At 49.5% G+C, this 261,017-nt stretch overlaps 9 protein-coding genes and 5 long non-coding RNA genes across 36 annotated transcripts; 8 read left to right on the top strand and 6 right to left on the bottom strand.

The window, feature by feature from the left end:
- Nucleotides 1-7,966: 7,966 nt before the first annotated feature.
- Nucleotides 7,967-14,310, top strand: C1qtnf6 (C1q and TNF related 6). The gene is made up of 3 exons (XM_034515948.2): nt 7,967-8,128; nt 10,260-10,500; nt 12,303-14,310. The coding sequence occupies exons 1-3, from the start codon at nt 8,123-8,125 to the stop codon at nt 12,848-12,850; spliced, it is 795 nt and encodes a 264-aa protein (XP_034371839.1). The 5' UTR covers nt 7,967-8,122; the 3' UTR covers nt 12,851-14,310.
- Nucleotides 14,311-41,864: 27,554 nt separating this feature from the next.
- On the top strand, nt 41,865-58,012 carry Il2rb (interleukin 2 receptor subunit beta). 2 transcript variants are annotated; one of them, XM_076911596.1, is made up of 11 exons: nt 41,869-42,170; nt 43,082-43,321; nt 45,416-45,536; nt 46,250-46,364; nt 47,016-47,097; nt 49,056-49,161; nt 50,818-50,966; nt 51,456-51,621; nt 52,287-52,407; nt 53,283-53,367; nt 55,237-58,012. In XM_076911596.1, the coding sequence occupies exons 3-11, from the start codon at nt 45,446-45,448 to the stop codon at nt 55,945-55,947; spliced, it is 1,626 nt and encodes a 541-aa protein (XP_076767711.1). In that variant the 5' UTR covers nt 41,869-42,170; nt 43,082-43,321; nt 45,416-45,445; the 3' UTR covers nt 55,948-58,012. The 2 variants fall into 2 exon arrangements, with proteins under 2 accessions (XP_034372987.1, XP_076767711.1); XM_034517096.2 differs by lacking the exon at nt 43,082-43,321 and having other exon boundaries at nt 41,865-42,170.
- LOC143434112 (uncharacterized) lies at nt 54,327-66,112 on the bottom strand. Its single transcript, XR_013103362.1, has 2 exons — nt 65,960-66,112; nt 54,327-55,133 (listed from the first exon to the last, which is right to left on the bottom strand). It is a non-coding gene; the product is annotated as an uncharacterized LOC143434112 (long non-coding RNA).
- Nucleotides 66,113-66,172: 60 nt separating this feature from the next.
- On the top strand, nt 66,173-96,213 carry Tmprss6 (transmembrane serine protease 6). 5 transcript variants are annotated; one of them, XM_076911594.1, is made up of 19 exons: nt 66,173-66,364; nt 69,098-69,215; nt 70,051-70,250; nt 74,804-74,937; nt 75,279-75,346; nt 75,880-76,058; nt 76,316-76,357; nt 81,001-81,205; nt 81,872-82,008; nt 83,217-83,329; nt 83,438-83,547; nt 89,177-89,322; nt 89,658-89,756; nt 90,523-90,636; nt 91,662-91,778; nt 92,056-92,224; nt 93,328-93,599; nt 95,133-95,269; nt 95,500-96,213. In XM_076911594.1, exons 3-19 carry the CDS (start codon nt 70,052-70,054, stop codon nt 95,656-95,658), a joined length of 2,400 nt encoding a protein of 799 aa, XP_076767709.1. In that variant the 5' UTR covers nt 66,173-66,364; nt 69,098-69,215; nt 70,051; the 3' UTR covers nt 95,659-96,213. The 5 variants fall into 5 exon arrangements, with proteins under 5 accessions (XP_076767709.1, XP_076767707.1, XP_076767708.1 ...); XM_076911592.1 differs by having other exon boundaries at nt 70,016-70,250; XM_076911593.1 differs by lacking the exon at nt 69,098-69,215.
- Nucleotides 96,214-97,388: 1,175 nt separating this feature from the next.
- Nucleotides 97,389-107,638, bottom strand: Kctd17 (potassium channel tetramerization domain containing 17). 10 transcript variants are annotated; one of them, XM_034516581.2, is made up of 9 exons: nt 107,421-107,638; nt 106,175-106,283; nt 103,536-103,627; nt 102,673-102,768; nt 100,961-101,086; nt 99,686-99,779; nt 99,448-99,522; nt 99,009-99,096; nt 97,389-98,187 (listed from the first exon to the last, which is right to left on the bottom strand). In XM_034516581.2, the coding sequence occupies exons 1-9, from the start codon at nt 107,628-107,630 to the stop codon at nt 98,118-98,120; spliced, it is 960 nt and encodes a 319-aa protein (XP_034372472.1). In that variant the 5' UTR covers nt 107,631-107,638; the 3' UTR covers nt 97,389-98,117. The 10 variants fall into 10 exon arrangements, 9 of the variants coding, with proteins under 9 accessions (XP_034372472.1, XP_034372468.1, XP_034372467.1 ...); XM_034516577.2 differs by lacking the exon at nt 99,448-99,522 and having other exon boundaries at nt 107,421-107,636; XR_013103361.1 differs by having other exon boundaries at nt 98,121-98,187; nt 99,009-99,522; nt 107,421-107,635.
- Nucleotides 107,639-109,693: 2,055 nt separating this feature from the next.
- Nucleotides 109,694-119,783, bottom strand: LOC143434110 (uncharacterized). Its single transcript, XR_013103359.1, has 5 exons — nt 119,659-119,783; nt 118,709-118,861; nt 114,951-115,003; nt 113,660-114,089; nt 109,694-112,109 (listed from the first exon to the last, which is right to left on the bottom strand). It is a non-coding gene; the product is annotated as an uncharacterized LOC143434110 (long non-coding RNA).
- LOC143434111 (uncharacterized) lies at nt 113,813-122,767 on the top strand. Its single transcript, XR_013103360.1, has 4 exons — nt 113,813-113,948; nt 117,571-117,714; nt 122,375-122,429; nt 122,538-122,767. It is a non-coding gene; the product is annotated as an uncharacterized LOC143434111 (long non-coding RNA).
- Nucleotides 122,768-123,330: 563 nt separating this feature from the next.
- Nucleotides 123,331-130,733, bottom strand: Mpst (mercaptopyruvate sulfurtransferase). 4 transcript variants are annotated; one of them, XM_034517092.2, is made up of 3 exons: nt 130,534-130,733; nt 127,174-127,795; nt 123,331-123,930 (listed from the first exon to the last, which is right to left on the bottom strand). In XM_034517092.2, exons 2-3 carry the CDS (start codon nt 127,766-127,768, stop codon nt 123,632-123,634), a joined length of 894 nt encoding a protein of 297 aa, XP_034372983.1. In that variant the 5' UTR covers nt 127,769-127,795; nt 130,534-130,733; the 3' UTR covers nt 123,331-123,631. The 4 variants fall into 4 exon arrangements, with proteins under 4 accessions (XP_034372983.1, XP_034372981.1, XP_034372980.1 ...); XM_034517090.2 differs by having other exon boundaries at nt 130,467-130,568; XM_034517089.2 differs by having other exon boundaries at nt 130,450-130,534.
- Nucleotides 130,734-131,318: 585 nt separating this feature from the next.
- Tst (thiosulfate sulfurtransferase) lies at nt 131,319-137,711 on the top strand. The gene is made up of 2 exons (XM_034517094.2): nt 131,319-132,065; nt 137,242-137,711. Exons 1-2 carry the CDS (start codon nt 131,471-131,473, stop codon nt 137,538-137,540), a joined length of 894 nt encoding a protein of 297 aa, XP_034372985.1. The 5' UTR covers nt 131,319-131,470; the 3' UTR covers nt 137,541-137,711.
- Nucleotides 137,712-139,625: 1,914 nt separating this feature from the next.
- On the top strand, nt 139,626-156,608 carry Cimip4 (ciliary microtubule inner protein 4). Of its 3 annotated transcripts, XM_076911588.1 has the most exons (7): nt 139,626-139,695; nt 139,771-139,858; nt 145,186-145,246; nt 148,684-149,111; nt 149,814-149,958; nt 156,149-156,259; nt 156,453-156,608. In XM_076911588.1, the coding sequence occupies exons 3-7, from the start codon at nt 145,225-145,227 to the stop codon at nt 156,542-156,544; spliced, it is 798 nt and encodes a 265-aa protein (XP_076767703.1). In that variant the 5' UTR covers nt 139,626-139,695; nt 139,771-139,858; nt 145,186-145,224; the 3' UTR covers nt 156,545-156,608. The 3 variants fall into 3 exon arrangements, with proteins under 3 accessions (XP_076767703.1, XP_076767705.1, XP_076767701.1); XM_076911590.1 differs by lacking the exons at nt 139,626-139,695; nt 139,771-139,858; nt 145,186-145,246 and adding an exon at nt 146,434-146,524; XM_076911586.1 differs by lacking the exons at nt 139,626-139,695; nt 139,771-139,858; nt 145,186-145,246 and adding an exon at nt 148,348-148,468.
- Nucleotides 156,609-162,811: 6,203 nt separating this feature from the next.
- On the top strand, nt 162,812-171,619 carry LOC143434109 (uncharacterized). 2 transcript variants are annotated; one of them, XR_013103358.1, is made up of 3 exons: nt 162,812-162,889; nt 163,148-163,250; nt 170,938-171,619. It is a non-coding gene; the product is annotated as an uncharacterized LOC143434109 (long non-coding RNA). The 2 variants fall into 2 exon arrangements; XR_013103357.1 differs by lacking the exon at nt 162,812-162,889 and having other exon boundaries at nt 162,899-163,250.
- An 8,399-nt stretch (nt 171,620-180,018) lies between these two features.
- LOC117718898 (cytokine receptor common subunit beta-like) lies at nt 180,019-204,219 on the bottom strand. Of its 2 annotated transcripts, none has more exons than XM_034516892.2 (14): nt 204,132-204,219; nt 194,117-194,353; nt 192,932-193,055; nt 191,534-191,721; nt 189,924-190,081; nt 189,677-189,845; nt 189,027-189,162; nt 188,748-188,905; nt 186,288-186,427; nt 185,405-185,564; nt 184,422-184,512; nt 184,161-184,218; nt 183,388-183,491; nt 180,019-182,781 (listed from the first exon to the last, which is right to left on the bottom strand). In XM_034516892.2, exons 2-14 carry the CDS (start codon nt 194,202-194,204, stop codon nt 181,665-181,667), a joined length of 2,691 nt encoding a protein of 896 aa, XP_034372783.1. In that variant the 5' UTR covers nt 194,205-194,353; nt 204,132-204,219; the 3' UTR covers nt 180,019-181,664. The 2 variants fall into 2 exon arrangements, with proteins under 2 accessions (XP_034372783.1, XP_076767700.1); XM_076911585.1 differs by having other exon boundaries at nt 194,117-194,285; nt 204,132-204,205.
- A 16,185-nt stretch (nt 204,220-220,404) lies between these two features.
- On the bottom strand, nt 220,405-242,950 carry LOC117719059 (interleukin-3 receptor class 2 subunit beta-like). The gene is made up of 14 exons (XM_034517133.2): nt 242,863-242,950; nt 235,557-235,793; nt 234,379-234,502; nt 231,669-231,856; nt 230,062-230,219; nt 229,815-229,983; nt 229,166-229,301; nt 228,887-229,044; nt 227,443-227,579; nt 226,537-226,696; nt 225,751-225,841; nt 225,490-225,547; nt 224,724-224,827; nt 220,405-224,110 (listed from the first exon to the last, which is right to left on the bottom strand). The coding sequence occupies exons 2-14, from the start codon at nt 235,642-235,644 to the stop codon at nt 223,024-223,026; spliced, it is 2,658 nt and encodes an 885-aa protein (XP_034373024.1). The 5' UTR covers nt 235,645-235,793; nt 242,863-242,950; the 3' UTR covers nt 220,405-223,023.
- Nucleotides 242,951-254,935: 11,985 nt separating this feature from the next.
- LOC143434226 (uncharacterized) lies at nt 254,936-258,324 on the top strand. 2 transcript variants are annotated; one of them, XR_013103568.1, is made up of 5 exons: nt 254,936-255,038; nt 255,196-255,351; nt 255,964-256,119; nt 256,558-256,706; nt 258,029-258,324. It is a non-coding gene; the product is annotated as an uncharacterized LOC143434226 (long non-coding RNA). The 2 variants fall into 2 exon arrangements; XR_013103570.1 differs by lacking the exon at nt 255,964-256,119.
- The last annotated feature ends 2,693 nt before the right edge of the window (nt 258,325-261,017 follow it).

Here is a 261,017-nt window from a genome sequence, read left to right as displayed (position 1 = left end):
CCACAAATCCAGACATTGAGAAAGCTGGATCTTCTATTCACCTCAAGTCGATTGGCCGCACCTTCTCTCTGCACCTCAGTCTCCTCATTATAGTGAGAATGTAGTTCCCCAGCTCTCCAGTCTGCTGGAACCCAGGAGGGAACTGAGTCATGCTGGGTAGCTACTGCTCACCACAAAGGGGCTGCGTATGGATACAGAGTGGCAGTACCCCAACCTCAGGCTCAGCCCATACCCTGCCCCTTCAATGAGTGGCTTTTGTGTCAGCTACTGGAGGTGAAGGTATTCATGAGAAATGTAGGGCAGGAGGTCAGAAGCCAAGGGGGAATGCAAGCCACAGCAGAAGGAGGAAGTTTGCAAACAGGCCTGTGTGGGAACTGAGACCTAGCCCAGGGGTTCCCCTGAGTAGGAACTGGGGTCAGGAAGTGAGCAGGCCAACCTTCCTGGATGGAGCAGATGAGCTGTGTCTTACAAAGGAAGGGGGTGACCCATTGAGAAATTCTTTATTGCTTCTGACCTGAGCTCCTGTCAATAAACATAATGACTAAGACCATTTTCTCTGCGTGTCCCGATGGCCGAGCGTGCAGTTGGGTGGCTTCTTTCTCTATAATTTCCTAGTCCTTCAAGGGTTACACAGATGTGCTTGAAAATCTGAACTTACACCCTTGAAGATTTGTACCCCCAAATGATACCTCTTCTTACTGTTTTCTGAACAGCAAATCTCAAAACAGAGAGATAACTGAGTAAAACTAAGTCACCAAAGATCAGGCCATGAGGGTGCTGACTGGTTAGTGTCTGTCTTTCCAGACCACCAGAGGTGAGGCAATGTGACAGATAATATAGTCTGGCCAATGGTGTGTAATAAGAGGGGCAGGGTCCTGGATGGACAATATAATCTGGCCAATGGTGGGAGGGGCAGGGTCGTGGGAGGAAGTGCCAGCCAGCTAGCAGCAGTAGGCTGAGTGTGCCTATGCTTCCTGTGGCTACTGTATCTAGGTACAGTCATACAGGTGTGTGTATGTGTGTGTGTGTGTGTGTGTGTGTAACTTTGTTCAGTGCACGTTGTATAGAAGGTGCTCATGCCATAAACACGTACCTAAAGTGTTCTATTAGGCCCGTGTGTGCAGCCTCATAGATGGGCCAGCCACTGCCTGTGTTACCTGGCAGTGTCCACGAGGGCTGGGGGTTCTCTTCTGCTCCCACAATTCTGGACTTACTAACACTGGGAGCCACTGCTGGGGCACCCTGAAGAGCATGTGTCCCACATGTATCTAAAGACCTTGACCTTGCAGGGCAGGGATCATACAGCTGTGTCTCCAGGGCCTGGCAGAGTAGCTCCAGCTCTTCACGTGAGTCTCTGGGATGAATACATGAACAGGGTTAGGCCACTGGGGTCAGAGCCATGCTGTGAGGAGCCTGCTTTGAAGCTGGGCTTGGGAATAAGTAAGGGTGTGTCGGGTAGGCAGGGGAAACTGAAGGAGCTTGTTTTGGGGTGGCTGACTAGAACCTATGATTTAGTCCTGAGCAGAGACAGAAAGGTAGTGACAGCCAAGCCTGCCTCCGTCCTCTTCAGCAATGGAAGCTGCTGACTTACCTTGATCTTGTCGCTCAGAGGTGGTTGCCAGGCAACAGCCCATGGCCACAAGCTTCTGGATCAGGACTTTGTGCGTCTGTAACAGTATGATGGGAAAAGAGCTGGGAGGCTCTGGGGTCTGAGGCTGGTGAGGACGAGGCTAAGGATCATTTATCTGAAGATGATGTGGGCCACTGTCCCAGAGGGAGCTGACAACTGGAATCTCATGGAGAAAAGTCTTGAGTAGTAGATCCCAGGCTGTCCTGGAGGTGAGCAAGGGGTGGTCCTGACAGAGACTCAGGGGACTTCCTGTTGCTGACAGCCCTCAGGCCCTTGGGGAGTCCACTGTAAAGCTGTAGGAGGAACGTATCCCTAAAAGTCATGAGAGGGGTTGGAGAGATGGCTCAGAGGTTAAGAAGCTTACTTGCTTCTTTTCCAGAGGACTGGAGCTCATGACCTGTAGTTTACATCACCTGTAGCCAGTTTCAGGGTGGATACCCCCTTCGGGCCTCCAAGGGTCCTTGGAAGGAACTGACTCTAAGTCATCCTAAGACCTCCACATGAATGCCATAGTACACACACACACACACACACACACACACACACACACACACACACACACAGAGAGAGAGAGAGAGAGAGAGAGAGAGAGAGAGAGAGAGAGAGAGAGAGAGACAGAGACAGAGACAGAGACAGAGACAGAGAGAAAGAGAGAGAGAGAAATCTTAAATATATGTACATATAATGAGACCCAAAGTTAGGTGTCCCAGGCCTTAGACTCCATTTTACTGTGACTTTTTTTTTTTCACTTCTCTGGGCATAGTTCACTTAGCTAGCAGAGACTTTTCTGAGGGCTAGCTATGTGTCAGCACCATCCTCCATACTGGGTTGTCCTAGAGACAAGGTGACTGGGGATGTCAGGGCCTGGCTCCTGCATCTGGACGCTCCCAAGTAGCCACTTGTGCATTGCTCCTTTTTGGATACAGTATGCTGGGAGAGCTTAGTGGGTGTGCACGAGAGGCAGGAGCTGGAGCCCATGTACCAGGGTTGGTGTGTGCTGACGCTCTACAGTTAGACAACGCAGCCGGAAAGGTCATGGGAGGCTGAAGTCCCGTGCTGAGAGACGGGCTGTAAAGTCACAGTGTCCTGGAGAGCCAGCTCCTGTTAGGGGATGGACTGTGTTCCTCTAAGTTCCTGTATTGAAATCTTAACCTGTTTCCCTTTCTTTTGGAAACAAAGTCATTGCAGATGTAAGTAGGGAAGAGAGTCAGGTTCAGGTGTGGTGGACTCAACACAATGTGTGTCCCCAGGAAAAGAGATTTGGACAGACAGGAACAAGAGCAGCATAGAGGAAAAGGTCAAGGTGACAGGGTGGCACACACCTGGGATTCCAGGACTACCTGTAGTTCAAGACCAGTTTGTACAACATAGTGAGACCCTGTCTTAAAAACCCAGCATCTACCTCCTTCCTCCCAACAAAGACAAAGGTGATGCTTCTCCAAGCCCAGCGATCCTGAGAGTGCCAGCCTCCTCCCAAATGACAGATGGAGGCTTAGAGCAGACCCACAGTGCCCAGAAAAGCTACAAGGATGATGCCTTGATCCTGGATTTTCAGACTCCAGAACTGTCACACTAAACTCATGTGCATGCTTGGGTGTGTGTGTGGTGAGTGTCTGTGTCTCTGTGTGTGTCTGTATCTGTGTGCCAGTGTGTGTGGTATGTGTATGTGAGTATGTGTGTCTGTGTGTGTTTGTGTGTATGTCTATGTCTGTGTGTGTGTCAGTGTGGTGTGTGTCCCTGTATGTGTGAGTATGTATACACATGTACCAAGGTATGCATATATGTAGGCCTGTGTTGGGTGTCTTATCAATCTGTATCAGTTTATCTTTTAGACAGGATCTCTCACTGAACCCAATGCCAGGGTTCATAACACATGTGACATGAGCTGCTTTTTAATGTAGGCTACTAGGGATCCGAACTCAGGTCCTTACACTTGCAGACAGATTGGCACTTTCTCTTCAGCCCTTGCTTTCTCTTTCTCACGGCGAAGTCTCACTTTGTAGAGCAGGCTAGCCTGGACCTCAAGATTATCCTATCTTAGCCTCCCAAGTGTCCAGAATACAGGCATGAATCCCTGCTCCTGTCAACACAATAATCTTTGTTTCTGAAGCTCCAGCTGTGGCTCTCATTAAAACCACAGCCCAATCGCCACAGGGTGTTGGTGGCTCCACCGTCTCGGGTCTTGAGATCTGTCCAACTAACCTGCTCATCCATCATGCAACATGTGGTGAATGGGTACTGTTAACTGCCAAAGGCTGAGCCCAGAGGCCAAGATGGCTTGTCTAGGAGCCAAGGGACATGGAAGGGACAGCAGAGCGTGTCTCTGTGTAGACACTATGGACTCAGACTGCCTGTGGTTTAGTCTCAGCCCATCCGATTACTAACTGCCTGGCTTTGAACCCATAGATCAACCTCTTCTCGTCTCAGCTTCTTCCTCACTGAGCCAAGGAAGTGCTTAGGTTATTAGATGAGCTAACTTTTGCAGATCTTGGGCCAGTGCCTGCTGCCCACAGGTACATAAGCATTTTTAGAAGTGTGTCCACAGGACAGACGCGCAAGACCTTCTGGGTGGTCTGGGATGTTACACTTGTTGTCTAATGTCAGGACCAGAAAGAAGATGAACAACAGTGCTTTCCCAGCCCTGGTCCAGGGCCATCCTCCTGCCTCAGCCTCTCCAGTGCTAGGTGAATAGGATGATGCTGGAGGTTTGGTGCTCTGAGATTACCAGTGCCAGTTCCTTCATGGCACACAATGCCCCTGGAAGTGTATACAGCAGACGAGATAGTCAGACCGCATGGCCTCAGTTGCTTTCTAGAGGCCCAGCACCCCAAGCCCAGGAGCCCTGGACAGATGCTCCAAGGCACCGTAGAATGGGGGTGAATCCGGAGTATGTACACGTGTACAGACAGCTTCTCTTTCTCACTAGCTCCAAGGAGTGCCCAGCCATGCCTCATGCCCATTGAGACCCAGAGACCTGGGATCCTGGCCACATCCTTTGTTACCATCTTGTGTCAGGTGAGGAGACTGAGGCCTGGAGTGGGGGCAGGAAGTTTAAAAGCTTTGCAGGGAAGGGACAGAAGGTCCTCTTTCAGCCCGACTTTCCGCTTTAATGGTCAGGAAATGTGTCAATATTTGCTTATGGGCACTGCCACCCCGCCGCCCTCGGTCAACACCTCCAGAGCCTGCTTGGTTTCGCCATCTGTAAGGCTATGGTTGTGTCTGAGCTCTGTCCGCTCTCTACAAGGAAGGTCTCTGTAGGCTCTGGCTGTAATAAGTGGACAAACACAACCAGACTTATTGTGGGCAGTGGCACGGGTGTTCTTGGCCACACGCAATTAGGGGAACCCCAGATATTCACTTCCTAGCTCAGATTGCCTGTAAGCCAGCCTCGGGCTCTGGTAGAGCCTCGATTTCCTCATTCCCGAAGTGCACCTTACAACCCCATCTGATAGGACTGTCATCGGACAGCAAGGTGACCCAATGACTCCCGCTCAGGTCAGCCCAGTGCTTTCTGTGTCCGGCAGAGGGCGTCGCTGGACCTCAGAGCACCAGCTCCTCCTCTTCGCTCAGATTCGGCTTTATTCGGCCACAGTCGGATCCTATCCGGTTGGACCCGACTCTGTTCGTTTAGGCTCGTCTCTGTTCGGCTCTACTCGGCCGTACTCGGCTGAATTCAACTCTGTTCGGCTTTTCTCTGGACTAGACTCTGGCTCTTTTCGGATATGCTCGGCTCCTCTCCTTACTAGGCGTCCACAGGGTGGGCCCTGGAGCCCTGCCCACTTTGTGGAGTGCTGCTGAGGTTTGGAGGAATAAACTCTGCTCCCCAGGCAGTCAGAACTGCCTGCCGGGCTTCTGGTACTGGGTGCCAGGCCGCAAGCTGGCTTCCTCCAGAAGATGGCGCCCTCCTACCCATCTGTGCAGACCTTAACTCGGTAGTGACCTTGAACTCCAACTATGAATTACCACTCACAATTTACGCACGGCTCACTTCTGTCGTCAGCAAGTCTTTGTCTTGCCTCCAGGGAGAAAGGGCGGGAGTGAGTGGAGAAACAAACACACTGTAGGACTCTAGACCTTAGAAAAAGCCTTAGACCTGATTCTGGCTTTTTGTGTCCCGATATACGTTTGCTGGCAGAGGTTTTGAAAGAGTATAAAAGGTATCATGGGCCTTAGGATACCTACTGGTGGGTGTGCGGAGAAAAGTGGGTGCACACCTCAGCATACAGGGCTTAACCAAAATAGCAAGGTACCCTTTGGCTGGCAATTCCCAGATACTCATACAATCCCGGACTCTTCAAGATCGTCTGGCCCAGGGTCCTTAAGACCCGGACAAATGTCAGGCAGTGGCAGTGCACACCTTTAATCCCCCCGCTGGGGAAGCAGAGGCAGGCAGATCTCTGTGATTTCGAGGCCAACCTGGTCTAGAGAGTGAGTTCCAGGACAGCCAATACTACACAGAGAATCTTTGTCTCACCCCCACCCTGACCCCCACCCCACTCAGGGAAGTAGGGAAATTTACCCAATGTCGTGAAGCTAGAAGGAAGATATGGAACAGAGCCATAATCTATTACTCCAGGGCTGGACTCCATGTCTCAAATCTACCAGCTATGCCTGGCACATCCTCATGCTGATCAGTGGCTGGGAGCCTCCTGGTTTGTTAGGGTGGAGTGAGCAGCCTGGCCCTGCAAGTGGGGCGTGGAGTGGGGTGCACGGTGCTAGGTACACTAGCAGCTTTCTGCACAACTGTGTGCCCTTTGCCTGCTTCTCCATGGTCCATCCAACTTTGCTTTCATTCAACTTCCCAGCTTTCTACACCAGAGATTTGAAACTGGTGCTGTCCCCACCCCCGGGGCTGCTGACTCAGCCCTTTGCTCTGGTGGCTGCAGCTTGAAGCGGGTAGCCTCTGTAGGCCTGGAACCGTGCCCCAGGAATGCTGCTCAGGCAGGGACACACAGAGCCAGGCCAGGGTGGGCCTGGTGGTGGTCCCTATAAGCTATCTGCCCTCTACTTGCTTTCTTCTGCCCCGCCCTCCCCCAAGTATTCCTGATTGGACCAGAGGACTCCATGTCATTTTGAGAGGCAACACCAGACTAGAGGAATCCGGTGTCCTCTCAACTTGGATCTCGTTCTGCTATGTGACCTTGTACCAAAGGCTCGATCTCCCTGGGCCACAATGTCCCTGATTAAGGGATGGGATTAGATCATCTTTGAGGTCCTTTCCAGCCCTGATATTGCTGTTGGATTGTCTGCCTAAATACCCAGGAAGCCTGGGCCAAGAGACAGCCCTGTCAAGGACACTAAGAATCATGGCTGCTGTACTTTTTATTTTTCTATTTTTTTATTTTTATTTTTTAGCTGTTAGTGGAGCCAGGAAGTCCCAGACCTAAAGCTATCCCATAAGCAGAGGACTGGAGAGCAATACTACTGCCAAGACCCTCTAACTGCTAACTTGCTTCCACTCGCAGGCCTGGAGAGAGGCTGGGGGTGGGGTGGGAATAATAGATCTAAATACCTTTAAGGACCAAGGTCCCCAGCAAGGTGAAGCGTAGCTCAGGCAGGACGTATTCAGCAAAACTGAAATAACAGGTCGCCCAGGGTGAGGGACATCTAACAGGACCTGCACAGGGTTTCTGACCCCCTAGGAAACCAGGGCTAGGAGCCAAGGCGGTGGTCTTTGCTAAACATTCCCGAGTTTGCCCAAGAAGAAACTGAGGCAGGGTTCTGCCTAGACCAAGGGCACACCGGCTGCCTCCTCCAGCCTCACCATGAACGTCTTGGGGGTTACTTCTGTGAGGGAGCTGGCTTTAGGAAACCAAAGGTTGACTCAATGAAGGCAGGATTCCAGGTAGGGGAAGGGGAAATGAAGCCATCCTTGGTCCACACTTCCATGCTAGGAGCAGAATCCTAAACCACCTTGAGTAGGAGAGGCAATGCTTGGCCCTGTTGCTGGATACTAGGATCAGGATTTATGCCTATGTAGGATGGGTACCAGTGGCTCATGCCACTCTGTCTCTGTAGCTCTTGGCAGATGGCTCTTGGGCTCAGACTAGATCCAGACTGCAGAGTTCCTAGCCCTGCCTTCCTTTTCCAGAGTAATGCAGAGCCCTGCCCCCTCTCCTGCAGTCTCCAATTTCCAGGCCAAGTATTTCTAGACTCTTGATGCTCATCCTATCTAACTCCCAGGGAATTTGACTCAAACAGGCTCCCATAGCTGAGCCTGGGCCCCAGATACCCAAGAATGTTAAAGATCCATGTCTCCCAGTATCTCCGAGGCCGAGCTCCAGGCTGGAGGGGCGGGAGCAGGAGGAGGGGACTGGGAAGCCAGCTCAGCTTGCTCCCTCCTCCCTTCCTCCCTCCCTTCCTCCCTCCATTCCTCCGCCCTCCTAGCTCAGTCGTAGGCCTAGGGGGTCGGGCCTACAACAAGTTATCACAGACATGGGCCAAGGAGCCAGAGGCCGTCCGGGCTCTGTGAGTTGAGCTTGAAACAGCAGGATGAGGGTGAGTGGCTGGTGGCCTCTCTTCTTCTGTCTGGGATGGGGGGTTGGAGTCATAGTCTGAGAGTCCCGTGTTCCCCTCTTTCTGGCAAGCACATAGCTCTTTCCCTCTGGTCTAGCCAACTCATTGGAAGATCGCCTGGTCTCTGCACCTCTGGCCACCCTGCACCGCTCCTGGGGTTTACCTGCCTCTCTTTGCAGGGACTTCTTCCCCACCCCCAGCCACTAAGCCCCGCCTCGCCCATCTGGATGATAACAATGGTAGCCCAGCCACCCATCAATAGGTTCTGGCTTTTCAGGTGAGGTGGTAGGGACCAGCAAGAGCCATCTATGGTTGGCATGATCCCTCACACTTAGTCCTGCCCGGCTCCCCTCCCAGGACCCAGCCAGGGCTCCCAGCTGCAGTTAGTACTATTTCTAAGGAGAGGGCCCTGCTTCCTGCTTCCTGCCCCTAAGCTCCAGTTCTGTGTCTCTGAGCAGTCTCTGTGACTCCCAAGGGACCAGACCGATATGAAACAAAAATGTCTCCAAACCACGCTGGGGTTGGGGGGTGGCGGTGGGGGAGAGTTCTTTGCCTTTCAAGCCATAGACTCTATGGTGAGGTCTATACCGGAAGAGGAAGGAATGGGTCCTTTGAAGTCTTTGACACGCTGGGCAGTTTCCCAGAGTGTAAGCCAATATTGCCTGGCAAGGAAGACATGTTGGCATCTTGTGTGAATGAAAGAGGGGCTAAGCTGCAATCACTAGGTCACATGACCACTAGGTCACATGTTTGTGAGTTTTTCGGATTTCCCCCACAGGGCAGAACACAACTATGGCCAGAATAAATGTGTGTGTGTGTGTGTGTGTGTGTGTGTGTGTGTGTATTTCTCAGGGAAGGGGGTGGTTGCTGCGACCTGTGGTTGAGAATAGGTGTCTGGAGTTGGTTTCTGAAGGGTTTCCCTGCCTGTGGAGCAGAACCAGTAGGCCCCAGCAGTATGGACAGGATCATTCCAGAAGGGGTTGTCTTTGAAGACACCTCCTGTTGTCACTTCTGTCCCTAGAGAGAAGGCCCAGTGCTTCTGTCTCTTTAACACATAGTCCCTCTTCATAACCTTTCAAGAAGTAATCATCTTACCTCTTCAGCCTGTATTAACCACAGAAAAATATTTTTGAATTTGTACTAAATGTTAAAGAGGAACAAAAAGGAAATAAACAAAGAAACGCCAGAGGTGTAAAAACCAGTCTGGTTTCAATAGCAGTTTCTGATCTGTGATAATCGGGTGGTGTCAGCCCCTGAGCCTGTCACCACCTCAAAGGCCCATAGCAGGCTTCCTGCCCACCGATCCAGGCTCCCTGGTGTCCGGCCTACTTCCTGCCTCACTCTGGAAACTCTAGACCTCTTCATGTTCAAAGTCCAAGCTGGAACATTACCATTTCTGATACCTTTCAATGTCTAGGTGCTTCCTAATCATCCCCTTAATTTCAATTTACCACCTCAGTGGATGATTGGTAGGCCTCTTATGATTGACACAGCCGCCTTCGAATCACTTGGCTTCTGGGCAAGAGTGTGTTGTTGACTGCACAAAGATGCCAGAAGGGTGAACCCAGGTAATAAGCCTTATGCTGTTCCAAAGGGGGACATCTCTGGCTTGTTCTTCAAGAGGGAGACCTCCTGCTTCTGCATAGAAGTGGCCTGCAGGTTCCACAATGCCTTAGTCTCAGGGACCCAACCTCCTATGGTGTTTGCAAGAGGTGGTGGGAGCCCAGGTCAGCAAACAACCTTCGGGGGGGTGGGGGGGCCAAAGAAACATTCTCCATCTCCTTGGTTAGCCATGTGAACATCTGACATCTTCCTTGGTGCCCCAGTAAAGGCCTGGGAGCCTGGTTTGTGCCATCTGAGGGTCTCCACGAGGCCTTCCTCCTTCCCAGGCTGTGTAGCAATGGCCACAGTAGACAGACACCAAGAGGCCCCATGGCCAGTCTAATGTACCACCCCAGGCTTGCTTCCCAAGTGGTCCCAGACTTGTCTGTTGCCAGAGGCCCTACTCTGCTCTCCTAGTAACACTGGGTCTGCCATGGCGACAGGACAGTGTTCTCCCTGGGCATTGACACACCAGATTTGCTGAGACAAATGTATCTGTCTCTCCTTCCAGGTCATCATGGGGACAGCCAATCTGGGGTCCCTCTGGGCAATATTCCTGCTTCCTCTTGTGTTTGGGGTCCCCACAGAGGAGCCTACCTTTGGGGAATCTGTGGCCTCCCATCTCCCCAAAGGCTGTCAACGATGCTGTGACCCTGAGGATCAGCTGTCCTCTGACGACGCGGTCCACGCCTCTGTTCCCCCCTATATCCTGCCTGAGGTCAGGCCGTACATCAACATTACCATCCTGAAGGGTGAGTTCCCACACTGGGCAAGATGTGGGCAGAGTTGGGAGGGAGGGACAAAAGAAAGCAGGGCAGGCTTTGCCTAGGCCCTGTCTGCCTTCGGTCTGCATATGCATAGCACCTAGGGTATATAAGGAGCTAAGGAATCAATGATGTACCATGAACAGATTTCCCAGGTGGGAAAGGCCCTGGGATCCAAAAACATGGGCAGAGGGTATAGGGGCGAAGTGTGGGGCACAGTCAACAGAGTGAGCACGGCAGGCACACAGGGCTCCTGGGAAGGTGAAGTGTAAGCTTATGTTCACGGGGTAAGGGGCTTCACAGCAGGGGTGTGAAAAGAGATGTCACATGCCACAGGGTCGCCAGCCACCACCAGGATATAGGTTTCTCTCCGTGGGGTCAGAGAGAGGACCGGGCCCCATTTCATGTGGTGCACACAGGGACAGATGTCGAAGTGCAGGGTCTTGGGGGAGCTCCTTGATCTATATAGCATCAGATGTGATGAATGTCCCACCACTGCAAGGGGACCCAGGACTGCCATGGCCACACCACTGACATCCTTGCTCCATCTTTGCTCACCATGTCCCCACCCAATGTGAGGACATAATTTAGTGTCCAGTAGAAGAGGGGCTCTCCTGGGGTCACCTTGATGTCAGAGACAGAGCAGGGCACTCCTCTCTGATAGCCAGCGGGTACCTGGGACCCCTGTACACTCTAATTGTCTGGATGAGGACACTTCATGGCCTTGCTCCGTGCAACTTCAGGCAGCTTAGCTTCTGGATGTGGAAGGGCCCAGGCCTGGATGCCCTTCCGGTGGCTATCCATCCTATGCCCTATGTTGCCCTGGACTGGGCTGTCAAAAGTGGATGGTTCCATGTGGCACAAGGGGCCCTGGGTCTAAGCGCCTTGTCTTGTGAGTCAAGATGGCCTCTTTCTAAATCTCCTGCTAGCTTGTGTGTAGAAGGAAAACAGTCCCCTCCTCAGAACCACCGTGGCTTTAGGCTGGGCAGAGTGGATGCCCAAGAGCTTTGTACCCAGTGAGGTGCTTCCCCAGGACATGGCACCTGTGGAGCCAGTCCACAGCCATGGACATGCCCACTCCACTTTCCTTTGGTCTGCCTTCACAGACCTGTGCCCCCTCCCTCGTTTTCTCTCTAACATCTACCGACCTCACCACTGAGGTCAAGGGGACCCGAGGAAGTATACCTCACCAGGGAAATACATGCAGTCAGGTCTCTGCAGTACACACTAGGTGTGTTTGTTGGGGGTGCGGTGGGCAGTGTCATGTCCATGCTCAAATTCAGCCTGCAGCTGGGAAAGTGACTAGGTTGGAGATCACCAACTCCAGGGAGGGTGGAGATGGGCTGGGTCATGCATGATGTCCTGTCCTCTCCTTGCCAAGAAGGACTCACATGTAACCTTGAAGTTGGCATTGCCCTTTTACGATACACCCTAAAGACCCAAAACCCAAAGGCAGTTTCTTCTCTAACCACAATTACAAAATATGTCATACCTTACACCAACTCCTGGCTGGCCTAGGTGAGTCAGCCTCCCGGAAGCTTGCCATGCTCTTCTTGCTAGGAAGGGGACCCTGGCTGAGCTGGATAGGACACTTTAGGCCTTGGAAATGGCCCCAGTTTCCCCTCTGCAGAGGGAGGTTTGGGGTGGTAATGCCCAGCATGCAGTTCAGTGCTTAATAAACACTAGCACCTTTTCTGGACCTTGGCAAGGGCAGAAGCTTCCAGAAAGGAGTGCTTACTTAGCACAGGGATGGGTACCTGTCCTGACTTCTCCCCTCCATGTCCTCACAGGTGACAAAGGGGACAGAGGTCCTTCAGGAACACCAGGGAAGCCAGGCAAGAATGGTACCCGAGGAGACCGTGGCTCTCAGGGTATCAAAGGTGACAAGGGGCAGGCAGGTAGCCCTGGCAGCTCGTGCCAGACGCATTACTCGGCCTTCTCTGTGGGCCGCAAGACTGGTTTGCACAGTAGTGAGAACTTCCTCTCAGTGCTGTTCGACAGGGTCTTCGTGAACACGGATGGTCACTTCGACATGGCCACTGGCCGCTTTGTGGCTCCCCTGCGTGGCCTCTACTTCTTCAGCCTCAATGTGCACAGCTGGAATTACAAGGAGACCTACGTGCACATCGTCCACAACGAGCAGGCGGTGGTGATTCTGTACGCACAGCCCAGTGAGCGAAGCATCATGCAGAGCCAGAGCGTGATGCTGCCTCTGGTGCCGGGTGACTACGTGTGGGTGCGTCTCTTCAAGCGGGAGCGGGAGAATGGCATCTACAGTGATGACGTGGACACGTACATCACCTTCAGCGGCCACCTGATCAAGGCAGAGGACAACTGAGCTTCCCCGGCCACCTTCACAGCTGGGCAGCTGGCGGCTAGGGCAGGTCCCGTAGGTCTCAGGGCTGGGCCTGCTGCCCTTCATTCCTTCTCTCCATCCCCTTCCCTCTTGGCTTCGTTTTCTGATACTTTTGGGCTTACGTATTCCAGACTTTGCCAGGCTCTCCTGACGCTCCACGATGCTACTCGTCCATGGGGACTCTATTATCTGGTAGATTCTGGCTTCGTATTTGGGGTAGACCCAGGAGTCTGCATTTCTAGCGATTTCCTCTGTAACACTGTTGCTACAGGTCTATGGATCACACTTGAGCAACCATGCTCTCTAGAATGTTCCCAGCATTCTAGGGACTTCAAGAACACTCTAAAATTGCATTGCCCCCCCCCCCAAACTCTAGCATTCTTCCCATATCCTCTGGCTTTCTCCTCCCCCGGGGCGTCCCCCACCTCTGACCTTTCCCTTCCTCCCCTTTTCCAGCCATTGTTCATTTGTGCATTCATCTAATGCTGGACTCTCACTTGGTCTCAGGCCTTAGGAAAGCCCAGACGTGGGTACTAAGACATGAGCACATACTGGGTGCTCCTCTAGACTGGGTCTGCAGGCACTGTGGGCCCTTCTCCACTGCTCCCGTGTGTCACAGGTCCTGGAGATGGGGATGTCCCTTTCACATTCTCCATGTTCTTGCCCAGTGCCCAGCATTAATATAAATATAGGTATAGTCTTGGCTGGGAGGAGACCTAGGAGTTTAGACACATCTGGGATGAAGGGGCATCTGGGAACCAGAGCCCGTTCTGTTCCCTGACCTTTGAAGACTCCTCCTGCCCACCTCCTTTCCCCATTCTCCAGGACTTTAGCCATGGTCAGACCATGCACTACTGCTCTCTGGCCCTCCTGGCTCCTCAGAGGCCCAGGCTCACACTGGGTTTATGAAGGTGCTTAAGTCCCCGTCCCCCTGGAGATGGCTCCCATTTCACAGCTCCTCCTGCCTGTAGTGCCCTTGCAGACATCGTGGGCAAGTCAGGCAGGACAGGGGTGGCAGGTTTCAGCCCAAAGCAGGTCTGGGGACTGAAGCTAGTGACATTCAGGTTATCCGGGGGCCTTCTCTGAGCCATGCTGCCAAGACAGACCCTGGGGGAGGTTGTGGAAAAGCAAGGGACACCAAGACCCCCATGCCTTTCCCAGGCTGTGTGGCCTGGTGGCCCTCCAACCTTCCCCTCTTCCATGGTAGCCTATCCAAGCTTCTCAGGGGAAGGTGGCCTCCGTCCATTGGTGCTTCTGCAGATCCAGGGCAGGGCTGGCCCTGGGAGGGCATCTCTGGTGCTAACAGCCAAGGGAGCCATGGCAGGGTGACAGAGGCAAGGCCCACCATGTGCTGTGAAGGCTGGTTCTACAAAACCACCCTCAGCCTGACTGTCCTTGCCTGCTTGGCCAGTGTGAATAAAGATATTGGATTCTCTTGGCAATTCAGCCTGGTACATTTGCCCTATAGCCATCTCCTGCCTTGGAAGATAGCTGCTCTGTCCCACCTGCCAGTCATCCACAGCCAGAGTCCCAGAGTCTCACTGACAGTCAGCTAAGATCTATCTGGGTAAGTCCTCACATCCCTGAGCCTTAATTTCACAGCCTGCAAAGTGGCGCTGAAAATGGTTTGCCTCATGGTGGTGGGGGTGTGGAGGCTTCAGGGTTAGATGCCATGTCACCTGGCAGGTACCATGTCCTCTTGGGCAACATCTGTTGGTCTACAGTGTACCTCTGTGCAGCAGAAGCATGGTGGTAATTTCCCTCAGAGAACATTCCAGAAACTCATGTTCCAGCTGGGTACTCTAAAATGCCTCACCTACTATGTTAGCTGTCTTGTTACTGTGACAAAAGCAACTCAAGGCAGAAAGGGTTCATTTTGGTTTGAGGGTACATCTGCCATGGTGTGGATGACATGGCAGCTGGGTTGTGAGGCACTGGTCACATCGCATCTGCAGTCAGGAGGCAGAGAGATGAATGTTGGTGACCAGCTTGTTTTCTCTCTCCCTTTTATTCTGACCTGGACCCTGACCATGGAATGGCACCTCCCACCTTCACTGACCTAGCCTAGAAACAGCTTCATAGGCATGCCCAGACACTCATCTTAGGTGAGTCTAGATCTTGCCAACTTGACAATATTCACCACATGCCAATCACAGCACAGCACCTCACTTGTGGGAGGGACCGCAGAGTCCCATACTGTCTCATAAGACACTGCCAGAAAATACTCATCATGCCTCCTGGAGGATGGTCAGTTGGATGTGACCATATTGACCAGAACAGTCCCTTTCCTATAATATTAAGCTGGCCCCTGCCTCCACTCTCTGCCTGCTGCCGTGGGTCAGGGAGTGGGAGTTTGTGCCCTGCTCTGTGTAGCCATCGCTATTTGGTGGCTCTGTGTTCCAAGTGGAAGACAAACATACCTTTTGCACCAAGCCCGTTGAAGGCTTTGAAGAAAGGCGATCCATTTGTGTCTGTACAATAGCCTCACAGTGTGCTCAGGCCAAGCTCTTGCTAGTTAAATAGGCTCTAACACGAAGCAGGCCCAGATCTGCTGTCTAGTGGTTGGTGGAATTTGTGACCAGCTGGTTAGCTGCCTGAAGCTCTGGGAACTGCATGCCAGGAACCTGCAGAATTTGCACACAAATTTTCACACCAAAGTCATAGGCGTTTCCAGGTGGTGCTAGTTCAGGGTACTGAGACCAGCACCCACCTCTCCCTCCTGTCTCTCGACCGTGCACACTTCCTCCTAGCCTCAGCTCAGAGGCAGCCATAGATTGCCTCTGCCAACATTCACACTCAGCATTCTGACTCAGTGGCACAGTCCCAGTGGGTATAGGAACCCTAGATCTTGGTGACAGGGACTTTCCAAACAGGCAAAACATGGTAGAGCTTGGGCAGGGGCTTCATAAAATTGGAGGCCACCTAAGCAGGGTTGTAGAGAGAAGATCTCTGTTAAGTGGAGAGAGCTGGGCATGGTGGCTTATGCCTTTAACTCCAGTGCTCCAAAAAGGCAGGGAAATCTCTGTGGTTGAAGGCTAGCCTGGTCTATATAGAGTTCAAGACTAGTCAGGGTTATATAGATCCTGCCTCAGTGAGATAAACTGAAAGCAGAGAGAGACAGAGAGGCAGTAAACAGAATGGAGTGGACACAGGGGAGATGCCATGTGTGTAACTTAGCCTGGGGTTGACCTTGGGCTGGGCCTTTTAGAGGCAGCTCACTGGGGCCAGGTGGTGCAGACAGATCCAGACCAGAGGGAGGAGGTTTGCACTGTGGTCCAGTGGGGACATGAGCACCAGAAATTGGGAGGATGCCACACGCCGTGAGGACAGCAAGTTCTCACTGGACTTTTGCAGGAGGTAAGAGATTTGGATGCTGAGAGTGGAAAACAGGCCGGTACCAGCCTAGCCAAGACAAAGACCCTGCCCATCAGCTCCTCTGTTCCTAAAGTCTAAGAGACCTGGTGGCTTTCTGTTCTGCCTCTGCTCAAGGCGGTCTCTTGTTTAGCTGGAGAGATGGAAGATGCTGGGCAATTTAACCTTTTTGGACCCCACGCTGTCTAACATCTGACCCCAAATTTTCTTTCTTACCCTACTGAGAACTTTAACTCAAAGTACACATGGGAATGGCAGCAGAATCCCACTTCAGAACTTAGGAGAGCTCGCAGTGGTGCAGAGATAACAGTTCCAAAAAAAATGTGAAGTATGCATGAGTAGTCTGAGAGAAACGGTGAGCTCGGGTCCCAGCTCCTGTGGGCTCTGCAGCCAGGCTGAGGGGCTCTGAGAGGGACTACTTCCACTTCAGACCCGCTTTGTCAGGGACCATCACCTCAATGTTCCCTGTCATGGGTCCTGGGCTGTATCTTCCCACTGTGTGAGCCTTGGCTTCACTCCCATTGTGTCCATACAATAGTGTGTGTGTCTTTCTCTGTGTGTCTTTCTCTGTGTGTCTATGTGTGTGCTTGCATCTGTGTGTTTGGGGGAGGGGTGACACCCTCTAGCTGAAGAGCATTTGCCTGTTGGATGGCTGACTTAGCTGAATCTCCTCCTCCTCCTCACTGCAGGGGCCCGTGCTGCCACGTGTACAGGGCAGGGAGAGCCTGAGACACTCACCAGGAACAGAAGCAGATGGCGAGGACATTATGGGTGGGGCACACAGAGGGAGCCAAAGAGGAAAGAGGGATTTCCAGGACACGAGTCAAGAGTTCACAGGGCTGGGCATGGAGGCAGGAAGGCCTTAGGTGAAGACCACAGTCACACTGAGGAAACGCCTGACCTTCAGGCAGCTCGGAGGCAGGATGAGGTGAGGACAGATGCAGTCCTCATGTGCCTGCAGGTGGCTGACCTTCTCCCAAGGACTGCTAATGGGCAGTCCAGGGAAAGAACTGACAGCAGAGTCTCACATCGATGGAACAAGGCTGGTTTCCTCTGACTAACCTTCATTTTCCGGACAGCTTTCATTGCTGAAATTGAGGAACTTGACAGTGTTGTTTATGTGGCCAAACTGTCTTCTCAACTGCCCCTCCCTGGCCCTGCAAGCAGCAGCTTAGTGGCTCAGTTCCCAATGTCACCAGTTAGGACTGTCCTTATGTTTCTCAGTGTCCTACAAATATCTGCTCCAGGCTGTAGTCACTCCCCCACCCACCACAGAGCTGAGCATGGCTTCTGGTCAACCTAGGTCTTCCCTGTATACACGCCTATTCTTGGAAGGCAGTCTGAACCAGGCCTCACCAGCCAGGGACACTGTGCTGTTATTACTTTCCTATGTTTCCAGCTGCCTCCTCCTTGGAGCCTTGGGTCAGGAAAAGAGATACTGCCTCTGCGGCTCAGAAACAAAGCGCGTGTATGCGTGCGTGCAAGCATGCATGCATGCATGTGTGTGTGTGTGTATGTGTGTGTGTGTGTCCACGCGCCCCCGCATGCATGTGCATGTGCGCAATCTCTGTGAACCCCCACCAGGCTCACCATGAGCAAAGAGGACAGGATCACTTTGGCAGGAGCTTCCACTGGCATGCCCTGCTTCCCCTCTGCCCCACCTCAGGGTATTTAGAGCTCACCAAAGTGTGTGTGTCTCTGTGTGTGCTTTTGCGTGTTGCATGTTGGGGGGACCTTGTGAGGATGCTCATTGCATCTTCCCCTTTAAGCCTTGGGCCCAGCTTGAACTAAAATCTGAGCATGAGCGAAGACCTCTCTTTCCTCTGCTTTTTGCTGTGAACCCCTGTGTTTTTTGGGGTACAGCAAGCCTAGAACAAAGCAGAGAACAAAAATAACCCTGAGTTGAGGGACAGGGCAGCTCCATGGCCACACCAAGGGCCAGGTGTCATCCCCTGTGTGCCTCTCATGACAGCTTTTGAGCCAGGGAAAGAAGAGGTGAAAATGGAGCCAGAAGCAGCTCTTCAATTTTTCATTGTCCAGAACTGGTTACATGACCTAAGGCACCCTCAGTGAAAGAGACTAGGATTATAGACAGGATTTACATCCAAACCCCAAGGGGCTCGGATGTTCAGTCTCAACAAAATCAGTCTCACCAAGAGAGATGCTATCCCAAGTTTAGCTTTAAATAGCAGCAATGCCCCAGCTCCAGAGTTGTCCCTGACACATCCCAGCAGTGCAGTTAGTGCCCCTCCACACTCACACACTCACACACGCACACACGCACACACGCACACACACACGCACACTCACCTCTGGTTATGATGGTGTTGTTGAGACTCTGCCCCCATTTAAGGGTGAGCACTTAATAGCATCTCCTGAGCTCTCTGTGCCGCAGTTTCTCCATCTGTACAACAGGATATATACAGGAACTATTGCAGGTGTTAAAGTCAAGCAAAGAGCCTGGGAGACCCTCTGTGGAACTTTATTCTGAGGCACACGTGTCATCATAGTGATTTTACAGAGGAAGCCACCATGAAGCCACAGACTGCTCTCTTCCCTCTCTGCTGCCCACTGAGTTTGCAGCCACAGTCTACACCTGGCAGAGAGTCCCATTGTGATGTCACAGGGCCCAGACGTGTTCAAAACAAGGTATTTCCTCTGGTGGCCTCTGGTCTGCAGTGGGGAGATGCTATGTAGGTCCCTGCTGCAGCTTTCATGGGCACACAAGGGATACAAGTAGAAGCTTTATGCGGAGGGCTGGCAGACAGGCACAGGAAACAGCAGATTACTTCCAGGGCATTCAGGGTCAAGACAGGGAAGGGGGAATTGGAAGGACCCTGCGGGGCAGGGGACTATGGTTGGCAGCTGCTAGGGTTTGAATTTGAGCCAGCTCCCACAGGCTCAAGTTTTACAAGGACCTACAGGGTAGTACTATTCTTTGAGGCTGTGGGGCCTCAAGGACTGGGAGCTGAGCTGGCAGAAGCCGGTCATTAAGGATGGGCCTTTGAAGGTCCATAAGACCTGTGTTTCTGGTCACGGTCTCTGCTGTTTCTCTGTGATGTGAGCAGCCTCTTCCACACCCCCCTGTCACCCCGACACGAGGCCCTCCACCACAACGCCCTCATTATGATGGACATAAGTCCTCTGCAACCGTTACCTGAGAGGAGCCCTTCTTCCTTTGAATTGCACCAGCCTCTGGGCACACATCTTCTGATGAGCAGTGTTAGTGGAATTATAAGCCATTGGGAAGAGGCACATGGCTGGGTCTCTCCGCAGGACTCTCAGCCAAGCATCCAGGATTTGAGTTGTCCTTTCTCAGAAGACAGCTGGATGAGGTAACTACCAGAGGTCAGGCTGATGGTTCTAAAGGAGGCCTCGAGGCTAAAAGGCCAGCTGGAATCCTGTTTGGACACTTAGGCTGAGTGCAAGGACTGACAGTCCTGAGGGCAGGAAGGGCGGGCAGAGGCTGCTGCTTGTGCAAAGGCTGGGGGTGGGGGGCTGTCACTTTGGCCCCCATTTCCAACAAGACTTTATTTTCTCTCCTTGAACTATGAGGAATTAACTGCTTTCCCTCGCAGCTGGAACGACCTTCATTAATATACTGTGGTCCACCCTCCCCCACAAATGTTACCTGACGGGGCATCGAACTGACAACAGATCATTTCTTCTCTGCTGCCATTAGCCGGGAATCTCCCAGAAGAGACGCTGGGTATTCCAAAAATACCAGAGGAAGGTCAGACCCCATTGGGAGCTTCAGGTCCAGGGGAAGGTGCTGGGATTGTAAAATCTGTGTGAGGTGCAAGAGAGGCCATTAAAGATGAGGGCTAGTCCCTAGATACTTGGGTTTTGAGGAATAAGTGGGATTTTTTTTTTTTTTTTTTGAAGGAAGAAAGGGTAAGAAACAGGTCCAAGTATCACCCCATTCTGTATGATTAGTCTCAGAATCCTGTAAATGCTTTTGAGGGGCCCCTTTCTGGGGCCCCTAGACTAGTGTGGGTAGCAGGATGGGTTGGGAGACAGGGGACTATTTAGAGAGCTAGAAATGGGTTCACACATACAGGGGCACCCCACACCTCCATTTCTTTCTCTCTCTCTCTCTCTCTCTCTCTCTCTCTCTCTCTCTCTCTCTCTCCGTTTTTTTTTCGAGACAGGGTTTCTCTGAGTAACCCTGGCTGTCCTGGAACTCACTCTGTAGACCAGGCTGGCCTCGAACTCAGAAATCCGCCTGCCTCTGCCTCCGAAGTGCTGGGATTAAAGGCGCGCGCCACCACTGCCTGGCTCCATTTTTCTTTTGTTCCACCAGGGTCCCCCTTCTTTCCCATGTTCCCCACACCAGTCCATTGAGCCCACTCTGACCAGCTTCTTCAGACATGTGCCTCCCATTCACCAGATAGTATGCTTTTTTCCTCCGTGGCATTGGCCTTCTCCTAGCTTCCCTCAGACCTCCAGCTGGCATCTCCTTCGTACCTCATCTCTTACCAGACCATACGCCAGACCTGCCATGGCAGGTGTCTGTTTGGCCTATGGCCCCTTTCTTTTCCTCCGTCCCCCTCTTTCCTTTTCTTCCTCATTTTTTTCATAGGACTGGGGATCAAACTCAGGACCTCACACATGCTAGTTTTAAGTGCAACTTGACAACAGCCTAGAATCAGACAAGACAGAGCCTCCGTGCAGGGCTTGTCTAGATCAGGTTGGCCATGGGCATATCTCTGGGGGGACTGTCTTGTTAACTGAAGGAAGAGCCACCCTGAATGTGGGTGGCACCATTTCATGAGCTGAGCCCTGAACCCTAGAAGGGTGAAGAAGTGAGTGTAGCATAAGCCATACAAGCAAACAGGCAACACTGGCCATGCGTGTCTCTCTGCTCTTGGCCATGGGTATGATAGGAGAGGCAGCTGTGAGTTCCAGCCTTGCTGTTCCTGGTGATGACAGACTGTAACCTGGAAATTATAAGTTTAATAAACAAACCCTCCACAGACTGTAACCTGGAATTGTAAGCTCAATAAACAAACCCGTTTCTCCTCTAAGTTGCCTTTTGTCAGGGAGTTTTATCGCAGCAACAGTGATGAAATTAGACCCCCTAGGCGAGTACTCACCACTGAGCTGCACTCCAACCTAATTTATTCTATAACTGTAGCCCCCTTTAGTAGCTATCTGTCGACACTTTTGTGTCTAATCTAACGTCATTGTAACTATCAGGTAAGGCTTAGAATGTATGAACTTTAAAGGACCACTAATTTCCACTGGCCCCAAAGCTGAAAAAACGCCATCTGATGAACTTAAAGCCTACGGTACAATGGCCACCCCCACTCCCTTTGCTGTAACCTGCCGCCTCATACCCACAATCAGGATGTGTTCTAAGGGCCTTGATTCATGACTTTCCTTTGTTCAGTGACTTTGTTCTTCCTTTGTTCATGTACCCAAATGGAACATGTCAGTTGGAGCAAAGTGACTCAGTGTCCTGGGGCCGGGACCACTCATACTTGGTCCAGAAGATACTTCTCTCTATTTCTCTTTGAGGTGGGACCTGTTTTTGCTTAATGTTAGAAAATACTTGCAGAATGGCCCAGGAAGCCTTTTGGCATTGAGGAGGGAAGCCAGAGGATGTATGCGTAGTCGAACCCAGCCTCAGAAAGCCCCGAGATCATACAGATACAGGTTACATTATATCGGCTAAGCGGATTAGTCCGTATGTTTAGGAATGCATGCCTGAGTGTAACATTAAAGAAAAACTGGCAAAAGTCATGCAGCCCACCTACTGTCCAACACCCTTCTGACCAATAGGAAGGAGCTTCCAGACCATACAGGACTTCCTTGGATGTGTGGTAGGCACGTCAGTCCCTGTGGTCACTTCCTCTTCAAGGAGACCATAGTGAAGGCTGGAAAGGCACAGGCTTCTTATACAGAGGATCAGAGGGTGTGGTCTAGCCTGCAGCAGGGGGTGGGGTGGGGTGTGTCGGTGATGGGTGCAGGCTGGGGGACGGGCTAGAAGGCATCACATTTGTAGCCACCCCTTGAAAGACAAGATAAGGAGGGCTCAGATGTGGCCCCTCAGAGGATCTACACCCATAAAGTCTCATCAACATGGCTGCCTACACATGATCTGAACAAGAAGCACGCCAGTGAACATGCTAACTTGGGAAAGAAAAGGCTGTGGGGTCCAAACCCTAGATGAAGAATTACGGGCAACTATGGAGAGTTGGGAGCGAGAGAAATGGTCTTCCCCAGGGAAGAGCCCCCTCCAGTTGTTTGTCCAATACCAAGTGGCCAGCCTGAGATGCTAACATACAGGTTACAGTATACAGTGCAGTATATGCCTAAACAGATTGTATTTATGTACTTAGGAATGTGTGCATGTGTGTGTGTGTGTGTGTGTGCGCGCGTGCATGAATTTGAACAAGAGCAAGGTGTGTTGTGCATGGGAGGGGTTGGAGGGAGGAAAGGGAAGGTCAGAAAAAGTAATTACATTAACAATTTCAAAAACAAATTGTTATTTTTAAAAACCCTAAGCCGGGCAGTGGTGGCGCACGCCTTTAATCCCAGCACTTGGGAGGCAGAGGCAGGTGGATTTCTGAGTTCGAGGCCAGCCTGGTCTACAGAGTGAGTTCCAGGACAGCCAGGGCTACACAGAGAAACCCTGTCTCGAAAAAACAAAACAAAACAAACAAACAAACAAAAAACAAAAAACCCTAAAACTTGTTTTTAATGGCTCTAATTTTCTTAACCAGCACCCCTTCCTTGACAGAACTTTAAATGCCTCCCCTTTTGGACCAGATTAGGTATGCTTTTAAAATCTTTCCAGCATGCACTTTGTTCCCAGTTGTTACTGTAAACCAGGTTAAAACCAGCCGTCAATAATCTATACCAACGCCAAGTGTCTTGAATTTCCCCCACCAAATTAACCAGCCCATTGCTTTTGAATTCAGCTCTACCTCTGGACTCAGGCCACAATGAAAATTCAGATGAGTTCTTTTTCACTGTAACATGAATAGCTTCAAGTCCAGTCCCCAAGTGAGCTCATGTCATGGACAGTAAGCATGGACAGACAGATGGTCATTGCTCCAGCTCCATGCTCCTGCCTGCATTCTAAGCTCCTGTCAGGACTCCCTGCCACACTCTGCTTCCAGTGGCTCCAGACTTTCAGTTCACATCCTCAAACCCTTTCCATCTCTTCCTGCATGGCAGTTCCAGAGGCTCCAGAGCCACACAGTCAAGGTTGGTCACAGCATCTGCTCTTTCCAGTACCAACCTGCTGTGACAAAAGATACCTGGTGGAACATCTCAGAGGAGAGAAATTTATTTTATTTCTCAAAGGAGAGAATTTATTTTAGCTTTTTCTGGCGTGGGGGATGGAGGGATCTATCTTGGTGGTTTGGTTCCATGCACTTAAGCAAGACATCATGGCTGCAGGAGGAGTGTGTGGTGCCTGAGCTTCTTCACCTCATGGTGGATAAGAAGGAGGAGAAGGGGAGAGGAGTGACATAGACTGAGACAGACAGACAGACAGGAGGGCTGGAACAAGACACAGCCCCAAGGACACGCTCCCAGTGTCTTACTTCCTCCAGCTGCCTTGCCTCCTACAGTTTCTAGGCTCCCAGTCGGGAGAGAGCCGTTAGCACATGAGCCTACGGGGATGTTTCCCACTGGACTTCCTCTTATCCAGAAAGGCTAAGCAGCAGCACTGTCCCAGGGATGTTCCTGTTTGCAACATGCCTTGTGTGCCAGGCTTTCTGTGCAGGGCTGCTCCATCCCTACACAAGATGTCCATGGCTTTTCATTGTTTCAGCTATGGAAACAGAGGCTCAGGGAGGCACTGTAATTCACAAAGACCACACAGCTAGGAGGTGGCAAAGTTGGGGTCCAGGCAGAGTTGGGGTCCAGGCCTACATCAACTGCCTTTGTATGTTGTTGCACTGAATCAAGGAACTGAGGACACTGGGGATCACAAGCATCACTGGGGTCAACAGGTCACTGGGGCCACTGGGGTTACTTCCTCTAGAAGCCTGGCCTGTCTGTTCTGCTTCAGTCAGGCTCTGGTGTATTTTTTTTTTTTGGCCTTTGTATACATTTCAAACTAGGCACAATCCAAGTTATTTACGCTTGTGGTGACCACATTTTCTAAGGACAAAACTGTATATGTGAGCCTCCCACCCCCAAATGATTTTTTCCCTGTCAGTTTAGCTTAAAGTCTTGAGGGGGTTAGAATCAAGTCATATGGATTTAATATTTCTTTCTACCAGGGCTGTCACAAAAAATCTAGGCTAAGGGATGCTGCACCGATGCTGCCTTCATTATGATTTCCATCCGTTCTCCCCCAGTGCTAAGAGAGCTCCTTGGTTAGCATGCAAATTCCTCACACCCTGGTTATTCCACAGGACTCAGTGTGGAGCTTCCAGAGAGACCAGCAGATGCTTCCTGGGATAAGGGAAGGATCAATAGATGCTTCTTCAGCTCGTTTTCAGGTCATCTGTTCATCTGTCCACTTACCCATCCATCTCTCCGTCTGTCTGTCTGTCTGTCCATCCACCCATGGATCTGTCTGCCAGCCCATCTTTTCATCTGCCCATCTATTTACCTATCTTTCCACTTTTTAATCTTCCTTCCTCCTTCCTTCTTTCCTCCTTCTTTCCCTCGCTCCCTTCCTTCCTCCTTCCCTTCTAGCAGGGATAGCTGGAGCCCCTACCCTGAGCCACACCGGGCTTTAGGTACTTGACCCATAGAACTCGAGGCACAGTAGCCAAGAACACACCAAGGAGATCAAGCTACTAGCACCGGATTGATTAGGTGCTGGAGTAAAAGGCAAGTTAAATCAAGCAGGAAACTGTTGCTGTTAATAAGGTTGGGAGTACCTGGGGCCAGGATGGGGATGGATGCCTGAAGTAGACAGGAAGCCTTCATGGACAGGGTATTTGGAAGGTCAGAGTTTACACCCTGCCCTGCTGTGTGAACTAAGAATGATGGCTGCCCTCTTTGAGCCCAGGGCTATTATCTAAGTTCCCCACAGGCTGGTTTTTTGTGTTCAGGTCACTTCTTGCTGATTGGTACTGCCTGAAAACCAGGATGGAGCCCACACTGCCCCCTGGTGGTAACTACTGGTATCAGCCTGTGTGTTTTATCTCAGTTTCTCTTAAGAGTGCTTTTAGTGTACAAAGTCCTCAGGCAGAAGTGTCACAGGTGGGCGTTTGGGGGTAAGAAGGGAAAGAAGAATGTAGAAAGCATGTGCTAGTCTCACTGCCCAGGTAGGAAGTACAGGTTCTGTGTATAACACACCAGTTTCACTGAATGTGTTTGGGACACACTGGTGTGTGTGTGTGTGTGTGCGTGCGTGCGTGCGTACGTGCGTACGTGCGTGCGTGCGTGCGCGTGTGTGTGCGTGTGTGTGTGTGTGTGTGTGTATGTGTGTGATAACTGTAGCTTTCTTCCTAGCAGGAGAAGTCAGAGTCAAAAGACCCTTCCAGTTCAGTAAAGAGAAAGGTCCCTCTGCAGCAATGGCAGAGTTCCAAGAAACCAGAACTCCAGAAATCTGAGAGTGTGGGGACTCTCAGCTGTCCATTCCTCTTCCGGGGTCATACAAACTCCAAGTGTAGCCATTTGATGATAATATCTGTTGTCTCTCCCCGTAAGTGGATTCAGGACTCCTAGATGGTGGGGTGGCCTCCTGAGACCCTTTACTCTCAGATCAGAAGATTAATGAATGGTTTGCCATTGACTCAAGGCAGCTTTTTCTTTAGTGCCCAGGAAAAGCAAAATTCAAATGGCAGTGCAGTATTATGAAAATATCTCTTACATACTAAGAGACTGGAACTTTTGCTGGACCTCATAGCCAGGGTTAACCATACACCTTGAAATCACTTAAGACTGCTAGCCCACTGGTGTGTGTATTCAGCCTGTTTGTTAAACCTGCCCCTAAGAGAGCTAAGGAGCAGCCAACCTTACTTGTCTCGGATTTCCCACATAATCAACTTCTATAGATTATATATATAATATAAATTAACCTATGCTAATATATAACTGTGACTTTATGTTATATACTCTTCCATGGCCCCGACCCAGAACAATGCAAGTGTATCATCTGTTCAAAGCAGTAAATACAGACATTGAAACGAGCCTTCTACAATCTACCACAAAAGTTGAAAACATCTGTTTATGAATACTAGTTGGCACACAGTTATGTTTGTAGCAGTGTTTGTTGTCTGGGTTGGTTAGGATCAGTTGGAGCCAGAGACTTCAATCCCTTGTAGTTACTGTTAAAAGATTTGTGTAAAGTGTCCCATTCCTTTTCCACGTGATGCTTTCCGTACTGTTCAATAAATACAGAGCAAAGTCCTTTGTGAGAGACAGACACAACAGACACACAGACAGGACACAAAGATGACCAAGTCACACATGACAGACACATAGGAATAGACACCCAGGAACAAACAGATTCATGAGACAGCCTTCCGGGCAGGCATAGATTCAGACTCAGTCAATAGGAGACACACAGCATGGAAGACCCAGGAAGCATGAAGCAAGAGTTCAAACCTGGATTTGCTCTCCGTTCAACAACTCCAAGGAGAAGGGCGCTTATTTTCTTTCTTTAATGTGACAAATTATTGGTGATTTAGTTAATCACTAATGCATATAACCTGTCCTATCAAACATTCCTTTGATAAGCAGAGACCAGACAAACAGTGGGAAGGCCACAGACAGCTTTCCAAAGTCAGGGTTATGCACTGGCCAGATCCAACATAGCCAGTGGTACCTCAAGTACCCATTGGCTTTCTTGTTCCAAAGGTGCAGTGACCCAGAAGAGAAGATTATGTGTTCTGAAGCAATAAAGCCCCAGTTCTAATTCCAGCCCTGACACTTCCCACCTATGGGGCTTTAGGCCTCTCTCTGCCCCAGTTTCCTCATCCAAGGAGCAGCATGAGAAGCGCTATCTGTAAGGTTGTTGTCAGAAATAAATTGAATTTCTGTGTATATATGAATCAACTTGGGGGTCTGAGTAATGGGTTCTGACGCAGTAGGTTTGGGTGAGGCCTGAGACTCTGACATACTCTAGGCATGAGCACTTGGTACAGTTAGGAACTAATGTTAAGGATGGAGGAGGTGTTAATTGTTGTTACCTGGGGAGGTTACAGCTTCCAGAACATTCTGGTAGGGTCATTCTTCCCTTATTTCTGTCTCAGAGCTCTGCTTGGGTCAGCAATATGGCTTCTTTTGTGTCTTTGAGGTGACTGTTCTGAGACACTGGGTGAGTCTATGTTGTAGGCCTTGAGCTAGGATAGGCATCGGACAGAAGAGAGCTGAGAGAGACCCAGGAAGAGGGCCTGGTGGCGAGGGCTCACCGAGCACCTCCTCAAGTGACCATGCTAGCTTGGTGAGCCTCATAGCCCAAACCACAGACCTCCCAGTCTCTCCACTCCCACCCACTCTCTTGCCCCTTTACACCTGCCGCCCCCTGCTTCCTGCATGAAAGGTGCAGGTGGCTTCAGCCAGGCTGCCAGGCTCAAACCACAGGCCTGAAGCCTCGGCCACATCCTCCCCAACAGAGCACCCAAGGCCAGTTTATCTCGACCTCTCCTCTGGCCCTTGGGTGTGTAGGCCAGGCCCAGCTTGGTCTCTGACCCCTTATTTTTATATGATAGATGACTAGAGTTGCAGAAAGATCCCCCCATACTACAGTGTGTGTGTACAGATGCATTTCAGCTCTACCTGCATACAATATATCACCTTTCATAGGCTTGTCTGTGACATGGGTGACTGTCCAGGCTTGTGGCAGGTATCCCTGAGAGAAAAACTTGAGTCTGAGGATCCTGGGCTCCTGAGCTTCTGGGTTCATACTGCTTCATGGTACCTGAACTCAGTGGGAGTCACTTCTCCAGGACCATTCCCAGCACCATGAGTGAGCTGCCTGCAGCAAACTTGACCAACAAGAGGATCACAAGTAGCCTGGGGCCTAGCTAGCACCTTCTGTTCAACCTGAGCTGAACAGGTCAGTTCAGTTCAACCCTGAGCTCCAGAAGGTCCCAGAGATCAAGGTCTTGGGTTCCTGGGTTCAAGCCCACATACCAGTGGAGGTGAGCTTCTGCACAGCCCTGATCCTGCTTGGCTCTTTCCTAAGAGGTTGGGGGTTCAGGGAATGAGGTGCAAAGCACACGGAGTCTCTCTCGGTGTCTGAGAAGAGCCCCACCTCTCCTGAGGGTTGCACAAAGCCCAAGGTGGACTCTGGCAGTCAGAGGGTGCCTTTACTGGAAAGCGACTCAGGCTTAACCAAGCTGAACTGGCCTCCTGTGAGGTGAGGGGAGGGGGGCAGGAAGAGCATCTTAGGTCCAGGCTTTGTTGCCATGACTCCTAGCTCACGGGCCTCTGGTCTCCACCAGTGGCCGTTTCTCTTTCAGAGCCTTTCCTGCAGTTTGGGATTTATGAGAGAGCTGACTGAGGAAGTTCTCCTGCTCTACCCGGGAGGTGATTCCTGATTCATACTTAGCCAGTGTGACTCTGGGATCTAGGCTAGGAAATGGATTTCAGTGTGGGTGGATCTTGTAGGGCTTCTTAAGCTGTTCAAGAGCCTGTCTTCTGAGGTGTGGTGCTCTGTCCTCCAGAGTTTGTGTACCACTCACATCCTTCTGGTTTGTTCTGTTTCACTCAGATCAACCACCACCTGTTCCTGTGGTCTGTGGCTTCACAACTGTGATTGTTCCAGGGAAGGGACTGGGGGCTAGTGCTATGAGGGACCAGGGCCTGGTGGGCTTGACCTGGGCCTAGTGCTATGAGAGACTAAGGCCTGGTGAGCTTGATCTGTGTCTACTGAGAGACCTGGGCCTAAGTGAATTGAGGAACATGGCCTAGTGGGACTAACATGGGCCTAGAAAGGTGACAGACCTGGGTCTGGTGAGTTGGTGGCCTTGCTAGGACCCAGCTCTGACGTGTGCCAGGGGTGGGGCTGAAGAGGCAGGGAGGATCCTGGGAGGGAGACCACTCATCTAGCCTGCCTGTGTTGGGTTCAGCATGTTTGTGGTTTGAATGCTGGGTAGAGTAGGGAGGAAATAAGACATGTGGAGACGTGGAGTTAGCCAGTGTGATAGCTTTGGCCCTCAGGACCCTTAGCTCCTCTCGGCACCCTGGCTTGTGGCCTAAAGTAGAGGCGTCCTATGGGGATGAGCAGGGTGTTCCCCCAACCCTGGGGAGTAAGGCTGATTACAAAGACTGTAAGGAAAGGACCCCATCCTTCTGTGCAAGATGGGCCTCTCTGAATGCCTTCCAGTCACCCTGAAAGTGAAACCAGCCAGCCACCAATCGAAGGCCCTGCTCCCTCTGTGAGGTTTGTGACCTGAACTGTATTAGCCAGCTGCCCAAAGCAGCTAGTGCTTGGAGAGCTAGCCCCTTGGGTGTGCAGGGGACTCGCAGGCAATCTGCCAAGAAGATACTAGCCTTTAACACAGGGGTCCGCCCCTTCTCTTCCCATCACCAGCCCTGCAGAATGAAGTTGGTACCTTATGCACCTTTGAGCACCAGGGCATGCCACGTGACGATGTCAACCTAATTCTAAGACCCTGGTAGAGAGAAAGTTGAAAGTGGGCACGTTCCTGGTTGCCCCTTTACAGGATGCCAGTTTTCTCTCTCACCACAGTCCTTCAATCTGTACTTACTGAGTGCTCGCTGAGGCACCTACACCATAAGGAATTTTAGCTGCAAAGTACGGAAGTCAACTCAGCTTTTGTCATCGGCAAAAGAGAGTAGGGTAGTTTCTGGGATTTCTTAAAGGCATTGGGGTCAGACATGAGGGCTCAGAGTAACAGCAATGGAGGAAGGCCTGTAGCAACCACCCTCACCAGCCTCTGGGCCTCCCGTCTCTTCGCCTCACTTCTAAACAAAGATAGGGAGTCAAGGCCTGTGATTGGAGAAGCCTGGTCACATGGTCACGCAGAGATCTGGAGTCAAGGCCTGTGATTGGAGAAGCCTGGTCACATGGTCACGCAGAGATCTGGAGTCAAAACCTCTGAGATTGGAGAAGCCTGGTCACATGTCACTCCACAAGCCAAGCTTGGGAATGAACTTTCTGGAACACTTATTCCCGTTTTATGAACGTGTTGCCTGGTTGCCTGGTTCTAGAATCAAAAAAAGAGGCTAACACCGATCCTTAAACTAAATCGTTGTGACTTGGTTCCATCAGTCACAGAGTCACAAACAAGCTTGTGAGGCAAACATCACCCAAGGAGTCAGGGGTTAAGTGTCTGGCTTGATAAACTGCCTTTGTGGCGTATGCGTGTATATCCCAGCACTCAGGAGGCAGAAGCAGGTGGATCTCTGAGTTCAACGCCAGCCTGGCCTACACTATGAGTTGCAGCAGGCCAACCAGGGTTACACAGAAAGACACTATTAAAAGAGAGAATGAGGGAAGGAGAGAGGGAGGGAGAGAGGATGTGTCAGGCTTGGGCTGTTAAGATGGCTCGGTGATTAAAGGGGCTTGCCGCCAAGCCAGACAACCTGAGTTGATTTCAGAGGCCTATGTGTTGGAAGGAGAGAGCTGACAACTCACAAGTTGTCCTCTGATTTCCACATGTGTGATGTGACACACCACACGCATGGCATGCTCCCCTCTCAGAATAAATAATTGCACATAAATGCAAAATAGAGCGGACCTCTCTTGTGGCAAGGCTGAGTTGGAATCTGAGCTTTGATGTTTTGGAATTGTGAAATGGGCCAGTTTCTGTGCCCAGCTTCCTCTCGTGCAAGAGCAAGGAATTAGAATTCTGAGTGCGCGCGGTGTTGAGAAGATTAAATGATGTGACACGCACTAAGCCCTTAGATTAGTGTCGGTTGAAAACAATAAGTGCTAATGTCTGGCTGGTGAAATCATTTTAATTACCATCGGGTCTTGCTTGTCTCAACAGGCTCCATGTGATAAAAACACTAGGCTGCCAGGGATGGTAGAGGTAGAGGGGCCTGGGGGCCAAGTGACCTGACTGGGGCAGGCAGGTGACAAGAGAAAACTGTGTCCTTGCCTGTCACTCTCCTTGCTGCTGTAATTGGAGAGCTGTCACTTCTGATCTCCTTCAGGATTCTGTACACCTTTAAATGGTCCCTTGTTCCTTATTCCTTGTTTAAGGCCCTGAAGGCCCTGAAGCACTGACCTGGGATAGATACATTCTAGGCTTTTCTGGAGGCAGCTGTATTAGTCAGCCATTTGTTCCTGGAACACATACCAAGACAGTCAAGTTATAAAGAGGAAAGTTTTCTCTTTATGATTCCATGGTTTTGAGTCAGTCTGTAGAGCCTGGCCCTGTTGTTTTGGGCCCAGGACTGCACTTCCTGATGGTAGTGTTCGGCTAAGCCAGACTTCTCATCTCATGACCAGGAAGCAAGAGCGGAAGAGAATAGTGAATGGTCTTTTTTGTACCCACCAAGGGCATGTTTGCAATGGTGCCAAGATGGAGACCAAATCTCCATGGGCTTTGAAGGGACATTCCGGACCCAAATAGCATAGCAGCAGGAGAGGGTTGCCACCCACTTGTACTTTGGATGGGTCAGCCTAGCAGCTGACAAGGGACAGGTCTGAGACCAGCGTTCATGGAGAGCTGTTGGGAAGCCATGATAATTGAAGTTGGAAATACTGATGGGACTGACTTCAGATGCTGCTCTTGAAGGGGCAGGAAGGGGGTGAGACGGAGAGGTTCAGGAGGTAGCACCAGGCATACATGTGGAAAAGGTGCCAGAGAGCGGGGCTGAGGGCATCACAGTCAGACTGGAAGTGGCAGGAGCTGCTTCCTGGAGCAGAGACTTTAAAGCATGAGTGGGCACCGGAATCTGTGGGAGGGCTCATTAAAATAGATGCTACTGAGCCTGAAACAAGAGCACCAGTCACCCAAGCTGCAGCTGCAGTGGGTCTGTGAACTTGCATTTCTCTTTTTAAAGATTTGATTATCTGTCTGTCCATCCGTCCGTCTGTCCATCCATCCATCCATCCATCCATCCATCTATCCATCTATCTATGCATCTATGGACATATGTACATATCTATGCATCTATCTATCTATCTATCTATCTATCTATCTATCTATCTAATCTCTCTCTCCTCAAGTGTGTGTACATGTGGCTGTGAGTGTGCATTGGAGAGAGTGTGTGCATGTGTGTGCGCACACATGCAGAGGTCAGAATAGGGTATCAGATTCCTCTGTGCTGGACTTCCAGGTGTCTTCACGATGCTGAGAGCACTAAGAAACTACTGGGGTACAAACTCTGTTCCTCATGATTTCTCAGCATGGTTTCTTAATCCCTGAGCCAAGTCTAAAGCCCCAGTGAATTTGCATTGCCAGTGCATTCCCAGATAATCATACTCAGATGACTGGTCTCTCTGAGAACAGAATAGTTAGGTTTGCTGTAGCCTCCGGGCTGGGTTTGGATAAGTCTGACTGAAGAGGCAGAAGAAGGCATTTAAGGAGGGCTGCAGGGAGAGACTGTGAATCCTTGTACATGGTGGAGTGACTGTCTTAGGACCTCTTCTCTCTGCCATTCTCTCCTTGCTTAAGAACATCCCTTGTCAGGGGCTGAGAGGCCATGTGTAGGACGTGTCCTACACTTATGGTGTGGATTCTTCCAGAAGAAGACAGTGAAAAGGTGTGAGAACCATTCTTCATTAAGAGGAGCAGGCAATGCTGGGTGTGGCAGCCCACACCTGTGATCCTAGTACTGGGTAGGCTGAGGCAAAAAAATTAGGCTACATACAAATCAAGTTTAAGGCCAACCTGGGATACACAAGATTTTGTTTCCCCCCTCCATGCCCTGCAAAACAAACAAACAAACAAACAAACAAACAAGAAAAAAAGGACTAGAGATGTAGCTCAATTGGGAAAGTACATGCCTAATGCACAAAGTCCTAGGTTCTGTTTACAGTACTGCAGAACCTGAGTGTAGTGGTGAAGGCCTTCAGTCCCAGCACTCAAGAGCATCCTGAGTTCAAATCCATCTTCTGTTGCATAGCAAGTTCAAGACCAACTCAGGCTACATAGAAACTTTTTTTTTTTTTGAAGGAAAGTAGCATAGACACTCCAGGGGAGAGTGTTTAGGGAGGGAGTTCTGGGGTAGTTAGCAAGCCGTGGGAAAACTGGGAGCTCTGCCGGGTTCACACTTAGAAATTGATCCTGCTAAGAGCAGTATGGGGAGGGAGCTGTACAACAGCTCTTACATGTCATTACTGAGTGCCAACTACCCAACAGGCGAGACGTTAATTCCTTGGGAGAGGGTCCTTGGGCATTCTGGCTCTAAAACGGGGCAAGGAGGGTGTGTTTTCTGATTGAGAAGCCTGGTCTCTACCTAGCTGCAAGAGAGGCTGGGAAATGAAAGAGAGGCTGGGACTGTGGCTCGTGGGTTGCTATCTGTCCTGGTTTGCTTTCTGTTGCTATAATAGAACATTCTGACCAAAAGCAGCTTGGGACAAAAGTTGCTTTATTTGGTTTACACTTCCAGGTCATGATCCATCACTGAGGGAAGTCAGGGCAAGAAGTCAAAGCAGACACCATAGAGGAAGACTGCTTACCCATTCACTCTCAAGCTCACGCTGAGATAGCTTCCTCATATCGCTTAGAGCCATGAGACTAAGGAATGGTGCCACCCACAGTGGGCTGAGTCTTCCCATATCCATCATCAGTCAAGATAATTCCTCTCAGATATGGTCACAGATCTGGGCAGCTGAGGCTCATACTCTTCCCAGGTGTGTCAAGTTGACAATAAAGTCTAACCAGCAAGCATAGGGACCAAGACTCCTAAAGAAAGAGACACCTTCAACCCATGACACACCCCCAAGCCAGGAGACACCTTCAGGAAAGGTTTACAAGGCTGCCATGGAAACAAGTAGAATGTCATAAGATAAATGCTGGGGGACAGCAGCTGAGAAGAAAGGCCCTCTCTAGAGGGTCCCATGTCATTTCCCTGTAGGCATACATTTTATTTGCAACCTACTTTAAATAAGGGTTCAACCTTTCCTTTAGCCCAACACCCAGCAGAGGTAGTGGAAGAGAAAAGTTATTAGGCTGTGGGGGAAGTGGACCTGTTCAGCAATAGTTCTTTGGGGGTGAGCACAATCTTCTTTGGTAGCAGTTCAGACCCGTAGCAAACACCAAATACAAACCAGCAGCTATAGTTCAGTCCTGAAGAAACCACAAAGCTCACCAACCAGCCTGAGGCCTTTGGAAGTGGCAAGCTGCTGCAGGAACCTCATGATCAGTTCTTGGGTGAGTTTCTCTCAATGGCAACATTTCCACAAGTTGAGCTCAACAATGCTATGCAAGGCGAACCAATACACGCGTGTTGTTAGCGAGGAATAGCAAGGTAGAGCAAAACAAACCAATGCTCAGTGCTTCCCTCCCCCGTCTGTGGGGTCATATGTATACTCCTTTATCAAGTGTCCTTTCACGTGTTTGCTATAGCAAAACATCTCTTCACCCGTGTCTGCTTCAGATAAACATTCTTTCTCGTGTCCACTTTAGCAAGACATCCTTTCACCTGTGTGCCCCAGCAAACCATCGTTTGTCTTAACTGACCTTCCAAAGAAACTAGAAGTTTCCACTTCATCTCCCTGTCCCCTCAGCATACACTTCCCCCTTACACAGCAGTGACATCCAGCAGTGTGTTCTCTGTGTTGGTTGAGCTGTCGGTGGTTGGTTGTGCATTTAAATCAGAAATCAGCGGCTAGCCGGGTGGTGGTGGCGCACGCCTTTAATCGGATTTCTGAGTTCGAGGCCAGCCTGGTCTACAGAGTGAGTTCCAGGACAGCCAGGGCTACACAGAGAAACCCTGTCTTGAAAAACAAAAAACAACAAAACAAAACAAAACAAACCCCCCCCCCCAAAAAAAAAACCAAAAAAAGAAATCAGTGGCTAATCTTTTAGGTGGGAGGATTTCAAACTCCTTTAACTCCCAATCTTCAAACTGGGGTGATGGATGATGGACCTGCAATCCCATCACACGGGAAGCTGAGAAAGTAGGATTGCTCTAAGTTCAAGATGAAGCCTAAGCTGCAGGGTGAGACTTTGCCTCAGCCACCCCTCCCCCAGTTAAAACTTAACAATAGCTCACGGTCAGCTGTTGTTGCAAATTCTGGGTTTGCTGGCAGTATTGAGCCAGCATTCCTCACCAGCCTGCCAGATTCTCCACCTGCCCCCCATCCATCTGAAATAAAGTCAGTCCTATCCCTCCAACTGCAGTTGGGGACCCTGTCCATGCTACTAAGAGGGATACCGGGCTGCTCCCTCTCATGGTGCCTGAGGCTTTGCTTGTTCCTTCCAGTGCCCATGTGGCCCCTGCTCCTGTTCTGAACAAGAATCTTACATCTCGATGGGCTCCCTCAGTCCTAATCCGTCATTCCTTCAGTCCCTCCTAAGGGAAACCTGTCATTGCCACCATCCAGGAACAAGGGCACCTGGACTTATAGTTCTATTGTCAACAGTAAGGGAGCCACACTCTTTCTGGCTGTGCACCTCAACAGTCCTTAATATTGGGAGGCCAAAGGGCTGGGATCACAATTTAGTTAATGTCTGTTTGTCCCCCAGATGTCAGTGGTTTTATCCTGTGTTTACACCACAGCTGAGGTGACCCTTGCTGTGTCCCTTCACACATGTAAGTAATGGCAAGAGTCTCTTGTCTGGTTGCTGTGTGGTCCCAGTGTGCAATCACTGCTTGGAAGGCGCAGGTGGCCACAGCTCAGCCAGGGCAGGCGGTCCCATCCCCCACCCCCCACTTCTGTGAATCCTCATCAGTGGCCCAACACCTGCTGGGGACTTTGTACCACCCCAGAACTCCTGCGCCTCAGGGACTCAGCATAGCCCTGTGATTCTGGGGAGTATATATATAGATACTCCATTGATATCTGGTACCCCATTGATATCTGGATGCTCCGTTGATAGATGGTACCCAGTTGTACCTGTGACCAGAACTGGGAAGACACTCTGCCTTTCTCCTCTCAGTCCAAGCTGATTTAGATTCTTGTAGTGGTGCCGAGACAGACATGACTGGGTATCACAGGCAGGGCCAGAGGAGGAGTACTCTGCTGTCTGTATACAGCTTTGTTCCTGCTCTCTGTCCCACATGGCATCTTTGCTGTTCAGGGCACAAAAGGTCCCCTGTTCTTTGCAGTGTCTAGTCACCAAGTACTGGAGCTACACCGCACAAGGTTGGGGAGGGGTATCATTCCAAGGCGGAGTGGATTTCTAACCCTGATTTCTGCTTCCCCCAAGCAGACATGTAGGCCGCGAAGACAGCTAGGCAAAGCCTTCTCAAATGGACATTTAGATGTTCAGTTCTTTAATAAAAACATTAACGTAGAACAGAAGGGAAGCAGGGCTTCTAGAAAGAGCTTCTCACAGGTGTTCTACAAACATCACACGTCCTTTCCTCGAGGTGACACCTAGCCTGTCTTCTGAGAAAGATCAGAGATCTTGGCGAAACCCATTTGAGAAACGAGCAAACAGAACATTTGAGAAAAGAACAAACAGAGAATCTTGCCTTACCCGTTTCCCACGGGGGCGGGGTGGGGGAAATGGGCATTGTACGTGGTCATGGGCTTTACACGGCTCTCCTGGCTGTCCCTAAGGGCCCGTTCTGGCAAGGCAATAAGGAGACCTGCATTAGGTCACCTAGCCATGATCACGGTGTAATTATGGACAAAATGCTTTGCTCCCTGGGCTCTGCGGCCTGGAGCTCCTTTGGGCCACAGGTCTTGAGGTACGCTCAAGGCTGTATGACAAGATTACAGAGATCGTGGTTGATAGGAGGCCGTACGAAGGGGACCTCCCTTTACATTAAAGTTTTAGTTTTAGTTTATTTTCAGGAGATGCTGTGTCCTATGAAACAGGGGTCCTAGCCGCCTTCTCAGGAGACCACAGTGGATATATAGTTCAAGCCTATCCTAGGGCGACTGGCTTTCCCACTTGGAGTCATTCAGTGCAAGGATCCTCTAGCTCACAGCATATGCATGCATGCATACTCTGTATATGCATGCATGTACACACACACACACACACACACACACACACACACACACACACCTTGGGATTGCTCCAGGTCAGGGAACAGGGGTTAACTTCCTATTTCTTCCAGCCACCCTTGTTCTTTCCCATTTACTCATTACCAGACTCCTGCTTCACTGCCTCTGGTCTCTTGGCTCCATGACCACACTATCAGTCACCACACATTTCCTGTGTGGATCTCTGTTGGAGGCATGTTAGGCATGATTGCTGGGCCCATCTGGAGATGTCAATAGATGTCAGCACGTCTACCAGAAAAGTGGGACCGTTTTAGGCATGTGCGAGGATATGGCTTACATTTAGAAACTCCTTGGGTAGCAAACTTCTTGAGACTTCAAAGATGGACTGTTCCCAGCATCCTCTGTGCTCTGCCTTCCCCTCAGGTACTGCTTAAGGAAGGGATTCCTTCATTCTGAGAAATTCGTCTTGAGTTAGGAAGGCTCCTCATTGCTCGATCACCATAAGAGATTCTTACACAAGCTGAGGCAGCTTCAAGGTCAGCCGGTGGCTGGCCGTGGCATCTTGTGCAATTGCTGTGGCATTAGTGGTCCATCATCAATGGAAATGTCATCAGGCCCACTGTGTGCAACTGTATCTGAAATGGCCACTTGTTATCAAACCTACTGTGTGCAACTGTATCTGAAATGGCCACTTCTCCTTCTCTTTCCCTTCCTCCTCCCTTCCACAGAAGCTGTCCTGTGAAGGTCAGGTCATTTCAGGCTCTTCCAGTCTGAATGAATCTCACAACCTGCACAGCAAAGCTATGATCTAAAACACTGGCCCTAGCATAGACCTCAAATCAGGCCTGGCTTCAGCCCAGAGGCTGAGTTGCTCTGAGGAAGAGCAGGGTGGGGATAAGGTGACCAGCTCTGTCCTTGTCTTAGCCCTGAGAAATCCCAGGTACTGGTAACCCTGTCAGCAGAGACGGGTGCAGAAGGTATCTGATGGGACCCGTGTGGAGCTGTGTGGGCTGCTGTTGATACTGTCAATGGTGCTGGAATAGCCAGGGAAGCAGATGGCTTCCATTGCGTCATGGGAGAACATAGCATAGATCAGGGGCCCAGGGAGGAGGTGAGGGCTATGAAGAGGGGATGGTGTGGAAGTGGGCTCAGAAAGGAGCCATAGATGATTGGCACCTTCTAGCTTTGTCAGGTGTCATGGTGGATGGGATGTCCCTAGGAAGAGTAGCTGTTGGTTGAGCCCCCCAGAAACTAGCCACAAAACTATGTGTGGTGATTTGAATATGCTTGGCCCAGGGAGTGGCACTATTAGGAGGTGTGGCCTTGTTGGAGGAAGTTTGTCACTGTGGGGGTGACCAATGAGACCCTCCTCCTAACAATGTGAGAGCCAGTCTTCTCCTAGTGGCCTTCAGATGAAGATGTCAAACTCTCAGCTCCTCCTGCACCATGCCTGCCTGGATGCTGCCATGTTCCTGCCTTGATGATAATGGACTGAACCTCTGAACCTGTAAGCCAGACCCAATTAAATGTTGTCTGTATAAGAGTTGCTGTGGTCATGGTGTCTGTTAACAGCAGTAAGACACCATTCCTTGTCCTTATCTCAGCTGGGTCCCTCTGAGCTTTCTTCCTACCCTGTGCCCTTTATCAGTTGGGAGGGGAAGCGTTCAGTGATGTAGGGACTGAACTTGGAGTCAGATACCTGTTAAGCTCTTGGCCAATGAGAAGACTAGAATCTGAGCCACCAGTAAGGCTGATACCATGGGGGATGGTTTTTTTTTTTTTCTTCAGCTCCCTGGCAGGTCCTTAGCATTTGTGAGGGAGTGGTCTCTAGGTGGATCATGGTGTCACCTAGGTGAGTGATGCCATCCAGGCTGAGCGGGGGTTGGGGGGTAGGGCAGACTGGGTATTGTGCTTGCTGTGTAAGCCTGAGGTCCTGAGTTCAATTCCAGATCTGGCAAAGACAGGAGGATCCCAGGGTCTCACTGTTAGCCTATCTATTAACTTGTGAACTACAGGTTCAGTGTGACTCTTCTGTAAAAGTAAGGCAGAGGGGCTTGGGAGGTGGCTAAACAAGCAAGATCTCTTATTGCACACACAGAAGGGGCTGAGTTCTAATTCCTTCAAACCACATAAAGGTTGGAAGTGTCCTCACACTTTATTGTAATCCCCAGAATGGCAATCACTCCCTGCGTGCTGACTTGGCTCCAGATCCACTGAGAGACTCTGATTCAAGAGAACAAGTCAGAGTGATAGAGTAGGGAACCTGACATCTTTCTCTGGCTTCTGCATGCTTGCACGCTGTCCCTCCATCACATGTGTGCACACACGCATATACCACACATGTTCACATATCAAAAGAAAAAAGGAATAGCCAGGTGACTTTATGGAGGGATCCTAAATAGCCTGAGACATGCCCTTTTCTTCTTTCTTTGCTTTCTAGTTGGAGGAATGAGGATGTGAGGGATGGTACCCAAACAGCTCTTTTGGTCTGTGAGGAGGCAGCAGAGTGGTTATTGAGGGTGTCTGGGGAGGACGACAGTTGGCTGTAGATTCTGACCTTATGAAGCCACCTGCCAGCCTGGACTGCCACCTCTGGACCTCTTCTTATGGTTTTTGAGGGAAATAAATCCTCTCTCATTTTAAGCTGCCCCTTTCTTCTTTCCTGTTGAAGCATGCAGCTGAACTGGGACCCTGCTGCTGGTAGGAAGGTGGGAGACAGCTTGTGGGGTCTGGGCTGGAACAGGTCAGTGATGATGAGATGGAGGAGTGGGTGCCCTGCTGATGCAGGGGGACAGAAGCTTGTGGGAGGGGTTGGCACTAAAATCTGGGCACTGCAGCATGGATCCTCATGGCTCTCAGAAGCTTGAGTGAGGAGTAGCATTGCAGCCTGTCTTCGGGTTTCTATTCCTGTGACAAAATACCATGACCAAAAAGCAAGCTGGGGAGGAAAGGGTTTATTCAGCGTATACTTCCCCATTGCTGGCTGGTCATCACTGAAGGGAATCAGGGCAGGAACTCAAACAGGGCAGGAACCTGGCTACAGGAGCTGATGCAGAGGTCATGGAGGAGTGCTGCTTATGGGCTTGCTCCCCATGGCTTGCTCAGTCTGCTTTCTTATAGAATCCAGGACACCAGCTAAGGGATGGCACCACTCACAATGGTCTGGGCCATCCTCTGTCAATCACGCATTAAGAAAATGTCCTACTGGCTTGCCCATACCCCAATCTTATAGAAGCAGTTTCTCAATGGAGATTCCCTCCTCTCAGATGATTTTAGTTCCTGCCGAGTTGATTTAGAACTATCCAGTACAGAGCCACAAACCTAGAGTCCAGGGTGCCGAGGGGACAGGAAGCTGAGAGGGTATAGTACAGCTTAGTTTCCAACAAGGGCAATGATATGGTGGACAAGGGGGAAAGTCACAGCTAAGAAGGGACATTGGGGCCAGGAAACCCAAATGCAGACATCACACAGCCCCTGTGAAAATGGGGTCCTTGTGTGGGACTGGCTACACTAATGGGTAACCTGGGAACTGTGTCTGTGAAAGAGGAGGATGCAGGGAAGTTTGTTCACAGTGGAACCCCGTGAGGATGCAGAAAGAGGAGCATAAATAAACGTGAGGAAAGATAGCCTCGTGAGCGAAGTTTATCCAAACACAGCAATCCCCAGTAAGAGATCTGGGGTGACTAGGTGGGTCCTGTCAGGCCTCTGACTTCTGAGAAGCTTCTATGAGATTCTTTCTTACAACACCCTGGGTGAAATGCTGGTTTCTCGAGACAACAGGCCAGGGCTCTAAGAGGACTGACTCTACTATCTTCTGTTAGGATGCTCTGTGAATGCTCGAGCCCTGCCTGTGACACAGCATGCCAGGCGGGTCCTGCACATGAAAATCCCAAAGCCTGAACATGAGATGATGGCCAGCTGATAACCTGTAGTAGTACCCAGGCTGGGTGAAGCTGGGGTGAGAGGTTCCTTGAGATCTGAAAGCCTGGCGCCATTCAGAATAAGTGTCCAAGCTCAGACTGTGGAATGAGGATTCTGGAAACTCCTGGGGAAAGTGGGCAAAATGACCTGATTGGAGCTGAAGCAAGGTCATGATGGCTGCCTATTCTGGCTGCTGGGCAGGAAGTTCTTGTGGTCCCAGAGATGGAAAGGAAGTTGGCACATTCCCCTGTACCTGGATGGTGCCTAGACCTACTACATGTCAATAAACGGTCGTTCATTTAAGGAGAAATTCTTGACTTCGTTGTTAAAAATAAAAGTCCCGCATCTCACCAAGAGAGGAAGGATTAGAACTTACAACTCTGAAAAGAAGAAGGTGATGGAAGGGCCAGTCAGTGGGCATCAAACTGTCAAGCCTCAAAAACCTTTGAATGCTAGCCTGAGTAAAGGGCATCTTAGAAGGCTCAGGTAAAGGGAGGCATGTAGCAGAGGCTGGGGGATGGCTAGAATGGGGATCAGCAAAGAGGATACCTAGGCTCTAGGTCGATGATGTGTCTGTGGGTGGCTTCGGTGCTAGTGAGCGAGTGTGTGCGTGTGCGTATGTGTGTGAGTCCAGCCAGAAGACAATGGTGTTAGGGTAGCATGTGTGAGATGTAGTGGGGGTGGAGTAGGCAAAGAAGGGCCTGCCCCCTCAGGTTCTGTGCATAGCTAGGTCCCTGTACCACAGTGACTGTGTGAGCGTGTATGTGCCACCACATTTGGTGGCTGCCCCTGGGCGTAGGAGGAGATCTTATCAGTGCTAGGTGTGTGTGGAGTTTCAGGCTACCTCATCACCCCCCATCTCTCCACCTCCCATTGGGCCTTGCCCCTCATCCTCTGTACAGGAAGTGGGCTCGCCCTGGGTTTCAGTCTGCTGCTGGCCTAGCTGCTGTCTGCTACCTAAGCTGCGGAACAGGAGATGGCCGTGGACCCAGTCTCCAGTAGGACTGCAGGGAACATATCGACACAACTCCATGTTGCAGCCAGGTGATGCCCCTCTGTGGTCCCCTGGGAGCCCAGGGCACCCCACTACCTCTTGCTGGTCATCCCAGGGGACAGGGAGCTGGGGAAGTGCTTGTCTCCGACTCGGTTTTCTTTGTAGTTTCTGTCTGGGCTTTGATGCTAAACTTCGTCTTAGGATCCCCTGGGGATGGGGTAGCCTGGTTGTCATGGTTGCTCCTTTAAGAATAAGCCCCTTCCAATGTCAGGGTGCAGTGGCTTCTTCCCAATCTGTACTGTGGGAGGTTGTGAGCCATTTTGGCTATGAGGACCTTCCCTGGGCCCTGTGTGATGATGTCTTAGCCCAGAAGGGTAGAGGAAAAGGTGAGTAGCTAGAGCCAATGCTCAGAGGCTGCATGTTGTGTATGGGACAGGTGGAATCCAACCCTAACTCCTGTAGAGTGCGTCTCAGCCTAGGGAATAGTCCTTATGAGGAAAAGAGAAGGAATTTCCCCCGGGACCTGGCTGTATAGTCAGCTATGTTGATTGACAGGTTTATGAGGGCCCTAGGCTGGAGGTCAGAGGTAGGGTTCTAGCTTAGATTTGTCTCAGACGTTACTGAGTGGCCAGAGAGGTTAAGAGCATCTCCAGACCCTGGACTCCGTCTCCAAGGCTGCCTGAGGTAGGAGCTTCCCACCTTTAGCTATGTTTGTAACACTTCAGGGCCAAGGTGGGTGGCTGCGGAAGGCAGGGCTACCTTTGAAGGTCCCCTTTCTTTCACATACTCCTCAGTTGAACAGCAAGAGGTGAACAGTTGTGTGTGTGTGTGTGTGTGTGTGTGTGTGTGTGTTTGTCTTTGTGAATGTGCGTGTCTCAGGGGAGGTGGCCAGAGAAAGGATCTCTGAGGTCAAAGGTCACCAGGTCTGATAAACAAGCTCCTGCTTGTCCTCCTCCCTCAGCTGACCCTGGACCTCACAGACCTATGGGGTACCTCAGACTGCCTCAGCGCTGGAACTTTTATCCTGGGAAACAGGCTGGTTTACTCCTCGATCTTTTCATATGGAAAAAAGAAGTCACAGAACCTGCTCTTGCGCTGTGAGACCTCTCTGTGACATGTGTGGGTCAGTCAGGGAGCATGACATGACTGTCACTCATGGCTGACCCTTCTCTATCAACATCATCATTGTACTGGAAATCAGGTGACCCAGTTAGAACAGCCTGGGCCTGTAGGATGACAGACCTTGTCAGGGCCTCAGTGGAGACATATGAGTCAGGGGTGGGAACGTCTGGTAGTTGTGAAGGGCGTGCGTGGGCGAGCCTCAGAGGGACGGTGCCTGGGACTCTGAGACCTTGGGTTATGCTGGCTCTGTCCAAGGCGGGCCTTATACTGTGTGATTTTGAGTGGTTTTTGGGGGGTCTCTCAGAGATTCCATTTCCCCCTTGCTGAAGGAGGCTGCAACCACACTGACTGCCTTGAGCTAACCCACCCCCAGCCTGACCCTTACAGAACCTTCCATATCGTCTTCTATCTAATACTGTTCATGATGGGTAGATGCTCCTGTGCCCCTTCAGTCGGGGGTGGGGAACAGGCTTGGGTGCCTTTTCCTGGGCATTCTGTGCTTTTGGCTGGGGCTGTGGTCTGGCGATAGTCTTGCCCCTTTCATCCCTCTTCCTCTTCCCTAGGCTTATGCCCTCCCCTACTCCCCAACCCTCCCATCATGAGGCTGCTCAGATGTCTGGGTTTAACCTGGCTTGCTGTCTCATTGAAGACCTATAGTGCTTCAGATCTTGCTGGGCTCGCAAGGGGCTCTGGAAGTCCCTTGCTTGGGCTCTGGAAGCCCCTTGCTTAGGCTCTGGAAGCCCCTTGCTTGGGGTCTGCAGGGACCTATTAGGGCTCCCTCTCTACCCAAGCACCTGCAGTTAGCTGATCCTCCAGGGTAAGGAGGTCTTGGGTGGAACCCCAGCTCTGTAGACTTGGCCCTGGGAGCCTTGGTCTCCTTGTCTGCATGGAAAAGACACCAAACAGCTGCTGAGCTGCTGGGCAGGATAGAGTAGCTGGAAGCAGTGTTCAGTGAGCATACCTGGCAAGCACTGTCACCAGGCTGCCCTACATCGCTCGCTGCCCTATAGACCCTGAACACAGTCCTTTGGTGCATGACATTTATTGAGGACCTCCTGTGTGACAAGTTCAGCACTTTGGAGTGGGCACTTTGCTTTGACAGTCTGGCAGATGTCATGCCAGAGGGATGGACAGCAACCCAAGGCAGATTGTCCTTCCTTCATGGGGGAACCAAGGGGAGTGCCACAGAACTATCAGAAAGGGAAATGGGAAATGGGCCTAAAAGGATACCAGGATCCTTTGGGGCAATGTGGGAAGGACAACTCCAGTGAGGCCTTTAGAGGACCAGATCAGAGCTACCAGCTTGTGTAGACTGTAAGAGCCACCTAAGGCCGGGCACAGTCTTGCCCTCCGGGCTCCTCGGGGCTGAAGTTGGTGCTCTTGGTGGCTCTGTGATAGGTATTCATTTGGAAATTAGAGACCCCGGAATGAATGGCTGTCCAAATGTCCCTTGTCCCTTGTTCTTATGGACTGTCTGTGACTCGTATACACAGGCATGTGTGTGCGTGCGTGTTTGCATGCATGCATGCGTGTGTGTGTGTGTGTGTGTGTGTGTGTGTGTGTGTTGCTGAAGTCTTGAGCTGTCCTCTATCCTGCACGGGGCCTGAGCAATTCCTTTGACCAGAGCAACCATAATGTGGATGCCGTCCACCCACTAGTCACCCCGGGGACTTGGCTGTCCAGTCACCTGTGCAGAGCTCACAGAACTGAGTTCCTGTCACCTCACCTCACCTGGGTATGTGGGGTGGGCATCTGCCAGAAGATACTTTGGGTGGGTGGGGGGACCTCCTTCACACTGTGCTCAGGAGAGACAGTGGATGTCCCTAGGAACTTCTTGTATTACCACCTACTGCCATCAATTTCTTGTGATGGGTTTATAATTTATAGGGAAAACCGAGTCTGTGTAAGGATTGGTTTGGTCTGTTTGGTTTAATCCCTGGAGGTTCTAGAACATACTCTGAGGGACAGATTTACTTATTATTGTGCACAAACAAACAATGTTGATGTAAAATGTTAAAGAGAGGACAGCTGATTAGGATGGGGAGGAAGAAGGGAGGGAGCTCATGGTGGGACAGAGGGCCTGGGGCTGCACTGCTCTGACGCTGGCTGGGCAGAGAGCCGAGTGGGGTGGGGGTTCTGACATGTTCTCACTTTGCTCTCCTTCTCCACTTAGGGCTTGTATCCTCAGATCTGCCTCTTGGAAATGATGGCTACCATAGCTCTTTCCCGGCGTCTGTTCTTCTACATCCTCCTCCTGCTCCTGGCTACACCTTGGGCGTCTGCAACAGTGAAAGGTGAGGAACCAGCATTTTGACGTCCATATTTTCCCAAGTGGGAAGTCACATCCCAGATTCCTGCTTCAGAGAGGAAGTCCATCTAGCCCAGGAGGCAGGGGAAGAGGGACAAGGCGATGGGACCCAAGGACAGGTATTCATCTTCCTGAAGCCTGCACAGGCTTCTCCCAGACACATGCAGAGGCTGTTGATTGGGCCTGCTTGACCATGGATAGGGACTTTGTTTCTTCCCTTTGAAATGGGTCTGAATTTGGGTTGTGACAGGTGGCTCAGTGGACAGAGTGCCTGTCATACAAGCATGAGAACTGGAGTCCCGAGTTCCAACACTCACATTAAAAACAAGTCAGGAATGGGCTGGCAAGGTGGCTCACTGGGCAAAGTGTTTGCCCCACAGACCCGACAACCTGAGTTCAATTTCTTAGATCCTGTGGTGGAAGGAGAGAGTTGATTTCCAAAAGTTGTCCTTGGGTCTCTATACACATATACGATGGTATCTGTGAGATATACATCTACATGCATGCACATGAAAACACACACACACACACACACACACACACTCACAGCAATGAAATGAATTTGAATTCCTTTTCTGCCCAGCTGAGTCCCCTACCTCTTCTTGGGGCCGGCGCAGGGTGCCAGGCACAGGGTAATGGACTCATCCGGAGGCCGTGTATGTCCTGTAGCCGGACACTCACTCCCCACTCTGCCCACAGACTGTTCCCATCTTGAGTGCTTCTACAACTCAAGAGCCAATGTCTCCTGCATGTGGAGCCACGAAGAGTCCCTGAATGTCACAACCTGCCACATCCATGCCAAGTCGGACATGCGGTGAGTGTGACCTGGTCTCACCAGGACCTCAGAGCTGTGGGACCTCCAAGCTGTGGAACCCTGGGCTTGAGATCCACAGTTGTTAGCACCAGGCTCAGACACTCAGTCATTTGTGCTCCCAATAGTGGGTGTGATCCAGGCTTTAGTTGAGATATGGCAAGGTCCTAGATCAGGTTGTTTGGGGACAGTGGCTGTGAGCCTTTCATGCAAGGCTAGATAGACTTCATGGAAGAGGAAATCAGAGTGTGTACTTAATGGTTCCTAAGGTTTTATTTAGTAATCTGGTATTTTGGGAGAACCCCCAAGCAGTTATGGGGTTACATTTCCTGGGGAAGCATCTGGGGAGCCATGGGCTTCTTCTTCAGGCTGTCTTTAGCTGCCTGGAGGTTGGGGGCTCTCTGGTGGGGGTGGGGTTGAATTGATGTGCGTTTCCTTGGTCATTCTGGCTGCTGGGAGGCCAGGCTGGGGTGGGGGTGGGGCAGTAAGGGCATGAAAAAAAGTATTGTGGCAGGAAAGAGCCCTGGGAGCATCGGAGACAGCTGGCTGCTCGCCTACTGTGCTGCTGGCTCTGGCACAACAGGGCCTGAGAAGGGTCTTGGATGGCTCTGTAGTCCTGCCATGCTTTCTAATAGGACTTTTCTGTTCTGCAAGAGGCTGGAACAAAACCTGTGAGCTAATTCTCCTGAGGCAAGCATCCTGGGCCTGCAACCTGATTCTCGGGCCACTCCCAGATGTAAGTAACATGAGCAGCAGCAGCAGCAGCAGCAGCAGCAGCAGCAGCAGCAGCGTGTGTGTGTGTGTGTGTGTGTGTGTGTGTGTGTGTGTGTGTGTGTGTGTGTGTGTGTGTGTGAAGTCCTTCCAGCTGTGGGCTGAGGCCTCAAGGTGGGCCTGGACCTCTGCAAGTATCAACCTGGCAATGCAGACCAAGCTATCTGGGCTGAGAGGGAGGAATAGGAGGTGGGGTTTTGAGGTGTTGGGTCTGTGTTCATGCTGACCCTTCATGAACTGTTGCCCCCACTCTCCTCTGTGGGTCTCAGACAATGACAATCATTTCTAGGGAGTAGGGGACAGTGTCATGCTAGAGTTGAGCAACCTGGCCCTGGTGCTATCTTACAACAACTCAGTGACTCTGTGCAGCTTCAGTGCCTCAGTTTCCCCTCCCATAAAATAGGAAAGAAAATGGAAGCTCCCTCAAAGGGCTGTCATTGGATAGAGGAGATGCTGAGAGTCATAGCAGACTGTGATGATTTTGTCTCCTTACCAAGGAAGCACATCAGGCTCAGAGAGATGTGGTATCTGCCAAGGTCACCCAGTCATCAGCATCTGAGCTGGGACTGACCCCAGGCTTATGGGCTCCTGGTGGCTTTTCCATATTGCCCATCTGCCTCTTGCAGGTCCCCAGGTTTAGACTATGTGGATGTAACTTAAATTTTTCCTCAAACCCTCTGGGCAGGAGCAGGGCAAGGGCAGGGCAGTACTGGGGTTTGCCCTGGGGAGTCCAGACAGTGTTGTCCAGCCGTTGACAGATTCACATTTTCTCAAAGATAGAAGAGGGGAGATACACAATACAGCCAGTAAGCCCCCAGCTATGCCAATCTGGAAGCTTTGCAGGAAACTGACTTCCATCCAGTCTGATTCTTTCTTAGCTGTGTGGCCTTAGGCAAGTCCCTAACCTTCTCTGTGTTTCAGTCCCCTGGGCTAACTGATGGGAATGGCTATAGTATATGTCTGAGAGGGTGGTGAGGGTTCAATGAGGTAATTTATGCAAAGGAGAGGGGACAGAAGTTCCCAGCAGCCTGGTACTGGCAATGCCTTCAGACCAACCGTAACAGTAATAACCAACTTGTGCTATTATTAACTGGGTGAACCTGAGCTGGTAGCAGCTGTTAGAGATAAAGGCAGCATCCTCCATGAAGTGGGAGGACGTAGTGCCCTGCTGACTGGTTGGTCAGAAAACTGATGGTCAGTCTCAAAGCTGGTGCAGGTGGGAAGGGCCAGGCCTCAATGCTCAGACTGCAAACCACAACCCAGTCCCAAAGCATATGTCCTACCATGGCCTGCCTCTGAGCCTCCTCCTGCCACCTACTCAGGGGGACAGCCGTTCATCTTCTGAGCTTTGGTCATTCTGGGGAACTGTGGCTGCGGTGGCCTTATGTGAACCCACATCTTGCTGTCAAGCTGAGTGGTCTTGGGGAGCAGTGTGGGGAGGAACTGCTGTGCTCATTAGCAAGCCATGAGCGGTGGCTGCCTGGGATACACTCAGTACCTAGCCATTTCCTTTCAGAAGAGTCAGGGGATAAGGCTATTGAACAGGTCTAATTCTGCCTTCGCCATGGCTGTCCTTCTTGGGGGCTTGGCTACTTACATTTCTCTTGTGATGGGGAACTTCCTCCCAATCCTGGTGGCCTACTTCACTTTATGTCGGGGATTACTGAAAGACTGTTCTCGGTGCCAAACCCAGATGCTGCCTGTGTTTGTAAATAAAGTTTTATTGGAACGTGGCCCTTGAGTTGTGACAGAGACCATGTGGCCTGTGCAGCTAAAAATACAATCTGGCTGGTTACAGACCTTGGCTACCCCTTGCCTTAGAGAGCTGTGTAGAGGCAGAGTATGTGTTTACCTTGACATTTTAATGGTCCCCTTTTCTCAATGGCCTGTGGCAGCTATACCTCTGCCTCTCCTCCCTTGCAGTCCCAGTCACTGACCTCCGTAGACCTCCTCGACATAAGTGTGGTGTGCTGGGAAGAGAAGGGCTGGCGCAGGGTGAAGACCTGCAATTTCCATCCCTTTGACCATCGTAAGTATGGAGCCGGGTGTGTGGGTCCTGACTCGCTCATCAGCCTCTGAGTCTTTCCCAAGCCTGTCCTGGTGCCTACTTGAAAAGCTCCCCCCAGCTCTGACCTTCCCACCCCACCCCACCCTCGCCTGGAAGACTCCCCCTTCAGCTCTGACCTAGTTGTGGACCTGTCCTGCAGCTCCTCTCAGGAGCACTCAGCTCCAGGCCTGAACAGGCAGGCAGCTCTTGTTGAATTGCTCAGTGTTTTCCGACCTCCTCGGAGGCCATCTCTAGAGAAGAGAAGGGGCAGAGGTGAGATCTAGGCAGAATTCAAACCACAGCCCTGCCTTGATGCATCTGGCTGGCAGGTCACATCTGGGGCCTTAGTTTTCTTTTCTGTAGAATGGGGATAATTGAGGTCCTTGTGACAGGAAGGAATGTTGAGATGCATAAACTGCTCAGCATTCAAGACCCAGGATAAAAACTAGTGCTTTGTGGGCAGACAGAATCTCAAGGTTACAGGCTTAAAGCATGTTAGCTTGGGAAAAATAAAGTAGATGTCACACTTAAAACCCACTCAGGCTGGGCACGTGGCTAGTGATAGACCACTTGCCAAGCTTGTGCCAACACACTCTCACAAATATTAATAAACAAATATATTGAATGAGTGTGTAAATAGTGTAATTGAAAATGAATAGTAGATGTTTATAATTTATATTTACATTTAATATATATACAGTGGGATACACGGATATAAATTTATATGAAAGGGTATGTAATTATAGTTACATGTTCTAATTATTTAAATTTATGTCTTATTTAAATGTATTCATATGACTAGAATACATCAATAATACAGATACATGGATAAAATAAAGTACATGAGCTGGTGCCTGCACAGCTCTTAGATCAGCTTTCAAGCAGAACAAGGCTGCCTGCCAATCACTCAGCAGTTGATTAGCCACTCCTGAAGAGTGCCTCGGGTACCAAAGGCACAGTCCTGGACTCAGGCATCCCAGGAGGAGCAGTGGGCACAAAAGGAAGAAATCCCCTATAGATTCACCCTTTCAGGTGTAGGCAGAACACCAAGGGCAAGGGATGCAGGATGGTGAAGCATGGCTGGGGGAGGCTGGTCCATTTGAGCACAGGAATGAGGAGGAGAGGGTGCAGAGGAAGAGGAACAGGGGCCAGGAGGGCGGGAAGATGGTTCAAGCTGTGGTTCAGAAGAAGGGGGTAGATAGGTATGGAGGGGGAAATGAAACAGGTTCAGAGCAGAATGTGAGAAAGGGAAAAAAGGGGGCATAAGCAGTAGAAGGGGGGAGCAGGTGCAGAGGAGGGGGGAGAGCAGATGCAGAGGAGGGGGGAGAGCAGGTGCAGAGAAGGGGGGAACAACAGGTGCAGAGGAGAAATAGCGGGTTCAGAGGAGGAGGGACGGGTGCAGAAAAGGAAAAACAGCAGGTGCAGAGGAGGGAGAGCAGGTGCAGAAAAGGGGAAGAGCAGGTGCAGAGAAGGGGGGACAACAGGTGCAGAGGAGGAATAGCGGGTTCAGAGGAGGAGGGACGGGTGCAGAGGAGGAGTTGGTGCTGGGAATGTTGTGTGGTGGAAACTGGGTGGCAAGTTCTTGCTATCAAATTGATTGGTCCATGATATCTATTCACTCCTCTCTTCTATCTGCAGTTCGCCTGGTGGCCCCTCATTCCCTTCAAGTCCTTCACATCGAAACTGAGAGATGTAATATAAGCTGGAAGGTCTCCCAGGTCTCTCACTACGTTGAACCATACTTGGAATTTGAGGCCCGTAGACGTCTTCTGGGCCATAGCTGGGAGGTGAGGAATAGTCAAGCCTCTACCTCTGCACCTTCCTGTTCTGGTGTATGGCTTTGTCTGTTTCTACATGCTAGTGTGCAGCTGATTCAGCTTGGTCCTCCTATATGATTTGACAGTGCCCGCTTTGCCCATGCTTTTACTGCTTGGGGTTGCATCTGACTCCATATCTATGTAGTCCCTAGGGTTAGGTGGCTTGTGGGACTTGGCAGCCATGTTTCCACATTCTAAATGCAGCATGTTTCCTGGCTGCGGGGGCATGGGGGTGTTGGGGGGACAACAGGGACTGAGGCTTGCCATCCACATACTTGCCTCTTTACTTACCTGTAAGGGGAGGAAAGAAGGGTGACCCTAGGACTCAGGGCCCCAACAGCCAGGGAGTCAGGGAGCTGTTGAGAAAGCTGGGGGGAGAGGCTGTTTGCTTAGCTTCTTTACCTAGTTGTGGGAGGTGAGGTGGGCGGTGGAGCTGAGCTGGCACCCATCTCTGCCCAGGATGCATCCCTATTTAGCCTCAAGCAGAGGCAGCAGTGGATCCTCTTGGAGATGCTTACCCCTAACACCTCATATGAGCTCCAGGTGAGGGTCATAGCTCAACGAGGCAAAAACAGGACCTGGAGCCCCTGGAGCCAGCCCCTGGCCTTTTGTACAAGGCCAGCAGGTACAGTGGGTGGCATGGGGGGGGGGAGCTGGGCAAGGGCCAAGGTACTCTGGGAACTACAGAGGTGGGTCAGTCTGCTTCCCCCTCATCCACTGGCACCTCCTGTGGGCTCACTTACCAGAGACAGGGCTGCTGAAGGGATCAGCCATGGCCACAAGGGGTAGGAAGATTCTTTCCTTGTATTCTCTCTAAATTCCCAGAATTCAGGGTTGGGGGTTACTTTTTCCCAGCCTTCCCTGCAGGAGAGGTGCTGTGGGGCAAGGTAGCTCTACTGGAAACAAGGTAGGCGTTTCCCGTGGAGCTGCCATGCTGGTGGGGACCCTTGAGGCTCTCTCCCTCATTGTGTCACTTGCCAAGTTCAAGGGACGGGTGGAAGCTCTAGGTGTGGTGTGATGCCCAAAGGCAGATGGAGCAAAGGTGTCAGTGACCGAGGTAGGGGGTCACACAAGGCAGCCATGGGCTCTGCTGGGAATGCTACAGGGACATAGCTCTTAAGAACGGCCTGCCTTCTGAAAAGCTGGGCTTAAGCAGGACTGAGGATGGAGTCCCCGGCAAAAGCAAGCCTGGCTAGATCCTGGTACCTGGCAGGGTGTGACTGATGTCCAAGATGTGTGTGACCTTCTGAGGGGCCACGTCTCAACTTCCACTTCTTGCACCCTGGACAGATCCCATGAAGGAGATCCTCCCCCTGTCATGGCTCAGATGCCTTCTTCTGGTCCTCGGTTGTTTCTTTGGCTTCTTGTCCTGCGTCTACATTTTGGTCAAGTGCCGGTACCTTGGGCCATGGTAAGGAAACTCCTGGCCAGTCTTCCCTTCCCACCCAGTCTCCAGCATGCACATTTTCCCAGGTTGGGCTGGGCTGCACCCTGTTCCCTCATACCTGCCCTCCCTCTGTTCCCTTCCTCAGCAGCTCACTTGTCCCTGTGCCTCATCCCCACGGGTAGAAGCTGGTATAGGAAAGGGAGGTAAACCATGGGTAGAGGAGTCCTCTGGGCCTCCCTGAAGCCCACCGGAGTCCCCGTCTTTCCTGTTGCTCTTGGTCCCCTCCTGTCCATTCCAACCATATCACACCCGTCTAACTCTCCTTAAATATTCCCCACCACACAAGCAATGCATCCTAACCCTCGAGGGCCTCCACTGGAAACCGTGTGCCAGTCAGAATGTGCCTCCTCTTTCTCCAGTCAGATATGTCCAGGTTCTGGGTAGCTCAGCGAGTAGAACGTGACATAGGAATTCAACTTCCAAGCTGCCATTGTGCAATGCTTGATGGGCACCACCACCCATGGGAGTGTTCACCAGGAGGTCCCGCTCTGCCTCCCTCTAGCTTGTGTGGTCTCACCCACGCTAGAGCCACCTGTTGACTAGCATGCAGGTCTGTGTCCACAGACCGAGCAGTCCCATTGCACGTTTGGTTCAGGTCTGTCTTCATGTTAGCGTGTCAGTTCTGGAGGAGCAGAGGCCTTCTTTGCTGTCCACTCTTATGTTCCCAACACCCTGTGCAGTGTTCTCCCTGAGTGACTGCTCAGTCAATATCGTTGAATATAAATGAGTGGACGAGGGACAAGCCCATCCCTTACTCAGAGTTGTGGGGCTGCTGGTGGGACACCATGCAACCCCCTACCTGGTCTCACTCTTAGCTTCTCCCCCTCTTCCCTGGCCAGGCTGAAGACAGTTCTCAAGTGCAACATCCCAGATCCATCTGAGTTCTTCTCCCAGCTGAGCTCCCAACATGGGGGAGACCTTCAGGTAGGACCAGGGGTAGAAAACAGGGGTGATTGACGGACAGCCCAAGAGCAGGCTGCAGGGTAGAGATGTGATCAGGTGACAATGGCTCTGCCCTCTGTGAGAGGATGGATACAGGATGCTGAAGCGATCAGCTTCCTCCATGGACACAGCTCTGTCTCTGCTCAGCATGGGAGCCTTTTATCTAAGGCATGCAGCCTTGGCTCTAATCCTGGCTCTGTAAACTTGGGTAAGCTACAGATCTTCCCAGTGCCTCAGTTTCCACACTTGCACGGCCCTGGGAATGTTGCTGGGCACAGAATGGGAGGGAGTTAGGGAGCTGTAAGAATTCCTGTCTGTTTCTCCAGCCCCTGTGAGCAGGGCAATTCCAGGCAGATCCGGCGAGCAGAGTGATTCCTGGCAGGTCCAATGACTCATCGCCTGAGCAAGTTCTCAGGGCACCTGGAATCACAAAACCTGGGCTTGTTTTCAAAGTGTGGCCCATACAGTCCTATCATCTCTCCCCCTAGTCTACCTGCCTCAGGCTAGAAGCTTCCAGAGGCAAGAAGTGGATAGAGGGTAGAGGGAGTCTCCTGTTACTACCCTCATCCTGACTGGATGTGATGATTGCAAGTTTGGTTCAAGTCTGTCTTCATGTTAGCGTGTCAGCTCTGGGGGAGCATAGGCCTTCTCTGCTGTTCTCTCTTGTGTCCCCAACACCATGATTGGCTTCCATGATTGGCGGTGGTGGGGCAGAGGGACCTGTGGCACTGTGCTGAGGATGGGAGACCCAGGCTGGGGTCTACTCCTTCTGGACTGAGCTGTGCCCATCGGGGCTGAGCAGGGCCCTTCTGAGTATCTGAGAGACTCCCAGAACTGAGGATGCCTTATTCTGATACTTGATATGTGTGTGTTACATGTACACATTCCTGCACGCCTAAGTGTACGTGTAGTAGGGTTTCATAAAAACTGTTTTTCCAAACTGTGTCACAGTGGCACATGCCTTTAATCCCAGCACTCAGGAGGAAGAGGCAGGTGGATCTTTGTGAGTTAGAGGCCAGCCTGGTCTACAGAGCTAGTTCCAGGATAGCCAAAGCTATACAGAGACACCTTGTCTCAGAAAACAAACAAACAAACAAACAACAACAAAAAAGTCCAAACCAAACCAAAAGAAGCAAACAATTTTAAAAAAAACCCCAAACAATTCTGTTTTTTCCTGAAATCCCTTCTGCCCTTGACTAAGGTCCTGGCCAACAGACAATGCAAGTAAACCTTGGCTCACTGTGGGTCAGCAAGCATTCATGTCTTAGCCTCTTTGTGTTGTGGCTAGGGCTGATGTTGCTGGCTCCTGGTCACGAAGTTCACTTACACACACGTAGGTTAGACTGAGGGGTGCAAGCCATGGCAGGGAGAGGCGAGTTGGAGATCCACCAGTTCTTGATCACTGTGTCCTGCGTCCTCACTGCACCAACTGCCTGTGACTCGAGCAGGCTGTGCCATCAGGGACATTGGACAGCTCGTTGACATCATTCAAGACGGTGGGGATTGTCTTTCTGCCTTATCATACCTAGTTCAGTCCAGGTATTCAGCAGGTACTCAGGTATACAGCAGGTGATCAGTAGTCAGCCACACTCGCCCCTAGCCAACATCCCCCAGACATTTGTGACCCAGCACTGAGGCTGTGGTCAGCTAGCATGTGGCCTAGGCTGCCAAGTTCAGAGAGTCCGTCAGGACAGCAGGGCTACAGGATGATTCCAGGTTGGGGGTGTGGGAGGCGGTCCTGGGCATTCCTGAAGGATGGAGAACAGGAGGAAGGGAAGGGAGGGGGGAGTTGAGTTCAGTCATGGGGAGGACGTAGAGCAGCCCACGTACTCTCCTTGATTTCTCTGGCAGAAATGGCTCTCCTCGCCTGTCTCCTCATCCTTCTTCAGCCCCACTGTCCCTGCACCTGAGATCTCTCCGCTGGAAGTGCTTGACAGAGACACCAAGGCCATGCAGCTGCTTCTGTTACAGAAGGACACGACAGTCCCTTCACCCTCACCCAGTGGCCATTCACAGGCCAGCTGCTTCACCAACCAAGGCTACTTCTTCTTCCATCTGCCCAATGCCTTGGAGATTGAATCCTGCCAGGTGTACTTCACCTATGACCCCTGCATGGAGGAGGATGTGGAGGAAGATGGACCAAGGCCTCCTGAGGGATCTCCCCTCCCACCTCTGCTGCCTCTGGCTGGAGAACAGGATGACTACTGTGCCTTCCCGCCCAGGGATGACCTACTGCTCTTTTCCCCGAGCCTGAGCACCCCCAACAATGCCTATGGGGGCAGCATAGCCCCTGAAGAAAGGCCTCCCCTCTCCCTGCAGGAGGGACTTCCCTCCCTAGCATCCCCTGACCTGATGGGCTTACAGCGCCCTCTGGAGCTGGTGCTGGAAGGTGATGGAGAGGGGCTGTCTACCAATACCCCTGGGGAACAGGCCAGTGTCCCAGAAGGCAGCCCTCATGGGCAAGATCAGGACAGAGGCCAGGGTCCCATCTTGACTCTGAACACTGATGCCTATCTGTCTCTTCAAGAACTACAGGCCCAAGATTCAGTCCACCTAATATAGACAGGAGGCCAGGATTTGGATCCAGCTGCCTGGGTCAGGTCAGGCTTGAGGGAGATTGCTTTAAGGGGTCTCTTGAGGACAGTCCACTGTTGAGGACTATCCCTGGTTATCCCAACCCCCAAACTTAGTCATCCACTTTTGAGCTCCGCTTGATGCTTCCTGGTCTATCCAGGGTTTGGGGTGGGGAGTGGTGGTCAGCTCTGCTGCCCTATTTAGTCATGAGGTCACTAGCTTCCTATGCCCGCCTCACTCCCTCCTGCTTACCTTCACAGGGCAGCCAGAACTTGCTTCCCCCAATACAAAAGCAACTTTGCTCTTCTTCTATTCCCGAGCTTGCTGTGGTTCCCTACTGCCTTCTGTCCCATTTCCTGTCCAGACTCTTGCCCCACCCGCACTGCTGTGGAACAGCTGTCCTCAGGGTGTGATGTGGTTGTACACTGTCTTAATCAGAGAAGCTTTGACAACCCAAACAAAGAGATCCTGATAAGACTGGATGCAGCCTGTCGACTGTTGAGCCCCCCCCCCCCCCCCGCAAAGAAGGAGGGGATGGGAAGGGTCATCAATCTATCACCTGAGATCTTAGCCACTCCCCTGAACCCCATCCTCAGCTATGTGTGATTCTGCCCCTAAAACGTGCGTTACTTTATGTGTTCTTGGGAGATGCTGGTGTATGTAGGAGGGGGGAGGGCTGATGGAAGGGGGGAGGGCTGATGGAGGGGGGAGGGCTGATGGAAGTCCATATATGTTGCTTTGGGGGCCTTGTTGTCTATTCTGGGGTGGGGTTTTCTGTGAAGCAGCTTCTTTGGGATTACCTAGTTCCCAGTCCGTAAGCCTAATAGACTCAAGGGTTCACCAAGCTGGACTTGAGTGTCCTTGTGCCTTTGATGCGGTACCTGGGAGAAGTACTTATTTGTTAATGTGTCCTCAAAGTCAAGAACAGCTTACATGACAAGCATTGTATCAGCACTGTCCTTTGTGGAGACCTCAGGAGAATCCCCTGGGGTCTCCTGGAGTCATGATGTGTCAGTCCCCATCCCCCAGCCCACCCCACTCCTGTCCCCACCCACAGTCCCCTCCTTTGCAGGCACTGTTCATTGTGCTTTCCCTAGGTATCAAACGTCCCTCATTTTCACCTGTATTCCCTACCTATCTGGAGGGAGATGCTTTTTTCTTAAGGCACCCAGAAGAAGATGAAGGGGATAGCACTTGATTCACCTTCCTTCTTCCGGGCTATCTCCTGACTGCTCAGTTTGGACACAAATACCTACCCAGCAGTGGCTGTTGGATCATTCCATGCCTGCCTCACCAACTCATGAAGCAGCCTACTGGAACCTGAGGCCCGAGTCCCAGCAGCCCAGACAAGCATGGCATGCTAAGTGTACCACCTCACCCTCAGAGGAGAGCACTGCTCTCTACAGACGTTTCTCTAGCACAGAGCCTCGTTGTCAGTGACTGTTCCGGGGTATCAGATCCCATCTCCTCAGGGAAGCAGAGACCCAGACCTAACTAATGGATGCCCTACCATGGTGCCTGCCTTCATGGTTCCTGCTCACTGTTTACTGTCTGGCCAGACCACAGGACCACAGGCTGACAAGCAGCTTATGAGGTCACCGAAGGTCTGTCACAGAGGCTAGGCTTGATCTAGCTATGTAGGATATCTCTCAACCAGATGTCCTGGGAACAGGTGCTTGGGGCAAGAAGAAATGAGTTAGTACAGAGGGGTTCAGATCCCATGTAAGGGTTCTCCTGCCTGTTCCCTCCTGCCACAGAATGCTGTCTGTCACCAGCCTCCTCTAGCTCAGCACTGGGTCAGACCTGAACTCTGCATCCATGTTCTTCACTGTGTATCCTGGGAAAATGGACAAACCTTCAGGATTCCCTTGCTTCAGCTCCCAAACGGAAATACAACTTATTTCCACTGCTGAAGAGGTCTGGGAAGGATTTGGTTCTCTCTTTTAATGATCTGTGCATGACATTCTTGCAATTATTTCCTGGAAAGTTTTAAAACACATTCACCCTTTTTTGTTTGTTTGTTTAAATACATTTAATTAAAGATTTTTCTTCATTTCGCTTTGGTGGCTTCCCAATCTTCCTATAAATAAAAGATGATTGTAAAAAGCAGGTACCATAAAACCATGTAATGTGTGAGTCCAACCTGGGGGTGGAGCCTAGTAGCCGAGTGCTGCCTATCTCATTCCATCCCGGCTCTACAAGAAGGAGAGTTAAGCAGGATAGTCTCTATGTCATTGCTGTTGGAACCCTGTCATCTCAGGCTAGAAGGACGATGCTGCTAGAGACTGAGGGACATTTCCCCTGTGACGAAAGCAGGGCTGTTGAGAACATTTTGGTCATTTATAGGAATCAGGTTTCTGTGCACAGATATGCTCTAACCTCTTTCAAACCCACATCCAGGCGTGGGCAAGCATTCCAACTGATCAGTCAATCTATCATTCACCTATCAGCCTCTCTGTTTCTCTCTGTTTCTCTCTGTTTCTCTCTGTTTCTCTCTGTTTCTCTCTCTCTCTCTCTCTCTCTCTCTCTCTCTCTCTCGTCATCTAATTACCACCTATCAACTAGCAGGATTTTCACAGCGTACTGAGAAACAGTAGTCAACAATCTCTTGCATTCATAAAGTTGCACTCATTGCTAATTGATTATATTATACTTGGTAAACTCTGCTTATCAATTGCTCCTATGCATGCCTTCTATTTTCTTTTTAAAAATATTTCTTACATGTGCATTTTTCTTTATTTATTTATTCTCTTTACATCCCCAAATCAGCCCCCCTCTACTCCCAGTAACCCCAATGCAGCTACTTCCTGTAGACCACCCTCTTCAACCACACACATGCTATGCATGGCAGACATGGCTAATCAATTGCACCTATACATGGCAGACATCGCTAATCAAGTGCACCTACACATGGCAGACATTAATAAGTAGTCACAACCTTCCTTCCACCAGAGGCTGGATGCAGCATTAGATTCTGTGGTAGCGTGTCTGCGGCAGCCCCAACTGATGAGAACTGGCACCTAGCGACATGTCTGGGTAATGCTGCCTCTCAGTTTCCTTCTACAAAAGGAGCTCTTCATTTTTCTCTAGGCAGAGAGAGCAGATGCTGAGATGGTGCCACTTGGAAAGCTGAGAGAGCAATGAGCAAGGTCCCCAAAGCCCAGGAACCCAGAAACCCAGCTGTTCCCTGTGTCTGGTGAGAGACCTGAGCTGCCGTTGTCTGGAGAAAGGGGCCACCATATGCCAGGTGGAGATGGCCAGAGCCACAGCGTGTCCAATGGATATCATGGGGGCGGAGCCAGGAGAGAGCAGCTGGCAGGGCAGTGCAAGAAAGGGGGTGCCTGGACCCCCGGGATCAGATTTCAGGGGAAAAGCCAGCAGTGGAGAGCAGGCACAGCCTGAGCTCTGGAGATTCTCAAGTGGAGAGTAGGGAGCAGGAAAATGCAAGGAAGGGACAGGGATGGGGGAGGGAAGAAGGGTTCAGGCATCTCCCATATTCTTTTGGCTAAGGCTGACCTGTGCCTCTCTTCTGCAGCTCAACTCTTCCTTCCCCACCCTCAGCAGCTTCCAGGGTGTTCAGGCAAATTATGCTGGAACAGTTTGCTCAAGTCTGAGACAAAAATCCAGCCATGCCTTACTCATTGTGATAGCCCGGCCAGCAGAGGAAACCCCAGAGGAAACAGAGGAAACAGGGAAGCAAAAGTAAAACCAAACAGCAAAGCACATGAAGGCAGAGACGGTGGTTCATTCCTGAACCCCAGCAGCAGAGAGTTAAGATAGGCAGGGGACATCTCAGGCTTGAAGGTGGCCTGGTCTGTGTAGTGAGCTCCAGGCCAGTCTGGACTACCTGATAAACACATGTTCCAAAAACAAACAAACAAAAAACCCGCCCACCCCACCCGCCAAAAATACCCACAACAAACACCAGACAACTCTGCCTCTATCAGAAAAGCATGTCGCCTCCATATCTGAGAGAGGCGGGAGCTTTCATCCCACTTTCAGATGAGGAAACCGAGGCTGAGGGTAGTTGAGAGGTGTAGCTGCTAGTGGAAAGAGATTGTGTGCTCTGAGCTCCTCAGTCCCTGGGCCTTTCTGAGTACAAACTTGCTGGAGACGATGACAACTCCTCCCTCCTCCTCTTCATCTTCCTCCTTCCTCTTCCCCTCCTCCTCCCCCTCCTCTCTCTTCCTTCCTCCTCCTCCTCCACCACTTCCCCCTCTTTTCCTCTTCCTCTTCCATCAATTTATTTATTCATCCGTATTACATCTGGGGTGCACAGGGGTGCCACTTGGAGACACTTCTACCAAAGGCAGAAAACCAGAAAGCTCTGTCTCAGCCCCTGGGTAGCTAGCCTCGAGAAAGAAAAAGATGGAATGCCCACCATGATGCAGGAGGAAGAGAAACCCTTCTCATTGCTCTACTGGCCTGGGCACCAGGGCATGGCTGCCAGTCAGGTGAGGCAGCCTTGGACCCCACCTCATGACCGGAGCCTCCTTCTGTCCACAGCCTCCTACCTGATACCCAGCATCCCACAGGCCAGGAACAACCACCACCACCACCAGCAGCAGCAGCAGCAGCTTCATCCCCACTCAGCCTCCTCCCTCGTCCACCTGTCTCCATAACCCATTTATCTACCAGGCATGTCCGTTTTGACATTGCAACATGACGCCATCTACAAAACCCACACTTAAGAATCATGTAACTGAGTTGAGAGAGAGAGAGAGAGAGAGAGAGAGAGAGAGAGAGAGATCACATAATATGGTTTTACTTAAAACAGTTCTGTGTTGGGCGACAGCTGTCCTGCGTGTAGCCATGGGAACAAAACCTCCCACCCAGTCTCACTAGGTTAGTGAGAGTCATTAGGCCAGCTTCTCTGAGAGCCACATGTGGCCACCCCACATCCTGGTTTGACTCCAGAGACATTCTGTTGTCATCAGGAGAAGACTGGGTTCTTCAATGTCACTGTCCCTGACTTGGGAACACTGGGGGGCTGTCATCAGCTCCATGCCCCTGTGCCCATCAGTGCCCTAGATACTCAAACTAGGCTGCTTCCAAGTAGTCCCTCAGTGTTCACAGTCTGCAGCTCTTGGTAGCACTTGGAAGGTGACAATGCTGAGTTCATGTGTGTCACTTCCAGAGCTGGAGGCTGAGGTGGAGGGTGGCTACAAACAGAAACTTGAAAGAACTGATTTCCATTGTCACCTGCTGGTCCCTGAGGCTGAAACGACCCTCAACTCAAGCAATTCACCCACAGACTCCTACAGATCCGTCAGAACCCCATTTAAGAACTCCCACATCTGAGTTTCCCCTCTTGAATTAAGGCAGTTCCTCTGAAGAATCTCTGCTTGAAGTACTGCACTATGTATACGTGCCCTTTGGTTTGTTGGTTTGCGTCTTTCATCCCATTTTACAGATGAAGATGAGACTTGAACTCACAGTGGTTTCACGGCTCACTCCAGATCACACAGCTAGAACACCGGAGAGAAAGCCTGTGACCCTGGCTGATCTGTGACCCTGCCACTGGTCCAGACTGTCAATGCTCTTTAAAGCCTGTGCCAACAAGTATCTCTACTGAGACAGAGCGGCAGCTTCTGAGACCTGAGAGGCTGCTGCTACATCCCCTGCCACGGGGAGTTTAGTGTAGAGAAATGGAGCAGCGCTGAATCTTGAGCTCACTAGAAACTCAGAACCTGACCCCTGGGGCAGCCCTGGGGCAGCCCCTCTGCTGACATTTTCCGACACCAGGGATGTGACACACCCACTGTGGGCCTTGAGAAAGCAAAGCAGGAAGCCGCTTGAGACCTGAGGTGCAAGATGCCAGGAGGTCCCCTTGATTCCAGGAAACCAGGGCACTGAGGGGAGGGAGCAGCTGGTGGAGAGGCCAGCCTCTCTGCCCCTCTGTGCACCTGGCCTCGCGACGGCATGTACACAGGCACACAGCTGTAGGTACGCCATAGGTGCTGGCCCCGGGGCGGGAATTGTCCACAGAGGCCTCAGCCTCGTGGTGAAAGAGCAGCCGTGGAGGATGCAGACAAGTAGTCATCACTCACCAGCCTGTCCCTATACCTGGCACAAGACCTCGTTAGGAAGCACGCGCAGACTGCTCAGCTGGGAGAGAAGATGCTGGAAGGGCCTTTGAGGGTGCTCAGCTCAAACTCAGTGAGATGTGGAAGCACTTGACAGACAAAAATAACAAATCCATTCATTTGTTCATTTGATGCTTGTTTATGAAGGATGATGATGCGCAAGCAGATACAGGGTGAGCAAGGGAAGGAAAGCAGATACCATCTACTCTTGTAGCCCTTGATGGCCAGGATAGAGAGAGGGAGAGAGGGAGAGAGAGACAGAGAGAGAGAGACAGAGACAGAGAGAGAGAGAGAGAGAGAGAGAGAGAGAGAGAGACCCCAGCCTTAGGGAGCTGGTCAGCCTGTGTGATGTTCTGGCTCCACTGCCAGCCAGCTGTGACCTTACTGGATGCCAAAGCTTCTCTGTGCCTCAGTTTCCTTATTCTGGTGATACCAGGACTGTCATGAGGATAAAATAATTAAGTGCATATGGTGTACTTAGAAGAGTGGTGATCAGAGCCGTGGGTGGGGACAGGACTTTGACCAGGTGGCCTAGTGATGGTGGGTGCAGGAGTCCCCAGCTTGCTGCTTGCTGTTGGCACTCCTGTCTGCCTTGTAGCCCTCGGAGGTGGGCACATGGCCTCTGTTGCCCCTCTTCGCCCTTCCTTTTACATCTGCTCTAAGCATCCTGAAGAATCACAAGGGTTTTTTCTAGGAGGTAGGACATACACCCAAGGTAAGCTAGGGGCCACCGCCTCCTCTTCTCAGATCTGCCATCTTAGCTGCCGCCAGCCTTACTTGGGGTCATTGTGCCTCTGCCAGGTCTGTCCCATTGAGACTCTTGGAGCCTTAGTTTTCTTGTCTATGATGTGAAATGAGGGAAGCAAAAGAAAAATTCTATATTCTATGTCTCTGGTGGAGCAGAAGGCTGGTCTATAACCTCAGAAGGAGGTGGAAGTACCCCATCATCAGAACATTCCCCACTCTCTTACTTCCCCTCCTCTGTTCTCAACATTCATTGTCCAGGGGACTTAGAGACAATGCTGTGTTTGGGATCCCACCTGAGGCCAGCCTGACATCCAATTATTTATCAGTGACTCCTGCTGTAAGCACTTGACCTTCATACTAGATGATACCATTCAGAGGATCTGGGACGTCATGAGATGCTCTTGGTGGTGGTCAACTCCGGCCACTGGGTAGGTGTCCCCGTTTGATGGATCCTGACACCTGCTCCAGCATGGGCCAGAGTGAGCCTCCAGGAGCAGAGCAAGCTGGATGGCAAGCAAATTCTCTCACTGTGATAATGATGTTTGTGCAGCTGGGGACTCCATACCTGGATGCCGATGGAGACTGGGGAGAAGAGACAACATCACTAGGGCTCAGGAGGATGGCAGTGATGAGCAATGGCCACACAGAAGGTGCTGGCTCCATCCCTAGGTCCTCCCACCCCCGCTAGGCTTCCGGTTATTAACTCTATGTTAGAAACAGTTGCGGGAACAGAAAAGAGGGCATATGGCTAATAGATGGTGAAGCCTCCTTGGAGACTGTGAGTGTGGAGGATGCTGCCCCGGGCCACCTAGGGAAAGGAGCCAAGCCTGGAGCAGAACAGTCTCTATGGAGATCTGGCTGCAGATTGTAAAGATCAACAAAAAGAAAATGCTGGTTGCTGAACCCTGATCCCTTGGACGTTTGGAGCCATCTGCCTGAGGCCCGTGTGCCAAGCTCTGCCAGCAGCCACCAGAGGCTCCAAGTCCCCCTTTTTATAAGGACTCCAGTCATATATCATTAGAGTCCATCTCACAACTTTCTGCCCTCAACAACTCAGCTCCATCAAACCTGACATGGCAGTCTGGGGAGACACATCTTGACAGCAGACAGCAAGACCTGGATTTTAACCAGCCTGACTCTCTGATCTCTAGACTGACTTTTGTCATCTGATTATGTTGAGCTTCAGGGCCTGTATCTGCCATTCTGTGTCCCCTTGCCTACAGCAGCCAGGCCTGTGAGTGTAGGGGCCCAGGGACCTGACGACCAGTAGCACTGCGCCCGTATAGAATCCCAGGAGCACTGAGACCTTTGTGGCATCTATGTGGAAGTATGTCACTATTGTCTGCTGTGGGGACAAGCAGAGAGAAGCAGAGGACAATGGAGGGCCAGACACCCCAACCATGGCTCCAAGCCTCTGAGATCTTGGGGATGTTAGATCCTTGCTCTCCTGGGGTCAGCCCCTCCCCCAGGCTGAGTGGATCAATGGCTGTGGTCACCAGGTGCAGAGGCCACCAATTGTGCAAGATCTTTCTGAGATTTCCCAGCTACCATCCTGCCTGGGGCAGGGCCCAGGCCACTTGGCAGTCCAAAGGACAGGACAGGGCACAGGAGAGGGGCTAAGGATGTCTTGTGTCCTAGTGGTATGTGGACATACCTAATGGTATGTGGACCTAGTGGTATGTGTCAAGTGGTATCTCGAGCTCCTGTCCTCTGGAAGGTTTGCAGTGTGGAAGCCCAAGACTGGGAGAGAGTAAGGAGAATGTACTGGGCTGGGAATAAGTGTCGGGGAAAGAATGGACCCTCACAGGTCAAGGGTCAAGGGTCAAGCCCACACATTTGGGCAAGAACCCAGACAGAGCTGTCAGGGGACAGTAAGGAAGGCTACCTTCACTCTGAGTCATACCTAGCTACATCTTGCCATCCTTACAACACTGGGCTTTCACACACCGTTTTCTTGTTGGCCCAGATGGGGCTCATAGCTGCAATGAATCATCCAGGGACCACGACTCAGGGCCAGGGACCTGCCCTGCTTCCTCTAGCACAGAATGGCCTATGTCCACTGAACGTGCAGTTGGCATCTCAGAGCAGGCGTGAGTTCACACTCTCTCCACACTCAGTTGACACTCCATAACTTCCCACACCGTGCCTCCCGCCCTGTGTACACCTCTTACTTCACCCATGCCTCACAGATCCATAAACACCCTCAGCCTCACAACCCACGTCTGTCTCTCTGTGAGCAGACACATACCCACTTACGCTCACGCATGGATCCCCATGCCCCACAGCCTGCACAGACCCACTCCACCCTACAGGCATGTCCTTCATACATCTGGTTTTCACACACCTCCTATACACGTTCCTAACTATACATATGTCATCTGTCCTCACACACATTCGACACTGCACACATATTTCCTACACGCCTGGGACACACACCACACACGCACATGGGGGAACACATGTTCACAGCACACTGAGCCTCAGATACGCACACAGTTCTCTACAGGAACCCCTGGCTCACATCATACTATCTGGCTGCTAGCTCTCCTCACTATTATCCCCTGACAGCTCTGTCTGGGTTTTTGCCCAAACATGTGGGCCTGACCTTTGACCCTTGACCCTTGCCCTGTGAGGGTCCATTCTTTCCTAGATAGTTCTTCCCAGCTCAGCATACTCTCCTTACTCGCTTCCCAGTCTCCGGCTGCCACAGGGCAATAACATGTCTGCTCGAGACCCAGCCCCTCTGCAGAAGCACTATCCCATAGAATTCTAATATGAGCCTCAGTTTCCTAAATGTAACATCAAAACACAGAAAAGTAGGTAGGATTCATCTTTGCACAGTTCCTCTAGCCCAAGAGAACAGCCAACACTTCAATCTGTAACCAGTGTCCAAATAAACAATGAGATGACTGACTTTTTTTTTTTTTTTTCTTGCTCAGGATCTGGAATGTGTCTTACCTATGAGCCCAGTTCATTCTGACTGTTTTATGTCCAAGGGACACATGTGGCCAGTGGACAACAGGGTTTTGTAGAATACCCACAATTCCTAGATTAATGGAAGAGGGTACCAAGTGCTCCCTTCCCCCAACCCACTTCTCTCCTGTCTCCAGAAGGCATGGGCCCAGGTCTTTCTGGCCAGTGTCAGCTGTGTGAGCCCCTGTTCTCACCTGAATCTGCCTCTGCAGTTTCCCACTCACGCTCTTAGGGGACCAGGGGCTGTAACCAGGCAGGAATCTCACCAAGCAACAGGCCTCTGGGGAGAGCTCAGGTCTCTGGCTCCTGCAGGTCCAGCCCCTTGGGCACCTGTGGGGCTGGGCGGGGTTAGAGAGGCGGGCATTATTTGCCTCCTGCCTCCTGCCTGTTTACCTGTGTTCAGTTACATTGTCGCCCTGGACCTGACAGGAGGCCCATGGAACTTGGGGCCACAGGCCACAAGGGACAAGGGCCAGGCACCCCAGCCATGGCTCCAGGCCATTGATCCAACCTAAGCTGGCCAGTTGGGGGTGGAGAGACCTTGGCCTGGGTAAACAGAGGCTTCCAGGCCTGTGTGCACCTACCTTCTACTCTTGAAGGTAAGCAGGGGCCTCTGGGACAGGGGACCAGGACCCATGAATGGCCTGGTGACTGTGTCTCCTCCAAGAGTCAGACCTGGCTGACTGGAGCTTTGAGAGGCTTGCAGAGCCTCCTAGGCCAGAGTGAGGAGGCACACAGGCCACAGGGTGCACTGAGCTGCCGTTGGGGAAGGGTGGGTGCAGTGAACCTACCTCTGCCTAAGGTGCAGGGTGGCGGAGAGCTTCCAAGAACCCAGTGGCCTGTGATTCAGGTGCGCAGAGACAGGAGAGGCCCAGTTTATGGGCCTGGTTGCCTAATTTCTTATTTCATGTATAGCTTCACATCCTGGGCTTTCTGGAGTGCAAGACTGAGCCAAAGCCCCACTCTGCATCCATGTGTGATCTACACACAGGACTCTTGGCTTGTAGGCTAGAGCTGGTGTGTGTTTGTGTGCATGTGTGTGTGCATGCATGTGTGATTGTGTGTGTGTGTGCGCGCACTTGTGCACATGCATGTGTCTCCATCGATACACATCTGGGGGGTGGGTGTACATGGGTTTATGTGTGTGGCAGGAGCTCCCAACAGTCCCTTCCCTGTGGCTCACACTCAGGGCCCTAGCTTCAGTGGTTCACTGCAGGGCTTCCACTAAGTGCCAACATGTACCTCCCATGTCCCCGGGTCAGAGTCCCTACTTGGGCCTTCTGATCATTCTTAGGGAGTTCACCTCTCAGTGCTTTTGATTCACCAACCACTGAAAGGAGACAGTAAAGCAAACAGCCAAGGTTGCTGGAGAAGGAATGGGGCTTGTGTGTTGCCATCCAGTCCATGGCTGGAGCGCACTCTCAACACTGCGGTCAAATGCAGAACTACACTATGCTACCTAGTGGCCCTGTCCCTGTGAACTCAGTCTGTAGAGGCTAGACAAGGCTCTCCACTATCAAGAGGGTGGGAGAAGGTGCAGAGCAGGTGCCCAGTCTACAGAGATGCTTCACCAGGGGAGAAGATTGTGCCCCTCAAGGGGCTCCACATCATGGGTCAGAGAGCACACCCACCTGGTCAGTTTCACTGATGGGGCCACCACCCTTCCAGGGGCACTCTGGGAGGGCTTCTCAGAGAAGGTTGCTGTTTCCACTGAGTGTAGAATCAGGGCTTGCAGGTCAGGAGGGAGCCCAGCAGAAGAGGAACACTGGGGAAGGGGACAGTTGCTTATGAGTGGATGAGGACTCACAGGTCTTACAGTATAACCAACACCACACCCAGGGCTGGGGACTGGTATTTATTTGGTTCATAAAGTTCACAATTGTCCTTGTTGTTCAAGGTTATAGTCAAGAAAAACAAAACAACAAAATAAAACAAACAAAAACAATGTCAATAAGCAAGAAAGAAGTGGGGGGGGGATGGGTCAGCCACTTGTGACGGTGACATCTTTGGGCTAGGCAGAAAAGGACAGGGATCTTATATTCAGTCTTATATATATCTTATATTGGGCAGCAAGTGAAAACCCACACCATACCAGGTTCTTCATGGAAGCAGAACACACAGTGGTGATGGAGAAAGCCTTGTGTCTGTGCAGCCATAGGGAAGACAGAAGACTTATAGGCATATCATGGGAGTAAGTCTCTGGGAACACCATAAAGGAACTGTCAGTAGGGAAGGGAGCAGGAAAGACCTGAAGCATACATGCGCTATGAGGCAAACTGAAGGAGAAACGTTCCTGGCAGGAGAGGTGGCAAGCGCAAAGGCCCTGGGGTGAACGTTAGCAATCCAGCAAAGAGTGTGTTTGTAGTCAAAGGAGGAAGAAGAGAGGAAGACATGTAGGGCCTTTTGGGACTATGCTCTAGGTGGCTGACCCTATGTATGGCTTGCAAACTGGGCACATGGTGATGACACCACCCTGGTGGTTGTGTGGGAATTCACTGATAGGAGTGGTCATGATGGGTCACCATAGTGACAGTGAGTCTGAGAGAGGCAGATGAAGTGGCCTAGATGGTAGAGTGGGGAGAGTGATTTGAATGAGCCAAGGAGATGGAGTCAGGGAGGATGGGGACAGCTGGACGGAGGCCGCACTCCTGCAATCCAGCACTAAGGGGATGAGATGGGAGAACCTTTAAGTCCAAGGCTCGTCTGGGCTGCACAGGAAGGCTGTGGGGTCTCAGTGCAGCAGGAAGGTAGAGCCACACATTTTTTTTTTTTAAAGATTTATTTATTTATTTTATGTGAAGAAGGCATTGAATCCAGTTACAGATGGTTGTGAGCCACCATGTGGTTGCTGGGAATTGAACTTATGAACCTCTGGAAGAGCAGCCAGTGCTCTTAACCATCAAGCCATCTCTCCAGCCCAAGTTTTTTGTTTTTTTTTTTTTGTTTTTTTTTTTCCCCATAAGACACGGGAAACGGGACACGGCGGGACTCGAACCCGCGCACCAAGAGACGGTGCGCCCTCTGCGGGCAGGCGTCTTAAGGGCCGAGCCACCGGCGGTTCGCTGAGCCACACATTTTTATGATGGATTGGCTGCAGAAAAATGCGGACCATTGTCTAATAGCAAAAGTCGTGGTGTGACTATCCTCATGGGTGCAGCAGACGGAGCCGGGGGCTCTGTATTCACCACCCCACCCCCATATCTAGTGTAGATTTTGACTCTAAATCAGAGCTCTTACAAAATGGGATGGCTGAGCCAGTCACCAAGTTGAGGGGTGTGGGGCAGACTCAGCATCCTTTCTGGATCTAAGCCACTGAGCCCTGATTCCCACAGGCAACAAGATGAGGAAGAGGCTCTGAGCCTGGAGACATGGTCACCCCATTGCTCCACCCTAGCAGCTGCTTCATTTGAGGGAAACACCCTGAGCTGGGCTCCCAGAGAAGCCTCGGAGGTACGCAAGGCCAAAGACAGCCTGGTTTTGTTTGCTTGCTGGCAGACTTCTTTGAGACAAGCTAGTCAGGAGTGGCCTGAAAAGGGGGGAATCCTCCTGCCTCGGACTCAGACTCCTGAGGCCTAGGATCGTAGATGTTCTCTACCAAGCTTGCCTCATGGCTCTGGGTTTTTTGTTTTGTCTTTTTAAAGTTTATTTTTCGTGTGTGTGTGTGTGTGTGTGTGTCTTTCTGCGTCCAAAGTTTGCTTGGGTGTATCTAAGGTAAAGTGGCAGAAGGAATAAGAAGGGGTGACATTCCATCGTCATTTGACCATGACTAATTAATTATAGGAGATAGCCAGAGTAGACGAAAAGTCAAAGAGACATTCAGCTGCTGCTGTGTGATCTTAACTAGGGGCTTAGCCTCTCTGAGCCTCAATTTTTTTCATCTATGTAAATGGCATTCAAATACCAGGATAACTGAGGCAAATCCTGGCCTGAGCTGTCCTCAGGACACTCTGGGTTTCACCTTCTTCATCTGGCCAGTGAGTGCAAATTCCTGAGAGGCTTACATGAAGCACCCACAAAGAGAGGGTTCCCACCTGTTTGTGGGCACTATTTCGGGACCCACAGAGAGCCAAACCATCCAGCCCTGCTGCCTGTCTTCTGGGATCTTCTCCTGAGGTCACTTCTACTCCCTGTGAGCTACATAGCAGCCACCCTCTGCCATCACTTCCCAGGGCCCTGCCCTTCCATGCGAAGGGCAGGGGTGCCGCCTTGATTCTCAGCATTACTGGGTCTCAGCAAAAGCTCCCTTGCAGATGCCAAGATGTTTCCAGCTCCCCTGTTCTACCAGGATGCCCACCGCCGAGGTTCCCCAAGCAGCTGATGGTCAGGGCGATGCAGGTGATGGAGAGGAAGCTGCTGAGCCAGAGGGGATGTTCAAGGGCCCCCAAAACACCAAGAGAAAAGACCGGGACTACGTCCGCTTCACGCCGCTGTTGTTGGTCTTGGCTGTGCTGGCTTCGGCAGGAGTCATGCTTTGGTATTTCCTAGGTAATGGAAAATGAGGATCCAGTTGAAGTGGCCTCCCTGGGAGGGTTCAGGGCAGATATAAGGAGGATTGTTTTGGCTGTGAGGGACACATAGGATGAATCAGGATTCATTCCATGTTCTGTGGTGTTTTTCCACTCCTTGTATTCTACCTGAATAACCATCCCCATATCCCTCAAGATGGGCATACTGCTGGACCTTTGTTGAGTCCCATGGCTTAGTGTGCTCCTTGCTTCCTTCAGCCAGGGATGGAAGACCCTTTAGCACCTAATTCTCGGGTCTGAACAAGCCAAGGTGTGTGAGCACACCATTCTTCTGCCTATATACCTCTTGGGCTCTCCTTTGGGCTCCAAGCCAGCTTGCTCTGCTGTAGGAGGTCCATAGGTACCGATGGGACCTTGTACCAATTAGTGCCTCTGCTCATTTGAGGCCCATGTGCTCCTCTAGAGAGAGGACCATAGCTTCTTCATCACCTCTGAACCTCCAGGGCTCGGCATGGAGAGTCAAAAGGACCACTAGAGAGCACCCAGGCTTGTGAATCTCTTCCTCATATCTGACTTTGGCCCTTTGGCTCTGAAATCATGTCCCTCGAGCAATCCCATGGAGCCCCAGGAACAGTTGGCCATGCTCTGGGCCCAAAAGCACTCTTCCACCCACACATTCAAAGTTTGATGTTCCCAAGTGTTCAATGGGGATAGCTCACCTCTAACCCCTGGTCATGGAAGAAAGTGGATCAACAAGATTAGTCTGTGCCTGTGAAAATGTTTCCCATAAGGAATAGAAGACTTATTTATCTGTCTGTTCATCCATCTGAGTATCATCCATCCATCTATCCATCCATCCATCCATCCATCCATCCATCCAACATCTATCATCCACCCATCCATTCATCCATCCAACATCTGTTCATCTATTTATCTCTCTGCCAACCAATGGGATTCTACCTGGGGCCGAAGGCCTAGGGCATGGAGTGAATGCTCTGTAACCTACCTGCTTACTGAGACTGTGCTCCAGCCTGCAGTATTTAGGACACTGGCTTCCTGCTTGGTGGTGAAGGGCTGCTCTGAGAAGAGGTATGAGTCACCCTAGGCCAGCTGCTGTTGGATGGAGATTGTGATGTTGTTCATTATTATCATACATCATCTACCCATTGACAATTCACTCATCCATGTATCCATCCATGTATCCATCAATCATCACCCATTACTCACCCACTGTCCATTCACCATCCAGCCATCTATCTGCTATCCATTCATCAACCATCCATCCATCTACTTATTCATTTATCCACCTATCCATCATCTATGAATCCATTGATCCATCAGCAACTCAACTTCCCAACCATTCAGCTATTCATCTGTCAATCATTCACCCATAAATCCACTCATCCATACATAATCTAAACATCCATCCATCCATCCATCCATCCAGTGCCAGGCAGAGGGATTTGTGCTAGGCTTTGCTGATAGCTCCTGTCCTCACGATTCCACCATGGTGTCAAATACAATTATAACATCCCTGTCATGACTGAGGAAACCCCAGAAGGGATATCTCAGCTTACATACATGATTAGAGGCCTTCCCTTAAACAGTTGATTAGAGTTCTTTCTGGACATATTCATCAGTACAATTTCAAGTCCATTGACAGGACCTGGAAGACTTACACACTTGCATCAGCACTAGGCTGAGAGATCCACCTAACCCAGCTCAGATTTGAGGAAGGTGACACGTTGAAGATCCCTATCTTAGGGTTTCTGTCGCTGTGATAAAACACCATGACCAAAAGCAACTCAGGGAGGAACGGGTTTATTTCACCTTACATGTCCAGGTTCTAGTCCATCACTGGGAATGTCAGGATAGGAAAAGGGAGCAGGAGCTGAAGCAGAGGCCAGAGAGGAACACTGCTTACTGGCTTGCTCCCTATGGCCTGATCAGCCTGCCTTCTTATAGAACCCTGGACCACCAGTGCAGGGGTGGCACCACCCACCACAGTAAGCTGGGCCCTCCCACATCAACTGTCAATCAAGAAAATGTCTCATCAGCTTGCCCGCTGGCCAACCTGGTGAGAACATTTTCTCAATTGAGGTTTCCTCTCCCAGTGACTCTAGCTTATGCCAAGTAACCATCACAGGCCGCATCCACCAGCAGCTGGCCTAGGGTGACTCATAGCTCTTCTCAGAGCAGCCCTTCACCACCAAGCAGGAAGCCAGTGCCCCAAATACTGCAGGCTGGAGCACAGTCTCAGTAAGCTGCTGGGTAATTAGTCTTCAGGGTTGAAGAGCTGGGTACTCAGGTAGCAATCATCTTTCTAATCCTTTGTCTTGTGTCCCAGTGGGATTCTACCTGGGGCTGAAGGCCTAGGGCATGGGGTGAGTGCTCTATAACCTACCAGAAAAATGCCAACCCCTAGAAGGACTCAGGGTGGAAGAGGCCCCCAGGGGGAGCTGTTAGATGACTCCTCCTACCCAGGGCAGCATGAGAGACAGCGCTGTGATAGATAGATGATAGATAGATAGGTAGATAGATAGGTAGATAGATAGATAGATAGATAGATGATAGATGATAGATAGATAGATGATAGATAGATGATAGATAGATAGATAGATAGATAGATAGATAGATAGATGATAGATAGACAGATAGATGGAAAGGTAGATGGTAGGTAGATAAATGGAAATGTACATAAATAGAGAAAGATAGGTAAGTAGATAGAAAGGTAGGTAGATAGATGGATAGATAGGTAAATAGGTAGATAAAGATAGAAAGATATAGATAGATGATAGATGATACATAGATGATTGATAGACAGACAGACAGATAGATGAGCAATAGATAGATGGAAAACATGCCCTGCTGGTCTTAGAAGGATAATGTGCAGCCCAGTGTGGGGCTGATAGCTGGGCAAGGAGCAGGATGAATGAATCTGTCCGGGAGGTGTGCCTGGCTTCATTGCTGCTCTTTGGGATCCAATAACCGAGTCCCTCACTCTCCCAGTCACCCCACACACAGCTCCAGATTGGCCCGAGAAAAAGCCTCTCAGAAAAGAGACCTCAGGACACCAGACACCAGCCTTCCCACTATGAGGGCTCTGCCTCCCACCCTCTCAAGAACCGTCTAAAGCCATATTCTGATTGCTCCCACCTTCCTCTCACAGTGGGACCCTTTCCACCCTCCGAGAACCCTTGAGGGCTCCTCTTAGTCTCTTCTCTCACTGCAGCATTCCGAGAGGGCGCTATGACATGCGGAGACCTCTGTGAATATCTACTCTCACACACCCTGTGGGGCCAGGCTCTGCACCACTCCCAGGCCCAGCTCTTTTAACCTGTCATGGCCACTGCTGAATCTTGGAGCCTGGTGTTCCTTGCAGTAACGGCCCAGGAGCACGAAGTCTTCCTTGTCACAATCAACCTCAGCTCTCCTCTCCCCCCGCCCCCAATCCTCTGCCAAGGATTCTCTGTTTTTGTCTCCGCCCACCTTTCTTTGGTATCCTTAGTGGTCAGCATCCTTTATCCACGGCCACTCCCAATTTTACTTGTCCAGTTCAGGTCTGTCCTAAGGCTGCCTTCCACCACCGTTGCTGCCCTGCCCCCTGAATGTCCAAGGATCCCCTTAAACCCCACAAGCTCTCGCCAGTCCCTACAATCTCCCGTTCCCCGTGTCCATGTGCCTGCAGGCATCCATTTTGGCCACGCAGCTGCTTCTCTACTTACTGCTCCCCTTTCCAGTCTACCCAACATGGTGGATTGTAATGTTTAGAAAACGGCATCTGGTCTGGCTTGTTCCTGGGCAGCCTCCATGTTCCCGCCGCTCCTCAGCTCTGACCAGTGCCCTGGCTAGCTAGATACACAGGCCCTGGCACCCACGATACGTCAATGTGGGGGATGGCTCTGCCAATCCCCCACGCTGCATATACAAAGCTCAGCTGAACCCCAGACAATAGCTGCCATCCTTGCAGTACCTGGTAGAAATGAGACTCTTAAAGCTTAATGATTATCTAAAGGATTTATATATTTAGAAATGCTCAATTAACAAGATGCCCAAACAATTAGAATTTTTACCCAATATCTAACCTTTTGATAGAAGTTGTTACTCAGGACAGCTTTTGACCCATCTGTCTTCCTCCATGGTCTATAGCCTCCTTTTTTCCCCCCTTCCTCTCTTTCTCCCCCTTTCCTCTTTTTCTCTCCTCTCCTTCCTTTCTTCTCCCAGCTCCACCTCCTCTCCTACTGCCTTATCACTGAGCTCCACTGTGAATACAATGTAGCAGAATAAGTATCCTGCTACATCTTTTTCTCTCCTCCGGGTCCTTTCTCTCCCAGCTCCTCCACCTCCTCCTCTACTGCCTAATCACCGAGCTGCATTGTGAATACAATGTAGCAGAATAAGTATCCTGGCTATTTTGGGGATCCCTGTGTAACTTGGTAGATGGGGATGAGAAGTAGGGAGACCAGTGCTGTCTTGGAGGCACAAGATACTCAGAGGGTTGGGGTGACAGGAAGTGAGAGAGGCAAGAGACGTTTGGACATGCTCCATCCATAACCCCTTCTTTCTGACCAGGGTACAAGGCGGCAGTGACTGTAAGCCAGGTGTACTCTGGCAGCCTCCGGGTGCTCAACCGCCATTTCTCCCAGGACCTGGCCCGACGGGAATCCATTGCTTTCCGCAGTGAAACTGCCAAAGCCCAGAAGATGGTAGGGAGAGATGGGAGGGCAGGAGGGGGAAATGTGAGAGGGCAAAGTCATGTGTTTGGTGTCTGGTAGGTTTGTCCGTCACTTTGCTGGGACTGCTCACTGGGGGAGACTCTGTCCTGGGTACCATGGGAAAGGACTGTGCTGGAAAGGCAGGGTCATGCACAGGCTACAACTGGCTAGAAAGAGACCTAGATTCTGCCTCTTGCAGTAGGGAACTTGCAGGTGACATTGTCAGGGCTTGTGAGGGTGGCAAGCACAGGTTTGATGACCAGAAGGGACTTGGGAAGCCTGCACCTATGCCACCATGGAGGGTAACCAGGACTCTGTGTTCCTTCTCACAGTTCCAAGAGCTGGTAGCCAGCACGCGCTTGGGTACTTACTACAACTCCAGTTCTGTCTATTCCTTTGGGTGAGTTGTCCTAGCCCAAAGGGCCCTGTGAAAGCCACAGATCTAAAGGCACGAAGGCTGGGCCCTATAGGCAACCGACACAATGCCCTAACAATACTGTATCTCAAAACTCCGTTATAAAGAAAACAAAGAACATGGGGGAAACGGAGGCACGGAGAAGGAACTTAGCTGCTGACATGTGGTTCCCCTTTATTGAGCTTGGTCTTGTCATCTACAGATGGCAGTGTTGTTGTGACAGGGTTCACACCACACCCTGACTGGGGATGCTTGATGTAAGTAGGTCCAGGTTCAGGGTGTGCTTGAAAGCACGTGACCCAGGACCCCCAGTCCAGGGCTTGGCTTGCCTGGTCATATCTGGTTCTGCCAGTTACCAAATGGCCTATGACCTCCTGTGACTCTGCCTCTCCTCCTATGGGTGAGAATGGGAAGAGAGCATAGGGGGTGCCCTGCGGGTCTGAGTCTCAGTCGGTTCCCTTGAGTGGGGGGCTGGGCGGGGACAGGACTTCAGGCCCCTTTTATTTCTGTCTGCGTAGGGAGGGACCCCTCATCTGCTTCTTCTGGTTTATCCTTGACATCCCCGAGTACCAGCGACTGACCCTGAGCCCTGAGGTGGTGCGCGAGCTCCTGGTGGGTGAGCTACTGTCCAACAGCTCAACCCCGGCTTCCTACAGGACCGAATATGAGGTGGACCCGGAAGGCCTGGTGATCCTGGGTCAGTACTGCGAGGGGTATCCTGGTGGGGTTAGAGCAAGGCCGGGGAGGCTGCCCCCTTGGGGCGGGGGACTGGGATGCTCAGGTGATCCTGGAGCCAGAACAGAGGGCGAAGGCGAGAGCGGGGGAGGGTGGGGGCCGGGGCAGACCACATGGAGGGCCAACCTGGCTCGGCTTCTCTTCCCTGTTCTTATTTTCGGTGTTCTATTTATTTGGCTTTGCCCTTGTTTATTTGTTTGTTTCATTTCCTTTTGACAGAAGCCAGCGTGAACGACATAGTCGTACTGAATTCCACGCTGGGTACGCTGCTGTGTTCTTGCTTTGGCCTCTTTCCGAGGTCTTCTTGTCTGGTCCATCGTGGGGGCGGGAGTCCCCGAGTCTTCCACTGTAGGGACAGGGAGCCCCAACCTAGAAACACTGGGGGGAGGGGAATCTCACAGCGGGGACCTGGGTGAGGGCTCTGAGCCTGGGTGGGGGGCTCAGGTAAGACGTGTGCTTGCATGTCTGTGTCTTAGATGTGAGTGAGTCGGCCCCTGTGAGGAGCTGTCAGTTAGCCATGTGGAAACCTATCCCTGCTGCCTGTCACTCAAATCAACCTGCCCGCCCACCCTCTTTCCTACTGAAGGTAGAAACAATCTTGCCAATCCATGCCTGGTCCCTTGGCCATGCAGGATTTAAACAGGTCTGTTGGAGGGTATGGCTCTGACACATTCAAGAACTCTCTCTTTATCTTTCCCTCCTCAGCTGGGCTAACCTGCCCTCCTCTCTCTGCCTGATACCACACTGTTAGAATGACTTTGATTTTCTCCCAGAGGCCCTACTGGCTTGCTGCTGGGGCCTGAGTAGCCAGGTGCCAGGCAGCCCACTCTGTTGTACAAGGTTAGGGGTGCTGTGCATGCTAGTCTACAAACTAGTGAATCCTGGGGTTGTACACTCACCCTGCTATCTAGGCTACTGTGCCCTATGACTCTGAACACACAGATTCCTGCTATACCAGCTAGAGCTGCCACTTAGAGCAGAAGCAGGAGTGAGCACCTTGACCCTCTCGGGGAGGACGATGGTTTCAAATCCCAGGTATGCCTGTTCTGATTCCCTTCCTCCTGCCCTTGCTGGATAGAAGCGCTGACTTCAAAGCACATTTCAATAATTAAAGCCAAGATTCTCATACAGAGTTATTCTGAACTGGGCCAGACAGACCTGCCTTGATGAGGGGTGATGTGGCGGTCAGGATCACAGACCCTGTTTCCATCATCTGTCTGTTTATCAATCAATCTATCCATCTATCTATATCAATCATCAGTTTATCAACTATCTATCAATCACTATCATCTATCCACCCTCTATCAACTATCATCTATCATCTGTTTATCACCTATCAGCTATCTTCTATCCATCTATCTATCTATCTATCTATCTATCTATCTATCTATCATCTATTTATCCATCTCTCTGGGTAAATGCCTTGTGCAAATGTGTTTTCCTTCTTGTTCTAGAATCCCCCACCCCCCATAATAGCAGCTCCAATTTTGCTTCTTAGTTAAAAAGCCTTTGACTTTTTTTTTTTTTTAAAACAGGGTTTCTCTGTGTAACCCCTGGCTGTCCTGGAATTCTCTGTGTAGACCAGGCTGGGCTTGAATTTACAGATGTCTGCCTGCCTTTGCTCCTGAGTGCTAAGATTAAAAGCATTCACCATGACTGCCCAACCTTAAATTTTATTTTATTTATTTATTTTTTGTTTTTCAAGACAGGGTTTCTCTGTGTAGCCCTGGCTGTCCTGGAACTCACTCTGTAGAGACCAGGTTGACCTTGAACTCAGAAATCTGCCTGCCTCTGCCTCTGCCTTCCAAGTGCTGGGATTAAAGGTGTGTGCTACCACCGCCCGGCTAAATTTTATTTTTAAGAAAATGATTCCCTATGTAGCTCAGACTGGCTGCAAACTCTCAATCCTCCTGGCCTAGTCTTGAGTGTGAGGATTTCAGCTGTGAGCCACCACACTGGACTTTACTCTTAGAATAACAAGTCCGTTCATATCAATAAAATATTTTTATAAGAAGTGGCAGTTTTCTCTAAAACCAATCTGCCTCGAAGAAAGGTGTTGTGATGCCTATCTGTTGGTGTCAGGGATGGCCACCTTGTGGGTGTCTGTATTTGGTCTGCTGTGACATCACAGGTCATAGAGCCCTGAGACACTCTACTGTGTTCTCTAGGAGGCAAAAGAAACAAGGGTCTTAGTGTTAATACGGAAGAAAGGGTCTAGCCTTGACCCCTCAGGACCCAGGGTGCCACACTGAGAACTCTGTCTACGGTGGGGAAGGCTCTCGCTACTATCCTCTTTGCTTTATTCCATCTGTGGTGGTTTCGTGTTTCATTGCCGGGGATGGCTTTTGTGGCATCACACACCTGAGTGTGGTGGCACATCTGTCCATCCCAGAACTCGGGAGGCCGTGGTGGAATTATAGGACTTTGAGAGTAGCCTGAGCTGTAGAGTGAGACCCTGTCAAAAATGAAAATAACACCCCAGAGAAGCCGCCGCCCTCCTCCCATCTGCTTTATGGGGCTCCTTTGAAAGGTCGTGGTCAGCAAGGTGTCAATGTCAGCTTGGTCACCCTCGGTGCCCCAGGATAGACAATGCTGGGCCTCAGCAACAACAGCTAGTCACAGCCAGCCTCCAGTGTCAGCTCTGCAGGAATCATCCGTACAGTGTTCATATGCAGGCTGTGGTCTCTGCCATGTCTGCTCTGGTGCAAAGCCTTGTGTTTCTGGTGGTAGAGCTGTGTTTCTTGCTTGTGTGGGTGCCCACAGAGGTCAAAGGGTTGGGGAGAAGTCAAACCCTTTTTACAGTGCTGGGACTGAACCCAGGGATCAGGCATGCTAAGTCATGTGATTCCAGTCTGCTGGCACCCTTCACGTAGACTGAGTTGCCCCACGCCAGACCCCTGCTTACAGTGTGGCCACCTGGGTGCCAGAACACCCTACACACACACACACACACACACACACACACACACACACACACACACACACGCTTGCTGTGAGCTCTGATCCTTACTGGGAGACAAATACAGACTATCACAGGCCAAGTGCCAGAGCCAGAGCCGAGAGGCTATGAAGGAAGAATGTTTCTGAGCAGGGCATGGAGGTAGACGTAGCTGCAAGGCTGCATAAGGAGCCAGGTAAGGGTTCCAGGGAGGAGGAGAGAACAGTTCTTGATTCAGCATCCAAAGCCTTCCTAGGGGCTGCAGTGTCAGGCCCAGGCGGGGCCTCAAGTCCAGGCCAGGTGTCAGGCCCAAGCCTGGGGAGCTGGGAGTTCCCTAGGTCTTGAGGGGAAGGGCCCCTTGGCCAGATGAGACATGGCTCCACATACCATGAGCCAAGCCTAAGAGAGAGCTAGTTCAGGCATGCGTATTTACTGCCTCCATCCAGTGCCGGGGCAGGAGTGTCAGTCCTGCTTGCCGTTAGTACTGGACAGAAGGGTACATATCTCTACTTTGTTACTTTTCAAAAGTGAAGATTATTAAAATGGCTAGTGTAAGGTATGGGCTTAAAGCAAGGGTCAAAAAAACAGAGACACCTCTGAGAAGCCAGGTAGCAGAGACAGGTCTCTCCCTTCCCCCAAGCAGCTGCCTGAGCAACCACTGTGCCCAGGAGGTATGTATCCCCCTGGAGTATGGCTGGCCAAGGCAAGAGAGGGATAGGGCGAGGGTCATGTTTATGTATGCCAGAACTCAGGGTGGCTAAGCTGACGAATGTTGGTGCCAAGATGGTACTAACAGCCCCCCTACCCCCACCCCGCCCCTCTCAGGTTCAGTCCTGGATTCCCTGAGCCTGCTGGCAGAGCGCCTGGCCTCCCTGCTTCAGGACACTGAAGGCCAGGCTTAATGGGTACGCTGGAGGCACAGCCTTGCTAGCTCGTGGATTAAACGAGCTTTAAGTAAATTAAATTTTATAAGTGCACTTAATTTATTATGCTTAATCAGGGGACTAAATGTATTAAATTAAGTTGAGTTTAATGGAAGGATGTTCTGGGGTGTGGGGTCTGGTGAGATGCAAGGAGTTGTGAAGTGAGGGTAGCTATTGGCTGGGGCTGAGCCTCAGCCGTGGGGACAGCTGTGGGGTGACAACTCAGCGCGGGGCTACCGAGCCACAGAGTGTTTTCCTCTTCCCTCAGAAGCACAGGAAGACACATTGCTTTTATTCAATGCTTGCATTTCCGGTGCCATGCTGTGTGTCCCAGCATGTCCTGTCCCCAGCCTGTGGCAGCCCCTTGAGTGTGGACCATTGTCCTCAGTATACAGAGGAGAAAGCCAGCCTCCCCGTGTAGAAAGTGTCCAGGGATGCTAAGGGCAGGGAACAGTGTGAGACGCCATACCTGGGCCTCAGAGCATCCCTGAGTGTCTGACGCCGGTCCTTTAACTCTTCTGGATGGATGAGGCAGCCAACTTGCTGGTCTTGCAGCCTGCTCAGTGTCACTCCAGGGGGATCCATGCCAGACTGTATAGCCTCACCCTGTTTAGCCTTCTTCTTCTTGGCTCCCTATGGCCACAGGACAGAGCAGTGCTGGTCCTGGTGTGATCCGGGTCTGCCTCGTTATCCCTATCTCATCCTCCTGCAAAGCCTGCTCTGTGATAAGATTCTGCAATGCTCCCCCAAGGCCTCCCTGCTCTTTGCTATCTATACACCTTGGGCTGGGTCCAAGGCCTTCATCTTCTGTGCTATCTGTGCCGGGCACTCATCCTGGCCCACAGGGCTCCGTGCGTTTGTTAAACGATTGAATGAGTGTGTGAGTTGGAGGCTGGGCTGGGAAGCTACAGGGGGAAGAAAGGTGGGTGCCCAAGCCCGGCCCAGTCTCTCTCCTCCCTGTCCTCTGCCATGGCTGGAGAAGGCTTTGTGGCCATTCACAGTCTCTCTTCCTGGCTAAGGGACCTGTCCTTTTCCACCTCCAGGCTGTTACCGCTACAGCTATGTGAACCCAGGCCAGGTCCTCCGGTTGAGGGGGCCCGACCAGCAGACCACTAGCTGCCTGTGGCATCTGCAGGGGCCTGAGGACTTCATGCTCAAGCTGCGGCTGGAGTGGACCCGGGTTGATTGCAGAGACAGGGTGGCGATGTACGACGCAGCTGGACCTCTGGAGAAGAGACTTATCACCTCGTGAGTCCCTCCCTGAAGGGCTGAGGGAGACCCAGGGTCAAAGGCCACACTTTGCAATGCAGCCTCAGCCTCAGGCCCAAATGGCTGCTGTGGAAGTGGGGGCTACAAGGTTGTATGCCAAGCAGTGGTTTCCATTCCCTTCTCAGAGCCTCAGTTTCTCCCATCTGGATGTAACTAACCAGTTGTAGGTGATCTCTAAGGCCAACTCTGGGAGGGCACATGGCTTGTTAGAACATTCTAGAATCTGGTAGCAGCCTGGTATTTCATCTGCTGCATCCTAGCTGCATGCCTTAAAATACAGGTAGCAGCCTGGTATTTCTCTGCTGCATCCTAGCTGTGTGCCTTAAAATACAGTGTTTGCCCTTTTGAACCTCAGTTTTTCTCATCTGTAAAGTGGGTGTATACTCTTGCCCACCATTTTGTGATACAGACAATATTGAGGGTATGCAACCACTGTGACCCTCATTCTGTACTGGGTAGCTGGGGGCTTCTAGAGCCCTGACCATCTCCTCCAAAATGGACACAGGATTGCTGAATCTGGAAGGCTCTCCAGGAAATGGGGAAGGCAGTGCTGAGTAGTGCCATTGTTTGATGCCAGGGGACAAGATGGTGTCATTTCCATGTCTCTTGGATCATACCGTCTTGTACATTTCTCTGTTCCATCAGAGTCTACGGGTGCAGCCGCCAGGAACCCGTGATGGAGGTGCTGGCATCGGGCTCTGTCATGGCCGTGGTGTGGAAGAAGGGCCTGCATAGCTACTATGACCCTTTCCTGCTCTCAGTGAAGTCTGTGGCCTTCCAGGGTGAGGGTCCCCAAGGATGGAGGGGGACACAGACAGGAGCCCTAGTCTCTGGTGGCATGTGCTTCTCTGTCCTATCGGCAATCGAGTGGCTCTGGAAGCCTTCAGTGCACAGCAGTCCCCTCCCCTCCCTTCCTACCTCTCCCCCTTTCTCCTTCACACTCCTCCCAGGACCCTGGTAGCCCCCAGCAAAGGTGTCCGTCCTGGCAGACCCCCCTCCAGGAGGTCTTGGCTCATCCCCAGATCCAGTCAGTTCCTCCTGCTTCTCACTTCCCATCCCGCCCCTCCCTACCCCCTCGCTGTCCTCTGGGTTAGCAGAATTAAGAACCTGTCTGAGCTAGAGCCCCGTGCTGTTTCTGGCTGCCGTTCCCCTGAAGGTGTCTGATGGTTCTTCTTCCTCTCCTGGGTCATCCGTGGGCTCTCCCACAGACCTGCAGGTGTGACAACTGGTGTTCTCTTGGGTTCTCAGGCAGCATGGTCTCCAGGAAAAACCAAGGAAGGGTTTGGGGCTCTGGACCCCAGGGACAGGTGACCTGAGAACCCAAGGTCACTGCTCTGCCATGTCCACCCTGAGCCTCTTCCTGAGGGACTTGGACAAGCCTTCCTCCTCTCCTGTAACTCTCATCGGTGTGTGTGTGTGTGTGTACGCGCACGTGTGTTTTGTGTGTGGGTGCACATGTGTATGTGTGTGTTTTATGTGTGTGTAGTGTGGTGTGTATAGTATGGTGTGTATGTGTGGTGGTTGTGTGTGTATGCATGTGTATGCATATGTGTGTCTCTGTGTATGTGCATGTGTGTGCATATGTGCATGTGTGTGTGCATGTACATGTGTGTGTGTGTATATGTGTGTGTTGCTGAGATGGACCTTTGGCCTTCACACGTGTTAAGCAAATGTTCTAGCATGCAGCCATGCCCTCAGTCCCTCCCTCTTTGCAAAGGCAGCAACAGTGACTGCACAGCAGCACTGTGAGGCTGCTGTATTTTGCACACTGTTAAGTGCAGTGTGCTTGTCACTCCGCAGATGGAACTGTGTTCAGTGCATCTACTCGCTGCCGGGTGAGCTATGTACTCTTCTCCCCATTTTGTGGATGTGGAAACTGAGGCACACTTACACAGCCATGTTGGGTCTTGAGCTTTGCTGTTAGTGGGGTGCAGTGAAGCACTATGGGGAGGGCCAAGGGACCCAGCTTAATAGCCGTTCTTGGATTCAGACTGCCACGTGAACCTGACACTGGAGGGCCGGCTGGACCCACAGGGCTTCCTCAGCACACCTTACTACCCCAGTTACTACTCGCCCAGTACTCACTGCTCCTGGCATCTCACGGTGAGTTCCCCTCCTCCTGCAGTGGGAGGGTGTTTATCTGAGCAGGCAGGTGCCCCAGCTTGCCCATACCCACTATGTGACACACGATCGCCTGCCCCTCTTCCCCAGGTGCCCTCTCTGGACTACGGCTTGGCACTCTGGTTCGATGCCTACGCACTGAGGAGGCAGAAGTACAACCTGCTGTGCACTCAAGGCCAGTGGATGATCCAGAACAGACGGTAACCGTCCCTTCCCCATCATGAGGATCTCAAGCCCCCCACCTGTGCTGGGCCCGGGAGGTAGCAGAGGGGAGTGAGTGGAGGCTGAAGCCTCTCCTGACTGTCTCTCCTGTCCTGACCACCCCAGCTCTAGCCCTGGCCTCTCCAGATGCCCAGCAGGCCTCAGCAGGCATCTTATCATCCTGTCTGTCCCAGTTAGGGTAAATGGTGGAGCTGCCTTGGCTTCTGTAACTATATGGCTCCACCAATGGTGTGTTGGGGGCTGGGGGAGGGGCTAGCCGGGAGGATGAAGATGGACACTCCCCTAGGGCCAGCAACTGAGAATACCTCTAAGCCCCATTTGCCTGTCGCTTGATCTTACTCTAGATGGAGGGTGGCAGGGAGTGACAAAGCTTGCTTTTTCCAATTTGTTGGGGACAGTGACAAAAAGGAGGTAAAATATCCATGGTGTGATGTGGGTCTGTGCTGTTGTAGTGACAGACCCACTGTGTGACATAAGCTAGGGGTCAGAAGGTCTGTGTGGGGGAAGGGTGCTGACATGGGTGACCTTCTTCATGGGGCTCCCTCAGCCACCAGCCCATGCCAGGAGTGGCTGGACTCCCGTTTCCACATCAGGGCCCAGGTAACACTCTTGGCCCGTGATTAGAGTTTCCTGAATGAAGGTGCTGTGTTTTCAGCTATGACCCCTCCCTGAGTATTGCGGTTATCTCTGAGAGGCCAGAGGGAGAGGGAAGAGTCTTGGGCCTGGCATTCTCCTGAAGCCTATGCCCAAGGCTATCCCATTAGTCTAGGCTGGCCCTGTGCCAAGTGCTGTGGGCCCCAAAGCTCAGTACTCAACATGGGCACCAACTTCTCTGGGGTAACTCGGATGGACCACAGTAAGGCCCCTCCCAATGGTTGTCAGCCACAGGCAGGAAGACTGGGGCTCAAAGCCTGGCTCCCCTGTTTCCATCTTGGGTAAGATTTACCTCTCCCAGCCTCAGGAACTTACCTGAGTATGCTGGGGCTTGGATGGGCTCTGAGGATGAAGTGCTCACCTAACATACAGTGATTCCTGGGCTCCACCGGGTAGCCCCCAATAAGAGTCCTAAAAATAAATAAATAAATAAAAAGCCATGGGCATGCAAGATGGCTGACTGGGTAAAGAGGCTTGCCGCCAAGTTTGAGGACCTGGGTTCAGTCCCTGGAAGCAACATGGTGGAAGGAGGGGACTGACTAGCAGAAGTCATTCCTTGACTTCCACAGACCTGTGGTCCCAAACTAGAGTGCTTTTCTATCACATAGAAATAAACAAAGCAAAGAGCCTGAAGCAGGCCCCTTCTGAAGACTAAGAAAGATGGTGGGTGGAGAAGGTACTGACCACAATTGCTAACTGGCTCTTACTCTGTGCCACACAGGCATGGAAAACGATTATGTGCTTCCCACAGTCTAGCAAGGGAGGCGTACTCAGATCCTGTCCGTACCTACTTCTGTGGCTGTAACAAAATCGCCAAGGCAGGGTAGTTTATAAAGAATAGAGGTTTGCTTAGCTCCTGGGTGCGAAGGCTGGAAGTCTAAGAGCGAGACATAAGAATTGGGCTTTCTGCTGAGTCACAACGTGGCAGAGAGTGTCAGGAGATGAGGCCGGGCCAAATGGGCTTGCCTGGCAGTGCTGGGCTTGAGGCTACCCACCAGTGTCTCTATGACTTTATCTGCCAGACGAATGCATTCAGTGGGTGCAGCCCCTGACCCAATCACTTCCCAAAATGGCCTTCCTCCAAATGCCATTAGCACAAGACTTTGGAGATCCAAGCATGAATTTTGGTTTCAAGTATGAAATTCAGGGACTTGTTGGACAAGTCTCACAGCTTGTGGGAAGCCTGAGGCTCAGAGGCTGAGTCATTTGCTAAAAAGTCCCTGTGGCTTGTGACGCCAGCACCGAGCTCAGGCAGCCGGGCCTCCAGGGCATGATTGCCCAGCTGTGTCTGTCCGTGTGTGTGTGTGTGTGTGTGTGTGTGTGTGTGTGTGTGTGTGTGTGTGTTTGTGTGAGAGAGAGGGGGGGAGGGAGAGAGAGAGGGGGTGGGGGAGGGAGAGAGGGAGGGAAGGAGGGAGGGAGGGAGGGAGGGAGGGAGGGAGGGAGGGAGAGCGTGCTCAGTTGTATGGTGTCTCCTCACAAGGCTCCAAACGGCCTGCACAGGCCGTCATCTCTTGGCAGAGCCACTCCCAGCCAGGACACCTGCCTGCTGGTGAGAGGACAGGGCATCTCTGTGGCTCTCACCAGCTCCTCTGAGAGCAGCTGGGAAAGTCCCACCTCATCTCAGCCCTTCCCCTGGGATGCAGGGTCCCAACTCCTTGTCCCCAAACAGTGCCTGGTGGTGGAAGGCAAGGCATGATGGGAAGTATGCGACAGAGGCCTGGGGCCTGGTCTCCTGTTACTGTGGGCTGATACAGATAACGTCATTGCTGGGAAATTCTCTGAAGAGTGTGTCCTGGAAAATCTGCTGTGTGGGTAGCAGGGGCCTGAGAGATGGAGGAGGGGAGAGAGAGACCAGGTCTCTTGGTCCAGCAATTGAGGGGGACAGGGGAGAGATGGCTGAACCCCTGGCTCCTGTGCCAGTCTAGTGACAAGGGACTCCTCCACTGGCTGGGCATTGTTGGTCCCCACCCTGTCTGTCCATATTCTTTTCTCCCAGTTCTGCCTGCTGTCCCCACAGGGTCCTGTTGCCCTCCAGTGGCTTGTAGGTGGTGGGACTCTTGTCCTTATAAGATCTAGCTGCTGGCTGCTGGGTTTCGCAGAACCTCCTCATTGGGTGCTACCGCAGAGCTGGCTTCCCCCCTTCCAGGAACCTGCCCTCATTTCCTGTCCTGTGATGTCACTCTCCTGTGACCTGCCTGACCCTTTCTGTTAACTTCCAGCCATGAGTTAAAGCAGAAGGACAGGCTCCAGAGTCCCATGGCAGCCCCTGTGGCTTGGCCTGGCTCTAAGCAGTCTTTCTGCTTCCCCAAGGCCCTGTGACTAGTGTCACTTGCAGCCACCCTGTGTCAGTTCCCGCAAACCATTTTTCCAAGTCCTCTGAAATATCTGCAAGGAGATGGGGGCAGGGGATGGCTCTCTCCTGACTACAGTGCGGGTGCCATACTTACTGAGGCCTGAAGTTTGTTGAGGTCACAGAACTTGTCTGGTCATAAAGTTAAGTGGAGCCCGGCTCTGCAGTGCTAGTCAAATGTCCTGTCCACCACAGAGCAGGCCAGTGTCCCTCCCTCAGTGTTGTCTTTCTGCTCTGTCCTTCAGCTTGTCCTTAGAAAAAGCCATGTTCAAAGTGAGGCCTGGCCCCTCCCCACTCCTTTTCTCCTGCCCATGCTTCTGCCCATCTACCCAGCATTTCCAACTCTGTGGGAAGCTGCTGGGATGCCAGATTGACAGGTACTCACTCACTGTGCATCTGGATGAGGCCTGAGGGAAAGACCCCTCCCCAACCCCCCAAACTCAAGAGACAGGGTGGGGGAGCAAGGCAAGCCATATGGTGCCCAGCACCTTCTGACTCCAACTTAGCTGCTTAGGGGAGAGAGCTAGGCGAACAGGAGGAATGGGGGCGGGCCAGAAACTCAAAGGGCGAACAGGGCTCCATAGGCCTGAATTTTCCATTTGTTCTGGGATGCCTCCAGCTTCCCTGTCTGCTTCTTGGGGCCCTTCTCTAGGATAGCAATACATAACAACTATAAGTTTATCATAACCATAACACAAGTTTATCTATTCATAATAATGCCCTCAAGGAACAATAGGGTCCCTCTTAGCTTGAAAGGGGCTGGGCTTTGCTCAACAGCGCCCCCTGGTGGCCATTTTATCTGTCAAGGGTGGGCTAGGCTCTAGCTTTCCCTCCCCTCTCGGGGCTTTTTACTTTCCTTTACACAAACCAGCACCCTTGCTCTTGCGAGTTAAATGCCTGTATCAGGAGTTAAATCTGATTAGTTCAGATGTGTGTACTTCATCAGTCCCCTCTCAGTTTCTTATGGTAATCTGTGATCGGAAAATATTTAAGTGGAAAATTCCAGAAGTGAATCTGTTTCATTAGTTACTGCTCTCTTTTAGAGCCCGATTTACCAAGAGAGACTTAACATCGGCAGATATGTATAGGCAGAGTTTATAGTACAGGTAGTGTTTGCCACTGCCTGGGATTTTTGGTGTCCACGGAGGTCTGGGAATGTCTCCCACGCATAAAGGGAAAACTACTGTGATTTCTTTAAAATTTTAACATATTTTAACGTAATTAACTTAATATATTTTAACGTAAATAACTTTAAAAAAATCACATTTCTCAAATGCCCTGCCCACTTCCTGGGGTTGTCTTCTGAGGATAAGGATCTATGATTCTATCTTTTTTATCTACCGGGAAACCGGGAACCCACGTTTCCTTGGCTTGAAAACAGGCGAGGGGGAGGGGGAACCGCGAAGGCCCAGGCTTGCTCCTCGCGCCCCCTGGTGGCTATTCTTTCTTTTCTTTCTTTTTTTCTTTTTTTTTTGGTTTTTCGAGACAGGGTTTCTCTGTGTAGCTCTGGCTGTCCTGGAACTCACTCTGTAGACCAGGCTAGCCTCGAACTCAGAAATCCGCCTGCCTCTGCCTCCCAAGTGCTGGGATTAAAGGCGTGCGCCACCACCGCCCGGCTGTGGCTATTCTTTGACGAGCAGCTGGGCTGTTGGGATTCTGGGGCTCACAAAACAATTCCTTTTCAGGACCCCTTAATTTGCCTTGAAACGACGAGGCACCCCAACATCTAGTAACACAAATATCGACCCTTCAAATCTTTTGCAGAGTCTTTAATAACTGGCTTAATAGAGCAGGGCTGGCACCCTCACACACCCATCTGCCCTAAGTTACAGGGCACCAGTCACCTATCTGGAAAATTCCACTGTGTTGTTGTGAGAGAAGGAGGTAGGGAGGGTCAAACGGGATTAGAGCGTCACTATAGAGGTGACTTTTAGGCTCTCAAGGGTCTCTGGGCTGCACTTTGAGAACTACTCATGGGTATAGGTTACAGACGCACTTGAAGCCAGAGCCTGGCCAGGAAGTGGTGAGGGTAAGGGTCTCCAGAGCTCTTCCTGCCCTGAACTGGAGGGGCCCAGATTCTTGTTCCACCTTGCAGTTTCCCAATCATCTCTGTCCATAGGCTGAGTGTACTTGCCTGGTTGGTTGGTGGGCCGACTGTGTGGGGTGAGTCTACAGACAGTTGGCCAGCTGAGGTCCTCTGCCTCTGCAGACACATGGAAGCTTTTTGTAGATTGAATGTTGGCAGAAATGTTTTCCTCATGGAACAAGGAGGGAGAGCCAGACTCCTCAGAGGAGGCCCTTGACTAGCCAGATTCTCAGAGCCTATGGGTGACTGGGGCTAGAATCTGGGCGGAATTTTATCCCATAGGCAATGGGGACCCACTGCGGGGTTTTGAGCGGGGGAGTGACATAAACTCCTTTCTAGAAGATGAGTCTGGAGCTAAGTAGCCACCCAAAGGAGAAATGAAGACAGAGAGAGTATGGATAGGCCCTACTGCTTCTGACTGCCCAGTCCTTACCCTGTCTGTGCATAGGGACTTGGGTTGTTTCTTCTTGGCTGGGAAACCAGTCCTTGTGTCTAAGCCATCCCTGGTCACTCCTAGGCTGTGCGGCTTCCGTACCCTGCAGCCATATGCTGAGAGGATCCCCATGGTGGCCTCGGATGGTGTCACCATCAACTTCACCTCCCAGATCTCCCTCACAGGCCCGGGTGTGCAAGTATACTACGGCCTGTACAACCAATCCGACCGTGAGTACAAGGTGTGGGGGAGGTGCCCTGCCCCTTTGCTGTCCCTAGCAAACACAAACATTTATGAGGCTAGGCCACAGTGAAGATGTTATGTGTGTTCATGCACACGTGTGCACACAGCACTTAGTTCTATGCGCTAGGCAGGCAGTTACATGTATCCCTTTGTGTGTGTTGTCTGAATGCAGCTCTGCAGAGACCACAGACACCAGGCAGGCACCGGAGCAGGTGTATGGGCACTAATCATGTTCATGTAAGGATACAGATGCACGTATTTCATGCCATGTATCCTAAGTGTGCTCTTCTGTTTGTTTCCATTGCCTCCTGTGGGTGCCCAGCCTGCCCTGGAGAGTTCCTCTGCTCTGTGAATGGACTGTGTGTCCCTGCGTGTGATGGGATCAAGGACTGCCCCAATGGCCTGGATGAGAGAAACTGTGGTGAGCAACCTGTCCCTTCCCTCCTCCCTCCCTGCACTGAACTAGCTCTACCCATCCTGTGTTTCCTCCTTGCGAGCACCCAGGAACCCAAGGATCTTGCATTGTCTCTGGATGGCAATGTGGAAAAGTGGCCTCCCCAGAGCCAGCCGACCCCCCACGCCACCCCCACTGAGGGAGTGTCTGGGACACACTGTGACCCTCAGCTCAGCTTTCACCTTTCATCATAAGCAAGTGTGCCAGCACTCTGTCCTGGTCAGTCTTCTGAAAAAGAACCAAGAGGAAGAGGGAAGAGCCAAGCAGAAATGTCGGAGGGGCTGAGACTCAGGAACTGGGTTCCAGAGTAGGAATCCAGTATCTTGTATCTCTCTCCTTAAATGGGGTGGGGCCCTCATCCCTCCAGCCTGAGGGAGGAACTGGTCCCCAGACTAGGGCTCTTAGGAAGAATTCTGAGCAAATGCTGGCTTCTGACCCCTAGAGTCACCATCTAGGACCAGAGAGTCAAGGTATCTGGGCAGTGATGTTCCGCACCTGCCTTGTCCATTCTCAGTTTGAGGAGAGAATTAGGGGAAGAGATTTCATAATTGATCCTGAACCTTGGGCCCATCACTCTCGTCTGTTCCCATCAATAAAATGGGTCTTTCCAGGATGGCTGTGAGACGGGTAGATGTGTGGCAGTGGACACGTGATGCAGGGAGCATCCACGGCCACTGTAAAGCCCCGCCCACCCCCCCGGGGCCTCACCAGCCACTGTCCTCTGTACCCACAGTCTGCAGAGCCATGTACCAGTGCCAAGAGGACAGCACGTGCATCTCACTGCCGAGAGTCTGTGACCGGCAGCCTGACTGTCTCAATGGCAGTGACGAAGAGCAGTGCCAAGAAGGTAGGGAGACCCTGCCTGTGGTCTCCAAGGAGATCAAAGGGGGTCACAGCACCACCTGCTGCTACAAAGGTCCCCGTCTTCTTACCCAAATAGTGCCATCCTACTGTGCAGACATCAGTATGTTCAGCTGTCTGCTCAGAGGTCTGTCCATCCAGCCATCCATCCACTCACCCATCTATCCACCCATTTATCTGTCTAACATCCATCTGTCCATCCACTCACTAATCATCCACCCTGCCCATCCTCTGTGTCACAGAATCACTTGCTCATCCATCGATCCTCCGCCCTGGCAACCATTTTTCTGTATACCCAATTACCTTTCTAGGAGTCTGTGATTTCATCCATCTAGCCAGCCAGTCTGTCAGCAAGCCAGTCATCTAGCTATCTGAAAATCCAGCCAACACGGGCAGGCTACCCAGTGGTGGGTCAGGGGCAGTGAGGAGGTAGAAATGAGACAGCAGAGATGTGGTGCTTGCCCTCTTAGTAAGAGGATGTGACGGGAGACCGAAAGCTTTGGGACACCATGGACAGTAGTGTGGGAAGGCTGAGGGTACGGACAGCTTCTTGGAGGAGGTGTGCTTTTAGCTGGAGAGCTGGGGTTTAAGCAGACCGGAGCATTGGAAGTGAGGAGAGCCAGCACAGAGCAGGGAGCATTGGGGTGTCCACTATGGAAGAACACAGCAGGGTGGGGTGTCTATGACGTCTGGGAAAAGATAGCCCGGCTCTTGTGTCTCTAGTCTGACTAGAGAGGCACAATTTTTGCCTTCAGGGGCTTCATGAGACTGTGAGGTCAGCAGCTATAGTTTGAGAGAGGGAACACAGCCTCACTGTCAACGGGCCAGGCTGAATGTGGGATGAGAGGAGACCCTAGGGGAGACTTGGGGAGCCCTTTGGTGTGATTGAGACCCCCATTCCCTAGTCTCCTGGTCTCTCCTGGTGCCATTTTTTCTGGGTCTCACTTTGGAAGGCTCCCTCGTTGCTCAGAGACCCACCTTCAGTGGCCTGCCCGGTCCCCTCCATCCCAGGAGTGCCCTGTGGGACATTCACTTTCCAGTGTGAGGACCGGAGCTGTGTGAAGAAGCCCAACCCAGAGTGTGATGGGCAGTCAGACTGCAGGGACGGCTCAGATGAACAACACTGTGGTGAGCCTGTCAGCTGGGGCTGTGCATAAGGCCGGGCCTTGGGAGGCGGGCAGGGACCCTCATGGGAAGCAGGAGGGGGATGTCACCATGTGTCTGTTCTGTGCCTAGCTGTGTCTGTCATGTTTTCCTGGGCCTATCTCTCCTTCTCCCTCCCCCCCACCCCCCGTGCCTCTCCATTCCTTTCCTTTGTTTTCTGTCTCCATTTCTCACTAGACTTTCTTCCTCCCCTCTCCTTCTTCTCTGTCCCCTCCAACCCCCGGCCCTCACCCACTCCCAGACTGTGGCCTCCAGGGCCCCTCCAGCCGCATTGTGGGCGGAGCCATGTCCTCCGAGGGTGAGTGGCCATGGCAGGCCAGCCTCCAGATTCGGGGTCGACACATCTGTGGGGGGGCTCTCATCGCTGACCGCTGGGTCATAACGGCCGCCCACTGCTTTCAGGAGGACAGGTGAGAGGACATCGCAGGGTCTGGAGGTGGGCACAGGGAAGGCTGTGAGGGGAACAGCGTGTGCAAACTGTTCTCAGACAGAGGAAAGGGTAGAGAGCATCCTGGAGTGGCTGCCATGACATGTGGGATCTGGTCTGGTTCTGCTGCAAACATGCTGTGTGTCGCTAGGCTGGCTGTTCAACCTTTCTGTGCTCTTCTCTTGCTTTAAGTCGAGAGCACTATAGTTTATTCATTCCATTAACCCAACGATTGTGCCCCTGACGTCAAGGGCTGTGCTGGATGTCAGGGAAGTAGCGGAGGGGACAACTGTCTAAGCTGGTCACAAGTTATCACCATAATTTAAACCATAACGAGAAGGGGGACAGGGAAGCTCTCAGGGGGCAGCTCACTGGCCTTCAAACCTCTTTCGCGGGTGATATGAACCCTTTTTCAGTCCTACTTAACTGGGTCTGAGCTCCAAACCCCTCAGGCCCCTCCCACAGAAGCCTGCAACCTCCTGCCCTCTGTTGACTTCTGGGGACCTGTTTGGGACACTCTGCTCTGCCCACCTACTCTTCTTAGCTCTCTGCTAATTACTTCACTAAGTCCCTCCCAAGCCCCACCTTCTGAGTCTGCAAAATGGGCTACAGACAGGGAAACACTGCCTCAGGCCTGGCACTGGGCTCTTCTTGTGTGTCCTTAGAACATGGACATAGAGAATGTTCCCATTTCATAGATAAACCTTGGGGATCGGTGGGGGTCAGATGAGGTTCTTCATTACTGTAGACTGCGATGATGTCTACTGAGGGGAAGACGTGACAGAAGCCACTCAGCTATAGGGGTGGGTACTATGGCCCCATTTTGTGGATGAGAAAACTGAGGACGAGTCCCTTAGTTACTAGAGAAGGCCAGGCTTAATTAGGGAGAGATGAGGCTGGGGGTGGAGCCCAGGCATGAGAACACAGACATGTGCTCAGTCATCACTGTACAGAGAAAAGGGAGAGATGGTGCAGAGGGAGATGGGATCCCTCACCCCAGTAGGAAAGCTGACTGTTATCAACTGAGTCCCTGGATGGGAGATTAAGCAGCTGAGCCAGGATCCTCTTCCCCTGCCTCCTACCCAGCATGGCCTCCCCGAGGCTGTGGACCGTGTTCCTGGGAAAGATGCGGCAGAACTCACGCTGGCCAGGCGAAGTGTCCTTCAAGGTGAGCCGCCTGTTCCTGCACCCGTATCATGAGGAGGACAGCCATGACTACGACGTGGCCCTGCTGCAGCTCGACCACCCTGTGGTGTACTCGGCCACCGTGCGCCCCGTCTGCCTGCCTGCACGCTCCCATTTCTTTGAGCCGGGCCAGCACTGCTGGATCACAGGCTGGGGAGCCCAGCGAGAGGGGGGTGAGCTGGGGCAGATGGTGGGATCTGGGATCTCGGGTGCAGGCTTGGAAGAGGGCTGTCAGGGTTCCACCCTCAGGACCTCCAGCTTCAGGATCAACAGAAGTGGACTTTAAAAGAGAGAAGTCTGTGACAGGGGCTGTGGGTCCCGTTACCGCCCTCCCGGTTATTTTTTGCCTTAGATGGCACTGAAGAACTTAAGCAGGAAGCATAAATTTGAGCTCAAGAACAGACAGGAATGCCACAGCTTGGCAACATGAACCCCTTGGGAGTGGGGTCAGATGAGGGTCTTCATTACTGCACTGAGGGGAAGATGTCATATAAGCTACTTGGCTTAGGGGTGGGTACTATGGCCCCATTTTGTTGATGAGAAAACTGAGGCTGGGTCCCTTAGTTATGGAGAGCCATCTAGTCAAGAGAGCTGGACAGGGACTCAGATCTAGAACTGGCCTCTCTCTAGGACCCAGGGTTTCCTGCTTTTGTTGCTTGAAAGAGTATTCCCCACTCCTGGCCTTAACTGATGAGCTACCTGTCTGGAGGCTGCCCCTCAGTTCTGGCAGGCTTGGCTGGCTTATCTGTAGTCTTGACTGTAACTGTGGCACATGGTGATTGACCACTTGGAAGCAGGGGACAGGTGTGTCACAGTGCTGGGGCTTGAACGAGGGCCTTATGTGGGCCAAGACAACTGTCCCACCACCCAGCCGCACCCTGACCTCCACAGAGATAGCCTAAAGATGGGGGCTCTGGGGCTCAGAAAGGTGACCTGGCCAAGTTGAAGGTGGCAAAGCAAAAGGATGCTCACTTTGTTGCTCACTCAGGAACACACACACAAGCACCTACTGTGTGCCAAGCATTGAGACAGACAAGGAGGTTGACAGTGAGAACACTTGGGAAAGACAGACCATGGTATGAGCTACCACAGATGGGGAACAGCAAACAGCCCAGGGAAGGCACCTGCCCAGCATAGCCACGAAGGCATCAGGAGGAGGCTGGAATGACTACCAAGGGGTGCCTGGGAAGCAGGTGTTGGAGGGAAAGGCACATGTGTCAGGTAGACAGATCTGAGAGTGTCCCCAGCTGCAGGGGAGCCGGGGCAGGTGTGGCTAAGGCCTTAAGGACAGGTGGGTCTTGAGGACCACCACAGGAATCTTGGGTGAGGAATCCTCCCCACCCCATCTCAGAACCAAAGGGGCTTTGAAACTCCATTGTCTGTCTCAGCGCTAGACTGGTGGACACTATCCCACACGATCCAGGACAAGATCTGGGCGGAACCGAGGGGCCACTAAGGAGTACACCGAAGGTCTTGCACACGTATTAGAGAGCATCCCCCAGGGCCCACAACAGAACAGATGGAGTCTGGCCGAGCCTGGAAACCCTTGAGAGGAATGAGGGAGGAATGCTCTAACATGCTCTCCAGGGCTGGGTGTGAGAGCCTTGTCACCATGAGCCATGCAGAGCAGCCAGCAGTGACAGGACAGAGTGGGAAGGTCTTCATATGGGGAGCAAATTCCCAGCCCCTCATTTCTGCCTCTGCAGGCCCCGGTAGCAGTACCCTGCAGAAGGTGGATGTACAGCTGGTCCCTCAGGAACTGTGCAATGAGGCCTACCGCTACCAGGTGACACCACGCATGCTCTGTGCTGGCTACCGCAAGGGCAAAAAAGATGCCTGCCAGGTAACTACCTATGGGGTGTGGGCTGAAGGGGGGACAACTGTCCCCACCTTACAGATGAGGAGCCTGAGGCCTTTGGAGGCTGAGGGGTCTGCTCATGGCTGCAGAGGCACATAGAAGACCCCTTGGGTTGGAAGATCTTTGGCTCTGCTCCTTGCTATGCTGAGACCTTGGGGCTGGGGTCACACAGGTGAGACCCGCACCCTGAGGCAGTCATGTCTCTCCTGTTTTAGGGTGACTCTGGAGGCCCACTGGTTTGCAAGGAGCCCAGTGGCCGCTGGTTCCTGGCAGGGTTGGTTAGCTGGGGCCTAGGCTGTGGCCGACCCAACTTCTTTGGCGTCTACACCCGTGTCACCCGTGTGATCAACTGGATCCAGCAGGTGCTGACCTGAGGGGCTGTTCTACAGAACTGGACCTGCCTCCAGCCCAAGTTCAAGGTGCCCACCCAACCAGGGCACAAGTATTGAGGCAAGTGACTCTGCTAAGGCCTGTCCCCTAAGGCCTGTCCCCTCAGGCCTACCCCAGTGACAGAACAGAGAAGGATGTCAGCTGGCGGTTAGGATGCCTCCTGAGGTCCAGGGGCTAGCCTCAGCTCTGCTTCACTTCCAACCCTTTCTTATTCTAGCCCTTACCCTTCTTCCCTCCTACCACTGTTTTGGGGTGGGGTCTGGTGGCAATGATGCTGGCTCCCAGATCTCTGTAGGAAAGTAAGAATCCTTCCCTTTGCTAAAGCCTCTTGGGGGAACTGCTCAGAGAAAGAAGGTGCCTCTATCAAGGTTCTATCAGAGCCCTTGAGACTGCCAAGTGGGCCGTACCGTAAGCCAAATCATGGGGCAGCCTCAGCTGCAGGTGCCTGCTGCAGCTCTGCCTGCTACAGGGCCCTCCCTGCCATTCACTGGAGGCCCCACTGTCTGTTCTGGAAATAAAGCACTTGACCAAGCCCTGAAGCTGGTATCTGAGTAGCTTCACACATCTTATGCCTGTCACTAAACAGACCTGCTGCTGGCTCAGCCCCTTGTGATGCGTGCAGAAGCCACTGTGGAAAAGAGTGAGAGCTGGGACTCAAGGGCAGACCAGGGCACACAAGGAACCAGGGAGCTAGGTATACCCAGAACACAGGAAAAAGAAGAGCAACTCAGGGGGGCTGCAGGGAGGTGAGACACAGGATAAGCAGAGGATTCGACTGGGGGGGGGGGAGAGTAGCTGTGGGAGCCATGGCAGGCTGGAAAGCAAGGTAGCTTTACATTTTACAACCAGCACCCGCACCATGTTGGGGTAGCTGAAGTCCAGGGAAGAGTCGACAGCTGGAGAAAGCAATGGCATGAGCTGGAAGATTTATGACACAGGGGCGCCCCCTGGAGGCAGTGGTAATAAATGCACAGAGCTCTGGAATAGCCAAAGAGTGGTAGGGGGAAGGGCTGGCCAGGATCCAGTGGCAGGCACTGGATCCTGATAGAAAGGAGAGGTGTCAGGAAGGCAGGCAAGCCTCTAGACCTGTGGGTAAGTCATAACAAGGTCATATGGCTGTCTCCCCTGAATTCCTAGCCCTAGGGGGCTCTGCTAAAATTCGGGGTCCCATTTAGTCTCTATTATAATCTTAAAACAGGTGAGGAGGGAAGACCACATCTTTGACACAGCCTCCAGCGGGCTCCCAAAAAGCTGGCCTGGAAGAGTGAGCTCACCTTTAGGGGCTGTGTGACTGTGTCCTCATGGTGGTGGTGACGTACGGTTTCCATGTTTTGAGCTGGCAGGAGGGTGCCCCAGAGGCCCCTGACCTTAGCACATCACTGCTGGGTGTAGGGACACTCAGAAGCTGGCAGCCCAGCTTCACAGGGAAGGGGAGCAGGAGGCGAGGGGCAAGAGGGAGGGGTGACCAGGTGTTCAAGAAGTAGAGAGGTGTCCCAGGGTGTAGGACACAGCAGGGCTGTTGTCAGAGCGGGTAACCTCAACAGTGAGTCCTGAGCCCAGGACTTAGTCACATCCTGACCCCCTGGGGGAGAAAGAGACAACAGCAAAGGGGTGGGGCTTCAGGAGAGAGCCCATTCCTTGGAGTGCTACCTCGCCTGAGTTTAAGCCCTGGTCTCAGAAGTGGTCCAAAGAAAAAGGAAGGAGGCCAGGCCAAGCCTGTTTGTTCAGTTTATTTCATGGTGGGTGGGACACAACTGACAGACATGTGCCATCCCAGGGGTCAAGACAGGGGTAGGACAGCTCAGCCCATTACAGCTGTCCCCTTCCCCATCCAAGTTCCTGGGCAGCCTCATGACTGACACTGCCAAACACATGGCGGCACAGAGGAGGGGTGGCCAAGGTGCTGTCAAGCCTGTACCTTCCTTCCTGTCTGGCTAAGTCTTTATATTTTCTCCCACCAGTATCTGAGGCCATAGTGTCCCATTCGGGGGCTGGGCTAGAGTCCTTCCCCTCAGAAGGTAATGATTGCAGCCCCAACACACTTAGGGCTTCCAGGAACCCCATGATCCTCCCTGATTCTCCCAACAACCCTGTGAGGTAGGTGGGAGGAGGGGTGACCCTATGGTGCCATGGAGACTGAGGCTCTGGGAGATGCTAGGACCGGGCTGGGAGGGAGTATATCCGCCATGCAGCATGGGCACCCAGGTGAGGGGGCAACGGGGCCTGGGAGATATGGGTAGGCAGTGCCAGAGTTTGGCTATGGTGACTGCCTGGAGACCCCAGGGCCCACCTCAGGCCTTCCAAGGTCCCAGAGGGCCCCAGACCTGGGCCCCAAGGCAGGAGTGAGTTTCAGCCCGGCAGATGCAGGCAGCATTGACAAGGTAGAGGGCATGTCTTCCTCCTCGGGCCAGGAGCCCACCCCGTGGTACAAAAATAAAGGATTTCAGATCGGAACCCCAAGTCCCTGGAGGTGATCTGGGGGCTCACATCCGGGTGCCTCTGGCTTGTAATAGCTAGAAAATAAGAGGGGGAGGGACAGAGGAAGAGGAAAGGGGGTCAGAAATCCAGGGTTGGGGGGGAGTGAGGACAAGGTGATGCCAGGACAGGAAAGTTGGGGAGAGTGGGGGAGGGAGGGAGAGAGGGAGAGAAAAAGGCAAGTGAGTCCCAGGCTGGCTCTGGAGGAGGGGTGGGGCTGAGGCCCAAAGGAGGTGGAGTCAGAACCGAGGAGGGGAGAAGCTGATTTCTTGGGCTGGTGGTGGCAGCCTGGTGGCAGGGCAGGGATGGGAGAGGCAGATCACTGCTGTCCCAGGCAAAAAGGGGGGCACTGGAAGCAGCTGTCTGCCCCCGTCTTAGAATCCAACGGTGGCTCAGAGAGAGGCAGTGACTTGCCCAAGGTCACAGCGAGATAAGGCCGACTGAAGGCTATGGTCAGCCAGAGAGCAGATTTTTTTTTTTTTTCCTGCCACACTACAATCCTTGGCAGGCTCTTGCCAACTCCTCAGCCAAGGGACACCACATATGGCCTGTCCACCCACTCCGCAGAACTAGGGGGACACAGTACCCACATGCAGTGCTGCGCGAGGCTTCTAGACATGCGGGGTGGGGCAGAGGCACAGGGCTCCCCTCCCCAGCCTGGCTCCAGTGCCGACCAAGTGTGAGAGTCTCCACCTCTGGACTCTTTCAGTTCTCGGGGCCTCACCCCCAAGGACCAGATAAGTTGAGAGACTTTGGTGGGTGGAGAGAATCAGCCAAAAGATCGGCTCAAGTCCAAAGACAAAAATATGAGCACCCTCCTTGCTTCCGCCCCTCCCTCCAGCTCTGCCAGGCTACAAACCAGGGGCGGCAGCTCTGGGGGCGGGCGCGGGGCCGAGGAGCTCTCACGGCAAGCTCAGGCTTGGGTCTGGGAGGGTGCGGACAGGGACCTGCAAGGAGGAAACGTGAGGAGGCAAGTGGGAAGAGTGGGGCCTGTGGTCAAGGCCAGCCTCAGAGGTGCTCTGCTGGGTTGGAGGACAGAGAGCAGATGCGGCCACGCCCCTCCTCCCCAGGCCAGGAGGCAGGAGGGGCCGGAAGGGACGAAGGAGGCGGCAGGCAGGATGCTTGGGGATGCAGGACGAGGGGACCTGGGGAGAGGGCACGGGAGACTGGGACTAGGGCAGCCCCAGGGTGGAGACGGGAGCAGGCGGAGAGGAAACCTGGGCAAGGGCAGAGAGGGAAGAGGCAGGGTGCAGATGAGATCCAGGAGGAAGAGGAGGTGGATGAAGATGAAGCAGGACCTCCAGCAGGAAGCGGAGGAGGAGGAGGCGGTGGTGGGAGGGAGAAAAGGTTAGCGGGATCCTGAGATGACAGGGCTGCAAGAGAAAGTGAGAGAGGGATGGTTATGGGCGAGGCGCCAGGCGCTGAGCTAACCCTGGTGGCCCGCCCCCGCAGTTCCCGGCGGCAGCTGCTCCAGCAGGGAGAGGGCGGGAGGCCCGGGCTGTCATTAGCAATCGTCCTCTTGGGGGCGGGCTGCACCTTTCTCCTGGGCATCCGCCTCCACCTGCACCTGGGCCACCTCCACCTCCTCCACCTCCTGCCGCCGCTGCTCCTCCAGCTGCTCGTCCGTGCTCTGTGCACCCGCCGCCGACCAGGGAAGAGAGAGTGGAGACACTGACGAGGGGGCGGGGCTGCGGGCGGCTGTCCGCAGGGATCCCCGACCTCAGGACTGAGGGGCAGGCGGGATGAAAGGGACCTCTGGGAGAGGGAGGGCTGCAGCCAAAGCAGCTGGTGGGTCTTCTCTAGCCCAGAGGGAATGCTCAGAGCCCAGCCAGGCTGCTGTTGAAGAGCCCGGCTCTGGGGAGGGCTGGAATAGGAGCCCGCGGGCTCCCGGGAAGGCCTTACTTTGGGAGGATGGATCCAGAGCAGGAAGCCAAGGTTGTCCCAGGGCAGTCACCAGCCAGATCTAGATGCCAGCAACAGTGTCTGGCAGCCTGGGCCAGGTTGGTGACACAGGGGGTCAGTGCAGCAGGGCACCCTGCACTCTTGCAGGGAGGAGCCAGCCACTGGCATGGGGAGTGGCAAGGGGAACACACTGGAATCCAGAGTTCCTACGACTCCAGCACGTGGCGACAGCTCCGCCTTCCCAACCTGGATCATGCCTACTTTGAGGGCCCTACCACAGGCCCAAGATGACAGGACCCTACTCAATTCCATCCCATAGGCTGCGGCCTGTCAACTGTGCTCTTGGGAAGTTGCTGACTAGGCCAGAGCCCACAGGGCTCCTAATACCCTTCAGGCAGGCCATCCAAAAGGCCTGGTGAAGGGTAGGATATCCTGACCTAGGCTGATAGTGACCACATGGTCACCAGTCCCTGGGAAATAAGGCAGCAGATGGGAACCCAGGAGTTCCAGCCTGGAATCACCAAGAGCTCATGACTCGTCACTCCCTTCACAGAGAATCCAGCAAAGACACGAGAAGAGAGACTTTCGGGAGGTCATACTGCAGCAGCACGCCACACCTGGGCCCCTACTTCACTGTGCTCTACCTCATGCCTCAACAGCTGCCCATGTGGCCCCTTGATGATGCCTCTGGATGAGTCAGAGGCATCGAGCCTGCTCTGTCTGGGGCCTTGCAATGCTCCTGCCTGACTGCTCCCCAGCCTGGGCCAAGGGTGTGAGCTGACTGGATTGTACTGGCATGGGATGGATGGCGTTGGCTATGACCATGAGTGTTATGTGGGTGCGGCAGGAGGGAGGAGGAAGCAGCGGGATGGGAGAGGGGTGTCTTCTACAGACAGGGCAGGGACTCACCTTGGTCTTGCGAGTAGACTCTGAGCTCAGGCCATGTGGGGAGCTGTGAAGCTCCTTGGACACCACACACAGGAACTCGGCCTGGTCCTCACTCCCATAGTTGTAGGAGGAACCGATGTTCACCAGCTGGAGTGAGACACCGAGAGGACAGGGGTAAAGGGTGGGGTATCGGGCAGGAGAGACACAGGTACAGAGCTTAGGAAGACAGGCTCCTTGGTCCCCACCAGCACCTCTTTAGGCATGGCTGGACCTGACCCCGAAACAGAGGGTAGTATCTCCCCAACTAGATCCTACAACGGGGTGCCACTTCCTGAAGCAAGTGGGGCCCACCTCACCCCGACATTGCTACAGCAGCTTCAGGACTAGGCTTGCAGGCTAGGGTTGGTGGAGCAGAAGCCTATGGAATATTCCTTTCATTCCCAGAAGAGGCAGCCAACTCCTGAGGCTACAGGGCCCAGACTGGTGACCCCTGACCTGCTGGCCTAGTCTCGGAGAGCAACTGCTCAGCATAGCCCCCCCTTCTCTGTCTCTCCCCCCTTCCTCTTCTTCCTCCTCCTCCTCCTCTTCTTCCTCTTCTTCTTTTTCTTCCTTTCTCCCTCTCCTCCCACCCCCTTCTGACAAAAACAAGGTCCTGAGCTCTTGGGACCAACTAAACAGGCAAAGAAAAACATTACCTTCTTGGCCAGCAGAGGGCAGGAGAGACAGTAGGCTATCAGAGGACCCATGCTGGCAAGGGGCAGGCTAGGGACCAAACCCTGGAGCCCACCTCCTCCCTGGAGTTGTACAGATTCACACACATCATTTCTAGGTTTTTTGAGACAGGGCCTCGAACTCACTATGCAGCTGAGGGTGACCCTGACTTCCTGACTCCATGTGTGGACTGTGGGCGTGGGTCTTTTAATGGTGTGACATTGGTGTCGATGAATGGAGTCCTGCCCCAAACTAGAACCTTTCCTGATGGCTCTTCTCACTGTCACAAAGGCCTTGCAAAGGAGGTACCTGAGCTCACATCCCAGGCTGCAGAGACTGGGGGAGGAGCTGGCTTGCTCAAGTCAGAGGACTGACAAGAGGGCAGGATAGGAAGAGAGAGTGTCCTCCTGTCTGGCTGGTTGGTGTTCCTCATAATGGCTATCCTGTAAGACCAGCCTTCTCCTCCAGTTTCCATGCAGGAGGAAGTTGGTAGGCTAGGTACATAGAGGGCTAGCTCAACTCTTCTCTTACTCTCAAGGCTGTTTAGAACTTGAGTTCATTTGGGGCTCTTCGCTCCTAGCATCCCAAGAGGTAAAGCATGGCTGTGTGGCTGATAACAGGACTCTCCCATGGTGGCCTACATATGGCCTGGAGGCACAGCTGATCACATGTGGGAAGCCACCACCTGGAGCTTCCAGGAAAGGGGGATGCTTATCACTGTGCCTGTGTGTCATGAGACCCTGGAGGTCAGGCCTGGGGCATGACAGGGACTCTACTCAACTCTGTGGTTCTGGTCTCCTACACCTGAGCTATCCCTGAGGACCAGAGACTGGCTGCCATGCAGATCCCCAGTGACCAGGATGCCCAGTGGCAAGGGTTTCCTGCCTTGCCCCTTCCCAGTCCCCGTGGCCTGCTGGCACTTTTGTAGTCTTGCTTAGTCCCATTTGAGAAGATGATGGGGCTTGGGGAGAGAGTGGAGGCTAGAAAGGACAGGCTTAGGGTGTCCCCTGTCCCCAGCCCACCTGCTCGAAGCGCCAGCCATCAGACATAGTGGAGACCATCTGTGTGAGCTCTTCCTCCTGGCACTGCAGCACACGGTACACATGCTTGGGTGGCACCTGTGGGTAAAGCGCTTACATGGAGGGCTCGTCTAAGGGCACCAGGCACTCAGCTGCTCCTTCCCTAACCGGTAACCGTAGATGGAGGGCAGGAAAGGTAGATGGGAGGAGGTAGGAGGGAACCATGCTCTGAACACCTACTATGTGCCAGGTGTTTCCTGTGCAGGGCTCACTCCTCTGAGACCTTTATGAATTATGGAATTTTATACTGAGACTCAGAGAGGTTCAGTGACTTGCCTAGGGTCATCAGTTCAAGGGTGGCAGAGCCATCTGTGGAATATGGGTGATACAAGACGGGAGACGTTCTGGGTTACCAGTGGAGTCAGGCCCTCACCTCCTTAGCCCCTGTGGTAGGGAGGTGATATCTCACCCTGTTCCCCAAAGGCCTGGGGTCTGAGCTCTGAAATGCTAACCCAACAGTTTGTGCGTACCTCCTCGGGGACTGCCTGACTCCATGAAATGGACATTTATTCATCCTGCGTGGCTGGGGGTGGAGGAGGGGGGTGTGCTGCTACTGATATCCTCTGTGAGTCAGGGTAGCTAGGCAACTCTGAGCGTCTCTGCTTTCCATAGAGGAAAACAAGGGCACGATAACCCTTGGTCACACAGGGCAGAAGCCAGGCAGGGGCAGATCCCTAGCAGTGTATATCCAAGTTGGGGCTGAGCTGAGCAGTCTGGGAGACCTCCCTTCTCAGGCAGCTCTGCCTCCCGCCCTCCCCACCCAGCATTCCCCTCCCACCCGCTGTTCTTGCTTCCTCCCTCCAAACCTGGGTCACTGTGTAGTCTTTCTCCTCCATCCTGTCTTTGATGATGCGAATCAGAGGACCAATGTTGTAGAACTCAGCTTCCTCCAGGACCCCTGGGGCACACAGCAATCCAGTCAACTTTACTGTCCCCAGGCCTTGTTCTTCTTGCCCCCAGACCTACTTCCTGCTCTGATCATAGGGTCCATGAATTCAAGGGTCAAGAAAGGTAACGTTTCAGGTCTAGGGATTTGCTCAGTGGGTAGAGAGGCTGACTAGCATTCACAAAGCCCTGGGTTCGATCCCCAGCGCTACACAATCCATGAATGTGACCAACACTTGGGAGGTAGAAGCAGGAGGATCAAAAGTTCAAGGACATCCTTGGCTACATAAGGAGTTTGAGGCTAGCCTGGGCTATATGAGACCCAAACAAACAAAAGGAATATATTTCCCCCCCTTGGTCCCCACATAAGAGGCTGAGATGTGACTCCCCAGCCAACCCTGTTTTCTGGGCTGTGATGAGCATGTGACCTAAGACTATGTGTTATACTGGCTAGTTCATAACCTGGAGCTGTTTTGGGCATCAGGAGAGAAGGCTCACTGGGACTGTGCCCTAGAATACTACAGGGAGGACTGAGGCTACCCACTGTGTGCCCTCGTTTATTGAGCACATGCTAAGTACCAGGCCTGTGCCGGGAGCATCATATTCTTTAGGGCACTTGTTTGAACTAGAAGTGAATTCCTTCATTATCTCCACTGAACAACTGGGGAAACTGAGGCTGTGAGAGAAGAAACAGCCTGTCCAAGGTCACATGGTTGGTAAGCCACAGAAGTAAGCCAAGCCCCACCTTCAGAGCCTGGGACCCCTCGGTAGAAGCAAATAAGCTTTTGTACATCTCCAGTTACCACTCAGAGCTGTTGGTCGGTAAAGCCCTTGTGGGTCCATCAGAGGTCCTGGGATGCAGGAGAAGCAGGTATCACTGTCTTTGTGTTACAGACTGATCTGAGAAACCAAGCCAGCCAGCCCTTATCCCACAGTGACTGGGGAAGAGCTCCCAGGAATCAGAACTGCAGGAAGTCTCTGCAGGGCAGGGGGCTACTGGGCTCTCTGGGGTCAGGGACCATCACAGACTATGTGTGTTCTCTCAAAACTTAACCTTTGAAACCTAACTGCCACGTGATGGAGGGACTCCGCTCTGCGGGAGGCGAAGGGTCACGAGAATGGAAGCCCAGGAAGTGAGAGGTCTGACAGGAGAGGCTGACACCCAGTGACTCCCTGCCTGCCTGGAGCACACAAGTGGGCAGTTGTCAGCAGTGGGAAGGGTCAGGCCAGAAGCCCCCATGCTAGCACATTGACCTTGAATCACAGCCTGCTGAGTAGGAAGGGATTGGTGGCTGCTGTTAGAACTCTCAGCTCCTCCTGCACCATGCCTGCCTGGATGCTGCCATGCTCCCACCTTGATAATAATGGACTGAACCTCTGAACCTGTAAGCCAGCCCCAATTAGATGTTGTCCTTATAAGAGTTGCCTTGGTCATGGTGTCTGTTCACAGCAGTAAACCCTAACTAAGACACACTGCGACACGACCTCCTCAGATACTCCCCACTTCATCTGAGGGTGTGAGAGCACCAAAGCGTTGAGGAGCTAGACCCTGTAAACAGGTATTGTCTGTGATGCAGCTGGAGTATGAGCCTCCCAGAGGGACCTGCTCCTGAGCCCAGGCCTCGCCCACGTGATCTGTTCCCCTTAGACTGCTAGGCAGCTATCAGTAGGCTATGCAGAGCTAGGTACCTACAGTAAGCTCTGAGCCTGATGCCCTTTGGGGAGATTTTGGATGACTGTGCTCCACTGGGGTCAGCCAGAGAAGACCATATCCTAGAGCAAGGGCTGTGTAAAACACCCACAGGTACACAGGCCCCACCCACAGGTACACAGGCCTCATCAGTCCCAACACACACTCTTCTGAATGTGGGACATAATGCTTGGTTTTTTGTTTGTTTGTGGGTTTTGTTTTTATTTTTATTTTTTATTTTTTTTATTTTTATTTTTTTGTAGAACCAAGAGAAACTCAAAGAAAACTGACATTTCTGAGCCGGCCTGACCTGATCCAGAGCTCAGTCAAGTGTACTGAGGAGAGCTGGTTTGGAGATGACAGTAGTCCCTGCTCTGACCCCACCCCGTTTCCATGTCAGCTGGTCCCGGATATGAGTCTTCAGAGGTCTGGGAAAGGCCAAGCTTCTATCAGGAGCAGCCAACACCCCACCTCCCCAACAAGTCACTGGGCTTTTGAGGCTGCCAGCTTTAAGGGAGAACCACTAACTTCACCTACTGGCTGATGGCAAGCCCCTGCTTAGGAGATACAGAATAAGGCAGAGAAAGAAGACTCAACTCTTGCCAGATTCATCCTGGAGCATCACAGGCCACACCTGGCTTGCCTGAAGGCCAGGGAGAAAGGTCATAAATTCCCAAAGGCAACAGATGTTCCGGGACCACTTCCTGTTTCCATATCATTTCCCCAGTGACCACTGGGGTCTGTCAGCATGGCAGAGACCTGGAGAATGGGACTCCACTCTAGGACAGGCAGAAAATAATGGGGAAGTGTAGATGCTGTCCTGACTATAAGAAGGTTTTTTTTTTAGGCCAGTGCAATGGACCAACTCACCCTCCTCAGCCATGTCCTTGTCCAGCACCAGTTTGCCGTGCCTTAGGAAGTTCAATATGGGTCCGAAGTAGGTGGGGTCACGGTCAATGAGGTAGGCCCCAGTCTCATCCTGTGGAGGAGGTGACCATAGGAAATGAGGGGTGTACAAGCTTCCTCAAGCCAGCTTCGTCCCCCCCTACACTCCCCCCCACCCCCCCAGACACACATAAGCTCAAGTTACCACAGGCTGGAAAATGACTACAGGGAGAGACAGAGTAGTAAGGACCTGGGTTCCAACCCTGCCTCTGCCTTTTTCGGGCTGTGTGACCTTGAGCCAATCATCTGGCCTCTGGAGCAGGACTTTTCGCTCCCATAATCAGAGGATTCGAAGTGAGCATAGAGGGTTACCGGATTTCTGAGTGGCCCCTACCTCACTCAGTACAGGACCCAGTGGATTTCTCTTAGGAAATTCCCTCTTAGGAAAGCTTCCCTCTTGGAGGCTGTCCCTTTAGCCAACCTCACTACCCACTAGAGGTTTGCAAGTTTCCAAAAAAGCTGCACTCTGATTGGATACTTGCAGCCTGCAGGGAGGCAGGACTGGCATCTGGACAACCCAGCACAGAAGACTGAGACATCAAGAAGCAGGGGACTCACCCAAGGACACAGTTTAAGAGGGCCACAGAATGGGATACAGGGGACTTTGACAAGCCAACTCCAGAGGCCTTGCACATGAGGAGGCCAAAGTCAGAGAGCAGGGAAGTTCTCCTCTCCCCCGGATTACCCCCAGGTCATTGGGGAGTTGGCAGGAGAGCAGGGTGAGCCCACAAGTGGTATCTCCAAAGCCAGTGAGTGCACTTTCCCACATTAAGCCCAGCTCCAAGACACTCAGGCCTTCTCCACCCAGTTCCTTGCACCCTTCAGCTGCCCACACCCCAAGGGCGGGGAGAAGCAGCCGCATCAACTCCTTTAAGAGTCAGTCAGGGCAGTAAGGCAGGCCCGGTTTGTCGGTCCCTCCCCAGCGCTCCATAGTAAGGAAGCGTCCCGGATGCAGGGCAGCGCTCCAAAGCTCCAAATGGCTGCGGCCTGTGCTGTCCCGTTGCCACGGCAATGGGCATAGCTATTCCTCTCCGCTCCACTTCCTCCCCCTCCTACTGCCTCGGCTCCCCGCCTCAGAATCCTAGGAAAGCCAGAGACCGAGGGACGCGCAGGCAGGACAGCCCGGGAGCGCGGGGCCAGGACACCCCCTGTCAGCGGGCTCAGGGCTCACCCTGTCCGATTGCAGCTCTTCGCCCTGGCACAGGCGGCTGAGGAAGGACTTCTGCTCCCGGCACAGTGTCTGGCGGGTGGTCAGGAACACCGTGCCCCCCACGTTCAGCCGCACCCACTTGCCCCAGCCGCCCCCGGGGCGGCCGCCCGCCCCCACCGGTGGCGCTGCCTCCCCGGCCTCCATCCTCATCGCCGGCCGCGGTGTCTGCATCCTTCCCTCCGCACGCCGCGGGCGAGTACCAGGTGCGGGGCATGCCGGGAGCTGTAGTCTGGAACCAGAGCGGGGATGCTCTGCGCTTGTCCTGTTGTTGCTCGGACAGCGCGTCCCGCCCCACATTATCTTTCTTGGCGATCTATCATTTGGTCTCTCTGTGTGGCCAGACTGCTTGGTTTGCAGAAGGATAGAGCCCTGGGAAAACAGTGATTCCCTCAATTGGCTATTCCCCCCACCCCCATTTGTTCTGCTTTGCACGGGGGCTCAGCTGAGGAATACCTGACCTGAGAAGACTTTCTTCCTCCAGAAATTCCTATATTTACCTGAACCTACTTTTAAAAATAGGCACTCGCGCCTGTGTGTGAGCATATGTGTGTGTGCATATGCGCACATGGGCGCATGCATTCGCGCACGCTCCTGTGTGTGTGTGTGTGTGTGTGTGTGTGTGTGTGTGTGTGTGTGTGTGTTTGCTGGGGTTGGAAACCAGGGCCTCTGGTATGCTAAACCACTGAGCCACAGCAGCAGTATTTCTTTTTGTCCTGTGTGTGGTAAAGACCACAGGGATGAGGGCTGGTCACCTTGACCTCTTCCTAAATTCTTTGAGGACATGTTGTTGGGTTTAGGGCTGGCTGAATGTTTCTGTGTACCAGAGCTGTGTGAACATGCATATTACTGCTTTAAGCTTCTTGCAGCCCTGCCGGATTGTTATCACAAAAACAGGGGCACAGATGTGGTCACAGAAGTAAAGGGGCTTCCACAGTAAGCCCAGGCCTCCTCCATCCGGCCCCCTGCACCTCTCAGCTGCCCACATTCCAAGGGCAAGCAGAAGCAGACATATATATCAACTCTTTTCCCAGTGCTGGAGTCAGCCTGGACAGCAAGGCTTAGGGGTATGAGGGGGATGTAAAGACAACTCTGGCGTATAGTGCTTGTGGGACAGGTCACAATGTGTGTGTGTGTGTGGGGGGGGGTGTATATCAAGAGAAGAGCAAAGTGTGGAGGGACAGAAGCCAGAGTGCTCTGGATGCCAGTCTTGGTCTAGTCTGAATGGTATGGAGTCTGCTTAAGGAGCGGACGTCCGGAAGGTGAAGTTCTGGTACTGGCTCCTCTGCTGCCGCTTGACTCCATATACGCTTGAACTGAAGCTTGGAGGTGAGACACCTGGTAGCTGGCGCAAGCCTGCTCTGCAAGAAGGGGGAAGGGGAATTTTAGAATAGCCCCCTCCCCCATGATGCTGAGACACCCCCAGCTGCCTCTACTTGGGAGTGTGGGGTGTGCAGTAGGTCTGGGGATACACCAAGGCTCTCAGCAGAGGAGGAATGGGCCTGGGGTGGGGCTTGGGGGTGGTGACTCTAGCATTGGCATTCGAGGTGATTACTGAGATGGGAGAAAGGGTGGGAAGGGAAAGTGGGGGGAGCCTGTTTTGGGGGACACGGTCACTGCTGTTCTTCCCTCACTGTTCAATGAGCTCCTGAGGACAGTTGCTCCTTTTAGGACAACACAGCAGGTACAAGAAGACCCGACTTAGGGATAGCCTACTTTCACTTTCTGTTGATGTAATATTAACATCCTGCCAAAAGCTAACGTAGGAAGAAAATGGTTTATTTGGCTCATAATTCCATAGCCTTTGTTATAGGGAAGTCTAGGTTAGAGGACCTTGAGGCAGCTAGCCACGCCCACAATTAAGAGCAGAGAAAGAACAAATGTGCACGTGTACTCAGCTCACTTTCTCCACTCTTACACAGTCCTGGATCCAAGCCTGGGGAATGGTGCCTTCCGCAGTGGGCACTGTCTCCCCCATATCAATAATGTAATCAAGACAACTGCCTACAGACATACCCACAGGCCAACCCCAACCCAATTTAGACAATTCTTCATTAGCTCTCTTCACTGGTGATTCTCAACTGTGTCAAGCTGACCCATCACTGGGAAGGTGAGAGGGGCAAACCCCTTGCAAGGATAGAGATCAGATTTTCCTCTTTTGGGTTGCACTTATTTTCTGTGATGTCCTTGAGCCAGGGCCCTGTTATAAGTACCTGACCACAGACACCAAACATATCCGCCAGAGACAAATTTATTGATCACCGTATTTTCAAGACTACTGGTCTTGGTCTTGGTATTCCATCGTAACAAGGGTGATGACAGCAGCCACTGGAGCAGCAGGTACTGTTCACTGCGAGCTTTTCCTGGTTCAAGTGGTACCCACACGTGGTCTTCCATCATTCTGGGACTCTAGGATACATATCCTATGTCTCCATGCCTTTCTGACAGTCGATAAAATGAGTCTCAGGGGCTATAGAGAGCAGAGCCAGCCTGAAAGCTCATAGGAAGCTGTCCCATCCTCCTATGGCAATCCTGCCATAGCTTTCTTAAGGTGAGGAGACCACAGTCTACACAGCTGGTCCAAGCAGGCCAATCTGATCCCAGCACAGGTTTGGGCATCATCCCTGTTGGGCTCCAATCCTGGAGGTGTCAGATGGAGGCTGGACCAGCACCTTGAGTCTGAATGAATAGGAAGGCTTGCCTTAAATTCTTCTCCTTCTTCCTTTTTCCAGAACCCCTACCCTGGACAGAAAAACTCCTCAGACAGACACCTAAAGTTCTCCTGTGTTACTGTTTCATTACTGGGATAAAATAACATGAGCACAGTAACCTGAGAAAAGAACCAGTTGTGTGTTTGCTCAGTTTCCATGGTTTATTGACTATTGATTTTAGTTTCCCTTTTTAGGGGTATGGTGGGGTGCAGCACTGAGGATTGGCCCCAGGGTCTGCTTGCCCTGTGGCAGTAAAGAAGGAAGAGGGGAGAGAAGAGAGAGGAGAGACAGAAAGACACACACACACACACACACACACACACACACACACACACAGAGAGAGAGAGAGAGAGAGAGAGACAGAGAGAGAGAGAGAGACAGAGACAGAGACAGAGAGAGGAGACAGAGAGAAAGGAGTCAGAGACACAGAGACAGAACCAGGGACACGTTCTACTGTCCGAAGGCATGCCCCACAGTTACCACTTTCTCAGTTTAGGCTCTTCCTCTGAGTAACCCACTCAATCTGGAACTCATTAGTTCCAATGGAGCTCAACCATTAATAAAATTAGTGGCTCGAGGTGCTAATTGTCCCCAGTAATGCCACCAGCTGGGGACCAAGTTTTCACATATGAGCTGGGTAGGGAACACTTCACATCCAAACCTCAACCCCTTTGAAGTGACACCTTCTTCACCAATGATGGTCACAGCCAGAGCCAGTACCGGGATCCAAGATCCCCTAAACAGCCGACAGCTGCTACCATATTCCTTCCTATGTCTGTCTGGGCTTCGGTCTGACCGTTTTTGGGTGAGAAAGTAGGGCCTACTAGGAGGTTCACCCAACTGTGGAAAAGCCCTTAGTCCTTTCCAAACCACTCTCATGTGTTACTGGGTTCACCTACTATGTGCTAAGACTTAAACTGGAGCTGAAGATGTTAGATGTGGCCATATCTTACAGGAGGGCTTGCTTGCCTCAGGGAAGGTAGGTTTGAGAGGCTTAGATAAAACCCAGAATCCAGGAAGCCTAACCGTAGCAACCCATTGACATTTTTTGTGGTTTGTTTGTTTGCTTGGGGTTTTTTGGTGCTTTTTCAGAAGATAACTGGGAAACGCCCAATGTTCTTAAACATTTTCCAGGATAGTGGCTAAGCCTAAAGAGAGTCAACTCTTAAAGCTCGCTGGGTCCACTGCCCCCTGCAGGCCCATCTGATGCTTTGCCATAGGTCCTGATTCAGCTGAAAAGTGAGAGGTCAGAGCAGAGTGCCAGCATGCAGTCTCTCAGACAAGGATGCCAATCAGCAGTCCAGTGTGTGGCTTGTCCGCTGGATGGCCTTGGAAAGGTCTTATACATTCTCTGAAATTTATTCCCTCACCTCTAAGATGAGACTAACAGTAGCGGTGGAGAAGCAGTCAGTCAGCAAGGACTGGAGATGGGCACTCACCGTGCCACTTACACAGACGCCAGGGACTAGCGGCTTTTATGAAGCCAGCCGGCTATTCTATCGAGATTGGTGCTTGAGCCAAAGGCTGCTTCACTTAGCCATGGATGAACCATCCTACCACCTACACTCCCTGCTGGGGTTGGAAGGGAAGGCAGGAAGAGAGGCCACCCCTAAATGCTTCAGGGCAGAGTGGCGGCCATTGCTTAAACTGACCCTCAGGTCACTGTATCAGAGGGACTCAAAACACCCCCGGGTTCTTATCTGAGCACATTGTTCGTGGGCTGTCCTGTTTTGAGCTGTCTCGGTTCAGATTCTGAGTGACTTGCGTCCTCTCTCTCTGCTGGCAGCTCTATGACGAAGCCGTCAATCATTCCGTTCTCCCCACCCCCGAGTTCAGAATGTCAGAACATCCCAGTTAGCTTCCAGTCCTTGTTTGGTTCCTCATGTCACATTCAGTTCCACCCCCGCTTGGGGGGCGTGCTCTGGGCTTATCCTTGTGTCACCTGAGGAGCGAATGGGATAGAGAGGGTCAGAGAGCGCATGCGTGCCTGTCTGGCAGCAGGAACTATTCTTGTTGAGCAACAAGCTTCACAAGTCCAGGTCCAAACCTGCCCCATGGTCCTCTACTCCTGACATCTGGTTAGCTAGGTCTGTAGCCTCGCCAGACCTCACTTTACACTTTTTTTTTTCAATAAGCAATGATGTTATTACACTTCCCAACTTCCCAGCGTCCTTACAGGTATTGAATGTTGGCTCCCATCTCTGAATACCTACAGTGTATGGAGCCTCGGTCAAAGCAACATCCTGGGTGTGTGGGAAGAACAGACTCACAGGCCTGAATGTTCCTAACAACCATGTCACTATGGTTTTTTTTTTTCCTAGAATGTTCTAGAATTTTAGCAGATGTTCACCAAGCCTGTCTCAGGAACGGGGATTTGGTTTCAGAGAAAGTCCAGGGTGAAGTGGAAGTTTCTGGCTGTGTCATGTGATGCAGATTCACGGGGTTTGCTGGGGCAAGACCTGTAGGAGGACACATGATATTTGGAGAGAGTATAAGTAGGACTCAATGGACAGTGACAGGAAGCTTGCATAGCTAGCTGTGCAGCTCTTTGTTGGCCTTGAGTCTTCCCTGGTCTTTACTTTGTTGAGGGAGACATGGCAGAGAACTTCTCCTGGTTCTGGTTGCTCTAGCTGACTTGTGCCGATTTGGCAGAAGCCTGGTGGTTTCTGCTGGATCGTGCCTCGGCTGCTGATTTGTGTTTGCTACCCTGACACTACTGAACTGGACTGCTGGTAATCCTGACAAACTGAGATTGGAATTGCCCCAAAGAACCACTTCCCCTTGTCCTATTTACCGTCTTTTCTTCCACCTTTGGACGGTGGGCTAGAAGCAGGGTCGAAGCGTTTGCGAACCCTTATTAAAAGCAGGTTTTGAAAAATCTAAGCCTACACCAGGGTGGGGGTGCACACCTGTAATCCTACAACTTGGGAGGTCAGGGCAGGAAGATCAGGAGTTAAAGGTTATTCTGACTGCCTAGGAAATTTGAGGTCAGCTTGGGCTGCTGAGACCCTGACTTAAAGATTGACAGATAAACAGATAAATGATAGACGGGTGGGTAGATAGATAATGATAGGCAGGTAGATAGATTAATTACGTGAGTCCTCCACCCTCCCCTCACAGGGAGCTCACAGGAAGGGTCCATAACTGTCTCCCACTCCATGGGAAGCCTGCACAACTCCACTTGGGTTGTGGAAGGGCAGTCTGAGGCCAGGCATGGTGCCATATGCCCTTAATCCCAGCACTCAGGAGGCAGAGGCAAGAGGATCTTTATGAGTTCGAGGCCAGCCTGGTATATATAGCTAGTTCTAGGACAGCCAGGAAAAAAGAGACCCTGTTTCAAAATGGAAAGAAAGGAAGCAGTGGAGGAAGGAAGGAAAGAAGGGAGGAAGGAGAAAGGGAGGGAAGGGGTAAAGAAAGAGAAAGGAAGGGAAGGAGTAAAGAAGGAGGGAGGAGGCAGGAAAGCAGATCTGCTCACATTTCTCAGAGACATACCTGGTGATGCTGCAGTAGATAGGAACCAACGGGACAGAATGGCCTGAGAGCTGCTCTCTTCAGCCAGCAGGGGGCGCCCATTAGACTCCTCTGATCCGAGGAGAAGGAAGCCACACTGACCAACTAGTCCACCTGTTCCAGTTCTCGGTTCCACTGTGTTCTAGGTGGTTGGGTTTTCAGAAGCAGGGCTCGTGGAATGAGTCTATGACCTGCGGCTTGCTTGTCTCTTCTCAACGTCACAGCGTGTGTACTTCTGCATCCCATCTCTGGCCACCCTTCCAGGCACATGGTGAGTGATCGCTTTAATCTCAGTCCAGCTGCTAGCTGTGGCTGGAGACTTTCAAGGGAGGATCCAGAGGGAAGGTCCTGCTCTGTCCTGGCCCTGGGCTCACCTGTGACCTCCCTCTACAGAGTCAGCTCCTGCTGTCAGCTAAAGATTCAAGCAGAAGAAAGGAAGGGCAAAGAAGGCTTCCTTTGCCCAGAGCATCTTGGGGTGGGACCGTCTTGTAACCAGAACATATGACTCAAGCTGGCTAGTTTTGTTTTCTGGTGGGTAGTGGTGGAAAGGTGGTGGAGGAGGGATGTTCTTTGGAGGCCTCACTACTGGGAGTGCAGTGCCCTTCCAGGGAAGCGTTTCCTCTGATTGGTCCTTGGATACCACTCAAGCAGAGATGCTGTAGAGCAGTGGTTCTTAACCTGTGAGTTGCGACCCCTCAAGGGAGTGTCAAACAACCCTCTCTCATGGGTCACCTAAGACTATTGGAAAACACAGATATTTACATTACAATTCATATAGTAACGAAATTACAGTTATGGAGTAGCAATGAAAAAATTTAGTGGTTGGGGGCCACCACAACATGAGGAACTTTTAATAAAGGTTACAGCATCAAGAAGGCTGAGAACCACTGAGTCTCACCCAAAGCAGAGCCCTCGTTTACAAAGCTCCCTTGGAGATTCCATCCCTCCATCATCTCCTTAGCTAGCTCCAGGATTACCTGTGGACAGTCTGCACCCCCTCCAGCATCTCTTCTGACCTATTTGGCTTTTCCAACCTCCCCCTAACCCCCATTCTATGAGCCTGTTATATCCAGCGCTCAGCCCAGGTCTCCAGGAAGACCCTCTGATCAGAGAGCAGAACAGACTCAAATGTATCCAGACCACAGCTGCAGCCTGTCAGGGCTGTCTGTCCTCCGGCTGTTCTGGGGCTCTGTCCATCTGTCTCTGTGCTGGACTTCCAAACTGAATCCTTAACCACCTTTATTGTGAGAACAATTTTAGATGGTGTCTGTACCTTGTTTTCAGAACGTGGGTCCAGTTAGCAGCCCCATTGGAGATGAAACAAACCTGCATGAACAACAACAACAAACAAACAAAACCAAACCCAAAAAGCATCAACAAAAAAACAAAAGCATTTTATCTTCAGGCTTAAATAAATGTCTCAAAAATTACACCCCCACCCCAAATAATCCCTAAATGCCAATGCTTCATTACTTTTGTCCTTCCCCCTTCATCTCTGCTTTTTTCTTGCTTTCTAAAATGCTTTTTCTGTCTTTTTTTTTCAAGCTGCAGTCAATTGCTTCTTTCTCCTAAACTCAGCAAAGGTCTCTAATATCAGGGTATGGCCCCCATTACCACAGTATAGGATCAGTATAGGATCCTGGGGGGAGTGGGGCTAAGCCTGATACACTACTATAACCTATCTACAGATTTCCTCAAACTTCCATCTGATGTCCTCTCTGACTAAAGAAAAAAATGCAAAACCAATATAAATAAAAAAGAAAAATCAAAGATTTTGCAGCCAAGACACTTTGTACTTGCTCTGTCAGCTCCCTGCCCTGTGCCTGCTCTCACTCCTATTATGTAGCCCAGGCTGGCCTGGAACTCAAAATCCTCTTGCCTTGGCCTCGAGCATGCTGGAAGTATAGATCTTGCACACCACACTCAACCTCTCTGCTCTCTGTCATTCTGCTGCGGTTTCTCTGTCTTCTGGTTTTGAAGCCTGAAGGTGATTTATCCTTGGTGAGGTGGTGAACGTAGGTTTCTGAGCTATACACTACTTTCTCCTTTCAGAATGAATCATCTGTTGAGGAGACAGGGGAGGGCAGGTTGGTTCTCTTCTCCTCTAGCTAATTTATCTCATCATGAATCTTAGCATTCATTCATTATTCCTGTGTGAACTGTGTCGACATCAATTGTGTTGATGGCCAAGCTCTGATTTTGTAACTCCATCACTGTTTCTGTATTCGCTGGGTGTCCATCTATTGAACAGCTGTCCTTGGTCTTCTGAATTAATTAATTAACCAGTTAACTAATTAATATCAACAATACTATTAATTAATAAAAATATTAACGCATAAAATACATGTTATTAATTAATTAGTACAGATATTAATTAGTATCAACACAGACAATTAGAGTCTTTATTCTTTGGGTTATGTCACTATTGTTATGTTTATACTCAGACTAAGACTTGATTAATGGAAACATCTTCATGGCTTCTGTGTCTTCTTGTCTTTAATACACGAAGTACACGAAGCCCTGGGTCCCATCTCTCGCACAGCGTCAGGCAGGTGTGGTGCATGACTGTAATGCCAACATTTGGTAGGTAGAAGCGGTAGAACCAGAAACTAAAAGCTATATATCAGCTAAATTGAGAGTTTGAGGACAGCCCAGGCTGTGTGAGACCCTCGCTAAAGAACAAACAAACACACAAGAATAAAGAAAGGAAAAGAGGAAATTACGTGAATCAATACTTAATTTTTTAAAAAATTGTCATAAAATACACAAAACATGAAACTAAATGATAAGAGATTTTTCAGGCCAATGTTCAGTGGTGTCAAGTTGAAGACCCCCAAACTCGAGAGACCCTTCCTCAAGTCTCAGGAAATCACGACCACCCAAAAATCACAAGAAACCATACCTGGATGCAATCAGCAGAGGTTTATTGGGGAGAGTTAGATAGCCAAGGTCAAAACTGCTCATCCATGCAGGAACAGAACTTTCACAAAAGGCCAGCAAGCTGAGGTGTTTTATATATATATATATATATATATATATATATATATATATATATATATATATATAGAGAGAGAGAGAGAGAGAGAGAGAGAGAGAGAGAGAGAGAGCATGGGGTGGGGAAAGGAAGGAATTTTTGCATGGTTACACATGATTGGTTGTTTTACAAATTTTGAACATCAGCAGGCTGGGAAAACCTCAAGGTGGGGGCGGGGGGTAACCAAGAACAGTGGAACATTTCAGAGGAACCTACCCTAAATGATTTAGAGTCATGCGAAAATCACTCTGCACACTCATTCTTCTCAAGAATGTAGTTTTTCCATGTCACTGTGCCCTACCCTGTCATTACCAACTATTTCAGGTTAACTATTTCTCACTTGCCATAACCCCACCCTGAGGCTTCAGGAATGTTAATCCAGCAAGTGTCCTCTGATTCAGGGATAATGCCCTCCACCTGGAATTTGTCCCGGGGCAGTGAAAGCCTGAAATCTTACATCCAGTTCTGCTTTCTGGAAGTTGGATTCTTTTGCTCAGGTTTAGGGTAAAGAAAAAGCCTGCATATATTTCACAAAATGGTCTTTATAATTTTTCACTTTACAAAGTCCTATCTCTGACATCATCCCCACAAAATCATCATTCCACCATTACCGCCTTTGCTTTCTCTGCCAGGATCTCCATCTCAACCTTCTCCACTACCTTCACATCCCCACCACCTCTGCCGTGCTCACCAACCCCACCTTCCCTGCCACCCCTACCATCTCCACCATCACCACAATCCTCACCATCTCCACCATACCCATCATCCTCATCATTCCCATCTTTAACACTATTAGCACTGTCCACCCCAAAACTCTTTCACTTTCTAAGACTAGAACTTGATGTTCTTTAAATAACAGCCTCCTCCTCATCCTTTGGACCCATCTTCATCTCGCCAGGCTGAAGTGCGGTTCAGCGATGGAGGGATTCACAGAGCACATGAAGGGCTGGCCCTTAGTCCCATCCTCAACACACCAAGTAAACCCACCACCACCACTGAAATGGTAAATACATGTGTTCACTATCCTCTCTCCGCTCAGTGTTTGCTACCCTTTCTCTCTGCTCGGTCTCCGCTCAGCAGCCACCAGGTTCATGGATAACGCAGTTTAAGCACATGCCTGGGCAGGTCCACTGCACTGACGTCATTGCCTCCGTGGGCTCTTAGTGAACACTGCAAGAGTTAGGAAGGAGACACGGGTAGCTGGTCTCACATGTGGTGGCACACAGATTCACACACACACCCACACTTGCACGTGTGCATTTCTCTCTCCTTCCCCTCGGAACCTTGACACTTCTCTGACCAGCATGGTGTGCGACCAGCATGGTGCGCTCGTTCTCCCTGTCCCCCACCTCGTTTCCTCTCTCTAGCAAAGAAAACATTGGTTCCCAGCTTGTTTTGTCTTTTGTCTGGAGACACACAGTCCTAACAGCCATGACCACGTCAAGTATTGCCGGGATAGGCTGATGTGCTGAGCGAACAGAAGGCTCCTTCTCCCTGGGGCCCATTGGTGGTCTCTATCTGAATTACAGCTGCGTTAGTTTGCTGTGATAGTGCCGCGTTCTGTTCCCTTCATCACTGTTGATTGATTGACTGATTGATGATTTTTGGTTTGGTTTGGTTTTGCATGTCAAAAGAATCTACAGGCAGCAGAATAGGAAAGCGCCTTCCCCAGCATACTCTTCATCCTGGTGTTTCCTCACATCCCCGCCGGAGGCCCACCTCTTTCCTTTCCGAGTTTTTCTCTGGCATGACATTTTATGGGAATGAGTAGGTCCGTGACTCTTTCTGTACTTGGTTTTCTTGTACAGTAGGTGACTGTAGTGTGCATGGTCTTTACCACTTTCCATTTTTTCACTTAATGCTTTGTCTTAGACCTCATTTTGAAGTTTTGATAGGCTTTGTTTACCTCCTGTTCTTATCTCTCTTTTCTATTACAAATGTTTTCTATTATTCTATCATTATTATGTGGGTTAGACTTATGCAGAAAGTGTTTTTACCTGATGAGCCATCTAACTGGCATCTGTCTGTCTGTCTGTCTGACTTTGGGCTAGAGAGAGACTGAGTAGCACTTAAGAGCACTCACTACCCAGTTCACTTTCCAGCCACAGCCACATGGAATCCAACATCCTCTTCTGTCCTCTGAGGAGCTCCTGCATACATGTGGAATACAGAGAAATTAAAATTTTAATCTTAAAAATATAAGTAATACAAGGTCTTGCTATGGAGCCCAGGCTGGCTTCAAACTCTGTCTTCTTGCCTTAGCCTCCTAAGTGCTGGGACTACAGTTTGCCACCAAGTCCACCACGCCCACCACACCCGCCACACCCACCACACCCGCCATGCCCTAATACCAGTTAATAAGTTTATAACCACTGAACTTCAGGTTTTCTCTCCCTGCTGTTCTCTATTGTCTGAGTGTCTGTAGAATATTGATTTGCATATGTTCATTTTATAGAGGACTGATTTATTGTTCAGGTAACTCTTGTTCTTAATACTCTGTGGTTTTTCAAGTCATATTACCTGAAAAGAAGATAAAAGAATAGCTTTTCTTCAGTCTTTCAAATTTTTGTTTTTCTTCAGCTGGCCTGAAATTCACCATTCTCCTGTGTCAGCCACTGAAAATGACAGGCATGTATTGCCATGCTTGACCAGTAATTAAATTTTTTTTTTTTTTTTTTTGAGACAGGGTTTCTCTGTATAGCCTTGGCTGTCCTGGAACTTACTCTGTAGACCAGGCTGGCCTCAAACTCGGAAATCCGCCTGCCTCTGCCTCCCAAGTGCTGGGATTAAAGGCATGTGCCACCACTGCCCGGCAATTAATATTTTTAAAACTAGTTCTTCTGTCTGTCTGTCTGTCTGTCTGTCTGTCTGTCTACCTACCTACCTACCTACCTACCTATCTATCTACAGGGTTTCTCTGTGTGGCGCTGGGTGTTCTGGAACTTACTTTGTATACCAGGCTAGTCTCAAGTGCCTCTGCCTCCTGAGTTCTAGGACTAAAGGCGTGCACCACCACTGCTGGCCTCGATGCTTAAAATAATAATGCTTCCAGTTACCTGGACAGCTTGATCCTTTCCCTTGGTGACTCCGCCCTCCCCGTGCTCACTGGCTAAGCTGCTTCCAGCAGGTGCCAAGGCTCTCCCTTCCTGGAAGGACTCTTGCTTCCATTTCTCAGAAGAAAGGCTGAGGCCCAGGAAGACAGCTCCTGGGCAAGGCCAACTCCACAGTGCCAGGCCCCAGACACTGATCTATGGATCAGCTGTCTGGTCAGTGGGTGCTTTGGACTGTGACCCTTAGTGGCAATGGTCCAGAGAATTGGAACATTCTGATGCAGCTGGTTAGTCAGGGTTCAGCGTGGTACGGGTGCTCGGCAAATATTTGTCAAGTAGACAAAACTCTGGCCACTGCTGGTGTTGCAAGTTCCTCCCTGGCTCCCACAGAGTGGGGGCAGGAGGGGATCATGCAGGCTGAGGTGGGTCCTGCAGTGGGGGTTCAGCCTATCAGGAAGCAAGGCGGAGCTCAGAGGCGGCCCTGGGTCATTGTCAAAACGCTAAATTCAGGTTTTCTCACTATCTGTTTTTGATTGCCACGGACTTTCCTAGGACAGAAAAACCTCAGCTGGGCTGGCCCTTGTTTCCTTGCTGGAGTTTGGGCTGGGGTGGAGAGTCTCTGGCTGCAAACTCAACACTCAAGCTTCCCTTGAGAGAGCCATGGAAGCACTCTGCCATGTTGCATGTGTGTAGCGCACACGTTTCTGTTCTCTTGATCCCTAAATCTCAAAAACAAAAACAAAAACAAAATTCTGCAGGCATGGTTCCTTGAAGAGACTCATGCACCGAGAGACCCCTGCACTGCAGGGTTAATCTCCAATTAGGCTCCCCTTCCGTTAGCTGTGCATGCTCAGGCAACTCTCTCCACCTCTCTGAGCTTGTGTTCTTTCGTAAATATAGTAGATCATTTCACAGCGCTCTTTATTCTCTGGAAAACGGCAGAAAGTTCTGGTTTCTTCTCGTGGTTTGGAACTCTTGAAGCAAGGACGAAATTCTTATATTCATTATTTTCTCTCTCCCAGTGCCAGAGAAAACTTTACCTGCCTAACTACTAAAAATACCCTAAAAATAACACTATTGGGGCTGGCAAGATGGCTCAGCGGATAAAAGTGCTTGCAGCCAAGTTGGGTGACCTGAGTTTGATACCTAGGACTGAGAAGGAGAGCACTGAGTTCCAAAAGTTGTCTTCTAATCTTACATAACCATTTCTGAGGACACACACACACACACACACACACACACCCCACACACAGGCAGGGGGTGTAAAAATTTAAAAATACAAAGCAAGTAAATAATAAATAAATAAATAAATAAATAGTGAAAAACAACAACCCAAACACTAGTAGTTGATGTTTACTGTGTCCAGCATCAGGCTGAAGCGTCTCTGTAGATAATGTCATTTTATCTTCCCATTGCTTAAGGAATGAGGCCACCTTAAAAGATGCAGAAATCAAAGCCTGAGGAGTCTCTGCTTCAGGCCAGTAGTTGGCCAGGCAGCCCCATCAGGAGGGCAGGCATAAAGCTGCCTTTCTCAGAACAGACACCACCAGGGAGACAGAGAAGGGCTTGCCTGAGGAAGGGAGCTCAGACAGGAACTATATATGGAACTGGGACTTCACCTCAGCTGAGGGCTTGAGGGTGTCTCTGTCTGTGCTGTTCCTGACTGCTGCTGTCAGATGTCCTTTGCTTGTGGGGTAGTGTTTCCTCCTTGGAGTGTCTTAGTCGGGGGCATCACCTGACATCCAGTGGACAAATCTCCAGACACTGCTGAGTGTCCCATGGATACAGGATGCCCTCAGAGCAGAGTTGTCAAGCTTGGAGCTGGTGGTGCAAGATTGAGAAGCCCTAGACCAAGGAGGGAACATTCTCTGTGGCTCTGGCCTAGGTTCCTGTTTGGCCCCCCTTCTTCTGAAGCAACCTGGTTTCCCACCTTAGAGAGCAGGAAACTGGGCCTCCAAGAGACAGGGGTTCCTATCAGAGCTCTCGGTGGTGGCAGCTAGAAGCCATGCCGTTGGCTCATCCCTCTCCCGTGGATGTAAGAGGGAGAGGAAGCTCAGAGCAGGACACAGGGCCTGGACCCCAGCTCTGCCAGAAGCACCATGGTTAGGTACTAGCTTGCTCCGGTTTGTTCCCAGAAGATTAAAAAAAAAAAAAGCAGTGTCACTTCCAAGGCCCTAGTGACAACTGATGTGGTACTATCCCATGCCTCTGGGAGGGCATTCAGGAAAAAGATGGGGGAGGGGTCTCGGGCTTGCCTCAGTAGTGTAGGTATGAGGCCCTGGGTTCAATTCTCTGCACTTCTAGAATGGGACAAAAAACAAACAAACAAACCAACAATTCAGGGAAGGATGACCCAGGTCCTGACAGATCAAGGAGAACTTTCTAGACTCCTGTTTTCATCCCTGCCTGGTTAAATACAGACAACAGTTCAAGGAGCCCCTATTCTAGGAAATGGGTAGGCTGGTTCTCCAGAGCAGAAAGGCTCAGAGCCCTGAGTTCATGCATAGAGTGACCCCATTATATTTTATATTTTATTTATTCTATGTTGCTCTCTCTCTCTCTCTCTCTCTCTCTCTCTCTCTCTCTCTCTCTCTCTCTCTCTCTGTGTCACAGCACCCGTGTGGAAGTCAAAGGATTATTTTCTGGAAGTTTGCTCTCTTTTAGCCTTGTAAGTCTCAGGGATTAAAGTCAGGAGTCATGAGGTTTAGTGGCAAAACTTCACCCTCTGAGTCACCATCCCGGTGGCTCCATTAATTTTTTTTTTTTAATTTCCTAGCATGAGTTCAAAGAACAGCTTTGAGTGAAAGCCCCCAGAGTTTGAGGCCAGATTCTCCTCCCAGGCTACTAGATTCAGCCCTTCCTCGGAAGACTCTCAGAAGGCTCTGGCAAGATTGGAACACCCTAAGCTGTGGACTCATCTTTCTCCAGAAAGGACCTGTGTTGTTCATCTGCCTATAGCAGGCTCCCTGAGGTGCCCAGACAAGTCACAGCTAACTTCACCTGATATCATCCAGAGGCAGGGCTGTGGAGACAGCCCAGTCAGAACAGGGTTTACAGGGTTTGTTTTCAGTCCTCAGAGCCCATGTAAACCCATGTGAAACATGTCAGGCGAGGTGCTGTGTGCTCCGCCATGCCAGCACGGTGGAGATGGAGGTGAATCCCCGAATATCCCTGGCCAAGCCAGGCTAGCCTACTTGGTGAGTTCTCGACCAATGAGAGGCCCCGTCTTAGAAAACAAGGTGGGTTGTGTTTGAGGAACAAGAGCAGAGGTTGTCCTTTGATTTCAACACACATGCCAATCCATACACATAAATCACATGAGTGCCCATACATGCAAATAATATGAAAACGAGGAGCCCAGAAACCAGATGGAAACTCCAGGATTATAGGCAGGTGACAGTTTGCCACGGTGTCTGGGAACAGGGTCTCTGAGGCCCTAGCGTCACTTGAAGGCAATAGTGTTTCCCCCAGGCTGGGAGCCACCTCCCGCCAAAAGCAACCCCTCCCGCTGGCTGTGCAGGAATCCCTGGCTCCTCATTACACTGAGACAGTCTCACAACCACAAAAGATTTGTGCTTATTGTTTTATTGCCCAACAGTGACACAAGCTAGGTGGGCCCCAGTTCAGCACCGTGCAAGCTGTTCTGCCTGGCCTCCCTCCCTCCCCCGGGTACCCTCTTACTGCCTTCCACCTTCTTGGCTACCTCCCGCTGAGTACCACGAGTCATTGGAACTCCTGGTCTCTGGGATGTCACCTTAAACACTACCTGAGTTGTCTGAGGAAGGACTCTTGGCAAAGCAGGGTCAGAGTGACCAGGCTGGCACTGTGATGGATGGGTGTCACCCAAGCCGCACTGTGTCCTGCCTGGCTTCACTGGGTCTTCCCTCGGCCCTCAGAAATGACATGCTCTGGCTGGGCACGCATGTACCACTCCACCCAGGAGCCATCATAGACAGGTACGTCGGGTTTGCCACAGAGGAAGGCTCCCAAGACCACGTGGCAGGCTGTGACACCGGAGCCGCATGTGGCTACCAAGGGCTTGGACAGGTCCACCTTCTTCTCCTGAAATAGGCGTTGGATCTCCTCCGGGCTCTTCTCCAGACCTTCCTTGGTTTGGAATTCAGTGAACGGGATGTTTACTGAGCCAGGGATGTGGCCAGGTTCAATGCCTGCACAGGGGGAACATACAGACAGGCAGCATGAGTGATGTCCAGTGTTAGTGGTGTTTGTAGTATCAAGTCTCCCACCACAGCAGAATGCCAACTGGGTGTCCAGTGTCTTATCTTCTAACTACCAGAGCTAGGCACCGCTCCCACACAGATGGCCAGCCTAAGGCTAAGTAATACCCAAAGTTACTGCACCCAGCTAATTGCTGGCTAGAGTTTGAAGCCAACTCTACCAGAGCCACACAACACCCTGGGCTTCCTGACCATGAGCCTTGAGGGGCAGCAGCATAATTCAAGTGACCTCTGCCCAATTAGGACTTCGGGCACTTGGAAGCCTAGAGATGGTGTAGAGGACAGACAGGCACTCACCAGATAATTGCCAGTGTGACAAAAATACCCTAGGGCTATAGTTGAAAATAGTAATCAAAACAGCTGACATGGCTGAATGCTTGCATTGTGTAGGACAGTGCCCAGACCCCCTCAGCAGCATTTTTTTCTTTAATATCACCCAAATTCTATGGGAAGGAAATTTCTGTCACCCCCACCCCAGGAGAATAAGGCACAAAGACTACCATGTTGTAGCTAGCAGTGGGTAGGGAGAGTTGTGACCACTCCAGAGCCTGTGCTGCCACGGAGCATACCTTGGTGCCTAGGGAGGGTGGGGTCTTCTCCCAGGATGAAGCCAGCCAGTCAGGGGTCCTGACAGTGGAACTGAGAGCATGACAGACAGGAATAACCCAGGAATCCAAGGATAATGCCCAAAGCATTGTGGCCACCAAGGCTCAGACAATAAGGAGGCAGAGGGGCAGGAAAGCCTCAGTGTACCTGGAAGAAGGCTTTGGGCTCCATCTGGTCATAGGGGGAAATTAGACTTTACTCTTAAAAGAATTTAGTCTCAATGCTGAGGGTGTAGAATACTTGCCTACTATAAATGAAGCCTTGGGTTTCACCCTCAATGCCTCAAAAAAAAATTGTTTTTTTCTAGTGATGTCTACCTGTAAGCCCAACACTTGGTAAGTGAAGGCAGGAGGATCAGAAGTTTAAAGTCTTCCTGAGTGACATAGTGACATAGTGTGTGAAGCCAACTGGGGCTACATAAGACTCTGTCCAAAAACAAACAAACAAACAAAAACAAACAAACAAACAAACAAACACAAACAAAAAAAACCCAACCCTAGCAAAAAAGCAGTCTGATTAGCAGGATGAAGACCTAGCAAGGCCAGAGAAGTGTGGATTAAGGGGACTGTCATTTTACCCATGGCTTGGAAGCCCCAAGGGCTCCAGCGTGCATCTTGCTTCTAGCTTTCTGCCAGACAGAGGCTACTAAAGTCCCATTTTCACAGGAGGGCTGAGAATCACATCAGAATGAAACCTCACAGTTGTCAGTCAAACCTGGGCCGTCTAGATCCTGAAATGAGTGTGTGAGAACCCTCTGTATTGGTTTCCCTGTCTTTGTGGGAGCTGCCGGACTATGCTGGTCTCTATCCTCAGAGGATAGCAGGAGAAGCGCTCCTGAGCTACGGGAGGATTCAGTGTGTCGGTCATCTCCAGTGAAGTGGATCTCTTAAAAGTCATCCCGTGCAGCCCTTCTCAAAGCCTGGAGAAGAGTAAGGTATGGAGCCAGGGTCCTATGGGTAAGTAAAGTCAGAGCTTCCTTCTACCTCCAGCTTTACCAAACAAAACACAAACCCTGACCTGCTGAACTGAAGGAGCAAATTAGAGGTGTTCTCGGCCAAGTCAGGAGAAATGGTGATGTTTTAAGTGAAAACTAGCAGGCCTTCCAGCCTGGCATCCAACCTGGCATCCTGGAGCATGTTAACTGTCACCGATTGCTTTTATTCTACACATGCAAGGGCCATCATCCAGAGGAGCTAGCTTATCTGCCAAGTGCTACCCAAAGTACAGCAGAGACAGGGATCTGAACAGAAGCCTGTACCAGCAGAGAGGCCACAGGAGAGCTTCCAGGGCCATGGCTGGCTCCTGTACCCTGGCAGGCTGGAGAGAAATGGTGTGTGTGTGTGTGTGTGTGTGTGTGTGTGTGTGTGTGTGTGTGTGGTGCAGAATTACTGTTTGCTCACTGTGGTTAAGTATGCAGGGGGAGTCTGAATCCAGAGACACTCTGTCCTGAGATCTCAGGCAAGGCAGCCATTCCAGGGCTATTCTCACCTGCGCAATGGCAGTGTAGCCATTGCTCCATATTTTCAGGAGAATTGGTGCCTGGACCCCCACAATGCCAAATCACATAAAATGGTGTCCTGTCATGGAATCTGCACGAGCCCTCCTAACATTGAACACATCTCTAGATCCTCTCCAACTCCTCTCTCTCCCTTCTGAGTTTTGAGACAGGATCCCACTCTCTAGTTCAGGCTGACATGGAAATCACTATGTAGCCCAGGCTAGTCTCAAGCTCGTGATCCACCTGTCTCAGCCTCCAAATGCTGGGATTACAGCCATGTGGTGCCATACCCATTTCTAGATCTCTTTCAATACCCATTACAGTTGTAAATGCTATGTAGTTACACTGTATCATTCAGGAATAATGACAGGGAAAGAAAGGGCATACCCTTTGTACAGGGAAAAAAATGTTCTTTGAGGTTGTTTAAACACTGGAATGTGGTATCTGCAGGTACTGAAGGCTGGTTCCACCTAGCTCCTGAGAAGTTTGGCTCATGCCAGCATGGCTGTAGCTCTGCCTGCTTTATGAGATTCCTTCCCATATTACACAGCGCTTTGCCTGAAGAAGCCCAGGCCATAGGCAGCCGGCTGGCTTGGCCCTCACCTAGGGCACCAACTACTTTGAGCGAGCCATCCTAATACCCTCTCAGAATCTCTTAATATCACTCAGGCGGCGGTTGTAGGCATCCAGCACCCTATCAACTCAGGAGCTGCAGGCTAGACCTCATTAGGACCAAACTTGGGTCCTTCCTAAACCAGGTAGGGGCTGCCTTCTGCTATTTTGTCGTGGCTGCCCACAAGCTCGTTATTGCGGTTAGTGGGCTTCCTGCTCTGGGTGCCCTGGATTCTCAAGGAACTCTGGCAACCTCAGTCCGGAGTTCCAAAACTGTGAGGTAGTGTTGTGGCCTCCACTATCAGAAGGAAGCGAGAGGCTTAAGAGTGAGGCACCCAGCAAGCAACCCTTCTCCCTCTGCTCTTTCACACGAAAGGCCAGCACAAGGCTAGGCAGTGTCCAGAGCACACACCAGCCGGTCCCCACATCCCCATCTGCCTGATTCCACAGCGTGTTACCATCTCGGGGTTCCGGTTGGGTGCCTTGGAAACGGCCAGCTGCGCGAGCATCCACCACCTGGAAGCGCCGGGCATCCAAGTTCTCCAGGATGTCCTCGTGGGTCTTGATGAAGGAGGGATTGAGCTGTGCGCAGAACTCCGCGGGCTCCGAGTGGCTTTTGCCAGAGTTGATTGGCAGGTTCTGGCTCAGCCAGTGGCGGAAGCCGCCATCCAGCAACGACACAGTGTGGTGGCCGAAGGCACGGAACATCCACCAGACCCGCGGAGCTGAATAGAGGCCCTGGTCGCTGCCGTCGTAGACCACGACGTGCGTGGAGGCGCTCACGCCCAAGCTGCCCGCGTAGTCGGCGAAATGCTCGGCGCTAGGCAGCATGTGGTCGTAGGGGGACGTGTGGTCGCTGCAACGATCGATGTCAAAGAAGGCGGCGCCTGGGATGTGGCGCTCCTCAAACTCGCGTCGTGCATCGCGGCCCAGCTTGGGTAGGTACCAGGACGCGTCCAGTAATTTCAGTGGCTGCGAGGAGTTCGGGGACTTCAAAGCCTCCGCCACCCACTGCGCAGACACGAGAGCTCGGAAAAGCTTCGGGGCGGCCATGGCCTAGGGGATGCTCGGATTGCAGGCCTGCAAGACAGAGAAGATACCAGAATGGAGAGACTTGTCTGTCGTCAGGAATTGCCGTATCGGCGTAGGTGGAGCCTGCGCACCGGCAGAGCAGAGTCCAGGAATGTAGACAGGGCCTGGGTTGAAGCCAGGCTCTGCCTTTATCACCCGGGGAGCCCCCTGCCCAGGCTTTGAATATGCACAGCTTCAATTGACATTATGGCCATGGGCGCCAGGAGAGGGTGGTGAGTGTCCCCCACTCTATTCCTTGCCCAGCAAAGTAGGGTAGGGCCAGGGCCAGGCTCAATTAGCCCTTAGGTAAAGCAAACAAGACCAAAGTTTCAGCCCTTCTCTAAGATGTAGCCCAGCCTCACAGCCAATCAGATCCACTCATTCATTGAGCCGGTCTAGGAGTCCAATGAGAACAATAACCAGAATTCACCCTTCGCCCAGTGCCATTTAATCCTTATTTATTGCAACACTTGACAGAGCAGCCTCTCCCCAGCCTGCTGAAGGAACACCCTTAAGAGGTTTGATATTGTCGCCTTATTTTCAAAGCCACCGAAGCTCCCTGATGTGCTTTGAATTACTTGAGCTGGGAGCTGTACCTTCTATACATAATACCAGTACTCAAGAGACTGAGGTGGGAGGACCAGAGGTCAGCCTGGTTTACATAAGAAGTTCCGACCAGCCTGGGCAACTCAGCAAGACCGTCTCAAAACCAAATAAACAAAAGCAATCAAACGAAAGAGCAGGATAGCAATGACAGACAAACAAACAAAAAACCCAAACAACAGAAACCAGGGTACCAAGTGGGGGTAGCCTAGGCCCTGTGTGGGGTGAGGGTAGGGGGCACACACTGAGAACCCTTGACTTTGGTAGGCCACAGAGAAGCTCAAGCAACGACACAAGTGAGGACCTGTGGAGTTTAGTGTGAGCAGCAAGGCCTCTACCTCAGCCCAGATGCTGAGGAGAGAGAAGGAGAAAGGACTTCGTGCTGGAAGTGGAAGCACACTTTGACCTAGGGATAAGAATAAGGGGCAAGCCGGGCACTGGTGGTACATGCATGCCTTTTGTCCCAGCATTGGAACTTTGTGAGTTTGAGCTAGCCTGGTCTACAGAGAGCGTTCTAGGATAGTCAGTGCTACACAGTGAAATGCTGCCTCAAAAACAAAACAAAACAAAACAAAACAAAACAAAACAAAACAAAACAAACAAACCCAAACCAGTTGGTTAGACGGGGACTCCTGCTAAGGACTGATACTAGTGTTTGTAATGTAGCTAAATGTGACAGTTGAGGCACAGCAGGGTGTGTGCATAGAGGGCAAGGTGACCAAGGTGGGGCAATCCTTTCAGGATACAGCAGCCTGTTACCGCCATTCTTGGAAATTTTGTCTCCCCAGCTCTGGTTTGGGAGTCAGGGGGCACAGATGACACAGCATAGGCTGTTCATGCAGGCATGTGAGGGTTCTCGGGTCATGCCTGGAACTTCCAACTTCTCTCTCATTCTCTCTCTCTCTCTCTCTCTCTCTCTCTCTCTCTCTCTCTCTCTCTCTCTCTCTCTCTCTCTCTCAGCTATGGGCTATGGGTGCCCATGAGGGGCAGAAACCAGAAAGAGACTAAGTTTCTTTGTGCTTGGAGGACGAGGATCCCAGGGGAGAGTGGCTCTCTGGAGGCCCATCAAGACACAAAGGACAGGCCTAGGTCATCCTAAGCTTGTGTGAGGCTATATACCCCACCCACGAAGGGGTGGGGTGGGGTACTGAAGAGCATCTCCCTACCTGGACCCTCCTGGAACATCCTCCTCCCTACTGTCAGGCTCAAGGTTCAGAGTATGCTGAGAAAATGCTAAGCAGTGTTTAAATTTTTGCAACACACAGTGACAGTATTTCAGGGCAGGATCGATGCTCACAAAACGAGGAGGGGAGTCTGAGAGAAAAGCATTCCAGGGGAACAGAATAGACTAGAGAGGTGATGTACAGCCCGTTTGCAAGAGCCATGCTCTATTTCCAGATATTTTGCTTATTGGGATTTATATACGTTTACAATGAAGTGGTAAAAATTGAAGTCCACGACAATTAATAATAATGATGATGATGATAATGATAATGATAATAATAATAATGCCTCAAGGACAGACAGGTAAACCGAGGCAGCTCCCACCACTTTGGGCTTCAGGTGAGAAATTAGTCCCTTTTCCACTACGTGCCCTGGCACCTCCCGGCTCCACCTGTTTCTCCTGTTGGGAGAAGTTTCAGCTTAATCCCGCAGGGTCGGTAAGACACTCGGCAAGGCAGGCCTGATGAATATAGTTTCATTTCATTCCAGTGCGTTCTTTTACGTTCTCCTCTTGGGGCATGCTGGGTCTCCTCACTACAGCCGCTCTGAATTGCTTTGTTTATTCTCTCGGGCCCTCCTACTTTTCCAGGAGGCATCAGGTCATTCCAAACTCCATCCAGCTACTGCTACCCACCTGTCCCTTATCCCACCCCAACCCACAGGCGGTCACAAGCAGCCGTGGACAGTCCTCTGTAAGGCAAACTGGGGGCGCCCTGCAAAGTCTTCTCTTATAGACTACATCCCCTCCTCCACTGCCGCGTGGTACCAAGCTATGCACCCCCGAGAAGCATCCTCTCTCACAGAAAAGCAAATAGGACGCATTGGGCAGCAGATACCAGGGTTTCGCGCTCACCGCTTCCCAGCTCCGCCATGTCACCCCCTCCCCGCGCCCTCAGAGGTCCCCTCCTTCCGCCACCGACCTGCGGCCAGCCAAAGGGAGGAGACTTGGGCACGGCCCACTGCTTGGGCCACTCCGAGCCGTTGCATCTTCCATTCCCCGGACTGCGGGGGACTCACGCGCCATGAAGCCGGGTTGCGCGCTGCCCCATTGTCACCTCCAGCCTCCAGTAGCCCCTTTTGGGTATGAGAAGTATTATACGAGGACGGACAAACAGGATTCCCGTGCAAAGCCGCAGAAGCTGTTCGGAGTCCCGACTGTCTATGAGAGAGGTGTCTCTCCTCACCCCCATGGGAGGCGGTACAATGGTGCGAGCCACTTGGGAACCCTCCCGGCTCCTCGTTTGAACCCGGCAGCTTCTCCGGGCGCAAGGGCTAGTGCCAGCGCAGCTACCGGAGAGGTTGAGTGCAGCGAGCCGCCCAGGATGAGACCGCTCGCTGAATCGTGGTGGCGAAAGCAGGGCAGGGTGCCTGGAGCCCTTTCACTGGAATTGGGCATTCTAGGAGCCAGAGAACTCAGGCTACAGGAAACGAAAGCGGAAGGGCTGGCGAGTGGTCAGTGCGCCCCGGAGAGGCGATTCGAAGCCCAAAGGCCATCTTCTCCATCTAGGACTTGTGTTTGTTTGTTCCATTCTTGCAGTGTCCTGAGCCAGCCCCTCCCACCAGCTGCTGCCATAGGAATGCTCCGAAACTCTTGGCCACCCCCACCTGCCCTCCTAAGCACCAGAAAGGGAGAGCGCGGGAGCAGTGGGAGGAGTGGAGCAGGCTTTCCCTAGGGAATTTGCCAACCTCTCCCACTGTGAGTCTGGCTCGGAGTGTAGTTACCATTGCACGCTGGGAAAATGTAGTGGGGACAACAGCCCCGCCTCCTGGGTTCCGCCCACCGCACTCAGTCCTTTTTGGCCTGCCTGTCTCTTTCCTGGTTCCCACCCGCGCCAGGTGACACGCAGAGCTGACACTATGGTTCATCAGGTGCTCTACCGGGCGCTGGTCTCCACCAAGTGGTTGGCGGAATCCATTCGGTCTGGCAAACTGGGGCCCAGCCTTCGGGTGCTGGACGCGTCGTGGTACTCACCCGGGACTCGCCAGGCTCGCAAAGAGTACCAGGAGCGACACGTGCCTGGTGCGTCCTTCTTTGATATAGAGGAATGCCGGGACACGACTTCGCCTTATGAGATGATGCTGCCCAGTGAGGCCCACTTTGGGGACTACGTGGGCAACCTGGGCATAAGCAACGACACACATGTGGTGGTATACGATGGAGACGACCTGGGCAGCTTCTATGCACCCAGAGTATGGTGGATGTTTCGTGTGTTTGGCCACCGAACAGTGTCAGTGCTCAATGGTGGCTTCCGGAACTGGCTGAAGGAGGGCCACCCGGTGACATCTGAGCCCTCACGTCCAGAGCCAGCCGTTTTCAAAGCCACACTGAACCTCTCCCTTCTCAAGACCTATGAGCAGGTCCTGGAGAACCTCCAGTCTAAAAGGTTCCAGCTGGTGGATTCTCGGGCCCAAGGACGGTACCTGGGCACACAACCGGAGCCCGATGCAGTAGGTAGGTGTTCCTGTGGCCCCTGGGAGGATTGCACAACAAAAAGATGGGGAATCAAAACATCTTGGACCCTCAGTCCCTCCAGGTAGACTTGTCTTTCCATCTGTAAAATGGGAGGGGACAGCCAACTTTGAAGGCTTTTGCAACGCACATGAGGGCCCTGTGTGCCATAGCCGGGTGCCCCCATTAGGTGATTGCTGGCCTGTCCATCCATGGCCCACTTCCAGGCACCAGCTCTCCCACATGCAATAGATGTACCAAAGGACGTTCTACCCACAAGCAGTCTTTTGCATGGCTGCACAGAGGTCTACAAATCTCTTCATACCCTCTAGAGCCCAGAAACCCTCTCAAACACTAATAAGGCTCTTCCCTGAGCTCCTTTGGGACCCTGACTAGCACCTCAACCAGTAATCTCAACAAGTAGCTACAGGCTGTCTGTGGAGCTGTTACGGCAGCTGTCAGCTTGTGCCAGAGATGTTGATGGACTGAAATACCTAACTTAGATGAAACACTAGGATATTGTTCCTTGGTCAGTGAAGTGGCAGAATCTAGATTTGAACCCGGTACTATTTTATTTTAAACCCGGGTTCTAAATCCAGATATAAACCCATTCAGTCCCACCACCACTTCCTAAGGTTCAGGGGAACCTCCTGTGCTAGACATTCCGGGAAAGATGGCCCTTGGGTCCCCTTTTGTATGTGTGGGGAAGCTGAAGGAGTCTGTATAGCTTAGGAGTCAGGAAAAATCTCAGGAGATGATAAACTGCTTTCTGGAGACACCTGACCAGAGGCGACCCCAGGTCTTGCTTTTCCAGAGTACAGGAGTCATGGCCCACTTCACACCACTTTTTTTTTTTTTAAATCAGTAAGTGCCCCTGCCCTGCATGACTCAACTCCAAGATAACATTTTGCCTAACTTGTTGCAAAATGTCTCCTCCTTTCTGCCAGCTGATGTTTTTACAGTCTTAATACTAAATTGTCATCCCACTGGACAGAGGGGGGCCTAGGCACACAGGCAGGAGCAGGTCAAGGCCATACATGGAGTTGGCAGAGCCTGGCATTGCTCCAGGCTCACTCTCTCCAGGCCTTTGATTTTCCCCGCCTGCTTGGCTCTGGAAAGGTCAGGAGAGAAAGATGCACTCTCATTAGGCACTTTCCAGAGATTCTGGACGTGGAATGCCTGCAGCCTCTCCTGGTCTTGGCTCAAAGCCCTTTTTCTTCTTGGAACTTAAGGTGGGGGAAGGGAGAGTGGAGCTGGCCATTGAGCTTTCCTGGCAGGCTGGAAAGAAAACCAAGAAATGTGATAACAGGGTCCAGATATAGCGTCCATCGTTTTACAGATGCGGAAAACTGAGGCTTGGAGAGGGGCACAGGCTGTCTGAGTTCTAAAGTCCCTCTCTTCTTCATGACTCTTCCTACCATTTCTGATCCCCCTGGAGTGCCAGGGGGCCTGGGTTCTCATTCCAGCTCAGCCCCTTCTATGTGGAGGAGGGTTCAGCCCGACCGCTTGACCTTGTGTTTCCTGGTTGTTCATAAACAAGCAGAGGTCCCCAGCCCTGTCACAGTACATGGCTTTTTGTTCCAGGGGCCTTTTGGAGGGGAAGGCACTGAGCAAAGTCCAGGGCCATCTACACAGGCAGAGGATGGGCTTCCTGACTCATTCTGTAAGAGGATTTGCTGGACACAAATGCACACCACCAAGGTCATGGTCTGCTCTGTGGGATGGGTTCGGGAGGTTCCTGTGGGTTCAGCAGTCCAGATATAAAACATGGGGGATGGGGAGGCCTTGACTGAGTGTTCCTGAAGGTACCCAGTGTGGCAGAAATAAAAAAAACAGGTCTTCAGAGACCTATGACTACTTCCTGCTCTCTGGGGGCAATTGCCTGCCCCTCAGGCCTTCATGTGCTTTAGAGTCCTGAATAAGCATGCAGAATAAAAGAGTATTTAGGTGCAGTTGTGTGTAACCACAGGAAGGGACACTAGCAAACAAAGACAGACCTAAGTCAGGCCACAGAGTCTGGGTACCCAGAGTAAGTAGGAATAATCATAGAGAAGAGAGAAACCTTAGAATTCAGGGGTCTCTGGGGGCTTTGCCAGTAGTAGGTTGTCTTCCTTCTCCAAGCCTCAGTTTTCCTCATCTGTAAAATGGGAATTCTATATTTTGGCTAGGTGGCACTCACTCCTCAGTTGTTGACCCTGGGTACTTGTGACCCTGTTATTTCACCCAGGGGTGGGTAAGGATGAGGAGGGAGGAGGGTGCTGGTCCATGCTGAGTGCTTCAATTTGCAGACCCCTAGATGCAGTCACTTCTGGAATCTTCAGTGGTCTTGTGGAGGGCCTGGCCCCACTCTACTCAGGGCTGCAGACCTCAAAGTGAGGCTTGCCTAGGACTGTCATGGAGGGTGGACTGAGCCAGAGCAAACATGAGTGCTGAGGCAGGAGAGGTCACCACTCCACATTGTTTCTATGTGGGAGTGAGGAACCCCTTTGCCTATGGCCCTGCCTCTTGGGCCCCAGCCAGGGTGCCTTTTGGATTCCCTATCTTTAGGATGAAAACCAGAATAGTCCAAACAGGTTTTCCTGGCCTCCAACAACCATGCCCACCCGTAGCCTAAGGGGTCTTAATATGTCTACTGACTTGAATGAACCTTCTCAGCCAAACCTGGAACACAAATTCATAGACTTCTAGGCCATTGAGGAACACCAGAAGTCATCTCAGTAATACCTTGCCTCAGCCTTGTTTTCCAGGGGAGCTCAGAGTGACTAAAAAAACATAGGCTTTGGAGTCTGACTTGATTTCCCATGCCTCTGTTATGTGTCCCTGGGGAAGTTATTGAAATCTCTCTGAGCCTGGGATCCCCATTAGAGATGGGGAGGAAAGTCTCTTCAGTTTTGTGAGGAACGAGGGAGAGATAGTTCTCTAGAGAACTTCTTCTAGAGAACCCGCTTTTGGGGTGCTGGCTGCAGAGGAGAGGAGGGTGGTAGGAAGCCTGCTTCTAGTTGCAAGCCCTTCCTCTGGTTGGCCCTGTTCCAGAGTTCTCTGGCCTGGGCTCATAGGTCCCTCTGCACAAAGGCTGTGGCTTCTGTTCCTGTAAAGTCCCCAGGCAGAGACTGCGGAGGTAGCTCAGAGAGGAGACTGCTTGCCTTGTGACCATGAGGACCTGAGTTAGATCCTCCAAACCAACTCAGTTCAGTGACTGATGCTCAGGACCCTAGCACCGCGGAAGCAGAGATGGGCAGATCTCTGGGACTCACTGCAGCCAGCTTTACTAAAACGGCACGTTCCAGGGGCATGGGCCAGCGAGGAGCATCAGCCTAGGTGGCCCTTTGACCTCCATGTGCACATCTACACGGGTGTGCTCCTCAACCCTCCCTCTCACCCATAAACAGACAGACAGACAGACAGACAGACAGACAGACAGACAGACAGACAGACGGGTCCTGAGCCTTTATAGCAGAGCTGCCATTGCTACCTCCTTGGGCTGGCGCCAAAGCTTCCCAGTGTCTTTAGCTTCATCCTTACCCAGTCAAGGCCCCTTTTACAGACTCAAGACAACAATAAAGTTGGTGTGTCACTGACAAGAAGAAAACAGCAGTCAGAGGCTCGGTGCAAACGATCTCTCCCCCAGGGCCTGCAGGAAACCACTGTATCCTGACAGTTAATGTATCAGCTGCTCCTCACTGGCAGGGTTACACAGAACTGGTCTCAGGTCACAGCTGGGAGACCTGTCTGGATGTCACTGTCTTTTTCAAGCAGGGACAAGTGTTCAGTCAGAGGACTACTTGTGCTGGTGATTCTAGAATCTTCTTTGGGATGAAGAGGTTCTCACATTGCTGCATTGACCCAATGGGTATCCTCTGTAAGCCTGTTCCTCCGTTTCCCACCATACCTGCCATGCTGTTTCTGTCTTGCTCTGTGGTCCAAGTATAATATGTTATTGGGGATTTGGGGAACCTGAAAGATGGAGGCAGTTCCGGTGTGGGCCTTACTCTCAGTGTTGTCTGTGGAGGGGTGCAGGTGCCCAAGGAAGAGAGCAGTGGCTCAGCACGCAGGGACTGATAGAGCATGGGTCCTTTGGGTGCTGCCAGCCAGCCATGAACCATCTTTGCTGTTTCCCCTTTTATTGGCTTGATGTTTTTCAAATGAGGCCTCATTCAATATCCCAGACTGACCTGTAACTCACTACATAGACCAGGCTGGCCTCAAACTATGTATCCTCCTGCCTCAGCCTCCAGCACACAGGGACTACAGCTGTGAGTTACTGCCCACTCTGACTCTTCCAAAGCCTCACGGGGTGTGTTGTAGAAGGGACCCTGGCCTGCCTCGCCTCTGTCATGCTCACAGTTAAGCTTCAGAGGTGTGTGGAGGGAGCTGCACACCACCTGTTACTAGAGGGGCCACAGCATGGGGGCTGATGACATTCAGATTCAATATTGCCTATGTTGTTTGCCCTCACCCAGGGACATTCATTTCCCATGGGGGAAACTGAGGTGCAGAGGTAGCTGAAAATCAGTGTGGTGAATGGCAGAGATAGGATTTGAACACGTATCTGTTAGGCGATCCCCTTCTGTTTTCACAGGAACACCAAGACTGGGTGTGGTCCTGGGTCAGCCTGTCCTTTCTGAGGCATTTCATGTTAGCACACCTCAGCATTTTCACTTGTAAAATAAATTCACAGGAGAGTTTATTTAATGACTCACAGCTGGCTTCGGTATTTGTGCAAACAGCTGTCCAGGGAGGCCCACCGAGTTTCTCTCCACCATATCCTTGGCAGCAGCAAATTAAATAGCTTCTATGTGAATTCATCCCGCCTGCTCTCCCCAGTAATCCCGGGACACAGGTGTGTACTACTGAGCCCATTTTGCAGGTAATAGAACCGGAGGTATAGAGCACAGAGGCAATTCCCAGAGGTTAGGGGACAAACTAGGAGGGTCTGCAATGCACACAGATGTCTTCTCAAGAAGAAGTGACTTGGAACATCCTTCTATCAAATCAGATCTTGGGACAGGGCCTGCAGGCTTGGGTCTATAAGAGTGTTTGAGTGTTGACAATAAGCGGACCATGCAAGAAATTGAGTTGCTAAGAGAGCGAAGACATTACTTCTATTGGCAGTGGCCCTCAGATACTTTACTTCCCTTCCCCATGCACCTCCTAATCCATATTCTCTATTACTGCCCAGGACTGGACTCGGGCCACATCCGTGGCTCAGTCAACATGCCCTTCATGGACTTCCTGACAGAAGACGGCTTCGAGAAGAGCCCAGAGGAGCTGCGTGCCATATTCCAGGACAAGAAGGTGGACCTCTCACAGCCCCTCATCGCCACATGCCGCAAGGGGGTCACCGCCTGCCACATTGCCCTGGCTGCCTACCTTTGTGGCAAACCTGATGTGGCTGTCTACGATGGCTCCTGGTCGGAGTGGTTCCGCAGGGCGCCCCCAGAGACCCGTGTGTCCCAGGGGAAGAGTGGGAAGGCCTGAGTGTGTGCAGCCTCCTCCTCTGCCCACCAAATCCAGCCAGTTCCCGTTAGTGAGGCTGGTGTGACCTGCAGTGGGTTCACCTCTTAGGCCATGGAGATTGACAGGATTTTAGAATTGTTCTTGGTGCCTCCCTCCCTCCCTCTACACTGAATAAAGTGCCTTTTCTCAGTAGTGTGTCTGTTCCCTTGCCCTGCTTTCACGCTGCCCCTCCCACCCCCTTTGTAAACTTTCAACCACAAAGGCCACTCAGTGGACACCATTGCTATACTTGGTTCTAGAAGGCACCTGGCTGCCTTCTCCTGTGTTGTGTGGCTGACTTTTCCTAAGATCACACACACACACACACACACACACACACACACACACACACACACATCCCTACTCACCCGGAAAGGGAATCCATGACAGACCAAAGCAACAATGGTTACCAGACAGAATTGAAACTATGTTTCAGAATTGAAACATTTCCTCCAGACCTGGATTTTTTCAGGGGGTGGGGTGTCTCAATCCCAGGTCCAACTTGTTGAACCAAGTTTTTATTGGAGTTACTTAGGGGGCCGGGGGGGGGGTGAGGGGTCACTTAGAAGGGATAACTCAGAAGCAGGTGCAGCACCACAGTCCACCCCGACATGGCTGACAATTCACGACAGCTGCATCCTGGATATACACACAGCTTCCAGGCAACTCCACAGGGCAAGACAATCTGAGGCTCTGCTGGCCCTGGGGGCTCTCCCCCAGAAGTGACATCATCTGGCACAGGTTTGGCAGGGAGGGACCTATGTCTATGGGAGTGAGAGAAGCCTTCAAGGGGATTTGACTCACAGGGTCTGTGGTATGTGCCTTCTCATTCCCTTAGAACAAGGACAGGATGTATGACTTGTTTATAGCCCACAGAACAGGGCAGTGGATGGGAAGCCACTCCTAGGACCGCCCATAACAAGACTGATGTCTGTTTTCTTCACTGGCTTTGATGAAGTGTGTGGGGATTCACACAACGAGGGGCTGAGAAGGTAGTGAGACCCTAAGCCCTTATGTCCAGTAGAACACAAAGAAGTGTCCCACCAACAGCCATGTGTGCCTGCAGGCATATCCGTCCCCAAGAGAGTCTCAAGATGAGCCCCACTGGCCGTAGTCAGGCCCTCCATCGTAGCCTTCTGAGAGGCTGGGTAGCCATTCTTAGATGCCTGCTCCCACAACTGTGGGTTAGCAGTAATACAGAATAAACCAAGAAGTTTGTGCGTGAGGCCAGCTCTGTCCCACAGTGAGATCCCGGAAGAGCGTGGTGCAAGCTGCTCACTTGTTGAAGTGGCACACGCCGGTCATACCAGCACATTGGAGGCTGAGGCAAGACGGTCATGATTTTAAGGCCGGCCTGGACCTCATAACTGAAAAAAGAAAATGTTTATCCAACAAATATCAGGTCCCGTGGACCCCAGATTTAGTCGAGTTGCTCTCTTTTCTGGGGAGACGCTGCAAGATGCCCACCTGTACCCACTGGGCAGCGGAACTAGTAATGTTCACACCCATGGTTCTGTCACCACATCACCATGTAGAAATTGCAACTTTATTGAGCTCATAGCCAGCCCTGTAGTTTAAGGTGGAGAGGACCCTCATTGTCACACCCATCCTTTAAATGTATTCCCTGATTTCCAACATCCAGCTCGGGTACTGAAGAAGACTCATTACTCTGAGCCACACTGGTGCTCCTAAACAGCCTCATGCCTCTCCTGTTCTTTTCTAAACCAGTGAGCTCCTAGGCATACATCAAGATCCAGCTCAAATGGCCCTTCTGGGAGCCCTGTCCCCTTTCCCTAGATAGACTTGGTCATGCTGTCTACTATTTCCTTGCACTTCCCAGAGTGTCCTTTATGCTTGATCTGAGCCCTGTGAACCTGGCACATGTATAGCCAGACCTCGGTGGCTGCCCAATGGTTATTACTGAGAGGGTGTATCAGAGTCTCTCCTGTCCTTTCAATCTTGGCCCCTCACCCTGGTAGGGTGAGCCTATCAGCCTCTGAGGTAACAAAGGTCAGTGCATAGTGTCACTATGGCAACTCCAATGAACAGCTTGGAACTCTGCTCCCTAGTAACCCACTGGTGTTCTTGGGTAGCAGTGCTACTCCGTCTGACCCTCCAGAGTGGTTCACCTGGGGAGGTGAGGCAGAGAGACCAGTAAGGTGGGTGGGGGCCCACCACCACCTGGGGGTTCACTTTTCTTCTTTCCACTCAGCTGCTTGTGAGTGCCAGGTGTCCAGGCTGCAGCTGCACGCATCCTCCTGCCATCCTTGACTTACACCTCGCAGGGCTTTGCTCTCCAGGTCAGTGACAGGCTGTGAGTCCATCTTCTGTGTGAGTCAGCAAAGGCTGCTCTAACTGGCTGTACCTCTGGGAAAAGGGACAGCTCTAGGGGCATAGTGGGTTATGACTGTACATGGGGGACCAGCTGGGATCAGAAAGCTAATTTGAAAGCGCTGATTTCAACTTCACGATGGATCACAAACGCTCACTTTTCTATTTAGCTCCAACCCTAATCCTACTTCTCTGACCCCCATCTTCTCCATCATGACAGAAGGCAAGTTCACAGAGACCCTGAACATCTCTGTGGGTCCTTCTGAAGACACACTAATCTGCTGGTTAAGGGAGTGTGTCTTAGTCTATTGCTGTAAGGAGACACCAAGACCATGGCAACTCTTAGAAAGGAAAGCATTAAATTGGGGCTGGCTTATATAGTTCAGAGGTTTAGTCCATTGTAATCATGGTAGAAAGCATGGTGGTCTGCAGGCAGACATGATGCTGGAGAGTAGCTGAGAGTTCCACATTTGCATCTGCAGGCAGCAGAAAGAGAGAAAGAGGTTGGACCTGGCTTGAGCTTCTGAAGCCGCAAGGCCCACCTCCATGACACACTTCTTTCAGTAAGGTCACACCTCCTACTCCCTGTCAAGTAGCACCACTTCCTAATGAGCAAGAATTCAAATACATGAGCCTGTGGGGGCCGTTCCTACTCAGACCATCAGCGAATGCTAATGTGAGCTGTAGCAGTCAGCTCTTGCTATGGAACAAATCGCCCCAGAATTTAGCAGCTTAAAATGTTGGTGTTTATGGCCTCACAGTGGGAATATAGCCACAGTTGTGGTGGGTCCTGTCTCAGTGTCTCACGGTGTGGGCTGGGACTTTGATCTCAAGATTTTCCCCAAGGCTTCTTGCATAGACGGAGCTCCTCATAGGCTCTTGGACAGAGGCTACCTCTGCAGGGTGCTTCTCTATATGGCCACTGGTCTCCATCAGAGCCAGGAAGGCTAGAAGAGTCTGAGAGAGCATGTGAACAAAGACAGAACCCATTCTTTACAACATGGAGGTGGCGTTCCTGAGTCACACCATAATCTGCTGAATCGAACAAACTACTAGGCCTGCCTGCCTCAAGAGGAGTGGATTACAATGTGAAGCAGAGATTCCATGGGAGTCTTTCAGCTGGTCCCCAGAAACATGTGCTCCTCTTCCATGGATCACACATGTACCCCCTTGAGGTCTCTGACATCTCACCTGATGATGGTAACGGAGAACTGGGGAATCATTGGATTAGGTCCAGACATGGGTGAGGCTCTCGTGTGGCTTTGCACTACCAGTGACCTTCCTGAAGCCATCAGCTGCCAGGAAGTATCAGGCATGAGGGATGCTGCAGGCATTCCTGTTCAGAATAAGGATGGAGGAGATGCACCGCCATGGGTCCCCAGTGATTCTGAGCCCATATCAGATGTTGGATGGCCCTTGAGCTGGTGGTAAGGCAGGAAACCATTCTCCCACCTGTACAATGTCCCTCAGCCTTCCTAATGCTGTGTGCCTTTAATACAGTTCCTCATGCTGTAGTGACCATAAAATTATTTTTGTTGCTACTTCTTAACTGTAATTTTGCTACTGTAATATGTTATATATAATATGTATTATGTAGGTGTGTAATATATGAATGTAAAATATGTAAGTATCTGATATGTGGAATGGTCTTAGGTGACCCCTATAAAAGCAGTCAGTCAACCAGCAAAGGGGTCATGACCCACAGGTTGAAAACCACTGCCATAAAGAGTCAGCCCTTCATGTGGCTAAAACTAATGTTTTGGTCTTCTTTTTTCCCCCATGATGTTAATAAGTTGTATGTCCTACTGTTGACCTTTTCCTGAAAGTGCTCTGAGCCTTTTCTTGTGTGTGTGTGTGTGTGCATGTGTGTATGTGTGCATTTGCATGTGTGTGTCTGTGTGTATGTTCATGTATATGTGTGTCTATGTATGTGTGCATACGTGTATGTACGTTTGCATGTGTGTGGCTGTGTGCATGTTCATGTATGTGTGTGTGCATGTATGTGCATTTTCACGTGTGTCTGTGTGTATGCATGTGTATATGTGCATTTGCATGTGTCTCTATGCCTGTTCCTGTATGTGTATCTGTGTATGTGTGAATGTGTGTATGTGAATTCGAATGTCTGTGTCTGTGTGCATGTGTGTGCATATCTGTGCACTTGTGGGTGGTTGTCAGAGGTCAACCTTCAAGTGTCTCTTCTCAGGTGCCAGTCACCCTACTTTTTCTCCCTGGCTGGTGGCCCATCAATGAACTAGGCTGACTGATCAGGGAACCCCAAGGCTCTCCTATCTCCTCCTACCAACTCTGGGATTACAACTACACACCACCACTTCTGGCATTTTACATGGGTGCTGAGTATGAACTCAGCCCCTTGTGATTACACGGCAAGCACATTATTAACTGGGCTGACTGCCTAGCCCCCCAGAACTGTCTTCTAGTTGTGCATCTTTTGGCATACAAAAAGGATAAGAACGTTTTTCTTTAAAAGAAATTTCATTGTATTTTATTTGTTGTGTACACATATATACAGACACATGTGTGCACAGAGATATTCATGTGGAAGAGAACAAAACTTGTGGGAGTCAGTTCACTTCTTCCATAATGTGGGAATGAACTCAGGTCATCAGTTTTTTTGGCAAGTACCTTTGCCTGCTGAGCCATCTTGCTGGCTCAAGTATGAGACTTTTCAAAGCCTTGAAACCTGGCTCCTTTATGTTTAATGGTCCTCCCCACAAGCACCCAGAAAGATAAAGCTTACACACGCCCTGAGTTGAGGTGTGGCTGGTGGCTTCTCGTCAGATCACTCAGTTTGCAGTTTTGTCATCTTCCTTCCACATCACTGCAGACAATAGCACCCCTGCATTTTTACCACTGAATATCTTCCTCTAAATTCTTCTGATGGTGTCCCGCTGCCCAATGTGCCCTTGACAGCAGCATCCATTTCTTGATTCCCGCTCATCTGGGTCTCAAGATGAGCGGGAGGCTTTTTCTCCCAAGCATCCCAGCCTCCTCCTAGGTGTACCCACTGCTTGGTCCAGAACCTTTCCCTCATCTCATTTGTTTGTCCTGGCAACACCCCACTCTTGGTACCAAAATGTATGTTGATGAGATACTGCTATGCAACACACGATCAGATAGAACATGCAACACATGATCAGATAGCACAGGTAACCCATGATCAGATAGTAGTTTTCAAAGGTTCCAAGTTGTTGTTGTTGTTTTAAAAAGTCTCAAGCTAGAGTCTCACAGTTTCTATGGCTACAGAGACTCAAGTTCGGAAGGTCCCATGTGGAAGAATTTGTGCCCAAGAGATGTGTTGAGGAGAAAGAATGTGGGCTTATTGAGTGATGGCCATAGCCTGCTGCGTGGTGGGTCAGATCCCATGGATGCAGTATCATGTGGGCCAAATTCTTAGGGTCCTCAGCTGGAAAATCCACTTTCAAGTTCTTCCAGACACTGGGCACACTTGGTTCTTTGAGGACACTGTGACTTGAGGCCTGTGCTCCTCATGAGCTGCCAGCCAGCGGTACCCTGTTCCCCTCTACATGGCTTCTGTGTGGGACATCTTCACGCATGGCAGGTCAGAGAGAGGCAACTGAAGAGAGCCAAGGAGAGGACCAGTCAGGCAAATGCTATGAATCTAATTCCGAATGTGACTGAATCACTTTCCTTAAGATTTGATTAAGAAACAAGTCACTAGGTCCAGTCCATACTCCAGATTGACCAGCCTGTGAATACTGTGGGTGGGTTCATCAGGAGCCATAACAGAAAATGCACAGTGGTCAAATGATAATTCCTACTTTGTGGTGCTGACCCAGGGCCTCATGCATTCTAGGCAAGTGTTCTCCAACTGAGCCTTGGCCCCAGGTAATTTAGTCAAAATTAATAGGGCATTTTGACTAATAACTTTTCAAGTGAATAAAATTGGTCTGGTTCCTACCTGATTTGAGCTTACCAGAAATTCAGCTTGCTGGGTGACCTTAGACCCCTGTCATTCTGTCATTCATTCTCTCTCTCTCTCTCTCTCTCTCTCTCTCTCTCTCTCTCTCTCTCTCTCTCTCTCTGCCTCAGTCCTCAGAGACCCCTTTGATGGTTACTTTTGTCAACTTGACACAATAATCTCACTGAGAGATTCTTTAGTTCAGGTTGGCCTTTGGGTGTGTCTGTCTGTGGGAGATTGTCTTGATTATGTTAATTGGAGTGGGAGGATCCAGCCCACAGTGGGAGCCACCATCCCCTGGGCTTGGGTTCTGGACTGTATAACAGTGGAGAAAGTGAGCCGAGAAGTAAGCACATGTCCATTTACTTTTCTCTGTGGGTGGGATGTGAGTAGCTTTTAAGTTCCTGTCACCTCCACTTTTCCCTGCTAGGATGGACTGTAATATAAAATGAACTGTAATGTGAGCTACAAGAAACGCTCTCTCCCCTAATTGCTTTTGACAGGGTGTTTTGTCACAGCAACAAAAATGAAATTAGGACATTCTTCCAGCTCAGATTTGCTGCTTCTTTCTGTCCCTCCCTTATTTCAAAGATACTTATATGTCAGACCAGGCTTCATTGCAGCGACATCACTACATTTGAAGGAACTTGGGGAAAATGTCCCATGTGCTTTAAATAAGGCAATATAAATGGGGAAAAGATCCCGTAGGAGAAAGGACACAGGTACAAAAGCTGCAGGGCTTTTGAGAATGCAGAACAGATGCTCTTGGGTCCTGGGTTCTCCTTCCTTCTTCAATGAACAAACCATGGGTAAAATGGACTTGGGGTGAGGCTCAACCAGGCATTCATAAGCCCTAGGTCTCATGCTGTCTTTGCCCCATGCTGCCACATTCTAGCTGTCCTATGCAGGGGCCATGTGGAAGGAACTGAGGCAGCTCAGGAGCACAGAGCCTCCATCCAAGCATCTGTGAGGAGCCAAATGGCAGTGCTGACATGGCTGCTGATGCTTCCGATGACAACTTTCTATTTAAAGAAATAAAGTCAGGGCCTCCTGGACCTGTTGGAAGACAGAAGGAAGAGATAGGAGGAGATTAAGAAGAAGTTGTGAAATGGCTAAGTGAGAAAGGTCACGAAAGCCCAGATGGTGGCCTTGGCTAGCCAGAAGCATCTGGTGAAGGGCAGGTGGTGCTGGGGTCTGGGGTGATGATGCTAGATGATGAACTATCGGCACAGCTGCAGCACAGGGACCCTGGTCAGGGCTGGCTGATTGCCAGGGCCTTCCTGATCAGTTCTCAGATGTCATCCTTTATGGAAACTGTCACCTGAGACCACTTAGAATGTGCTGCTTTGTCTACAGGGCCAAGCTCAGACATTACGGGTCCGAGAGCCAGAGTCGATGGAGCTGAGCCACCGACAAGGTAGGACAGGAAGATGGGAACACTGCCTGCACAGACTGGCTTCTTGGAGTGGGGTGGGGGTGGGGGCTCACCTCCTCACCTCCCTCAGTCTTGCTGAGGTCTTTAGATGGCATGGGCTAACCCACCCAGGGTACTCCAAGCATAGAAGGTATGTGGAGGGAAGAGCTGCATCTGCCAAGCCTGGAAGCTCTAACTTAATGTGGTCCTGGTCTCTGGCTTCTTTGGGTTAAGTTTGGGTTGTTGGAGAGCACTCTGTGCACTTAAAGTGCAGGCTATGGGAATACAGGGCAGGGTTGGTACATCAGGCCTCATTGAGCTCTACCTGGATTGACATCTGGGCTGGGGTTGGTGGCAGAGGGGGTGTGCATCTGTGCTCTTGGTACTGGGTATAAGACATGGCAGGCCTGGAAGGGTAAAGGAGTCTTATGCAGGTGTGACTGAGCCAGGTCAGCTCTGGGAAGGTTCCCCAGGGCAGCTGAGGATGGCAAGTACAGTGCAGAGCGTCAAGGTATTCCTGTCACAAACTTCCCAGTGGCTGGACTCACCCAAGAGCTATTTTTAAGCCCTTGGTTTCTAAGCCTTTCCTGGGAATTCTGACTCAGGAATCTGTTTTGAGTGAGCACGAGGGGCATTTTGATAAAAAGGCCAAAGTCAGAAAATGCTGTTCATGGCCCTTCCATGTTCACAGTAGTAAACAAAGCAGGGCTTACTTACTTTGTTCACCTAGCTGACGAATGGATGATCAGAGATGCAATGAGATTTTAGAAGGCCAGATGCAGGCAGGCAAACATCCATCCATCCATCCTATCCATCTTATCCCATCCATCCATCCATCCATCCATCCACCCACCCACTCATCCCATTCATCCCATCCACTCCATTCTCTCCCTCCCTCCATCCATCCCACCCATCCATCCCATCCATCCCATCCCATCCCATCTGCACAATATCAGACACCAAGGAATAACATCACCACCCTCAATACTTCTGGAAGCTGGATACAAGTAGGAGGGTTCCCAGTGGACAAAGGTAATGATCTTTGCTCTTTGAGCCCAAGAACCCAGGACCCACCCAGGCCTAAAGTGCTACCAACCCTGAAGGCTGGCAGAAGACTAGGCTGCTATTGTTACTTCATAATGGCTCAACAGATGAGGCAGCCAGGAGGGCAGGCTGGGGACATGGCATCACTGAACCTTGGGTCAGTAAGAAGTGTGTGAATTCACTCCTGTACAGACGACGTCTTCCTAGGGGCAGGTGACACTTCTGCTGACCAGGCAGGTGCTGTGTATTCTGTTCTTTCTACCTCAGTTTATACTCTTCCTAGTTGTCCACGGAGGCCCCACTGCCTGGCTCTCTGCTGCTTTTGGCCGAACCTAAGAAAGGAGGAGGGCCATCTGGCTCTAGGAGACATCTCTTCCTTTGGCTTTTGTGTGTGATGAGGGGAGGGGGACAAAGAATGGAGTAAGACAAGCAGGAGGAAGTGGGGGAGAATTGGAGAGAGAGACCACTTTTCTCTGCACCCTCTCCCTGGTGAAGCACCCACACTACTCCAGTGGGGCAGAGGGTTCTGGCACTACCTCCCATGGCAGCTGAGTAGAGCCTTTCAACAGGGCAAGAAAGTCAAAGAAGAGAAACCTGATGCTTGCACCAGCCTGTCCTAAAACCTGACTGGTGGCCACCAAGCAATGGGGCAGCAGCCAGGATCTGTGAAGTAGGAAGAGATATCCCCTACCTACCAATGGTATGAACTGGACCCTGAGGTGCAATGATTTTTTTTTTTTTTTTTTAAAAACATGTTTGGTTGGCTTGCCCCTAAATATTCCAGAAGAGTCTTCCAGTCTACAACAGTTTGTTTTGCTTTTGTGTATAAATGAAATCCAATTTCATGTTTCATTCTAACTCACTTTAAAAAAACATCCTTGCACCCTAGGCTCCTGGAGCTGAGAATGGGGGCAGGCTGTGAGGGCCACAAGGACTCTTATGCACAGCACATGTACTGGAACACACACCACCATACTGCTGAAAGAAAACACTCTTGGTTAGCCAAGTCCGGGGCTATCAGTGCAGCCTGCAGCAGAGTAGAGGAGGCTACTCTCCTGGCCTGGATGAGCTGTTGTTATTCCTTGGGGTCTGATATTGGGCAGCTATCTGTTTGTCTTCTCCTTTACTGAGGGACCCAAATGTTCTGGAGATCATGGGGTATTTGGAAGGTCTGAAACTGGCCCCTCTACACGGACTTCACCTGTGTGACCATCTTCCTTTATCTACGGGGAAGGAGGAGGCACTGTGGAGCTTTTAGTTGAGGTAGAAAGGGAAAATCCAGGGTTGTGAGGACTGTGGAGTGTGTTGAGCAGAGAGCTGACCTAGCCAGCCTGGGATTGGCGACAAGTGTTCTTGTGCATGTGTGAACGTGAGTGTGTGAGTGTGTGTGTGTGAGAGAGAGAGTGTGTGTGTATCTGTAATCAAAGAAATAATCTGACTTGACTTTCACAAAAGAAGGGTGGTGGATGGTGGGAAGATGACTCAGCTGTCAAGAGCCATAGTTGCTCTTCCAGAAGACCTAGGTTTGATTCCCAGTATCTTCATGGTGGCTCACAACTGTCTATGACTCCAGTCTCTGGGAAGCCAACACTGGGCATGTGGCGCCTGGACTTGGATGCAGGGAGACAACCCTTATACATAAAAATAAAGGTTAAAGAATTTAAAAACTTATAAAAAGCAAGAACGGCCTCAACAGGTAGTAGACCAGCCTGGGTGATGCTGACAGGTGAAGTGGCTCAGGGTGACCAGGGAATGAGGCATCAGTCCCTTGTCTGGGCCAGGGATGACAGGAGTGGAGGGCCATAAACTGAAGGTAGATACAAGCGATACAAGTGGGAATGAGAGAGGGAGCCCTGAGATCCAGGGAGGTGGCTGGAACGGAAGGCAGAAGACATGGGAGACGGGAAGCAAAGAGCCCATCCTGGCACTTTGCCAACCTGAAATTTGGCCAAGCCAAGAGCCACCCCTGCCACCCCCATGTCTAGTGGATTAATCTTATAGTTTGTAGCAGTTCAAAGTGAGCAAGGAGGCTGACCCAAGTGTGCCAGGGGACACTAAAGCTCAGAGAGGCTGGATCACTTGCTCAAGGCCACGCAGTTCAGCCTAATCAAGGCTGGCTAACCCTGGGTCACAGCCTCTTTAATCATAGCCCTATGGGGACAACAACTGTGTGCTGTGGAGGTCTGCCCACTGACATTCCTCTGTCTCCTCTCCTCTGCTCTCTTGCCTTGCCTTGGGGCATAACTCCTATGCTCCGCCCTGTCATCTGGCTCTGGCTCTCTGATTTTTGTCTATTTTCCCTCTCATTGGTGCATCTGTCACTTTCCCTGCATCTGTTTCTCACACACTATCTTGTGCCCTCCGACCTCTCATCATCCATGTTACTCCCTAACCAGGTACAACCACTTTGACAAGGACCCACCAGAACAACAAGGAGAACCAGCAGGACATGGACTCCTTCAGAGCTACCCATAGCTCCTTGGACAGCTCCAAACTTAAGTACCATCCAAGGCTCTCCCAGAGCCCTTCAGGCAGTCCCCTGGGGCAGGGCCACCTGGAGACTCCACCTCTACCACCAACTCCTACCTGCAGGACTTCTCTGGCTATGAACTCCCATCCCGAGGACCTGAAGAAGGGGGCATCCAGATCCAGCTTGAGAGATGCCAGGGAGACCTTCCGAGAGGGATGTCTGGGGGAGGAAGGCCGGGACTCCAGGATCCCAGAGCAGAGGACGGTGCCTCTGAGCAAGGACATCATCATTCCTGAAAATATCCGCCACAAATTTGGGAGCAAGATGGTGGACCAACTGATCTCTGAGGATCAGGTGACAAAGCCAGGGACTGGGGAGACTCGGTGTGAAGGAAGGCTCTCTTAGAGACTTTAATACGGATTCAAACCCATTCTTACAAAGGGTCCTTCTACTGTTAGGGATTTTATTGAGACCTGCTACTTTCAAGGCTCTCAGGTCTACCTTCCATCCCTGCTTTACAACTAGGAAAACGGAGGCCTAGATAGTTCCATGCCCTGCCAAAGTCAAGAGCTGCTCTGTGTCAAAACTGGTCTCATACTTAGGTTTCCTGCCTCACAGGCCCAGACTTGACCTTATGGATCTCAGTTTTCTTTTTGGTATGAGAAAGAACTTGGTCTCAGTGTAAACTAAGAGGTTTGGTTTGTGGACTGCCTTAGTATTAGGCTGCAAGTTGGGGCTCTGGGGTGACTCAACTGTGTAAACTGGAGAAGTCTGACCTCTTGAAGTCCTGTGTCCTCATTGCTACAATGGTGGGGACAGGCTAAGCTTATAAAGATCCTCTTCCTCATGGTGTATACAGTAAGAGCTCAGTGTGTACAGGGTCGTTGCTGTCCCTCATGTCTTTGCCCACAGGGACAAGGGACTGGAGGGGGGAGGTGTAGAACCTGCCCTGGGGGCTGCAGCCTGCAGAGAGGAAGGCAGGGTCGGAAGGAGAGGACGTACACTTACTTACCTTCCTGGTCACATGTCTCTTGTCCCTGCCCCCAATCCCATCAGGCTCGACAGGCCATCGGTGAAATCTTCGAGGGCCAGAAGAGATCAAGCTCATGGCCTGGCAGGACCCAGAGCCCCATTCAAGCCTCCTCCATTTTCTCAGACTATTATGACTTGGGCTACCACATGCGCTCCAACTTGTTTCAAGGTCAGATTAAAGGCAAGGGTGGGGTTGTAAGCATGCTTGGTCCCCAGGACGTTGGCCACCAGAGGTCTTTGGGACAACTGGATCTGAAGGCCCAAAGGTACGGCCTTACAGACATCCACATTACAAGCACCTAAGGCATTCTCCATGCTGGCATGTCCTGTGGGAATACGGCCTTACAGACATCCACATTACAAGCACCTAAGGCATTCTCCATGCTGGCATGTCCTGTGGGAATACCAGGATCACCTAGTCCCTAGCATGTGTGTCTTCGCTATGCAGGTGACAGTGAGGCCCTCCCACACGGGACACCTATGGTTTTCTAGTCTGCAAGCAGGAGGCCCAGGTACCCCAGACCTGACACCTTTGTTGACCGTGACAATAGCAGCTTTCTTGGGTTCAAAGGTCAGCTTAGTCACTCACTAGTGGCTTGGATGACTGTGAATAGGAGCCCCCACCTCTCTGAATCTCTGTCTCATCCTTGTACAACTGGGTTGATAAAGACAAAGTGCTCCTTATTGCTATGGGCAGGATTCCAGGACAGGAGGGTGACAGGCCATTTGTTTTTTTCCTTCCCTGGAGCCTGATGGTGATATCTAACGTGGCGAAAAGGTAGAATGGAGGGGTGCCATTTCTAGAAGGATGACTTGGCCTGTCCAGTCCTGTTTAGCTCATGGGTGTCATGTGCTTCATGTCACAGCTGGACTTGCAGCCAAGAGCTTAAGACCTCTCAGTCACGTGATGAGAGAAGCAGGACTCACAATGGTGGTCCATAGGGGTCACAGGATTCCCAGGTCTTCTCTCCACTGCTGGGGTTGGGGTACGAGTGTGCAGGGTCTCCTCTCTGCACCCTTTTCAGTTTAGCTTCACTGTCCAGAGTCCACTTTAACTGGTCCTCCTCCCTTCAACTGTCTTCAGTGCTCCCAGGGTCTGTCTGGCAAGACCTCTTTTCCCTGGCTTGGGCCCCTGTCACCCAAGGAACCAGACACACAATGAAAGCCTTTTTGGGTTTTTCTTTGAGCCGGAGGAAGAGGTATCACTGGCTGGGGGAGGGAAGCCAGATTAGACCAAACTGCCCTCTTTTGGAGTCTGGGATTCTCCTTTCTCTGTTTGACCTTGGTCACCAAAGAGTTCTTACCTACAACACTATAAAAATACATGCATGAGTGTAAAAGAATACTGCTCTTAGGAAGCCATGTCCCCTCACCCAGCCTAAGCAGTGGAAGTGCGCCAATGGAGAGCAGGAACCAGCCTCCACCAACTCCCAAGGCTCACAAGGGTCCATTGTTGGATTTTCCTGAACTGACTGGCATGTAAAATAGTATCTTAAAACAAGGCAGGAGCAGCCTGTCTTGGGAGACTGGCACCAGAATGAGGGCTTGGCCGGCAGCACTCCAAGCATGTGATTGTCAGTGTCCCTGTCAAGGTTCATCTCCTGGGATTCACCCTGGCACTCGCTGATGGGAGTTGGTGAGGTGTGGCTGCATCCAGGCAGGGCAGATGCCAGACAGGAAGAGCAGTCTGGGTCATGGATCCTAGAAAGTCTTTTTCTGGGGTAGAGTAGGAGACTAAGGTAGTGTGGGAGACAGGGGAGTGGACTTGTTTAATTTGGATGAAGGATTGCTCCAGTGCAGTGTGGAGAATGACACAGAGGATCTGTGGGACCAGATAGGGTAGACACTGGGCCAGCAATGAGGAAGAACTGTAAACATCCAGGAGGGACCCATGATGGCAGCTTGGTGTGTTTGTTAGCCTTCTGCTATTGTCACAGAAATGCCCAAGATAACTTACAAAAAGTTAACTAGGTGCAGTGGTACATGCCTGTAATCCCAGCACTCAGGAGACAGAGGCAGGAAGATTACTGTGAGCTTGAGGACATCCTGGGCTACCTAGTGAGTTCCCGGTTAGCCTTGGTGACAAGAATAAATTCCTTTTTCAAAGAAGCAAAACCAAATCAAAACCCCCCAAAGAGGAGAGTGTTACTGGGGCTTGTGGCTTTGAAGGTAACCTAGGTGATGATCAATTGGCCTCTTGTCCCTGTGGGGCTTTGGTGAAGGAAGGATGTTATAGCAAGGAGTGTGTGATGGAGGGAAGCCATTCACCTCATAATTCAGAAGTGAAAACAGAGAAAGAAGACAAGGTCCTATTATTTCCTCCTCCACACCCTGTGACCTGAAGTCTCAGTAGATCCTACTTTGTTTTCAACCATCTTCCAATAGTACCAAACAGGAGGACCAAGCGTTTGACACGGGGCCTTTGGGAGACATTTCAGGCTCACACTAGAGCAGGTGGTCTAAGTTGCTGAGCTGGTGCACTGAACACCTGGATGGTACCATGTGCCATGTGGCATCTCAGGAGGGCTGGGTCCCCACGGCCTTCAGGGCATTTGTGTGAAGTGGAGCAGTTGATCAGACAGGGCAGGCTAAAGAACTGACTTAGGTGTGAGAGCAGGATTAGGGCTGATTTCAAAGCAGTTGACTGGAACGGCCTGCAGCACAGGTTCCTGATTGTGGAGCTGGAACCTTCCAGAAGGATCGAGGTGGATCGCAGACCTAGGCGGAGAGCAGGCTATGCTGAGTCATGGGTGCAATCCTGTCTGCTTTCTCAGGCTTGCTTTAAGCCCTTAATCCACTTCAAGTCCACTTCTGTCTGCAGTGAGGATTCTTTTCTAATTCCTTTGTGCAGAATATTTATCTCCCCAAGAGCCCCATCTTCCCCAGGGGCCCACAGGTGTCTGCCCTCAGGTTTCTATGTACAAGAGGCGCTCAGGGGGCTCTCTATTCATCCGTCTCATATTCCACTGTGGTCACTGAGCTATTGTAAGCTGTCTGGGAACATACACCATTCTGTCCCCAACACCACCACTAAGGCCCATGACATCCTGCCAAGATAGTTCTTTGACCTCCGAGTATAAACAGACACATGTACAACACTGCCCCCATGCATACTTACGCTGACACACACACAAACAGCAGACAGACAGGCACATGCACACATGTATACATACACACACACACACACAGAGAGAGAGAGAGAGAGAGAGAGAGAGAGAGAGAGAGAGAGAGAGAGAGAGAGAGAGAACTGGAATTGTGTAGCTACCACAGATGGAGGCTTCAGAGCAGGAGAAAGTACCTGAGTCTGGGTTCTGATTTTGGCTTGAACTGGCAGGAGCTTCAGCCCCTAGGGCCAGCATTTCTGAGGTGGTGTGTGTGAGTGTGTGTGTGAGTGTGAGTGTGTGTGTGTTTCCCTAAAGCACTGTAATCACTCTGCTGCTGTGGGCTGAAGGGTAGCAGAGGTTTGAAAACAAGCACTGTGGTATGTCCTGCAGTCAACTCCATGCCCCCAACCCTGCTGGTTGGCATTTGGGGATGTTCTTGGTACTTCTCCGGTTGGTGCCTGCCCACCCACCCACCCTCTGAAAGCCTGGGGCTTATCAGTGCCTTGGGGCAGCCCCCTCTCTACTGCCTGTGGTTGGTTTACAGAAACGTGGGGTTCCCTGTACTAGGAGAACAGTTGGCCCATGTGTGCACTGAGCCATCAGCACAGGGCCAAAGCCTTTTGTTCTGTCGTCGTTTCTTTTCAGATTCTGAGGCAGTGCAAAAGCTCCAGAAGTAAACTCCAATCCCGTAGATCAGATTTATTCTGAGGTGAGAGGCAGGCAAGTCTCTGCCTTGGGGAATCTAAAAGGCCAAAGTAATCCTTTTAAAGGATGCTAGCCCTCACCCCCAAAACCCAAATCTGACCATTCTATAGCTTCACCTAGGGCCTGTTTTCAAGTTCTGTCCAGAGGCTTGTGTCGCATCTGGCTTTGATCCCTGGCTGTCATCACGGCTGAGGGCTTCGGACCAAACCTCTAATTCATTCTGTTCCATAAACCTTACAGGCTGTAGATACCAAACTTGCAAATTTATTTGCCTTTCTGAGTGATGTCCAGCTTGGTCTCACCCTCAGAGCCTGCAGTGAACTTGCAGGTCCTTGGATGGTGGTGGGACCTGCTTCACAGCCCTGAGCAGCTCCTGGCTGTTCTGGCAGATGTCCCCATGAGCTTGCAAATCCTCTTTCGGCTTTGTGTTTGCCTAATAGGAGAGGCCTGTTAATGGCTTCTGCACAAACCCTGCCAGTTTTTATTAACAGTCTTTGCTTGATCTATTAATTAGTGAAAGATGAACCTCTAAATCCTTCCCACAGTAGCAGGCTCATCAGTTAGACTCTTGACCTTAGTGTATCTATTCAGATATTTGCAATGAGGCAATCTTAGAACTGTTCTATCTATCTATCTATCTATCTATCTATCTATCTATCTATCTATCTACTATCTATCTATCCATCCACATATGTACATACACTATGGACCATGTTCTCTATATATATATGTACACACATATATATGATTAGTGTGTATGGGTGTGTGTGTGTGGGGGGAAGGACGGACACACACACACACACACACACACATCACAGCATGCCTGTGGAGGTCAGAGGCTAATTTGCAAGAGTCAGATCTCTGCTTTCCTCAGATGAGTCCCAGGTATTGAACTCAATGCTTAGACTTGGCAGCAAGCACTTTTACCTGCTGAGCCATAGTGGTAGCCCCCATAATTTTAATTTTTCCTACTACTTTTAGCATACAGGCTACTTTGTTTGATATAATTGCATCCAGCTGGCATTTGGCTGATGTATCCTTTTCTGTCTTCTTCATATTCATCTTCCTCTTGTGTCTTTTTTTTTTAAGTATGCTTTAAATAATACAGGTCTGGAAATCATTTACTCTGACAATCTGTTCTCTGTAACCAGTGAGTGAAGTCAGTTTTTATTTCTATTGCTGATGTATTTGGGTCGATCCATCCTTTCTTTGTGTTTTCTAGTTGTGTTTTTCATATGCTTTTTAAAAACTTAAATGAGCTCTTATTTTTACTTCTCCAATCAGATTTTTTTTTTGCCCCTTTCCTACAGTTCCTCTTCATTTTCTGGTTATTTTTGACACTTTCAAGCGCATAGCAGACAAATCCTCAATGTGACATGAGGTCCCCCTGACAGTCGAAGGGTGTCTTCAATCTCTCTCATCCCTCCCTGGTGTGATGTACACAGGGTGCCCTGTTGTAAAGTCAAAAGATGGAGCTTCCCTGGCTGAGGTCTTTAACTCTGCAGCCCTGAGGATTTACACTCCCCCAGTCTGTGCTCCAACAGTGAAACGGGCACAATAGTCACATCTGCTTCCTAGTGGGAGGGCTGAATCAGTGAGCAAGCTTCTGGGGGATGCATCTGGAACTGTCCTTAGCTCTTGGTAAATCTTCACACCCAGGGCAGGTTGGTAGCAGGCCTCAGTATAGAACCTAGTGTGGCACTTGTTCTTGACTGTCATGTTGGTTGGACTGAGGTCTAGAAGATTAGTAAACAAGGCCTCTGGGTATGTCTGAGAGGGACATCAGCTAGACCCAGAGACATCAGCTAAGTGTGTGTCTGGGGTGGGGGTGGGCACCTGAATGTGGGTGGCACCTTTCATGTTTCCAGGCTGCCATGGTGAGCTCCTCTCCTCTCTCACCCTTGGACACCTTGAACCGAAACCTCTGGAACTGTGAGCCAAAATAATTCTTTGCTCCCTTTAGTTGTCTGACTCAAGTATTTTGTCACAGAGGCTGGAAACTGGTCGGTACAATGGTTGCAGCCTGAGATGTGAACGCCTTGCTGTGACTAAAACTGAGCATGGGATTGTGAAACTAGCTTGTAGGAGGAATTTGGAAAAGTCTGGGATTTTGAGCTAGAGAAATCTCAGAGAACTACAGGCTCACTTAAAAGGGGAGCTGAGGAGTTCACACCACCAATGAAATTGTGCAGTGTGGACTGTTCTAGTCTGCTCAGATGGCAACAAGAATTCTCTTGGGAATGGGGCTAAAGGCCACTCATTCTGCAGCCTATCAAAGAACACATCTTTGTTTTGTCCATGTCCTGAGACTTTGTGGGAAGCCGAGTTTAAAGATGGGCTTCATCTTCCCAAGATCGAAAGCAGACCTTATCCACTCTTGTATATACAGAATCTGAAGCTCGGAGGGAGAGGTTAACCCTTGAGGCCACACTGAACCCCCCAACTTCCCTTCTCATCCACAACCAATGCTCACAGAGTAAACTAATATTAAAATAAAGCATTGGGCGCCTAGCTTCCATGACCTGGAGATTTCTTCATGGTGTCTGACAGGCCCACCCCAGGAGACAAAGAGCCTCATGAAGGCTTCCTACACACCGGAGGTGATAGAGAAGTCGGTGAGGGACGTGGAACACTGGCACGGGAGGAAGACGGACGACCTGGGTAGGTGGGAGCCTGCGGGGCGGGGGAAGGGCGGCTCTCTCCTCCGTGGGCAGGGAGGGTGCCTGCAAGGTGCAGAGCAGGAGGTGTGGGGGTCCTCGGGATGGAGCTGAAGAGGCCTGGGTCACGGCCACTGGGGTCTGTATGCCCTGGCAGCTGCTGACCCCTGTGATGGTCCCTCTTCTGTTTCCTGCAGGCCGGTGGCACCGGAAAAATGCTATGAACATGAATTTGCAGAAAGCGCTGGAAGAGAAATATGGAGAAAAGAGCAGATCCAAGGGCAAGTAGTTGAAAGGACATTGGAAGGAAGCTCGAGAATGTTGCCAATAAAGAAATAAAGGCTCTGGTCTGAGCCCTGCTCCTGTGTGCCGCTTCTCACCATGCCAGGGTGGGGACCCATGCATGAGGCTGGAGGAACAGCTGAGGAAGATAGAGGCTCTGAGCAGCCAGGATACCCACATATCATGCCTTCCTTCATGTCCCCAGGAAGAATCGGGGGAGCTGATCCAGTGTGATCTGGTGACAGGTCCTCTACTGGACACTGCTAGGTCGCACCCTGCATATAAGCCCATAGCAGAGTTTAACTGTTTCTAGATATCTGTTCCTCCCACATGAACCCACAGATGTCAGAGGAATTGTCCATGCCATTCATCTCTCCCAGCCTAGGAGCAGATCTGATGGGTCTGTCATAGGCACAAGCTGATTGGTTCAGAATGGCCGTGTGGCTCAGCTTGGGCCAATGAGATGGATGGCAAGGTGTAGACGCTGCCTGGGAGACATTCTAGAACCAGAGGAAATGTGGGCAGGCAGTTCAGCACAACCTTAGTCTTCCTGGACCTTACAGAAGCCACCAGTTCTGGACCATGGCAGGGATGGGTACTGTGGCTGAGCTGATTGTCACAGCTTGATGAGTGACACATCTGGGATGGAACCACAGCTGTGAAGAAGGGCCCACAGCTGGGGTGGGTACCACATCTGGAACGGTACCACAGTTGGGAAGGGTTACATAGCTGGGATGAGCATTGTAGCCGGGGTGGGCACTGTAGCTGGGATGGGTATCATGCCTACATGGCTATTGTAATTTGGATAAATACATTAACAAGAACAGCAGAGATGCTTGCACAGCTTGGATGAGTACCACGGGTAGGATAGGTATCATGGGAAGGACAATAAACCTGGGACCAGCACCAAAGCTGAAATGGATGGTCTAGATCCAAGTGGGATGGGTAGCACACTTGAGGTGGGTACCACAGGCTGGTCCATCTGCCATCTGTCTATGGGGCCCTCTTCATATTTACTTGGACTTCCCCATGGTATAGTGACCGGCATCTAGGAAAAATCCAAGGGGGCAGATTTAGTGGGCAACAGTTTAGCAAGTGTTATGCTGAGTGGTTAATGTCCCCATGTCCTTGGTCCAAGAACACATGGTGAAGGCCTGACTGTGAAAGGAGATGCCACAGACAGTACTGTACTTCAAGGGGCATCTTGAAGATTGCCCAAATAGAAGTTTGGATAAACCAAAGCAAGAGGAAGCATCAAGGTCACTGGCAGAAGGGGGTACCCCTTTCCCAGCCTCAGCCTCCTCCAAATGAGGGAAATGTTGGTTGGGGGGGGTGCTTAGAAAGAGATACAGCTCAGGAAGCACATCCTATGCCACCTCACATTTATCAAGCTAAGGGTGTTCACTATGCAAGGCTCAGCTTAACCTCTTTCTGGGTACCTAGTCTCTGCAAGGTCTGTCTTTGGTGCTGGGAAATCTGGACCCCACCTCTATGTAGTAGCTACTATGCAACCAGGATACAAGGCACCTGAGAAACTCATTCCAGGTTGCACTAAAGTAGGTCCTGCATATCTGTTATAGTCCAGATGCTAGCATTATCCTGATTATTGAACCATCTCGTGTATCAGTCTTGTGTAAAGGATGCTTCCCATTTCTCTCTGATTGGTTAATAAAGAGCTGATGATTTGTGATCCCGGGGAGAGAGTCCCAAAGCAGGAGAGGAAGAGGTGGCCATGAGGACATGAGGCTGGGAGGGGTCGTAATGAGCAGGTCGCTGAGGGATTTGCCCTGAGGACACACAGATTAAGCCAGGGAGAGACTCTAGCTGCAATGGGGTCTGTGCACAGAAATCAGCAACTTAATATATGGTCCAGTCATCTGAGGCAAGCACTCTACCAAAGGAACTGTGTCCTCATCCCCAAATCCACTTTATCTCCACCAGATACTCATACTGTGGCATCATGAAATGTGTCAAGCACCATAGACACAATCCTGTTAGGGACCATTGAGGATAGCAATGGGCAAGGTAGTCCTTGTCCTCAGGGCATCACGGTATGCAGAGAGTTGCTGGAGAAGCTGGTTCTAATGAGCTGTGCACACACAGATAAGCCATGGCACTTGTGTTAAGGGCAAAGAGATGCATCTATAAGTACATACAGCGAGACCCATGTGGGGTCATGGAGGAGAATGTGGTGGTAGGTGCAGCAGGAATGGGGTGGGGCCTGTCTGGTCAGATGGGAAGCTTCATACCAGAGGCTATCTCAGAAAAACTTTGGGTCACGGAGGTGGACCAGAAGGGGCAGGACATTCAGGACAGCATGCTGTGTAGGAATCCCTAGCAAGGGGTATTTGAGGAGATGGATGTAGCTCACAAAGCTTGGAGCAGAGCGCCATAGAGGAGAGGTAGGGACAGCAGACAGTGTACACATAAAGGGACTGACTCCACAGAGCACCATCCCTGGGACATCCAGTGCCACTTTCTAGGAGCTTATGATATGACTGAAATATACAGGGTCCTCAATGACAGTAACCAACAGGAAAGGAGACTGAAGGCATGCTCATTATTCCGAGTCATCCGAGGTGCAGATGACGGGACCAGCTCACAGACTGACATAAATTAGAAAGCAAGTGTAGAAGAGAACATGGTGTCTTGTTGTCGAGACAAAAGACCCGACAAAAGTTCAGGGTTTGTGTGGCTCACAGTTCCATGCAGGGGGAGGCAGGGAGGAGGAGGGAGGCTGCTGGTCAGCCAGTCAGGAGGCAGGTGCTTACCTCCGTTTCTCCCTTTGCTTCAGTCTGGGACCTTGGCCATAGGATGTACTGCCCACATTAGGATGTGTCTTCCTTGTTCTGTTAACATAATCTAGGTACGAGAGGACCTAGAGACCACAGACATGCCCAGAGGTCTGCTTCTGTGGTGAGGTTTCCCAAATGAGCAAGAAATGGGACATGTGTAACAGAATTGAACTTCTATCTGCCAGCCTATAACTCCATTTCTGTATAGTCTAGAAGACCCTCTCACACATGCCGAGAAAACTCATTCCTGAATATTCACTGCAGTACTGATTCATAAGACCGCAACCCAGATGTCCATCAGCTGGAGAGAGGACAAATGGGCAGTGGGAAGGAACGAACCTCCCTTACACACATCACAGAGCCAGGTCACTGTGTGCCATGACACCAAATGACAATCTGCAGAATGTGTCCCCCAAGAGCAATGGCTCTGTGTTAAAGATTGCCACCCTTTAATACAGTTCCTCACGTTCCAGTGACCTCCAACCATAAAATTATTTCATTGCTACTTCATAACTGTAATTTTGCTACTCTTGTGAATCACGATGTAAACATCTGGCAAGCAGGATGTCGGATAGGCTTTGCCCAAAAAGATCGAGACCCACCGGTCGAGACTCGCTGTGCAAGACCACATCAGTCATGTGACCCTCCAAAGGCTGACCAGGGCTCCTGGGGATGCTTGCAAGGGTAGGGAGTGAGGACTGAGAGCATCCTATGGATACAGCTTCATGATGCATTTGGCTCAGCACTTTCAGAGCCAATCTGGCCAGAGAGCAGCTGGCGGAGAGCCTTCTGATGGGAGGAAGGTGGCTGTTAGCACGGCGTCCCTGAGCTGATGTAAAGTGAGCGAGCGATTTCCATTTTGGCCTAAGCGAACAAATGTGGCACATTCTATGACTGCCTCAGTTAAAGATTCCATCTCGACACGAAGAAGAGCTTGGTTTAATTAGACATTTTCTAAAGAGAGCAAAGCAGTCGTGCAGGCAAACTAAATAAAACATGTATAGCTTTTAAAAAACTTAAAGGAGGCTTTGATTTCCCTGTGCTGCCTTTGACGGTGTTCTTGGCTCTCCGTGGTAGAAGTCACTGTGATTGCTGAGAGCCATGTCCCGGGATCAGATGCCATGTGACATTGATTAGCACAGGGAAAAGTTAGAGTCATCTTTATAATTTGTGTCATGGCCATCTACCACAAGGGGAAGCTTCTGAGGATGTCCTGAGATAGGACACTGCTGTCTTGTGCCCTGGCTACCATTCCAGGCCACCTCATCCCATATCGGTGGTACATCTTCTCAACCTTCCACCTTCCTGGGGGTGGTACCATTCCTCCTTGCACATATATTGTCTTGTGACCCTGCTGGAGAGACATCACAGGAAGCCACTGTTTGGGAGTAGGTTCCTGCACTAGTCCCAGCAGAGTCACCCATGCTAAAGTTTCAACCACCAAGCTGACAGCCATTTATCTGATGATCTGAGGAGCCAAGAGAACGCAGGAAGTGAGAGTCACATTTCCCAATAGACATGTCCATGAAGTCCCCTCCTGTGGGTCACCCAGCTCTTGTGAATCATCAGCCCATACAATCCACGAGTGCAGTGGGAGCAGAGGCGTTGAACAGGGGTTTGGAAGCCCTATGAATACACACAGTAAATAAACCACACCAGGACCTTGCTGCTCTGCCTCCCCATTCTCTTTTACATAAAGATATCTTAGGAGGAACACCCTGCTTTTGGCTGTTTCTTCTCCCTTCCCACTAAGCTGTTCTGAGTCTCTATGAACCCAACTGTTTCTGTGAACTCATCAGAACACTTGTTCTACTTGATGGAATGAACTGTGGTGGCATCTGTCTATAATCCAAGCACTTGGGGGCAGGAGGATCAGAAGTTCAAGGGCAACCTGAGCTCATAAGACCCTGTCATTAAAAAAAAAAAGCAAAACAAAATAAACAAAGAGAAAGAGAATAAATATAAAGATCTTTAAGATTTTAAAGCTGAACAGGTGTAATTTTATCCCTCGACACACAATACATGCTAGAGCTGGGATTCAAGCCAGGCGGCCTAACCTGAAACCCGTGCCTTGCCCACCAAGCTGCCTCACTGCACTGAAGTGCAAACTGTGGTTTTCTCAGGAATTCAACTGAGCATGAACAGGGCTTCTAGAGTGTTTGTCCAGCCAGAGTGCAGAGGAGGAAGTTCACATGGAGGTTCTCTTGTTTGCTGTTAGTTCTTACATTCTTCCAGATAAGGAAGTGCCAGAGATCTTTCCAAGCTGGTGATGGAGGAGGAGGAGAAACAGGAAGAGGAGGAGGAAGAGGAGGAAGAAGAAGGAGGAGGAGGAAGAGGAGGAAGAAGAGGAAGAGGAGGAGAAGAAGGAGGAGGAGGAGGAGGAAGAAGAGGAAGAGGAGGAGGAGGAAGAGGAGGAGGCATTGTAGATGAATTTGGTGAGATTTGGGTCAGAGTCAGGCCAGGCCACAAGGAAATTACCCAGAGTAACAATCGCTAGGTGCTTGGAGTACAAAGACATCATGGACTATGGTGGAAAAGTCATTAAAGGACAAATGGGTAAAGAATAGAAGTCTTAAGAATTTACTCTATAAACAAATGGGGAAACTGAGGCAGACATATAGAGAGAAATGGATAGCTAAGCTCCAGACACAGAGAGATAGGAAAGAGGGAGATGGAGACGTGGAGTGGAATCCAGGTGTCTGGACTTCTAAGTGACCTCCTTCTCTAACTACTGAGGAGTAGGCAGTGAGGCTCAACCAGGGCGGGGGCTCAGCTGACCTCAGGTTCCTGTACACAGGAGAGTCAAAGATCTCCCTCACAGGAGCCCCCAGTGCAGTGACTGAGTAATGACTGATCGGAGCAGGTCACGGAGAAGTACACAGCAGCCTCCGTATTCCCCACAGGCTAGCACTCTTGAACTCATTAAGAAAGGATTTCAGGAGAAGCTGAGGAGAGGTGATGGGCATCTATGGTGTTGGAGATTGTACCCCAGGGTGGCTCTGGACATAGCTTTGCCTTCAGGGGACACATTGTCCACTCCTGGCTGACCCGTCCTTTGCCAGCTGGCTGAGCGTGGAGGTAGTAAATCATCAAGGCTGCCTTAGGGAGTGGGGTGAGTCAGCAAAGCCTACTGCGAGCAGCTAGCAGCTCCGAAGCAGGGCGGATGTCTGGGACAACAGCGGAAATCATGGCTTCTTATACCTTTTAATACCTTCACCAGCTTGCTAAACTCAGAGACTCTGCCCCTCTAAGCTTAGAAGCTCCGCCCCTCTAAAGTCTCCAAGGGTGAAGAGGTCTCTTGTTCTGTGGGTGGCTGCAGATCCCTCTGCCCCTACCCGCACACCACACACATAATGGTGGGCATTATTAAAGGACTCAAAATCCCCCTGAGCCTCTGTCCACCGAGCCATCATTTACAGCCTGTTCTGTCCAAACCTGAAAGAGAAATCAAACAAAGAGAACAAACCCCGCCCCCCCCCCCCCGCCCCAGATTAGCTTCTATAACAGAGTTCAAAGGACAGAAACTTTGAGACCAGCATCAGAGGACCATCTCCAAGGTGGGTAACTGTCAAGCCGACTTGGGACTGGGGCTCCTATAAAAGGGTTTACTAGGAGCCATTTCCAGGAGCTGCCATGGGGAGTTCAGAGGCAGAGGGAAGGAAGATGATAAAATGTATCCGTCAGCAAACTGCCAGCTGCGGCTGAGGGGTTCTGGGAAGAAGTCAGAGCCCGAACACCTTCGAGCCACCCACTAGGAGGGCGGGATTGGAGCTGCTCTTAGGCACCACCTCTCTGATGCTGGTAATTCTGCTCAGTATCATCATGGGGACAGTGTGGATGCCCGTGGCTGTAGAGCTCAGTGGAGTGACCTGGAAGATGGACAGTGAGAGGAGACAAACCAAAGAAAAACAGCTGCATGTGAGTTCGTTGGGGAAGAGCAGATTTTACCCAGTAATTACTGCCAGAAGGCAACATGACAGGATTTCTTTTTTTTAAACGTGTTTTAAAGATTTATTTATTTATTTACTGTATATGAGTACACTGTTGTTCAGACACACCAGAAGAGAGCATCAGATCCCATTACAAATGGTTGTGAATCACCATGTGGTTGCTGGGGATTGAACTCAGGACCTCTGGGAGAGCAGTCAATGCTCTTAACCGCTGAGTCATCTCTCCAGTCCCTATGACAGGATTTCAATGTGTTAATTTGGCTTTATTTTTTATTCTTGAACCGGATAGCGTTTTATTTTATAAAATAGAATGCTTCCAGTGAGCCAGCAGAAGATTGCTTTATAGATGGAAAAGGGCTAGAGAAAGTGACTTACTTCACTTGCAGGTGTAGACCGGGAGGTAGGAAAGCATAAAAAGCCCTGTACTGCACCCCAGATGACTTCAGGAGCCCTTGTTGTGTTCTGGATTAAGGCAGAGAGAACCCCGTTACCTTGCTGCTGACTGGCCTCCTTGGAAGTATGGCTGCTCCCTAACTTGATTTCTTAGAAGGTCAGAGGAACGACTTGTATGTAGCTTGATGTGTTAGTGACTTGTCTGGTGCTGTGACAAAATCCTGGACAACAACTGAAGAGGAAATGTTTCCTTGAACTCACTGTTTACGGGAGCACAGTCCATCGTGACCAGCAAGACATGGATGCAGAGCAGGAGGCGGCTGTTCACAGTGCATGCACAGGCGGGAAATGGGTCCGGAAAGATACACCTCTGTGGGTGGCCACAGCCCAATTGTCTAGAGTCCCAGGGAAGGCAACCGGGAGAGCTGAGTGTGGGTGCTAAGTGTACTGTCTTCTTTTTGTTTAAGCCATGACCCCAGCTATAGGACAGCACCACTCGTGTTTAGGGTGAGTCTTCACACATTGATTACCCTAATTTAGATCATCTCTCACAGACATGCCCTGTGGTTCTGTTTCTATTGGTTCTATTTCAAAGGAATGGCTTTCAGGTCCTTGAGAATGGTCCTGCTGGATGGCAGTCCATTCACGCCCAGCTGGGAGGGATGAAGGAAGGGATATCCGATTCAAGCCTTGTCAACTAATGGTCTGGAAGAGAGCTCAGGAGCCTGTGCCTGGCGTTGGCCAGTGTCAGATGCTAAGCCTCCAGTAGCATGGACCTGCCTTGGACCGTCTATTTAGTGGGAATTGGGCTTGCTGGGAATACACTCGTATGCTGCCAGAGGCCATGCCAGAGTTCCACTTGTCTGAGGGCAGATAATGTCAGTTCTGTGTCTTGCTGTCCCCCAGCTGTTCCTGTCAGAGACCTAGGACCTACATTCCTGAACACTGAAGCTTGCTCTCTCATCACAAGCACTTTGTGCCACACAGGGACGTATATACACTGTCACCTAGGCAGCTAAACAGAGGCATAACTGCTTGTACAAACAGATGCGCAACACTGTGGCATGTACACCAACATGTGCATATGCTCATATCTGGACATTAACACAACAGAAGCATTGCTAGCCTCCACCCAAACACAAGTGTGCAAGAAGGGACAGCCCTACGCTACTTCCTCCTCCTCCTCCTTTTCCTCTTTCTCCTCTTCCTCCTCCTCTTCCTCCTCTTCCTCCTCTTCCTCCTCCTCTTCCTCCTCTTCCTCCTCTTCCTCTTCCTCTTCCTCTTCTTTTTAGACTAGTCAAGTGCACTAGTTAAGAGGGGGAGTGTAGAACGTGAGGTTCTATCTTTGACTGACTGTGAGCAATCAGTTGAAATAACTCACCACCTTCGGACCTGCCCACACTAGGTTTAATGTTCTATCTACAATTAGGGTTTTGCAATCCTTTGCAATGTTTGAACAAGAGGTCCGAGTTTCCATTGGCCCCGAGCTCTGCACAGATGCACCCACACAGCTCACTCTGCTTTGCTCTTTCCATGTCTTGACCACCAGACTTCAAAGGCTTCAGGGGAGATCTGCAAAGGGATGGAGGGGCTGACACTGCAGAGTTGAAGTAATGCATGGTGCCGACCTCTAGGTGGCAGCACCACTCCAGTTAAACCTCAGTGGGCTGTAGTGGGGAGGAAACTGGCCGCTCAGCTATGGGGTTTGGGGTGGCCCTAAAATCCACTCTCCCCGATTCCCCACCCGGAAAGATTGAGGTTTATGAAAGCAACTGTCCTCGAGGGAATTACCTGATCCATTCTTCTACCAATGTATCTTTAATAGCTTTCTTAAAAAAAAAAAAAAATCTAATTACAAGCCTTGAATAGTGGAGCCACACCTTTAGCCCAAGCTCTTGAGGGGCAGACAGGCTGCTTTCTGTGATTTCAAGGCCAGCCTGGTCTGCATAGAGAGTTCTAGGACATACACAAGTATGTTGTGAGACCCTGTCTTGAAACAAACAAACAAACAAACAAACAAACAATCTGATTACAAACACAGCACATTTTATTGTAGAAAACAGAACACTTGCACACAGATGTAAAGACAATCTTAACTTGATACTTAATGTAGTTTTTAAATTTTTATGTATGTATGTGCATGTGTGTGCGTGGCGTTTGTGCATGTGTGTGCAGGTGCCTCTGGAGGCTAAAAGAGGGCCAGAACCCTTTAAGCTGGAATTACAGGCAGTTGTGTACGTCTTGATGCCGCTGCTGGGAACTAAATGTGGATCCTCTTTAGGAGCAGGAAGTGTGCTTTACCCCAAGCCATCTCTCCAGGACCATATGTGGTTTTTAAAATGCCGTTGGCTTTTTCTACCTTCTTTTCCACCACATCTTTAGTTTTTGGTGGGCACTTCTCCCCAACCCCCAATCAGGGTTCAAGTTAGAAACTAGGAGAAAGACCCAAATCCTTGTAACTCTCCCCACTCCTCAGGCACTGGGAGGCTGTGTTCTGTTGAGATCTCCATGGGAAGCAGCTGTAAGACAGACCTCCTCTCTATCCAGGTTTCAATGTCCACTAGGGATGACCAAGCTTTCCCTTCTGAGACCTCTTCCAGATGGCAGAGGTTTCCCACAGTCCCTTTCTTAGAGGCCTGCCTCATTCCCCAGTGGGCTGCTTCTGACTCAGACTTAACAGGCAGGGGGAAGGAGTAGCCATCTCTCTCAGAAGGCACCTGCAGCTGGTGTGTTGCCTGTATCACTGACTCTTGGGAGATATTAAATGCTATCCTTGCCACGGTGTCAATGTGGCTGGACTGGGAACATCTAGGAAGCTTCATTTCTGGTGTGTCTGGGAAATGGTTTCCAGAGGAGACTGTTGTGTCAGTAGATTGAGTCTGGGATGATCCACCCTGGTGGGCAGCCACAATCCAATTGGCTGGAGTCCCAGAGTGAAGAACAAGGCAGAGGACAGATGTCTTTCCCTTTCCTGCTGTAGGGACACTCTTTCTGCTGCCCTGGGACACCACAGCTTTACCAAAACCCCTTCAGTCCTGACTGTAGGATTTATTGCAACAGACCCCCCTAGTCCAAGCCTGTGAGTCTCGATAGAGCATTACATGAAGTTTTTAAATGTGTATTAAGCCAAGATATGAAATCCCAGTGTTCACAGCTTGAAGAGAGCCCATTGAGGCTTCTCAGGGTCCATAATTACGTAAAAACAATCCCCCAGACACAATTTCCTCTCCTTCTTTTCTATTTGCTTGTCTCTCTAGAGCAGGAATCCTCAACCTATAGGTTGTGACCCTTTTGGGGTCAAATGACCCTTTCATTTCATACAGGGGTCATTTAAGACCACTGTAAACAGCAGATACTTACATTGCAATTTATAACTAGCAAAATTACAGTTATGAAATAACAACAAAAATAATTTTATAGTTGGGGGTCACCACAACATGAGGAGCTGTATTAAAGGGTCGCAGAATCCGGAAGGTTGAGAGCCACTGCTTTAGTGAGCCCTGGCTAAGGACATTCACCCATCAAGGGTGTGGCCAATCAAGTGGGGCTCTGAGGAGCCGGGCTGCCTCCCCCTCTAAGAAAGCCTCCAAGAAGTCGAGGAATAAAATTGAACATTAGACTGAAAACATCAGAAAGAAACTTGCTTAGCTTTTAGCTTCTAAATTTAGAAATGTATTTATTTTTATGTGTATGGGTGCTTCGCCTGCATGTGGGTCTGTGTGCCCTCAAGTGTCCCTTTTCCCCATCACTCCAAAATGCAGATCTGTTTCCAGTGCTTACATCAGAAACCTTAGGGTTTTACATCTCTCTACATGTCTCCCAGCTCACTAGACCACCTCTAGCTTTGAGGAGCACCTAGAACCAGTGGGTTTTGCTGGGGGTCAGCTCCAGCTGTTCTTCGTTCTTTCTCTTGAAGGTAGCTAAGGGGGGAGAGTGATGGGGCGTGGGCAAGACTTGGTCTTGTAAGATATTTAGGGGTACTATTCAATAATAAAACATTTACCTGTCTTAAATCTAAGTCAGTTTGCTGTGGTAGCTGACTTGCCTGAGTTCCTCTGAGACCAGAAAACAGAACTGCAAGTCTCTAAGGTTTAGCACCTTACAGTAAAACAGCAGGAGACTAAGTAGAGCGGCCTCTGTTCTAGCCCCACAGGAACCAAGAGGTTCTAATTCCCAGCCTACTACCTGAAGTCTCAAGAAGAAAAGGGGACACCTTGAAAAATGACGTTAATCTTTGTTTCTAAGGACTATATCTAAGAAAAGATCTCTAAAGAAGGCTCTCTCTCTCTCTCTCTCTCTCTCTCTCTCTCTCTCTAAAAAAAGGAATCTCTTCTCTCTTTTTCCTCAGCACTTAGAGGTCTTTTAGAATACGTGATCACATGGTAAAAAGTTCACATCAAGTTAACATATAAAGTCAAATTGTAAATTGAATAAGAAGTTTACAACAGAGAATGTTCAGGTGCATATCCATTCAGAGTAATTATTGGGATAAACATTATCTGTCACAAGCTCAACAGGTTTATGGAGAGTTAAAGACTGCAACTGAGTCATCACTGAAGTTTTGTATAGATAAACTCCATCAGTATTTTATCGTCCGTCCTTGCACCTATAGTAAATCATTAGCTCCCTTTTCACGACCTTTGGTTGTTTTATAACCCCTTGGAATGTGTCTAGTAGATGCCTGCTCACTCTCTCAGAAGCAGTAAACTCATGACACTAAAAATGGCAGAGTTCTCAATGTAGTTTTGACATCAGAAAGGACTTAATAGCAGTCCTATTATAAAAGATCTTAATAATTAGTAATTTTAGGAATTCTTATTGGATTATCATTAAGAATTAAGAAATCATCTATTTGTCTATATAGCATCACTGTAAGATAGCATATCTTTATTATTCTGCAAAGATCTGCTCAAAAGTGTGGACTAATACCTAGTGATTAGTACACACACACACACACACACACACACACCACATACACATATATGCACACACCACACACACATATATACACACACATACACACAGATGTACACACACACACACACACACCACATACACATATATGCACACACCACACACACATATATACACACACATACACACAGATGTACACACACACACACACACACACACCACATACACATATATGCACACACCACACACACATATATACACACACATACACACATATGTATACACACACACACACACACACACACCACATACACATATATGCACACACCACACACACATATATACACACACATACACACATATGTACACACACACACACACACACACCACATACACATATATGCACACACCACACACACATATATACACACACATACACACATATGTACACACACACACACACACACACACACACACACACACAAAGCATATTAATGGCAGAAATCTTTCCTAAAATGTAGTCTTCTCGGCTTTGCCTAGAGCAGCGAAACCGTCATAGATTTACAGTTCCTGGAAGAACAATATCAGGAAGATCACCCACTAGTTTTTAGCGTCTCCTAGCTGGCTCCTGGAAGGGTTTCATGATCTGTTTCTGCTGACCGTCTTGACTCAGTGTAGGCCACCACATCCCTCTGCATCCTGGTCTTGCCTCCTTGTTGGTCTGCTCCTCCTTCTCTTTTGCTGTTACTTTAATTTCTCTTCCTCTAGCACCTCCTAGGACTCTGTTCCCAGGATGTCTAATTGACCTTGGTGTGGGGGGGGGGAGAGCTCACCCCGACAGTGTGGGTGTGGGAGAACTGGAGGCTGAGCAGCTCAGATACCTCTCAGGCCCAGATCCAGGGCTTTGAACTGGACAACCCAACATCTACCCCATTGGTGAACTGCAGGAGTGCATGAGGAGGCCAGCTCTGCAGATCTAAACTCAAGGATCTCCATGACACAGGGCAGCAGCGGGATGTCCAAGAGGAGTCCCACTGATGTGCAGTATTGATAGTGGAGCAGAAGTCAGAGACCTGGAACCAGACCAGTGAGTCTTTGCAATGAACATTTGCATGCAAGCAATGAAGGATGGACAGAGGGTAAACTGTGGGACACACTCTGACACACTACAGATTCTTTAATGCAATTTCTCTCTCTCTCTCTCTCTCTTTCTCTCTCTCTCTCTCTCTCTCTCTCTCTCTCTTTCTCTCTCTCTCTCTCTCTCTCTCTCTCTCTCTCTCTCTCTCTCTCTCTGTTGGGGAGGAAGTTGCAAGGGTAGAAGGTGGGGATGAGGGGATGAGGAGTTGAGTGGGATTGGGGTACATGGTGTGAAATTCACAAAGAACCAATAAAAAGTAAAAAAAAAAAAAAACAAAAAAACAAAAAACCCAACTATTGTTCTTAGCTTCTTTCATGGACAATGCAGCCATCTTGTAGCTTTCCGGTCTTGTAAACGGAAAGCCAGTCTGAGACATCTGGTTAAACTGAGTTGCACATGACGGATGGCTTTGAAGTGCCGGTATGTCTTATCTCCCTTTTGCTCTTGTATTTTTTATCCCTTCCGGATTTTCTCAGAAGCTTGCCTGTCTCTCAACCTGTAGGCCATAGCCAGGTTTTCTCCACTGTACCCTGTTCCTATGCTACCCATGTTCCCTGAAACTTTCCCCATATAAACTACAATATCTCAAAGACACAGAGACCTGGGATAAAGGAGGAACCCAAGAATCAATGGGGGTGTCCTTAGCTTTGACTCAGTGTTGGGGCTATGGAGCCTGGGAAGGCTGCCTCCTGTAGCCAGGTAGAAACTCCAGTGGAGCAATAGAAACACCAATCCACCCACAAGAATTTCAACCCAAAATTTATCCTGTCTACAAGAAATGCAGGGATTGGAGATGGGGCAGAGACCAAGAGAATGACCAACCAATAACTGGCCCAACTTGAGACCGGTCCCATGGGCAAGCACCAATCCCTGACACTATTAATGATAGTTTGTTACACTTGTCCTCTGAGAGGCTCCACTCACCAACTGACTCAGACAGATTCAGACACCTGCAGCCAAACAGTGGATGGGGCTTGAGGACTCTTATGGAAGAATAGGGGGAAGGATTACAGCCTCTAAGGGGATAGGAAGACCAACAGAATCAGCTCCCTGCAGGAGAAAGGGAAAGAAGGGAAAGGGCCACCATTTTGAGAACAGATTCCCTGGGTGATGGTACTTCCTGGCTCAGGCCATAAAGAAGGGGTGGTAATTTACAGAGTTATGCACAACTGGACATCTTGTAATGTTTACCAAATCCTTCCTTATTCAGGTCTTCTTCATTGATCAGGTCCTGTTGACTGACAGAGAGATACAGCCATACTCAAAAGTGAATGGGCTAAGAAGAACAAGAAAAAGTTTGTTCTGATCCCAGGAGCACCCAGCACCTTATTCTGACCCCATGTTGAGGAAGAACACTATCTGAGACAGCTCAGAGAACTTCCTTACTGGGGACAGTTCCTCTCTGTCCTGGCAAGAGCCAAGTGGTCAGGGTAAGGTGCTTCTCAAGTCCCCTCCATCCACCACCTCCACTGTTGTGTGCATGGGGTAAGGAGAGATAGCTGGTGTTACTGCCCCCTCAGTCACCTAGGCATGGACACCACTTCCCCAGTAAGGAGACTCAAGAAAGGCTGCCATCTGCAAGAGCCAGACATACAGAATGCTGACAGTCACTTTGGGGGCTCTGTTTCTATCATCCACAGCAGAGACATCATCTGATACCAGCAGAACTAAACCATTTTCAATGGACCCAGAGTTTGAAAGGTGAACAATTTTAGGCATCGTGTGGCTGGGTAATAATCAGCCATCCTGGATGTGGGCAGAGAGCTGGGCACTGCACTGTGCCATAAAAGTGTTACAAAGCCTGCTACAAACAGGAACCTGGAATAAACTTCTGTATTTCCAATACAAAAGTGATTGTTTTCTTTTAAAAATAAATGTTATTGTCCACTTCAGCTGCCAAAGGCCACCATTATTTCTTGATACATCATCTCATCGTACCGTTTCCCCAGGTGACCAGAACCTGGGTAAGTCACAATAATCCACCATATTGTTTGTGTGCAGCATATCTCTGACGTCTTCCTGCAACAGATTGGCTCATTTCCAAACTTTGGCCAACATCTTCCAGTTGTTTTCACACCTGGTTTTAGATTCCTCTGTACAGTATTTTCCTCCTCTGTGGCTCCCTTTGCTTAGCATCTCACCCTCCCATTTCACTCATCTTGACAGAAATGGCAGAATCTGAAGCAGGTTGCTATTGTGAACCACAGGCTGGCCAGCAGTAACTCATCCTCTTTTTCTGGATCCTGGGTGCTGTGGTGACAAGTTTGTACCTCTTGCATTTTTAGGCCTAATTTCTAAGATTCCTCCTATGTATGTGGACATCTTGAGCAGGCATTTCATGGATTTCAACCCTTATCATAAACACAGGTGTTGATGCCTTTATAAACATTTACCGTGACTGGAGTTTTTCTCTTCTTGTTTTTTTTTTACACACTGGATGCCTTCAGTACCTTAAAAAGTTGATGGCTTGAATTATAAGTCAGGCACAGCCTTGGTAGGGGTGGGATGCATGGTTCCTGCTCCTGGGGCAGGGCCAGCAGACATGGGCCTCCCCGAGTGCCAACACCTGCTGTTGGAGTGAGGCTTGCTTGTATAATAACGTACATATTTTCATGGTCCTTCTTTGAGGAATGTCCTCCCTGTTAACATTAATAACTCCATGATGATCAGAGAAAACACAAGTCTGGGAGGTGAAGGTGTGGCTAATGTCTTTGAAAAATGATACATGCTGGGACCTTCAGGACAGCCCATGAGGCTGTGGGAAAAACTCTGAAAACATGAGTTCAAAAATTTATAATATCTCAACTATGCAAAATATAAGGTTGCAATTTGAATTTTATGAGGGGCTTCACAAATCTAAAAAGGACAAAAGCAGCTGTGTTGTGAGCCAACTTGTCAGAAAGACACTAAGGAAGGAGATAGAGAGATTTAGAGAGTGCTGATCTCAGGAGATCCCACCTGGTTGAGTAGTTTGTTTAAAAAGGCAGACAGATTCCTGGGCCCAAGGTCAGCATTTGACAGAGGGGATTTAGGTCCAGGCCCAGGTGACATAGAAATGATAATTTCAGGGTAGGGTCTTACCCCACTAGCTTATTGTCTGTGCTTAACAAAGGTAGACAGATCTCTAGATTCCTTTGTAATGTTAAAAATATATATGCTTGCTGTCTCACAAGAATCAAGGGGTTTGGGTTCACAGGATGCTGATTCAAAAGGGAACCTAAAGTAAATGAATGGCTTGATATGGAAAATAAAAGACTGGGCTTACAATCTGCAAGAGATGAGCTATCCAGAGAATATTTTAAAATCAAATCGTGGGTCCAAGATTATGATTTGGTCGACACAGCTTTTTCTCTGTTCTGCTTTTTTTTTTTGGAGATCTACAGACAGTGCTTGCTTTCATCTGTTCTCTCTCTCTCTCTCTCTCTCTCTCTCTCTCTCTCTCTTTCTCTCTCTCTCTCCCTCTGTCCCTCTCTTTCCTGTTTGAGACAGTGCTCCAAACAGTTCTTTTTCTATTCTAAAATATTTGGTCTTTTCATAGCATCCCATTACTTGCTGGGGCTGGAGCGTGGCCCCCTTATTAAAATACATTGCCTTCTCTTTCAAATACATTTTCACCACCTTTCTGGTTTTAATGGTTTTTTTTTTTTTTTTTTTTTTTAATTGCCTAAGCTTGGATGTCCTGGAAATTGCTCTGAAATCCAGAGTGGTCTTGAACTTGAAATCGCTTGTCTCTGTCTTTCCAGTGCAGGTATTAAGGTGTGTGTCAAGCCCTAAGCTTTACTTAAATACCCATTCATGAGTTGGAAGCTTGGCTGGGTGGCATTTTACCTTGATGTCAACCATTCCCTGTATTACATCTAGTATCAAGAATGTCTTTAATCCTTTTATGTCCTTAAACACAGAATTTGGCTCCATTAAACTTCCTGGTGCTCCCTTTCTCAGGCTGTACATTTTGTATTGTTCCTAGATCAACTTGCTCCTTTTCAATATTGAACTGCATAAGACAGGCCAGCGAGAACCACATGACACAATCCATGCGAGACTGCTTTTAACTGTCCTCTGCCAACACTTTAAATGCATAGCTCTTTAATTTATCTCAGGTTGTTTCTTCACACAATGGCAGAAAGCAGAGATGTCCTTAGTCAAAGCATCACAAGAATCGATTCTAGGCCTCATGCTAATATTCTCCTCTGAATCCTCCTGAACTGGGCCCTCACATTTTAAACAACCCTCAGCATCACCGTCTTTGATGCTCCTGCTAGTATGACCCAGTAAACCCTGCTTGAATTGCCCAATTGCTCTTCTAGTTCAAAGGTGCAGTCCATTATCATTATGGCAGCAACCATAGTGGCCACCATGCAGACATGGTACTGGAGAGGTAGCTGAGAGTTCTTCATCTGGATTGGCAGGCAGCAGGACGAGAGAAGGACACTGGGTCCGGCTTAAGCATTTGGAACCTAAATGCCCACTCCCAGTGAAATACATCCTTCAACAGGTCCATATCTGCTCCGACAAAGACAAATCACTTAATAGTGCCACTCTGTGTGAACCTGTGGGGGCCATTATCATTCAAGCCACCACAGCCCTTTCAGAAAAGAGTCATCTTTCTCCTTCCTCCTCCTCTTCCTCCTCTTCCTCCTCTTCTTCCTCCTCCTCTTCTTCCTCTTCCTCTTCCTCCTCTTCTTCTACCTCCTCCTCTCCTCTTCTTCTCTTCTTCCTCCTCCCCCTCTTCCTTCTATCTTTTCAATGCCAGCCAAAGATTACCAATGCACTTCTGCATTCCCGTACGCTCTGGACTTTCTCACACGTTATCTTGAGTGTCTGCACATACTTCCCACACAAGGCTGCTCGGTGCCGTCCATTGCAACAGGAAAGGCTTTCTTCCACCCTTGTCATTCACACTTGTCTGCAGCTGCTCATGCCTCCAGCTAGCCAGCCTTATTTCTCTTACAACACATGAATAAAATTGTTCATGAGTTTCTTTCAAGCATTTTACTAAATTATTTATTCATGATATTAAAACCTCAAGAAAAAAACCCCTCTGAGTGCTTGAATTGCAATTGGGCAATTCAAGCAGGGTTTACTGGGTCATACTAGCAGGAGCATTAAAGACAGTGATGCTGAGAGTTGCTTAAAATGTGAGGGCCCAGTTTAGGAGGATTCAGAGGAGAATATAAGTATGAGGTCTAGAAACGATTTTTGTGATGTTTTGACTAAGAACGTCTCTGCCATCGAAGCATGAGCTTAACTGAGCCTTGATTTACATCAAAAGGATCCTTGAGACCTTTACTAAACCTGAACCATACAGGTAGGCATCCCTTCCTGCACCCATCTTCCCTGCTTGCTGAGTTCTCTGGGGCAAACCAAGCTGCCCTGAGCAGCCTGCTATCTCAGGGGGAACCTCCATTCTCTCCCACCTCTCCTCCCACCTTCATCAGACCTGTTGAGCCTGAACCATACAAGTGAGCTTCCCTTCCCCTGCATTCCTGCTTGCTGAGTCCGATGGGCATGCTCAGCTGCCCTGAGCAGGGACTTCCTCTGTGCCCTTTAGAATGTGCCATTATACCAGGACTGCTTCTTTCACCTGTGTGAAATTCCTTCAGAATTGACGTCATATTCATGAGCTTCATAATAATTGATCATTCCTCTATCATTTCAATCGCAAATGTACTTTTTTTGCAAATACACTTATACAAAAATGCTATCTATCCTATTGATAAGCACGGCAGCAAGGGGAAGCCAGGTAGCACGGAACAGAAATGACTTGTACTCACGTAGGTCTGTGTAAAATGCCAACCTGAAGTTTCATTTCCTAGTCGGCTTGTGACTGATATCTATGAATGTGATCCAACTACATGGAAAATGGGAATGAAGGAAAGGGGGTGTGGCTTTGTTGGATAATTGGTGAATCTTTCGACTGTTTGTAGATTAGCTGAAATTTAAATTATTTGTTAGAATTTTTATTTATTTTTTTTGTTTACGAAATTATTGAATTCAGAAGTTGCCAGATATATTCTGAGTGACTGCTAAAGAATCAGAATGATGAGGAGATTTTGTATGTAAATTTAATTAGATAGCTGCTCAAAGGCTGAACTGGCATAGACACCTGCCACGAAGGCTGGCGATCTGAGTTCAGTCTCTGGAACTCATTTGTTGGGAGAATGAAAGTGGCTCCCCCAAGTTGTCGCCTGACCCCCAGGTGTGAACTGTGGCTGGTGTACACTCATGTACAAACACATATACACATTTAAATACAGACTCAATGAATATGAATATCTGATTAGAGTAGCCATTTCTCTTGCTTACTTAAATGTTACCGATGTTTTTTTTTCTGAACCACTCAATGATTTATTCACACAGAACAATAGAAATATCACTTATAATCTGAAAACAAAATCAATAAGCAGATGAGGCCAGCCAAGCCCCTCGTTAGAAGCTGACAAGTGTTCAGAATGATCTTATTTAAAGGGACCAATTAATCTAGCAATGCCTTCCACACAGAGAAACCTGGTATCAAATTTCATCAAATTGAACTGATGGTCCTACAGTTTCTCCCACAGGAGACGTCACTGTGTGGTGTGCTGCCAAGTCCTTTGGCATGAAATAAGGCTAAAGGAATGAACAGCATTAGCTGAAAGGCTCTGGAAGAAGACCAAGATCCTTAAGGAGGTGAAACATCAGCTGGTCCCCATGCTGGGGGACTTTCCAAAATGGCCCTAGTGCTGGTGGCTTATAGCAACATACACAGGTCTCAGCATAGTTGATACCTGCAGTATTATTTACTAATACAGAGGAATGAGTGGTGGGCTTCCAAGGCAAGCAGAAATGAGCCCACAAGGGACTTCTCTTACAGAGTCATGCAGGATATATTGAATTTCTCTGGTAATGCATTGTCACAAATATGTGAACTGTTTCCCTGAGCAAAATATATAGAACAAAACATGATGCCAGAGTTTACTCTTGGCTTATCACATGAGTGTCCTCTACTTAGATATGCCAACTTCCCAGACTCCCAGAGAGGTAGGTGTTAAGCATAAACTACATGAATTGTGTGCCTTTCAGATATATGGTACTCTTCTCAGCGAATGCTTGGAGCTTTCTGTCTCTCGGGCTGAGGACACATTGCAACAGTCAGACTTTGAGAGAAGCTGTTCCTTTTTTTAAAAATTATTTTATATATGTGAGTACACTGCTGCTGTCTTCAGACACACTAGAAGAGGGCACCAGATCCCATTAAAGATGGTTGTGAGCTACCATGTGGTTGCTTGGAATTGAACTCAGGACCTCTGGGAAAGCAGTCAGTGCTCCTAACCTCTGAGCCATCTTTCCAGCCCCCAAGAAGCTGTTTTTGGTGCTCTAAGCATCCATGGACAGAAAGGGTAGAGTCCCAGAGCGTGTCTCCATGGTTAGGGAAGAGGTTCAAAGACCATGGTCCATAATCTTTTCTTCTTGGTCCTGGTGATGGGCAAAGGATGGAAGTCAGCTTTTCAAAGCAGGAGTCCTTCTCACAGCTAAAATGTCATGGCAAGACTGGCTTTACCCTTAGAGATTATGTTAAACAAAATAAAAGGTAAACTATGGACATATTTGCTTTGCTTTATTCTTTTACATAGGTCATCTTTTCTGTTACAAAACAACTGTGGATGTAGCAGTGGAAACGGAGAAAGTCAGTAGCAAACCTGAAATGGGAAGGCCTGGCTCTGTCTGTGAGTATGGATACCAGGAATGTACAGAAACAAAGCTGGAAAACATCATGATAAGCCCGGGAGTCCACACGTTAGAAGACTGAATTTCTAACCATGGCCGCCATTGTGTCAGGAACCACAGATGCAGCAATGCTGCTTGTCCCACCCTGTGCCACCTCCTATCAATATTCACTGAAGGCACCTCTGTAGCCTTGTGTCTACTTTAATAACAACCAATTCTTGATAATTATGCCTTCATTATTCTTTCTTATATGTATAGGATACATTTTGGTCATTTTGCAACCCCCCTCCCTCATTGTCTCTCATCACCCTCCCGACACCTGCTAGACCTCCAATTCTTTTTGATGAGTAGCCATCCTGTTTCCAAAACTTTGCTCATGTGTTTGAGGAACTGTGTTTGAATAGGGTTGGTTATGTGACTGTGAGTGGAATTTACTTGTGAGAACGTGAAAACATCACTCCGGAAGAACGTAGCATTCCTTCCTCCTCTTGGCAATTGTTGAATGTTCAAGATTTCTTGGTATAGAAACTTGACAAATGACGCCTTATCCTCATCACCATAGGTGGACTCACGAGTGTAATGGCCACGTTATATCAAGAAGCCAGTGCTTCACAGCAGCTACCCACATCACCTGGCCCCTGCCCCTGTACACTTTCCTCCCCTCCTCCATGGAGTTTTCTTAGCCTTGGACATCCCCGTTCTGCTTAGGACTGGGCACTCAATGGTTGCTTGTGCCTAGCACTTTAATCAGGCATGAGTCTGTCTGTGCCTGTTTTCTCTGTCTCCTATTTCCTTTCCTTGAAATTAAACAATTGTCCATGTTACGGGGAAAGGGAAGGTGTGAGAAATCATTCCACCCATCTTCAGGGTTCTCTCACAGAGATATTTCAGAAGCCTTTTGCCATTGGTGCCATATGACCCAATATCAGAACCCTCCCATGTGACCCAGCTCTATGAGGACTAACAGCAACCCTCCAAACAGGACTCCGTTCTGACTTTAGCTCTTGGTTGATTTAGAACTCTCACGTTGAGTGTCTGAAGTACACTCTCATTCACACAACATCTCCAATCCGCTGCACAGTGACTTTGAGTTGTGATGTTATCTCCTCTGAATCTAATTGGGGAAACTCTGGGAGGTGATGGGGCTCATCCTTCTGTCTCTTAAGAACATGCTTGCCCAAATGAACCGAGGCTTTTTATCAGTCTGAGCACTCGCACTCCATTGGCTGATTCCTAGGCCTTACTAGGTTCCTTTGTGCTTCCGGAAGTGATTGTCCTGGCATGCTGGGAGGGCAAGTCTCCACTAGATCAATGTGTCTTCCAGGACCATGTGAGGTTGCCATTCCTGGTATCCCGGAGTCTGGGAATTTGACATTCTTCAACAGAGAAGGTGAATCTCAGACGTGAACCCCCAGGAATGAGGTGAGATCCTCTTTGAGACACAAGACACCAAGGCTTTCAGCCAGAAAACAGTGTTTATTAATACTAGCATTGACCGGCACATTCACATCTAAACTGCCCAAAGAGTTCTGGAGCCAGAATGTCTTGTATTCCTACAGAAGCCCTTCCCCTTAGCTCCTGTGTTACAGTTAGTTTGGACAAGTCAAAGTCAGTTTCACTTTTCCTTGCACATCTGTTACTATGTTTCCGAGTGTGAAGTCTCCAAAAGCAATGTGTGTGTGTGTGTGTGTGTCTGTGTGTGTGTGTGTGTGTATCTCTGTGTGTGCAAATGGTTTTGGTAAGAATTAATTCTGCTTGAGATACTCAAATTTCATTACAGTCTCATCAGTACTTCCCCAGTAGTGTGTTCCACAATGATATATATATATATCAATGATATATATATATATATATCAATGATATATATATATATATATATATATATATATATATATATATATATATATATATCATGCTAAGTGTTATTTACCTGGAAGGATTGTATAATATTTGTGTCTTCCCAAGACTTCATGATCCCAAATCAGATATAGTGAGGGTGGTGATCATTACCTCTCAGAACTGATACAAGCAGAATTCATTTTGTATGAAGTGAAAGGGATTTAGTTTCATCCTTCTGCATGAAGAATGGTATTAAGTTAGAACCATTAATCTTTCTTTCAATGTATACCTTTGCCTTTCTTGTAGCAAATTAAGTAATTATGATTTTTAACCCTTCATTAACGTTGTTTATATTTCTATTTTTCCATTAGTTAGTTTATTTATGTACTTTACATTCTGATTGCTCTCCCTCCTCCCTGTTCCTCCCCCACAAGTCCCTTCCCCGTGTCCCCTCCACTTCTTCTCTGAGAGGATGCAGGCACCTTGGGTATCCAATGCCCCTGGGCCTATGGAAATTAGTTTTTGACAAGGCACTTATTTGGAAAGGTCTCCACCCCCAACTTTCAGAAACACACACACACACCACACACACACACACACACCACACACACACACTCACACCCACACACACACACACACACACACCACACACATACACACACACCACACACACACACCACCCACACACACACACACACACCACACACACACACACACACAGAAACACAGAAACACACACAGGGGCTTGTTTTTGCTGTTTTATTGTATGTAAACATTTTTTAATACAGTGTTCCATCTTAAGGCAGGCATTTGAAGTTCATATCTTAATACGGAGGTCTCTCCTGCTTGTTTCTCTAGAGTGACCACGTTAGAAAGCATTGACAGGCTGTTGAACATGGCCACTGAAACACTTTCAAGATGTTAGTGGTTTTCTTTGCTGCAATGAACAGAGACCAAGGAACACTTGATCTGTCTGCCGCAGGTCAAAATCAAATGTGAAGAGCTGTAGCTGCCATCAAGTGAGGGAGGCCAGGAGATAGGATGGACCAGATCTAGCTCATGACTTGATGGATGCCTGACAGACAGCAAATAGGGGAAGAAATGATACAATGTACCTGGCTCCAGGTGGATGGAATATATAAAGACAGATCTCTGCAGAGCAAGTTAAAGCCTTCTGTTCAAGGTTTTAGATATAGAAGGAACCAGAAAGAATATAAACGAGGACACGTGTACATTTGCAGCAAAGGTCTCTGCAAATATGGTGCCAAAGAGGGGTGCGGCTTAGTGAACCATTTCACAGCAATGCAGACCTGTAATTGCTGAGGGAGCCATTGTGCCTCCCACACAAAATTAGCACATTCAGGGGAGACATGTGTCCCACAAAAGGCCATGTGGAAAGAGCAATTAAGTTTCATCCAATAAAGAAGACAGTTCTGAGGGAGAAAACTCTTCACAGGCTTGGTTTGCAACCCCCCATCCCCACCACCAACAAAAGGCAGATACTCAAGACACACACAAAAGCCATGTGCAAACTTCACCATGATCAAACAATGCAAGTGAGAACAGAATGAGGTAATGCCATTGTGTCTGGATTGTCAAGAAGGTTGTGATTGCCAAGGACCACAGTCCCACAGCAGACCCTCATCTGAGGCCAGTGGGAGTACTGGTATCCAGGCATGCTGGAGGGAGAACAAATGAACAGTGCAGCTGTCTAGACTAAGTCTCTGGGTGTCTCTGTCTCGGTTCCACAACTTGGCTTGTCTGCCATTGAGACCATGAGTTCTAGATACCCAGCCTTCTCCATTGGCCCTCATCTCCCCAGCCTGGCCACAGCTGTGTCCAGCTTTGTCCACATCACTTATTTCTGTACATAAGAAGTGTCCCCAGTGCCCTCTACAGGGTTCCCCAGGCCTCCCCAGGAGCTTCAGACAACCATAGAGGACAATGTCTACTCTTGTAGTGACATGAACCTGCTCAGTTTACAGTCTGACCCCTCAAGGGGCTCACCTGAGAATCCCCCCTTTTACACAGAGCCAGAAATGTGCTATGTTATTGGTGCCTGAGGTGGACAAGATGGACTCAGCACTTGTTAAACCTGAAACAAATCATGCAGGCCTCATCCTCAGAGGCCTCATCCCCACTCCAACAAGTCAGAGGGAAGGAAAGGAAGATCCTATAGAAGACAGGAAACTGAAGAGAGAGATGGAGGGAAGGAGACATGGAAAGAAGAAAAAAGGAGAGGGGGTGAGAGGAGAGCACAGGTGGGGTATTGCTGTGTCAGGGCAGAGAGCAAGGAAGAACACGCATCTCAGTGATGGTTCTGTGGTGATGGTCAGCTGAGGTCCACAGGCTGAGGCACAAGGCTGCTGGTGAGATTGGGAGGGGGCAGACTCAGCACACCTTCCCAGACTGGCTATTGTCCCAAGGGGGCAGTGACAGGTAGTCCTGATGCTTCAGGGACTTAAAAAACTGAATAGCTGGCACCTGGGGCATGGGTTGGTAGGGAAGTTTTTTGAGAGATAAGTCCTGGTCTAGGTCCTCAGTCTCAGGGCACAGGCCTGGAGAGGGTGGCTTACTGTGTGGTGAGAGGGAGCCAGGTCCCAGGCCAGGGAGGAAGCAGTAGTCCCCAATTTGCTGAAGAACAAGGAGGCCTTCAGTGTTTGGGGATGCTGAGTCTACTTCCTCCCTGGGTTCTCCTGGGCTCACTGTGGGGCTACTTGCCACAGGAGGGGCAGGATTGCCAGGAGGGGACTTGGCAGGGTGGCTCATGATTGGAGGGAGTTCCACATAGTCCTCAAACTCTGGTGGCCCAAGAGCTGGGCTTCCAGAGGGGACCCTGGGCAGCTCAAGACAGAGACTGGGGCTTTGGGCTGAGGGGAACCCTAGAGAGGGGCCCAGAGAGGTAGACAGGGGCTCTATGGGCAGAGTGAGGACCAGATCTGCAGGAGTGACATAATCAGAGGCCATCATACTGTCCTCATGGCCCCCAGAGTATATGAGCAGAGTCACTGGGTTGTCCCTTGGCTCCTGTTCCTCTACACTCAGCTCAACTAGAGGGCTCTCCTTTGGTTCCATGGAAGGGCTCCCTGTGGTCTCCAGGCTGGACCCACACTGCCAGTTCACAGCCTGCCCCTGCCCCATCACCTGGGACAATGGGACCAATTGCACTTGTCCTCCAGGGGGCAGACACATGTACTCCAAGGAGCCTGGCAGTGCTGGCTTCAGGCTCCCACCCACCTGGGAGGAAACCAGCTGGCCTGGGAGATCAGGCAGGGAGTGGGATTGGGGAGGCCCCAAGTAGGGGCCATTGAAGTCAAAGCTGGGTATTTGCTTCTTAGTTCTGCCAGAAGGAGTTGGTGGGTTTCCTTGAACATGGGAAGGCTGCTCTGTTGGTTCAGATGAGGCGGCTGGGGTTGTATCAGGCCCAGATGGTGGATCTCGAACCATGTTAGGGTCCTCTATGGTGAGAGGTGATACTTCGTTGTCCTCCAAATGTGTATATGACACCCTGTGAGGGACAATACAGGCAGAGATGCTGTACTTACATACTTAGTGTATACGCAGAGCAGGTGAGGCTCTCTGGAAGGCCTGACCCTTCCTCCAGGCATCAGAGTAAGCACTGAGGCATGAGATCCTGTGAGTGACAGGGTGTGTGTCCAGTGTTCAAAGTATCATGAGTCCCAGGGCTCAGTTCACACGGACCATCCTATCTTTTGTTCCTTGCAGCCCATTACCTTCAGGGCCGGGTTCACACATGCCTCTGTACCATTCTTGGCTACTGACTCCCTGACAGGTGGGCTTAGCAGGCTGAATTCCTACAATATGCATGTTCAGCCACCCATGAGGACATTGCAATGCAGAGATTACATAGGTAACCTGGCAATTAGTGGCTTCATGCTCCAGGATGCTACTTCTGGTTCCTTGTCTGTTTCAACCTAACCTGGGAGTTAGAAAAACAAAACAAAAAAACCTTCTCATGTCCATGTGGAGAGGCACTTGCTACAGTGGGGCATCATCTCCTATCATCTATTCAGAGACCCAAGGCTACCCTGATGTGCAGCACAGAGAGGTTCCCTCCCATAGGCTCCCTAAGTGTCAGAATCCAACTGCTCACCCAAGTTGCTCAGTGAAAAGGTCGCTCTGTGGTCCCTGGGCAGTGGGGTTCTTAGTTTCGAAGGCTGCCATGCTGCCAGGGGGCCAGAGCCCTTTACCTCCATCCTAGAAAGGAAAAAAAAAAAACATTATGTCTGTGAATGTGGCACAACATGAAGAAGGGGAAAGTTGGGGTGGGGGGGGCAACCTGTGCACATGATATCTTGCACAAGCTCCATACATGGAAAGAATGTCCTCATGGGGGGCCTGGCTCAGGCCTCTGACTCCAAGAAATATAGAGGCAACTGAGGGGTTGTGAATTCCCTTATCTCTAAACCTCTTGAGGGGGCAACCATACTGCCCTCTAGAGCTTCTTCTCTCATGGCACTGGTGTCTACCCATGACCATTGTTCTGTGAGACACGAACAGCTTTGTCCTGTTCTTCACCTTCCCATCTCAGGAACTCACCCTCTAGAGACACCCTGGCTGCAGCCATCTCTCCCAGGAGCTCAGAGGCATCTTGCTGTGCTAGGATTAAGTCCTGTCCTGGAGCCTCTCAGCCCCCTCTCTATCCCCAGGAGCAGACTCTCCTGAGCCATGTTGTGTAGGAGAGTGCTTTCATTCTGTCTGTGGCTCCAGATAGAACTCAGGGCAATTTGTGCGACTCCTTTTCCTTAGGGTACCCTAGCAGTACCAGAGACCCACCTTCTGCTCACCTACCCTTCCAACACCTCCACCCTTCCCCACTGTGACAGTAATGGGACAGGGAGCCAGCAGCAGGGCCTGCCTTCTTACCTGGAACAGGAGGCTCTTGCTGGGGTTGGGGATTTTCTCCTTCCACTTCCTGTACAGCCTGGAAGATAGCAGGAGGGTGGGGACCTGTGTATTTGAGGTTCCAGAGACCTCTGGGCCAGCTCCTTCTGTGCCCATATATAGAGGGAAAACTGACACCAGGGGAGTAGGTGATAGGCTGGGAATGATAGTGTGCCCGGCTGTGTTATCCCCGTGACCCCAGAGAGTGGTTTCCACTTTCCTCTGCCCACAGGCTGCACTTACCTGTACCCATACACACAGCCAAAGCGGAGGGCCAGGAGCAAGATGAGCATGAGAACGACCAGGATGAGGACTGTCCACAGCGTGGGCATCACTTGTTCAACAAGGAGAAGCAGCATTAGGTGAGAGGCACAAGATGCAGGCTAGAAGAGGGGGCTAGTGTCCCCCAGGCCCTCTGTGAGAAAGGCCAGAGACCTGGGAAGAAACCCTGGGTCTGTACCCTGTGCTCAATAGGAGGACATTCTGCTCTAAGCAGCAGCAGTACGCTGGGGGTTTGGGGGGAATGACTGAGTTTGGCGACTGGGGGGAATTCTTGAAATAAGGAGCATGGGGCATGGTTTCTGACCCAGGGAGGGTCAGAGAAGATGAGAAGGTTTGCCACAGAAGGTCCCTCTGGCAGCACCCTAGCTTTTTGACCTGGGCCCTTTAAGTCCCCTCCCCATCTCTTGAGGTTGTGGCTCTAGTCCTCCTTCTGCCAAACTGACTGTCACCCTGAGATCCCCCCTTGGACAGGGCTGACCATGTGGAATGCTTCATTACCATCCCCCAGCCCACGTCCTCATTTAATCTTGCACAGCGTGTGTCAGGCTGTCACCATGGGATGGACCAGCGTTGAATGCAGGTGTCAAGGGAAGGGAAATCGGCAGGACTGATGGATCCCCTCAACCTTCCAACCCCAATAACTCATCCGTGTGCATACCTAAAGTAGCTTTGTAGCCATGATAACAAGAAACCCAGACCGTTGAGTCATGGCTGCCACAAAGGCTAAGAAAGCCAAGTACCCTATAAGTAGAGGCCTAGGCCCCAGCTGAAAGAATAAATGACAGTGAGACAGCTCCTCTCTTTCTCCAAGTCCCCATGTACAGTGGGTGTAATATACCAAGTGCCAATCCCCAGGGATGTACACAGGGCAGAGTGGCTCTCGGCCTCTCTTGCCCTGTGCAATGGGGCTGTTCCAGGAGTGTGGTGGTGGCCGAGGGACATACCCCAGTCAGTCGTCCAAGTGGCCTCATTGCTCCACTCGCTCCAGGGCCCATAGTAGTTTGGGAGAGTCTTGACCCTCACCCTGGCAGAGTATGTGGTGGCAGGATCCAGCTGTGGGAGGTCCATGCTGTGAGCACGATCTAGGTTCTCTGTCTTGCTGTCCTACAGGGACAGATGTGCTGACGCTGAGCCTCTAGCCAGGTTCAGGGGCTCAGCTGCCTTCCCTGTAGCTGCCTCCACATCCGTGAATCTCTAGTCAGGTCCAGGATGCCAGTCCAGAGCCTCCTGTACCAACCACTGTGGTGGCCCCAGATGCCACCTCTTCCAGCCCTGACAGCTGCATTCAGGCTCAAGACCAGGCTCTCTCCACCTCCCAATGTCTGTCTGATCCAGGAACATCATGCTAGTTTGCTGGATCCTAGGCTATGAGTTGGGGGTCAGGATCGACTTTCTCCTGACTCTCTGTTGGCCCGTTCTTCCGCTTCCTGTCTGAAGTTTGAGTCCTGGCTGACTGGTCCTGCTGTAAGCTCTGTGTAGCCCTAGGGTCAGCATCTAGGTGGCAGGCCTCTGTATGTATCCTCAGCAGCTATACCATGGGGTCAGATCACATTCTAGGGACGAAATACACTTAGGCCTTGGTGACATTTGAAACCTTCATTCCATAACTCTGCCAGTCTTGCCCTCGGTTCATGGGCAGCACTGGCCCTGTGGCCATGTCATGTTACCTCTCTGAGCCTGAATCTTTCATCAAGAAATGGACTGTCGTCTGTTGACCATGTGGGTCCTAAGGCACAGGTGTCAGGCTCCTGGCAAATAGGGCTCCCTAGAATCTTGTCTTTTTCCTTTCCTCCCTGTATATAACGTCTCCCTGGTCCTGGACCTCACCTCCCAGCTGTCCGATTTCTTCTTGTACTGGACCTGGAATGTGTGTTCGATGAATGAGTAGGACATTTTCTGAGTTTCCCAACGCAGGCTGTAGCTGTCTTTGTTCTTGGTCAAGTTGAGGGTTGGAGGCTGCATCTGGACTGGAGGGAGGATAATTTCAGGGAATGCCATCATGTCCTCCCCCCAGCAGTATGTTCCCCATTATCCAAGCTGCTACAAGGTACTCTCCACTCAGGACCAATATCCCCAACCCCAGACACTTTTACTCCTTTGAACTCTGTAGCTCTTTGAATGAGAATGGTCCCATAGGTTCATATGTTTGAGTCCTTGGTCTGGTTCCCAGTTGGAACTGTTTGGGAAGGATGAGGAGGTGCGGCCTCATTGGAGGAGGTGTGTCACTGGGGCATAGGGGTGGGGCCTTTAGTTGTACTTTGCCTTTGGCTTGTGGTTCAAGATGTGAGCATGGTGACACAAGCCTTTAATTCTAGCACTTGGGAATCAGGCATGTGAGTTTCAGGACAGCCAGACCTACAGAGAGAAACTCTGTCTTGAAAAACCAACTAGCCAGCCAACCAGCAGGCAAGCAAGCAAGCAATGAAAGCTCTCAGCCCCTCCTCCAGCTTCCTGCCTCTGAACCTTGCTACGACTGCTCTGCACCATGAACTCTCACCCCCTGGAACCATAATCCCAATATAAACTCTCTTCTATAAGTTGCCTTGGTCATGATATCTTGCCATAGCAATAAAAAAGTAACCAAGGCAATTGCCCATCATTACCACATCACAGTGTTATTCCATGTTGGTCCCTGGGATAGGGGGAACACCTGAGGTAAGCCTAGGTGGCCCAAAGTTTGATGGTGCTTCTCTGCTAGTGTTTAAATACAAACAAACACATACACACCCATGGCGTTCTACCTTGGTCCATCCAATGTTCCAACCCTGGGTAACACTTTCACTCTGTAGGAATTCCCTCACTCCATCCTCCCCTTTCCTCTGTGAGGTCCTTTCATTTCCCCTTTTTATACATGGAAAAACTGCATCTGGAGAAGATAAAGACTGGGCAGTGGAGAGCTCTGTCTCCATTTTTCTGTGTTAGTCACTCTTTTGTGTTGTTTCAGTAACTCTGGGGACTTCCAGAAGTCAGCATGGGCTGGCAAGTCCGGGCTGTTCTAAAAGTCTCCCCCTACATGGCTGTATAGACACACCTGAACAACCATCTCACCATCACACTGTGGCCAAATAGAAAGCTGGAGACTTTTGGTGACAGCCCTGGCCACCACTTGGAGAGCAGATGGCAAGCTGAGACATATATTTAGGCTTTCTCATGTAGCCTTGATGTACTACATTCTGAGGGTGGTGAGCATTATAAAGTAAGGCACTCAGTCACCTTCTATCAAATAAAAGATTCACAGCTTGTGACGTCAGAGGGCTTTCACATAAATAACATGGATGGCTATAATACAGGGAGGGGCCCCTGGAATCAGAGGACTCCCATTTCCTGGAGCAAGGACTTCAGGAAGAAAATGCTGAATATGAACTCAGGTGACAAAAAGATTGGATGCCAAAGAGGACAAGCATTACTGGTTTGATGGAAAGACCCCCTTGAGTCATGGTCCTTGCCCCGTGACAGGAACGTGAAACATAGGTCTCTCAGGACGCCATCTGTGGCGCCCAGTTCCTTCAGGCTTTAAAGTAAAACAGAAAACCAAATATAAGAAATGCAAACATTAGCTGAAGGAGGAGCATGGATGTCTCAGCAGAAAGGACAGTTATAGAAGGATGGTGGTCCAGAGGAGGGGCAGCCTCACATCTGGGAGGAAACAGAGGGGAAGGAGAGCAGGTTCCAAGTGAGACTCCAGAGGGTGGACAGTATCTGCAGCAGGGCATGAGTTACAAGCTGGCCTTGGCTTCCCTATCTCCTTGAAGAGCATAGAAATACATTAGAATAACCTTTCTCCACATCTCTTTGTCCATCTCTCTGTGTCCCTGAGTCTCTATGTCTCTCTGTCTCTTCCTTCTCTTTCTGTTGCATATGCCTTCAATGTGGGTGTGGAGGCCTGTACACATGCAGAAGGCATGCAGAAGGCATGCAGAAGCCAGAGAAGGATGTCTTTTGTTTTTTCTCTGTGTCCTTCAGACAGGATCTCTCACTGAACCCGGATCCAGGTGAATAGCCAGAAAGTCCCAACCATTCTCCTGTTTCGTGCCAGGTGCAAATGAGGATGCTCATTTTTTTATGTGCTGCTGGGATTTGAACTCAGGTCTTCATGCCTGTTTATAAATTGCTCTCACCCATTGAGACATACACCCAATCCAAGAATAGTCATTTTATCACTGTGAGTGAAAAATCTGCAAATCTTTGAAAGTGGCAAACGATGCCAAAGAGGTTCCTGTGTTTATTGAGGTGACCCAATGGACCCCTATGGTACTGGGAAGTCATGCAGAGGCAGGGCAAACTCACTGTGGTCATAGCTGCTGATTAACTTTCCTTGTACCAGGTGCTTAACAGAGACAGTGTACCGGTTGTGCGCACTGGGGTCAGGCACAGTTAGACTGCAGTGGTAGCGGGTGTAGAGGCCGGTCTGCAGCTCCTTCACCACAGGAGAGCATTCCTTCTCCCTGGAGAAGTACAGTTGAGCTGAGAGTAGGGTTGGGGGAATGTCAGATCCAGGTAAGACCTCAAAGTGGTGCGGCCCTGGGGATAAGAAGAAGCAAGGCAATACAAACGGGGGACACTCACGGAGCTTCAGGGCTGGGGCGATAGAAGAGTCCAAAGGAAACAGAGCCAGTTATCTGGGTCCACACCTCCCAGGAGCAGTTGAGGGACTGGATCCCATTAAAGAAGCACTGAAGATTCTGTGGCTGGGCCTTGTCTCCTGTGGGAATACACACTCCCTCAGCCAGTCCACCCTCTCTCACTGGTTGGGACACCAGGTTACTCACAGAGAAGAGGTTCTTGTGGGCAGCAGAGCCTGGCTGAGGACATCAGCTCGACTCTGCTCTGAGCCTGCCAGATGTGTGTCCCCAGCTTGAGAAGACCCAGGTACCTCTGCCTCATCTTGGGAGAGGTGGACCAGCTCTAAATGTTGAGTGCTAGAATGAACTCAGAGACATAGGTGACCCTACAAACAGCCCAGCATTTGTAAACACACAGGTGTTATGCTGCTGGTGTTATTGCAGTCATGACTGCATAGCAGTCATTAACAGAACATGGATGTTGACAGAGAGCCAAGCATGTGTGTGACAGAGTGGCCCAGATGGAATACTGGGGACACAGGCCTGGTAGGAGACACTGAGGACGAGGTAAGGGAGATCCTGGAGCCTCACTTAGGTCTAGACCGTCTCCACTTCTGGGCTCCTAAGAGGGGCATTTCCTACCAGCTCCATTACCTGGCTGGGAGTTCCAGTGTACCTCTGGGCTCCATCTGCTGGGTCTGCCAGACAAGCTTGAACGTGGGGACAGCTGAGTGCGCACACGGGCCACATAGATATTGTTGGGTAGGAAGAGCCTTGGCTGGAGAGTGACCCAAGAGTTGCTAGTGTGGAGGCTGGAGGCATCCTGTGGAGATAGGGGAGCTGAAGGAGGAGCCTGACAGGCCATCCCACAAGGGTGGGCACAGACAGCTCAGGGTCCTACCTCCCAGGAGTCCTGAAGCTGCTTATAAGCCACCTCAAACTGTATGTCCTCTTGTGAAAGCCAGGAGACTTGGGCATCCCCAGGTGACATACTCCACTCCAGCAGAAAGTGATCCCCAGAGGGGCTGATGCGGATGTCCTTGGGAGGCGGTGGCTGCACTAAGGGAGGGAAACAGAGGGTTTACAGGGGATGCACACTGAGGGAGCTGAGGACAGCCTGGCCGTCTGGGTTCCACTTTTGCTGAAACCTGCAAAGTGCAGATTTGGCAGTGATTCTGCCTTACAAGGGCTGGACATTCAACTCAGTGGGGCCTCCTTTTGTCCTGCTGTGTACTGATGCTTTCTGCCCAGAAGAGGGTGCTGTGAGCTAGTGGGCCCCTCCTCTGCTAGAAATCCTAACAGTTCAAGTGCCTATCACTGACTGCTCTAGCCCAGCATAAGTGTAACCCCCACCACCCCTGGACTTTCTTGGACTCCTGTGCCCCGATAGAAGCCTTTGTCCCGCTTCTTGTCCAGCTGCAGCTCATTGTAGCCCCTGTGTCTGTTCTTTTACACCAGGCTAAGTTTATCTCTTCCCTGTTCTCCTTCACTAGTTCAAGGCTAGAGATGCAGCTGCCTGTATCTCATGTTTTCTCTGCCATAGTCCAGTCTTTTGAACAATGCTTCCTAGAATACAATACACATGCCTGGTGTACCCAGCATGCCCCACTGTTTCCAGATCTCACACTCAGGCCCCCTTTGCACTTGTGGTTTCCTGCCTAAGAATTGCTTCTGAGTCTGTGATCCTCACAAAGCAAGGACTTGGCTTCAAAGCTCCTTCCTTCTTTCTGGGACACCTGTCCTAATTGCCAGAGCCCTTTGGCTTCCATCCCCTAGATGGGGCAGCTGGCTCCTAACCCCTAAGTCTGCACCTCTGAGTCCCCAGGAGGTGGACTATTTTAGACACCAGCAACAGTTGTGTGATCAAAGCCCTCAACCTAGCATTGTGAGTGGGCAAAAAGGACTCACGGTGTCTCCCTAAGGGGACATACACAGGGGTCTACAATGACAGTACAACCACAGTTTCTCCATCAGGCTGCAGTGCTGATAACATGTCTCCTATAGTCCCTAAGAAAACCTCACAGATGATCCTTGGCCCCACTTCAGATCACGGTGTAAACACGGGCCTTGTGGGCCTGCTGCACAGTCTGGGGTCAAGAAAGGGTGTGAGGAGCCTGGATCTGGGTAGGAAGCATGAAAAGTGCCTGACAATGAGATTCCTCTTGGTCATCCCTGCACCATGGTAGTACTTGGGGAATCTCTGTGGGCCTTGGAGTCTCAGGGATAGGGCAAGGTGTTGCAGCCATGGGCCAAGACAACAGACAGCAGAGTTCTGTTCCCTGGAAAGTTCTACAGGAGTCACAGGCACAGCTCCTCCAGGAGGGGGAGCTTTGTTGCTTGGTAGGTGTCAGAAGCAACTGGGACAGGAGCAGCCTCAGGTAGAGGCCTCACATCATGTCTGTTCCAACCCCAGGACAGGGTCCCTAAACCTGGAAGACCCTCACTCTAGCCCATCTCCAGTATCCTGCCAACTCTTGCACCCACTTTCTAGGCAGGACCCCAGCTCCTCACCATGCTGGGCCAGTGGAAGCATGAGCTGGATACCCAGATCACGATCTGGCTGGAAGAAGTAGTAGTCTTCACTTGTGATGGAAAAACTTGTATGGGAGATGTTACATCTTCTGGGCACACAGCGGTGGGATGACGGGCACTCTGACCATAGGAGGTCCTTACTGAGTTCACAGGACACTGGTTGTTTTCTGTCAGGGAACTTTCATTAGTTTCTACTAAGTGAATGCTTGTATCCAAGAACAGTGTCTGGCAGTGCACAACACACACACACACACACACACACACACACACACACGCATGAAAGAGGTAGAGAGATATAGAGAGACAGAGTGACAGAGAGACAGAGAGAAAGAGATTCACACCCACAGACAGACACACAGATACACAGACATAGGGAGATGGAGACTCACATGCATACAGAGACACATACACACAGCTTATATACATGCAAACAGAGACACACAGACACAAACACAAACATACACAGAAACAGAGAAACACACACATGCACACAGAGACACACAGACAAACACATAGGTAGAGAGACATACACATGTACAGACAAAGACACATACATACACATATATACACACATATACACAACACAGATACCCAGACACACACACACACACACACACACACACACACACACGTACATGCACACGTACCTGCCCATGCCGTGAGCATCCTGATGGGAACAGGCACACACTACATCACTAAGTACTATATTGTCATTAGAAAATGTAGAATAAAACAAACAGAAAAGGATGAGGAGCCTAGATGTGTCTGTGAGGAGTATGGACAGACTGACTGCGTGCAGTTTGACCAGAATCTACAAGGACTTGTGAGAAAAAACAGGCAAATGATCAGCAGGCTGAGTGCAGCATGTGCAAAGTCCCTGGGGCTGCCACCAGGTCTGTAAGTGGATGTATAGTCTGTGACATAGACTGTGTACAGTCTAGTGTCTATCTAGAATATTAGATTGCTCATGACATATCACAAGAAATCTGACTGCAAACTGGGTGCAGCATAAAGCTCCAGGCTTCAGAGACTTCTAGTTGACTTTAACATCACTAATTTTGGCAGCCATTCCACAGAGCAGTGTGTTATTCTTGGTCTTCATGGTGAGCTTTTCTGTACAGAGCATCTCTGACCAAGGTCACATAAATGGGAGGACTATGAGAAGAGCAGCTACTGGAGGGTGGCCTTGGTGAGGAGGGAGTAGAGAGACAGCATGCTCAGGGCAGGAGAGGCCTGGAGCTGTAGCAAAAGCAGCTGTTGGGATGGCAGGATAGCACACATGCAGAGTGACCAGGGATGATGGCTGCAATCACTGACAACACAGAGGGAGGAGACATGTTGGTGGACAGCAACGCCAATGGGCTCAGTGGCACTCACTTCTCTTGCTGGTGATAGAGGGTCATGTTAATGATTCCCTGGGCATCCTCCGTGTCAGCCCAGCTGCAGATGATCTGTTTGGTGTAGTCGTTGTAGCACTGCAGAGTTTTCAGAGGGACAGTTTCTGGTGAGGAGAAGCAGAGAATCAGGAGGGTCATCCTCTCCCCTCCAGGTGTCCAGGTGTCCCCTGTCTCTCTCACTCCTGTCCCACACGAGTATCATTTTTAAGACAGGGTCTTTCTATGTAACCCAGGCTGCCTGAAACTTGTGTTGAAGACCTTGCTGGCAACAGACTCACAGAGATTCTCTTGCCTGTTCCCTGAGTTCTGGGATTAAATGCATGCACCAGAAATCCCTGGTCTCTAGCTTCCTGCTTAGGCCCAGGAGATGAGGTAGAGGCCCTGAGCCCGGTGTGGCTGTGTTGGGGACCATGATGAGGACGTTCCTTTTCAGTCAGGAACATGGGATCACAGGGGATTCTCATCCGTGGTGTATGTTCTGTGCTGCACATATCCTCAAGTAGCGTACTGCTTAGGCCCGTCTCTGTTCTCTGAGGTGTCACTTAGTAGGACAGACATAGCAGTGCCTGAAAAGCACCTGGCATATCCCTTTCTAGAGTCCTGATATGCTAAGCCTTGGCCTCTCTCTAAAGCTGGGCTTGCTAAAGTGAAAGTGGCTCCTACATTGTCTGAGGAAGTCCATGGGGCTCTGGGGAAAGGCTTCTAGCTTCAGGACACTCCAGAGTATCCCATAGGGCCTCTGAGGAGAGGACTATAGATGTTGTGGGAGAAAGATCCTTAGGTTAAAGCTGCCAAGAGCAACAGTTATGGGACTTGGAGATTTATAGAGGTATAGCAGGTCTGGGGGATGAGCAGAGAAGATGCTAGCTCATTGGAGGTTGGGGTTATTGGGGGATAAGCTGAGTAATATGGGTGGAGAGGGATACCATTGAGCTGGATGTGCCAGGACCAGGCAAGAATGAGCAAGAACATGAAGAACAGGGAAGACAGGGGACAGGGGAACACTGAAGGAGAGAAAGAATGTAGGAGAGCCAGGAAAAGCCAGATTGGATACATGGCCTGAGCTGCAGGGGTGATGGGAGCTTCTGGGCTTATGGTGGGTACAGCTCCTCCCAGACCCAACAGTAAAAAGGGAAGATGGAAAGGAAAGGGTATTCAGACTTACCTTCTGCCTCTGTTGCCCCGTGTGTCCAGCAGAGAGCCACCAGGGCCATGTAGGGCAGCCCCCAGCTAAGTGTTTCTTGCTTGTCCATTTTGGCACTTTAGGTGTCTGCACAGGAAGCTATGGGCAGGGTGGTGTCCTCATTGTCCTGTGGTTCTGTATTGCTGCTTGCCTGAGGATTGGACCACACTCATGTTACAGGGCTTGTGATTCTTCACTTCTCAACTGTATCCTCTGGGGCTGTAAAAAGATGTGTAAGGCTGAGAGCTGTCCAGGACACTGCTGATGCCATGTGACCAGAACCCAGACAAGACACCCTGCTGTGCGGTGCTCTGTGACTGTTCCCTTTTCTTAAGCCTCATTGGGGTAAAGCTTGATCATAAAAGAGTTGGGATTGTTGACTTCTGAGGCAGCAGGTCCCTCTTCAGACCACAGTGTGCTTCCCAGAGATGAGAGTAAGGCTGCTGTTTAAGTTACACCAGGCTCCACCCACACCCTTAATGGATGTGGCAGTGGAGGCGGAGCAAGCCTAGGTGTGACTGTTCTCTTGTTTCTGTCTCTGCACACACACACACCCAACCTTGTTCTCTAGCACAGGCAGAGACTGGTGCTCTCCCCACCTCTGCTTAGTTTACCTTCAGGTCTCCCACAGGCCCCTCTGCTTCCCAGTTCCCCTTTCTCCGAAGCCTGGGGATTTCCTTGCTTTCACTGAGTTCAGTAGGGAAGTACCAGAGGAGCAGAGCCATTGCTGTTGCATCCTCTCCTACAGCCATTTGAAACTTGAGTCAAGATGCTAACAGCACACACCCAACTGTCCATCTGTCTATCAAGTCATCCATCTACCTATACATCTATATATTACTCTCCTATATGTGTACACATCTGCTTATCCATTCTTGTATCATCCGTGTGTCTGTATTATGTATCTATGTCTGTCTATTTATTCACCTATCAGCCATTTATCTATCAACCATCTATTTACCACCCATCATCTATTAATCTATCTATCTATCTATCATCAGTCCATCATCTATCTATCCTACTATCATCTATCTATCATCTATCTGTCAATTCTCTCTCTCTCTCTCTCTCTCTCTCTCTCTCTCTCTCTCTCTCTCTTTCTCTCCTTACCTATCTCCTACCTATCAGCATCTACTTATCTAGTCATTGGACACCTTGTTTGGAACAAGTGTTATTTTACCCCCATAATGTTCAATATGAATGAAGCAGGAACCAGTCAACAGCATAAGATGATGGAGTATCCCATTTGAAAATACTCACATGATGAATAACAATACTCACAAACCCAAATTGCTGTCTCACCCACACATACTAAGGTCAGTTAAAAAGTTACAAGTGAAATCAGGTCAAACCTTTGCTGCTGGTGCCGTTGAGCTGTGTATGCTCAAAAGTAACCAAAGGATTCTGTGACAGAGGGAAGAAAGGGTTTTGCAGCCAATTGCCTGCCTTTCATAAAGCCTACAGAGTCACCAAGCAAAGGAGAAAAAAAAGGATATACCAACGACCAATGTCTTCATCTGGGAGGATTGCTGTCATGAAACACCACCGATAGTTCATAAAAACCACAGAAATTTATTTCTTGAATTTCTGGAAAGTGGCAAAGCCAAGGTCAACACACACGAAGGTCTGAGGTCAGATGAGGCCTCTTCCTCACTGATACTGCCATAGTGGGGGCATCAAGGGAGCCTCCTGGGATGTCTAATGTAAGGACACTGGTTTCCAGTACCCTCCCCTTGGGGATGAAGTTTCAACTTATGAGTTTTGGGGTCCATGAGTATTGAGTCCCTAACAAATGAAATCATGGAGAACAAGTTATCATCTACTGTAAAAGACAACAGAGTTGTGTCATCCATTTAAATACACACGGAGTATTCGTGTTAGCAGCCGACTGAGGTTTAATGCCCACCATCAGCCAGGAAGTGTGCAGAGAGCTATGAGGAAATCAATGCTTCTTGGTCAAGGCAGCTGTTAGAATCCTTGCTACAGGAATTGGTATAGGGGTGTGGATTGATGGGCTACAGTGGCACAGGTGTGTGAGGCAGGCTGGGGCTGAGCCCAGGTGGGTTGGCTGAGGACCTGCCCTCTCTAACCATGCTTCCCTGAGAGCTTGTTATTTCCTGATCATTGGTGGCACATGTGTCCTATGTCTGCCCCAACTCAGACTGCTCTGCCATATTTTATTGATAGGACAGAGTTCAAGGACAGGAAAAGTTGAACCTCTGAGCCTGGACCGCTTGGTGACTGCAGAGCCTACAGCAATTTCAACACAGATTGCTGTTGAGGAAAAAAAAAAAGCCAAGAAGTCCTAAGATAGGAGACTCTGGCTTTTAGAAATATCAGTGCAGTGACAAGTGATGTCATAGAATGGACATCACAGTCAAGCACCCGACTGAGGTGGATGTGCAAAGATGGGGCCAAGGCCAAGCAGGGGACACTCTCAGAATACCACGGAAGCACTGGGAAGCAGACCAAGCCGAGGGTAGAGGATCAGGGATAAGCATGGGAGCAGTGTCAGCTGCCTCGCTGTCTCCTGCATTTATGGGGTCATTATTCACCAGAATAAAAGGTAAGGATACTTCTTACTCTCTCCTGCCACTAGGCATGGTCACATGACTAAATCCTATCCAAGGAGCCGTGACAGAAAGCCCTGTATGTATCTTTCCACAGACTACTTAAAAGGCATGGGCTCACATGGGAAGAAGTCTGTTTGTTTCACTTTTGTCTTTTCTTCCTATATCTCAGAAATGACAGTTGGAACTCCAGTAGCCATTTTGGATCATAAGGAAAGGATGGAAGCCCCATGAAAGGAAGGTGTGATAGAAAAAGAATCTGTCTTCTTCCTGTCCCTCTGAGGTACCCACCTCAGCCTAAGGTCTGCTTCTGCGAGTCTCTCTGTGAGGGGAAAACGGAACAGCTGTGGGGTTATGCATTGCTCATGAGAGCTTCTCTAGGCTATTAAAATGCAGCTGGAAATATCCTCTGGGTTTAAAGAAGATGGCTCTCCACTAATCAAGAAACAAGAGGGGGAAACTTGATTCAAGAAGGCGCTGCTGACTAAGGGGCAGAGACTGAGTTCAAACTCCCAAGGTCCCCCAGTGGAACATCAAACTCCCTTATGCAGTAATGTGAACATTCAGTCTTCCAAGAACAGAGGGTATTGTCGGAGCTTCCAGAAGGAAACACACAGCAGGCTGCCTCCAATAGGGCAAAGGTCATCTTGGCAGATAATTTCTGAGAAGAGACCCTAGTTTCTAAACACATAGCAAGGGGACTGGGGGACGGTTCAGCAGGTAAAAGTATTTGCACAAGTCTGAAAGATGTGAGTTCAAGTCTCTGATTCCACAGTGGAGAGAATGAAGCTGCTGAGAGCCACCCATACTGTGAGACATGTGTGCCTTGTCCCACATAAACAATAATATGCAAAATAAATTTAAAAAGACCAAGTCTTTATTGCTGTTCAAAGGTCAAACAAAGATTTTGGTTACATGAAGGAAGAGAAGAAATTTTCAGATATTTCCTGAAAAGAACTTATTCTAGCATGTTTTTTCAGGAAAGACAGATTTAAAGCAAGACAGCATGCCATGTGGGAATGGAAAAAGCCGCGCGTGCTTTTGCAGTTAAGTAGGGAAGATTTGCCACTGAGTGAAGCAAAAGAGAGTGAGCACAGGGTGCAGCAAGAGCCAGGCAAAACCTCAGAGGACTAAGGTGGGAGGGGCTAGGAGGCAGGGGAGGGGGCGGGGGAATAGGAGAACTGAAAACTGGCTGAGGACCTGCCCAGCTTTATGAGGGCACAAGAATGCTATTAAACCCAAATGAGGTGTGGAATATAAACAAGAACTGGCATTGAGAGGAAGGATTGAGTAGGGCCTGTGTGGGCGTCAATTCAAGATGCTATTGAGTGAGTGGTGGGATTATTCCAGACTAGGAATTTGGGGCTAGGCTGGGCAACACAGTCAGAACCTGTCTGAAAACAAACCAAGGTAGGCTTAATAGTCTTTGAGGATGAAGGGTAAGTATAGAGACAGGAGGATCTGAGAGAAAATGGGGAGTGTAGGGGTGATAGAGAGGGAGAGAAGCAGGAAACCAGAAGTGTTTCTACACCCTAATTCCTGAGTGCATGAAGAAATATGCTTGAAGGGAGGGCAGACAGGACCATTTCACAAGCCAGTCAGATCCAGATTTGTTAAGGAAGTGTGCATGCCGTCCATGTATGGAGCACTTGACAAGGGGAGGAGAGAAGCTCAAACATCCACTCCCAGAGCGTCGCCAGCAAGAGGCTAAAGGGCCAATTTACTTGACAGGGCCATGGAAATGTTTAATGTGCAAACCATTCTGATGACCTGAGTTTGTTCCCCTGATACCCAGGCCAGTGTCAGAGCCTGGGGAACTTGGGCTGCCCCTGCTGACCAACTCTAGCATGGGAGAATTTCCCACCTCTGTCTCCAGGGGTCAGTTTGCTGAGAATCGTCCGGGAGCTCAAGGAAATGGTAATAAAGAATATAGAAGGCTGTGTGATGCCCTGAGTGAGCCTATTCTGAATCTCAAGACACGGAGCAGAAGAGGCATGATCATTGGTCAATAAACAACTGGAGTCACAGCAAAACATCAAAACAATCGTGGATATAACCAAGTGTGTCCGAGCTGAGAAAGTTAGTCTGCCATCTCCAGCCACTGAGGCCTAGAGGGACTGCACACTCATGACTGGTGGCTTCTAATCAATGAGGGGACCATGCTTTCATGTTAACTTGTTTCTTTACATCCAGATCCAAGGTGAATTAAAGATCTGAAACCCCAAACTAACCCAGGAAGAGCATTAAAACTTCATCTTTGAATTTAGAAGTTGAGTAAAATATTGAAACCAGAATCCACAAAGCAAAACAATATGCAAACCAACAGATAGGGCTGGCGAGGTGACTTAGTGTGTGACATACTCGTTAGCAAGTGTGTGAACCTGAGTTTAAGGCCCAGAAGCCACATGGAAAAGGCCAAGTATGGTGGCATCCCCTTTAGGTCCCAGCACTGGTGATGCAGAGAGAATGCCATACCCCAGGGGCTACCTGGCTGGGACAGCCCAGTCTACTTACTGAGTTCCAGGCCATTGAGAAACCCTGTCTCAAATAGAAGGCATTCTGTATCTTAGAAAGGACACCTGAGAGTATTCTCTGGCCTCTGCACATGCACACATATGTACCCACACATCCATGGTCATACACCCAGAGCACACAAAACTGGGGCAGTGGCAGGTCATAGAAATATTTTATACAACATAGGATATCTTAAGCTTAAAAGGTGACCCGGGGGTACATATTTTCATCACGTGTATCTAAATCTGAATGCATGAAATAAATAGTTTGGATGACAGTGATGTGGGTAACAATGATGAAGCAGCATGAAGGGAAACTTCATCCTGCACACTAAGACTTTTAGAGGACTGTCTGTTGCCTTCTGGTGCTATGTCAGTGGGACGACTGGAGAATTCCAACTAACATTTTAAGCAGACCTCTGGGAACTGACTCGTGCCAGAGATGCAGCAGGACTGGAGGATGGATGCTATGCAGGTGTGCAGGGGAAGTGAAATGGGCTCAGGGAGGACATGTGACCAAACCAGGACAGAAACAGTGGAGAGCTTTGAGAAAGGCATGATGGGAAAGTTCCAGGATGTGTGGCCCATAAGGGGTTTGTGGAGTCAGTGAGACTGAGAGATTCTCAGGAACCTGGAGAAAGGCATCCTGTCTGCACTGAGTCAGATCTTCTCCTGGATCTCAGAAGGCCAGGGAAGAAAATGTGGCACAGAAAGGAAAGCTTTACTCGGCTGGATGAGAGCAAAGGAAAGGAGGAGAGATATCATTGGTGAGCCAGAGGGCTTTGCCTGAGCAATGGACCCCACACAGTGGTGAGTGCCAATGTGTCTCACAAATTGAATGACCGTTGGCGTGGTGAGGTGCTAGCCAAGAGGGAAACCAGATGTGTCCTCAACACTCCACTGTCCTTGAAAAGTGGTGAACTTGGCACCCTGTCTGGAACCTACAGACCAACACCTACTTGTATATATTCACTCACGAGCGTAGAAAAAATAACTATATTCTTGTGGGTTCATTTTCTAACAGTCACTCTTTAGAACTGACTTAAGTGGGTTGCTGGAGGGCCACTCTCCGTTTTTGGATTTTGTTGTTGTTGTTGTTGTGTGTACACACGACATACTGTAAGCAGTATTTGCTCATGAACGTTCCTTAACTCCAAGTAGTGGGTGATAAGCCCAGGTTTCTGATCTCCTCCCATTCTGAGGAACCTCAAAATAAAGTTTAGATAAGGTAGAATTTCCACAATCACTAATCTTTAAACTTCAGCCGAGGATGCTGTGTTCTTTGCCAGATTGGATAGATAATTTAAAAGCTGACACTTCTAAATATATACCTAGTCACAGGAATGTGTTTCCAACATCCCTGATTCTGCCTACTTTAACCATTAATAAGTCAGGTGTCTGTGGGTTTTTTGTGTGTCTTTCTTTGACATTAAACACTAATGAATATTTGTCCTTTCCTACAGTACTGGGTTATTAATAACTTGACACAATAAAAGCAAAACTGTTGAGTGGGGTTGTGGGGGGGTGGTGGTGGTGGTGGTGTGAGTTACCAGGAGTGATCACAAAGGTTTATTCACTATGAAAGTACAAAGAAACCAGATAGGATTTAATTAAGTTAGAATCTGAATATGCAGGAATGTTCTGCCAGGGCCTCAGAGGGGGGAAATCCCTACAGCCAAGCCTAGAAACATGTAGGGTGTGGCTATAAGCCAATCCCAGTGTGGACAGAAACCCAGGCACACACATACACACTCACACAGGCACACACAGAAGCACACACACACACACTCACACAGGCACATGTGCGTGCACACATTCATGCATACCAGCAAGGTACCTGCTTATCCTAGGCACTCACCCTCTGTAATGCTCTTTTATGGTGGGAATAACTCAAGGCCTGGAATGAAATTATCGGTCAGATTAAATTTGCTTCAAGAGTTTCAGTACAAAGCAGTTGCTATGGACAGGAGCACAGTGGAAAAATTCTTACAGAAACAAAAAAAAAAATGGTGTCCTGAGAGTGGATGGATCCTTTTATAATTTGGCAGTTATGGAAGAGGAAGGAAGCCCGAGGGTAAGGAGCCTTGGGTTCACCTGCATTCATGGTGTGAGGTAATCTAGGAATTTTTAAATCAAAGGAGCTGTTTCTCCAGGCTACCTGCATCGTGGTCTGTGTTGCTAAAGAAAATCGGCATTTGAGGAATTGCTAAAGGAAAGGTCAGGATGAAGTGTGCAGAGGTCACATAGACATCATGCAGAAAGCAGGTGAGGCGAGTCCTTAGACTCATCAAACTGAGCAATACCATCCTGAGCCTGGTCAAGAGGGTCTAGACCAGTGGCTCCCAATGCTGTGACCTTATAAAACAGTGCCTCATGTTGTAGTGACCCACAACCTTAAAATTATTTCATTGTTACTTCAGTATTTTAATATGGCTATGAATTGTAATGAAAAGATCTGCCATGTAAGACATTTAATATATGTGACCTCAAAGGTGTCCCAACCTATATGTTCAGAATCGCCAGGCTAGAGGAAAGGCAGCAAGGGAAAAAGCATCCTTGTGGTAGTCAGGTTCCCTTCTTGAAGTATGGCCAGACCACCAGTACTGAGTAGAGATTAGAACAGGTATCTCTGTACTCAACAGTTCTCCCCCCATGGTACCTGTGACTTATTAAGATTTCCAGTATAGACAGACAGGAGATCCTAGAAGACCCCGGAGTCACCAGGGGAAGAGGGAGGTCTAGTGTTAGATGCAGAGGTGGCAGCAGCAAGTGACGGGGAGTCTTACAGAACAACCTCATTGACACCCTTCTGGTCCCAGTACCCGACATTTGGTTCGAGCTAAAGGTTTGTTAGAGCCAATGGCCTGGTAGGGTCTGAAGCAGCATTTCAGCCCACGCAGACAGAGGTGTCTTCTTTTAAAGCCTTTAAGAAAGAGGCAGGGATGCCGGGCAGTGGTGGCGCACGCCTTTAATCCCAGCACTTGGGAGGCAGAGGCAGGTGGATTTCTGAGTTCGAGGCCAGCCTGGTCTACAGAGTGAGTTCCAGGACAAAGAAACCCTGTATTTAAAAAACAAAAAACAAACAAAAAAAAAAAAAAAAAAAAAAAAAGAAGAAAAGAAAGAAAGAAAAAAAGAGGCAGGGAGAGAGGAGATGCTGTGCTACAGAGAAGTGGGTGAAGGTCCCTTTTCTTTACTTTGCCAAATTAGGTTGAAAGGCCCAATGTGCTGGGTTTGAGACGAGGCAGGGGCCTGAACCTCAAACAAATTCTTTGCTCAACAGGTCATCAAAATTTCTGTCAAACCATGGCTAATGTATGACCTCTGGACTACAGCATGTGGGACATATGAACAGGTTAGTTTATGAGCTGTGAGACATGTCAGTGGTCATGCCCTCTATCAGCAGAGAGGCTGACTCTGTCCCTGTCTGGGAGGGAGCAGTCCCTAGCTATGTGATGAGACACCTACCTGCTGGCACACCAGGTACAGAACAGACACATCTGGATCCAAACCCAAATCGTGCCTGGTGGTTTAGAGCACAGTATGATGTGTGTGTGTGTGTGTGTGTGTGTGTGTGTGTGTGTGTGTGTGTGAGAGAGAGAGAGAGAGAGAGAGAGAGAGAGAGAGAGAGAGAGAAAGAGACAGACAGAGATATAAAGAGACAGAGAGAAAGACAGATTAGGGAGACAGAAACACAGAGAGAGAGAGGGGGGAGAGAGAGAGAGAGGAAATGTCAGAGAGATGCAGACAGACAGAGATATAAAGAGACAGAGAGAAAGACAAATTAGGGAGACAGAAACACACACACTCAGAGAGAGAGAGAGAGAGAGAGAGAGAGAGAGAGAGAGAGAGAGAGAGACAGAGAGAGAGGAAGAGTCAGAAAGAGACATAGATATAAAGAGACAGATAGAACGACAGACTAGGGAGACAGAAATACATGCCAACACACGCACGGACACACACACACACACAGAGAGAGAGAGAGAGAGAGAGAGAGAGAGAGAGAGAGAGAGAGAGAGGAAATGTCAGAGAGAGGCAGACAGACAGAGATATAAAGAGACAGAGAGAAAGACAAATTAGGGAGACAGAAACACACACACTCAGAGAGAGAGAGAGACAGAGACAGAGAGAGAGGAAGAGTCAGAAAGAGACATAGATATAAAGAGACAGATAGAACGACAGACTAGGGAGACAGAAATACATGCCAACACACACACGCACGCACACACACACACACACACAGAGACAGAGAGAGAGAGAGAGAGAGAGAGAGAGAGGAAGATACAGCGAGGGCGAGAGAGACCGAGAGAGAGAGAGAGAGAGAGAGAGAGAGAGAGAGAGAGAATAATCTGGTATGCCTCTGGGCCCAAGTGAGCTGGCCAGATTATACCCAGTACCAAGGGAGGTTGTACATCTCTGCTCTGTCACCAACATTTCTTCATCATTGAAGGTAAATTTTCTCTACCCTCTCTCTTTCTCCTCCCTTCTTCCACTTCTAGTTGACAGCAGAGGGGTCTACATCTCCTACTCACCCTGGCCCACAGATGTGTGACCTGAAGCTCAGGACAGGGACAGAAGTAATATAAGGGTGGCAAAGTTAGGAACCCAGTGCTTAGTCCCAGCTGAGCATTTGAGGGAGTCCTCCCTTCCACTAGCCCTCAAGTGATAAAGCTGGGTCCTCCCAGAGCCACAGAGCACACCCTACCCGAAACCTCCCAGAGCTTGGACTTTGTACCCAGTTCGAATACTCCCTACAAACCGCCTTGGAGTCTTAGACATTGTCTTCATAGAGAGGCCAAGTCTGAGGAAAATGCTACCCCAGCTCTGTCTTATCCTGCCCTGTTCCATCCTGGAGACCCCCTAGCCCTCCCTGTTTGAGCTTATCCTCAGGTCTGCATCAGGAAGGCAGACACTCACCTCTGTACATGGGGGACAGGCAGCCTCCTTCGGGAGCCTCCAAGTAGCTGTGAGCCTTAAGCCCTTCCTATTTATTTGTGCCCCATCTGGAGGAAACAGAGAGCAGATTGAGGAAGTACCAGTGCCCTTTCGCAAGCAGCTTTGCCTGCTTCTCAGAATTGCGGACATGAGCCTCTGATAATACTCACGACATTTATTTCTGATAGAAAAGCTCTCACCCCACCATCTCCTGGTCAGCTCTCATGTGCCCTTCAGGTCTCAGGTAGGAAGGGCCTCCTCCACACCCCCTTCCCTGACTCCTCTGGAGGAAGCCAACAAAGAGGGCATTAACTACCTCCCTGCAAGTGTGTGCCCAGAGACAGACAGAGCTTGGGTGGACCCAGAGGGCACCGCTTCTCAGCATGTGGCCTTATGCAAACCAGCTACAGGTGGCCTCTTCAAGCCTTGGGACCCCTTGTGGTATTTTTCTAGAAGCACCTACAAACCAGAAGGGTTCTGTGAGGGTATGCCATTGACATGGAAAACCTAAGATGACAACAGTCAGTAAGCAGTGGGAGCATTCTAGATGTCAACTTTGGCTTTCCCTTCTCTGTCCTGCCCTAAGGTCCCTGTGAACTTCCCCCATCTTGCTCCTCAGAGCAAGGGATGTCTTTGCCTCTGTTCCCCTCCCCTAGTGCTCAGCCATGGCTCAGAGGAGGATCTCATGACTGGGTGTAAAGTGAATGAATGAAGGAACAAGAAATGGTTAACTCTGGGGATGGTGGGGTTAAGAGGAGGGGAGTGGTACTCCCTCAGGCAAATTTAGAGAGGCACCAAAACCCAGTCATAGAAATGAGTGATATTTTAATACACTATGGTAAATACATTCAAAAAAGTATAAAAATACAAGGGATGAAATGTCAGCCTCTTTTTTTAAAAAAAGGTAACTTCAGTGACACACCAGTCATTTCTTATCTCCCAATACAGAACTACAAAGGCAGGAGGCCAGAAGTAGGAGAGGGGCCCTGGGGCAGAGGGACAGAAGTCTGTTCATAATAAACAGAGTGGGTCCCAAATGGTCAAAACCATTCACCAACCTCTGGCCTGATTCTTTACTTAGAGATCAGTGTGCCCAGATCTTACACTTCTAATCCACAAAAGTGCAGACACCTGATGTTCAGACACCAGTGGGTTTTGTTTTACTTGACATTTTCTTTTATTCAACAGAAAACGAAAGTCAAGAAGATCACAGGCTGATTTGTCCTGAGAGATGCAGTCCACAGGGCAGAAGGCAGGTGTCTTGGTTCACAGTGCTACTTAATACCGCACTTAGTCAATCTTTTTACCCCTGAAATTGCTATGCCATATTCGTGGGCAGCAAACACGGAGTAGGAACTGTGTGGAACCTAGGAGAGGCTTTCATTGACCACATAGGATACCACATGAGGCAGGTAGTCTCTGATGATCAGATCCACCGCCCTTTGTGGCCTGTAAATTCAGAGAAATGAGTATCTCTTCACACATTGCATAACTATTTCTCCAAACATCTAACCGTTTGAGAAAATTGACATATCATCCAGATGGCCCTTGAACTCAATGCATAAATGGTCAGGTCACACGTCCACCATCTCCACTTACATGGAGACACTCCAGACATGTGAACTTGACAAGAAATCTTTGACAGGGACAACCTGTCTTTCTGGACAACCTACCTGTTTTGGGGATCACTGTCAGACTAGGGCCCAGTAGGGTCCTTGGCACCAAGCTCCTGCCTCCTCTTTCCTGTAAATGCCCATTTCTTTCTTAACACAGACTGACCGCACATAGATTTGCCTGTGTCCTAAGAGGCCCATTCTCTGCTCAATTTCAGATCTCAACTCAAAGTGAAAATGAACGCAGGTGGTTAGCAGCCCAAAAGGCCATTATGAAGGACTTCCCTATGAACGACATTGTATGGTATGACTAAGCCATCCAAAATGTTTTCAGGTCACCTTTTAAAATGGAAGTCTCTGGCATATTTATGCAGTGTATCCTATGATTTGCAAATTAGCACCTTGGAAACAGCACCTGTCTTAAAACAATAGATACACATAATAACCTACCATAATTGATATAAGTGAAGTGTTTTAAATAGCTTTCCATATATTCACTCACGTCTTAGCTTAACTGGCAATTTGACCAGCCTAGAGTCAACTGAGAAAGCAGTCTCAAGTGAGGACTTAACCAGATCAGATGAGATTGTTTTGACTGTTTCTTGGCCTGAGACAGGATCTTACTATGCAGCCCTGGATGGCCTCAAACGCAGATATTGGCTTGCCTGTGCCTCCAAAAGGAATGAGTAACCTCTGTAGTTGTCTTGATGGTTAATTGATGTAGGAGGCCCCGCCCACTGTAGGCAGTACCATTCCCTGCGTATATGATCTTGAACCTTGAAACACAGTTACATAAGCTTAAACCTATGAGGCAGCCAGCACAGTGTTCTATTACGGTTCATGGTTCACACTTCTGCTTGGGTTCCTTCCCTGACTTTCCCTCCATGATTGGCTGTGACCTGAAGTAGGTCTTTTCCTCTCCTGCATTGCTTTGGCTATGGTACTTGTCAAAGCATGAATAAACTTACAATAGCACACATACACCTATAGACCTATTCATGCCTTTTGCAGAATTGGGCACACAAATGCTGCAGCCCTTCACTGGCTCTTACCCCTCAGTATCAAGGACATCAGCCTTCAAAGTCTTAAGGGCAGGAAGGATCAAAGTCACCATCGAGGCCAAAGGACAGGCTTGATGCTCCGTCCGCTGTAAAGAAAGCAAGTTTGCTGCAGCACAGAGCTTGCTGCCAGGATCAAGCTTATTCCAGCTATCACATGTCAAAACACACATGGGGCCACGGGTATCACACAAAGCACCATGCTTACATGGGGGCAGGGTAGATGCCTGTGGCTGGGCCAAAGCTCCCAGTGGTTTCGATGATCCAGGCAGTTCTGGGTATGTGATAGAAATGTCTCAGTAACTGGGTTCCTGGGCTGGCTGACACACCATTAGAGAGAGGCACAGTCCACTGCTGAGTGGCAGATTTGAATCCCCTTAGACCCAAGCTCTGAGTTGGGACCTCTAACTTCACTGTCCCTTGAAACAACTCAGGTACCAGCATCCTCTGGGGACTAGTGCAGAATCAATTCCCTGTACTCCACCATGTTAAAGACACCTAAGGTGTTTTCATCTTTGCCAATTAAATCACCACATTTATGACTATGGTAAATGGGGGAAAGCCACCATGAAAACAAAGCTGTAACTCACACAGCTGCTCTCAAGGAGGGGAGCATCCTGGGTCTCTCCATCCCAGGGCAGTTCCAGACCCAGGCTCTCAGTTTGGCCCTCTAACTTCACTTGTCTTCTGACAGTCAAGGATTCCACCAAAAATGACTTGGAGGGTGACTCTGAACACCATGCAGTGACAGGGACGATGGCCTGCTTCTTTGTGCAGACATTTACGGTGAACAGCTGCTGACATGTTTGCCCTACGGATGTCCCATATTGCCATCCATGCAGTTCACAGAAGGTAGCCTCTCTCCATCCTAGAAAAATCTCACTTTAAAGTCCTCCGAGGGGGCACTCATGGAAGACCTTGTATCTGAGCCCTCTGTCACACCCACCAGGTTGGGAACTTCTTCCAGACCATAGCAGAGTCCCTGCAGCTGCATGCTGAGCAGTTACAGGGAGAGATGAGGAGCTTCTCTCAGCAACATCCCTGGGAATGAGCTCTCCAAAGGAAGGCCAAAGACCAAAAGCTTTTTTCTGATTCTCTAAGTACATCACAGAGGGAGAACACAGAAGACAGGAGACATTCAGTCCATGGCAGCCAGAGAGCCAAGTTGAGCCTGGTAGGTCTGTTTTCTTTTTTGGTTCTCTCTGTATATCCCTGTTACTCTTCTGTGTCTGTGTCTGAGTCTGTGTCTGTGTCTGTGTCTGTGTCTGTGTCTGTGTCTGTGTCTGTGTCTGTGTCTGTGTCTGTGTCTGTGTCTGTGTCTGTGTCTGTGTCTCTCTCTCTCTTTCTCTCTCTCTCTCTCTCTCTCTCTCTCTCTCTCTCTCTCTCTCTCTCTCTTTCTCTCTCTGTTCCCTCTCCACCTCTTCCTCCCTCCCTCCCTCCCTCCCTCCCTCCCTCCCTCCCTCCCTCCCTCCCTCTTCTCTCCCCTCCCTCCTGTGCCAGGAAGGCCAGAGCTGTCCAGACAGAGCTTGCAATATTCCACCCTGACAGGGAAATCCCTGGCAGGAGTGGCTAGAGAGAAGCTTCTCACCCCAATGTCTTTCAGGTATGACTACCCAATGCAATGTCTCCTCCTGCTGTGACAAAGTCAGGAAGGGATTGTCTTGAGCTGGAGGGGACAGCCTTGAAGAATGGCTCTCTGGGCCTCCTTCCCTGAACCTGCCCTCTTCTCCTTGGCAGGGGCTGAGAATTCAGAGAGGGGCTACAGTAGATTGCTGGCCACTAGGTTCCCAGGTTAGGAGAGTTCTCAGCATGCAGATCTAAGTGGATTTGTCAGTGTTTGTTCAGGATCAAGTTGGCTCCTCTGTGGATTTCAAGCTTAAGAGAACTGCAGGGTACAGATCTTTCTAGCCTGGCAAGGATTTCTGTCACCAGGGAGCTTGGAAGCTCTACTTACTGCCCCAGGAAAAGCCTTACCACATTGCCCACCAAGAGACTCATCTTGGTAAGGAGCTGGATTATGGTTAAAACCTATGCAGACCCTAGGCCTGGGCACTTTCCAATGTTTGCCTGTTAGGTCTATGCAGGAAGACTGACTTCCACCCCAGTTTGAGGGGCAGGATATCAAGGACTGGGTACCCAGACTGTCATGGTTCTCCATATCTTCGTGTCCCTGGCCAACTGTTCTATGTCTGAATTCTTCTCTGACACCTTGGGCTGAGGTCTTCAAGGTGTACATCAAGTGAGGTGTCCCCAAAAAGAAGGAGAAGGGCCTTGGCAACATTTATCCCCTTTCCACTTGTAGCCCTCACCCCATGCCTTCCTCTTTCCTTTCCAAGTCTTCCCCAGACTGCTAGAACTTTTGTTCTGGGCTCTCTCAGCAATAAACAAGTCATGGATATGCTGACCCAGCTATCCCGCTGTCCACTGTCCTCAGTGGAAGAATAGAGCAATGGCTATGTCCTTTGAGCTAGGCTTCTTATTTTAGTCACCTAGCAAGTCATCACAGGCCAGCACCTTTGTCCTTTTCTGGTTCCCTCAGTCACCACAACCCTGGGTGGCTCAGCTGAGCTCCTGACAACTGGGACCCCCTTTTCTTGGGTAAGCAAAGATGTGCCTCAACCTTGGGCCTTCCTGTGGGAGAATCCAGTCCACACCTAGGGGGTCACCTAAAAGTGGAATATTGGAACTGGACAATGGTCCACCTGAAGAAATGGGTTTGTGGATGATATAAAACCAAGCAACCGGAAAAGCTAGAGCAGAGTGGAAGGGAACAGCTTCCGTCTGGTCTCACAAGGACCTTAGATGTGCCCCAAATGAAGTTGTTTATCTCCTCAGATAAACACTACAAGTGGGCAGGGCTCAGCCTCCTGAGCTCTTGAACACAAACTGAGCTTGCAGCTCTAGGGTTTCACAGACAGGACACTACGGCTCCAGGCATCTAAAGGCAGGCTGCCTACAGCTCTAGGCTGCAGTTTGTGCAAGCTCTAAGCCTTCCTAAACTAGAGAGACTCACATCTCTGGGCCCTGAGAACTAAAACCTTAGCAGAGACTTGTGGGTTTTTACGTCGGCTGCTTATTGCTTTGAGACTTGAAAACCAGGCCTGAACCCTGAAAGCCAGTCCTGTCTCAACTCGGGGTCTGCAAAAGTTAATGTGAGTTTCCTGGAGCCCTTGCGCCTGGAGCAGGGCCTCCTGGGGCAGCAGTCATGACTTCCACAGAGGCCCTGCTTACTGTTGTGATTGAAGTGTTGCCTTTGAGTGGTCATGGAGTATTTAAAACAGCTAGGATTATGACTCCTTTTTGTGTTTTAAACACTCTCTGACCCCTTGTGCTTTTAAACATTCCAAAAGGCAGAAAGGGGCTTCTTTTGACTTATATGCTGGTGGGAAGCCATGGCACCAGGCATGTGAGGCAGTCTGCAGTCAGGGAGCAGAGAGCCTTCAACACTGGTGCTCAACTAGCTGTCTCCATTTTATGTAGTCAGAGACCCTAGCCCAATGCATAACGCCATGCACATTTCTCATGGGTCTCCCCACATAACTCAGCCTGATCTAGAAATGCCTTCACAGGCACACCAGGATGATTCTGAATCAGTCAAGGTGACAGAAAGACGGACCACACAGTTGGACTGCTTGCGGGGACTGCTGAAGGAGGAACCGCTTGGCTTATAGCTCCGATCAAAGCTGCCAGGCACAGTGTGACCACCAGACCAGGCTTATTTTGCGGGTAAAAACATGGGTTTATTGAGGATTGAATTGCCAAGGCTACCTCTCAGACGGCAGAGAGAGGAGCAATGTTGGGGGTGGTGTGCGGAACAAGCAGATTTCTCGTGTCAGCAGGGCTCGGTACTTGAGCTAAGACAGCTGGCTCTTCGGATTGACCCAGAAATAGTTATCTTTGCCCCAAAGTAGTTGACCTTTGGGGCTGATTAAGGGAAGTTTCTAGTAAACAGAAACCTTCTTAAGATAGCTGTTTTTCCAGTAAACAGAAATCTGTCTTTAGGCTTGTTTATCCAGTAACATTCTCTCTGATTACCCAGCAAAAGTCCTTCTGTTTGGGACACTGTCAGCAGCACTGTCATTCTGGGGCCCTGATTTGAACCTAACAGGTGCAAGGAGAAGGGTCGGTCAACTGTCATTTAAGGACCAGAACAGAAGGCACAGTAAGTTTACATTTCTAAGACTGCTAACATTGCTTAGTCACAACCATGAACTGTTAGGGAGCGTTAAGCATCTCTGGCCTACCTCAGATAGGGCTGTGAGGTCCCACTTTGGCCACAGACAGATGTCACATGAGGAATGGGCTGACAAGTGGGCAGGAAAGACATGGATCCACTTCCTTTTTGAGTTCTTGCTTTGAACGTCAGGGAACTTGCCTCCTCCCTGACTGGGGCTTCAGTTTTTCTCCTCAGAAAGGAAGAGAATTCTATACTGAATTTATAATAAAGAACTTTAATATTTTTTATGCTCTATAGTGTGTGCCTCCCAAGTGTATGACAAACATTTATAAACCTACACAGCCAGATATCCACCATCAGATCAAGACGTAGAACATTCTAATCCAAGGCGGCAACTTGGGTCCCTGCATAGTTACTCTCGCTGACAGTGGCTATTTCTCAGGTTCCTCTTACTGTACACCAACTATACCTGCTTCTGAAAAGACTGTGATGAACTATACAACATTAATGTTCTTGTTCCTTATGTGCACATAGTCAGTGCCTACATACACTTAGGTGACTGTCACTACTGCACATCCCCAGAATGCCCGGTCTCCCCCACCTCACACAGCACGGCAGCATGGCCTTCCCTTTGTGGGTCCCAGGAACCATCCTTCCACGTTCTGCCTCTGTAAATTTGACTAATTAGGGCCCTCGTCTATGTATCATTGCAGTATCTGTTCTTTTGTGCCTGGCTGATCTGAGTATATTTTCCTCAGGATTTATCTGCTTATAGGCCAGGCCACAGTGTTCTCCCTCTGTAAGTCTGATGAATACCGAGGTGAGGGTGATAAAATGATGATGGCCGTCAGGTCCAACAGAAACTCCAAATCCTTGAGCTCCAAAAGGCCGTCCAAATGTCCAGGAATGAGGCCAACCTGGACTCTAGGAGGATTTCCTGTACGTAGAGAACAAGCAGCACTCCTCAGGAACTCTGAAGCCAACTCCCCTCTTTCCAAAGGAAATGAGTCACTTCCCTTACCTCTGACAGAAGGGACATATGGCAACCTGTGACTCCAGGCTCCCACAGTGTCACAAGCGCCTGCTACATGTTTCAAAGTTCATGCTGGCCCCAGCCCTTCTCCCCTCCCCTCCCCTAAACTCCCTCCAGATCATGATCTTCCCGCCCCCAAGCTACTCCTTCTCCTAATGCCCACGCTATCCTTGATGTGCTCTCTTGCTCTCTGTGGTCTCTCTCTCACTCACTCCCCTTGGCCTCTGCTCCTCCCACTGTGCTTTTTGTGGTTTCTGTCTCCTGCTCTTCCTCCTTCTCTCACAGATAGCCCTGCCCAGGTCCAGCCTTCTTGTCATGCTTATCTACTTCTTTCACTCTTTGCTCTGGACTCTTTCATATTCCTCTGGCACGCTCTCTCTCTCTATTTCTCTCTCTCTCTCTCTCTCTCTCTCTCTCTCTCTCTTTCTCTCTCTCTCTGTCTCTCACATTTACAGTCAAAACCATCCCTTTCACCAGCGTGGACTGAACATGTCATCGGTTTATACAGTGTTGATGATGATAGTGATAATGGTGATGAGGATGGTGGTGATAATGATGCTGATGATGGCGATGTCACTGATGATGACAATGTTGGTGATGAGGCAGTTGATGATTGTGGCAATGATGATGATGTCACTGATGATGACAATGTTGTTGATGAGGGAGATGATGATTGTCGCAATGGTAACAATTTCCAAATGGAGATTTTTGAGATTACTGACTCAGAAGTTTTGGTCATCTCAGGGTTGATAAATATGAGGCCTAAATGATCTCATATGATCAGTGAGCTCTGTCTGTGTCTCTTTCTGCACATCCTTGCCATCCTCTCAGGCACTGAGGTGCCTGTGTCTCATCTTGTAGATTTTTGGTTTCAGCCTTGAGCTCACTCCAAGTTGTTCAGATTCCTCATAGTTTGGAGCCCAGGAGTCCTTGCACTCTCTGCTGGAAAACCCCTGTTCTCAGACATCGTGGTGGATAGAGGCACTGAATGAATGAATAAATGAATGAATGAATGAATGAATGAATCAATCAATCAATCAATGTGTAGGTGAATATCTTCACAGCAGCATCACACAGATGCTGCCAGTTTTGACTCTTGCCAGAAGCTTGCTGTGGCTTCCTCTGTGTCTTGGTCTATCACTTTCTTCTGGGGTCACGAGGAGACAGAATTCTGTCTTCTTAGATGTTCACACCTACCCTACACAAACACATACACACAGACACACACAGACACACAGACACACACACACACACACACACACACACACACACACACACACACACACTCCCATCTCTCCTTTCTTGCTCTCCTACCCATCCACCCGGGTAGAAATGCACTCATAGAAAGTTAAGGTAAAGTTGAAAGTCCTACTGCCACCCCAACAGCAATAGCAGTGTTTATGGACCCAGGTATGGTGACACATGCCTTTGGTCCCAGCACTCAGGAGACAGAGGCAGGTAGCTCTCTGTGAGTTGGAGACTACTCTGGGTTACAGAGCAAGTTTCAGGCCTGCCAAAGCTACTCACTGAGACACTGTCTTAAAAAAGTGGTGTTTACAAGTTCAAATGAGGTTTCAGGGTAGACCTGTTCACAACTGGTGTGATTATAAATAGGGGACATTTGGCCACAATGACAGAACAGAGAGGAGGTACTGAAAGACATGGGGAGAAGGTGACTGTAAGCTGGAGAGACATGTCGATGATATGAAGGTCACCATGAATTGCAAGCAAAGGCCAGAAATTAGAAGAAATTGCATAAGTCCTCTGGAGCTAACTGTACTGGCAGACACCATGCTGCAGTGGGCGGAGACCTTCCTGGAGACGGCTGCTGTATTGGGCAACTTTCCTGAAGATCAATATGAAGATGGACTTTAATAAAACAATAGTGTTTGGATGAATTAATGATTTTTTCAGAAGTCCTGATTTTTTAAAAATCACTTTAGGAAGTTAGAGTAATTGATAGAAAGTTTAAAGAGATCATTTGTTATAACAATGTTAGAATTAAGAGTTCGAGGCCAGTCTCATCTACAGAGTGAGTTCCAGGACAGTCAGGACTACACAGAGAAACCCTATCTCAAAAAAACTAATAATAATAATAATAATAATAATAATAATAATAATAATAATAGCAGAATGTGTCCCTTTGTTGAGGGGTGCATAGGTTAGCCAAGGAATGCAGTGAGATTTCACACCTTACACGCCCATTTTGCACTGGGAAGGGAAAAATAGGCTTGGGAGCAGTTAATGGTCAAAGCAAATATTCATTCTAGATTGGGTCTGAGTTTCTGGATCTTGTGATCTAGGGATCACAGGTTTGGGTGTGGACCATGAAAAGGCAGGGCTATTAATGAAGAGTAAATCATTCTATAATGAGTTATTATAATTATATACTATTTATATATAATACATAATAATTCTGAAAGTATAATTCTATAATTCTATAAGAATAGAGAACAGATGATTAGCCTGTGAACAAGGCTTCAAAAATAAGACCTGTTTCTTTGTAAATACAAATTGTCAGTTGAGCATAGGAAAAAACTTGCTACTATAGACTGGCTTGCTTGAACTTTGTGATCAACAACAAAAGAATTGTTGCTTTGGGGCTACGGTGAACATGTGGGGAGAAAGATTGACGGGAAATGTTTAGTTAGGTCTGAGTTTCAAAACAAAATACCTAATCAATAATCCTGTTGTAATTTCCTTCATGTAATGATTTAAATGTGTTTTTGAAAGGTATGTTTTCATGGTGATTGTTTTTAGAGAATATGCAACTTGTGGCTATGAGGCCATCTTTCCTTACATAGAGAACTATGTCTTAGATGGTAGAAAGGCTAAGAAAAAAATAAAGTTTTCTCCGTCTGCCAAATATGTGTGCCAAATATATCTGTCTGCTAACTGGAGCATTGTTCCATCTGTCCAATGTGTATATGTGTAAGAATGTATGTATGTATGTAAGTATGTATGTATGTATGCATGTATGCATGTATGAATATGTATGAAATCATATATGAATAACTATGTAAATATGAATCCACTCAATCTACATATGTATGTGTATGATTTTCTTTTCCTTTTCCCTCTTTTCCCAGTCTCCATCTACTATCAGTACTGAGCCCTGCTGGCTGCTCTCAGTAAGAGCCCCCAGTTACTGACTCTATGCCTGCCTCAGTTTACCCTCTGGTGTTGAAGCTAGCTTTTGATACTGGACATTGTGGTCTTTCTGTCACCTTGAGTTTAGACTTCCAGTGCCCAGAAATCTGTAAGATGACAGATGTCTACTGTTTAAGACACCCTGATTCTTCAAAAGGAGTCCCAGGAGCAAACACAGGGTCCTGGGATTTCTGTCCTTTCCCCCTGTGAGTTTTCACCTCCTGAAACTTCAGGAAACATCATGGCCATGATGAAGGAGGCCTAATTTGGGCTCCTGTGGGAGGCTCAGAGAAAATTTCATGCAATGGGATCGTTGCCCCTCTCTCCTCTACAGAGCCTATTTAACCATCTCACAGTCACCTGCTGCAGATGCTTACACTCCATCCTCCTTGCTAGCCTAACAACCAATCAGAAGCAAGGGATGTGACCAAGCCAGCTCAGTCAGTCAACAGTTCTCCAGTGCAGGAGTGAGGATTAAAAGAAAAGAGATGATTAGACAATATTGAAGCATGACCCCTGCCAGTTCTGAGGCTGAAGGCTGAGGTGGATTTATTTTTTCCTGATTTTCTTTTAAACCATTTTAATTATATGCAAGTATGGATAAAAATAGTCAAGGAACAAACAAGGCAATAAACAACATCCTATGATCCCTCTCATGAGGGATGATCACTGTTTCTAAGGGCTCATCAGGAAGACAAAAATATCTGAGCCTACTTCCCTGTCCTAGCTCACTGTTATATTCATGCCGGAGGCCTACTTCTTTGTTTTAGCCTAAGACTTAGATTCCTGCCTGAAATTTCTCTGTTTTAGCCTAAAATTATATTCCTGCCTGAACTTACTTCCCTGTCATGGCCCAATGTCAGATTTCTGCCTAAAGCTCACTTCCTTGTCCTTGGCTGATGTCAGATTCCTGTCAAGCAGCCGCAAAAGCTCTCCTCATTTCTCCCTTTTATTTTTTTAAACAAGACTGGGTCTGTCATAGATCATTCTGACAAGAATGCCCCCCCCCCAGACATCATTGAATATGCATTATCAAAAGCAATTCACTTCTGTCTTAGGTTGGTAAGGTGCTGCAGAAGGTTGCCCATCATTGGCTTGCCAGCCTGTTAAATTTGGGGGTCTATTTTTAGTTTCAATCCATGTACTTTGGCTGCCAACATGTTGATGTTGTTAAAGATAAGCTTGAACATGATGGACAGAAATAAAAGTATTCCCAGGACCAAAAAGGGTAGCATGATCAAGCGAAATATGCCATTCTTGAAGCTTGACCATAATGGAAATACTGACATCAGGCCATTAATAATTTTAACAGCAGTATCTGCTGGATCAAATCTCAGTGGAGTAGTATTCTTTAAATTCATAATCTCAGTGTGCAAAGCTAAAACATCCAGAGAGGTGTTAGAATTATGTCAAATACCCTGCAAGTGTCTTCAAACATTTCCCAATTATAGTGGCTGTCATCGTAAATTTTAGAAGTAACACAAATTCATTGGTATTTGGCATGGGACTTGAGATGGCTCCTTACATTTAAACCCTGAACCTCCCCTCCAATAATTTGGATAGTATCATAAAGAGCATCAATTTGTTGTTCCAAATGTTTATCTAAATCCTCTTGAATATTTAGAACATTTGTAACATTTTTTTGCTAAATGAATAACAAAAGTAGCTGTTGTAACTTCATGTGAACACAATTGCAGAAACAATGGTGCTAGCTATTAATGTAATCTCTCTTGCTTTTGCTTAAGGCCTGACTCACATCTTCCAGTACTTACAAGCTTTTTTCAGAATACCAAGGTTCTGTAATACTCACAGGCAATAAAACAAAAGCTGGTTGGTAGACCTCCGTAACAGACACACCAGTTTTCAATACACTAACACAATTAGAAAGTGTACAATGAATATAACTTACATTGAATACTGTAGAAGAAACAAAAGTAATTTTAACATGACAATTAAAAAAGCCTTAACACATACATTAACACTTGTTTGAAATCCAGATCTTGCCCCAAATTTATGTATTTCTAACATCACAGAGAACTGCAGCCAACTTCCAAATATGTCTCTGAAAATGTCTAGAACCAGACTTCCAAATGAAAGCTGTCATTTCCAATATTGGATTGATTTCTAGGCCAGTCCATGAATGAGTCAGAATAACTGATCACATTAAAGGAAGTAGAAGAATCATTATAACTTCTCTTTTTGGTTCTCTGTCCCACAAGGTCTAAAAGCTTGAAGCAAGGCAGCTTGTCCCATCTGGGATATAGGCAAGCAAAGGTTGGTCAGAAACATGTGTCCAATACAGCTTCCCAGTCATCATTGTCAGGGCACTCAGCAAGCTCACAGGTCAGCATCATCCTTGGTCCCAGCATCAGCATGTGTCACCACCATGCTCCTGCAGCATCCTGCAGAAGAAATGCAAACATGCCCTCTTCCCCATATTAAATACCTGATTTGGATCATGGCATATGCCTGTAAGTGGATCCTTCCATTTCACCTAGGCATAATTATGCCTAGTTGTAGGATGACATAGACACTCAGAGAGTTACTTGGCATCCAAATTTTAAAATTTTAGCATAACAGGACACGATTTAAATAAATTAGTAGTGTATGTGATATAACTCCCTCTTTTTTATTTTATGAAGATATTGTTTTAAAGTTCCCCAATACCTGTTTCTTAATACCTTGTCCTTGATTAAAAGGAATACCAGTAATACGGGTAATATTAAATTGTTTGCAAAACATCTCAAATGCTTGACTGTAATAGCCAGTTCCATTATCTGTTTTAATTTGATGTGGAATAGCTAGCATAGAAAAACAACACAGGCAATGACTAATTACATTTTTAGTTGTTTCTCCTGTTAAAGCAGTTACAACTAGAAGGCCTAAAAAGGTGTCAATAGTCACATGTACATGTTTTAATTTTCCAAAATCAGAAATATGAGTAACATCCGTTTGCCATAATTGCTTAGGTATAAGTCCTCGAGGATTAACACCATTATGTGGTACAGGAAGAAACTGAGAACATTCAGGACAAGTCTTTCTCTCTAGAAATACCAAATTGTTGTCTCAAGCTATTACTAGTTTGATGATGTAAAGAATGAGATTGTTTAGCTAACTGTTCCTGTGTAATGCCTATAACCTTGCTGGTGTACGAATCTGCTGTGGCATTGCCCTCACTAAGGGGTCCGGGCAGTCCAGTATGAGCTCTTAAATGTCTTACAAAGTTAAAGAACAGTATGTTTTCTTAAATTGAGTTGTATTTGCATAAATAATTGCAAATAGAGAATTACGAGTATCCAAAAAAGGAACAATTTCAAGTAATTGTAAACCATGAGCTACATATTGGCTATCAGTATACAAATTAAAAGCTTTGTTTTTCAGCATTTCAAAAACAGCAGCTACAGTACGTAGTTCAATAATTTGTGCCAAAGCAGGGGAAACTCAAGAGAGTGAACATGCGATCCAATCACATATGCTGCCTTCCCATTGGATGAGCCATCTGTAAATGCAATAAGCACATTTTCTATGGGCTGCATGTGTAAATTCATAGGAAATACAAAAGCATGCATAGAGGAAAAACTGTAACAACTTGTCTTTTGGATAATGAGTATCGATTTTGCCTGAAAAGTTTGCACATGCAACAGGCCAAATATCAGTATTCTGCAATAACCAATTTAATTACTGTTTGGAATGAGGAATAAATATTTCATCAGGTTCTTTCCCAAAATATTTTCTTGTTTCTATTCTACAATTCTGTATTAACAAAGCTACAGCTTCATAATAGGGTGTTAAAACTTTATTTGGAGATGAAGAAAGATGAATCCACATTAATGGCCCCTTTTGCCAAAGGACTGCTGTGGGTGCATGAGTTGTAGCAAGGATGCAAGCAGCCAACAATTGAGCATAGTCTATGTAATGCATCTGCTGTTGTCTAACAGCTTCCTCCACCTTCTGCAAAGCTATCCATCCCTCATCAATTAATTGTCGAGGGGAATTAGGATTTGCATCCCCCTTGAGGGTATCAAACAGAGGTTTAAGTTCTCCTATGATAAGCTTAAAATGAGGTTTTAGCCAATTAATATCTCCTAACAACTTTTGAAAATCTTTAAAAGCAAACTATTTTTTTGCATGTACACCTGCAAGCCAAAAAAAAGGGCACTGGATCCCATTACAGATGGTTGTGAGCCACTATGTGTGGTCACTATGTTTAGGACCTCCAAAACAGCAGTCAATGCTTTTAACTGACTGAGCCATCTTTCCAACCCTAACTATCTTTTTAATTGGAATTTTCTGTGCCACAGTCTGTTTAGGATATAACTGAGGTCCCAAATATTAAAAGGACATTGCCTTTGAATATTTTCTGGAGCAACAAGCACTCCCCCCAAATTTAAAACTCATGGTATGAGAGCAAAGACTTGTAGTAAAACTCTTTCAGAGGAATCAGCTAATAAAATACCATACAATGAATAATATACACTGAAAGAGTGAAACTCCTAACTTCTTGTACCAAAGCAGCAACAAAATTTCTTACATAATGTAAGGCTATTAGCCACTTCTCGAGGCAAAACTTTCCAGTGATATTGCTTCATGGATTCTCAAAAATTACAAGCAAACTCACTAAATGCAAACTTCCCACAGTCACCAGAATGTAAAGGAACAGTATAAAAACAATCCCCCAGATCTATAATAATTCTATATGCATTTCTTGGAATGGCAGCTGGAGTAGGCAAACCAGGCTGCTAAGCCCTCAGGTTCTATAGTCTCATCAACACTTCACAAACCATGCAACAACCTCCACCTGCCTGATTTTTTCTTAATTACAAATATGTGTGAGTTAGAATCCCAAACCTGTGATCTAACTGCAAATTGCACCCAATGGAACATTGGTAGTTCAGCCACAATCTTCGAGTTTCCCTTGTAACACCAGCACACAACCATGACTTTGGAAAGTAAAACTCAACCTCCAACAATCAATCCAGTTTCTCCAAAATCAACACCAAGTGCATCACCCCCATGCTGCAAAGTTTGGCTGCCAATTTCTGCACACGAATGCAAGACAGTACAGGCTCCAATTCCTGAAAGAGACACTGCCCTAAATCTTTTATAAGTCTTTATAGTACATAAAATATTACCTAGTTTGGACGTGTCTTTAGAGGCCTGTTTCCCTGGGTTAGCTCATGCCATATGTTGCTGTTTAGAATGACTCCAACCCTGAGTTACCAGTTTTAAACCAACTTTATTTTATCAATGTTACAAATTTTTAATCATACCCAATAAACTTATAGACCAATAATCTATAACCAAGACATGCAGAACATATTTATACTTTTAAAACCAGTCAGAAACAAAAATGAAGTGGCTACACACATTTACTTATTTAAAACCCGACAAAATTTGTACTTTTTCTAGCTATAATTTTAAGAGAAGCACCTTGTCACCTGCTGAATCCAATAATCATAGTCACAGAGTTTTCTAGGAGAAATAACTGTCAGCTCTTACCATAGAAGCCAAAAAAAAAAAAATGCTGGCCCATTTAAGAGCAGCTTTTACAGACAGTGAGTCCCTGGCAGGGCTTCTCAAGCTGTGCTTGACTACCTAACTACAGGTGTAGGGCTCCAAAGGACAATTGAAACTGCTTTTTATTTTTACATTTTTTTTGATACTAGTTAAAAACTGAATCAAAGGCTGAACATCCAGCAGATAAAGTTTTAACCATTTATTTCTTTTGAACATGAAACACAGAATATTCAAGCAACAAAGCAAAAACACAAACAACACAGACATGGACAGACTGGTGCACCAAGGACAGACAACAGACAGAGAGGGAAGAGAACTAGATGTCCCATGAGAGGGACCCAGATATCCGACTTAAGGGATCCTGAGCTAAGCATTCCTTTAGTAGGAGCCAGAGAAGAGGCAGGATGTCTCCTGACCTCCACCTCTTCCTAGGAGAGCTCTGAAACAGCCTAAGTTCATATTCCTTCTCTTTCTCCAAAGCATCCCCAGATAGTATGGGAGTACTGCTTTTTGAAACCCATGTCTAGGGTGTAAACTATCTCTAGTCAGAGTCCAAAGACTAAAAGCATCTATAAGAATTACCTTCGCTTCTCTAGATTTTAGCATAACTCTATAAACACACACACACATACACGACCTTGTTTTTGCTATTTTATTATATGTAAACCTTTTTTTTAATACAGTGTTCCGTCTTAAGGCAGGCATTTGAAGTTCATATCTTAATACGGAGGTCTCTCCTGCTTGTTTCTCTAGAGTGACCACATTAGAAAGCATTGACAGGCTGTTGAACATGGCCACTGAAACACTTTCAAGATGTTAGTGGTTTTCTTTGCTGCAATGAACAGAGACCAAGGAACACTTGATCTGTCTGCCGCAGGTCAAAATCAAATGTGAAGAGATGTAGCTGCCATCAAGTGAGGGAGGCCAGGAGATAGGATGGACCAGATCTAGCTCATGACTTGATGGATCATGGAGTGCCTGACGGACAGCAAATAGGTGAAGAAATGATACAATGTGCTTGGCTCAAGATGGAATATATAAAGACAGATCTCTGCAGAGCAAGCATGTGTTCTAGAAAAGTTAAAGCCATTCATTCAAAGCTTTAGATATAGAGAGAACTAGAAAGAATATAAATGAAGGGTCCTGTATATTTGCAGCAAAGGCTGCTGTAAATATGGCCCCAAAGAGGGGAACCATCTCACAGCAGTGCAGACCTGTAATTGCTGAGGGAGCCATTGTGCCTCCCACACAAAATTAGCACATTCAGGGGAGACATGTGTTCCACAAAGGGCCATGTGGAAAGAGCAATTCAGTCTCATCCAATAAAGAAGACAGTTCTGAGGGAGAAAACTCTTCACAGGCTTGGTTTGCAACTCCCCACACCCACCACCAACAAAAGGCAGATACTCAAGACACACACAAAAGCCATGTGCAAACTTCACCATGATCAAACAATGCAAGTGAGAACAGAATGACGTAATGCCATTGTGTCTGGATTGTCAAGAAGGTTGTGATTGCCAAGAACCACAGTCCCACAGCAGACCCTCATCTGAAGCCAGTGGGAGTACTGGTATCCAGGCATGCTGGAGGGAGAACAAATGAACAGTGCAGCTGTCTAGACTAAGTCTCTGGGTGTCTCTGTCCTGGTTCCACAACTTGGCTTGTCTGCCATTGAGACCATGAGTTCTAGACACCCAGCCTTCTCCATTGGCCCTCATCTCCCCAGCCTGGCCACAGCTGTGTCCAGCTTTGTCCACATCACTTATTTCTGTACATAAGAAGTGTCCCCAGTGCCCTCTACAGGGTTCCCCAGGCCTCCCCAGGAGCTTCAGACAACCATAGAGGACCATGTCTACTCTTGCAGTGACATGAGCCTGTTCAGTTTACAGTCTGACCCCTCAAGGGACTCACCTGAGAATCCCCCCCTTTACACAGAGCCAGAAATGTGCTATGTTATTGGTGCCTGAGGTGGACAAGATGGACTCAGCACTTGTTAAACCTGAAACAAATCATGCAGGCCTCATCCTCAGAGGCCTCATCCCCACTCCAACAAGTCAGAGGGAAGGAAAGGAAGATCCTATAGAAGACAGGAAACTGAAGAGAGAGATAGAGGGAAGGAGACATGGAAAGAAGAAAAAAGGAGAGAGGGTGAGGAGGAGAGCACAGGTGGGGTATTGCTGTGTCAGGGCAGAGAGCAAGGAAGAACACGCATCTCAGTGATGGTTCTGTGGTGATGGTCAGCTGAGGTCCACAGGCTGAGGCACAAGGCTGCTGGTGAGATTGGGAGGGGGCAGACTCAGCACACCTTCCCAGGCTGTCTATTGTCTCAAGGCGGTGGTGACAGGTAGTCCCAATGCTTTAGGGACTTGAAAAACTGAATAGCTGGCACCTGGGGCATGGGTTGGTAGGGAAGCTTTCTGAGAGATAAGTCCTGGTCTAGGTCCTCAGTCTCAGGGCACAGGCCTGGAGAGGGTGGCTTACTGTGTGGTGAGAGGGGGCCAGGTCCCAGGCCAGGGAGGAAGCAGTAGTCCCCAATTTGCTGAAGAACAAGGAGGTCTTCAGGGCATGGGGATGCTGAGTCTACTTCCTCCCTGGGCTCTCCTGGGCTCACTGTGGGGCTACTTGCCACAGGAGGAGCAGGATTGCCAGGAGGGGACTTGGCAGGGTGGCTCATGATTGGAGGGAGCTTCACATAGTCCTCAAACTCTGGTGGCCCAAGAGCTGGGCTTCCAGAGGGGACCCTGGGCAGCTCAAGACAGAGACTGGGGCTTTGGGCTGAGAGGAACCCTAGAGAGGGGCCCAGAGAGGTAGACAGGGGCTCTGTGGGCAGAGTGAGCACCAGATCTGCAGGAGTGACATAATCAGAGGCCATCATACTGTCCTCATGGCCCCCAGAGTATATGGGCAGAGTCACTGGGTTGTCCCTTGGCTCCTGTTCCTCTACACTCAGCTCAACTGGAGGGCTCTCCTTTGGTTCCATGGAAGGGCTCCCTGTGGTCTCCAGGCTGGACCCACACTGCCAGTCCACAGCCTGCCCCTGCCCCATCACCTGGGACAATGGGACCAATTGCACTTGTCCTCCAGGGGGCAGACACATGTACTCCAAGGAGCCTGGCAGTGCTGGCTTTAGCCTCCCACCCACCTGGGGGAAAACCAGCTGGCCTGGGAGATCAGGCAGGGAGTGGGATTGGGGAGGCCCCAAGTAGGGGCCATTGAAGTCAAAGCTGGGTATTTGCTTCTTAGGTCTGCCAGAAGGAGTTGGTGGGTTTCCTTGAACATGGGAAGGCTGCTCTGTTGGTTCAGATGAGGCGGCTGGGGTTGTATCAGGCCCAGATGGTGGATCTCGAACCATGTTAGGGTCCTCTATGGTGAGAGGTGATACTTCGTTGTCCTCCAAATGTGTATATGACACCCTGTGAGGGACAATACAGGCAGAGATGCTGTACTTACATACTTAGTGTATATGCAGAGCAGGTGAGGCTCTCTGGAAGGCCTGACCCTTCCTCCAGGCATCAGAGTAAGCACTGAGGCATGAGATCCTGTGAATGACAGGGTGTGTGTCCAGTGTCCCAAAGTATCATGAGTCCCAGGGCTCAGTCACACCACCACCCTATCTTTTGTTCCTTGCAGTCTTCAGGGCCGGGTTCACACATGCCTCTGTACCATTCTTGGCTACTGACTCCCTGACAGGTGGGCTTAGCAGGCTGAATTCCTACAATATGCATGTTCAGCCACCCATGAGGACATTGCAATTGCTGGGTTTACACAGGTAACCTGGCCAGAAGTGGCTTCATGCTCCAGGATGCTACTTCTGGTTCCTTGTTTGTTTCAACCTAACCTGGGAGTTAGAAAAAAAAACAAAAAAAAAAACAAAAAACAAAACTTCTCATGTCAATGTGGAGAGGCACTTGCTACAGTGGGGCACCATCTCCTATTATCTATTCAGAGATGCAAGGCTACTCTGATGTGCAGCACAAAGAGGTTCCCTCTCATAGGCTCCCCAAGAGTCAGAGTCAAACTGCTCACCCAAGTTGCTCAGCGAAAAGGTTGCTCTGTGGTCCCTGGGCAGTGGGGTTCTTAGTTGTGAAGGCTGCCATGCTGCCAGGGGGCCAGAGCCCTTTACCTCCATCCTAGAAAGGAAAAAAAAAAAACATTTGTGTCTGTGAATGTGGCACAACATGAAGAAGGGGAAAGTGGGGGGCAACCTGTGCACATGGTATCTTGTACAAGCTCCATACATGGAAAGAATGTCCTCATGGGGGGCCTGGCTCAGGCCTCTGACTCCAAGAAATATAGAGGCAACTGAGGGGTTGTGAATTCCCTTATCTCTAAACCTCTTGAGGGGGCAACCATACTGCCCCCTAGAGCTTCTTCTCTCATGGCACTGGTGTCTACCCATGACCATTGTTCTGTGAGACACGAACAGCTTTGTCCTGTTCTTCACCTTCCCATCTCAGGAACTCACCCTCTAGAGACACCCTGGCTGCAGCCATCTCTCCCAGGAGCTCAGAGGCATCTTGCTGTGCTAGGATTAAGTCCTGTCCTGGAGCCTCTCAGCCCCCTCTCTATCCCCAGGAGCAGACTCTCCTGAGCCATGTTGTGTAGGAGAGTGCTTTCATTCTGTCTGTGGCTCCAGATAGAACTCAGGGCAATTTGTGAGACTCCTTTTCCTTAGGGTACCCTAGCAGTACCAGAGACCCACCTTCTGCTCGCCTACCCTTTCAGCACCTCCACCCTTCCCCACTGTGACAGTAATGGGACAGGGAGCCAGCAGCAGGGCCTGCCTTCTTACCTGGAACAGGAGGCTCTTGCTGGGGTTGGGGATATTCTCTTTCCACTTCCTGTACAGCCTGGAAGATAGCAGGAGGGTGGGGACCTGTGTATTCGAGGTTCCAGAGACCTCTGGGCCAGCTCCTTCTGTGCCCATGTATAGAGGGAAAACTGACACCAGGGGAGTAGGTGATAGGCTGGGAATGATAGTGTGCCCGGCTGTGTTATCCCTGTGACCCCAGAGAGTGGTTTTCACTTTCCTCTGCCCACAGGCTGCACTTACCTGTACCCATACACACATCCAAAGCGGAGGGCCAGGAGCAAGATGAGCATGAGAACGACCAGGATGAGGACTGTCCATAGCGTGGGCATCACTTGTTCAACAAGGAGAAGCAGCATTAGGTGAGAGGCACAAGATGCAGGCTAGAGGAGGAGGCTAGTGTCCCCCAGGCCCTCTGTGAGAAAGGCCATAGACCTGGGAAGAAACCCTGGGTCTGTACCCTGTGCTCAATTGGAGGACATTCTGCTCTAAGCAGCAGCAGTACACTGGGGGTTTGGAGGGAATGACTGAGTTTGGCGACTGGGAGGAATTCTTGAAATAAGGAGTATGGGGCATGGTTTCTGACCCAGGGAGGGTCAGAGAAGATGAGAAGGTTTGCCACAGAAGGTCCCTCTGGCAGCACCCTAGCTTCTTGACCTGGGCCCTTTAAGTCCCCTCCCCATCTCCTGAGGTTGTGGCTCTAGTCCTCCTTCTGCCAAACTGACTGTCACCCTGAGATCCCCCCTTGGACAGGGCTGACCATGTGGAATGCTTCATTACCATCCCCCAGCCCACGTCCTCATTTAATCTTGCACAGCGTGTGTCAGGCTGTCACCATGGGATGGACCAGCGTTGAATGCAGGTGTCAAGGGAAGGGAAATCGGCAGGACTGATGGATCCCCCCCCCAACCTCCCCACTCATCTGTGTGCATAACTAGAATACCTTTGCAGCCATGGTGACAAGAAACCCACATTGACCAATCATGGCTGTCACAAAGGTAGGAGTGTGGTGGTGGCCGAGGGACATACCCCAGTCAGTCGTCCAAGTGGCCTCATTGCTCCACTCGCTCCAGAGCCCATAGTCGCTCTGGAGGTGCTTGACTCTCACTCTGGCACAGTATGAGGTGGCAGGATCCAGCTGTGGCAGGTTCATGCCATTGTTATTACTGAGGGTCTCCTTTTTGCTGTCCTGCAGGGACAGATGTGCTGATGCTGAGCCTCTAGCCAGGTTTAGGGGCTCAGCTGCCTTCCCTGCAGCCACCTCCAAATCCATCGAATCTCTAGTCAGGTCCAGGATGCCAGTCCAGAGCCTGCTGTACCAACCACTGTGGTGGCTCCAGATGCCACCTCTTCCCGCCCTGACAGCTGCATTCAGGCTCAAGATCAGGCTCTCTCCACCTCCCAATGTCTGTCTGATCCAGGAACATCATGCTAGTTTGCTGGATCCTAGGCTATGTGTTGGGGGTCAGGATTGACTTTCTCCTGACTCTCTGTTGGCCCGTTTTTCCACTTCATGTCTAAAGTTAGAATCCTGGCTGACTGGTCCCGCTGTAAGCTCTATGTAGCCCTAGGGTCAGCATCTAGGTGGCAGGCCTCTGTATGTGTGAGATGTGTGCTTGGCAGGATTGTCTCTCAGCAGCTATACCATGGGGTCAGATCTGGTTCTAGGGATAAAATATACCTAGGCCTTGGTGATCTTTGAAACCTTCATTCCATAACTCTGCCAGTCTTGCCCTCAGTTCAGGGAAGCACTGGCCCTGTGACCATGTCATATCACCTTTCTGAACTGACATCTTTAATCAAGAAATTGGATTGTCATTTGTTGATCATGAGGATCGTAAGGCACAGTATTCGGGCTCCTGGAAAATAGGGCTTCCTAGAATGTCCTCCCTTTCTTCTCCCTGTATATAATGTCCCCCTGGTCCTGGACCTCACCTCCCAGCTGTCCAATTTCTTCTTGTACTGGACCTCGAATGTGTGTGTTGTATATGAGGATATTTTCTGAGCTTCCCAAAGCAGGCTGTAGCTGTCTCTGTTCTTGGTCAAATTCAGGGTTGGAGGATGCATCTGGACTGGAGGGAGGATAATTTCAGGCATCATGTCCTCCCCCCAGCAGAGTATCCAAGCTGGTAAAGATACCCTTCACTCTGGACCAATATCCCCAACCCCAGACACTCTGTCTCCTTTGAACTCTGTGGCTCTTTGAATGAGAATGGTCCCGTAGGTTCATATGTTTGAATCCTTTGTATGGTCCCCAGTTTGAACTGTTTGGGAAGGATGAGGAGGTGTGGTCTCATTGGCGGAGGTGTGTTACTGGGGCCTGTGAGTGGGGTCTTTAGTTGTACTTTGCCTTTGGCTTGTGGTTCAAGATGTGAGCATGGTGACACATGCCTTTAGTTCTAGCACTTGGGAGATAGGCAGGCAGATCTCCATGGATGTGAGGTTAGTATGTTCTACAAGGTGACTTTCAGGACAGCCAGAGCTACAGAGAGAGACTCTGTCTTGAAAAACCAACTAGCCAACTAACCAGCAAGCAAGTAAGTAAGCAAGCAAGCAATGAAAGACGTGAGCTCTCAGTCCCTCCTCCAGCTTCCTGCCTCTGAACCTTGCTACAACTGCTCTGCACCATGAATTCTCACCCCCTGGAACCATAATCCCAAAGTAAACTCTCTTCTATAAGTTGCATTGGTCATGTCTTGTCATAGCAATGAAAAAGTAACAAAGGCAAAAGTCCATCATTACCTCATAACAGTGTTATCCCATGTTGGTCCCTGGAAGAGGGAGAGCACCTGAGGTAAGCCTGGGTGGCCCAGAGCTTGTTGGTGCTTCACTGCCAGTGTTTAAAGCATGAAAAAAAAAAAACCCATGGCATTCTATCTTGGTCCATCCACTGTTCCAGCCCTGGGCAACACACTCACTCTGTGGCTACTCCCTCACTTCATCTTCCCCTTTCCCCTGTGAGCTCCTTTCATTTCCCCATTGTATATATGGGAAAACTGAGTCTGGAGAAGATAAAGACTGGGCAGTGGAGAGCTCTCTCTCTCCATTTTTCCCTTTTAGCATCTTCCCTCTGCTGCTTCAGTGGCTGTGGGAGTTGCCTGAAGTCAGCATGGACTAGCAAGTCAGGTGAATATGGGCACGCTCAATGATTTTTTATGTGGGTCCTGGGATTTGAACTCATGCCTGTTCATCAATTGCCCTAACCCACTGAGACACACACCCAATCCAAGAATAGTCATGTTATCTCTGTGTGTAAAAAAATCTGCAAATCTTTGAAAGTGGCAAACGCAAAGATTCCAGATAGGTTCCTGTGTTTATTGAGGTGACCCAATGGACCCCTATGGTACTGGGAAGTCATGCAGAGGCAGGGCAAACTCACTGTGGTCATAGCTGCTGATTAACTTTCCTTGTACCAGGTGCTTAACAGAGACAGTGTACCGGTTGTGCGCACTGGGGTCAGGCACAGTTAGACTGCAGTGGTAGCGGGTGTAGAGGCCGGTCTGCAGCTCCTTCACCACAGGAGAGCATTCCTTCTCCCTGGAGAAGTACAGTTGAGCTGAGAGTAGGGTTGGGGGAATGTCAGATCCAGGTAAGACCTCAAAGTGGTGCGGCCCTGGGGATAAGAAGAAGCAAGGCAATACGAACGGGGGACACTCACGGAGCTTCAGGGCTGGGGCGATAGAAGAGTCCAAAGGAAACAGAGCCAGTTATCTGGGTCCACACCTCCCAGGAGCAGTTGAGGGACTGGATCCCATTAAAGAAGCACTGAAGATTCTGTGGCTGGGCCTTGTCTCCTGTGGGAATACACACTCCCTCAGCCAGTCCACCCTCTCTCACTGGTTGGGACACCAGGTTACTCACAGAGAAGAGGTTCTTGTGGGCAGCAGAGCCTGGCTGAGGACATCAGCTCGACTCTGCTCTGAGCCTGCCAGATGTGTGTCCCCAGCTTGAGAAGACCCAGGTACCTCTGCCCCATCTTGGGAGAGGTGGACCAGCTCTAAATGTTGAGTGCTAGAATGAACTCAGAGACATAGGTGACCCTACAAACAGCCCAGCATTTGTAAACACACAGGTCTATGCTGCTGGTGTTATTGCAGTCATGACTGCATAGCAGTCATTAACAGAACATGGATGTTGACAGAGAGCCAAGCATGTGTGTGACAGAGTGGCCCAGACGGAATACTGGGGACACAGGCCTGGTAGGAGACACTGAGGACGAGGTAAGGGAGATCCTGGAGCCTCACTTAGGTCTAGACCGTCTCCACTTCTGGGCTCCTAAGAGGGGCATTTCCTACCAGCTCCATTACCTGGCTGGGAGTTCCAGTGTACCTCTGGGCTCCATCTGCTGGGTCTGCCAGAGAAGCTTGAACGTGGGGACAGCTGAGTGCGCACACGGGCCACATAGATATTGTTGGGTAGGAAGAGCCTTGGCTGGAGAGTGACCCAAGAGTTGCTAGTGTGGAGGCTGGAGGCATCCTGTGGAGATAGGGGAGCTGAAGGAGGAGCCTGACAGGCCATCCCACAAGGGTGGGCACAGACAGCTCAGGGTCCTACCTCCCAGGAGTCCTGAAGCTGCTTATAAGCCACCTCAAACTGTATGTCCTCTTGTGAAAGCCAGGACACTTGGGCATCCCCAGGTGACATACTCCACTCCAGCAGAAAGTGATCCCCAGAGGGGCTGATGCGGATGTCCTTGGGAGGCGGTGGCTGCACTAAGGGAGGGAAACAGAGGGTTTATAGGGGATGCACACTGAGGGAGCTGAGGACAGCTGGCCGTCTGGGTTCCACTTTTGCTAAAACCTGCAAAGTGTACATTTGGCAGTGATTCTGCCTTACAAGGGCTGGACATTCAACTCAGTGGGGCCTCCTTTTGTCCTGCTGTGTACTGATGCTTTCTGCCCAGAAGAGGGTGCTGTGAGCTAGTGGGCCCCTCCTCTGCTAGAAATCCTAATAGTTCAAGTGCCTATCACTGACTGCTCTAGCCCAGCATAAGTGTAACCCCCACCCCCCATGACTTTCTTGGACTCCTGTGCCCCAATAGAAGCCTTTATCCCACTTCTTGTCCAGCTGCAGCTCATTGTAGCACCCGTGTCTGTCTTTTTACACCAGGCTAAGTTTATCTCTTTTCTGTTCCCCTTCACTAGTTCAAGGCTAGAGATGCAGCTGCCTGTATCTCATGTTTTCTCTGCCATAGTCCAGTCTTTTGAATGATGCTTCCTAGAATACAATACACATGCCTGGTGTATGCAGCATGCCCCACTGTCTCCAGATCTCCCACTCAGGCCCCCTTTGCACTTGTGGTTTCCTGCCTAAGAATTGCTTCTGGGTCTGTGATCCTCCCAAACCAGTACTTGGCTGCAGGGGTCTTATCTTTTTTCTGGGACGTCCATCCTAATTGCCAGAGCCCTTTGGTTTCTACTCCTAGGATGGGGCAGCTGGCTTCTAATTTTTAAGTCTGCACCTCTGAGTCCCCATTAGGATGGACACTTTCAGACAACAGCAGCTATCACGTGATAAAAGCCCTCATCCTAGCATTGTGGGTGGTCAAAGAGGACTTACAATATCCCCCTAAGGACACATATGCTGTGGTCTAGAGGGCCAATACAAGCCTAGTTTCTCCATGAGGCTGCAGTGCTGGTAACATGTCTCCTATAGTCCCTAAGAAAACCTCACAGATGATCCTTGACACCACTTCAGATCACGGTGTAAACACGGGCCTTGTGGGCCTGCTGCACAGTCTGGGGTCAAGAGAGGGTGTGAGGAGCCTGGATCTGGGTAGGAAGCATGGAAAGTGCCTGACAATGAGACTCCTCTTGGTCATCCCTGCACCATGGTAGTACTTGGGGAATCTCTGTGGCCCTTGGAGTCTCAGGGATAGGGCAAGGTGTTGCAGCCATGGGCCAAGACAACAGACAGCAGAGTTCTGTTCCCTGGAAAGTTCTACAGGAGTCACAGGCACAGCTGCTCCAGGAGGGGAGCTTTGTTGCTTGTTAGGTGTCAGAAGCAGCTGGGACAGGAGCAGCCTCGTGTAGAGGCCTCACATCATGTCTGTTCCAACCCCAGGACAGGGTCCCTAAACCTGGGAGACCCTCACTCTAGCCCATCTCCAGTATCCTGCCAACTCTTGGACCCACTTTCTAGGCAGGACCCCAGCTCCTCACCATGCCGGGCCAGTGGAAGCATGAGCTGGATACCCAGATCACGATCTGGCTGGAAGAAGTAGTAGTCTTTACTCGTGGTGTAAAAACTTGTATGGGAGATGTTACATCTTCTGGGCACACAGAGGTGGGATGACGGGCACTCTGACCATAGGAGGTCCTTACTGAGTTCACAGGACACTGGCTGTTTTCTGTTAGGGAACTTTCATTAGTTTCTACTAAGTGACTGCTTGTATCCAAGAACAGTGTCTGGCAGTGCACAACACACACACACACACACACACACACACACACACGCATGAAAGAGGTAGAGAGATATAGAGAGACAGAGTGACAGAGAGACAGAGAGACAGAGATTCACACCCACAGACAGACACACAGATACACAGACATAGGGAGATGGAGACTCACATGCATACAGAGACACATACACACAGCTTATATACATGCAAACAGAGACACACAGACACAAACACAAACACAAACATACACAGAAACAGAGAAACACACACATGCACACAGAGACACACAGACAAACACATAGGTAGAGAGACATACACATGTACAGACAAAGACACATACATACACATATATGCACACACATACACACACACACACACATATATATATATACAAAGACATACTCACACCACACAGATCCCCCCACACATGTACATTCACACACACACACACACACACACACACACACACACACACACACACACGTACATGCACACGTACCTGCCCATGCCGTGAGCATCCTGATGGGAACAGGCACACACTACATCACTAAGTACTATATTGTCATTAGAAAATGTAGAATAAAACAAACACGCAAGGATGAGGAGCCTAGATGTGTCTGTGAGGAGTATGGACAGACTGACTGCGTGCAGTTTGATCAGAATCTACAAGGACTTGTGAGAAAAAAAACAGGCAAATTGTCAGCAGGCTGAGTGCAGCACTTGCAAAGTCCCTGGGGCTGCCACCAGGTCTGTAAGTGGATGTATAGTCTGTGACATAGACTGTATACAGTCTAGTGTCTTTCTAGTATATTAGATTGCTCGCGCCACATCACAATAAATCTGACTGCAAACTGGGTGCAGCATAAAGCTCCAGGCTTCAGAGACTTCTAGTTGACTTTAACATCACTAATTTTGGCAGCCATTCCACAGAGCAGTGTGTTATTCTTGGTCTTCATGGTGAGCTTTGCTGTACACAGCATCTCTGACCAAGGTCACATAACTGGGCTAAGGTCATTCTCAAGGTGAAGCTTATCTGCTCTCCTCCTCTTCTCTGTTTCTTCCCCTGCAAGGATACTATTCCAGAGTGAAGAAACTGAAGAGAGACGTTCATAAAGCTTTCAGATTAGTAATTTCTCTCTAGATGTGGAGCACCCAGGACAGCCAGCGACCTTCATACAATTGAAGCTCTGTGTCTGAAACCCAGATCACTCTGAATCTTATGATCACTTGGTAGGTGCCTCAAAGCCCACCTGAGACCAAAAGGACCCTCTCCCCAAGTCCCTACTGAACTCCTACACTTGTGATGTCAGCACAGGGTGTTCTTTGGTGACTCACTTCCTGACACCTTTAGCTTGTACACTTGTCAGTCTGTCCTTTCCCTGGTCCTAATTACTTTCTCTGAGTACTGGCTCTCCTGCTGTTAGCAAAACAGTCATAGGTCTGGTCACAAGGAATGTAGGTTGCATTGTGTTAGTAGCAAGCAGGCAAGGACTGGCACTGATGAAGTGAGGGACATGGTTTGGTGCATGATTTGAAGGCTTAGGATGACAAAGTAACAAGATAGCTCCATCCTGGTCATTGTAAGTAGATTGAATGGTGGTGCTGCTGTCCAACTTGGTTAGACTTGCATCTGATTGGGAGAGAAACTTAGTAGTGTTGACTAAGGAGCAGGAAAGGAGGGAGAAGACATTTAAAACCAGGCTTCAGAGTCATTTAGTCAAGCTGTGATCTCTTCCCAGGTAATAAAGAGAGATGTTGAGACAAGACATGCTGGACTATCCCCGCAGAAAGAGTGAAATTTGGTTTATGACATTTGGAGTCAGAGAAATGGATTACTCAGATAAAAAGAAGGAGAGGCGCTCGAGTGGCAGGCTGGGTCATCTGTGCTGGAGTTGACCATCCTCATCCAAGGATCTCTGTCCACAAGATCTCCAAAGACTGCATATAGACAGGAAGCCAGGGCTGCATTCCAGGTCTCACCCTCTCCAGGGGACAGAAGAGAAAGGGGAAGCAAAGAGACCAGAAAGAGTTGTGAGAGACACCAGGGGACCTCAGCGAGTGTGGGGACCAGGATGCAGGTAAAGGTGAGCCCCAGGAGGCCATCCTGGGTGGTTTGGTGAAGATGGTTCAGGCCTGGCCATTGGGCTAGGAGTATTTCTCATTGACAGGTGCAGTTTGATGCCCTTGGAGATAGCCAAATTGGAGAGGGGGACTGCATTAATGCAAGAAAATCTGGAGAGATGAGAGGACGATGAGAAGAACAGCTACTGGAGGGTGGTGTTGATGAGGAGGGAGTAGAGAGACAGCATGCTCAGGGCAGGAGAGGCCTGGAGCTGCAACAAAAGCAGCTGTTGGGATGGCAGGATAGCACACATGCAGAGTGACCAGGGATGATGGCTGCAATCACTGACAACACAGAGGCAGGAGACATGTTGGTGGACAGCAACGCCAATGAGCTCAGTGGCACTCACTTCTCTTGCTGGTGATAGAGGGTCATGTTAATGATTCCCTGGGCATCCTCCGTGTCAGCCCAGCTGCAGATGATCTGTTTGGTGTAGTCGTTGTAGCACTGCAGAGTTTTCAGAGGGACAGTTTCTGGTGAGGAGAAGCAGAGAATCAGGAGGGTCATCCTCTCCCCTCCAGGTGTCCAGGTGTCCCCTGTCTCTCTCACTCCTGTCCCACACAAGTATCGTTTTAGAGACAGGGTCTTTCTATATAACCCAGGCTGCCTGAAACTTGCTAGCAACAAACTCACAGAGATCCTCCTGACTCTGTAACCCTGATTACTGAGATTAAATGCATGCACCAGAAATCCCTACTCTCTAGCTTCCTGCTGAGGCCCAGGAGATGAGGTAGAGGCCCTGAGCCCGGTGTGGCTGTGTTGGGGACCATGATGAGGACGTTCCTTTTCAGTCAGGAACATGGGATCACAGGGGATTCTCATCCGTGGTGTATGTTCTGTGCTGCACATATCCTCAAGTAGCATACTGCTTAGGCCCGTCTCTGTTCTCTGAGGTGTCACTTAGTAGGACAGACATAGCAGTGCCTGAAAAGCACCTGGCATATCCCTTTCCAGGGTCCTGATCTGCTAAGCCTTGGCCTCTCGCTAAAGCTGGGCTTGCTAATGTGAAAGTGGCTCCTACATTGTCTGAGGAAGTCCATGGGCCTCAAGGGAAAGCTTTCTAGCTTCAGGACACTCCAGAGTATCCCATAGGGCCTCTGAGTAGAGAGGAGGGCTAGAGATATTGTGGAAGAAAGATCCTTAGGTTAAAGGTGCCCAGAGCAAGGGTTATGGGAATGGAAGTCCATAGAGGAACAGCAGGTCTGGGGGATGAGCAGAGAAGATGCTGGCTCATTGGAGGTTGGCTTTTTGGGGGATAAGCTGAGTAATATGGGTGGAGAGGGATACCATTGAGCTGGATGTGCCAGGACCAGGCAAGAATGAGCAGGAACATGAAGAACAGGGAAGACAGGGGACAGGGGAACACTGAAGGAGAGAAAGAATGTAGGAGAGCCAGGAAAAGCCAGATTGGATACATGGCCTGAGCTGCAGGGGTGCTGGGAGCTTCTGGACTTATGGTGGGTACAGCTCCTCCCAGACCCAACAGTAAAAAGGGAAAATGGAAAGGAAAGGGGTCTTCAGACTTACTTTCTGCCTCTGTTGCCCCGTGTGTCCAGCAGAGAGCCACCAGAGCCATGTAGGGCAGCCCCCAGTTAAGTGTCCCTTGCTGGTCCATTTTGGCACTTTAGGTGTCTGTACAGGAAGCTATGGGCAGGGTGGTGTCCTCATTGTCTTGTGGTTCTGTATTGCTGCTTGGCTGAGGATTGGACCACACTCATGTTACAGGGCTTGTGATTCTTCACTTCTCGACTGCATCCTCTGGGGCTGCAAAATGATGTGTAAGGCTGAGAGCTGCCCAGGACACTGCTGATGCCATGTGACCAGAACCCAGACAAGACACCCTGCTGTGCAGTGCCCTATGAGTGTTCTCTTTTCTTAAGCCTCATTGGGGTAAAGCTTGATCATAAAAGAGTTGGGATTGTTGACTTCTGAGTCAGTAGGTCCATCTTCAGACCACAGTGTGCTTCCCAGAGATGAGAGTGAGGCTGCTGTTTAAGTTACATCAGGCTCCACTCATGGCTTTGATGGATGTGGTAATGGTGGCAAGGCACGCCTAGGTGTGACGGCTCTCTTGTTTCTGTCTCTGCACACACACACACCCAACCTTGTTCTCTAGCACAGGCAGAGACTGGTGCTCTCCCCACCTCTGCTTAGTTTACCTTCAGGTCTCCCACAGGCCCCTCTGCTTCCCAGTTCCCCTTTCTCCGAAGCCTGGGGATTTCCTTGCTTTCACTGAGTTCAGTAGGGAAGTACCAGAGGAGCAGAGCCATTGCTGTTGCATCCTCTCCTACAGCCATTTGAAACTTGAGTCAAGATGCTTACAGCACACACCCAACTGTCCATCTGTCTATCAAGTCATCCATCTACCTATACATCTATATATTACTCTCCTATATGTGTACACATCTGCTTATCCATTCTTGTATCATCCATGTGTCTGTATTATGTATCTATGTCTGTCTATTTATTCACCTATAAGCCACTTATCTGTCTATCAATCATCTATCTACCATCCATCCATCTATCATCTATCAATCACCTATCTATCTATCTATCTATCTATCTATCTATCTACTTACCTACCTATTTATCATCTATCTTTCATCTGCCAATCATCTATCTATCTTACTTTTATCAATCTATCATCTATTATCTATCCATGAAGCAACTATATACATCTATCTATCAAACTATCTATCTATCTATCTATCTATCTATCTATCTATCTATCTATGTATGTTTACCTATCTCCTACCTATCAGCCATCTGCTTATCTAGTCACTGGACACCTGATTGGAACAAGTGTTATTTTACCCCCATAAGATTCAATAAGAATGGAAAAGGAACCAGTCAACAGCATAAAATGATGGAGTATCCCATTTGAAAATACTCACATGATGAATAACAATACTCACAAACCCAAATTTCTGTCTCACCCTCCCATAATAAGGTCAGTTAAAAAGTTACAAACTAAATCAGTTCAAACCTTTGCTGCTGGTGCCCTTGAGCTGTGTATGCTTAAAAGTAACCAAAGGATTCTGTGACAGAGGGATGAAAGGGTTTTGCAGCCAACTGCCTGCCTTTCATAAAGCCTACAGAGTCACTGAGCAAGGGGAAAAAAGGCATGTACCAACGACCAATGTCTTCATCTGGGAGGATTGCTGTCACGAAACACCACCGATAGTTCATAAAAACCACAGAAATTTATTTCTTGAATTTCTGGAAAGTGGCAAAGCCAAGGTCAACACACACGAAGGTCTGAGGTCAGATGAGGCCTCTTCCTCACTGATACTGCCATAGTGGGGGCATCAAGGGAGCCTCCTGGGATGTCTAATGTAAGGACACTGGTCTCCAGTACCCTCCCCTTGGGGATGGAGTTTCAACTTATGAGTTTTGGGGTCCATGAGTATTGAGTCCCTAACAAATGAAATCATGGAGAACAAATTATCATCTACTGTAAAAGACAAGAGAGTTGTGTCATCCATTTAAATACACACGGAGTATTCATGTTAGCAGCCGACTGAGGTTTAATGCCCATCATCAGCCAGGAAGTGTGCTTTGAGGAAATCAATGCTTCTTGGTCAAGGCAGCTGTTAGAATCCTTGCTACAGGAATTGGTATAGGGGTGTGGATTGATGGGCTACAGTGGCACAGGTGTGTGAGGCAGGCTGGGGCTGAGCCCAGGTGGGTTGGCTGAGGACCTGCCCTCTCTAACCATGCTTCCCTGAGAGCTTGTTATTTCCTGATCATTGGTGGCACATGTGTCCTATGTCTGCCCCAACTCAGACTGCTCTGCCATATTTTACTGATAGGACAGAGTTCAAGGACAGGAAAAGTTGAACCTCTGAGCCTGGACCGCTTGGTGACTGCAGAGCCTACAGCAATTTCAACACAGACTGCTGTTGAGAAAAAAAAAAGCCAAGAAGTCCTAAGATAGGAGACTCTGGCTTTTAGAAATATCAGTGCAGTGATAAGTGATGTCATAGAATGGACATCACAGTCAAGCACCCGACTGAGGTGGATGTGCAAAGATGGGGCCAAGGCCAAGCAGGGGACACTCTCAGAATACCACGGAAGCACTGGGAAGCAGACCAAGCTGAGGGTAGAGGATCAGGGATAAGCATGGGAGCAGTGTCAGCTGCCTCGCTGTCTCCTGCATTTATGGGGTCATTATTCACCAGAATAAAAGGTAAGGATACTTCTTACTCTCTCCTGCCACTAGGCATGGTCACATGACTAAATCCTATCCAAGGAGTCATGACAGAAAGCCCTGTATGTATCTTTCCACAGACTACTTAAAAGGCATGGGCTCACATGGGAAGAAGTCTGTTTGTTTCACTTTTGTCTTTTCTTCCTATATCTCAGAAATGACAGTTGGAACTCCAGTAGCCATTTTGGATCATAAGGAAAGGATGGAAGCCCCATGAAAGGAAGGTGTGATAGAAAAAGAATCTGGCTTCTTCCTGTCCCTCTGAGGTACCCACCTCAGCATAAGGTCTGCTTCTGCGAGTCTCTCTGTGAGGGGAAAACGGAACAGCTGTGGGGTTATGCATTGCTCATGGGAGCTTCTCTATGCCATTAAATTGCAGCTGGAAATATCCTCTGGGTTTAAAGAAGATGGCTCTCCACTAATCAAGAAACAAGAGGGGGAAACTTGATTCAAGAAGGCGCTGCTGACTAAGGGGCAGAGACTGAGTTCAAACTCCCAAGGTCCCCCAGTGGAACATCAAACTCCCTTATGCAGTAATGTGAACATTCAGTCTTCCAAGAACAGAAGGGTATTGTCGGAGCTTCCAGAAGGAAACACACAGCAGGCTGCCTCCAATAGGGCAAAGGTCATCTTGGCAGATAATTTCTGAGAAGAGACCCTAGTTTCTAAACACATAGCAAGGGGACTGGGGGACGGTTCAGCAGGTAAAAGTATTTGCACAAGTCTGAAAGATGTGAGTTCAAGTCTCCGATTCCACAGTGGAGAGAATGAAGCTGCTGAGAGCCACCCATACTGTGAGACATGTGTGCCTTGTCCCACATAAACAATAATATGCAAAATAAATTTAAAAAGACCAAGTCTTTATTGCTGTTCAAAGGTCAAACAAAGATTTTGGTTACATGAAAGAAGAGAAGAAATTTTCAGATATTTCCTGAAAAGAACTTATTCTAGCATGTTTTTTCAGGAAAGACAGATTTAAAGCAAGACAGCATGCCATGTGGGAATGGAAAAAGCCGCGCGTGCTTTTGCAGTTAAGTAGGGAAGATTTGCCACTGAGTGAAGCAAAATTGAGTGAGCACAGGGTGCAGCAAGAGCCAGGCAAAACCTCAGAGGACTAAGGTGGGAGGGGCTAGGAGGCAGGGGAGGGGGCGGGGGAATAGGAGAACTGAAAACTGGCTGAGGACCTGCCCAGCTTTATGAGGGCACAAGAATGCTATTAAACCCAAATGAGGTGTGGAATATAGACAAGAACTGGCATTGAGAGGAAGGATTGAGTCAGGGCCTGTGTGGGCGTCAATTCAAGATGCTATTGAGTGAGTGGTGGGATTATTCCAGACTAGGAATTTGGGGCTAGGCTGGGCAACACAGTCAGAACCTGTCTGAAAACAAACCAAGGTAGGCTTAATAGTCTTTGAGGATGAATGGTAAGTATAGAGACAGGAGGATCTGAGAGAAAATGGGGAGTGTAGGGGTGACAGAGAGGGAGAGAAGCAGGAAACCAGAAGTGTTTCTACACCCTAATTCCTGAGTGCATGAAGAAATATGCTTGAAGGGAGGGCAGACAGGACCATTTCACAAGCCAGTCAGATCCAGATTTGTTAAGGAAGTGTGCATGCTGTCCATGTATGGAGCACTTGACAAGGGAAGGAGAGAAGCTCAAACGTCCACTCCCAGAGCGTCGCCAGCAAGAGGCTAAAGGGCCAATTTACTTGACAGGGCCATGGAAATGTTTAATGTGCAAACCATTCTGATGACCTGAGTTTGTTCCCCTGATACCCAGGCCAGTGTCAGAGCCTGGGGAACTTGGGCTGCCCCTGCTGACCAACTCTAGCATGGGAGAATTTCCCACCTCTGTCTCCAGGGGTCAGTTTGCTGAGAATCGTCCGGGAGCTCAAGGAAATGGTAATAAAGAATATAGAAGGCTGTGTGATGCCCTGAGCGAGCCGATTCTGAATCTCAAGACACGGAGCAGAAGAGGCATGAGCATTGGTCAATAAACAACTGGAGTCACAGCAAAACATCAAAACAATCGTGCATATAACCAAGTGTGTCCGAGCTGAGAAAGTTAGTCTGCCATCTCCAGCCTCTGAGGCCTAGAGGGACTGCACACTCATGACTGGTGGCTTCTAATCAATGAGGGGACCATGCTTTCATGTTAACTTGTTTCTTTACATCCAGATCCAAGGTGAATTAAAGATCTGAAACCCCAAACTAACCCAGGAAGAGCATTAAAACTTCATCTTTGAATTTAGAAGTTGAGTAAAATATTGAAACCAGAATCCACAAAGCAAAACAATATGCAAACCAACAGATAGGGCTGGCAAGGTGACTTAGTGTGTGACATACAGGTTAGCAAGTGTGTGAACCTGAGTCCAAGGCCCAGAAGCCACATGGAAAAGGCCAAGTATGGTGGCATACCCTTTAGGTTCCAGCAATGGTGATGCAGAGAGAAAGCCATACCCCAGGGGCTACCTGGCTGGGACAGCCCAGTCTACTTACTGAGTTTCAGTCCATTGAGAAACCCTGTCTCAAAAAGAAGGCATTCTGTATCTTAGGAAGGACACCTGAGAGTATCCTCTGGCCTCTGCACATGAACACATATGTACCCACACATCCATGGTCATACACCCAGAGCACACAAAACTGGGGCAGTGGCAGGTCATAGAAATATTTTATACAACATAGGATATCTTAAGCTTAAAAGGTGACCCAGGGGTACATATTTTCATCACGTGTATCTAAATCTGAATGCATGAAATAAATAGTTTGGATGACAGTGATGTGGGTAACAATGATGAAGCAGCATGAAGGGAAACTTCATCCTGCACACTAAGACTTTTAGAGGACTGTCTGTTGCCTTCTGGTGCTATGTCAGTGGGACGACTGGAGAATCCCAACTAACATTTTAAGCAGACCTCTGGGAACTGACTCGTGCCAGAGATGCAGCAGGACTGGAGGATGGATGCTATGCAGGTGTGCAGGGGAAGTGAAATGGGCTCAGGGAGGACATGTGACCAAACCAGGACAGAAACAGTGGAGAGCTTTGAGAAAGGCATGATGGGAAAGTTCCAGGATGTGTGGCCCATAAGGGGTTTGTGGAGTCAGTGAGACTGAGAGATGCTCAGGAACCTGGAGAAAGGCATCATGTCTGCACTGAGTCAGATCTTCTCCTGGATCTCAGAAGGCCAGGGAAGAAAATGTGGCACAGAAAGGAAAGCTTTACTCGGCTGGATGAGAGCAAAGGAAAGGAGGAGAGATATCATTGGTGAGCCAGAGGGCTTTGCCAGAGCAATGGACCCCACACAGTGGTGAGTGCCAATGTGTCTCACAAATTGAATGACCGTTGGCATGGTGAGGTGCTAGCCAAGAGGGAAACCAGATGTGTCCTCAACACTCCACTGTCCTTGAAAAGTGGTGAACTTGGCACCCTGTCTGGAACCTACAGACCAACACCTACTTGTATATATTCACTCACGAGCGTAGAAAAAATAACTATATTCTTCCGGGTTCATTTTCTAACAGTCACTCTTTAGAACTGACTTAAGTGGGTTGCTGGAGGGCTACTCTCCGTTTCTGGATTTTGTGTTGTTGTTGTTGTGTGTACAAACGACATACTGTACGCAGTATTTGCTCATGAATGTTCCTTAACTCCAAGTAGTGGGTGATAAGCCCAGGTTTCTGATCTCCTCCCATTCTGAGGAACCTCAAAATAAAGTTTAGATAAGGTAGAATTTCCACAATCACTAATCTTTAAACTTCAGCCGAGGATGCTGTGTTCTTTGCCAGATTGGATAGATAATTTAAAAGCTGACACTTCTAAATATATACCTAGTCACAAGAATGCATCTCCAAGGTCTACAATTCTAGCTTATTCTAACTATTAATAAGTCAGGTGTCTGTGGGTTTTTTTTTTTTTTTTTTTTGTCTTTCTTTGACATTAAACAGAATATACTCACACACGCACATGCACACACAGACACACACACACACACACAGAGAGAGAGAGAGAGAGAGAGAGAGAGAGAGAGAGAGAGAGAGAGAGAGAGAATAATCTGGTATGTCTCTGGGCCCTTCCCAAGTGAGCTGGCCAGATTATACCCAGTACCAAGGGAGGTTGTACATCTCTGCTCTGTCACCAACATTTCTTCATCATTGAAGGTAAATTTTCTCTACCCTCTCTCTTTCTCCTACCTTCTTCCACTTCTAGTTGACAGGAGAGGTGTCTACATCTCCTACTCACCCTGGCCCACAGATGTGTGACCTGAAGCTCAGGATAGGGACAGAAGTAATATAAGGGTGGCAAAGTTAGGAACCCAGTGCTTAGTCCCAGCTGAGCATTTGAGGGAGTCCTCCCTTCCACCAGCCCTCGAGTGATCAAGCTGGGTCCTCCCAGAGCCACAGAGCACACCCTACCCGAAACCTCCCAGAGCTTGGACTTTGTACCCAGCTCGAATACTCCCTACAAACCACCTTGGAGTCTTAGACATTGTCTTCATAGAGAGGCCAAGTCTGAGGAAAATGCTACCCCAGCTTTCTTATCCTGCCCTGTTCCATCCTGGAGACCCCCTAGCCCTCCCTATTTGAGCTTATCCTCAGCTCTGCATCAGGAAGGCAGACACTCACCTCTGTACATGGGGGACAGGCAGCCTCCTTCGGGAGCCTCCAAGTAGCTGTGAGCCATAGGCTCTTCCTATTTATTTGTGCCCATCTGGAGGAAACAGAGAGCAGATTGAGGAAGTACCAGTGCCTTTTCACAAGCAGCTTTGCCTGCTTCTCAGAATTGCGGACATGAGCCTCTGATAATACTCACGACATTTATTTCTGATAGAGAAGCTCTCACCCCATCATCTCCTGGTCAGCTCTCATGTACCCTTCAGGTCTCAGGTAGGAAGGGCCTCCTCCACACCCCCTTCCCTGACTCCTCTGGAGGAAGCCAACAAAGAGGGCATTAACTACCTCCCTGCAAGTGTGTGCCCAGAGACAGACAGAGCTTTGGTGGACCCAGAGGGTACCCCTTCTCAGCATGTGGCCTTATGCAAACCAGCTACAGATGGCCTCTTCAAGCCTTGGAACCCCTTGTGATATTTTTTTAGAAGCAAGGGCAGGAAGGAACAAAGTCACCATCAAGGACAAAGGACAGGCTTGTTGCTCAGTCGGCTGTGAGGAGAGCAAGTTTGCTGTAGCACAGAGCTTGCTGCCAGGATCAAGCTTATTCCAGGTGTCACAGGTCTAAACACACATGGGGCCACGGGTATCACACAAAGCACCGTGCTTACATGGGGGCAGGGTAGATGCCTGTGGCTGGGCAAAAGCTCCCAGTGGTTTCGATGATCCAGGCAGTTCTGGGTATGTGATTGAAATGTCTCAGTCACTGGGTTCCTGGGCTGGCTGACACACCATTAGAGAGAGGCACAGTCCACTGCTGAGTGGCAGATTTGAATCCCCTTAGACCCAAGCTCTGAGTTGGGACCTCTAACTTCACTGTCCCTTGACACAACTCAGGTACCAGCATCCTCTGGAGACCAGTGCAGAATCAGTTCCCTGTACTCCACCATGATAAAGACACCTAAGGTGTTTTCATCTTTGCCAATTAAGTCACCACATTTATGACTATGGTAAATGGGGGAAAAGCCACCATGAAAACAAAGCTGTAACTCACACAGCTGCTCTCAAGGAGGGGAGCATCCTGGGTCTCTCCATCCCAGGGCAGTTCCAGACCCAGGCTCTCAGTTTGGCCCTCTAACTTCACTTGTCTTCTGACAGTCAAGGATTCCACCAAAAATGACTTGGAGGGTGGCTCTGAACACCATGCAGTGACAGGGACGATGGCCTGCTTCTTTGTGCAGACATTTACGGTGAACAGCTGCTGACATGTTTGCCCTACGGATGTCCCATATTGCCATCCATGCAGTTGACAGAGGGTAGCCTCTCTCCATCCTAGAAAAATCTCACTTTAAAGTCCTCCAAGGGGGCACTCATGGAAGACCTTGTATCTGAGCCCTCTGTCACACCCACCAGGTTGGGAACTTCTTCCAGACCATAGCAGAGTCCCTGCAGCTGCATGCTGAGCAGTTACAGGGAGAGATGAGGAGCTTCTCTCAGCAACATCCCTGGGAATGAGCTCTCCAAAGGAAGGCCAAAGACCAAAAGCTTTTTTCTGATTCTCTAAGTACATCACAGAGGGAGAACACAGAAGACAGGAGACATTCAGTCCATGGCAGCCAGAGAGCCAAGTTGAGCCTGGTAGGTCTGTTTTCTTTTTTGGTTCTCTCTGTATATCCCTGTTACTCTTCTGTGTCTGAGTCTGTGTCTGTGTCTGAGTCTGTGTCTGTGTCTGTGTCTGTGTCTGTGTCTGTGTCTGTGTCTGTGTCTGTGTCTGTGTCTGTGTCTGTGTCTGTGTCTGTGTCTGTGTCTGTGTCTGTGTCTGTGTCTCTCTCTCTCTTTCTCTCTCTCTCTCTCTCTCTCTCTCTCTCTCTCTCTCTCTTTCTCTCTCTGTTCCCTCTCCACCTCTTCCTCCCTCCCTCCCTCCCTCCCTCCCTCCCTCCCTCCCTCCCTCCCTCCCTCTTCTCTCCCCTCCCTCCTGTGCTAGGAAGGCCAGAGCTGTCCAGACAGAGCTTGCAATATTCCACCCTGATAGGGAAATCCCTGGCAGGAGTGGCTAGAGAGAAGCTTCTCACCCCAATGTCTCTCAGGTACTACTACCCAACGCAATGTCTCCTTCTGCTGTGACAAAGTCAGGAAGGGATTGTCTTGAGCTGGAGGGGACAGCCTTGAAGAATGGCTCTCTGGGCCTCCTTCCCTGAACCTGCCCTCTTCTCCTTGGCAGGGGCTGAGAATTCAGGGAGGGGCTACAGTAGATTGCTGGCCACTAGGTTCCCAGGTTAGGAGAGTTCTCAGCATGCAGATCTAAGTGGATTGGTCAGTGCTTGTTCAGGATCAAGTTGGCTCCTCTGTGGATTTCAAGCTTAAGAGAACTGCAGGGTACAGATCTTTCTAGCCTGGCAAGGATTTCTGTCACCAGGGAGCTTGGAAGCTCTACTTACTGCCCCAGGAAAAGCCTTACCACATTGCCCACCAAGAGACTCATCTTGGTAAGGAGCTGGATTATGGTTAAAACCTATGCAGACCCTAGGCCTGGGCTCTTTCCAATGTTTGCCTGTTAGGTCTATGCAGGAAGACTGACTTCCACCCCAGTTTGAGGGGCAGGATATCAAGGACTGGGTACCCAGACTGTCATGGTTCTCCATATCTTCGTGTCCCTGGCCAACTGTTCTATGTCTGAATTCTTCTCTGACACCTTGGGCTGAGGTCTTCAAGGTGTACATCAAGTGAGGTGTCCCCAAAAAGAAGGAGAAGGGCCTTGGCAACATTTATCCCCTTTCCACTTGTAGCCCTCACACCATGCCTTCCTCTTTCCTTTCCAAGTCTTCCCCAGACTGCTAGAACTTTTGTTCTGGGCTCTCTCAGCAATAAACAAGTCATGGATATGCTGACCCAGCTATCCCGCTGTCCACTGTCCTCAGTGGAAGAATAGAGCAATGGCTATGTCCTTTGAGCTGGGCTTCTTATTTTAGTCACCTAGCAAGTCATCACAGGCCAGCACCTTTGTCCTTTTCTGGTTCCCTCAGTCACCATAACCCTGGGTGGCTCAGCTGAGCTCCTGACAACTGGGACCCCCTTTTCTTGGGTAAGCAAAGATGTGCCTCAACCTTGGGCCTTCCTGTGGGAGAATCCAGTCCACACCTAGGGGGTCACCTAAAAGTGGAATATTGGAACTGGACAATGGTCCACCTGAAGAAATGGGTTTGTGGATGATATAAAACCAAGCAACCGGAAAAGCTAGAGCAGAGTGGAAGGGAACAGCTTCCGTCTGGTCTCACAAGGACCTTAGATGTGCCCCAAATGAAGTTGTTTATCTCCTCAGATAAACACTACAAGTGGGCAGGGCTCAGCCTCCTGAGCTCTTGAACACAAACTGAGCTTGCAGCTCTAGGGTTTCACAGACAGGACACTACGGCTCCAGGCATCTAAAGGCAGGCTGCCTACAGCTCTAGGCTGCAGTTTGTGCAAGCTCTAAGCCTTCCTAAACTAGAGAGACTCACATCTCTGGGCCCTGAGAAATAAAACCTTAGCAGAGACTTGTGGGTTTTTACGTCGGCTGCTTATTGCTTTGAGACTTGAAAACCAGGCCTGAACCCTGAAAGCCAGTCCTGTCTCAACTCGGGGTCTGCAAAAGTTAATGTGAGTTTCCTGGAGCCCTTGCGCCTGGAGCAGGGCCTCCTGGGGCAGCAGTCATGACTTCCACAGAGGCCCTGCTTACTGTTGTGATTGAAGTGTTGCCTTTGAGTGGTCATGGAGTATTTAAAACAGCTAGGATTATGACTCCTTTTTGTGTTTTAAACACTCTCTGACCCCTTGTGCTTTTAAACATTCCAAAAGGCAGAAAGGGGCTTCTTTTGACTTATATGCTGGTGGGAAGCCATGGCACCAGGCATGTGAGGCAGTCTGCAGTCAGGGAGCAGAGAGCCTTCAACACTGGTGCTCAACTAGCTGTCTCCATTTTATGTAGTCAGAGACCCTAGCCCAATGCATAACGCCATGCACATTTCTCATGGGTCTCCCCACATAACTCAGCCTGATCTAGAAATGCCTTCACAGGCACACCAGGATGATTCTGAATCAGTCAAGGTGACAGAAAGACGGACCACACAGTTGGACTGCTTGCGGGGACTGCTGAAGGAGGAACCGCTTGGCTTATAGCTCCGATCAAAGCTGCCAGGCACAGTGTGACCACCAGACCAGGCTTATTTTGCGGGTAAAAACATGGGTTTATTGAGGATTGAATTGCCAAGGCTACCTCTCAGACGGCAGAGAGAGGAGCAATGTTGGGGGCGGTGTGCGGAACAAGCAGATTTCTCGTGTCAGCAGGGCTCAGTACTTGAGCTAAGACAGCTGGCTCTTCGGATTGACCCAGAAATAGTTATCTTTGCCCCAAAGTAGTTGACCTTTGGGGCTGATTAAGGGAAGTTTCTCGTAAACAGAAACCTTCTTAAGATAGCTGTTTTTCCAGTAAACAGAAATCTGTCTTTAGGCTTGTTTATCCAGTAACATTCTCTCTGATTACCCAGCAAAAGTCCTTCTGTTTGGGACACTGTCAGCAGCACTGTCATTCTGGGGCCCTGATTTCAACCTAACAGGTGCAAGGAGAAGGGTCGGTCAACTGTCATTTAAGGACCAGAACAGAAGGCACAGTAAGTTTACATTTCTAAGACTGCTAACATTGCTTAGTCACAACCATGAACTGTTAGGGATCGTTAAGCATCTCTGGCCTACCTCAGATAGGGCTGTGAGGTCCCACTTTGGCCACAGACAGATGTCACATGAGGAGTGGGCTGACAAGTGGGCAGGAAAGACATGGATCCACTTCCTTTTTGAGTTCTTGCTTTGAACGTCAGGGAACTTGCCTCCTCCCTGACTGGGGCTTCAGTTTTTCTCCTCAGAAAGGAAGAGAATTCTATACTGAATTTATAATAAAGAACTTTAATATTTTTTATGCTCTATAGTGTGTGCCTCCCAAGTGTATGACAAACATTTATAAACCTACACAGCCAGATATCCACCATCAGATCAAGACGTAGAATATTCTAATCCAAGGCGGCAACTTGGGTCCCTGCATAGTTACTCTCGCTGACAGTGGCTATTTCTCAGGTTCCTCTTACTGTACACCAACTATACCTGCTTCTGAAAAGACTGTGATGAACTATACAACATTAATGTTCTTGTTCCTTATGTGCACATAGTCAGTGCCTACATACACTTAGGTGACTGTCGCTACTGCACATCCCCAGAACGCCCGGTCTCCCCCACCTGACACAGCACGGCAGCATGGCCTTCCCTTTGTGGGTCCCAGGAACCATCCTTCCACGTTCTGCCTCTGTAAATTTGACTAATTAGGGCCCTCGTCTATGTATCATTGCAGTATCTGTTCTTTTGTGCCCGGCTGATCTGAGTATATTTTCCTCAGGATTTATCTGCTTATAGGCCAGGCCACAGTGTTCTCCCTCTGTAAGTCTGATGAATACAGAGATGATGGTGACAAAATGATGATGGCCATCAGGTCCAACAGAAACTCCAAATCCTTGAGCTCCAAAAGGCCGTCCAAATGTCCAGGAATGAGCCCAACCTGGACTCTAGGAGGATTTCCTGTACGTAGAGAACAAGCAGCACTCCTCAGGAACTCTGAAGCCAACTCCCCTCTTTCCAAAGGAAATGAGTCACTTCCCTCACCTCTGACAGAAGGGACATATGGCAACCTGTGACTCCAGGCTCCCACAGTGTCACAAGCGCCTGCTACATGTTTCAAAGTTCATGCTGGCCCCAGCCCTTCTCCCCTCCCCTCCCCTAAACTCCCTCCAGATCATGATCTTCCTGCCCCCAAGCTACTCCTTCTCCTAATGCCCACGCTATCCTTGATGTGCTCTCTTGCTCTCTGTGGTCTCTCTCTCACTCACTCCCCTTGGCCTCTGCTCCTCCCACTGTGCTTTTTGTGGTTTCTGTCTCCTGCTCTTCCTCCTTCTCTCACAGATAGCCCTGCCCAGGTCCAGCCTTCTTGTCATGCTTATCTACTTCTTTCACTCTTTGCTCTGGACTCTTTCATATTCCTCTCTCTCTCTCTCTCTCTCTCTCTCTCTCTCTCTCTCTCACACACACACACACACACACACACACATACACACACACACATTAACATCAAAACCATCCTTTTCACCACCATGGAGTGACCATGTCATCGGTTTATACAGTGTTGATGTCGATGATGATGATAGTGATAATGGTGATGCGGATGGTGTTGATAATGATGCTGATGATGGTGATGTCAGTGATAATGACAATGTTGGTGATGAGGGAGATGATGATTGTCGCAATGGTAACAATTTCCAAATGGAGATTTTTGAGATTACTGACTCAGAAGCTTAGGTCATCTCAGGGTTGATAAATATGAGGCCTAAATGATCTCATATGATCAGTGAGCTCTGTCCGTGTCTCTTTCTGCACGTCCTTGCCATCCTCTCAGGCACTGAGGTGCCTGTGTCTCATCTTGTAGATTTTTGGTTTCAGCCTTGGGCTCACTTCAAGGCGTTCAGATTCCTCCTACTTTGGAGCCAAGGAATCCTTGCACTCTCTGCTGGGAAACCCCTGTTCTCAGGCATCTTGGTGGACAGAGGCACTGAATGAATGAATGAATGAATGAATGAATCAATCAATCAATGTGTAGGTGAATATCTTCACAGCAGGATCACACAGATGCTGCCAGTTTCGACTCTTGCCAGAGGGTTGCTGTGGCTTCCTCTGTGTCTTGGTCTATCACTTTCTTCTGGGGCCACGAGGAGACAGAATTCTGTCTTCTCAGATGTTCACACCTACCCTACACAAACACACACACACACAGACACATACACACACACAACACACTCCCATCCCTGCTTTCTTGCTCTCCTACCCTCTCCTACCCATCCACCAGGGTAGAAATGCACTCATAGAAAGTCAAGGTAAAGTTGAAAGTCCTACTGCCACCCCAACAGCAAATGCAGTGTTTATGGACCCAGGTATGGTGACACATGCCTTTGGTCCCAGCACTCAGGAGACAGAGGCAGGTAGCTCTCTGTGAGTTGGAGACTACTCTGGGTTACAGAGCAAGTGTCAGGCCTGACAAAGCTACTCAGTGAAACACTGTCTTTAAAAAAGTGGTGTTTACAAGTTCAAATGAGGCTTTAGACCTGTTCAACAGACTGGTGTGATTATAAATAGGGGACATTTGGCCACAATGACAGAACAGAGAGGAGGTGCTGAAAGACAGGAAGAAGGTGACTGTAAGCTGGAGAGGCATGCCGATGATATTAAGGTCATCAAGAATTGCAAGCAAAGGCCAGAAATTAGAAGAAACTGCATAAGTCCTCTGGAGCTAACTGGACTGGCAGACACCACACTGCAGTGGGCAGAGACCTTCCTGGAGACGGCTGCTGTATTGGGTAATTTTCCTGAAGATCAATATGAAGATGAATTTTCATAAAACAATACTGTTTGGCTGAACTAATGATTTTTCAGAATTCCTGATTTGATTTAAGTCACTTTAGGAAGTTAGAGTAATTGGTAGAAAGTTTAAAGAGATTTTTGGTTATAATAATGTTAGAATTAAGAGCAGGATGTGTTTCTCTGTTGAGGGCTTCATAGATTAGAAAAGGAATGCAGTGAGATTTCAAGACTTACACGCCCATTTTGCACTTGGAAGAGAAAAATAGGCTTAGGAGCAGTTAATGGTCAAAGCAAATATTCATTCTAGGTTGGGTCTGAGTTTCTGGATCTTGTGATCTAGGGATCACAGGTTTGGGTGTGGACCATGAAAAGACAGGGCTATGAATGAAGAGTAAATCATTCTACAATGAGTTATTATAATTATATACTATTTATATATAATACATAATAATTCTGAAAGTATAATTCTATAATTCTATAAGAATAGAGAACAGATGATTAGCCTGTGAACAAGGCTTCAAAAATAAGACCTGTTTCTTTGTAAATACAAATTGTCAGTTGAGCATAGGAAAAAACTCGCTACTATAGACTGGCTTGCTTGAACTTTGTGATCAACAACAAAAGAATTGTTGCTTTGGGGTTATGGTGAACGTGTGGGGAGAAAGATTGACGGGAAATGTTTAGTTAGGTCTGAGTTTCAAAACAAAATACCTAATCAATAATCCTGTTGTAATTTCCTTCATGTAATGATTTAAATGTGTTTTTGAAAGGTATGTTTTCATGGTGATTGTTTTTAGAGAATATGCAACTTGTGGCTATGAGGCCATCTTTCCTTACATAGAGAACTATGTCTTAGACGGTAGAAAGGCTAAGAAAAAAATAATAAAGTCGTTGGAGTTTTCTCCATCTGCCAGATATGTGTTTGTGTGTGTGTGTGTGTGTGTGTATATATGAGTCTGCTAACTGGAGCATTGTTCCATCTGCCCAATGTATATATGTGTAAGTATGTATGTAAGTATGTATGTATGTATGAATATATATGAATACATATATGAATAACTATGTAAATATGAATCCACTCAGTGTACATATGTATGTGTATGATTTTCTTTCCTCTTTCCCTCTTTCCCCTGTCTCTAGCCACTATCAGTACTGACCCCTATTGGCTGCTCTTAGTAAGGTCCCTCCGTTACTGACTCTATGCCTGCCTCAGTTTACCCTGTGGTGTTGAAGCTAGCGTTTGACACTGGACATTGTGGTCTTTCTGTCACCTTGAGTTTAGACTTCCAGTGCCCAGAAATCTGTAAGATGACAGATGTCTACTGTTTAAGACACCCAGATTCTTCAAAAGGAAGTCCCAGGAGCAAACATGGGGTCCTAGGATTTCTGTCCTATCCCCCTGTGAGCTTCACCTCCTGAAACTTCAGGAACCACATGGCCATGATGAGGGAGGCCTAATTTGGGCTCCTGTGGGAGGCCCATAGAAAATTCATGCAATGGGATCTTTGCCCCTCTCTCCTCTACAAAGCCTGTTTAACCATCTCACAGTCACCTGCTGCAGATGCTTACACTCCATCCTCCTTGCTAGCCTAACAACCAATCAGAAGCAAGGGATGTATTGTTATTTCTTCCCATGGTTCTAAGGAGCTGCAGAAACCTGATACCTGATGAGCTGGCATGTTGAGGAAGGGCAGCAAAGGACAAACCTAGTGGGAATGGCACACACTCCCAGACAGGATTCTAGTCAGCATGGGTCTCAAAAGTCACAGGCTCTTCCACAGAGCCTCTGTGGCAAACACTGGCTCTCCAGGCCAATCTTATCTTGGAATTGATCACCCACCTTGGTGTTTTTCAGTGTTCTGGTATCTGGTAGACTTCCCTTTCTCTCTTGAGCAACTGCAACTACTAAACCTCAATTCTTTATCTCCTGAGCCTGGAAGTCCTCAGCCTGCAGATGTTCACACAAACAATCGGCACTTAGGCCCTCTGCTTGCAGTGTCTCGGCTGAGTGATCAGGTCTGAATGTGTGTCCCTTCTACCCTAGCCAAGCTTTAGATGGCAGCCACCTCTACCTGGCCCTGCTGCCACCTCTACCTGGCCTTCATTTCATCCCCACAGACTTCCTATTACATGTTTCAGTCTCTGCCCCTTCCTCACAGGGCTGCCTGCCCCCGACCCCAGGCTTCTTAAGCCTCTCTCTCAAGCGTGGAAGAACACAAGCCATAATTCCAGTTTATTTCATGCCCAACTTCACTTGCCTTTTCTCCCACGTCACACCTGACCCCTGTGTGGTCTCACTCTGGCTACTTAATACCACAGGCAGAGTACCCTGCTGGAAATGCTTGGTCCTAGAAGAGTTAGGAATATTCGCATATATACAAGAGCTATCTAGAGGGCAGGCCAAGTCTATACAGGAGATTCACTTACGTGTTATATGTGTCTTATATACAACAAGAGTCCACCATTTGTCTTTTCTAGAGTCCTACATTTGGCCTGTGGCTGACCCCACAAAGTAAGGTATGCAATTTCTCACTTGTAACACCATGCCACTATGTGTTTTGTTGTTAGCCTTTCTTAACCTGAATTCATCCAACTTCTAGCTGCATCTCCTTTTTCCCATACCATGGGTTATCCCTTTTGATCCACCCCCTTTAACTGCCACCAAAACTCAGGTCTGACCCATCTGTGAGCCTCAGAACTCCAGCCGTTCTGAACTCACCTAACTGTGTGACTAGAGCTGTAGGCAGGACCTCTGACTGGCATCTGGTTTAAAACTCTAATGTTTTAGAACTTTCTAAAGTGTGTGTGTGTGTGTGTGTGTGTGTGTGTGTGTGTGGTGTGTGTGTGTGTGTGTGTGTGTGTGTGTGTGTGTGTGTGTGGTGTGTTCATGGAGGATATATGGGTGTGCACATGCATGTGGAGACCAGAGGTCAACCTTGATTGTTGTTTCTCAGGCGCTATTTGCTTTATTTTGTGAGTCAGGGCCTATCACCAAGATGCTAGGGTTCACCTATCAGGAAGGCTGGTCGCCAGTGACTCTCAGAGACCTGCCTGTCTCTCCCTCCCAGGCCTGGGTTAATGGGCATCCATCATCACATACCGAGATGCTAGGGTTCACGCATTAAGAAGGCTGGCCACCAGTGACCCTCAGACACCTGCCTGTCTCTGACTCCCAGGCCTGGGTTAATGGGCATCCGTCATCACATGCTACTGTTTTTTCCTTTTAAAAAATGGGTTCTAGGGATGGAACCTGGGTCCTCATGCTCCTCAGGCAAGTGCTTACCTATGGAGCTTTTCCCCAGATTTCCACCTTTCCATCAGGTGACTGCTACAGCACAACCTGAGCAGATTTCAATTAAAATGGCCACCTATTTTGCACACTGTCTCAGCAGCCTAATGGTAAAGCCTGCGATGAACTTACAGCAATGAACACAGCTCTGTTACAACCTTAAATGACAAATCCAAAAACTATTCTTGCTGTAACCTGCAAAGGAGTTGTCAGGAAGTGCTTGTCTATTGGAGAGGGACTGGTCATCTTCTTGATTGATGAGCATGCTCTGCTGACAGCCCCAAGGGAAATCATGTTCTTGGTGGCATCTTGAGCCTTCCACTTAAAGTGATATGATCCCCAATTGCACCTAAAGCCACACCCAGGGACAGAGTTCTGGCTCACACAGTGATCATTATATGACCATGGGGACAGCAGTGTCATATAGACATGGACAGTGATATTGAGATCTCTGTCCATAGGCAGGTAAATTTAACGCTTCCTCCCAAATACAGCTAAAGTCATGAGGAACGAGTCAGAAAACGGCTAACATACGGGTAACTGAACTTTCAAATTTTCACCCAGGAAATATGCTGCCATTACAGTCATTAAAAAGTAGCAATGTTCTGGGTGTGGTGGTGCAAACATTTAATGCACACTTAGGAGGCAGAAGCAAATGAATCTCTGGATTTGAGGCCAGCCTGGTCTACATAGTAAGTTCCAGGCCATTCAGATCTACAGAGTGAGACCCTATTTAAAAAATATAGCAATTTGCTGAATGCATTCAAGGTGGGGGTGCACTGGAAGAAGTAAGAATGGAGCCAGAGCCAGAGGGAAGAACTGGATTGGTTATCAAGGGAATGGAGTTGTGGTGAAAGTCTGTGTGCTAAGAGACCTTGGGCTTTGGTCAAGATTTAGGACTTGGTACATATGATACTGAGAGGTTGTGAGTTTCAAACAAGTGGTCCTTGGATTTTATTAACTTTTGAGATGGTCATTCCAGCCACTGGGCTGAGAACAGGTGGAGGGAGCATGTCTTAATGAACTTAAGGGTCAAAATCATAGGATCTGGTGGTCACATTGTCCAGGACATCCAGGAGCTGGTAAGGGTAATGGCAGGTGGATGACTCTCAGTGCCCTCCTCAAGGAGAGCTGGAGAGGCTTGGACGGGACAAAGGCTTCCAGCACAGCTGCCATTAGTCAGGACTGCCATGGTGAAGATGTTCTCTTTAGGGTCTGTCACAGAGCTTGTTACCCTAGTGTGATGATTTGTACATGCTTGGCCCAGGGAGTGGCAATATTAGGAGGTGTGGCCTTGTTGGAGTAGGTGTGGCACTGTGGGCGTGGGATTAAGATCCTCATCCTAGCTTGATGGAAGCCAGACTTCTCCTGTTTGACTTCGGAGCAAGATATAGAACTCTAAGCTCCTCCTGCACCATGCCTGCCTGGATGCTGCCATGTTCCTGCCTTGATGATAATGGACTGAACCTCTGAACCTGTAAGCCAGCCCCAATTAGATGTTGTCCTTATAAGAGTTGCCTTGGTCATGGTGTCTGTTCACAGCAGTAAAACCCTAACTAAGACACCTAGCAACAAGAGAGTGGGTCCACACCCCTGACCCTCAGTATACCCCCCTGTTTTCCTACTCCTCACAGCCTACTTCATTGGGCCAATAGTTCTTCCCGTCCATAAAGTGCCCAACACACATCTCCCTGATGTGGGAACATCTGGAGCCAGAATGGAGAACTGCAGGGGAGGCCTGAGACCCTGCCCCTAAAGACCACCTGATGTCCTTCAATGATGGGCTAAAGGTAGGAGCCTGTGAACAGCAGAAACAGACATGACAATTACTCTCTGGCTGGAAAATTCCTGCACTGCCAAGGAGCAAGAACTCTCTCCTTCCTACACAGGCCTCAGGCAGGAGAAGCAGAGCTCAGGGACCCCCAGTAATCAATGGTGGTAGGAGCAGATGTACCCAAGCACAGGCTGGTTAAGGCCTCTGGGAAAGCAGGCTTTTCTGAAGCTGGGAGCCTGGAAGTGATATGGGGTGGAGAAAGAGTAGAGAGTCTCCTCACCTTGAGTTTTTCCTGTCAGGGACCTCAGAAGGGAAGGAATGCAGGAAGCGAGTTGTTGGGAACAAGTGGGCTCCCATTGGAAGAAGTCAAATTAGTCTCAGACATGGGAGTGACAATTGAAAGGGGACCCTGAAAGCAGCCATATGCCATGGGGAGCCCTCTTGCCTTAAGTCCAAGCTGAAGATTGGGTCTGTGATGCCAGCTGAGGGCTGTAAGGGCAGGAGACTGTAGTGTGGAGACTGAGAAGGTCGTTCTGTGAACTGGAAGGCTGTGCTCCAAGCAACACTGCATGGGCTCTTGTGGGACTGTGAAATGGATAGCTTGGAATACATTATCCTTTCTGCACAGCTTTGACCCCACCCATGTGATGCGTGACTTTCCTGGGAAAATGTGAACAAATGTCTAGTCACCCAGATAGGGCATGACCACAAACGAAAAACCATCCCATGCATGCCTGCTATCCTGACAAGCCAGAGTTCCGAGGGGCTACTTACAGGAACACGGGTGAGTTGGGGGCAGCTATGCCACCAAGCACTCCATAATGAAGGTTGTTAATGGTTGCTAAGCCCTCCTCACAGGCCATCTCGAGGACACTCACAAGAGGACCCAATGTCGTGAGGTTCTCCCTCGGGTAACCATGGCTCTGGTTTTCAGGTGCCAGTGAGCACATCACACTTGGAGGGCCTCACCCTCCTGTCCCCATTGCTTTTGTTGTGTTGGTATTTGCAACTCCAAACCCCTCTCCCAACACTTGTGCATACATTTGCTTGTGCATGCTTCCACTGTGACTGATCTCAGAGGCTCACTGACAGTCCTCACTTCATTCCCACCCACCCCACCCACCCCAGCCTAGCATGAAAAACTTAGGAAAGAGCCTATGCTGGTCCAGACAACTCCATCAAATGTCCACTGTAGTTTCAAGTTCGTTATCTTTCCATGCAGGACTCCAGAGGGTGAGGTTCTTGTGAATAGTTTGTCAAAGTCCACCTAGAAGCCAGAACCATGTCACCGCCCTCCTGGATGGCTTCATGTTGCTGAGACACTTTCTCTGCTCTGCTGCATTGTCACAAGACCCATAGGACATGAGCAGGGTGAGAGCAATGTCTGCTGTGTCCTTGTCTCTTCTGAGCCATGTCTTCATCTGAAATTGTTAAAAATTTCTTGTTATAGCTCAGGTGATTTCGTTGCTTGCCACTGTTAAGTGTGGGATTTCTAAGTGGGTTTTGTGTACTGGGAAATGTGCCCGTTTTACAGATGGGAAAAGTGAGTCTCCCAGAAAGTGATCCAGTTTGGATTGTTTTTTCAGATAGGGAAGCTGAGTCTCTCCTGCAAGTGGTCCAGCTAGGCAGAAGTGGAGGATTACCTGGACGCACCTCTTAGCCTCCTTTGTTTTTCTATCTCCATAGCAACCTCCAAGTAGGACCACTCTCTGCTCTTTTTCTTATCCCACACTTCGAAAGTTCTCTCCATGCCCAGCTAATCAACTTACTCTCATTCCATTTGCACTTTAAGACAATCCTCCAGACTGCAACCCCTGTGAAGTGCTTCTGCACTTGTTTTCAGGGAAATGGGATATCAACCTGAACTGTGTAAGCGGAAAGTCCCTAAGTTTTCAGCCTTGGAATGATATTCAAGTCGCTCACACCAACAGAGCCAGGCTTGGACTCGTACATGGACTAGTCTTCTCCAAGGCAAGGTTCACTCAGCCACAGCACCACCCGATACTGCCTTTCTGGAAAATCCCTCACATCGAGCAAACAGAGAAAGCACACAGAGGTCAGGTTCACACATTGTCTGCTGCAGCTGTGGCCACTATGGAGCAAGAAGCCCCTCCCTCTCAGGATCATTAGGAACAAACATCCAAACACTAGGAAGGGGCTAATGCCTTCACTTGCCCTATCACGTCACTTATAGCAGAGAGGACTTATCAGTGTTAGTCAAGACCCCAGACTGCCAAGTACCACAGAAGGAACCAGAAGGCATTGAACTAAGTGCAATAATCTGTACACAGGGACAAATACCACCTGCTCTCTCTTATGTGAAAAGTGGGACACAACTTAACTTGGGCTAGAGGGTGTCTGCTTCTCTTGCAGAGGACCAGAGTGTGGGCTCCCAGAACTCAGACTGGGCAACTGGCAATGCTTGTAACTCATCATCCAGCAAAATGTCTGGCCTCCCCTGGCACCTAGACACACACACACACACACACACACACCACCACCACCACCAACAACAACAACAACAACAACAATCTCTTTTTAAAAAGTTGACCTGAATGTAGAATAATGATTACTGGAAAAATAAAACAGAATTCTTAAGTTTAATGAGGTCCATTTATTCATAGTCTTTCTGTACACAAACATTTCCATTGCCACTCAAGATTAGGAAGGTTATTTTGTACATCTTTTCCCAGGGTGTGACAGCTTTGATCCAACTTGGTTAGTTCACCTTGGAACTGAGCAATGCTCAAACATCATTCCTGGACTCCACCCTTTCTCCCCACACTGCCGTGCAAACACCATGGGAGCACCTTCTCCATGTGCCTCTGTGCTCGGTTCTGGCCCATTAGGAACTTGATCCCTGTGCACTTGGATGTCTCCGTGTTCCCTACGATGTGAGTTGAGTCATATTCTCTATGTGGTACCACCTTCACTAGAGCCTTGAGGTCTTTGGCATTCTGTACACATTTTTGCATGCACATATAAAATTCTAAACAAAAATAAAACTATAGAAATGAATCTTACTTTGCTTTCCATCACTGTGTTTTATTTGCTTCCTATTAACCAAATCACCTTGGGGGAGGAAAGAATTTATTGGTGTATACTTACATGCCACAGGTAATCACTGGGGGAAGTCAGGGAAGGAGCTAACAGCAGGAACCATGAAGCCGGGATCACAAAGCAACATGGATTACTGCCTCACTCCTCATGGCTTGTACAGTTTGCTTTCATATACAACTTGGGACCACCTGTCCAGGAACAGTACCACTCACAGTAGATTGGGTCCTCCACCATCAACTACTAATCAAGAAAATGCCCCCAAAGATTGCCCCCACAGGCCAATCTGATGGAGGCATTTTCACAGTTTCACACTTTCCTCTTCTCAGTTTCTGTCAAGTTGTCAAAAAAAAAAAAATAGCACACTTGATACCTTGCCAAGTTGACACAAAAACATCACTATTAAAGCATAATCTTCCTTTTTATTGTTTATCCCAGGATCTTGTGATAACGTCATGATAAAACACAGTATAACATTAAAGGTCCCGTAGTCTTAAAAACCAAATACTTGGAAAGTTCTAGTCTCTTTAAGAAATGCAAAGTCTCTTAACTGTGGGTTCTTCTGTGCTGACCTTGAGGAAATACTTCCCTGAAGAGTCTACCTCGTGATGCTGGTCTCTCACCTCTTCAGCCTCAGAGTAAAGCAAAAGTTTAAATTCCACATATTTTTAGTCCAAACTATTACATAGGTGGCCCTGATAAAGCCTTTGCTTTCCTCTTAAACTCCATAGCCTGGCATCCACCATCATTGTCCTCAGTGTTAGCTTTCATGTACCCATAACAGCTCACTAAACCCTGTGTATGCAATGACTTTTCCTCAAAGCTCCAAAAAGTTCCACTGTCCTCCCACAAGACATTCCAAGGCATAAAAACTACACGGTTAGGTCCGTCACAGCACAACCCCACTCCTGATACCAATTTCTGCCTCAATTTGCTTCTCTGGTGATGTGATAAAACACAGACCAAAACCATCTTAGTAGAAAATGGGGTTTATTTCATTTTACAACTTTTAGGTCACACCCCATTCCTGATGTAAGTTAGGGCAGAAACTCACACCAGAAACCTGGAGGCAGGAACTAAAGCAGAAGTCATGGAAGAATGCTGCTTCCTGGCTTTCTACCCATGGGCTTCTCAGTTTGCTTTCTTATACTCAGGACACCTGCCCAGGACTACTCACAGTGAACTGGGTCCTCTCACATCAATCATTAAAGGAGGAAATTCCCCCACAGACTTGCTTATTAGCATGGCTTATGAAGTCAGTTCCTCAATGGCAGAATTACCTTTTCCCAGGTGACTTTAGTTTCTGGTAAGTTATCAAATGCTAATCGGTGCAGGATACTTCAAAACTTCATCATAATCTATGCATCAGTTAGGGGAACTTATGTCATAAATACTGGCTTCCTGTTCATGGACTCAGGCTTGCTTTCCTCTAATTTCGGCTTTTCTTAATTCTCTGATTCTTGCTTGATTGTTGTTTTCCTTCTTGAGATAGAGGGTCACATAGTCCACAAAGGCCTCAAGCTCATTGTGACTGAAGATGACATTGAGTTAGTGACCCCTTGCTTCTACTTGTCAAATGCTGGAGTTCTAAGCATATACCATCTTTCTTATCCTCTTCTGGTGTGTGTGTGTGTGTGTTTGTGTGTGTGTGTGTGTGTGTGTTTGTGTGTGTGTATGTGGTACATATATGCTTATCTTCTTCTGGTGTGTGTGTATGTGTGAGTTTGTATGTGGTATATATGTGTGTGTGTGGTATGTATTTATCTTTTTCTGGTGTGTATTGTATGTTTGTGTGATGTATATGTGTATCTATGTGGTGTGTGTGATGTTTGTGTGATTATCTTCTGGTGTGTGTGTGGTGTATGATGTGTGTTTATTTTCTCCTGATGTGTGTGTGTGTGTGTGTGTGTGTGTGGTGTATGATGTGTGTTTATCTTCTCCTGGTGTGTGTGTGTGTGTGTGTGTGATGTATGATGTGTGTTTATCTTCTGGTGTGTATGTGATGTGTGTTTATCTTCTCCTGGTGTGTGTGTATGATGTGTGTTTATCTCCTCCTGGTGTGTGTGATGTGTGTTTATCTTCTCCTGGTGTGTGTGTGTGATGTGTGTTTATCTTCTCCTGGTGTGTGTGTGTGATGTGTGTTTATCTTCTCCTGGTGTGTGTGTGTGTGTGTGATGTGTGTTTATCTTCTCCTGGTGTGTGTGTGTGTGTGATGTGTGTGTGTGTGTGTGTGTGTATCTCCTCCTGGTGTGTGTGTCTTGAGCATCATTAGTTACAGCATCACTAAATCTCTTAAACATATTATTATTGTTGTGCTGCAAATGACATGCCTTTTAAGATTATTTTTCAGATTAATTTGGTGCCATGTAGGAAGATCAATCATTGCTTAGTGTGTATATAATCACCCATCCAGCAAATCTCCATGGTGTCATGAAATAGTTTGCCTCTATTTTCTATGGGGTCTTGGCATATATAATTGTGTTAAGTGTGAGTGATGACAGTCACACTTCTGTCAATCAAGCCTGGTGAGCACATTTCTTTTTAAAGCCCTGCCAGACTAGCTGGGGCCTCTAATGTTGAACGTCTGAGTGACAATGTGTGTGTTTCTGCCTCTTCCTTCCTTGC

Source organism: Arvicanthis niloticus, chromosome 13 (assembly GCF_011762505.2).
Source record: "Arvicanthis niloticus isolate mArvNil1 chromosome 13, mArvNil1.pat.X, whole genome shotgun sequence".
Classification (NCBI taxonomy): Eukaryota; Metazoa; Chordata; class Mammalia; order Rodentia; family Muridae; genus Arvicanthis; species Arvicanthis niloticus.
The sequence above is the reverse complement of the archived record's forward strand: the minus strand, read 5'-3'. Positions and strand labels throughout refer to the sequence as shown.

Bases quoted from the DNA above. Each gene is read 5' to 3' on its own strand.
- C1qtnf6 (XM_034515948.2), top strand. The intron at 10,501-12,302 runs GTGAGTTCCCAC...ATGTCCTCACAG, and splicing joins CAACATTACCATCCTGAAGG to GTGACAAAGGGGACAGAGGT.
- Il2rb (XM_034517096.2), top strand. From the start codon at position 45,446: ATGATGGCTACCATAGCTCTTTCCCGGCGTCTGTTCTTCTACATCCTC. The intron at 49,162-50,817 runs GTAAGTATGGAG...TTCTATCTGCAG, and splicing joins TTTCCATCCCTTTGACCATC to TTCGCCTGGTGGCCCCTCAT. The intron at 51,622-52,286 runs GTACAGTGGGTG...CACCCTGGACAG, and splicing joins CTTTTGTACAAGGCCAGCAG to ATCCCATGAAGGAGATCCTC.
- Tmprss6 (XM_034516573.2), top strand. From the start codon at position 70,016: ATGCCAAGATGTTTCCAGCTCCCCTGTTCTACCAGGATGCCCACCGCC. The intron at 81,206-81,871 runs GTGAGTCCCTCC...CTGTTCCATCAG, and splicing joins GAGAAGAGACTTATCACCTC to AGTCTACGGGTGCAGCCGCC. The intron at 91,779-92,055 runs GTGAGCCTGTCA...ACCCACTCCCAG, and splicing joins CTCAGATGAACAACACTGTG to ACTGTGGCCTCCAGGGCCCC.
- Kctd17 (XM_034516574.2), bottom strand. From the start codon at position 107,630: ATGCAGACACCGCGGCCGGCGATGAGGATGGAGGCCGGGGAGGCAGCG. The intron at 106,284-107,420 runs GTGAGCCCTGAG...CCTCCTCCACAG, and splicing joins AAGAGCTGCAATCGGACAGG to GATGAGACTGGGGCCTACCT. The intron at 103,628-106,174 runs GTGAGTTGGTCC...TGTGTGCCCCAG, and splicing joins CAAGGACATGGCTGAGGAGG to GGGTCCTGGAGGAAGCTGAG.
- Mpst (XM_034517092.2), bottom strand. From the start codon at position 127,768: ATGGCCGCCCCGAAGCTTTTCCGAGCTCTCGTGTCTGCGCAGTGGGTG. The intron at 123,931-127,173 runs GTAACACGCTGT...CCCCCTGTGCAG, and splicing joins CCAACCGGAACCCCGAGATG to GCATTGAACCTGGCCACATC.
- Tst (XM_034517094.2), top strand. From the start codon at position 131,471: ATGGTTCATCAGGTGCTCTACCGGGCGCTGGTCTCCACCAAGTGGTTG. The intron at 132,066-137,241 runs GTAGGTGTTCCT...ATTACTGCCCAG, and splicing joins ACCGGAGCCCGATGCAGTAG to GACTGGACTCGGGCCACATC.
- Cimip4 (XM_076911586.1), top strand. From the start codon at position 148,441: ATGGGGACAACAACTGTGTGCTGTGGAG. The intron at 149,112-149,813 runs GTGACAAAGCCA...CAATCCCATCAG, and splicing joins AACTGATCTCTGAGGATCAG to GCTCGACAGGCCATCGGTGA. The intron at 156,260-156,452 runs GTAGGTGGGAGC...TGTTTCCTGCAG, and splicing joins GAGGAAGACGGACGACCTGG to GCCGGTGGCACCGGAAAAAT.
- LOC117718898 (XM_034516892.2), bottom strand. From the start codon at position 194,204: ATGGACAAGCAAGAAACACTTAGCTGGGGGCTGCCCTACATGGCCCTG. The intron at 189,163-189,676 runs GTAATGGAGCTG...GTATTCCCACAG, and splicing joins ACACTGGAACTCCCAGCCAG to GAGACAAGGCCCAGCCACAG. The intron at 183,492-184,160 runs GTAAGAAGGCAG...TTTCCTTTCTAG, and splicing joins GCAAGAGCCTCCTGTTCCAG to GATGGAGGTAAAGGGCTCTG.
- LOC117719059 (XM_034517133.2), bottom strand. From the start codon at position 235,644: ATGGACCAGCAAGGGACACTTAACTGGGGGCTGCCCTACATGGCTCTG. The intron at 227,580-228,886 runs GTGAGTTTGCCC...TCCTCCCTCCAG, and splicing joins AATCAGCAGCTATGACCACA to TCCAGATGCATCCTCCAACC. The intron at 225,548-225,750 runs GTAAGTGCAGCC...GCTATCTTCCAG, and splicing joins GGATGTGTGTATGGGTACAG to GCTGTACAGGAAGTGGAAAG.